The 243,793-nt window shown below is 37.8% G+C and overlaps 1 protein-coding gene across 3 annotated transcripts; it reads right to left on the bottom strand.

Moving 5' to 3' along the window:
- Positions 1 to 612: 612 nt before the first annotated feature.
- On the bottom strand, positions 613 to 157,399 carry NIPBL (NIPBL cohesin loading factor). 3 transcript variants are annotated; one of them, XM_040977470.1, is made up of 47 exons: positions 157,319 to 157,399; positions 94,680 to 94,822; positions 92,580 to 92,745; positions 88,613 to 88,740; positions 86,784 to 86,880; positions 85,712 to 85,863; positions 80,282 to 80,442; positions 79,343 to 79,439; positions 74,136 to 74,762; positions 65,993 to 67,615; positions 54,373 to 54,555; positions 49,963 to 50,160; positions 49,653 to 49,724; positions 49,463 to 49,552; positions 48,131 to 48,234; positions 45,874 to 45,960; positions 43,720 to 43,951; positions 42,126 to 42,277; positions 41,476 to 41,556; positions 40,916 to 41,016; positions 38,145 to 38,283; positions 37,537 to 37,619; positions 36,852 to 36,984; positions 35,947 to 36,090; positions 33,736 to 33,825; positions 32,898 to 33,112; positions 32,688 to 32,790; positions 32,028 to 32,126; positions 31,790 to 31,936; positions 30,380 to 30,514; positions 29,878 to 29,976; positions 27,960 to 28,013; positions 24,046 to 24,154; positions 21,752 to 21,888; positions 19,137 to 19,277; positions 18,864 to 18,957; positions 18,305 to 18,459; positions 17,714 to 17,804; positions 15,389 to 15,562; positions 14,641 to 14,831; positions 12,118 to 12,225; positions 11,460 to 11,660; positions 7,495 to 7,641; positions 5,794 to 6,068; positions 3,764 to 3,938; positions 2,451 to 2,639; positions 613 to 1,898 (listed from the first exon to the last, which is right to left on the bottom strand). In XM_040977470.1, the coding sequence occupies exons 2-47, from the start codon at positions 94,741 to 94,743 to the stop codon at positions 1,533 to 1,535; spliced, it is 8,409 nt and encodes a 2,802-aa protein (XP_040833404.1). In that variant the 5' UTR covers positions 94,744 to 94,822; positions 157,319 to 157,399; the 3' UTR covers positions 613 to 1,532. The 3 variants fall into 3 exon arrangements, with proteins under 3 accessions (XP_040833404.1, XP_040833405.1, XP_040833406.1); XM_040977471.1 differs by having other exon boundaries at positions 80,282 to 80,415; XM_040977472.1 differs by having other exon boundaries at positions 1,632 to 1,898; positions 2,410 to 2,639.
- Positions 157,400 to 243,793: the final 86,394 nt, after the last annotated feature.

Genomic DNA, 243,793 nt, shown 5'->3' with positions numbered 1-243,793 from the left:
GAAAGAAAGTATTCTAAGAGTTCCACCTAGGAAATAGCGCCTGGAAAGTTATTTTCACAGAGATTTCAAGGGGTGTTTTCAAAAACATATTTTATGGCTATTTCACTATTCCTTATAAATTAAATACCTTTACTTTTTGTCAATCTCATAAAGCTTAGGATTTTAGAAGTCAACTTTTCCAAAGTGATTAAAAAACAAGTACACACTTGTAAAAGAAATTGAAACAGAAGTCATTCACTATTTTTTTGGTGTCAACCTACGCAAATTAGTTTAAAAAGTGTTTCCCAATTTCAGTTTAAGGTATTTGTCATAAGCAGCGTAAAAATGACAACTATTCTAAAAAGATTTATGATAAAAAACTTTTAGAACAGGAAATGAGTATGTAAACTAGTAAAATTAGCCTTTTTGAATTAAAATTAATTTGTGAAACACGGAACTGTAAAGTATCGTACACATCAGAACTCTACTGCTAAAATAACATGACATCATTTTAATCAAGAGAAACGCTGATATCCAAAATAGCAGTTTTTTTTTTTTTACCTTTCCCCAAGGTTTAAAAAATAAATAATACCATCATGACATCACTAGAAAGAAACTGAAGCATACAAGGAATAAACTATAGTTTCTTTTATATCAAAATGTACTCTTGAAAATGTGTTTGGCACAGTGCTAAATTATATATAGTTAATGCTAAGTATTGCAGGATACAATAAAACCCTGGCATTAATTACTTCACCCTCTTATGGGAATGAAAATAAGATACCAGTTATTCAGAAGTCAGCCTATACAAACTGTATAAACAATATTTTATGTTTTGCTTTGAATACCAGTGATATAATAAATTTTACATAAAAGACTGCAAAATAATATAAATGGATTTAAACAGATTTTTACAATAAGAAATTCAAATGGAAACAGACAAGTAACAAAGAGAAGTAAAAAAATTTATTGCAGTATTCGCTCCACCAGATTGCCTGGGGATCCCTTTTCTTGTATTGTTTTCAGGGTGACCTAATACATCAAAATCTACATTTACAAAAACTCCTTCTGCAGATAGGTCATAGATACTGCATGCTTTTTTTTTTCAACAGAATAAATTATATATCCAGGAGATTTCGCCATTTTACAGCCTGGAAAAAAAACAATGCTTCCCTGGAAACTGGGCTAAGCTAAAGAAAGCCATCCGCTGCTAGGTTAAACTCCAAGAACACTTTATTAAGAACATTAACAGACTAATTTCCAACATTCACTTGTTTATTTTTTTAAACAGAAAGTTTTTTTTCCAAGATATAAACAATTTTTGTTAAACTATAATACAGTGGGAGTAAAAATGAACTGAGAATCTGTTTCTGCTGCACAACAGCGAAGGGAGCTCCCACAAAAATGTCTGCCCAACATTTCCTTCTTGGTTCCTGCATCCCAGGTTCCACTCTCTTCAAAAAATCGATTTTTTTTTTTGCCAGAATGTTGATATTTCAAGTTTTTCTGCCATTAAAAAAATTCCTGTAAATTTGGCTGCATGTACAAATTCATTAGCTGGAAGTCCCATCCTTGGCGGCATACAGGGATCGTAAAGTCTGAACAACTTTATTAGTCAGCTTATTAGCACTCGTTAGAGCAATTTTTTTGTAAATAATGTCTGACTCTTTTATAGTGTCTACCCAAGGCACCAGTTTGCGGCCATCACGGCGCTTAGCCTCAGTCCAGGAGCCACTGTAGGAGCCTGCCATCCACTGAACACTGAAGCCATTGCTGGTTTTCTGTACTACTCTTGCAATTTGTGGTCGATCTTTGTACTTTGGACAGCAAATAGCGATGACATCCATGACGTCAACACTTTCATTCATCTGTGCTGCCAACTCCGTAGAGTCTGAATTTCGTTTTGACCTTCTCAATGACTAAAACATTGGGAGGGGGAAAAAAGACCAAGTGTTACACAAAATAATTTTAGTGAAATTATTGTTTTTATTGCTTTTAATCCCTTGACGCCGGGAGCTGGGATTTCCCGGCACACTTCCATTGCCGGCAATGAGACGCACCGTGACCGCCAGCGCCAAGGGGTTAACATATACTTGTAAAACCATATAACTCTTAATTTTGTACCCGTGTCTTTACTCTTAATGATATATAAAATTATATATACATATGAACCATAAAGCTACATAAAACTTAGCAACAATAAAAAGGATAACACACATTAATACAATTCAAAGAAAAATTAATAATCCTTTATGCTGGATAAATCTTATTTCTTTTTTTATTGTCTTTTACGTTAAACTTTCTACAAAAGGATGTATAAATGGTTAGGTAGAGAATCTCTATCTACAAAATTTTTGCTCTTAGAAGTATTACATTACTTGGTGTACATTTAATAGACTGACATATATAAGCACATAAAAATCATTTTACGTAATACGCTGCGAAATACGTTGACTCCTCCTCCGCCTCACCCCTGAAGTGCCTCCTCCTCTATCCTCCCCATCACTTTCATCATCTTCTGTCTCTGCTGCTGTATTATTTTTAGGGCTGCCTCCTCCAAGTAGCGAGGTAATTGCTTTGTTCCGAGCATTTGTACTAGCTGACACCTCCCCTTCTTCCTCTTCTTCATCAGGGTCTAGATGTTCCATGAGAAGTTTGAACTACAAGAAACAAATATCAATTCAGAGTTCTAAGTAAAAAGAAGTCAAGCAAAACTGTCAAATTTGCAAGTGGTTCCTAAGGTAGTAGTTTGGAATGGGTAAAATAGACCTTCATTATTGTCTGAATTGGGGCTGGTAAAGAATTTCTGTAAAAGGTTATGATCATAGGTATTATGGCTTTGCAGTTCATTCAGTTCTAGTCACAAACACATAAATCTGCCACAGCAGTGTGGCACCTATAGACAATACATATAATGTAGACAATACAACGGTCATGGTTGCTGTTAAAAAAAAAAAGGGAATATGCTGGATTTTGCCTAAGTCATGGTTTACTAACTCTTGGGCCAGGTCATTACACAACCAGGTAATAATAATTTCAGATTGTCATCTTTTAATTCTCTATCAAGATAAGATAATCTAAGTAGCAGCAAGTAGTTGTATTTATTATGCCCTCCAAAGACATTACAAAAACATTAATTCTTTATGCAGCAAAAAAAGCATGTAACATATAATTTTGAGTGTATAATTTATTGACATTGTTTATTCCCAATATTGTATAACCATCACCAGTACCCACATTCAGAGCTTGCTCATCACTAAGATACTTTACACTAAGTGAAAGCTAGGAACTGGAAACAATTCAGGTTTCTCATGTGAGTGGCAGGAGTCTAATTACTTGAGCAGTCATTATTGCCTCCAGCAGCCAGGGGCAGGTATTGTATCCAGACACTCCAATACGGGAGGCAGACATAGTAACTAGTATGTCAAATGCCTGCCCTCACATACTTCTTGAGTGTGTTAAGCATATGCTTGTATTATTCGTGTAAGAATAAATGCAACAGTAGTATCTCTCTAAAAAGAAGAGGGATGGCCAAATAGCACAAGAGGACAATTGTTACTATAATGTTTAATTTTTGTTAAAACATTTAGTGGGATGCTTTCTCCTGCTGCTAAAAATTATGATACAGCTGGTGTAATGGTAAGGACAAGCTTACATTTAGCGACTCATTAAAACTAGAGAAATAAATTATCTTGATAGGTCATGAAGTTTACAGAAAAAAGGCATGTCCCTTCCAAAAATGGACTTTTCAAAAACTCCTTAATGAGAAGGTTTTAGTACTCACATCTAGATACTGTTTCACTATACTCCTCTTCACATCTTCAGTAATTTTGGAATTAGCCATATCACTTCGCAAGAAGTCCAATGTTTGTTTGGGATGAAAATGAACTCCTGTTTTTCGGTTTATCGCTTTATCATATACTTTTGCAGATTCAGATGGAGAGTATTTCTGAATTTTACTATTTCGGGAAAACAAAATAGAAATCTTCGTGAACTTTTCAGTACTTACTTTAAAACTAATTCTAGCTAAAGTCTTCTGTTACCAGATTGAGTATGTTTTATCCAAAATGTTTGAGACCAGAGTGTTTTGGATTTTAGACTTTTTTCTGTTTTGGAATATCTGCACATAAACATTGATATATAGTGGGGATAGGACCTCAGTGTCAACAATTTTTCCCAAACTCAGGCCACATCTCTTTATGGGCAGCAAAGATCCATTTAAGTGAGCCACAGCTTGTTGCCTCCCAGGATACACATTAACAGAAAGCTAGAATTAGGCATTGAGCTAGGTTCGAGTATGTAGGTACTCTCATGTGATATTCAGGTGTTTTACCCACAAGGTCAAATGCCTGATTAGTACCTGCAACCCATCATGAAGTTACGTGCAGAATTTTCTACTTGTGTTGTTATGCTGGTACTCAACAACTTTTGGATTTTGGAGCATTTCAGATTTTGGACTAGGGATGCTCCACCTGTGATTTCACTGATGTTACATATATTTCAAGAAATGAATTTGACCGTTAACAATTACTAAATAGAAATAAAGAAATAAAAATGAAAATAAAAGATACTATTCTCTTAAATACAGGCCAAGCGATGGAAATAGAGAAAAGAAATCTAGAGAAATCCAGTAACAGATAAGCAGCACTGTCTCAATGACACTTTCTCATGCGTGTGACTGTAACAGAACAGCTTTAATACAACTGCAACACTTATCAGATTGGCTTACTGCCATCTACTCCATTGTCCCCTAACTACTTATTCTTAGCAAGCAGCAAGAACGACTCCATAAATTCTGCTTCAGATTAGTAATTTTGCTTATATCATTTCAAACTCTTCAGGAAAGACAGAAATATCTTCCGCCCACTGGATCTTCATTCTCCAAATGGTTGCAATGGCCAGAGCTGAGCCGAAGGAGCCTCTTCCCCAAGAGCTTGGGACATCCTCTGCTGCTTTCCCAGGCCATAAGCAGAAGATGGATGAAAAGTGGAATAGCTGGACACAAAGAGGTGCCCTATGGGATCCTGGTGCTTGGAAGTAAAGGATTAGCCACTTGAGCCATTGTGTCAGCCCCTCTCATGTAGATCTGAATCTCTGTTGATCCTAAAAGAGTAGAAGTACTGGCCACTTTATACACCTTCTGTTCTACTGCAAGAGATGCTGGGAACTTGAGAAATGTCTATTTAAATCACATTCAATGACTTCTTTATACAACATTCTTCCCAGCTGCCTTGGTGCAAAGGAATCACTTCATTACCCGACTCACTATTAATCTTTAACTTTGTGATGGCTAATCCAAGGTTTCAATGAATGCCACAAATGATCAAAATATCACAGGTTATAGGCAGAAAAGAAACAGTTACAGTGACTAGATGCTGGTAAAGGTATAAAGTATTTACAATGATGACTATTTTTTTTCTATATCTTACTTTATTTAAAGCACATTATTGTACTATTTGGATTCTGTCAGAGTCCAGCTTAATTTTTTTTTTTTTTTTTGGTTCTTACTTCATTGTTCTTTAAAAGTCAAATTTGTCATTTACTTTAACATTAGTCCTTTTCAAGGAAATCAACAAAAATAGTTCTTCATTTTGTAGTGCATTATCTGTTACTAGGTAATGCAGTATGTTTCCCTTTAAGAATAGAATGATTCAATTATGTTACATTATAGAGAATACTATGCAACAATAAAAAGGAAATCAACCTTTCCTAAAAGGAACATTTCTAATGTTAAAGTAAACACAGAATCAAAACTGATGTCATATTTATTTATTATCTGAACAGGGCAAAATTCCCCCTCCCCTCATTGCTTACCTATCAGAAAATCCACAGAGATTCTTCAAATGTTGCTTTAACATTAGAAGCAATAAAATACCCTGGGAGACATTTGCAAACTCAATTAAAGGAGCTGAATTTTCTGGTAAACATTTCATCACTGAATTTATATCATCTTCTGAATCTGAATCTGAATCCGAATCTACACGCTTTCGTGACTTCCGAGGCCTGGAAATTTCTTCTTCACTCTCACTTGACTCATTTTCTTTACTGGGTGATGATTTTCTCTCTTTCCTTTTGTCCTTTACCATAGACTAAAAGAAAGAGGAAATGATTTGGTTTGAAAAATGATAAAAACAAAATGGCAGTAAAACTTTTTATATGTAACTGGAGATACAACTTCTGGGGTTAAAAATTAATCAAAACAAAATCATATCCTCACCCAGAGCAACTCCCTTGAGAAAATCTTGAAAAACATGGGAGTCATTTAAAAGGGATTTTAAAGGGATTTTTTAATACAGATAATAATGAAATATTAACTAGGGAAAGTTACTAACTTGGTACATAGGTAAACAACTACAGAAGTAAAAATGATTATAATGAAATTGAGAAAAATACAGTAGGCTTGAACCTCTCCAGTTTCTATTCAATTTTCCATTTCAAGAACTTTTAGTAAGACAATATACACATTTCCTTAAGAATACTTAAATCCTAGTTTTACTGTAGTAGTTTCTTTTTTTTTTTTTGGTACTCTATGAAAATGTTAGGAGAAGGACCACATTAACAAAAAACAATTATGCAAAATGCAATTGTTAAGAAATATAATCCCGGGAAATTATTAGCTTGTCAAATTTAATGTGAATATAACACTTGGGATTTAAATGCAGGCTGTTTTAGTGATTCTACTTTGGAACCTGAGATTGGAGAGCTTGCTTGAGGCCAGTTCTTTGGTTGTCTTGTTTACTCTTTGAGAGGCTTTGGGATACTGCTGTAGTTTCAATCCTTAGGCATCCTAAAGAATTCCCCTAATTAATAGGCTGAGATTTGAGCACAACAATTTTGTAGGGTGAAATTTACTGGTATCATTAAGAACATGGAAATACTCCAACCAATTTATGAATAATTTTTGTAGTGCTTACTATGTGCCTAACATTACATTGGGTGTTTTCACAATTAAATCAATTTTATTATTTTCTACATCATGGCAGAACATAGCTTTTTTTTCCCTTTAAAAAAAAAAAAACCCAGAAATTTAGTAGAGTTTAGGTACATGATATACCAACTCCATCTTGATGCTGCTGTGGAGAGAGCAATGATGCTATAAATTTTGCTTTGTTCTAAGCTGTCTATCAATATAGATCCTGATGTGCACTGCTGTGATCCACAGCATTGCAACATTTACGGAATAGCAATGTGCTATAAATGGGGCTTAAACAGATATATGAATGGGCAGGAAGCAAAGATTAGTGCTTAGAGTGAGAGAAAACAAAGGAGTGAGATGACTTAATGATAGAACAATTTATGTATGTATGGACAGTAGACCTAAACGATCTACTCATGAAATCGCTTTAGCTCTTTCTGAATAAAAATGAAATGGTGACCCACTTCCTCTCCCAACTAAGTGAAACTTAGAAGGATTATATATACCTGTGAACATGAAAAGAATGGGAAACAAAAGAGTGAAAATAGCATCCCTGTACTTTTACAGACGTATTAAGAATAGTAATGTGTGTAACTTACCTCCTTGAATGACTGCAGTAGGTTACTACCAGAAACTGAGAGTGTAATGTCTATATGATGCATTATAAACAACGGCTCTTCCTGTGTCTGGTATGGAAAACAGGCTAGATTGTCTGCTATATACAAGAGCATAGTCACTTCTGTTTTCTGTAAATTAAAAAAAAAAGGCACAAATATTTAGCGGATACTTTAGAAACCCATCCAAAAAACTGTTTTTGAAAAAATACTACAGGGCACTTTCACCTCAGTTAATGAGACAGAGAGAAAAAAAGAGAGAGAGAGAAAGGCAGAGGAGACACACACACAAAGAGGGATAGGACTGAGTGTAGGGCTGGGAGCAAGGAGAAGGGAGAGAAAATGAGATTTTTTTAAAAAAAGGAGGCAGGAGATCAGAAATAGATTCTACAAAATAGTCTCATAACCATTTTAGGAGAGATTTTGTAGTGAGTTACACCATGCTACCTCAAGAGGGATGAGGTGAAATTTTTAGTGCACCAAAGCAAAATTCAATGACATTTTCTTAAGGAGTATATGGAATCTTTATAAATCCATACCATATCAGAAAGTATACAAATGAGTTCATAATTGCTATTGTGTTTTGAAGAGTTTAATCCATATGGAAGATCAGTTACACACAGTTACTATTCTGCCCTCTAAAACATGTGGCAATTGTAGTACTCTAGGTGGGTTGGAAAAAAAAAAACCTCCCAAATTCCCATAACCATATATTTGTCAGTTTCTTCTATATGTCTAATTGAGAACACCAGCGTTTTTCTGACAATCTTGTCAGCTTTATACTCCAAAAACTCTGAGGTAGGCAAAATGTAAGCAAAAAAATCAAGTTTAACACTGTTTACATTCAAACAAAGTAACTCTAACCCAGGACTTTCCAGATTTTAAATATAGAATGCAAACAGAAAGGCATTATTACTCAAATTCTTGGGGCAGGCATTTGGCGCAGCATTTAAATTGCTGCTAGAGACACCTGCGTCTCACAGCAGAGCGCTTGGTTTGATTCTTGCTCCTCTACTGCTGATCCAGCTTCCTGCTAATGTGCACCCTTGGAGACGGCAGGTGAGGATTAATGCATCAGGGTCCCTGCCAGCTACATGGGAGACTAGGAGTTCCAGGGTCCTGGCTTTGGCCTGACTCAGCCCTGGCTGTTACAGAAATATCAGTGTGAACAACTAAATAAAAAATCTTTGTGAAATAAAAGCTGCATGAAAACAAACAAAATCAAATTTATAGCTTTATAGCTCAAGAAAAGATAAAAGTAAAAAAAAGTAAAAACCAAACAAATGTCCCCCTGCCATCTACCACCTCGCCATTCGGACAACATAAAATCTAACACCAACAGTAGCAGCAACAAAAATTTCATAGGTGAGATGGTATAAACTTGCTATCAATATTCAGAAGAGACTCTCACTTTTTCATTTTAAAATATGTATTAGTACATACATTTATGGTTGAGGAAATGTAGACATAGAACCTACCTTATCAGTTTTAACACTGCAATTTCTACATGTGTATACATTTCCTACTTAACACTTTATTAAACCTTCTCAAAACTCCCTGAAATTCTTCAACTGTGGTTCCTCCCATTCAAAATCAAACTTCTTTCTAAAGAAATATGCTGCTCCCTTCAAATATATCTTCTCTGTCATTTCAGAAAATCTGCTTTTGCCCCTCACAGCTTCACTATTTCTGTCTGCCAAGTCTGTTAACCACCATGCCTTGGTTTTCACTTGGTATTCTCCTTGACTTCTCAGTGGAATCTAACTTTTGTTTTATTCCTGAAATTTTGTTTTTCCTTAGTTTTCTCTTCTATGTCCTTCTCAATCGAACTCTTCTTCAAACTGCCTTCAGCAAGAGTCCTGTTATTTTCTGAGGTATCCATGATAAATGTATTCCAGTTGTCCTTAGATTTTTTTTTTTTTTAAGATTTAATCATGTATTTGAAAAGGAGAGTGACATAGACAGATATCCTCTACCTGCTAGAGCAGCTGAGGCTCAAACCAGAACTCTGATACAGGATGGTGGCTTAGCCTGCTGTGTCATAATGCTGATCCATTCCCTATTTTTATCACAGACACATATATCTTACTTCTGCTATAAAACATTAATGTCTTTTTCTGCTATTTATTCTGCTATGGTCTTGATCCCTAAAACCTTTGCTGTAATGTTCCTAATCCGTTCTTTAGGACTTGTCTACATTATTTTATTAAAATATTTTATTAAAATGGTTTATATTGCTCTTCATGAAACACACATATAAAATATGTAATTATATATGTATATACACACATACATATAATTCCTCCATATGATTTTTCTATTTCCCACAGATTGTTTACACTGTATCTTTTTTAAAAAATTAATTTTTATTGGAAAAGTCAGATATACAGAGAGGAGAGACAGAGGAAGATCCTCCATTTACTGATTCACTCCACAAGCAGCCACAACGGCTGGAGCTGAGCGGATCTGAAGTGGAGCCAGGAATTTATCTATGGGTCTCCCACAGGGGTGCAGAGTCCCAAGGCTTTAAGCCATCACACTGCTTTCCCAGGTCAGAGCAGGGAGCTGGATGGGAAGCGGGGCTGCGGGGATTAGAACCAGTGCCCACATGGGATCCCAGCAGGTGCAAGGCAAGGCACTTCAGCTGCTAGGCCACAGAGCTGGCCCTACACTGCATCTTTACTTATATTTTCATACATGTCTGTAATATCCTTCTTTCATGATTTACAGAACAGATCCATGTAATCTAATCCCTCTAGATCTTCAGTCATTTATCCCTCTACTGACATCTTTTGTTGGAGATAGTCAGAATAAAGCACTGCAATATGAGAGCTGACATTTTTAGTACAGCATTTACATGCTGAGATGGCAAGATTTTTCAACTGATGACACAGAACGGGTAGTGATGCCACACAGGAATGAAACTCAAGACAGACCCCATGGAAACAATGTCATCAGTATGAACCAATGTCACTTAAGATATGCAGATGTCAACCACTATTTATTTGCTCTATTTTGTGTGTTATTCCATAGAGCAAAGCACTCTGAGGGTAAGAAAACGACATCATACCGTGTTGTACTCTCAGTACAATGTCCTGTATATTATGAAACCTTTTGATAATAATGATGATGATGGTTATGACAAATTAATTATATTCTAGGCATTTCTGAAGTAAATCTCTGTAATATTTATTTACTACATTATACATCCAAGAACTTCATGGAACACTTTAGAAAGAGTTCTAATTAGGTACCCAAATTCTGCTAATAATAATTTTGTTTTACTGAAAAAATTTGATATCAAGGTAGCAAGTTACTGAAATAAGAAAGTATCTTTTGTTCTCTTTAAAGCAGCTATACGCATGTGCTCACTTGTTACTTTGATGTGGGTAGATAGTACATCTGCTTTTCCTATTTAATCCTCTAACCTCAGGGCAATGGCTTATATGGTGAAAATGAAGTATTATATTAAAAGATAAAGAAAGAATAGTCCTTTTCCTTGCTTACCATTCCGGCTAGCCAAAAGTATCAAAAATGGAACTACACAAAAGTGACTCAGAGAGTTAAATTGAACACAAAGAATCCCATCAATAAAAACAGTAAAAACTTGGAACAGTTACTCTCAGGCAATATTTGGGTTCTACAGAAATGAGGCAAATCCATCTGACTTATTTATTTCTTTTTCTAAGTAATGTATTCAAAAAATGACGGAATAGTGATATACCATATCTGAAGATATGCTGTGACAGAATCTATTATCAAAGCCTATAAAGAATTCATTATAAACAACTACATGCTTATTCCTCATATTTATTCTCACATAAAAATTTCCCCTCCAGTTCTGACTGTATACTTTGAAAATAACTTTAACATTTAATACGGTAACTGTCAATACACACAAAATGTGCAGAACATTTAGTTCCTTTAAAGTAGTAATTTTTTATGCTTACTGCTGTGTCATCAAAGAGGTTGAGTAAAGAAATAAGAAAAGCTCGTCTGTGTTGGCGGTTTCCTCGGATCATGGAGTAAAGGTGTGAGCACAAAGCGCTGGAGGACTCATCTTGTCTGAAACCCCTCACAGGATCTTTTAGGCACGTGTTGATTGCTTGTTGCACCTGATAAGACATCTTCATACCAGCCACTGCTTTCATCTGAAATCAATAAAAGCTTCATTTTTGTCAGGAAAACTAAGCAAGTTAAAAAAATATATTCTGAACATTACATTCTGAGCTACCTCATTTTTTAGTTTTCTTATTTAAAATACTGAAATAGCAAAATGAAGTGCCGGAAGGAACATTAGTGATCATCTCCTGCAACTACTTCATTTAATGAGAAAACGGAAGCCTGTAAGAGTTGTCACTGCTAAGATCACACACATATGGCGGAGAGCCTAAGCTCGGTATTTTTTCATTTAGTAATGCTTACAGACTGTCATCCTAGACCAGTCACAGATATTTCTAAAACAGAGCAAAGACCATAGAGGATATACTCTTTGCATACATTACTCAAAAGCACTTTAATTATGAATGGGTGAGGAATATTTACCAAAGAAATGGTTTAGTTAAGAAAGACACCTAAATTTAGGTTCTAAAATTTAAAAATACGTACATGAATGAATCCAGCATATTTTTTGTCTATTTCCACAAGCTGCTGATCAGCCTTGTTCCGCATAGCAGGTTCTGGATCTGTTCCCATAGCAATTAAATATGGGACACACTGGAAATGAAAACAAAGGGTTTATAAGACATTACAGTAGTAAAATTGTGTATCTCAACATATGTGAAAACTTGTGTATCTGGGATATATGAATTTAACTGTATATAAATAACTGTATTTAACTGTATAACTTCCTATTATAACTATATTGTTATATTTAAAAAATGATCTCTAGTTCAAAATAAGAAAGTATCAGCAAAAATATTGGTGTGGCATTTGAACAACCTCACAGTAAATTTAAATTTTTCACATATAAATTGCTTACACACTAAGAATATACGTCTAAGTTTATTCCTCAAATTAGAATCTCGTGTTTCTAGCTTTAATACAATAAATAAGTATTTATTTTCTATATTTAAAACTAGGAAAACATAATTTTACCAGCACCCATATGGGATTCTGGTGAGTAGAAGGCAAGGATTTAGTCACTAGGCTATTGTGCCAGGCCCCTCTTTATTGTTCATTAAAAAAAAAAAGATTTATTTTATTAAAACGGCAAGCATACAGAAAGGAGAGATAGAGATTTTGCATCTGCTGGTTCACTTCCCAAGTGGTGGCAGTGGCTAGAGCCAAGTTGATATAAAGCAAGGAAGTAAGTGCAAGGCAATGACTTGGCTATCATGCCAGGCCCCTTTCTTACTTTTTAAAAATCATTTTTATTTACTTATTTTTATATATATATCTGAAAGGCAGTTACAGAGAACAGGAGAGAGACAGATCTTCCCTCTGCTGGTTCTCTCCCCACAATAGCCAGGGTCGGCCTGATCAGAACCCAGGAGCCAGCAGCCTTTTTGGGTCTCCAACATGGCTGCGGAGGCCCAAGGAGTTCAGTTATCCTCTTCTGCTTTCCCAGGCCTTTGCAGGGAGCTGGATCAGAAGTGGAACAGCCAGGACATGAACTGGCTCCATATGGGATGATGCCACCACAGGCAGTTTCACCTTATTATGCCATTGCACTGGTCTCTCATTGTTCTTCTAAAGTCAAGGAGTTAAGTGGATCTGAATCAAATAGCAGTGAGAAAGTCATAAGTACTAACACAAACATTAAGTATAGATGTAAATGTGTCACTAATCGAAAAGGATTATGAGATTAAATGTTGGATTGGGAAATAAAAAATGTATATCCTACCTGGCAAAATTTCAAAATGGACTTTGTATTAGATAATGTATCAATGCTAAATTTCAATACGTTATTGAGCCATTATTACATCATGTTTATTAAAGAATGTCTTTATCCTTAGAAAATATATGCTACAGTGTTTACAGATAAAGATCCATAATATCTGGAAGTTATTATGAAATAATTCAGAAAAAATATGTAAAGATATAAAAAATGGTTAATATAGGTACAAAATATAAAGTAATTAATTCACAGACCTTGTGTGCCATTTCTTTGTATCCAGCAAATTTTTAAAAAAGTAAATATAAGACCAAGAACCCAGTAAAGCAGTCTATTTTTAAAAAGTGCCTCCACACTGTAAAAGCAGTTTTAATGATAACCCTAAGTCACAAGAACTGACTAAATACTTAACATGCTTTTTCTCTTGATACAACAAAGAATGCAGCATCTTTAAATATAGCATATTTTAGAGAAAGTTCTTAGAAAAAGTCAAGATGAGATCTTTTTTTGTTTCCAATTGGTTTCATTACAGCTGTGTATATAAATTAGAGTATATATTTATTCATCAGTGTTCTGTCCTGTCTTTCTTACTTTAAAAGAAAAAAGTAAGGACTCTATTCTCCATTACCCAAACCAATCCCTCAGAGACAACCAGGTTACTGTGCGGGCTCAGCCCTGGGAAGGTTAATAAGCATGAGCTTTATAGATTAACAGACCTGTTAAATCGCTGCACCTTTATCAAGAAGTTGGAAACAGCTGCAACTTGAACCCTGGCATGCCATAATGATAAGTGGGCATCTGAAGTAGTGTCTTAAATGCTAGATAAAATGCCTGCCCCACTTACATGTTTTTATTACATTATTCTGTTCTCCTATCAATGCTTTGAAATATTGACTGGCTGATGTTATTTCTTATGTAAGCATGAAAAATGGAGTTTACAGTATACAATTCACTTTTCTGTGAATTAAAATTTTACCTTGATCAACAGATTATGGCCTTAAATCAGTTAACTCTTGACCTTATATACCACTAGTTGATAGGAGTAAGGGTTGATACTGGTTAAAATGAATCTGTCATTTCTGCTTTGGAAATTTATCCGAATACTTGATCTATAATAGACATTGGAATGAATACACAGGTATGGATTTTTTTTTAGTAGTAGAATATAGGAATCCCTTAGCACAAGTAAGAGTAAAGATTTAGAGAAATAAAGAAAATACTTACTCTCTAAGTAACATCATAAAATGACACTTTGGCTATTTGAGTTAAGTGCTGCTGTTACAAAATATGCTTACCTGAACTGGATGAATAAGACCTTGGTTTAGAGTCAAGGCAATGACATTCAGGGCAAAATGGCGTACACTGGACTGGGTGTGAAAAAAGGCCTCAAGCACCTGTTTGAGGTAAAGCTGCATGATGGAACTACTCATCCCTGAGGAAACATCACCCATTTCTTTTAAGTCTTCCTGTTTTGCAACTTTTTTCCCTACAAAAATAAACATAGAAACATATACCATATATACATATTAAAAGTATGTATGCAAACTACATACTTCCCAAATACCAACAAAATATCACAAAATATTACAGCTAGTGTTCTCCCTCAATTTTTAATTTTTTTCAAAATTTATTTGAAAGTTGTGGGTAGAGGACAGTGAGGAGAGAGATTATCTTTTCTCTGTTGGTTCACTCTCCAAGTGCCCCAGAAGCTGGGGCTGGGTCAGTTGGAAGCTAGGAGCCATGAATTTAATCCAGGTGCTCCTCTTCAACTGCTGCTGTGCAGGGTATGCATCAGCCAGAAGGCTAAACTGGAAAGGGGGTATCCTAAGTGAAGCCATAACCACTATGGCAAACACTTGCCCTCTATCTGGTGTCTATGTCAGGAGGCCCCTTTGAGATGACTCTTCTTTCAAAAAGTTAATGCTTACACACATATATGTAACTGAATTCTTCATCTCATCATTTAAGGAAATTTAGATAGCTGGATTAAAGCAAATGAGTCACAGAGGATCATACTGTATCATATTTTCACTTTCCACTTACAGTCTCTATCTGCCTGCTGCATTCGTGTGTCCTCTTCCTGTAGATAGGTCTGGAGGTTTTTTAACACTTGAATTTTTAAGTTTACTGAGGAGTTTTTATCAGACAAAATATTATTATACAGATTCTTCACTTCTTGTTCAAACATTAGACTTGGATGCTGAATAAAGGCAAATCCTAAAAAGAGGAAAAACTTCATATATTTATATTAAAATTTAACATAACATTTAATGAAAATGTTGATAAATTATATAAACAGCTCCTTATTTCAAAAAATGAAAACTTAAAAAATGACTGGAAGAATATGCTGGTGGCCTTACCTAGAGCAGTATAAGAGCAGGCACTTCTTTCCCAATGAATTAAAAACAAGAAATTGCATTTCAAAGGAGAATTTCACACAGAGGAAACCTTGAGGGAGCAGGGCCTAGTGGCTAGGGGAGTGGATTAGGAGTCAGGAGTCTTGGGTTCTATTCCTGGCTCCACCACTGACTTGTAGTGTAACCTTGGGAGAGTCACATAATCTCTCTGTGCCTCAATTCTCCATCTGTAAAATGGGGACAATAACACTTACCACCCACCTACCTCAAAGGGATGTTTACAGGATTTAAGATATTAATGGCTGCAAACACTTTTCAGATTTCTCAGAAGATACTACATTGACAGTAATTACTAAAAATGTAAACATGTCCATTTTATGAAACAGATGAAAAGAAACTAGAAATTAAAAATATCTTCCTTTTTCTTCTATATAGCCTTACAATTTATGAGGCGATAATGCTTAATTCTATAACCACTAATCATAAAGTATTATTATCTATGTTCATTTATTTATACGTATGAAATTGTTACAAAAGTAATGAATGCTAGTAATGATATTTTTAATATCAAACAACAAACTAACAGCATAGAGTGATCAAATAACTAGCCCAAGGTCACACAAAATAACGATGGCCCAGGCAAGATAGCTTTTAAAAACGTTCTGGAGGCACTATTTTCTGAGAAATGCTGTTTCTTTAGATAAAGCTTCATCTATTATTTATTCTGAGTTAGCTCATTAATTTTGCCATTTGATATATATAATCAGATTTAATACCTTAGGTTTATATACATTGGCTTGAAGTTACTACTATTGTACTACTACAACTTTCTAGTAAGCAATGTCTGAATTCTTACCATGTTCTCTAGGCAGTTTTCTGGAAGGTTTGGAGGAGAAATACAGTAATAAGATTTAAATTTATGTTCAGATACTATAAACATGTTTTAATGAGGGAATACTACAGTATCTTTTACTACTAATCATTGCTTAAAAGAATACAAGATTAGTTAAATTATAAGTCTTGGGGCGGGACGTGTTAGCCTAGTGGTTAGGGTCCTGTCTTTCACATGCCAGTATCCCACATGGATACTGGTTCTAATCCTGGCGGCTGTACTTCCCATCCAGCTCCCTGCTTGTGGCCTGGGAAAGCAGTTGAGAACGGCCCAAAACCTTGGGATCCTGCACTTGTATGGGAGACCTGGAAGAGCTCCTGGCAGGCGCAGCTCCAACTGTCGTGGCCACTTAGGCAGTGAATAATCAGATGGAATATCTTTTTCTCTGTCTCTCCTTCTCTCAGTATATCTGACTTTCTAATAAAAATAAATAAATCTTTAAAAAATTATAAGTCTTGAAAATGTTTCCAAAATCAAATTTAATTAAGTTATTGAACTTATACTGTAGTATTACATGTATCTGAACAAAAAAAAAAAATCTAAAAGCTGGCTAGATTACTCCTCTTGGAATTAAAAAAAAAAAGTTCATTCATTTAGATACTTAGAGGCTATCCTCTTTCCATTTTCTAATTCTTTTTCAGACAGTCCATACAGGTCTGCCTGTAAAACATTTTTTTATATTCTATCAATGCTCCTGGAGAAATAACAAGTATGCATCTAAACTGTCCTCTTGATTTGGTAAGCATGTAAAGAAATTCTTGTTTAGATTGTCCATTGTTTTAACTTGAAATGGCATGTAATGACTAAGCTTTGCAATGAAAATGTAAAATTCTTCTACATCATTTTCCTATATCAAAGTGCTCTAAAAAGATGCCCTATGAAGTAGGGGTAGCAGAGAGTATTATCTCTGCTAAAGAAGAACTGATGAACAGAGAAATTAAGTGGCTTGCTCAAGGTGACCCACAGTTATTGGCTGAGCCAAGAATGGAATCTAGGTGATTTAACACCTCAAACCTCCATTCTATTGTCAAGAGAAACATATTTAAATACATTAACATTTTATACTAACAATATTTAAAAATTTGTTCCAATCCTTAAAGAAATTTAAGCTTAACTTACCTAGACCAATGATGGCTTTTGTTTGCACTTCTTCATCTGAATGTTTTGTAAAATACATTAATAACTCAAGTACTTTATCTTTTATGTTAACCTAAGAAGGGAAAAATTGCTTTGATATATTTCAGAATGATTCACATCAATTTTCAATTATAAAGGAAAAAACAGTATCTTAAACAGAATGAGAATTCCTAGATGTGAACTTTACTAAAAAATAAATTACCAAGTCCATTTACCTTAGAATAGTGGCATTCAAATTATCACTATGTGGCAAAATTTGTGCCACAATGTAAATTAATGTGTCACTCCCTTCCCTGAGAAACCAAAAATCATGTCAGTTGTTTTCCCTAAGCAGTACGTGTGTACTGTTACAAAGCTGATGGAAGTGATGATAAGTTCACATCTTGTCACACACCAGTAACAAACGGTACAAGTTCAAGAACCACACTTTGAATAGCAACGTTTGCAAAAATTCTTAGTAAAGCAGACTACACAAAAATGCTGCATCCATTCTGGGTCACTACATTGATTCTCACATCATTGGAGCCACTCAGTTCTATCTTACAGCATACTAAGTAAAATTACAATCTTTACCTTACTGTTGCCCTTAAAATCCTCCAAATCAAAATCAAAATGCCGACATAAAGCTCCAACAGTGAAAAGAGATCTCAGAAGTGCTGGTTTATTTGTTAAAAGTGATGTATTATTTGGGTCTTCTTGATGCTGACTTTTTAATTTTGAAATGGCACCTAAAGAAGATAAAGTCATATTTATTTTTAATAAGCCCCTTAGCCTTTATGGGTTGAAGTACTTAACAATAATAAATTATAACCAGTTTTTCCTTGAGTGTTTTGCCTAAGTATTAGATATATCTAGCATTATGAGAGCATTCCTTAGAGCAACTAACATAATAAAAATTTTTTAAATTTTATCTTAGAGATACCTATGACGAGATAAATTTCCAAAGTAATGATCATGTGATCTTTAAAGGGATACAAGACATATCTGATACTGCTTCTAACAGTGGACCATGGAGGACAATCACACTCTTTATTACTATCTGGATGTTATATTTTATTATATGTGTTAAAAATAAACTGGACACTCTGTAGAACTTAGTAAAGAAATTTTGAACTCTGGGCAATGAACTTACCATAGTATCTATTGAAGCAGGCCCACACAAATTTAAAATTTTGAGTCACTTTATTTACAACAGCCCCAAGACAGCTCACACAATGCTGCACTACCTAAAAGATACAGAATATGTTATAATTTGACAAAAGTTAAAAATGAACTTGCCAAATTTTAAATTTTAATATTTACTTAAAAACATAAAGACAGTGGAACTTAATTCTGACATACAGGATTTTAAAAGTTATTGCAAATTACATATTAATCAGCACAGACACGTCAACTAAATGCTTACAGTCATGCCGTATTTGATGATTAGTTTCATCAGATCTTCTTCAATAGTGGCAAGGAAAGTTTCACTTGGATGTTCCATTAGTGGCACAACTAGTTCTAGGATTTTTGCAACATTGCAGATAACCATGAAATCATTTTGTGTCTAGAAGGACAAAATTAATGCTTTATGAATATCTCAAAAAGAACTATAAATGTAAAACTTTACTTGTGGGCAGGGGAGGGACATATTTTTAAGTCTCTGTTTTAAAACAAGGGCCAGCTTGTACACAGCAGGTCAAGCTGCACTTGCGTTACAGGCATCCCATCATGGAGAGCTGCTTCCAGTTCAGGCTGCTCTAATTCTGTTTAACTTCTTGATGATTCCCCAAAGCAGCAGATTGCCACTCACAGCTATTTACAGAATGAATTAGTTGACAGAATCTCTGTGTCTGTCCCCCTTTCAAACACATTAATAAATCTTAAAAAACTAAATTATATATATACACATATATATATACATGTCATATAAATCTGATGTAAAAAGTTAGAAAAATACTTTTCAAGATATGGAAGAGCACTAGATAGTGCATCAGGTATCTCGATTTCAATTCTGCCACTAACTTTGTCATGTGCTATCCTAAAGTTATTTTTTTTCCCTAAAATGCAATGTAAGTCACTTCTATTTTAAATAAACAATCTCTTTCTTTCTCTCTCTCTCTCTCTTTCTTTCTTTCTTTGAAAGGTAGATTGACAGAGGGAAGGGGAGATAGGGAGAGAGACCTCTTCACTCCCTAAATGGCCACAACAACTGGAGCTAGCTGATTTGAAGCTGGGAGCCAGCAGCATCTCCTGAGTCTGAGGGGGTATAGGACCCAAGGCCATCCTCTGTTGTTTTCCCAGGGTATAGGCAGGGAACCAGACTGTAAGTAGAGCAGCTGGATAACAAACTGTGTCTCATATGGGATGCCAGTGCTAGGAGGCAGATTATTAGCCTATTGAGCCGCAGAGCTGAACCCAATATAATTCAATTCTAAATAAAAATTTTAATACCTACCACGAATTTTATAACTGGCACATGGGTTACAGGTGGTAGGCAGATGGGTTACAGGTGGTAGGTAGGTCAACCTACTGACAACACTGACCATTTAATGTATTTCTCATCTACTGCTACTCTCCTCAATTTTTAACTTAAATTTTCAATCTTAGAATTTGTAATTATTTTTTCATTGAATTTTTAAAGTCAATTTATTTGATAAGCAAAGAAACACAGAGAGAGAGAGATAGATAGCAAGAGAGAGAGAGAGTTTCCATTTGCTGTTTTGTTTTTGTTCTTTCTAGTTTTATTTTGAATGAGTTACAGAGAAGGAGGGAGAGATCTGTCTGCTGATTTACTCCCTAGATGGCCACAATGGACAGCACTCGGCAAGGCTGAAGCCAGGAGCCAGAGATTTTCATCTGGGTCTTCGACGTGGTGACAGGGTTATATTCCAATGTTTTCCCTAGGCCATTAGCAGGAAGTTGGACAATAATGAAGCAACTAGTACAAAAATTGGCACCCATATGGAATACTGGTGTTGTAAATAGCTGCTGTACCAATATGTCCCTAGGCTGGCCCCCTTACCTGTAGATTTATTACCCAAAATGTACATTATGGCAGAGACTAGGCTGAGATTGATGCTAGGCACTCAAAATGATAACACTCACGTAGGTTGCAGGAATCCAGTTATGTGGGATATTAATGCTGATTTCCAAGGTCTGCATTAGTAACAAGCTGGAATTCGAAGCTACAGCCAGATTCTATGCAATGTACTCTGAGATGGATGCTGGTACTGGCAAGTGTTTAGAGTACTTTCAAATCTCATATTACTTAAATGCCATTAATGTATTATTAATAATTTGAGGGGTAGAGATGGGACACACATACATAAACTCCCATCTGTTGTTTTTATTTCCAAAATTCTTGCAATGGCCCCTATCTGAGGTGAAACCCAGCAGCCAGAAATTCAACCAAGGTTTCCCACATAGCCGACAGGAAGCAAACCACTGGAGCCATCACTGCTGCCTCCCAGGGTCTGCATCAGCAGGAACCAGAATTAAAACCAGAGCTGAATTTAAGCATTCTAACATGGGACACTGGTGTCTAAATACTCGGGCCAAATACCCACTCTGCTGTATTATTTCACAGAAAATGTTTACCTTTCACATTTTGTTTTATACAAACAAAGATATGCTAAGGTTAACTTAAAGTTATAGCTTAACATCTTTGGTATGATACTATATTTTCCACACATTCATTTTACTATTTTATCGGAAAAACATACTTTTAATATGAAAGATAGCAAATCAATAAAAGCAGGAACTTTGCTTCTTTCATCTTTGAAATAAATCTTAACAATTGCAGCATTATTAACCATTTACTGAGGGTTTAGCTAAAGGAACTTAGATAGATGGAGTCAACCTTATTTATGATACATCTGATAACTGATGTTTGTAGATAACTTGCTACATTATATTAGAGACCATGCATCTGAATAAGTGATACAGTTGATTTGTCAGAATGTGAAACACACTTACTCCTAAACTGAAAATCTTATATGTTTCATATAGGAGAAAAGAAAAAGACAGCTCTATACTTACACTACATTTAGTGGTAAGGTATGGTTGCATAGTCATAGCATGTTTAACCATGAGTTGGGGTCTTATTTTGCTGAATAAGAACAAAGTGGTTATGCAAGCTACCAATCTTCCAGAATTCACACCTTTATTGTCAGAGTCTGCAAAAACAGAGAAAGAAGAAACGGAAATATAACAATGATATAGACTATTATTGAAATTACTTAATATTACCCTCTGCAAAAATTCAGAGTAGGTCTCAAAGTAATGGATTGGCATTTCTTATGATATTGGTATCACTCCCTCCTCCATTTTCTTCTATTTTATTCCATTTTGCTTTATTTATCTATTTTTCAAAGATTTATTTTTATTGAAAGGTAGATATAGAGAGGAGGAGAGACAGAGGAAAATCTTCCATCTGTTGATTCACTCCCCAAGTGGCCACAACAGCTGGAGCTGAGCCAATCCGAAGCCAGGAACCTGGAGTTTCATCTGGGTCTCCCACATGAGTGCAGGGTCCCAAGACCTTGGGCCGTCCTTGACTGCTTTGCCAGACAATAAGCAGGGAGCTGGATGGGAAGTAAGGCCACTGGGATTAGATCCAGAACCCATATGGGATCCCATTGCACACAAGGTGAGAACTGTAGCCACTAGGCTACTGCACCAAGTCCCTTAATATTACTATTATGGAAACTTCATATGCTACAGATAAAGGACAAAGAGGTAACTGTGCAAAGCAAATTTTCCACTAGGAGCAGTAAGCCTGATGTTAAAAAAAAAAGCCTCAAGAAACAAAAACAAAACAAAACAAAAAAACCAGAAGTTGGAAAGTTTAGGATGGGCTTTTAGAAAACAAAATATTCATCATTAAAAATTGCATGGGAATAAAGACAATTTTAACTGAGGTGATAAAATATTTAAGGTTATTGCAAAAACAGCTTTCACTGTGGGTGAAGAAACTTAAAAGTGATAAATGGAGAAATTAGTCTAATGTTTTCCTAGACAAAATGTTACTTCATTGGACAAATGTTATTGATGAACAATGATTTTCAGGGGTGCTAGAACAAGGATAAACAGGGGTAAGAGAATAAAATAATAAAGAGAGAAAAAGTTAACACAGAAAACGGTAGAGAAAAAAGCATTAAAGAAAGAAACTATAAAAATACTGTTGTTGTTGTTGGCTGTTGTTCCAACTCATACCAGTTGTTGACCTTGTTTCATGGCTTCTCAATTATGGAAATGTATAATGGTGAGTACTGGGGTCTACCACATCTAGATGTGGAGGTATAATGCAACATGCATCCCCGCTTCTGGATGAAAGATGGATTCCCAATGAAACTGTTGCACATGTGTAGACAATGGGATGCTGGACTATCTGACATTGTCTGTACCAGCAATGTTGGGGTATGATTCCTTATGAAGGACTATACCATTGTAGTAAAATGGGGAAAATCTGTTGGGGAGTGGGAGTTTGGGAGGAAATCCCAATCTATACAAAATTGTACCACATAACTCAAAAATTCAATATATATTTATATATTATAAATATATTATCAACAGTTTCCTCAGATACTAGGAATAGTACTTTATTTATATCTTTTTGAGGCTATTCACCCCTACTTCTGGAGAATGACTGAGTCTGACCGTTGCTAATCATTAATGTGAATTAAGAAGCAGGGAATATTGTTAATATTGTGTGCTTTAAGCAATGAGTTAACACTTCTATATTTTTACATATTTGGGAAAATTCACGCATATTACTGATAAGCATTGTGGCAGATGATACACAATGTTAAGTACTCAAAGAAATTGTGATTTTTGTTTCAACATACATCAAGTTCAAGTTTAAAAACTTGGTATAACAATTACAAATAATATTAACAAAGTACCACAAGTCTTAGCAATATTTTTATGATAAGCAATTTTATTTTCAAGGAAAGCTTTATATATATGACTTTATAGATATCATATAGGTTTCTGGTGACTATCATTTGCTAAATAAATATGAGCTCCTAGACTGAATTTTATTCCTATTGAATGTAATATCTACAATTATGTTATTGAAAGATACATAAACAGATGAAAACTATGGTTTTATTATATTGCTCTTGATAATTTTAGTCAGCAATATAATCTTGGATATAATATCAGACAGACAATTACAGAATAAAATACAAAACCAACAGCACTGAAAAGTGAAAGCATTAATTATTAGATAAACAGAGTCACAGGCTGAAAAGAAAAAATGTACCCAAATTATAATAAAACAGTTCAAAAAATTAATGAAAGAACCAGTATACATAAATAAAATGCCTTACCAGCTAGAGATTCTTCATATTTGAGAATGTGCTCAACTAGATTATCAACAAGTTGAGTACAAGCCTTCTTCACAGGTTTATATGAGGAATCCTCTTCAGACTTCAGTAACTACATATGTACGTTAAAAAAAAAATCAATGCAAAATTATTAGTCAGTGAGCAATATTCTAAAAATGTTAAATGTGTTCACCAGTAATGTACTTTGTCAAAAACAATTTAATAATGAAAGTTTAAGTTAATAAAAATTAACATTTGGAAATATAACCAAGGGGTCGGTGCAATGCTTCAATTAGCTAGTCCATCTCCAAGCTCTGGCATTCCATATGGACGCTGGATTATGTCCTGGTCTTTCCACTCCGATCCAGCTCCTGCTTATGGTTTGGGAAATGAGTGGAGGATGGCCAAAATCTTGGAACACTCCACCCATGATGGAGACCTGGAAGAAGCTCCTGGCTTTGGATCAGTTCAGATCTGGCTGTTTTCATATTTTGGAAAGTGAACCAGTGGATTGAAGAACTTTCTGTTTTTCCTTTTTTTATAAATCTGCCTTTCCAAAAAAAAAAAAAAAAGTCTTCACATGACTACATGTGAAATTCTATAAAAATATAATCAAGTAATTAACAAACACTTTCAACTTTATTATGAAGTATTTAAATTGTTGTCTATAGGATCACTGCTACACAGGAAAGGTGACTTTTCCTTCACTCTAATCAAACACAGGATCGCTGAAACTACATGTAAATTCTACCGTAAAATTTCTAAGTGTAAAACCCAATGATGGGGCCTGGCGCGGTGGCGCAGTGGTTAAGGTCCTCGCCTTGCATGCCCAGGATCCCATATGGATGCCTGTTCTAATCCCGGCGGCCCCGCTTCCTTTCCAGCTCCCTGCCTGTGGCCTGGGAAAGCAATTGAGGATGGCCCAAAGCTTTGGGACCCTGCACCCACGTGGGAGACCCAGAAGAGGCTCCTGGCTTTGGGACCGGCATAGCATCAGTCCGTTGCGCTCACTTGGGGAGTGAATCACCGGACGGAAGATCTTCCTCTCTGTCTCTTCCTCTCTGTATATCCACCTTTTCAATAAAAATAAAATAAATCTTAAAAAAAAAAAAACCCAATGATGGGTATCTTATACTTTGCCTAATAAGCAATTATTATTTTTCTAATAACCAATTAGTATCTTTTCACTAATAAACAATGGTAGAAAATGTTATGATAATGAGAAGATGACAGCAATCAGCCTAATTATAGCTAAAACATAAATCTGAAAGCACAGTGCTGTGTACATATATAGATTTTGCATTCTTTGATTCAGTTCCCAAAATGCCTGGAACGGTCAGGCCAGGTTGAAGTCAGGAGGCAGGAACTCTGTTCAGGTCTCCCACATGGGTAGCAGGTGCTCATGTATTTGGGCATCATCCAGTCTTCCAGACCCATTAGAAGGAAGCTGGATCCAAGCTCAGTGTACCCAGAACTCAAATCTAAACTCTGATACGAAATGTGGGTGCTCCAAGGGCTGGTTTAACTTGCTGGGCAGCAATATCCATCCCCAATTCAACAGTCTATGTTTTGTTTTGTGAACAGTCATCATTGCTATACTTCTGGTGTATTAAAGGATGGCAGTTGGCACTGATTTCTTTGAACACTCTCAGTGCTATCAAACATCTTTCTACAATAATGGCAAGGTTCTCTGTTGTGTGCTATATGAGTGCACCTGAAACATGATTTATGTGACTGAAGAATTAAAAGTAAAACTTCATAAAAATACAGGCGACTAATCCTGGATTGCAAGAAATTAATCTTTCTTTATGCAGCCAGAACAACAAAAAAATGCTTCCTCTTCTAATTTACAGAAGTAATTCAAATAAAGTAGACAGCTGCATTTTTTTAAGGGCTTTCAACTCTATACTGCATTAACATCCTTGTCCTAGTCCATAACTCTGTCTCTCTTACCCTTGTTTTCCCATTTTTTTCCTCACAATTTCAAGTATACACAGAAGGATTACTCAAAAGAGTTGGTTTCTGATACATCTAAACTTGCATATGTTCTTTAAATTTCTTAACAATGCTATACAGTGAAGCCAATTCCAGAAAAATTCTAACAATGTGTACTTCCCAATATGCTCCTTCCCTATCTTTTCTCCCTGTACAACTTTCAAGCACCACCAACAATCAGTTTTTAAAAATAATTGCTTTTGGAGAAACAACTGTTCAACGCCTGTTTCCCCAGAATGAGAACTGTCATTTTTCTTTTATAGGAAATAAATACTATTATATGTAGTCTTATCTTCTGGATCTATTTAGTACTGATATATTTTACTACTCTACCTTAATTGCTCTATCTTTAGTTTTTAAATTTTATCATCTGACAGAAAGAGCTGTCATCTTCTGGCTGACTCTTTAAATGCCTGCAATGGCTAGGGGTGCAAGGTGTTACAAAGCCAGGGGTTAGAAACTCGTTCATTCATGCGGGCAGAAGGTGACCATTTCCTTAGTATCACTGTTGCCTTGCAGGGTCTGCATTTGGGTTCTAACAAACAGGAACAGATGAAGTAAAGATTACTTTGAATTGCACTGCCTGCACATTTCTCATAAATTAACAAAAGGGCAATCTTGGATAATAGGCAATTAAAACACAAAGAATTTTAAGAGCAAATAAAATTTTATGGAGCTATCCTGACATGACAGGGTTTTCTGAAGGCTTTTATGCAGATCTTCTTAGGACTTTTACTGAATTTAGACAGTAGTTTATATAATAGGGATACTTGGAATACTGTATTTAATGAATGTGCAAATCAATGACCTTTTAAAAACATCAACCTATTCTCCAAACAAAAATTAGAAATATCTAGAATTGTGCTGAATAGAATGAATGCATGTGTATGTACACACATGGAAAAAGAATGCTACTTGTTCTTGACAAGAATTTGCAATAAAAAAATTAATTTTTTTTCTGTCCTGGTTGTTAAAATTTCAGCACATATATTGAGATAATCACTGAGAGCGGTTGTGTCTGTCATATATACATTTATATGAGTTTTCCTCATTTTTTAAAATCAAACTTTGCTGCTATATGAAATTGTACCATAAAATGTCAGTGTCACCAGGATGTAGTTAAGAAACTGCATTTTCCTATCAACATACTATTAATCAATAACATATCAATTAAGGCCATAAGGTTGTAAATGGCTGTTGATGTTATACTGGGGCCTTTAATTGATTGGGATGATGCTTTGCTGGCTTTACCTTCAGACCAGAGATGGTCTCACCAAGAAATCGTTGAACCCACTAGGATAATAAGACATGGACTTTATGCTTCGTAAATACTTCCAATGAAAGAACCTCAACTGATTTTGAACTGTGGTAACGCAGCAAGGTGGAGAAATCCACCACAGGGAAAGGGTTCGGGGAGGGGTAGGGGGAAATCCCAGTGCCTATAACACTATGTCACATAATACAATGCAATTAATAAATTAAAAAAAAAAAATCTCAGTGTCACTAGTAAACAATTGTGGACAGAAACTAAATTAGGAAAACAGAATAGAAACATGCATTCATTGAATGGGTAACAACTGACTAAACACAACTAGAGAATAAACATGCCATAAATGTAAAACTACTATTCTTTAAACTTGGCAATAACTGTAAGTAATACAGATTTTATTTTGTTCTATGATACAGTTCCATAGCTTCTGGGGTTGCCCATGCCCTTCCCCAAGAAAACTTACTTTTTAAAAAGCTGAATAACTGATTAAACAAAGAACAAGAAAAATATTTAATCTAAAAAAGAAATGAAATTTTCCTAACAAAAAGCAAATACTTTGTACAGAATTGAGGTCTTTTAAATCATAAAGTTACGAAGGAATGATTATCTATTAGATTTCATGTTATTAAAGTTTAATTATTAAGATACTCACATTTTGAAGTAGTTGCTCAAACCAGTCATATCCAGTGTCTCTACATGCAGCAACCTAACAAGAAAAAGATGGTAAATTATCAATATGATAAATCTATTTTCATAATCTGAAAAAAAATACATATTCTTTAGTACAACGTGTCTGTCTTCTCAAAAAGTTCATTTTCAAGTAAATAGTATTAACAACAATCCAAACACTAACCAATGTTACATAATTTTATTTATTGGGATGAACTCATTCCAATTCTTCTTTAACTAGTTAAAATCACTGAAGGAGAGAGTATCTTCCAAAATGCCTTCTATTGGGTCAGCATCACCTTAATTTCAAAACTAGATAAAGATATAGCAAAGAAAGAGAACTACAGACCAATATTCCTGACGAACATACACATAAAAACCCTCAGCAAAATACCAGCTAATCAATTCCAATGACACATCAAAAAGATCAAAAACATGAACCAAGGAGAATTTAGAATTTATCCCAGGGTTGCAGTAAGTATAGTTTAACAATAAATCAATAATTTGATATATCACATTAACAAATGGAATAAAAACCATGTGACTATGTCCAGAGATGCAGAGAATGCATCTGATAAAACACAACATCTTTTCATGATAAAAACATCAAACAAATTGGGAATAGAAGAGACATATCCAAACACAATCAAGGTAATACATAGCCAGCATCATACTAAATGGAGAAAAGCAGGAAGCATTGCCTCTAAGATCTAAAACCAGAAAAATTTGCCTACTTTCACCATTATTATTCAATACAGTTCCAGAAGTATTAATCAGAACCGTTAGGTAAATGAAATCAGCACATGAAAGAGTTATCTGTTCACCTGTATTACAGCAGAATTTAATTAGTAAGATATGTAATCACACATGTCCACCAACTGATGAATGAATAAACAAAAATGCAATACATATATGTAATAAAATACCACTCAGCCATAAGAATCAAATCTTGTGCGTTAGAAATGGCGTATTTCACTAAGAATAATAGTCTTCAGTGATATCCTAATTCTCAAGAGTGGGATGGTTGATTTATATAGTAGATCTATTTTCAAATTTTTAAGGACTCTCCATACTGTATTCCATAACAGTTATATGACTTTACACCCACTTCCAAAGACCAGCAAATGCTGCTTTTTGATTTTTCGATGATAGCCATTTTAACAATGCTGAGGTGACATCAAAATTGTCTCATCAAATATATCAATACTATAATTTTCCTGATTGCGGTAACTAATATGCAACAATAACAAAAAAGCAATGTATATGAATGCAACTGACATCTTGAAGTTTGATTGATGTTTTTAATGTTTGTTTATAATCCAATGGAATAGTGGTCTTTCTACATTTTATTAGTAGAGCTCTCTGTTTACAGCAACATTGAGCTTTGATTATAAACTAAACTAAATGAGAGTATGTTATCACAAAAATAAGGGAAGTAAGACAGGAAACAGGGAGAGAGAAACATTATCACTTTATTCTTGGAATAACGCATGAAATTAATAAAATGTATTTTCTATATATTAATAAGGTAAAAAATAATTAAAATTTACATCACACGTTTAATAAATGTAACAAAACTAATCTAAATTCATATTTTTGGATAAAGATAGAATCATTACATTTGCTATTCTTGAACTATATCTATTTTTCCTCTTTCCTTTTCCCTGTTTTCAGTTGCTGCATAAAGGGGAAATTTTCAGAATTAGTACTTCACATTAATGAACATGAAAAAGTTTGGCTATGAGAACAACCTCACTTTACTTGCATCCTTTGAGTAGTATCAAAATGTAAGGTAAAAGAAACATAACTGTATATAAAAATCAATCAAATATCTCATTAATAAAAGATGATTGCAATTGGCTGTGCATCAGTGACCATACACTTATTTGAACTTTTCTTACCACATCAGTGATATTTAAAATTTTCCTTGTCATTGCCTCTTTGTCATTGTGTGGTGTTGGAGTAAACCAGAGTTTTTGGAATGTTTCATTCACTAATTTCTAGAAGAAAAAGACATACAAATTACCTAACTAATCACAAGGAAAGGAAATTTTCAACCCCCAAGTTCTCAATACAGTTCAATACAAAGTTATAATCACTAATGAAAACACAAATTGACAGAAATTTTTATAATGATTTTCACCACAGTTTTCTTAAATGATCAATTAATTTTTTCAACATTATGAATTTTCAAAATTTGGCAAAAAAATTTAAACAATTTGAATGAGTTGAATGAGTGTTAAAACAATTTGAATGAAAGTTTTACATGGTACACCCTCACAGCTTTTATTTGTAAAGTTTTTAATGCACATTTAAACCAACAAAATTTAGCAGCAACAAGTATCTAACTTATTTCAAATATTTAAGAAAATAAGTGTTAAGGCGAGTAATATTTCATCTTACCTTAATGCCTTCCTCATCATTGACTCTACGAATCATTTTTACACACATTTCTGTAATTTTTGGAAATGTTGGTTGTTCAATGCAGATATCTCTTAGAATCTTTATTACCCTTTTCCTGACACTGATACCAGTATCCTAAAATCAGAAAAGTATTTTTATGTGTTAGCAAAATTGAAATACCTTAAGTGTACAAAATTTGATAGAATGAACTTGGAAAACACACACATAAAAGATTTATTTACTTGAAAGTCATAGTTAAAGAGAGTGAGGAAGAGACAAAGAGAAATTCCCCATCTGCTGGTTCATTCCCTAAATGGCCGAAATGGCCAGAGATGGGTCAGTCCAAAGCCAGGAGTTGGAAGCTTCTTTGGGTCTCCCATGTAAGTGCAGGGCATTAAATAGTCAATCTTCTCTGTTTTCCCAGGCACATTTTCAGGGAACCGGATAGGAAGTAGAGCAGCAAGACTACCAGGTGCTCATATGGGATGCCGGCACTGTAAGTGGCAGCTTTACCTGTCATGACACAATTCTAATGCCTATATTCAACATTTATTAATGTGATAAATATTGTGGTTTATATAATTGTTCTTTGCATGTTGTTTTATCATAAATCATTTGTTACTGTACCACCCATATGTAACATTATTTATTAATATTATTTTTATTTTGAGAGGCACGAAGATAAAGACAGAGAGACAAAGAGGGACTTCCTGTTCATTACCTCCCCAAATAGCCACAACAGCTTGAGACAGGCTGAAATTAAGAGCCTGAAGGCCATCCTAATTTCTCATGTGAGCGGTAGAGCACTAAGACCCTGGGTCATCAAGTTCTGAAGGTATGTATGAACATGAAGCTGGGTTGGAAGTGGAAGAATCCAGGCACTCTGAGATGAGATGCAGACATCCTAACGAGCAACACAAAATGCTGAGCCAAGCATCTGCCTTGTTTTATTTTACTTACAAAATATGACATCCAAGAAATTAAACACATTCTGTAGTTTTACAAGATACGTGATTAAACTGTAAGCTTGTCTGGCACTTAAACAGCAAAAGACAAGGGGTCTGGGAAATCAACAAAGGCTAGCCCAAAGCCTTGGAACCCTGCACCCACACAGGAGACCTGGAAGAGGCTCCTGGCTTCGGATCAGTTCCACTCTGGACATTGCAGTTACTTGGGGAGTGAACCAGTGGAAGAAAGATCTTTCTGTCTGTCTCTTCTTCTCTCTGTATATTTGCCTTTCCAATAGAAAAAAAAAAAACCTTAACAAAAAATAAAATGTATCCTTTACATAGTGCAGAGATTAAAACTATACATATATAATTGACATACTGCTTTTCTAGCTTAACATTTTAAAAGCAGATATTCAAAAGGCAAAATTATACTGATGAATCACAAAAACATCAAACATACCAATATTCGTTCAATTAACATGTCATAATACTGTTCAGCAAGTTGAGGTCGACAAAGGACAAATCGACCGAGTAATTCTACAGCAGCTTCTCGGACACTGGTAGAGTTATCCATCAATCGTCCATGAACTCCTCGCTGCATATCAAGCTAAATAAAAATAAAGATAATTTATACTTAACAAAGCTATATTTTAATAGAAATAGAAAACCCAATTAAGAATTATTTTTGCTCTCTTTACCCTTGCAAGGATACTGGGGTCTACAGCGACAACCTCAGATAAACACTTCATGGCTTTTGTTCGAACGGCAATTGCATTTTCACCAAGAACTCGTAGGATCTGTCAAGCAAATATTGTTATTTTTGTAAACCTTAGAATATGTAACACTTAACAAAATATATTATGAAAAACTGTCTCCTTTACATCTAAAAAAATACTGATATAAACTTGAGTGTGTTTGTATATGATTGTAAATATTTACTGATCTAAAAATGTAAAGATTAGCACATAGGGTAAGTGAGGCAGGCATTTCTGTACTTTGGGGACACTCCTTTACTTTGGCATTTTCAACAAAATTATGTTTGTTCATATGCTTCATTTTCAAGAATATTCACTCTTTCTAAAAGCTCCTTATGTATATATCTCTAATTAGGGACATTGATAACTAATTTTTGTAATACCATCCATTCTACTCTATGATATGTGTACATATTCATATATACATATCCACTTATTTTAAAACAAGAATCAACATGTAAAAGACAGTAGAACAATTTTAACAAATATGGAATATAGAAATTCTATAATCTGTCCATGCTTAGTAATGGACAGACATAACTCCTCAAGCAACCAGACTCAGAATATTAACATCTCTGTATGGTAAGCATTGGCCTGGTTTACCTGTGTCAAATAAATATCAAAGCTCTGGGCAAACGGCCTCATGGAGGCCAAGTATCGAACAATTAAGCAAGCATCATCATAGTCCACAGTATCAGAGTTCATCCTGCAACCAAAAAATTCACCAAAATTTATTAATTTTTAGTAACTTATGTACACAGATATCAAAGAAATAATAGAAAATGTAAATACACTTTCTGTCTGGGCTCTTACTTCAATGTGCTGAACTGAGAAGGTGTGGTTTTGATAATGCTTCTAAGAAACTTTTTCCGGTTTTCAGCTCGGTGCATGATTTGACCAGTTGTCTCAATTTCTTTTGCATGATGTGTTCCTTCAGATGATTCTTCATCTTTTTGTGATTTCATTGCTTTCTCTGTTTCTAGAGTTGTGTCACGGAACCACTGGGCTATATAAAATTTACGAGAAAACTGGAGAGACATTAGCCAGACTTGAGTATTATGAACTTAGTAATAAAATTTTCCAATCATTAATCAAAGTACTCACAACTAGGAACACAATTTTAAAGCTTAAATTAAAATAGTTTTCATCAGATAAGAGCAGTGTAAGGCTGTCCAATGTTTTGGAATATACTCAGTCAGTGACAGAAAACATACTTTATTTAGTTTCAGTACTTATATCAATCAATGATGTAAAAATACCCATATCTATTTTCTAATACATACATTTTATTACAAATCTATTACATTAATAAGTTGGACACATCACAGAAAACATGAAATAAAATTTAAAAATGAAGACATAAAAATATCTGGCCCATATGTATACTGAGCATCAATGACCAAGCCAAGATTCAGTGGTAACCTGTGGTAAGATTTCAAATATTTCTTGCTACTCAAAGTTTGGTATACTACAATAGATACAACCAGGTTTCAATGTAAGACAAACTAAATCTAACTGCTAGTGTCCCTTTACTTTAGAATCAACATTCCAGACAACTTTACTGTTATTACTCATATCAATTCCAATTTTTTTTCAGAACTAAGACAAATATATATGTAACATCTCATCTCCAAAAAGAAGAGACTCCTACCACTAGTGAAGGGTCAGTCTCAGTGTTTTCATCTAGGTAATCAAGTAATGCCTTTTGCAACTGCTGGATTTCATCTTCGCCTCCTGAGACCTACAGAATAAATCAAGTAATAAAATAGATATCACTGATGTGGTTCTAAAAAATCATCTATTTGTTTACACAAACCCAAGGAGAAAATTGACACGTGAAAAGTGAAAATGTCACTACAGAAGGTAAGAGGAAGAAACAGAAAGATATTTTTTATTCAAAAAAAATTTTTTAAAAAACTACATGGCTTCTTTTGTTGAAAGAGCCCATTAGTAGATGATAAAGATTACCAGAACCAATATGCTAAACCTTCAGAGGTAAGAACCACTGGCACTGGTTTTCTGTTTGAAATAAAGGGAGCACCCCCAAACTTGAAATCTCACAAATGGTAAATGCTATTATCAATGTTTAATCATGTGTCAGTGCGTTTTACAGAATGGTGAAGATTATTCATAAAAAGAGTATGTTCCTTTGAAATATTATTTAAAAAGAGCATTGTGGAAGGGAATAATTAATATGAAGATAGCATATTTCACATAAAACATTAAATATTCAACAGGTGATGCTATTTTTCTATCTAGGTACAGAAAGGAACAATCTTTTAGGTTTTATCAAGAATTCTACAGATAGAAATTATCTCTGAACTAATGTTCATACCCATACCATGTGAAATGTCAAATACGTACATATATATGTAGCATACAGTCTACAGTATTTATTATATCAAACTACATAACCTAATTATACAATATATTAGAATATTTCCAAGTTGAATACAAAGACCTGAATAACCATCTTCTGGAAGTACAGGGAAACTGATACATTCAGAAATTGGTCATAGCACTATGAGTAGGGACACTTAAATTTCCAAAGGCAACTGAGACACGTGTTAAAAGCCACAAAGATATTTAGGAATAATACTCTTCTTGAAGTTGTACAAGCACAATATACATAGCTATATGTAGCAGAAAGAGGTCTAAGGATCACGCTCAGGAAATACTGAAAGCTGTATATACTGAACAGCATGGTGTCTGCATTACCATTCTCTGTCACAAAGAACTAGAATTCCTTGGAGAAACAGCTGATCAAGGGCTGGGGCAGAGAAAGCAAAAGATAGGTCAGGAAGCAAAGGGCAGGACAGAAAGGATCTTCAAAAAACCAAGAAGCTATGTCAAAGATCATAAAACTAGCTTACAAAGGACTTCACTGGTCAAATAATGTATTATAACCTATTAAACAGAAGAGGAAAGGCAGCCTCAAATGAGGGTTAGTTGAAAAATTTAAAGATACTTATTTTTTGGGAAAAAGACCTGCAGGTGGAGGATTAGCCTGATACACAAGTGTGTGGGTCCCAAGACTTTATTTCCCCCCCAGGGAGGATACTAAGAATTCATATTTTTAACAAATTTGCAAGTGAGGTCCACACTGGGGCTGCTAGGCAAAGGGAAGTTTACTTTGCAAACCGCTTTACAAGAAAATTTTGGGGCAGTGGTGATAATATGTCTGTAACTTCAAAAGACAATGTAAAAACAAAACAAGCATGCATTTAAAGACCCACATACATATGTACTTTGAGGGAATGACAACGCAAATGTTGTAAATCGTCAACAAATAAGGGATTCACATGGAGACTTAACGGGAGTTTTTTTGGGACTATTCTTACAATTGCTCCATAAGGATGACATTGCAGAAAATAAAGTGAAATAGTTAAGAGGTCTTTCCATTCAAAAAAGTATAGAATTCTAAACTATTCCCTCACTTACCCTTTGAAGAAAAGAAAAAAAAAGAAGCAATTAAAATGCTTCTCCTGCAAGAGGAAAATTCTCTTTTATAAAGGGAAAGAAAGTCCTCTTTCCCACTCCTCAATAAAAAATACACACAACTACCAAAATAACAGACTCATCTGACCAGGCAAGCTAAAATTATCTCAGTAAATCAGAGATTAAAATAATTAAACTTATGTTAAATGACATATAAAGTAGTATTATCCATTCATAACAGTAGTCCATCAAAAGAAACTAAAGAATTTATACAAAACATGCAGAAGTGCCCATTATTTTTATCCTTTTCACTCTTTTAGAATTATAAGATTTTTAATCTACAAAATGAAATGAAAACCCTATAAGAATATTTAAAGAAAGTAATCAACTATTATCCCCCAGTTTTAATTCTTTATTTCAATACCTGCTTCAAAATTCGTTCTATAGAGCCCTGATCCATTTTGCTTGTAACAGCATCTTTTCTTAGTCGAGCAGCGACAGTTCCGAGGTAATCCAGAGATGCCACTCTCAACGCCATCTCGGTAGATTTATTACTGAACTGATGAACCTAAACATCAAAACAGTTTTCCATTAAGTTAACAGATTTGTACTATCTCTTTACAGAAATAACAGACTCCCATTTATGCTTCACCGTTCAAATTTAAACCATTTTTTTCCTTGTAGAATTCCATAAAATAATTTTTGCCTTCTTTGATTTTTTGGAGACTGAGAATTTTTACTTGTTAACAAAAAAACAGATTAAGCTTCCTTAAGAACATAGTCATTAAAAAAAAAGTTCAGCTGTTTATGCAAATGGAAACTGCTAATAAAAATTTCTTATGCTACAATTTTGTTGCCTATGAATCATAACAGTTTCAGGGCAGTATTAACATAAACATAAAGACAAATCACAATATTTCTTTACATTTTCATATGTAACAACTAGAAACTGTCTAGTAATTTTAGAAACAGTCTTAAAGGTGATAAAAGAGTTAACATAAACTGATTTCACGCTTTGGAATAAAGTATGATACATTTTGACTTAGTGTTGAAATACTTTTAAATAATAACATTTCTACACCCTCCCCTCCAAAATTATAAAACACTATTTTCTTACATAATTAAGTGAAAGCACTAAAACTCCTAACATTCCAAAGTTTTTTTATAGAGTACAACAATATTATGCACAGTTATGCACATGCAAGAATAGAGATGCAATGTTCATATTTCCTTACACATTCTTAAAGAATTCATCATCTGTGAACCAGAGTACATCCTCATTATGTTGTCTTCTAGTAATCAAATAATCTTTAAATGCTATACTCTTACCAACAGTCTCCCTAACAAACTAAGGAGTAGTTCAGCAGCTGGCCATTCAGGCTTATTGACTGTTGAAAGAAGGTCTTGAACAAAATTTTCAAACAGTGGTCTGTAATCTTCTTCACCTTGTTTACTGCCACATCTGTTTAAAAAGAAACATCAAAAATTATCTCAACTTTTGTGACATGTCTAGCAACATGGCTAAAATTTTGTTAACGAAGTCCTTTTTTCTGTATCTTGTATAAGGCATGAGTAGACTAAAAAGTTTTAAAAATATTTCTCAAACACCACTTCCCCCTTAATTTAAGAAAATGTAAAATTTTATATAAATACATAAAATATAATAACTAATATTAACACCCTTTTCTGGTAACATATCTTACAATATTTCTTTCTTCTCCATATATTACCCTAAATATTTAAACAGGTTAAGAAATATCTCTCTCTACCAACTCTCCTATCAAGTAAAATGCTCCAAATTTTGCTGAAGAAAAATAATAGAATTCTGAATGTTTACAGAATAATATCTAAGCAAGTTAAAAAAAAGTGTAGGCTTTCAATACTCCAATATGCCTTACTTAAAATCACATCAGAAATTAAGGACCAGAAAGATGTATTCAATATTCAGAGTAATAAATGAACTATTCTCCATACTTTGGAATATAAAAATCAGGTTCCCGTTACTTTAACTCACTTTTTAAGGAAGATAGAAAGGAAGTTTTGGGCTGTTCGCATAGCTGTTTCATATGAATTAGTAATGACAACATCCTGGTCAACCTAGGGAGACAACAATGGATTTATAAAGATAGAAGAAATTAACAAACAAGCTGGCTCAGTTGCAACTGCAATAAAAATATTAGAATTCATTTTAATTTATGAAATAATCTAAGAGTGATAAAATGGTTAATGAATGCTCTTATAACTAACATGGCAGGTTTGTTTAGTATTATCTGTTTTTTTAAAGTTATTAATATAAGGAGAAGAGATTTTACATTATTTCATAGGTAAAATTCCAAGACAACCATATTTCCCTCTCCCTCCACCAACCCCCTTCTATCTTCCTTTTTAAAAAGTTTTTGCAAAAACAATTTCAATCTACTCTATAATCACAGGCTTAATGTACCATCAGGCATAATGCTGATGACAATGATCTGTATGCCTGATAGACATTAAGAAATCCAAAAATGCTAATATTTAACAAGAAGCTTAAGGCTCCTAATAAAAATCTTTAGCTTTCTACGGATACGGGTGTCTCCCTACTTAAGATATAAAGATATAAAACCCTTAAAAAATATTCCTTACTTTTTTATTGGAGTCCTCTTCTGAGTTAGAGTCCTTTTCTGATGATGGCAAATGTACTACACACTGAATAAGTTGTAAAACCAGTGCTGTAACCATCTGAATGTACATTGGTTCTCCATCCATATCACTGCTGTTTAACCTTTAACAAAGAAAAAATTTAAATTATATGAAGTATGAGGATAAGCATTTTGATGTCAAACACAACCTAAAAGCTTCAGGATGCTTTCTTTTTAACATTTCTTGGCATTAATTTTTTATAATAGCATTCTCAATTTATTTTTCATAAATTAGGAAAATAAATGCTGATGCATGTCATATAATTAAAATGTCAAAGAAAAAATGCAAGATTTAATATGAATCTCTAGCCTTTTATATTTTGATATACTACAGAAGAAAATTTATAATGAATAACGATGGATACATCTTAAAATTGTTTTTTTTTAAAGATTTATTTTTATTATTTTTTTATTGGAAAGGCAGATATACAGAGAGGAGAGACAGAGAGGAAGATCTTCCGTCCGATGATTCACTCACTAAGTGAGCGCAACGGGCCGATACTATGCTGATCTGAAGCCAGGAGCCTCTTCCGGGTCGCCCACGCGGGTGCAGGGTCCCAAAGCTTTGGGCCGTCCTCGACTGCTTTCCCGGGCCACAGGCAGGGAGCTGGAAGGGAAGCGGGGCTGTCGGGATTAGAAACGGCGCCCATATGGGATCCCGGGCGTGCAAGGCGAGGACCTTAACCACTGCGCCATCACGCCGGGCCCTAAAATTGTTTTTTAAAAAAATTATTTGTGGGGCCCGGCGCGGTGGCGCAAGTGGTTAAAGGTCCTCGCCTAGCACGCCCGGGATCCCATATGGGCGCCGGTTCTAATCCCGGCAGCCCCGCTTCCCTTCCAGCTCCCTGCCTGTGGCCCGGGAAAGCAGACGAGGACGGCCCAAAAGCTTTGGGAACCTGCACCCGCGTGGGAGACCCGGAAGAGGCTCCTGGCTTCGGATCGGCATAGTATCGGCCCGTTGCGCTCACTTGGGGAGTGAATCATCGGACGGAAGATCTTCCTCTCTGTCTCTCCTCTCTCTGTATATCCGCCTTTCCAATGAAAAAATAATAAAAATAAATCTTTAAAAAAAAAAAAATTATTTCTGGGCCTGGAACAATGGCCCAGTAGCACGAGCCAGATCTCTTATGGGCACTGGTTTACGTCCAGATGATCTGCTTTCCATCCAGCTCCCTGTTTGTAGCCTGAGAAAGCAGTAGAAGACAGTTCAAAGCGTTGGGACCCTTCAACCACGTGGGGGACCCAGAAGAAGCTCTTGGCTCCTGGCTTCGGATTGGCTCAGCCCTGGTCATTATGGCCACTTGGGGAATGAACTAGCAGATGGAAGACTGTCCTCCCTATCTTTCCTTCTCTTTGTAAACCTGCCTTTCAATAAAAAATAAAAGAAGTCTTAAAAAATAATTGTTTATATATTTAAAAGGCAGAGTGGGACAAAGAAATAAGAAACAGTAAGGGAGAGAGAAACAGAGTCAGACTGTGTTAGGTCCCATTCACTGGTTCAATAGCTCAAAACAGCTAGAACTAGTCAGGCCAAAGCCAGAACCTGGGAACTCAACCTAGGCATTCTTTATTTTTTCCCCATCAAGATTTATTTATTGGGCCCGGCGGCGTGGCCTAGCAGCTAAAGTTCTCGCCTTGAACATGCTGGGATCCCATATGGGCACTGGTTCTAATCCCGGCAGCTCTACTTTCTCATCCAGCTCCTTGCTTGTGGCCTGGGAAAGCAGTCGAGGACGGCCCAAACCTTTGGGATCCTGCACCCATGTGGGAGACCTGGAGGAAGTTCCTCTCTCCTGGCTCCAGATCGGCACAGCACTGGCCGTTACGCACACTTGGGGAGTGATTCATTGGATGGAAGATCTTCCTCTGTCTCTCCTCGTCTTTGTATATCTGACTTTGTAATAAAAATAAATAAATCTTTAAATAATTTATTTATTTTTATTGGAAAGTCAGATTTACAGTGAGACAGAAAGATCCTCTGTCTGCTGGTTCACTCACTAAGTGGCCGCAATGGCAGGACCTGAGCTGATCTGAAGCCAGGCTTCAGGGTCCCAAGGTTTTAGGCCAACCTCTACTGCTTTCCCAGGCCACAAGCAGGGAGTTGGATTGGAAGTGTGACTGCTGGGATTAGAACTATTAGAAGCTCCTGGCTTCAGATGGGCTAAGCTCCAGCTGTTGCAGCCCCTTGGGGAGTGAATTAATAGATGGAAGATGTTCCTCTCTGTCTCTCTTCCTCTCTGTATAAGTAACTTTCCAGTTTACCAATACTAAGGATTAAGTTTAATCCCTTTATTCTGGTTTATAAAATAATTTCAGAACTGCCTTGACTCTATTACTGCTCTCATAAACCAGCGATGATTTTGCTTTCCAGTCCAGTTTTGGTGGCCAGCACTGGAAGAGGGTGGGCAGTCTGTGCTTAGACATCACAGATGCTGCTGGTTGCCTTGTGAGGCACAGGACAGACCAGTACAACAAAGTGTGAGCTAATCCAAGTGTTAGGCTGAGAATCCCTTTCATACTCTCTGCAGTTGATTTATTACAGAATTTGTTTCCCAAAGACATTACCCTACTTCACACATCTGTTTTTTATGCTTTCTTGATCAAATTCTCTTTTAGTGTTAAAACATAAATCAGACATGAGGAAGAACAGATGTTTGATGTTGACAATGTAATGGCATTTTTTAGTATACTTGACCCTTGCAATCAATTAGTTACCTGAAGTTCCTCAAACTCCTCTTGCTGGTTGGCAATCTTGCAAGTGAAGTAAAAATTTCTTCCAAAATTAACTGCCTATGTTTTTCATATCTTGAGAATACCTGTTAGTAAGTATAAGATTCCAAAGTAAAGTTGCTTGATTTAGTAATAAAACTGATATAATAGTAGGCGATAAAAGATATTTGCCATTTAGAATGAAACTATTTCTAACATATTGTATAATGACTTCAGATAATTAGGTCTATTTTTCCATTATCAATTAAAGTATTTTCTTTAAAAGTCAAAGAATACTAACTAAAATAGAGGTACAGAATATCTTGAGTATAGAAAGACAGGGTATGATTTTTAAACCATGCTGATTTATAATAAATATTAAGGAATTATTAACTGGAGTAATTTCAGATTATAAAAATCTGATAGGACACAGCCAAACTGTCTTTATAATGAAGTAAATTCACTGGAAAGCAGGAATCTGCATTGATGTCTAATATTAAAAGCCTGCATTAAATGACAATATTATTTGGGAAGCAGAGTAAACAAGCCAAACTGATGGTACTTACTGCAGTGACTAACTTAATGGCACACAGCTGTAGTTCACTGACATTTTCCACGAAAAATGGTGTTATTCCCATTGATGAAACCTGGGAGGTGGTGGGGGAGGAATCAGTACCCAACTTAGATTTTAGTAACATTAAATATCATCAAATTCCAACATACCCATGAACTTATAGGGAAACACAAGAAGGACATTTTCCCTTGCCTCATTTAAGCTATGTTTATTCCTTTCTTTGTAGCCCTTTATCTTCCAGCACATAGAACATACACAAGGCACCCTGATTCATAGCTGCCACTTCTCTAGCAGTCACTTTTTCGATTTATGAATGCCACAGGGATATAAAGAAACAAGCATCTTATCCTGGATGAAAATATTTTGGCACATCATAAAGGGTATCTTTCAAACAGTGGTGAGTTTGAAAATTACATTATATTCACCTGTCTTCTCTACAAAATATCTCTTAAGCTTCTCTTAACATTTATTTTCCAATTTAGATACAACATACTCCGAACAAGAAAAGTTAACAGTGTTGCTACTATCATTCAGTAAGCAAAATACTAGATTAAATTAGATCCTCTATCCTTACACCATTTTGTCTGAAAATACACAAAACGCTTGGAAAAAACAACAACAACAACAACAACAACAACTCACCTGAAGAATTGTTGTGTCTGTAAGAAGCTGTATCTCCAGCAGTTCTGATAAGCTGCTAACAATGTCACAAACTTTGTTATAAAGCATTACTATTACTCTTTGCTTATGAGTAGAACACTTCGCCCTTTTGGCCTTTGAACTTAGTAAGCCTCCTAAGATGCAAAAATTTCAAGACAAGAAAAATAACATGTCTTGAATTAAGAGAATAAACTTGTTTTAACTAAATAAAAATTTAATATTTTAAATAAAACTAGTGATTAAAGAGAATTTACCACCTCTATATTAGAAACAATCATAATAACAATATAATGGCACATATTCTGAATTCTTGTTAACTAAAAAGTATTACAATTCCTTTATTTCTATTTTTTGTCTATTGAAGCAAGAGAGTAACACTGTACTTTAATTATTGTGAAATAGGTTATTAAAATGTAATTCCTGAGCCTCAAATTAACCTTCCTCTCTTTAAACAGAGAAGTAATTAACCATCTCATTTTTTTTTTATAAAAGTTGACAGCAAAATAAAATGAGACGTGCGTTCAGCCTAGTAATTAAGGTGTCAGTTAACACAAATGCATCCCACAGCAGAGTGTACAGGGTTGACTCTGGTTCCGGCTCTCAAGTCCAGCTTCCTGCTAACGTAGCCCATGGGCAGCAAGGATGACAGTAACTTCATGTGGGAGACCTGGACTGAATCCGCAGCACTTAGCTTCAGCCTCTGACAATCTCCTGGTTTTATGGGCATTTGAAGAGTAAGTCAACAGATGGGGACTCTCTCTTACTCTCAAAGAAACGCCCCAAAAAAAAAAAAAAAAAAAAAGACAAAGTGTATACATGTAGAATCAGTCCAAATAACAAGAACATTGGATAAAACCAGGGAGGAGTGTAAATGGAATTGTAAATTAGCATTTGCAATTTTCCCTAACCAGCAGAAAACTTGTACTGGGGCAGATACCATGGTGTAGGGCTAATCATCCACCTGTGGCAGCTGGTTTGCGTCCCAGCTGTTCCACTCTGCATACACCTCACTGATGTGCCTGCAAAACGAGCAGAATGACACCAGTTCTTTGAACCCCTTCACTCATGCTGGAGACCTGGAAGAAACTCCTTGCCCCCAGCTTTGAAACAATTCAGCTCTGGCTATTACAGCCATTTGGAGAGTGAATCAGCAGATGGAAGATATCTCTTTGTTTCTTCTTAATTCTGCTTTACACATTAAAAAAACATATTTGTCATTTCTTTAATACAAGTTAGTATCTTTCAATGTTTGTAACCAGTTTTTCAGATTCTGAGTTGAGTTTTGGAATGTCTGCATAGGTTTTACCAGTTGAGCATTCTTATTCTGAAAATTCAAAACATTCTGAACTTTTGGCTTAGGGATGCTCCAACCTGAGGTGGCTAAAAAATTTACAATTAAACAAGCACTATACTATGAGTTCTATGGTCTAGTTAAATCCAAAATCAAAGTCAGTATTAATCACAATTTACGTAACCTAGTAATTTTGGTGTCATTCTAAATTAAACCAGTCTGACTCAGGAACATGGCACAAATTTAAACCATACAGAAATCATCAACATAAAAGACAAAACTAACCTCCATGAGGATCTAATCTGTAAACAGGATCATACTGGGGATAAAGTGTATTTTGCAAATGGAATTTAGTGTATTGTATAACTCTTTCAATTACATCCTCAATGTACACAGCTTTTGGCATGTTAGGGGATGTCATAATGTTGATGGTTGTAAGACAGGCATCTGCGGATTTCGTAACTCTTTCCATAATAAGGTCTCTCCAAAGCCTTTCTTCTTCTTCAGTATCGTTATTCTAGAAAACAGCATGATGTTGGTAAAACAGAAACAAACTGATTTGATGATTGAAAATCTAAAGTAAATAAATACTTTTCACTGATTAAAATCAGATTTTTGATACATTTATATTCATTGGTATTTTTAAAAATAACGTATTCTGCCAATTTCACCTCTCGATGATACTCTCCTGACAACACTATAGTTACTTTCATTTTCTAAGAATCTTAGCCAGATTTATGACGTTAGCTGATGACTAGAACTGCATACAATTTAGGTTTGTGCTTTGGATATAAACATTGTTAGTTAAAAAACTATAACATCTGTGCTTATTTTGACAGCACATAAGTAAAAACCTACAACACTTATTTGTGGTTGTCAGAACAAACCAAAAATTAACAATGGAGGTGGAGACTTCATTTAGACAGTAAAAAGTTGTTGACTGGATCATGTTTAATCACCTTTTTTTTTTAACAGCACTGTATTTTGAAAACTGGTATTAGAAAATAGTATAATGTGGATTCCTGAAGCTTATTGTCTAAAATGGGTCATTCAAATAACTGACAGAAGACTTCATTTTATTTTATAATCAGCAACCTGACAATACAATCAGGGAGTGCTTTTAAGTCTCACAATGAAGGTGAAAATTTTATCACACCTATTTTTTAACGAAATATAGGCTTTGTATTCTGGGACTTCTTTCACATATGCTTATGATAGCTTATATGCTGGGAAAGCAAACAAATAAAAACACTTAGTAGTAAAGAGATGGGCTTTCTAATCAATAGTGCCCCAAAACCTGATTACATTTCTCCACTGTTTATTTTTTCTTATTGTTTAAATTACATGCATACTTAAATAAAAAAAGATAGCTTGCCTTTTGGAAAAGTCAATTAAGAAGGTTCATGATTCCTGCCAAACATTAACACTATAATATGTTAAACATCACTAAGAGTTTGTGCCACGAAAATAATTCTACTGTGACTGAATAATTTTTCTGAAACTCTAGATTACTGGTACACTGGTAAGTATCCAGAATTTCCTGGTAAAACATTTAACTTTGTTTCTGTGATTCAAAAACTATTTTAGAGATAGTAATTAAAAATAAAAATATTTAATTATCTATAGAACTAGTCCATCCTATATAGATCATTTAGCAATTCTCTGAGGAGGTGGGGCTGTAAAAACTAACATTCCTCACAGAATAAAATAAAGTACATATACTAAATACGAGAGAACTTCAAAAGCTCATGAAAATGTGCCAGCGCCATCGTTCAAAAGGCTAATCCTCCGCTCACAAGTGTTGGCATCACATATGTGTTCAGGTTCACATCCCAAGTGCTCCACTTTCCAACCAGCTCCCTGCTAATAGCCTGGAAAAACAGTGGAAGATGGCGCAAGGCTGTTGGACCCTGTTCTGGCTCCTGGCTCTACACAGGCCTCAGTTCTGGCCATTTCAGCCATTTGAGGAGTAAACCAGCAGATGGAAGATCTTTTTCTCTGTCCTTTCTGTAACTCTGCCTTCCTAATAAAAATAAATAAATCTTAACAAAAAAAAGTTGAGATATAAGGATTAGCATTTTAGTGTATTTCAGGAAATCAACACAAAGTTTCTAAGGATGATCAACAAAAAGAATTACCAGGCACTATCACCTTATCAATGATGAAGACATTAAAGAATAGCTTTCCAAACTGAATAAATTTAAATGTCTTTGCTAGTTCTTTATATCAAAGCTGCAAACTGACAGTGTGTAAGATTAATTTTTAATTACTAAATGAGAAATTTCATTAGCAACACAAATGAACGTAACTAGCAACTTCTGATAACAAGATCAAATCAAGGACATGTGAGATTTTTCCTTGCAAAGCAAAGCAGCCTAAGACAAAACTTATTACCTTAACAACATTAAAGGCAAAGTTAACAACAGATTGTACACTTACATGATTCAACAAAGTGGAAAGCTTGGAGCCATCCTGAATATTCTTCTCCAAGATGTTTAGGACTTTCACAGTTTTCTCAGTTGAAAGCTAGAATGCAACATAAATGTTAAAATCAATCACTGGCAAAACTAATTACTCAAGAAATATGTTGTACTGTTATTCTGAACTCTAAAATATATTACTTTTATCCATTAGATGCTTTATTTAAGTTGAATTATGTACAAAATTAATCAGCTGTTTGTGAAGAACAAAAAGACACATACAGAATGGGCACAAAGATGTTACTAGCTCAATTCTCCCCATTTATCTAAGATCGATTGAGTTTATATTGATGTCTACACTCTAGTTGCCAGGTAGCTTTTAAAATATCTGCTTATTTCTTACATAGAAGGCTTTCTGTATTCAAAACAATTATACTGCATTTGGAGTTTGTCAGGAGGTAATGGAATTCACATTCTCTTTTTAGATACTTAGCATGGTTCTAGGACATTCAATTAAATAAATTTCATTAGGAACTCAATGGGAGATGAAATAGCAACTAACATTGACTATGGTTTCATTAACTTGTACTGATGTATACAGAAATAAACTCCCCCCAAATATTGTTTTATTTCACAACAGGTTAAAACTGTTGAGACTTTTTGACAAAATTTTCTCACTTTGAAGACAGTCAATAAATTTGCCTTTTTTGAGTTAGTAGTATAAGGTATATGTAATTATGAGACTTATCAAGTCTTACCAAGTAGTCCCTAAGAAAGGCAATGACACTTCATAAAATTGCTGGCATGGCCCTATACATTAAATAAACCAACACATTTCTAAATAAAAACAGTACGTCACTGTGACCAGTACACTATCCTTGATTAACAAAATATATGGCTAAAAAAAAATCAAGTTCACATTAGAATTGCTACTTAGAATATAGACAATATTTAAGCAAATGAAAAATAAATAATCGATTATATTTAAAGCATGTAAGAACATCAAAATGGGAATGAGCATTATGGTTAACTCATGGCTGAGGGATGGCGGCATCCCATTTTGGAGTGCTTCCACTCCAGAAGCAGCAATGACAGGTCAAATTCTCTAGTTCCTGCCACCCATGTGGGACACCTGGATACAGTTTCGGCACCTGGCTCTACCCTGGGAAAAATAAATCAGGCAATGAAAATTCATTCCATTTCTGTCACTCTGCCTTTCAAGTAAAGAAACAAAGAAACTGGACAAAAACATCAAAACATTTTCCAAGATAAAGTTGCTTAGATTCAACTCCATTAATCTTTCATTAATTCTTCTACTAGTTTTTAAGGAATAAATTCTTGGGACCACCACAGTGGCATTGCAAGCTAAACCTCCACCTGCAAGTGTTGGCATCACATATGGGTGCCAATTCATGTCCCGGCTGCTCTAGCTCTGATCCAGCTCTCTGCTTAAGGCCTGGGAAAACAGCAGAGGATAGCCTGAGGTCTTGGGCCCCTGGGCCCATGTGGGAGGCCAGGAAGTAGTTCTTGGCTCTGTCAAGATCTGTCTTTCAAATAAAAGCAAACAAACAAATAAAACAAAAGAATAAAGTCTTATTTCTACATTTTGTACAGAAAGCTAAGAGCAGTCCTGTATAATTTTGTTTAAGCAGGATTCTGGTTAGTAAAGCAGAGGGAAACCATCTCAAAATTGTACTAAGGGACTTGAAAAAGTTTGTTGAACAATTGAATTAAGTTTTTTTGGTGCAAGCAATGTTAAAATTCATGCATAATATTTTAGAATATACACCTTTTATGAGCTTTTTGAAGACACTTCCTATGCCAAAAGTGCAGGTGTTAAGTGGTGGCTTGATAAAGATCATGTGAAGCACCCCCTTGATGCTACAACTGTCTGAAGGCATTAACAATGAAAAAATACCCCGCTCTTTCATGAGTGCATTAGAAGTAATGTGTTGAACCTGCACTTATACTCTTTCATGTATCCTAAATGACTACTTATTGTCAAAAAAAATGCACTGTATTTATATATTTAATTCATGTATGTATTTGAAAAAATTAATAACTGAAGAAAATGAATACTTACGCTTTTTTCAACACAGTGCATTTTTAGTATAATTTGCAGAGTATTTATTCAACAATTTTGAAAGAATCTATTCAGAATCTCATAATGCAATCAGCTATTAATTATTTTATGCAACCTCTGTAATTTAACCTGAAAATTTTAATTTGAAATGTTAGCTTTAACCAAATTTTTCAATTTTACTTTAGTGAGATACCTTATCCATTATACCCATTGCTTTAATTTTGGCGGATTCACTGCCAAGTTCATTAAGCTGATGTTTTCCTAAGAGCAGTTCCTGTGGAATTTCATCATCATCACCTGAAAAACCAACCAAACAAAAACATTGTTTAGGTAAAATAAGTAGCTCAAAACGGTAAGTTTAACGTTAGTAAAAATTGTGGACATACAAAATATACACACAAACACCACAATAACAACAATGAAGCCTCCATAGGCCCTTAAGAGATATTCGCATGACAGAAAACAGAAGTTTAAATTAGGGTTGTGAGTTGTATAGATGTTTTAATCTTTACTGCTTTAGATATTCTACTATTGACTCTTCTCAATCATGCTCTGTGCCCAGAGGCTGACTTGTATGGGACCAACAGTGTCCCATGCTCTTTGTTTTGCTTTAGGGTTCAGCTGGTGAGGTACCCTGTCAGAAGGTCAAGGACAAGCAAAGTCAGGTTAGGATACTTATATTCTTTGTAAGAACTTCCCAGGCTAGCTCTGTCCTATGACCAAAAGTACTGCTTCTTCCAAGGCAGATATTACTCTATGCTTTTTCCTACTACATGCGTTCTGGTAACTTCTTTAGAGAGTTAGGGGTAATGACAGCCTCATGCTGTTAATCCTGGTCTCCCATCTTTGTCAGTAACTCCTTTCCAAAACACCCTACAGTGAGAATACCTCCCTTTTTGGACCCTAATGATACAGAAGACTATTGCTTCATACTGAATTGGAAGTTTTAGAAAAGATGAAACTAACACTCTAAACCAAGAAATATATTTATAAGAATAAAATCTCACTGAATAAATATAGTGATCTATTTTTTACTTCATTCTTGACTGGATGGACTGATTTTAGAATTAATGTATTCCATATGGCTTTTGTATAATTAGGCATTAATATGTTTTTAAAAAAAAATTGTCTGTTTGCATTTGTTTGAAAGGCAGAGAGACACAGAAAGGTAGACTTCCATCTACTGGTTCATTTCTCAGAACTCTAGAACAGTTAGGGGGCTGGGCCAGGCTGAAGCCAAGAAGCCTTTAAAACAATCCACGTCTTCCCCTTGTGGGTGGCAGGGACTCAAAGCACTTCACCGGCAGCCTCTTGGGGTGAACATTAGCAGGAAACAAGTAAGAGCCAGCAATCAAACACAAGCATTTGATATTGCAGGAGCTCCAAGGCAAAGCTTAACCACCATCCCAAACTCCTGTCCCAGATTTGAAGGATACAGTGAATAAATCATGCTTTTGTATCCTCTGGAATAACCAGCAGACAGCTAGACACAGCACAAGTAAATTATGCTTTAAGTTTATTTTACCAAATGCAGTAAAATCCATATCTTCCAAATTGTCCAATATATTCTCTATCGAAGCCGTGAATCTTTTAAAAGTCGAAGAGTCCATCATTTCTGCAAGAGATTAAGAGAAAAAAAAAAACACTTATATCCACATTCCAAGTAGACAACTTAAGATAAAGACCATGAATGAATAAATCACATAAATTATTACCTTCAGGTGTTAGTTTTGGTTCATACGCTTTCCTTTTCTTCTGTTTTTCTTTTTTCTTCATTTTTCTAGCAACTGAAGTGAACAAAAAGAAATGCTTAAATGCAATAACAACTTTCCATTTAAATTTCTAACTTCTTCCTGAACATTTGCTACTTAAACAACTACTGCAAATCCAAACTAAGTATATACTTTCAAAAACTTTTAACCTAACGATCAGGATTTAATTAACTCATGAAAAGATATTCTACAAAGTTGAAACCCTAAATTTAAATCAGTTTATTTAAAATATTCATTCACACTGATGAATTACCCTCACTAAGGCTGGGAGGAGGAGAATAATCTTCCATGTCAGAATCTGATGGACTTCGGTTCCGATAACGACCACCACCTGAGCTCCTTCTTCCTTCATGAGAGTGACCACTTCTCCTATGATCCCCGGAGCTTCTTCTGTCACGCTCTTCATACTCCCAAGCTTTATCATCATCTTTTTTATGTCGTTTCCTAGAGGCTAGAAGCAAATCCCCATGACAAATAATTTACCTCATTTAAAAAGAATATTAAAATCTGTACTTTACAAATGAACCCCATGGGAGAGACACTTCTTTCTATGGTTGTAAGAAATTCTGGGTAGTTCTGCCTATCCAGAAATTTAAATTATAGTGTACAAGCAGTATCACTAATAGTAAAATACTCTATCCAAATGTAAAGATTTTTTACATGAATTAGGGAGTGCTAGTAAATTCACATAGTATCTGGATATTAAGCCACTGTTTGATGAAATGCATTCAATTATTTCAATAAAGATTATATCTAAAATTCAAGAATAATTAAGGCTTGTAAAGCAGCCTTTATTTAGATTTGGATGACAAAAGAATTATTTGAAAGCATTTAAATTATGAACAAGGCTGTGCAGGGTTTGGAGAAAAGGTTTTAAGGAAGTGTCACAAAATATAGGCAATCATGCATATAATCAATTAACAGCTAAGTTAAACCTACAATGAAGTAATAAATTCCACAGACTCTTACAAATAGCACAAGGCTACAGACACAGGCATGGAGTAAACTTGTATAGTTGTAAATACTAACCTACTGAATTAACTTCAATGGACTTGGAGATAACCTAAGCTTGTGCATGCTACATAAGCATGTTTATATATGTTACCTTCAGTCTTTCCCCCATCCTTCCAGAGGTCCAAGCATTGTGTTAAAAATCACCAGTACTGACAGGAGCCTCTGGGCAGATGTGGCAAACAGATTTCATCTGATACATCAATCTGGTCAACTGGTAAGAGTTGCTTAAAACATTATGTTGAAAATAATACTGAGCCTTGAGAAAGCATTCAGCAATAAAGCGAGAGCTGAAGGGCAATGCAAATATTTACCATACTCACTCTGAGGTGTAGACATCACCACGTTAAAACCATGGTAGAGAACTGTGTCCTACCAAGATCATACACTAGTTTCAATGGTGTGACCGCTGCTGCTGACAGCTATACACTTTCTACTCTGTTGTTGGACTCCTTGTGACCACATTCTACCCACCACAAATCCTGAACTGTGATCAAAACACAAATGGCTAAGATAAATCACCTGGGTCCCTTACTTAGTTTAAAGGATGCCGATCTCTAGTCCATACACCTCACCCATGCTTTTATCAATGTGTCTTTACGTGTCGACAACAGATGTTCGCACCCTGGTTAATCTTGCCCTTGCATGCCACCCAAAATATTCCTATTCAAGAATGTAGTTTGGTTTCTGATTCTGGACACTTCTTCCCAATTTGGGTAGTATGGCATGAAAAGAAGATTTTCATTTCTTCTTTGTGGTCATAGGTTTGGCATAGCAGCAGAATTCAAATTAAGAACAAATTTAATGGGACAGATTGAAATATTCAAGTATTTTAATAATTAGGCATAAATTTGTTTAAGAAGCATATGAAGAAGGGTGATATCGCCTTTCTTTTGAAATCACAGTGTGTCCTAATACAAGGAATTATTTCATATACTAATTTATGTAGTAGTTATGTGTAAGTAGAAATAGGATTTGACAACAAGGAAATTTTTTCAGAAATATACCATGATCTCGAACATGAGGTTTTATGGTACCAAAGTTAACATGACTCAAATTAGTCTTGAACTTTAATTCATTTTAGAAATCTAGTCCAAGCATTTAATCTTATAAATAGAAAGTGACTAAAAAAAAATCATTATTAATTTTGCATAATATACTACTGGCAGTCACTATTTATAGGTCTTGGGGATTTTTATTTCACATTCTTGAAACTTGAGGCAATTTGGATAAACATGAAGTGGCAAACAAAACAAAAAACTTTTATGACATATTTTGTTGGCAAGTGAAGTTACTAAGATCCAAATTCAGTGCAGCTGGATTGTTTTTTCTCCATTTCTCTCATTACCTTAACACAAGCAGAGGAGGGCAAGAGGCTCAACAGAAGATATGTAAAATACAATTTGGGTGTTTTTCACCTTCTCTTTCTGAGTTTTACAACTTTCTTTGCTGAATATTTCCTCTTTCCCATTTTTCCCAGGCACCCAAATGACCCTGAATTTATGTTACAGCTACTGGATTATGTGGGTCAACTTTTACAATCTTTTCCACTATCTTTCAACTAAAGTATTTTTGCAAATTTTAGAGTCTAGAATGGCAACTGGATTAAAGTGCAAAACAAGTCTCTTCCTCTCAAACAGCACAATGCTTGCAACTAACGTTCTATGATTCATAGTAGGTATTGTGATTATTTTCACTGATTTTTATTGTGGAAAAAATAACAATTTGGTTGTTTATGTCAACTAAATGGGCTATTTTAACACTCAAATCAATGGCACTAGTATCCATTTTTTTTCTTTTCTTTTTCTTTTTTTTTTTTTTACAAATGTTATTTGTATCAAAGTGAACCAAAAAAAAAAAAAAAAATCCAGAAAACTACACTGAGATTTATTTTAAAACATAGAAAAACTTTCCTTTTTGTTTTTCCTAGCAGAGGCTGAAACTCCTGTTCCTACTCAGTAACATTAGTTTAGCAATAACTATAATGGGAGGCATATTTTGCATACAAAGCTATATGCTCCCAAATAAGAGACAGTATCTCTTAGAATAGCAAGGAAGAGAATACTGGCTGTAACAGTGACAAACACATAGCTTCACTCTTGTGTATCTCTGTATTTGATGATCACATTTTATTATTCTATCCTTTCTACTTAACTGTAACATAACTTCAGAATTTTCAACAATTTGGCAAGGCAGGCAGTTGAAGTGAAGTTGATATCAAACTGTAACTAAGGAATGACTTCTTAGCTAGTGCAGAAATGGATAATACTTAGAAGAGAAAGGGTAGAGGCATGTGTACAAAAAGGAATGAATTTCTAGGTCACCAAATTTCTCTTCTCACTTTGCAGAGGCAATAGTCCCCATATGAGCAAAATGTTTGATTTTAAATAAAAAAAAAATCTTTAGCAATTTTAATATACTGCATATAAATACATCTCACAACACAGTATTGTAACAATTATACACATATTTCAATGTCAGAATAACTTTGCTGTATATTTTATTTCAACTTGAAAATTTGTTCAAATTTGTTCTGCATTTGTATACTAACAGTTATCACTCAATAGCTCACAATTTTAAAGATCAGAGTATATGAACATTGATTAAAAACTCTGCAGAAGGTGAAGGGCTTCCATCAGCATACACATTTAAATATGGCAGCATGCATCTGTCCTTCCTGCCTTTGCTGGTCACACCTCAATCTACAAACACTAGGTGGAAAAGGTAGAGCACAATGGTGGTCTTCCCACTTCTTTTGGTCATTATGACTAAGTCAGTTGGCACACAAGTGAAGATCTCCCATAGTCTGTTTCCACTGAATGGCGTTTAAGTCAAACAAGGTTGCTGACCCCTCTTGGCTAGGCTCAATTCTGTTGCTCCAGAAGAAGGAAGATAGGGATAAAAGAGAAGAACTTTTTCAGTGGACCAGTAGGAAGACAGGCGAGGTATAGCAAGTCTAGTGCAAGGACAGGTGGTCACAGTGTTGTAGAGAGGTAGCTGTGTAGTGAAGAAGCCAGCTCTGGAAAACAGTGAAACAAGGGAGGAATTCCAGGACACAGCTGGGCAAAAGGAGAAGCCAGGTCCAAACCACACAGATAATCCGCAATGCGGCTAATCCATTCATAATTTAGTGAGAGTATGGTTTATATAGTTCTTCATCTGGCTATCTCCTATGTGTCCTTCAAGACTCAACTCAAGTCTCACCTCTTCCAGTAAGCATTCCATGAACCCCCAATTCTAACGTTTTAAAAATGTCAGTCCAGTGTGTTACCACAGCACTCTGGACTTAAACTATTAGCACTGTACTACAATACTTCATTTACATATTTCCCCCATTAGACTGAAGATTTTTTTTGAGAACAGGGGCCAAATCTTATTTGTATTTTTATTATTAATGCCTAGAATACAATAGGAGGTCAATCAATGTTCATTAAATTCTTAGACACATATCTGGTTTTTTTTTTTAATCACTAATTCTAACTCATTTAAAATTTTTTTCTTGGTGCCAACTGATCTCATCTTTCATACATTCTTAAGGAAAACAGCCGACTATATTTGATTATTAAGAAGTCATTTTACTTTTGCTACCCCCAAAATTACAAATAAGACACTCTGTTTTATATTTCCAAGTAAGTAATAAAGTAATACTTACATTCAAAGGCTTCATCACTATCATTATCTTCATCTGAACTGATTTCAGCATATTTTGGCTTTTCATTAACTGTGCTACGCTTGCGTTTGTTCATTTTCACGCGTTCACAAAGTGGCATTGTGGATTCAATTTCTGCCAGGAGTTCAGGGGGTAATTCTTTTAACACTGATTGATCTATACTACCTATTAATGAAAGGCAAGAAAACAATTTATATCTGAATATCAAAGCAAAAATTTTAACTAAATTACTCACAAAATAAAAGTATTATTTATTTCCTAAGTGACTTATCAAAATAAAATATGCTCATTTAAAGTTATAATGCTCTAAGCTCTTCGTATATATATGTAATTTAGAACATTCATAAAAATGGCATTAAAATATGGGTTTTAGTGAAAACAATTTTGAAACACATGTACAGTTTTCTCTAATGTACATTTCTATGAACTTTTGAAGACCCCTTGCATGCAGGAATTTCAAGTGTTTTTCTTGCACCCGAAAGAAAATGTTTTATGGCTTATTTACTATTATTTTAAAATGTTTATTAACTTTTATTGGAAAGGCACATCTACAGAGAGGGGAGTCAGAAAGGAACATCCTCCATCCGCTGGTTCACTCCCCAAGTGGCCACAATGGCCGGAGCTGAGTCAATTCGAGACCAGGAGCCAGGCTCTTCCTCCAGGTCTCCTGTGTAGGTGCAGGGCCCCATGGCTTGGGCCATCTTTACTGCTTTCCCAGGCCACAAGAAGGAAGCTGGATGGAAAGTGAACAGCAGGGATATAAACTGGCACCAATATGGGATCCTGGTGCATGCAAGGTGAGGATTTAACCATCAGGTTATTGTGCTGGGTCCTTTTGTATGGTTTATTTTTAAAGAGCATGAGCAGCTCGCAAAGATTCTTTAAATCTATTTTCAATGAACTTCTTGAAGTCCCTTGTATATATGTAGAAATATATATGTATTTTTCTGACACATAGTAACTTAAAACAAGTATGACACTGCTATAAAAATGAACAGTAGTAACATCGCCAATTTTTGATACAATGTATTCCTTGATTAGAAATATTCTGTACATGTTATAGATCACTGGTATCAGCAAGTGGATTTGTGGTAGATAGTAAGTATATAGCTTATATTCTCTTACTACTCTAACTTGTATTACAAAGGTCTGGAGTACACCAGTAAACAGTTTCAAACTAATATTATTTCTCAGTACAACTAAGAAAAGCTGAAGGGCAAGAACCACCTCCTTTTTTCCTCCACAATCTCAGGGTGGATGGGACAAAACCTTTACATGTGCTTTAATCTGTCACTGTCTAAATGAGAAACATGATAATGCTTTCAAAACATGATAATGCATTATGAAGACTTTCTTCAAATAGACAAAACCAATACATACAGAGGATAACAGACACAAATAAAGCAAATAAGTCAAAATATTAGAAAATGCAAATATCTGTAAATAAAAATAAGTTCCATATTGTTAAATTCATATCTTCCTTTCCAAAGAGTAAAGACTGAATAAAAATATATAAACATGATACAATAATAATGAATATCACACTAATTCTGCCTGCATCCACACAATTTCTATGAAGAAACTGTAAAATTCTGACAGTTTAGAAATAAAGGAGTAGTAAGTTACTTATTCAGACTATTCTTAATGGCTAACAAAGATGACATTTTTGCTTTACTTATGCAAAATTTTTAATGAAATAATGTGTTACCTGATAAGTGTTATTATGAATTAGAGCAAAGAGTAACACAGAGGTTTACAGAAGGAAATACTAGCAACTTATAATCAATATTAACATCGTCATTTATGACACTCAAATGGTAGCAGTGGTTATATAAACAGTAAAAATAAACCATGACAGAAAACTAAAGAGGCTCTAACACATATTTCAGTATCTTGACACTATACTATCAAATAATTCAAGATATAGAAGGCAAAGTATTCATTTTAATAAAATAATCCTTTTTATACTTTTGAAGCTTATTTATGTGCACAATTTCTTATATTCACTTATAGATATTAATTCCTGCATTGTTCCTAAGCTGCTGTATTTTACAGACAAATACAGACATTTACAACATTTTTAAAATGGACAATTGTTTCTGTAATATTATAAATATAATTTTTTAGGGTTATAAATATGGGTAACCCAAAGTCTTTGTCCCTTAATCCATCACAAGTCACTTTTCATTTTTGTAAGTTTAATATCAGCAGAATGTAAACATGATTTTGTTAAAACAAATAATTAAAGGCAAAAGAGGAGAGAAGCAACAGATAAGACCACCCACTATCTTAATCCCTACATGTCCAAGAATTAAGGTTCGAAGGTGTGAAGTGGGAACTAAACACAGGTCTACTGCCTAGATGGTAGGGGACCAATCACATGAGGCTTCACTGCTGCCTTCCAAGGTCTGTCTTCACAGAATCTAGAACCAGGCCCTGAACACAGGCATTCCAATGTAGGGAGTGAGGATTTATCCGAGTTACATTCAGCACACGGGATTTTTAAACAGATTTCCCTGATAGTTTCACATAGTTAAATTCATATCACAAAGGCATACTGACTCGCTGATATCCCAGAATTAAAATTATCTTGCAGACAAGTACTCAATGGGTAATCAATGGCTAATGTGTGTGCTTGTACTTGTGGATCAGGATGTTACTAGAGCAAGCACTCCTTTTACAAAAATTGTTCCTAATGATCAAACACTGATAATTTGGGTCTTCTATCCAATAATTCACATATCAACATTTATTCATGGTAGAAGGGACTTCAAAAGTTCATAGAAAATTGAAATGAAAGAAAATCAGAATTTTCTGTGAACTTACTGGACTTTCCTAAATTAACAAAGAGTCTATCAAGTTTCATAGTATTGCTACTCTCTAGATCATTCTAACCTCTGCACATCTTGCAAAGTTAAAAATCACATAACGTAAGAACCAAATGTTTTATTTCTGAATCTGATTTACTTAATTTCAACAAGAAATTCAGCAATGTATTATCCTAGAAACATGAATACTATTTTATTCTGAATGAAAATGTCTAGTCCACGGGCTTATGTACTTTTAAAATTAGCCACATACTTTCTTTGTATGAAACATTCATTTAAGTTGACTCAGCTAGGTCCCCTGATTACAAACATGAAATACTTGATTTTCCTATTCTCAGGCTCACAATTTTTGATACACTGTATCAAGGATCTCAAATGAATAAACAATGAGTACTTAAAAAGATGCTTCTAATGTTTTAAAATTCTTTCTCCTGAACTAGAAAATAATCCTTTAAACACAAGCCTGTTTCACTGTTTTTTAACTGATTGATAATTTTGTGAGAGGTTGCCGTCTGCTGAGCTATTTGCTTCTTGACACTGCAGACTACCAACTATATTATTTACATAAGGGATTGATCACCATCAAATTTCAACTTATTTTCTTCAGGAAAAATGCTATTTCATCACAATTTTGTTACACATATAAGTATTCAATTAAACATAATGCATCTTTGTATATTACTGTTGAAGTTATGATTAAGGAATGCATTTACTGCTCAGTGTACCACATTTCAGAAATCTTAGGTTTCCAGTACATATCAATTATAATTAGTAAATGTGCTAGAATACTTAAACCCTAAGTCATTAAAAGACAAAGTTGCAAAGATTCACTATTACTGTGGTTTGCTTTTGAAAAACAGGAAAACAAATTTGAGGTTAAAATAAATCACCTCAACTAACAAACTCTTTTGTTTCAGCCAATGGAAATCAGCTATGCTCAGAAATAATACCAAGAACATGTCATAGAAATCTTCAGATTTTATAAATATTCCCCAAATCCTGGGCAAGCATTAGTATTAGTTCAGTGACTTTTTTCCCGCAGTTACCAAATAACTTAGGAGTATCAACAAATAGAGCTTTAATTTCAACTAAAGGTAAGCTGGGACAAGAAGAAAAAATGCAGAAATTCAACAATGTACACTATCACTATGTCCTCTTTTGATAGTAAGTGAGCCTTAACTGTTTGAAAATACATGCTTGTTTTTTTCTTTTTGGTAAATGGTTCCTAAACGCATAGTTGAAGCCACTGACAGGGAGTACATTCAGGAGTAAACACTGATGCCAGAGCGCTGAAAAACAGCAGTTGAGAAGCAGAAACAAAGGAGGCAACCTGAAGATAAACTGGAAAACAATGCAATTTTAAACATGACTAGTACACTGAATATTCTTCCACCCTGTCCCAAACACACACACACACACACACACACACACACACACACACCCTCTCAAACCTGACGGTAAAAAAAGAGGTATGGCACTCTGAGTTATGCTCCAAAATGTACAGTGAATGAGAGAAATTGAAAATGAGCCAATGAAAGTTTCTGAGCTCACAAAACATTTGCTACAGAGGAAGAATTTAGGTAAGCATACTTAAGCAGTTTTTTGGAAAAAAAAAAAGACAGTCAAAAATTAAGACATCCATTTTTGCACTAAGGGAATTAAGATGAGCGCAGTGAAATTCAGTAAACATCAACAGTTGGCAGGGTAATAGAGGGGATCTGTTTATAACTGAAGGGGCACAGTTTCAATATACAGAAAAGAGGATCTAGAAGAAAAAACATATTCTAGGAGAAAAAAACAGTAGATAATAACTAGAGGGGTTTCCACTTTATGTAATGGTTCAGGAAAACCCAAGTGATTCATGGTTTGACAACAGGGCATTGAACAGTCTAAAATTTGGTAAGAGACAGACACTCCAGGTAGTAGCTACAAGCCGGCCAATCATACCTCTCCCTCTGAAGCAGAGGCGATTAGGGTCAAAGCTGAAGCTATTGTTTCTAGTATCTCTGAAAACTCTTGAACAATAACCTAAGGCTAGCAAGTCTCTTTTTAATGTTTTCCAATAACTGCAAAACTGCAAATTGTGACATTTAAAAACACATTGTAAAATCTATTTTGTGGGTCTTGATTAGTGGTTGCATCTAAAATTTTAATTTTTACATCTAAGGCTCACTTACTTCTTACCTGTAAATAAAATTTTGTTCATTCTATAATAAAGTTTTATTAGAACTCAGTCACATACATTTGTTTACAAATGATCTATTGCTGTTTTTAAACTACATTAAAGATAAATGGCTCACAAAGCCCAAAATATTTGCTCTTTGATCCTTCATGGGAAAAGTTTGCCAACTCCTGATCTACACACATCATATTTTATTAAGCATAAATATGATGCCATTTACCCTGTAAGTGCAGTTAACTATGTTCTACAATTTAGGTAAGTGAAAAACGGTTTATTTAATGAAGATAAAGCTTGTTTGTAGCAACTCAAAGAACATTTAGTGAAAAGGATAAAAGATTTTAAGAAAATCCAGCTTTAAGTTTTGTAGTTTGATACATTGTTCAATTACAAAATCACTACAAGGTAGAATTAGAAAATGAAAATGTGCTTTCCAGAAGATGTCCTATTTAAATGACAATTTACTATTTAAAATGGACGGTAGATGGCAGAAATCAAAAGACTCTTGTTGACATGTATATACCACAATTAAAAATACATATTGTGGCAGTAATACATTTAAAAACATACTAACTAGAAAGAAAATATACATGAAGAAACTGATACTAAAAAATTACTTTCTTCATTAGATAAATTCAATTAAAAGGTCAATAATCTCCATTTCCTAGAGAGCTGGTAAGAACTGGGTAGAGTTTTGGACCTAATTTTAACAAGTTTCATTTTGCTCTCTTAACCATGTTAATAAGGAGGATGGATACTGGTTTCTCTACCATAAAGTGAATGAACTAAACCTTGAAAAAACAGTTAATATTTACTCAGGGTTTTCAGTACTTTTTTTTTTGTACTATAATTTATAGTGAGTTTAAAATAGAATTTTCAAAAGAAGGTCCTACATAATCCTGAAAATACTAATTTTTCTTTTTTGATATTTATTTATTTTTATTGGAAAGGCAGATTTACAGAGAGGAGGAGAGATGGAGAGAGAAAGATCTTCCATTTGCTGATTCACTCCCCAGGTAGCTGCAAAACATGGAGCTGAGCTGATCTGGAGCCAGGAGCCAGGAGCCAGGAGCCAACAGCTTCCTCCAGGTCGGATGCATGGTCCCAAAGGCTTTTGGCCATCCTCTATTGCATTTCCAGGCCAAAAGCAGGGAGATGGAAGGGAAGTGGAGCTGCTGGGATACAAACTGGGGTGCCCATATGGGATTCCTGCACAAGCAAGGCAAGGACATAAGCTACTAGGCTACTGTGCTGGGCCCAAGGATACTAACTTCAGAAGGAAGGGAAGTGATTCTCTCTCTCTCTCTCTCTCTCTCTCTCTGACACACAAATTTTTAACTGGAAATTCAGAGGAGGACAGACAGACAGATCTTCTGTCTGCTCATTCACTCCCCAAGTGGCCACAATAGCTGGAGCTGAGCTTATTAGAAGCCAGGAGTTTCTTCTGTGTCTCCCATGTAGCTGTAGAGTCCCAAGGCTTTGGGTCATCCCTGACTGCTTTCCCAGGCCACAAGCAGGGAGCTGGATGGGAAGCAGAGCCACTAGGACACGAACCAGCACCCATATGGGATCCTGGAGTGATCAAGGCAAGGAATTGAACCACTATGCTAATGCACCGGGCCCCAGTTAACTGAATTTTAAATCCACTTTATTTATGTTTTATTCATAAGATATTCATCATATTAATATCTATTATCAGGCCTTTTTAAAGGAGGGCTTCATTTACTTTTTTAGAGTAAGAGGGAATTTAATATGTTTTTTTTTTCATTTTATTTTCCTCTTTAATATGCAATTAATCATATGGTACATTTCCTGGTTTTTGCATAATTTTTTTACAGTTTTATTTATTTGTTTTAATTGTTATTAACATTGTATTATGTGATACAGTTTTATAGGCACTGGGATTCCCCCCACCAAAGATCATTTCTTTCTAATTTTGTGAAAACCTTTATTTATGAAGAAAACATTTTTAACATACTAAGTTTTGGCCAAAATTTTCTACATAAGGAAATAATGCGCACACATTTTCAAAACATCATCCTGAAATTATACTCAACAATAGGAAGGTACACATGTTGGCCTCTGCAAAAATTATTCCAAACACTTCCTAAAGCTATCACTGATATTGTCTTTAATTCAGCATTTAAAGTTACATTTTTTTATTTAAAAGGTAGAGAGTGACAAAAAAACTTTCTATCTGCTACTTCCTTCCTCCAAATGATCACAACAACCAGGCTGGACAAGGCTAAAACCAGAAGGGACTTCAACCTGGATCTTCCACAAGAGTGGCAGGGACCCAAGCATTGGAGCCATCTTTAACTGCCTTCTAGGGAGCAGGGAGCAGGATTTAAAATCAACTAGCGTTTGGGGATTCAAAGGAGGTACCCGTTGATCTGAGATGTAGCAATCAGTTGCTACATAAAATGCCCCTACATAAGCATTTTAGAAAGGCATCTTATAAAATAATCAATTGACTTAAAATAAATTTCCACTGCAGCATCACTGAGGGCTAGTAAATATTACAATCTACTTCAAATAAGCCAGGAACTTCATAATTCATAAACTTATGCTATAAATCTATTCTCAGAAACAGAATTTACTCTCAAAATTATAGAAGAGTCTTGTTGTTGATTCTGCAATATTATTTAAAATAAGAAAGTAACAGAGAAAGAGCCAGAGAATAGAATAGGTAGGAATGAAAGAGAAAAAGACCATCCACTGGCTCATTTCTAAAATGCCTGCAGCAGCAAAGGCTGGGAAGGATCAAAGGACCAAGCAAAGTCTCCCATACAGATGGCATGGACCCAGCTACTTGTGAGCCATCTCTGTGGCCTTTCCAGGTCTATCAGTACAAAGCTGGATCAAAAAAAGCAGGGTAACTTAAATCAACACCTCTAAGTAAGGTGGTGCACTCAAGCAGTGGCCTAAGGCACATAACATCTACTCAAAAGCTGAGAGTCTTTAACATAATCTGTTTAAACTGCTTAGGGGTAAGGAAAAGGCAGTTAGTTGTGTGTTTTGGTGACCAACTCTGGGCAGGATAGCTTCTACACTAGATAACAGAGGTTTAACAGCTGCCTCTAAAAACGAATACAATCATAAGCTCATCAAATGAGCAACAGAGTTTAACCACTGCTGATTATTAGAGCTGCTACATACATTCCTAGTGAATATAATTTCAGCAACTGTTTCCCCTTTTAGTTTAAATGATCACAAATAAATGTTCATAGAGTGTTTCTTGAACTGAGTTCAAGTAATGGAAAACAATACACTAACTGCCAGGGGCAGGGAAAAAAATAAAGCTATAGATCGCTAACATATTTTGACAGTCTATAGTTTTTCATTAAAACTATAAAAAAAATCACATTGTAATTACTGACATCAGCTGTTAAGATACAAGCATTATCAACTGATGATGGTCTCATGAGCACTAATTTAATTTGGACAATAATTGTACATTAAGGATATATTCTGATAATCAAAGGTTAACAACAAAGTAGTTTTGGGGCACTTAATACTTTAAAAGGAGATATTTTAGAAATGTAAAAGGCCTTATAAAAAGTCATGTCACTCCTCCCAATCCAAGGAATAAACAAAGTGGTAGAGAGAGAATAGGATTAATATTGAACTTACAACAGCTATAGCTCAAAATGAAGTTAAAAGGGAAATTAAACAAATTTGGGTCAAGTTACTTTGGATTACAATAAAAACTAGTTGGTTGTAAAAGTGAACAAAGTTATGATAAAGTTCAATGAGCAAGAATTTGGAAATTATGTAGTTCTTGTACTATTTAATTCATATATTAGTAAAAACACACAAGATGTGAACACACAATGTTAACCTGTACACAGTTTCTTCCTAAAATAGCAGCTACACAATTTCTTGTCATGAGTAGGCATTTAATAAATGTAATATGCTCTTATTTTCTGTGAGGTAATGTACTCAGGATATAGACATTGCTACAGAAATAAAATCAAGTTTAACAGTATCACCTTAGACTTCATGCGCTTAGACCAAAGACAAAAGCAAGCAATCTACATTATGAGTCATAAATATGCGTCTCTGTCATATATTCGAAATTTATCTATTTAAAGCATATTGAAGAAATTGCAGATTACCCTGAAAATGAACATTTTATACACTGAACATTCAGTAAATATTTAAAAAATGGATTTGTGACTCTTAAAGAAAGAAAACCTACTGGGAATTTTAGCACCAGGAATCAATCACCAAAGTATAACCAGCAATATTTATATTAATTTCTTAAAATACATTAAAATCTGTCATTTTTTTTTTTTGTGAATCTGTGAAAAAATATCCCAGGAACCCACATCTTAGCTCATACACAGGTACTTTAAAACACACACACACACTCACAGAACTCTTTGATTACTAAGTAGTCTAGACTTAAAATTGAACTACATACATGTATATGTTAAGCTGAACGCAACACAAATAATTGAACATAGCGCATATAAATGCTAAGATATAAAGTTAGATATTTACATGCATTCTGAAATGAATCTAAGCAATGAAATTATATTTCTGATAAATAACCTCCCTTACACTTGCAGACAAATTACAGTACGTATTTGTATACAGAAGCATGCCCATGTACACACACTCTAAAATCACAATAAAAGGCAGACACCCAGTTTTCTTACTGACATGACCAAATGAGTTATATAGAATTGTATTAGTAGTACACTTACAGTGAAATTTGTGTTAGTGCCAAAAAGTCATTCATAGGCAATGAAATCACACATGAAAAAACCAGTAGAAATAAAATAGCTATCAATTAAGAACTACAATTCTTGATGTTCTTTAAGCATTTGTAGAAGATAATTTGTGAGAACACAGCTCAGAAAGCAAGGCTAGTATAAGCTGACAGAAGGCAGGAAGGAAAAGATGGGCCACAGCCAAGAAACCAGAGGGTACCACTTTCCATCTTTCATCTAGACCTTCTAAAACTGTGTAATTATACTCTTTTACATTATCTCCAAACTTTAACCAAAAATGTTTAAGTAAAATCTGGATTCATAAGCAAAACAAAACAAAACACTACTGCTGGTGCTAGCCCCCACATTGTACAATCTCTTTCACATTAACAAGAAATTTTGAAAAGATACATCGACAATAAAAGGCTACTTAATAAAGCTAATGTGTTAATGAACTTTTGTATGTCTGATAGTCATAATTGAAAAGGTAGAAGTTTTGCCAATAATACTGATTCAGAAGGCAAAGGCTTTTGGTTTTGAAAGATAATTAGTAAAAAGTAAATATTCAATGAAGATCAAGGAAGAATAAAAAGAGTTAAGTCAAAAGTCACTTCCTGGAATATACTGTTATTTATAGTAACACTGTTTTCAAAGAGCTTTTGTCGGGTAATCAAGTCACAATAACAGCTTAAAAATATAATAACTATTCCACTTTGCATATCTTCTAAAACGCTGCAATGCTATATAATACCACTTTGTGCAATAATTCAAATATTTTCTATCTGTGACACCTAAGAGCTGAATATGACTGCAGAAGAAACAGTTTTGTAAACTTAATTTCTACTTAAATGGCCAAAAAGGGGCTACTGGCTACAATTCTGATGGCATATAATGACAGAATTCATATATCTGATACATTTACATTCTAATGAAATCTCACAGAACTGAACTTCAGAATCAAACATTTATTCAGCTCTACTGCTTTTAAAACTATTATCTAGAACTATTTATTATTTAGAACTATGGTACACATAGGCTTTGCCACATAGTGCCATAAATATATTTTAAACCCTAAGGACAAATGGGAACACCAAATTACATTTTGTATACAAACTAACAATGCATTTGCAGCATTTAAGATTCTCCCAGCATAGCCCCTGGAAATAATACAATTTGAGAACAAGCAAATAATCAGAAAATTTACTTTAGTGACCACAAACACAGTACCAGTTACCCCCACTCCCAAATTTTATGATTTAACCCATGAGACAAATATCAAACCACATTATCTTTGCATAAAGAGTATATAATTCCCTAAATAAAAATGCCTCTCCAGAAAATGAATTTGATGTAACTTTCAAAAAAGTTTGGAAAAGTCAAACTATTCAATAATTAAAACAGAAACAGGTTTTAAAGAATTACATATTTAACATTCTTAAGAAAACATATAGTAATGATTTTCATATACCATAGAGCTTTGCCTAGACACTGGACATTAAAATTCAATTTATTACCTCATTACAGAATAAAATACTCTCTAGCCAATATAATTTACTAAATACACTTATTTCCACATCTCATCCATTTGATCAATAAGCAACTTTCAAAAATACCTGAAACAATCAAACAACAAAACAATTTATTCCTGTGTAATCAAACAGAAGTAAACCTGAAGAGAACCATGAGTAGTTCCAGAAGGTGGGAGAACAGAGTTCATTCAGAACTTTTTAAACAGTTCACATGACAACTTACCTATAATTCTGGAAGTATTTAAAAATTTTTAATCAGCAGCTTTTAAACTTATACTTTTAAAATAATCAGCAGTCTTAAAAGTTTAAAACTTGTTAGAAGACAAATGACATCAGAAATGTTCTTACCTTTGTTTGATTTTGAAGGCTTATTCTTGATAGGTTTAAGCGAACTTCTTGATTTATCCTCTCTATCCTTAATAAGTTTCTGAACATCATCCAAAGACAGCTTCTGCAGAACTACTACAGGCTTAGCTCCTTTATTTAGATCTTCAACTAGTCCCATTTTTTCTACTTTGTCTTTCTGATCTTTCACATCCAATTTTTTTGTTTCCTGAGTAATATTGCCATCTTTATCCCTCTTGATTTTCGGAATGACAAAATTTTTCAATGCACCAGACCTGCCTCCCAACAAATAACTTGGAAATTCTGCCTTATTGTCAGGATGTGCTTTATTACCATCTACTTTACTCTTGTTCCCCTCTGTCCTTTTGTCATCTTTACTATTTGGTGACTTAAAACTAGGTTTATCAGGCCTTGATTTATTAGAATCTCCTTGTTTAACACGAGGACTGTCAGGTCTTGATTTTTGTTCTCCTGAAGACAGTCTTTCCCGTGAATCCCCTGACTCATGCCTGTGTTTTCTTTCTAGTTTATCAGTTTTTGAAACATCAGATTTAATGCCATGCTCGTTTCTACTAGAGGATCTCAATGTTTCTGGTCTTCGAACTCTAGACTGATCCCCTCGATGTCGCTCTGATTCACCTCTGTCATCTAATTTTTGTTTATTATCATGGTCACGTCGTAGTGACTCAGAAATAGATCGCCCATCAGGTCTCTGCTTTAAGGCTTCAGCTCGCTCTGATTTTAACCGAGGTGAATCAGATTTAATATCCTGTTTATGTTTAGACACATCAGGTTTTTTCTCTGTTGATGGTTTTCCAGAATCCCTCCTATTTTCATGCCTGTGTTTTGGCGTTTCTGGTCGACCCTCATTTTTCTGCTTTGGAGTTTCAGGCCGGCTCTCACCTTTCTGCTTTGGAGTCTCAGGCCGTCCATCACCCTTCTGTTTCGGGGTTTCAGGACGCACATCACTCTTTTGTTTCGGAGTTTCAGGGCGGCTTTCACCCTTCTGCTTTGGAGTTTCAGGTCTTGATTTTGTTGTTTCTAACCTGCTATTATTTTGTTTGTTATCATTTGGTTTTGTGTCAGATGGTCGGTTCTCATTCTGTTTAGGCTCGCCTATGGTGTTCTCATTTTGTTTGGATTCAGTTGTTCTGCTCTCACTCTGTTTAAGTTCTTCTGTTTGGGTTTCAGTTTTAGTTTCTGTTTTATTTTCATTTGATTTTGTCTCTACCAGTTGGTTTTCATTTGGTTTAGATTCTGACAATCTACTTTCATTTTGTTTCATTTCACTTTTTGAAAGCTCTGAATCAGACTTTTTTTTAGGTGTCTCAGGATGGTTTTCTGGTGTAGACTTAAGACTGCCAATAATGTCTTCCTGAAGGACAGAAATAGGTGCATCATTACATGGTTTGATTTCTTCAGGCTTTTTTATGGAGTCTGAATCCTGAGTTATAGAAGCCTGAGAGTCCACTCTTCCTGCCTGATGAAGATCAATGCTAACCATTAATGCTGGCCTTGACCCATTTCCCGTAGAACCCGTCTCCTGAGAAGCTGGTCTATTACCTCCTGTAGCACCCCCAGCCTCCTGTGGGTAAGAATCTTGTTTTCTTTTTTTCAAAGGCTTATCTGAAATTTAAAGATAAATATTCAATATCAGTAATAGATATATATTCTTGATATTTAAAAACCATATGGACTCTGACCATCTTTTTAAAGTCAAAATTTTTAAATGTAGTGAGTATAAATACATTTATATAATAGCAAACATGAATTACATATGCTTTTAAAACCAAGAATTGTGAAATATTCATGTTTGCTGGAATCCAGTATCAGTGAGAATCCTATAAAGAATTTATAGTATACTTTTTGAATATATAAATAAAATTACACCATGAAGAAATTTATGATACATCAAATAAACATATGCTTATACTTGTATGTGTTAAGAAAACTGAAATTCTTTCTCTAAGAATAAGGCAAACTTGAAATAGGTATACTACCAGCAATAAGGTAAATGAGGGTATTAGTAAAACAAATAATTTTACTATTGTTCATAATTCTTTGATGTAGGATTCAAGTTATTTAAAGTATTGACAGCAGAACAGCAGTTTAAAAGCTAACACACAATGTTAGAAAGAAGCAAATTTAAAATAAGGAGCAATACATATTGAAAGTAGAATCCATATAGTATATAGGAACTTTTAAGGTGAATTTCATCCTAAGTAACTTCCACTAAAAACTGCTTCTGTTCATAAAACAACAGTTCTAGGGGGTCTATACAATAGCTTTATAAAGAAATAATTACAGTTCCATGGAAATGCAAGCATGAATACACACATCCTACTGGAGAAAATGTCAGGATATTTTTGACAGCTCTATGTTTCTATATATGACTCCACTTTTAACAGAGATTTCCAGGACATTTTCTACAAACTAAATCTTCAGTTTACACACTGAAGTTTTACCAGCTTTTATTCACTTCAATTCTTCACTGTGCTTTAAAAACAATTTCTACTAATTTTAAGAACCACCTCTACAATCTCACATTTATTACTGTGATTTATCAATTATGGAAAACAGTACCACAAAGCTAGAGGACTGACAACTTTTCAAAAGAGCAGGTCCTTATTGTTAGTGAACCAAATTCTAAAATAAATTTCAAATGTTAATGCTTCTTTCATACAACAATGTTCTATAATTTTGCTGTCAAAGTGAGAAACAGTTTATTTTAGCTAAAAATACAGTGCAATACAGTTAAAGTTTGCAAAGATAATATTTTTTTTTTTTTGGTAAAACTGAGTCATTCTGCTCTGATTACACATGAAGGTTAATTGGCAAAATGACTTAGTAAATAACAAAATTAGTTATTAGATTGCTTTCCCTAATCAAAATAAACATGGTAGGAATTTACAGAATGCTTTCTACATCAAATCTAAGAACAAACCATAAAGAATACTAAACTTACAGTTGTAGAATCCTTTTTAAAAAGCATCTTTTCTATGTATCATTTTTAATTTATTTGAGTGGCAAAGAGATAAGGAGGGAGCAGAGGGAGAGAAACAGAGTAAGATGAACAAGAAGGCAACAGGGAGCTCCTATACACCAGTTCATTATCCAGTGGGCAGGAATATAATCCAGGTCACTCCAGATAGGGGTAGAAGTCCAATTACTTGAGCTGTCACTGCTGTCACCCAAGGTCTGGCCTGATGGGAATCAGGAACCAGGAACCATACAAGAGAACAGAACCTAGGCACTAGGACGTGAGGTAGGCGCCTTATCCCTAAGCAACATGTCGGATCCACTAAATGCTCCTCTGTTGAAAATTAGGTCACATAAAATAAACTTTGCATTTTATCAGAGGGCATACTAAATAATCACCATCTCCTAGACAGAATTTTAATTACAATTCCTTAACCTTCATGACAGAAATCTAAAAGTTCATACAGTATAATCTAAGATTTCTATATTTTCGGTGAAATGGGATTTAGGTATCTAAATTTAGGATATTTAAGATATTTGTGGTTTCTTCTGTTAATGCAAGTGATCTGGATTTCAAAAAAAATTAATATATTTCACAAGGCTCATATTTAAAGAGTTACAAAATACTTAAGAGTGTATAGATCATTAAGCTCGGTCCAATTTACCCTTTGCCAATAAAAAGGAAGTTTCACAAGTAATTTAATTCTAAAGATATGAAAATATATTATTATTAAACTGTGGATCCTATTATTATTTATTTAAAAAGTACAAGAAAGCTTATGTACATAAGCAGAATATTAAAATGAAAAAGATAATTTTTCTACATTATTAAAACTGCCTAAGTTCTATCTTTTTCAGCTCCTGGAAAATATTTCACATCTAATGTAAAATTCAGAACATTTTCATCATTTGTATTGAAATTCTTGCCTACCTCAAGAACATGGACATTCACTTTCTCTGATTCAATTCCACTATGAACTTACTTTGTAAGGTGGCTCATTTCTGTCCATCCACTTTTGTTACCAGTCTTTACTACATCTAACCTTCATCTAATAAAGGTTATTATTCTAGCAATAATAACAGAAATAATTTTAAGAAGAATAATTGTTCTAAGAAGTATAACTGTAGTATTTGGGAAACTGATTACCTTTAAACCCTCTTCATTTTGGGGGATTGTAAGATTAGCAATTAGGATGCATATATTCTAAAGAAAATACATACAAAAGGATCAACAACTCTTGTCATCAAGATACGAATATTTTCAAGATCTGCCCTTTAAAATTTTCTGAATTCAGTTACGTCTGTAAGAAGCAAACTTACTATTGTATACAACTGCAAGTGATAACTGGAAGCATCTAACGCACAAAGCACAACAGTCACATACATGATACACAATTATGAGAAAGGAAAACACCTCACCCTTTAAACCAGATCAAACCATTCTTACCCCAAATCTCAAGCTCTTATTCCAAATGACAGTGGATAACATGGATTGAGTATTACATATTGAAATGGTTGATAAGGAAATGTTTCAGATTTTAATTTTTCAGATTTTGGAATATTTGCATATATTCTACTGGCTGAGCATGCCTAACACAAAAAGCTCTGAAATATGAAAATCTATCAACATCCAGAACATTTTATATTTCAGGTTTCCTGAACAGATATGTTCAAAGAGTAATTTATTTCTTATGAGGGCTACAGTGCAAGATTACTGTAACATTTTCTAAAACACACTCTTACTGAAGCTAGATCACTCATTGCACTTATAACATGGAAAGTGGACCTTGGGAAAAGATGAAATAGGCAAAGACGAACAAAGGAAGCCCCTTTTTGACAAAAGAAAGAAGAAATTTTCAGCAAAGGAGATATTAATTTTTGTGATAGGTCACCTCAGAGGCAAAATGAAGTCTTTTAACATTAATTGATGTAATGATAGATGTTAAAAGTATGAGCAAAAGGATTGAGAAAAAGTCCTCTTCAGATACTATAAAATACTGGATTACAGAGTCACCATATCAGTAAAAAGAACTGTCCAAACAGATAATAGACCAAAGGGACATATATATCCAGCAGCTAGAAAAATGCTTCCTATGAGTGGAACTTGAGTACATTAAGAACCATTACAGCTTAGGCAATATGTTCTTTAAGGTTACACCTTGTCTTGAGTTGCACAATTAACAGCTATATTTTTTGAATTAAATAATTTCATTTATAAGATAAAGCTTTTGGGTGTCTGATTATTGAAAAGAATACTTCACTCAGTGCAAATGAATAAACTGACAAAGTTATGATCTAAAGCAGAGCACACAGTAAAACTCTGTAGGACAAACAATTAGTCTTTGTTTTGTATAACCAATTACACAATACTTGCAAAAAAAGAAGTCCTGACCACATTAAATATTAACCTTACAGTTTAGTCCTAAAAAGTAAAAATTGATAATTTTGAATCATTATATGAAATAGTTAATGAATTAATTTTTACAAAACCCCCACCTCAGACAAGTTTTCTTTTTTCCATGACCTCATCTGCAATCTTTCATCTTTCTAACACCTTAGGTAACTTCTTAGATTAAATTACTATCACACAACACAAAACTAAATGCAAAATGACATGTCTAAAGTGTTAGGTTGGTACTTAATCCCAAGTTTTCAAATAAATCCACGGAACAATAGACACATGTCTTTCACAAAACAAGTTTAAAATGACAAGAGTAATAAGACATTAACAAAACCTACTTTCATTGTTACAGTACTAGAAAACTATCAAAATTATGACAACCCTGCTCAACTTTTCAATTTTCTCTGCGCTAGCCACATATCATAGAGTACAGAGTAAACTGTTTAGATACCAAATATTACAAATTCCTATGAAAATGATGTATAGTACGTTTTTATTTACCCAAAGAAATAGTAGCAGTACAAAATAAGTTTGCTAATGCATTTAGATTTATTTATTTATTTGAAAGGAAAGATCTTTGATCTTCTGGTTTACTACCCACATGGCTGTAAAGGTCAGGTTGAGTCAGGACAAGGGTAGGGAGCCAGGATCTTAATCTGGATGTCTCACATAGAGCAAAAGGGGCCCAAATACTTGGGTTATTTTCTGCTGCTTTTCCCAGACCATTAAAGAGAACTAGATCGTATATGGAGCAGCTGGGACAGAAACCGGTGTCCATATTAGATGTGCGCTATTTTACAAATAGCTATAGCAAAGCATCAGTCCCTGACCTTATTTTCATTCCACTTCTAAAAACTAAAAATTGATTTCAATAAATATCATTCAATAAGAATTCAGGAAAGTAAAAAACATTTATGATTTTCTGTATTTTTCCATGAACAATAAAAATCATCTAAAGGGTTCAACTTCTTTGGAGAGTACAATTTTCCATAACAAGACATAATGTCACACTAAATTCAGTTGTCAAGCCAGCTTGGTCAGGTAATCACAATTTTTGTTTTTTGTTTTTTTTTTTTTGCAAAATTCTCATTGGATTCAGGAATCCTGAGAGGATTAATACAGAAGAAAGCAAAACAATATTGCTCTCTTAATCTAACATGGATAGGTCTCTAAGACAGATTACAGGACAAGTTAAAGATATTTTTAAAGTTTTTGACTAACTGATTTAAAAATAATTTATTGTGGAAGTGAAAAGCAAGAATAAAAAATTTCTTTTGGAGCAAAAAATGAAATTCATGGGTTTTTACAATTTGTATTTTCAACTAACATTTAGGACTCATTATATACATAAACCTCAAACTTTTTGTTTTAGGATTTAATTCCACTTTCCATAAATATTCTAATATAACCTTACTTAAGAACCTGTATACTGCACACTGCAAACTAAAGACAAAAAAAAAAAAAAAAAAAAAAACACCCAAAAACAGGCATAATGTCAAAGACCTTCTAGTTAAAGAAGTTTTGTTCAATAATTACCAAGAAATAAAATCTACCAGGTCATACATAAAAATATAACTAGAATGTGTCAATCATAAAATTAAATCACAAAGTCTGTCTTTGGTTTGGATGACTGTATGAATATAAACATTTGTAAAGTCATCAAATTTCTCCACCTCCAATTCAATCACTGATTCCTCAGGCTCTTAAAATATTCAAGGGAGTGTGTACATAGTGTATGGCAAATAATCTAGAACACAGTAGTACTACGTTTTTTTGGTAACAAAGCACAACAAACCCATTACTACACCCATTCTAACATACTAGTCAAGTGAAAGGCATTCTAAGATTTGCTATTTAGTATCAACTTAAAACTCTTCCTGTGTTTTATGACTTCCCCTTCTTAAAAAGTACTAAGCAAAGTAAAATCAAAAACCAAAAATAAAATAGAAAACACATTGTTAACTTTATAAATAAATATAGTTCTCTAGTAAGCATACATATTAACTTTCCTTAAATTTATCAGATGAAATAATCCTATAACACTTAATCCTGACATCAAAAGCTGAAAGCACACATCTATGTTAACTTTATTTTTCATGTAATGGAATTTAAAATGCAGGCTATTTAGCAGAAAAACACAAATAAGTAAAAATCACATACTATATAATTGATGAGAGATCTGCTATAGAGAAATATCCATCTTAGATAAAGCGAACTATTAATATTAGTATTTCAAATACACGATGAGTCCTCAAAAAGTTCAAGGTAAATGTTTACAATAAAAATCGTCTCACAATGTTTTAAATGTCTTGCATCATTTTGTAAAAATATGTATTTATTTATTTGAATGTCAGAGTTTCAGAGACAGAGAGGTCTTCCAGCACTGGCTCACTCTCCTGATGGCGACAACTGGGACTGGACCAGGCAAAGCCATGAGGCAGAAGCTTCATTTGGGTGTCCCACATGGGCTGCAGGAGTCCAAACACTTGGGTAATCCTAGGCTGCATTCCTCATACCATTGGAATGGCACTGGATTACAAATAGAGCAGCTGGGACATAAACTGGGGTCACAGGTAGTGGTTTCACCCACTATGCTTTAATGCTAGCCCTCAAGGATAACTTTTAATTCCATTTCCCATGAACGTTTTGAAGAATCAATGTATTTGAGAGGACTAAACATAAAAATGTAAGAAAGCAATTTAAAAAAAATATTCAAACATTGTAATTATCCATTTGACCAGATGATGGAGTAAGAGATTATTTTACCTTTATCTTGAACTTCTTTTGAAAAGCGCTCCCTTTCAATGGCTGATTCTCTTTCTATTCTTTCAATTTCAGCCAATGCATCCAATTCCACTTCATCATATATAGGTCCCTGTTGTGATACCTGTTGCTGATTCTGTACCACAGAAGTCTGGGGTGGTTTTGTAGCAACTGAAGTGTTCTGTTGTAAAACAGGCACTTGATTTGCTGGAAGGAATGCTGTTTGTTCTTGCTGCGACAAACATTGAGCAGCATTTAGCGGGCGATTTACATCCTGTGGAGTAATGGGTGTTTTTGAAGTCTGTCCTGGATACTGCACATTAAATGGAATATCATTTTCTGAGACATTGCTATTTTCCATACCAGAAAGCATATCTTCTTGCTGGTCCATATCTGAAGACCTTACACGAGATAGTCTTAATGTAAGTTTAGTGGAGTCCTTGGATGGGGAACTAATTATATCATACATTGCAGCTTTCTCATTCTGGTCTTTTTCATCCTTGCCTAATTTCATTTTCTTCTGTTTCTTTTGTTTTCTTTCTGGAGAATCTAGCAAGATGTCTGGGGGAACATCTCGAGGTGATGAACAAGGTAGAGACTGAGATTGTAGAATTAAAGGTGGTCTTGATCCTAGGAAAGTAATTTGACAAGAATGAACAATTGTGCTGGTTTTATATATTCTGATAGTGTGACAAACTTTTGTGACAACATAGTAACACTAGAATGAATATTAACTTATTTAATAAAAACATTTAGTAAAAGATGAAAAGAAACCATCAAGTCTTGCCCTGCACAGTTGTTAAGCTAGTTGTTAGACAATCTAGGTCTGACTGTGAATATTTGATTCTCAGAGCAATATTATTTTTAATATTAAGTAAGTGAAGTATAAATACTTAGCTATAAAAGGGCAAAAGAGTTTATTGTTTGTAAAGACAAAACAACTCAAGTATTTTACCTTGTCCTTGTATCTAAAAGTAACATTTGGCACTTTGTCAAGCTGCACAAAAATAAGAAATTAATTCCAGAGTTCACTGACATGAGTATTACTAAGAAATTGCAGAAAATGATAGCTATGAGAGCCCTTCATTTACTTTAAAAATTGGTAATAAAATACTGAATTACACCTTTATGTGGATCTTCTCTTTTTCCCTTCACTTATCATTATTCACATACATTCAGCTTGCTATCCTCCTCAGAAAAAATTCCAATTCCAGAAAATCTTAAGGCTCAAAAAGTATCTTTGAGCCCATATTCTATTAATCAATACTATACGATACAAAAAAGTATAGAAAATACAATACTCAAAAAGAAAAAATCTCTTACTTTAAAAGTATTAGGTGATGAAGAAGGGCGTTCAGGAAAAAAAGAAACTATATCTGAGTAATGTGAAATGTGTAACAAATTAGTTTAAAACATCAGTCATCTGGGAGTGCAGAGAAGATGGGCCCTGCCATTCAAGTGGGAGATCAGGATGGATTTACTGTCTCTTGGTTTTGGTTGGTCTGGCTCTGGCTGTTATCTGGAGAGTGAATCAGATAGAGGAAGATCTCTCTTTCTCACTCCCTCTCTGCTATTCTGCATTTCAACATATAGATAATAAAAATTACTCAAGATAATAGCTTTACATAAAGAATTACACCTAGATCTGTTTTAAAAATTTTCCATGACTTATACATCCTATCTCGCAATAATGATGTATGTTATGTGTTACATAAAAAAATAAATTTCAAGAGAGCTTGGATCACAAGTAAAAGATGTGATAAAGATGTCATGAGACTGATTTAGTACAAATGCTAGTTTCAAGTTTTATTAATCAGGAGATATTAACTGAACTTCTAAGAGACATCAAAAATGAACTGACACTTTTGGACAATTGGATTTGTGTCAACTCTGTGATGTGTTTTGTATGTAAATTTTTAATTTCAACAATATTCTTGAAGATTTTCATATATCACCATTTAACAGAAGACATTTATGAAGCTTACAGAGGTTAAAAATCTGCCCAAGTATGTATGTAGTAAACTTAAAAACTTAACCATACTTTTCTAAATCTGAACTATATACTATTATGATTTCTATTAAAAGTGTACGTTTTGGGGCAAGTTTGTTGACATAGTAAGGATGACCCGCTATGCCAGTAACCCATGTGAATGCTAGTTCAAGTCCTGGATGCTCCAGTTGCAGTTCACTGTCCTACTAATGTGCCTGAAAGCAGCAATAGTGTTTGGGCCCCTGTAACTCACATTAGAGAAGCAGCAGTACCTGGCTCCCACCTTCTGCTTGGCCAAAACCAAGCCATTTTATTTGTGAACCAGCAGATGAAGATCTTTCTCCCTGGTTCTTCCACATCCTCAGGGATTGATGAGGTTGGTTAGGATACTGGGTGTGGCCCTCTCCCCTTCTCACCCTCCTTTACTCAGATACAGGAAGAAGAAAAAGAAAATTGGAAACAACTGTCTTATCCACTTTCCACTATTCCTCGACCCTTCGCACCTAATCAGTGGTCCACATGGGCATGAATCCTCCTCAGCTATATAAATATCATCAAAAATAAAAATAAACATATTTCTTAAAAAGTTCAGGCTTCTGATCAACAATGTATGTATGAGATTGAGCTTATCTAAAGTGATCTGCAAAAATAAATAAATAAATAAATAAATAAATAAATAAATAAATAAATAAGTAAATAAAATAAAGTGATCTGCCCAGCTACCTACCTACCCACCTCCTAAGTCATCTTTAGAGTCTCAAGAAAAATGGTTAGTTCCCTTAATGAACCACCTCTGCCATATTAACCCTCCCCGACAGTCTAACATGTGCAGGATAAGCACCCAACTTTGATGGCTGACTTACAAAACCAGAGTTAACCTGGAACCTGCTTCCTCTTTTTCTCTTTTAGATGCTAAGTTTTTAATATTGGAACATAAATACAATCACAGAATTAGAATGGTTCATAAAAGTTCAACTTTCATTTCATGAAGAATGTCCTCAATTTTATCTGAAGTACTATTAATGAAAAGTGTATCTTCACAAGACCAGCATATGTTTTAGATAGCTACAATTAGAAATTATGATGTATTAAAATGTTATCAGCTATAATCAATTATAGCAATTTTTATAAAAGCAAAATATTTATTTCCATGATTACTAGACTCTAATCTCATGTATTTTTAAAAATAGCCCAAACACGACTAAATGTTACAAATCTGTGAATCTGCTGTAGACAGATGACCATGCAAGTTTATTTGGAATTCAAATAATTGAAACTAACATTATATGGTAAGTTCTTGGAAAATGGTTAAGATGATTAGGGAAGGACCGGAGATCACTCATTTAATTTAGAACTAGAAGATTTTAATTAGCAGAGATAAAGTAGATGTGAGAGATTTAGAAAATTAACAGAATTGGCTAGATTTGATAAGTGACCATAGAATTGAGAGAGTACTTTATAATGATGTCAAGTTGGTTCAGAACTGCAATGTCATTAAGAGAAACTTGAATGGTAGAGAGAAGAGTTAAAATAATTCTGAGAAGGTATTTGGCAAGCCAGTGTTGTGATGCAGTGGGTTAAGCTGACACCTATGATATCAGCATCCTATGTGTGCTGGTTAGAGTCCCACCTACACCAATTTTGATCCAGCCACTTGCTGATGTGCCTGGGAAAGCAGCAGAGAATGGGCCTGTGCTTGTGTCCCTGCCACACAAGTGGGATATCCAGATAGTGCTCAGGCACTTAAATTAGGAGCTCTGGCCCTTGTGGCCCTTTGAGGAGTGAACTCATGGATAGACGATCTCTGTCTTTTTCAAATAAAAAAGATAAAGCTTTAAACAAAACAAAAAAAGAATTTGAAATACTGAATAGAAATGGAAAATTACAACTTGAGAAGTAAGACTACAGTCAAAGATAGATGCAACAGGGGTTAATATTATAATGCAGTGGATTACACTGATGCATTCAACATTGCCACCCCATATCACAGTGCTGGGTTGAGTTTTGGCTGCTCCATTTGCCACCCAGTTCCATTCTGATACACCTGGGAAAGTAGTGGAAAATTGCCCTGATAGAGACCAGGATCGAGTTCCTGGTGTCCAGCTTCAGCACAGATCTGGCTGCTGCGGCCCATGCAGGATAGTGAACCGCAGAAAAAAGATCACCACTTACTCTGTTGCTTTGTCTTTCAAGTAAAAAGAAAAAAAAAATTAGGAGTACTGTTCACAAAAGAAATCAATGCTGTCATTAAAATTTTGTAAAGAAGCCAAGAAAAAAGTACAATGGAAGATGTTCTAATTCCGGCAGCCCCACTTCCCATCCAGCTCCCTGCTTGTGGCCTGAGAAAGCAGTTGAGAAAGCAGTCGAGAAAGCAGCCCAAAGCCTTGGAACCCTGCAACTGTGAGGAAGACCCGGTTTCTGCTTTCAGATTAGTGTAGCACCAGCCATTGCGGCCACCTGGGGAGTGAATCATTGGACAGAAGATATTTCTCTTTGTCTCTCCTCCTCTCTGTATATGTTTGACTTTGCAATAAAAATAAATAAATCTTTAAAAAAAATTTTTTTTTCCAAATGTGTAAGAAAGATTAGGAAGGCTGAGGTCTGGTGCTGACATTTGGTGTAACAAGTTAAGCCTCTGCCTATGACTCACAAGGGTTCTGGTTCAAGACCCAGCTGCTCCATTTCTAATCCACTGTGCTGCAGATAGTCTGGCGAAGCAGAGAAAGATGGCCCGAATGCTTGAGCCCTTGCACCTACATAGGAGATCAGCAATAAGCTCCTGGCTCCGGGCTTCCACCAAGCCCAGCCCTGGCCATTGTGATGATTTAGGAAGTGAACCAGCAGGTGGACATTTTCACTCTTCATTTTTCCTCCTTTCTCTCTATAATTCTGCCTTTGCAATAAATACAAAATAAATCTTTTTTTTAAAAAAAGCAGCAGTAGCAGAAGCAACTTACAGTTTAGAACATTGGCTTTAGATTTATTTATCAGAACAATAGTGGGTACACCTGAGAACACTACCAACAATTTACTGTGCTATAAAAGAAGTAGAAGATGAATAAATTAAATAGAAGATTTAAAGAGCTGTATGTGTTAAAAACAAGGCTTTTTTCCTATATTGTGAAATAACAGAGAAAATTTTTTGGTATCTCCTTTAATAAATTTGTGCTTTTGATGTGAAATACGAAATATTCTAAAAGAAATTTTGTTATAGCAATACCTTTAGGAGTTCCATCACTTCCAGCAGGGGAGCAAACTGGCTGTGGTGATCTCAAGGGAAAAGATGTTGCATTCCTTATTGTTGAAGAATCTCCATCCTGAGAATACAGTATAAATTTATATCTTGAATGACAGGAGAGGCTTTACAGAAATCTTAGAGCACCAATAGAAGACATGAATTACTGACAAAGTGTTGAAATTCATAAGCATAATTCCTCTGCACTTTCCTGTTTTCTTCTTGGTATATTCTAGAAGAAGAACTGAAATTGTATCCAAAAGAACCAATAGTCTAAGTGTGGCAATGAATAACCAAATTGGTATTACTAGTATGTTTCATTTTTGCTTGCTGCTTTCTGTCAGAGGAGTTGTGAATACCCCATCAAGATGTAAATGTTTGGAGGGTATAGTCCATTGTCATCTCCGTTATTTTTCGAAACATGCAAATTACATAAAAACATAACCAAATTCAAAGCAAGAGAAATGTCCATTTTTGGTTTATTTTAATGATATTAAGGGTAACATAAAAAAATTAAGGTAACGTTAAATTCCAGCAGAAAATTATGTAAGTTTTAGAGGCAAAAACACTCAAGTTCTAACAAGAAAAAGTATATTATTCAAAAAGAATATTTTTGTGTTGAGTAGTATTAAATTAAGTTTCAAAAAACCACTCACTACATGAGGGTGCTGGTAAATTTTCTATAAAAGCACACATATTGAATATTTTATCGTTTATGTACTATCAACAGGACCTATCATACATCATTTTTTGGCTTTGGTCTTTTGTCTAAAAAGCTCCTTAAAAATGTAAAAAAGAAATTCTTATTTTCTAATATAATGTTTCACATATTATAGATCATCTTTAAATTGTAGAACAAAAATATTTGTTTATATGATAAATGCAAGGATTTTATTACCTCAATGATAACAATACATTACATACTTCATTACTTAGCCTGTGCACCATGTGTAGGTAGTCATCACTTGAGCCATGTCTAGGATTATCAGCATGATGATTAGCTGAACTGCCAGACAACGGACCAGAAACTTTATTATCGTGTATGTTTCTCAAACCACCTGCAACAATGGGATTTGATACCGATGCTGAAATTAATAAGAATTTCAAAAAAGTTTATAAGCTGTTGAATTTCTTAGAGAAGAGCTGTACACAAGAAAAATTTATAACATACAGAAATTACAGAGAATAACAAAACACTCATATTCAGCCTATTCAGTCTGGTAAAACACTGTGTATGCCACATGAAGATAAGCAAAATGGAGAAGGCCATCGTTCATGATTTCTACTTACCTGTACATTCGCATCTTCTGTTCCATTCCACTTATTACCTAAAACCACTTTTGACTACAGAGTTCATTTTTTTAAAAGATTTATTTATTTTTATTGGAAAGGCAGATATACAGAGAGGAGGAGAGACAGAGAGGAAAATGTCTGCTGATTCACTCCCCAAGTGACTGCAATGGCTGGAGCTGTGCCGACCCAAAGCAGGTAACCTGGATCCTCTTTTCTGGGTCTCCCATGTGGATGTAGGGTCCCAAAGCTTTGGGCCGTCCTTGACTGCTTTCTCAGGCCACAAGCAGAGAGTTGGATGGGAAGCAGGGCTGCCGGGATTAGAACCTGTGCCCATATGGGATCCTGGTGCATTCTTGGCGAGGACCCCAGCTGCTAGGCCATTGTGCTGGGCCCTACAGAGTTCATTCTATCTTTGCCTATTTTTAGAACTTTGCTATAAATGAGCATGTAACTAAATAATACACACTGATGTTTGGCACATTTTAACATCACAAAAAATTTAATCAGCACTGATATATATATATTATACTAGCTTTAAATTTATTTTAAATAACATGTATTCTAACAAATATCTGTTGTTGAGCATTTACATTGCTTGAAATTTTGGTATCATAAACAATACTGCTATGCATATTTTTGTAATGACTCATTTTACAAACGTATATGCATGCCCCAGTGTGCTGGTATAGAATGCTAATTCTCTGCATATGGGCATCAGTTCTAACACCAGCTGCTCCACTTCTGATCCAGTTCCCTGTTTACAGCCTGGGAGGCTGTTGAATATGTTTCAGGTCCTTGGGCTCCTGTATTCATATAGGAGACCTGGAGAATGCCTCTGGCTCCATGCTTCATAGCAGCTCAGGTCTAACCACTATGGCCATTTGAGGAGTGAACCAGTGGATGAAAGATCTCTCTCTCTCTCTCTCTCTCTCTCTCTCTCTCTGCTGTCTCTTTGTTTCTGTAAAATCTGCCTTTCAAATAAAAGCAAATAAATCATATGTAAAACTGCCAACATAGCAAATATATAAACTCTAAGTACCACTACCTAGGAGTAAAACTGCTCATTTAACAATTTCGAAAATTAAAACTAACAAATCACTTTCAAATGCTTGTGCTCATTCGTACTTCTTAGTAGTATGTTAAAGTTTTCATATTCTATATCCCTGTCATCAATCATGCCATTCTGAGAGTGAGATATGTCTCTAAGTCACTTTAGTTTTTATTTCTTTGGTCACTAGATGAATCCAAGCATTTTTTTCTTGTGTACTGGCTATTCAGATTCTTCCTTTAACAATAACAAAAAGTCACAGAAAGTCTTCTATAAATTACTTTGAAAGTCTTAGAATTTTACTATTTTATTCTATCTAAAATTTATTTAAGTGATATATGAAACTGGGCATGTTTCTGATTTTTCACTGCCAGATATTGGAAATGCAAATTTACAGAGTAAGGAGAGACACAGAGAGAGCTTTTATCTACTGTTTCACTTCCCAAATGTCTACCCCAGCTGCAGCTCAGCTGACCCAAAGCCAGGAGCCAAGAACTTCCTCTGGGTCTCCCACAAGGGTGCAGGGACCCAGGGCTTTGGGTTTTGCACCTATGTTTTCCCAGGCCACAAGTATGGAGCTGAACTGGAAATGAAGCAGCTGGGACAAAACCAGCACTCATAAGGAATGCTTGTGCTTACATGTACAGGACTAGCCAACACAGCCATCATGCCAGTCCCCAATCTATTTTTAATTAGCAAAAACGTTTGAAAATCATAAATGGAATTTGACTGTACCTTTTGTAGGTATGAAGAGACTCAGAGGACCTTTGCCTCTTCCATTCGAAACACATGAATTGCTATTACTAAGTCCATATGCTTCTGACATACATCCAATGTTATCATACAGTCCGATAACATTGCTTTGTGGCCCCTTAACACTTTGAAATTTGATTTCTATGTCATGTATAGGTTGAGTATGCAATTTTTCCTAATCTTACCTGACTTTTGTTTCCAGACCGTAATATAATTTTGTAAAATAAGTTTGTTAGTGTTGATTTTTTCCCCCTAGAATTGTTTACGACCAGTGTAGCTATTGTTTGAATGTTTGGGCAAACTTGCAAAACTGTGTGCTGCATTGGGGTCTTGAGCATGACAGCTGAGATACCACTCAGGCCATCTGCATTCCATATCAAAGGGTTCTGGTTAATTCCGGTTCACCTTTGATTCTGTTTCAGATAATGAGCAGCCTGGGGGATAGTAGGTGATGGCTTTCAAGTAGTGACATCCCTGACACCTGCTGGGGAACCTGGATTGAGTTCAGCTGTAACTGCCAGTGGCTGTGTAGGGAATGAATCATCAGATGGAAGCTCTATCAATCTTCCTCTCTGCTATTTGAACAAAAAACACAACACAACAGTTATGTTTGCCTTTTTCTCCCCCTTAGTAGAAGAGAAGTAGATTTTAAACTCAGTGAGGTGTATGAGTTTCAAATTATTACAATGTCAAACTCCTCTCAAAAACTGAACAGCAATTAATATTCCTATGTAGATTGTAAAATGTTTACCAATCTGACAAATATAAAATTTCATTTCACTTTAATTGCACTTCTTTGTAAGCCAGGTTACCATAATATCATAACCTATTACACTTTTCCACCTTTTTCTGTCTTATTATTACTCTACATATATACATATATACACACACGGGATCTTGATATATTTAAAATTTAGCATTCATACATGTAATAATTTGTTTCCATATCAATTTGTTTATACCTCTCTTTACATATTCATGGTCTCTTCCTTGTATGGAAATTTGTAATTATTTGATTTTTCTCAATTATGGAGTCTAAGTTTTCAGTTTGCTAGAAAATGGTCTTCTCACCTCTGAGATTACCAAAATTTGACCATACTTTTCTTCCAACAATTTTTGTTCAAAGCAATTTAAGAATTCAACTAAAATTTCAAAATGTCTGGAAAATCATTTACTAAACAATCCACTTACTAAATAATTTACTAAACAATCCACTCTTACTCACTGATTTAAGGATGTAATTTTTGGAATGACAGAAATACAATCATCATTATTTTCCAACAATCAATGTAAAAACTAATGAAATGAGAATCACTGGAAACCAAGTTTCCCGGTTACAAGATTAACTTATTTCACAACAATGGGATGGATCATCAGATGGTCACAGATGGTCCCATGTGCAATATGGGTAATAATGGGGCCACCTGTATTATGTGCCTTCTGATGTGATGCAATATAAATATGCAATGCTTCTGCTAAAAAGCCAGTACTGAAACTAATAAATGTTTAAAGCCAACTTCCAGCTGAGATACACAATATCAGAACAAATCAAACTATGAAAAAAAGTGAAGTCTCAGTTATGTGGTGTTCTGAAAAAAAAGTGACAGATACTCAAGAAAAAAGTGTCATGAAGTAAAAAGGTATAGGATAATTTTTAATTAAAAGAACCAGAAATGCTATAGAAAATAAGTGCTATACATGAAAAACTAGGATAATACCTTGAAGAGAAATAATATATTAAAGACATATTTAGGATAACTGCTAAAAATTAAATGTAGATTGGATTATAAATGAAACTACAGAACTGTTCATGTTTTTAAAAAAAATTTTCACAACAGGCATTCATATAGGAGAATCTTCTAGCAGATATACTTAAGGTCAAGTATTATGATGCCTTTTGGTAAAGCATTGTCTGTACATGGTTAAAATTTCCTGCATAAACATTTTTATAATACAACACTGGAAGAAAGTCATAAATGTTATCATTCTCACACTCTAAGCTGCCTGATTTTATACTGTTTTCTATCCTACTGACCTATTTGTCCTTAAGCATCTGAGAGCATTTCAAAGAAATGACTCATTACTGAAAAGTCCTAAAAGTTTCTTTCTCTTTTGATTTTCTGATTTCAAATATTCTTCTGGACAAATTGGGTTTATTCTGATAACAACATCTGCACATTATTCAGAGTAAAAGTTTTTGTTTTCTTTCACAATCATACATATGTGGACACTAACAAAAGAAAACAGAGGTACCTTCTCAGTATTTCTCTTATGATGAATTAATTACACCTAAAATGTTTCTCATACTTCTGTATGCAGAGTATATTAATAATTTGTAAGGATTCAGAACCTACATAAGTTCGGAACTCACACTGAGGTCACTTCTTTTGAAATTATCTATTCCCAAATGTGAGCTGCTTTCTAGTTTCTCCTTTGATTATTACATAAAATGGTCTGAATGCAATGATTATTGGAAATCAGAAGTTGAGTTGATCACTGTCACAGATAACGATATTTTAAAAAGTTTGTAAATTAAAAAGGTTTATAACAAAAGAAGTTTGGGGCCCAGTGTAGTAGCCTGGGGGCTAAAGTTTTCGCCTTGCACACAAGGTGGGATCCCATGTGGGTACTGGTTTATATCCCTGCTGCTCCACTTCCCTTCCAGCTCCCTGATTGTGGCCTATGAAAGCAGTCAAGAACAGTCCGAAGCCTTGGGTCCGTCCCTGCACCCATGTGGGAGACCCAGAAAACTCCTGGCTCTTGGCTTCTGCTTGGCTCGTCTCTGGTCACTGTGGTCACTAGGGGATGAACCAAGGATGTAAGATCTTTCTCTTGTCTTTCCTTCTCTATGGTAAATCTGACTTCCCAATAAAAAGAAATAAATCTTAGAAAAAAAGTTTCAACTCTCTCCAGAATAAGAAAAGCAAGAATATACAAATGGGAATTAGTAACTATATCTGTTTAAAATGTGCTACTGGAAAACAAAACCATGGCTTTTTTATATTTTATATCCACTTTTATCATTTTCAACTTTTTTACTTTCTAAATGAATTTCTATATAATAAATTATCTACTTTGCTGAATTAACCTGTATGTCTTCAATTTTTAATGATGTAGTCTGTTCAAAAAGGTTTATTAGCAAGCATACAGTAAAGTGCTGTAATTTGTGTTTTCAAAAGCATAAAAAGAAGAAACAAATTACTTTGCATGGAATCAGAGGTAATTAGGTATTCCTAATAAAGTAATAAAAAGCTTCTTACCTTGCTGCATCTGTGGATGTGCTGTGTAACTTGAAGGATGGGAATATGGCATGTATCCTGCAGGGCTTTGTGGGGCATAGGGACTAGGCACTGGGCTATTTTGTTGTGGCATAAATCTGTTCCCAGAGCTTGTCTGTGGTGGCACAAACCGGCTGAAACCCAAAACCCAAATAAAGAGTTAAGAATGAAATAAATATACTATTTGTTGAAATTTCACTGCCATGAAATACACTTTATTTATCATATACAAAGACATTTCATAAAACAATCAACATGTAAAAATAATTCATAACTCAAACCTCTTTGACTTATTCTAATGTAAAAACTGAGGCAAATAATTTAAATTACATATATAAAAACACCAAGGTGGTTAAGGCACATACAGCCATGCTCCCTAAAATAAACTCTACATGGGGCCAGCATTGTGGTGTAGCATATTAGTCTGCCACCAGCCCATATGAACATTCCACTTCAGATCCAGTTCCTTGCTGATGTTTCTTGGAAAGCACCAGCACATGGTCCAAAGTGCTTGAGTCCCTGTACCCGTGAGGGAGATCAGGAATAAGCTCTGGACTCCTGGTTCCAGTCTGGCACAGCCCCAGCAATTGCAACTATTTGGGGAATAAACTAGCAGATGAAGATCTCTCTCCCGTCCAACCCTGCTCAGCTTTCCAGATCAGACAAGACTGGCATATTAAGAGTGTATGGTTGTAGGAAGAGTTCTCTCACCTTTCAAGCAAATAAAAGTCCACCTTTCAAGCAAATAAAAAATGTTTAACAATAAAAACAATTTCAACACAATGAATTTTCTTATTTCAGAATAGTAATTAAATTACTAACATGAAAACTACTTCCATTAGCATAGTGAAGTATTTCCACATAGAACATTTTAAGGCAAATATTTCTGTGGATTATTAGTATCTGAGACCAAGCATACCAACTAGTTAACTACACACTTTTCATCATCATTATCCAAATGTACATGCTTTATAATCACAAGCATATTCACCACATAAGTGATTTAACAAATGAGAAACAAACATACTCTTTTTTTTTTTTTTTTTTTTTTTACCTGGAGGGGCTATGTGAGATAGTGGTTTGTTGATAATTGGAAGATGCAGGACTACTGTGCATGGAATTCTGAGGAAGTTTGTATTGAGACATCATTCCTATGTGCAGAAAAAGGCAGATACTACTTTAACAGCAAATTATTTAAATCAATAAACTCTCCCAGCCCCCAACAGCATACATTCAAAAGTTTTTTTGGGACCAGTGTTTTAAATTTGACCAGTGTGCAAAATGCACACTCGGTAATGTATAAATTTTAAACAAAAGCAATATTAACTAAAACACCAGTTTACATATAATTAATCCAAGATCTGAAAGTTATTCTTAAACTGTATTTGCCTATTCAATATTATATCATCCAGACTTAAAACTGAACAGAACTTCTAGAAGTCACTTGATCAAATCTGTGACCAAATACCATACACTGCTTATCACAGCAGGTCTTTGGGCAGTCATTTTAAATCATGGAATACTTTATCATATATTTATATGTATTTCTGCTTAGAAACAGTTTCATAAAGCTAAGTGTTTCACTGTAGAAAATACTTTTACAAATCACAACATATAATCAATTCATTTTAAATAATAGCTCATGTTTTTAAGGATTAGGATACATAGAAATTAAATATTATTTTGAATAAAATATGTAACTGATGGATAATTAAGTTTTTCATTGAGTGTTGTACTACCCAAATTAAGGTTACAATAATATCATACGTGTAGCCTTGGCAGATTTCCTTTATTATGGAAGAGGATTTCAAAAAATTAAGGAGAATGTACAACTTTCAGTTCCATTTTCCATGAACATTTTGAAGCTCCCTCATATTTACTGCAAGCTGCCAGACATTATACTTCCATTCCATTAGTATTTTTCCCAATTATCTCCATTATTTTCCTCCAGTTTCAACATGCTTCAAGGAAAGCATTCAGAACTCTAGTTTTCTTTCATCATTCCTATCTGTACCTAGCTTGATTTCTGGTGAAGGTGCAACTCTGTCCTGTACATCTGTCCTCAATTTGCTAAAAAATTAAGTGACGCAGAGGCATCTTGTAGCTGCGTTTTGGGGAATGGATAGCAAATACACAATTGCTTTCAAAAACATGAATCACACAATTACCTAAGATCAACAATCTTAATCATTTTGGAAACTAAACTAGAAAGAAGGAAACAGAATAGTAAGCTTCACATAGGTGACTACAATAAACACAAATGCATCTGGCAATATTCTTGCACAGTTAAACAGTTAGCTATGCCACACCTTCCTCAGTGGTTTGAACTATTCCCTCCTCAACTATTTAATCTGTGGAGCTGAGCAAGTACCTGGGCATGTAAAATTCTGTAATCTTCAGAACAGAAACACAATTCTAATGCGAAAGTATTTTGTGCATAATTTTTTATAGTTATTATACTTTTAATGCTGCTACTATAGTATGAATATCCAATAAATTAAAGATGAGTAAGAATATAATCCTATATTAGTACTAAAATCATGATTTAATTATATGTACACATACTCTTTCAAATCAATTCTTTGATTTTCTAAAATTCCAAAGCTCTCTGAATAATGAATGCCTTCTGAAATATTTAACAAAAGTCTAAAAACTTTAATTGTAAAATTTTAATTCCCAAGAAATTTAGTTACATATTAAGCTACAAGAATATATTTAGTTTCTTTCTTGGTCTTAGCTTGATACAAGATATAAACACAGCATTCCTAGACAATAGATCAGCTTGTTAAGGAAGCCATTTGAACTGAACTACATGTCAAATGAGCATTTATACAGGAATAATATTTAAAAAATACTATAAGATGCAATAAATAAGAATCTCACCACTTGGTACATATCTGTTTTGCAGGCTTTTCTCCCTGAAAACGTTAGGACTCCTTGCCAGGACAGCCTGCAACAAGACTGGTATGTCGCCTTCAGGATCATCGCTGCCAAGGTTATCTTTCAATTCTCTGGCATTGAAAAAATAAACACAAAAAATTAAAATTTACTATGATTTATCAGAAAAAGACTGTAAAATAAAAACAAATCAACTGAGGATGTCTGGCCATGTGGATTTTTGAAGATGTTATCTTCCTTAATTTTTAAAAAATTATTTATTTTGGGGTCAGTTCTGCAACGTAGCAGGTAAAACTGGGACCTATGCTGCCTGCATCCAATACAGGCAGCAGTTTCCGTTCTGGTTGTTTCACTTCTGATCCAACCTCCTGCTAATGGGCTTGAGGTGCAGGGGAGGATGACCCAAGACTTTGGGCACCTGTAACCATGTGGGAGATCCAAATAAGGCTGCTGGCTCCTGGCTTCAGCACCAACCATTTAGGGATTGAATCAGTAGATTGAAAATCTTCTTTATGTCTCTTCCCCTCTTTCTCTCTCTGTAACTCTACCTTTCAAACAAATTAAAAAAATAATTATTTATTTTATTTGAAAGGCAGCAAAGTTACACAGAGAGAGCTTTTAACATCAGTCAGTTCATTTCCCAAATGGTCACAATGGCCAGGGCGAGGCCAGACTAAAGCCATAAGCTTCATCTGTGTGCTGTGGTCCAAGCACTTGAGCCCCCTTCTACTTTTTAACCACGTGTATTGACAGGGAGCAGCAGTCAGAAATGGACCAGTGCCTATATATTCCATATGGGATATGCTGGCATGATATGCACCAGCTTAATACATTACATGACAGCCCTGAACTTGGTGGTAATCCTTTCAAATAGAATTATCAAAATGATAGGACAATAACTAAGGAGAACATTTCTTCCCCTACCCCTTTATCACGACCATGCAAAAAAAGTACAAAGCATTATTTTACACAACTGCTAGTTTTATCCAATGTTCAAAATAGTTTATTTTACACTCAAATTAACAGAAAGGTATAGAAGTGATAATCATGCAGCAAAACTGATTTAGAGGCTTTGAATGAACCTTCTCTTGCATTTGAATATGAATAAAGCCTGATTTTCTGGGCATGGCCTCCTAATGGCATACTGTTGATAAAAACACAAGAGCTGATGTATTTTTCCCATCTTATATTGTTTTCTCAAATAAAGTCAGCAGTGGGGGTGGAGGGAGGAACCCTAATAAGTAATTAAGTGAAGTACTAATTTTCAATAAACTTCACAATGAATGGCACTTTAAATAATTATGAAAAGTGGTAATAAAATCAAATAAAGGCAGTATTCAATGGACCAAACAATAAAGGCCTTTATATAAAGCTGGTGTTCAATGCTCAGATGCTATAAATTTCTGAGGGTGCTTATTTTTTAGACATGATTATTTTAACCTATTTGAAATATAGACAAGATACAAAAAAAAAAGAAAGAAAGGAAGGAAGGAAGGAAGGAAGGAAGGAAGGAAGGAAGGAAGGAAGGAAGGAAGGAAGGAAGGAAGAAAGAAAGAAAGAAAGAAAGAAAGAAAGAAAGAAAGAAAGAAAGAAAGAAAGAAAGAAAGAAAGAAAGAAAGAAAGAAAGAAAGAAGAGAGAAAGAAAGAAGTAGAGAGAAAGAGAAAGAGGTATCTTCCACCTGCTGGTTTACTCTTAGAACAAACACCATGTGAGTATTCCATGTGGGTGGCAGCGGCCCAGGCACTTCAGCCACCATTTGCTGTCTTCCAGGACACATCTACCGAAGGCAAAGCTGCAAGCTGAGGTATCAGAACAGGAATCACCATTTCAATACGGGATCCTGCATCCCAAGCATCAGCTTAAGCTACTTAGACACAACACTACTCCTGAGCCCAATTTTAAAGCAGTGTTCCTTTACACCCTGGATCTTGGAAAAGTTCATGGACTATTAATGTCTTTTTTTTTAAGTTGTATTTATTTTTCTTGCAAAGTCAAGAGTTACACAGAAGAAGAGAAAAAGAGACTAAGAAACGAAAAGCTTCTATTTGCTGGTTTATTACCTAAATGGCTGCAACAGCTAGAGCTGGCCCAGTCCAAAGCTGGAAGCATGAAGCCTCATACAAGTCTCTCATCCGAGTACAGAGGCCCAAGGATTTGGATCATCTGTGCTGCTTTTACAGGCTGTAAGCAGGGAGCTGAACACAAACTGGCATCTATATGGGATGCCAGTCCTAGCAGGTGGAGGATTAACTTATGCCATCTCCCATATTGTCTTTTCAATTAGTTTTTAACTTTTTGAAGCCACTTCAAGTATGTGCTATTTTCCAGACCTCTTTAAACAGTTAAGCAAAACTGTTGAATGTATACATAGGCATAAGAAATAATGTAACATTAAACATGGTTGAATTTCTGGAGTGACAATATCATATCATACTTTTTCCTGATTTTATCCAATTAATTATGCTTCTGCATGAGAAAATTCACACTTAGTTTTTTATTTTAGTCATCAGTTTTAAACATATACTCAAAGCACTACACTGCATCCAATAGCTGCAATTTCTCCATTATAATGAGTTTTATCCTCAAAATAAATTTTTTAAAGATTGGTTTACTCTTATTGGAAAGTCAGATATACAGAGAAGAGACAGAGAGGAAGATCTTTTGTTTGATGATTCACTCCCCAAGTGGCTGCAATGGGCGGAACTGAGCCTATCCAAAGCCAGGAGCCAGGAGCTCCTTCCGGACATGGGTGCAGGGTCTCAAGGCTTGGGCCATCCTCGACTGCTTTCCCAGGCCACAAACAGGGAGCTGGATGGGAAGTGGGACTACCCGGATTAGAACCTGTGCCCATATAGGATACCAGTGAGTGCAAAGTCATGACTTTAGCCACCAGGCTATTGCATGTGGCCCTCTTTTCTTTGAAAAAAAAAAATTATATAAAGTCAGTTTCTGGTTATGCTATTTTTTAAATTCAAAAAAGTTTTTAAGAATTTATTTGAAAGGCAGAAGAGAGATCATCTACCCATTGGTTCATTTTCCTAATGACTACAACTGCTGGGGTTTGATCAGGCTAAAACCAGAAGCCAGAAACTCAATTTGGTTCACTCACATGGGTAATGGACACAATTCTTTTGCCATCACCTGCTATCTTCCAGGATGTGTATCAGCAGCAAACCAGAACTGGGAGCAGAGCTATGACTTAAATCCATTCTGATAGGATGCAGGCTTCCCAAGCCATAGCACCAAGTCTCTTTCTGCTAAATAATGAGTATGGGAGTGGGTCGAGGATACAAAACTATCACCATTTAGTGGAATATGAAGCAGCAACATTAAGATATCTTTACTCTTCAGATAATTTTATAGATATTATTATGTACTGCTTTTGTTGTAAAAATAAATTTTAAGAAATGTACAAAATATTTATAAATGTGCTAATACACCTCAAATCAATTTTATAATGTATACATATGTTCAGATGTTACAGTAAATTTCAGGACAATCTAATTCTAACTTGGTAGAAGCCTACCACTGAGCTTTCCTTTATTTCTTAACATACTTATGAAAACCACTGTCTGCCTATTCGAATAAAACTAACAGCACTGCCAAAGTGTTCAGGAGTTATAGTGGCTCTGTAATACTATGAAAAAGGGAGATGGCCTCATAGACAACTTCAGTTTCCTGCAAAGCTTGCAGATTCCAAACAACTTTCAAAGTCGCAAAGATGTCCATAAAAATAAAGTTGCAACTATAGTTTCAAAATAGTGCTCGCCTTTTTAAATCTCATTAACATCCAGTCACAATCAGGCTACACTCTCACTTAGATTTTGATGGATTTTAAACATAAACCACATATCCAAAATCTTTTGAAAAGAAAAACCAGGAATATACTGTTTGTCTTAGTGAGATAAAAATTTTTCACTTTACTTTAAATATAAACTTGATTGTACTTACATGTGATCTGTTGATACCTGGTTGAGGCTATGGACAAGTTGTGAAATCAAATTGTCATCCCTACAGGCCAAAAGGCAGTTCACCTCTTCTGCTATTCTTGCATTAAAGAGAAGGCTCTTTGTAGTGGTGGCAGGTAAAGGAGATGGAAGAGGCAGCTGGTTCAGGACTATATGGAATAAAATCACATCATTAGAAATGGAGTACTATACCTACATTTCTTTCGTGCTTACACAAATTTTTGCTTGTTTTTCATTGCCTAAGTTTTCATTTGCATTGATAGATGCCTAATTGAAACAACAGAGTTAAACTGAAGCAATATCCAAGGTAAACAATTCACTAATTTGAATTATTTATTCTTGTAAGATTTTTCAGAATCACCTGTATTTTCACAGAAAATAATAATATCTGACTTCATTAAATAGGCATGGAATATATTTTTTAAAAGCTTATACGCAAAAATAAACAGTACATATCAACAGGAAAGTATTAAAATTTAGGAAAAGAGTTCTGGTTTCAGATATAAATTCTTCAACAATTCTTTCCTTTTCATCTATTTTGAAAGGAAAGAAAATAAATAAGCTAGAAGAGCTTAAATTCAGCTATTTATTGTCTCATCACCTAATGAAAATTTGTGCATTTGTCCATAAATTTATCATTAAGAAAACTAAAATGTCAGGTGTCTTTGTTTGGGGATTAATTTCTAGTCATGCACACAGTATAATTATCACGCTGCTCGGCCCCAACACATTATAGGTTTTATATATACAGGAAAAAAAAATATGGAGGAGGGTCAATGCAGTGGCTCAACTGACTAATCCTATACCGCCAAGTGCCAGGATCCCAAATGGGTGTCAGTTTGTGTCCCAGCTGCCCTACTTCCCATCCAGCTCCCTGCTTGTAGCCTGGGAAAGCAGTAGAGGATAGGTCAAAGCCTTGGGACCCTGCACCTGTGTGCGAGACCCTGAAGAAGCTCCTGGCTTCAGATCAGACAGCTACAGCCATTGTGGCCACTTAAGGAGTGAACCAGTGGACTGAATATCTTTATCTGTCTCTCTTTCACTGTGTGTGTCTGCCTTTCTAACAGATATAAAACAAATCTTTAAAAAAGTTTTTTAAAATGGTAACAAACTATCTTTTGAAGAAGAAAGTTTAACAAGTGAACCTATCTAATTTCTTACTGATGTTTATTTTGGATGTTTATTTCTCATGGGTATCAACAGCCTACTTAGATACTTTAAAAATTTACAATACTGCTAGTCTTTTATGATTGTTTAAGGCTCTTGGAATTCTTTCACCTTGGTAATGGTGCAAAATCTACCTTCATCATTCTACCTGAATATAAAGGGAAAGAATTGCATAAAAAAGAAGGGTAGAAAGTGATGACATTGCACAATGATTTTTGTATAATACTGCACAGGTTATGTGGCTTCAAAATAAAGATTTGGAGAAAGTAACCTAATGAGATTTTTTACTCCAGTTCAGTGTTTTGGAATCAAACTATAGTGAAGGATCTTCATGAAATTAATGAAAATGAATATTATAGAAAAGTGTGCATGGATTTCAAAATTACTTTACATCAGAATAAATCTGTCTTAAGTTTTATTTTCCCATGAACTTCCACGAGCAGGGAGGTGGATGGGAAGTAGAGTAAGCAGGACATGAAACTGGGTCCCTTATGGAATCCTGGTGCGTGCAAGGTGAGGCTTTCGTCATTGAGCCATTGCAAATTTTTTTTAAACATTCTACACAAATTTCTATTAAGAAAACTCATGCTTCAATTTATCTTATAGATTTATGTAACCTTCAGTGCTTACTTTTGCATTTATCTGTTTATCATATAAGATCATTTATCAAACACATACAATTTTTAATGGTCTTTATGAGGAAACACAAAATTAAAGGTTTAACTGTAACTGGCTGGCAACACTAATTTTGCTACTTTCATACATATCTCAAAAAAAATCAAAGGCAATAATGTTTGTCACTCAAAATTAGAAATTTTAACAATTTTCTGTTAATTACAACCTTGCTAATCATTTTATAATAGCTTCACTAAAAGGCATTAACACACATTTCAACTTAAAGTATAGTCAAACTTACGATCTGTGAGACTAGCAATCCCCGCAAGAGTAGTGATGGGGACATGGGGCATATCCCCATTCATCCTGAAGTTCTGGAATGGTGTTGCCTATAAAAGTATTTAGTTCAGGTGCCAGCTGTCATTACTTCCCATTTCCCAAGCACTGAAACACACAAAAAATAATTATTTGTGGAAAAATGTTAAATACAATACCATTATGGAAATGCTCAATTACTATAAAAATTAAAAATGTCTGCTTTTGCTGCTCAACCTATATAACGATAATAGTCACGATCTATGTATCACTTAAACCATGTCAGGTGCTTTACACACATGAATGCAATTAGGCCTTACAACAATTCAGTAAGGTAGGTTGTGTTTTCTATATTTCATTGATGAGGCAATTAGCTGATGGGGAATTTGAAGTACCTAAAACAGCAAGTAGTAAAACTCAAAAGCAACCTACTTCTAGTGACTTTTTAATTATTTGGCTGTATTGTTAAAAGACAGGAATATTCAATTAAACTGCACAAAAACTATTAATTTGCTCCCATTTTATAAGCACATTAACATTTTAGTGTCAGCATTTAACTTTAAGTTGCCTAACCATGACTCTTATCACTTTGCTAACATAAACCATTTTTTCCAATCAAGTTTATTTAATCAGATCCTCCCAAACTCATTGTATTTTCCCATCTATATGTACTTCCTTAAGACATTCATTCTACCTAGGAGACTCATTCATACTTTGCTCCAAATCCGCTAATTTCTTCAAGATCCCATGGGTGTTGCAGTTCAGCCCGATCCTGCCCACCACACACTCGGCCCTTATGCAAACCAGTGGAAGCTGCATCCTAGTTGGAGTGACCCACAATAACCCCCCTTAGGCTTGCCCCCTGTCCTGGTTCCCGTGCTTGCCAGTATGTACAGAAGACCAGTCCAGTCTATCCCAATTCCCATTCAGATCTCTTACATGTTAATGGGCATAGGAGCCTAGTTCAACCCAAGCAGGCCACACACATGCTGGTGGATACTGTTCTGTCAAGCTACGTCTGCCCCAGTACTAGTTTTCATGCTTTCCAGTGAGAGTGGTAACTCAAGAGGTATATGTACATTTCTTTTGTAACGTCCTATCACAACCATTCAGGCAGTTTCACTAATCTGATAATTGAAATGTCTTTAAATTCCACTTTACATTCTCCAGAAAAGATACTTCATTTCATTTTTTTAACATTACTACTTTTCTCATGTTTTAATGAAGATGCTTAATAGTGAAAACAGTTTAAAATGGCGCATTAGGTTACACTCATCTGGCCATGTAAGCACCTGCTGAGCTATATCCAACACAACTCACTAGCATTTCTGTAATATTCAGCTCTTTGTGATGATGAACTCCCAGTTCTTGTGTGTTACTGTGTGAAATTGTTAAACACACGCACAGGCAAATAAACGTCAATAGTTTGGAAAAGGGAAACAGCCTTGAGCACGTGTGTCTTTGTATTAGGAAAATCGTAACAATGATTTTTGAGGGTGTGCATTCTGAGATTTGGAGAATTCCTCATTTTATGTATTTCTATTTTTATTGCTTGGACTTTTTTTGTATGATTAGCTTATTCCTTAACAATTCAGAAAAACTGATAAAAATGAAAAAAGTTCTAATATATGTACCTGATTTCTATGACATTTAAATAATGATGAAACATGATACACAGCTGGTATGTCAATGTATTACGCTAGGTGCTAAACAATAATACACAAGTTGAGCAAACTAACATTCAGGCCATAGTACATGAAGTTTATGATTTTTTTCCATTTGCTGATAAAGTAAATTTAATTTTTCAGTTAAGACTGAATAGCAGACAAGAGTCAGAAAGTTACGTTAAGAGAACACGACAGTACTAGCCTTTAATAATAGCTGGAAATATCTAATGTGGGAAGCTAGAAACTCACAAACTGACTAAACTGGAAACAATTATAATAATAGTTATACAAACGATCCTTGGGGAATAACAATTACATGTGTTAAATACCCTTAACATAAAAATCAGAAATCTGAAACAGTTTAAAATCTGAAATTTTCTTATGACTTACATGACATAACAATTGGAAAATTCTCTCCCTGAATATGTGTGACACACTGTACTCAAAGTGCAGGTGCACTAAAAGGACTTCCTAAAATGACCTTCAGGTTATGCCTGTAAGGTTTGTATGAAAAACAAATCCTGCATTTAGACTTGTGTCCAATCTGATCAGGGACATGCAAACACTCTAAAATCTGGAAATCTGAAATACTTGTGATTCTAAGCATTTCTGATAAGGGTTACTCAGATAATACATGATATAGGCAAGAGACAATATTGTAGCACAAATTTTATTTTAGCACTTAAGTGATAAAAGTTGTATATATCAGAAGGTTGTAAAGATTATCACTGTTTTGCAAAGGTAAAAATGTAACTAAATACTTCGTGTAAATAGCACAGAGAAATGGGATTTGAATTCAGATGTCTCTAAATAAATTGTATAATGCCACATGTCTAAAAGATGTAAAACTGAGAAATACCTACACCAGTATGTAGGTGTGTGGCAGAAAGAAAAAAACAATTCAAATCATCAAAATATCAGTAAAGATATTTCAGACAAGCTTTTTGTTCACTCCCCAAATGGCCTGCGGTGGCTTGCAAGCCAGAAGCCAGAGCTCCATCTGGGTCTCCACATGGATGGCAGGGTCCAAGGTGCCTTTGGGGACAGCTGGTTTCTAAATCAAACAGCCAGGACTCAAACCAGAGCTCAGCTCACATGGTATATAGGCACCACAGCAGGAGGCTTAATCCACAGAGCCACAGACAGCCCTCATAGGTACTTCATATGAGCTGACTTTAACAAAATCTCACCTCTCTTCAGGTAGTCTCAGTGGATTGTACAATTAGGCCAGCAGAGTCGGTACAGAAACTCCAACATCACAATATGCAAAAATACAAACTGTATCAGAAATAGATCTAAGCCCAGGAATTCAATCATTTAAGTATTTCTTTACAAAAAGGTCAAGGAGGAACATTTCAAATTTCAGTATTATTGGGGTTCCTCAGCTACCCCTTCAAATAGCTAAACAAATTCTGTATCTCCTCTCTTATACACTGCAAACAGCCCATCTTCAAGCCCCTAACAAGAATTAAGAGTGTATTGTATATGTTATGTCCTACAGAACAGCAGACCATGCAAAGATAATCAGCTTCTTTATAACTGAGGTCTAGATTTTAAAAAGTTTCATTATTAAGATCAAAGCTCAAATATGGCCAAAACAACATTTGCAAATTATTTACTCATAAATCTTAAAAAAAAAAAAAAAACCAAACACCTACCAAAATGAAAATTACTAAATTAGCCACAAGAGGGCACACATTCAACTACTGTAAATAATGGAAAAACCAGAAATACAAATTTTCTAAAGTCTATACATCAAAAGTTAGGTGGATTCTTTGAAACTGGTTGTTCAGCATTGCTAGCAAAGAAAAAATATGTGTAAAACTTCATTTACATACAGATACATTTTTCTTTTGCATTGTGAAAAAACTTGCATACACAAAGACTTAGTATGAAAATGACATACGCTTCAGATACTTTAGGAAATACTTTCAACTAGTGAAGATTATTAATTAGAATACTTGAAAGAGTAACTTAGAAAAAGCTAAACATAAAAAATAGCCCAAACCTTGGATTATTTATGCATAATTTGCATATCCATTCCATTCTGCTTTAACCTATTCAAAGACAGCATTTTAAAATCTCTACTCTTCTGCACAGAGTTTTCCCACTTACAAAATCATTCCAGCTAGCATAAGCTACCTATATGCTGCTAAATCCCTTCTCAATAAAAACAAAGCAAAAAACTTATGAATCCTAAATCCATCTCCAACAGTCGCTTAATTATTCTGCTCCTTCTCACAGCATTCAGCTTCATTCAGTTGTCTATATTCATCTCAACTTCTTGTGCTGTTCAACCCATAACATGTCAAAAAGATTTGTTTATACTGGAAAGGCAGATTGACAGAAACACAAAGCTCCTCCATCTGTTGGTTCAATCCCCTATACTGAGCCAGGAGTAGGCCAGGAGCCAAGAGCCTCTTCCTGATCTCCCACGTGGGTGCAAGGGCCCAAGCCCTTGGGCCATCCTCTGCTGCTTTCCCAGACCAGAAACAGGGAGCTGGATGGGAAGTAGAGCAACCAGTACACCAAACTGGTACCCAAATGGGATCCTGGTGCTTGGAGGTAGAGAATTAGTTATTTCAATACCCACAACATATACTTTAAAATTCTTATCATTCCACCAAACGTCTTACTGGTTAGGAATAAAACTAACATTAAAAAATTCAACAGACAAGCCTCAGATCCCCAGGGATTTAGCTAGCATTCAGAGTTGATCACAATTTCCTTTGTGAGTAATTCTATACCTGTTACTGCACAACAGCATGCGATTCTAGGTTCTCCTCAAGTTGGGTTCTCTTACAATTATCATTTTTTAAAAATTTCCATTATTTTTTAAAGAGCTGAAGATCAACCTTTTTTTTAAAAAAAAAAAAGATTTATTTATTTTGGGCCCGGCGCGGTGGCAGCAGTGGTTAAGGTCCTCCCCTTGCACGCCCGGGATCCCATATGGGCGCCGGTTCTATCCTGGCAGCCCCGCTTCCCTTCCAGCTCCCTGACTGTGGCCTGGGAAAGCAGTCGAGGACGGCCCAAAGCTTTGGGAACCTGCACCCGCGTGGGAGACCCGGAAGAGGCTCCTGGCTTCGGATCGGCATAGCATTGACCGTTGCGCTCACTTGGGGAGTGAATCATCGGACGGAAGCTCTTCCTCTTTGTCTCTCCTCTCTGTATATCCACCTTTCCAATGAAAAAATAATAAAAAATAAATCTTTAAAAAAAAAATAAGTCTTTAGATTTATAAAGGAGGGGAGAAGACACAGAGAGGAAGGTCTTCTGTCCAATGGTTCACACCCCAGGTTACCGCAACAGCTGGAGCTGAGCCAATCCAGGAGCCAGGAGCTTCCTCCAGGTCTCCCACGTGGGTGCAGGGTCTCAAGGCTTTGGGTTGTCCTTTATTTCTTTCCCAGGCCACAGGCAGGGAGCTGGTTGGGAAGCGGGGCTGCCGGCATTAGATACAGTAATCTTATGGGATCCGGGCACATTCAAGACCAGGATTTAAGCCACGAGGCCACCTCGCTGGGCCCTGAAGATCAACTTTTAATGTAACTCTACTTTATTAATTTATTGTCTTATTTTCTTTGGTATTACATAAGAAACTTCTGTTTAACCCAAATTCTCAAGGTTCCTATCCTATTTTTCTAGAAGTTCTACGTTTCTATTGATATCTAAAATCAATTTAAGTTTACTTTTATATGCAGTGCAAGTTATGGAACAAGTTTGATTTTTTTCCTTTTGGAATGTGATTTTAAAATTGTTCCACACCGCTAGCTAAAGAGTAGCCTTTCTGCACTGTATTGTCTTTGCACTGTTGTAAAACAGCAATTCTATTTCTTAGCTCTTTATTCTGTTCTGATGAATATATTTACATTTCTTGATAACAACAACCATACTGTCTTGGTTGTTGTCACCTTGTAAAGGATCAGGCAATTAGATACCACTGCCTTAAATTTCCATTTTTTTTCTGTCCCTAATCTGCTAAATAGTTACAGATGAGTTTTGGAAATACCTTACTGGGCAAGTGTCGTCACACCGCTTGGGATGCCTGCCCTCTGCACAAGAAAGCCTGATTGGAGCACCCCCTTCGATCTAGCTAACTTCCTACAAACGAGGCACTCCAGGAGGTAGCTCATGACACTGAAGTATTCCGGTTCCTTCCGCTCACATGACAGGCCAGGATGGAGACCCTGGCTACTAGCTTCAGACTTGAAGTTTTGTCTCTTTGGGATATGTGGGTGAGGCATGAGACAGCAGTTGGAAGGTTGTCTGTTTCTCTGCCTTTCCGATAAACAAACCTTAAAAAATGATCCTGTCATAGTTTACGAAACTGCTGGGAATATGATAGTAGTGTTCCAGACAATTTTTGAGACAAAGTCTGTCTTCCTTTGGTGTTGATTTTTGTTTAAACATCCAGGGAATTCACCAATAAAGCTATGTGAGCCTTCACTCTTCACTGTGAGAAAGCTTTAAATTATAAATTTAATTTCTTTACTAAGTAAAGGGTTATTGAGATTATCTATTTATATTAATGAATATCATCATTTCATGTCTCTCAGTGTTTGCTCATTATATCTGAGTTATCAAAATTACAGGCTTAATACATAGTATCTCCCATCTTTTATGTATATATAATACAGTCATCTATCTCATAGATGACACTGAATGCTGGTAAACTTGAGCATTGCCCATCCTACAGTGCTTTTGGTCAATTTCATCCACTTTTTTTAAAGAATCTAATACTACCTTCTTTGATTACACTTTTCCTGCATTTAGTTCCCTGTTTTCTGGCTACATCTTTTTTTTTTTTTTCCTTCCTTCTGTCTACTTACTTTGGGTGGAATGTGCTGTGCTTTTGCTATTTTCTTATGGAAAAAGCCAAGGTTACTGCTTCCAGTAACATTACAAGTTACATTACTTCTTAAACATAAGACATATAGTGGTATCACACAAATTTGAATATTAAAGTACAAATATGATTAGTAGCTTGACAACAAGTATCCTTTCCTTGCATCCACAGTATTTCACCATTACATATGATCTAACTGTAAAATTTTAAAAAATTATATCAGATAAAGTCTTCATCCACTGAGAGCTTTTATCTTGAATAAATGTTGAAAGATTTTATTTTTATTGGAAAGTCAGATATACAGAGAGGAGGAGAGACAGGGAGGAAGATCTTCCGTCCATTGATTCACTTCCCAAGTGACCACAATGGTTGGTGCTGCACCGATCTGAAGCCAGGAGCCAGGAGCCTCCTCCAGATCTCCCACGAGGGTGCAGGGTCCCAAGCCTTTGGGTCATCCTCAATTACTTTCCCAGGCCACAAGCAGGGAGCTGGTTGGGAAGAGGGGTTGCCGGAATTAGAACCAGTGCCTATGGGATTCTGGTGCTTGCAAGGTGAGGACTTCTGCTGTGAGGCTACTATGCTGGGCCCAAATGTTGGACTTTGAGGAATGTTTTTTATTTAAGGCAATGATTCTATTTTTCATCCTTTACTTCTTTTTCTTCTAAGACTTATTTAATCTTGTTTGGAAAGGCAGATTTACAGAGAGAAGAAGATATAATGATCTTCCATCCACTGGTTCATTCCCCAAGTGGTTACAATGAGCTGAGCTGAGTTGAACTGAGCTGACCCGACCTGAAACCAGGAGCCAGTCTGGGTGTCCCATGTGGATATAGGGTCCCAAACATTTGGGCTATTCTCCACTGCTTTCCCAGTTCACAAGCAGGGAGTTAGAGGGAAGTGGAGCAGCGGGACACAAACCAACACCTATAAGGGATCTTGGAACTCTCAAGTAGAGGATTAGCCAATTGAGTCATCATGCCACATCCTGATGTTTGATATCGTTATGCCAACCATGTAAGACAAAGTGAAAATCATTCCTTCTTCTGTTTTAAAAATGAGCTTGAGTAAGACCATAAAATTACCTTATTAATATTTGAATATTGTGGCTTCTATAGCAATTGGCTCTTTCGTTTCTCATATTGTTGGCTTGCAGTCTGTGATTTTTAAAATTAGTTTTAGTATGCACTTTTCAATTACATTAAAATTTAAAGAATGGATTTGGGGGGTTGGCATTGTGGTACAGCAGGTGGGGTCTCGACTTGGGATGCAGTGGGCACTGGTTCAAGTCCTGCACGCTCCACTCCGTTCCAGTTCCCTGCTAGTACACTTAGAAAAGCAGATGGCCCAAGTGCTTGGATTCTAAAAATGGGAACCAGAAGAAGCTCTGGGCCTTGCAGCCATTTCAAATAAATAAAAAAAACAGATATAAATTTAATAATAAGTAAAGATAACTTTAAAAAGAATGGACTTTGGTTCATTCATTATAAGGTTGTTTTCTATTTCATTTATTAATGCTCTTATTTTTAAATATCTTACTCTTATTTATAATATCTATTCAAAAATACTGAAGCATATATTCATAAAAGGCTTGTATACAAATGTTCGTAATAACTATGCTCAGAAAGCCTCAACTTGGAAACAAGTTAAATATCAAATCAATCATACAAAGTCTTCTAAGAAAGGAGAACAAAAGAACCAGATAATTTGTCAAATCCAACCAAAGTGTTCCAGAAAACTGAGATGGAATCCTTCCCAAATTCAATCTACAAGGCCAGGACTATCTTGATTCCAAACGCTAAACAATGATATAGAAACAAAAATAACCTATAGCACCAACATTTATGAACATGTATGCAAAATTCTCAAAAAATCGCTAGCAAATCAAACTCCAAAAGAACTTCACTGTGATCAAGTGTGATTTATTTATCGTAGGGTTACAGAGATGGACTGAAACACAAATCTATAAACAAAATGTCACAGCAGCAAAATGAAGGACGGATATGATCATCAACAGGTGTAGAAAGAGCATTTGACAAAACTGAACATCCATCCATGATTAAACACCCTGAACAAGGTAGGTGTAGCAAGAATATATCACAACATAATAAAGTCCATTCATGATGACCCCACAGTCAACATCATACTGTATGGAGAGCGCATAAGCATTTCCTTTAAGATCTGGAATGTGACAAGATTATCTACTCTCAATTAAAGTAATTAGGAAACATAAAGAAATGAAAGGCACACAACAGGAAGGGCACTTTGTCAAGTTATTTGTTTGTAGATAAATAGGTTAATGAATTCAGTAAAATTGCAGAATACAAAACCAACATACAAAAAAAGTATCCTTTTTATACACCAATAACAAACTTGCCACAATAGAAATTATAAAAGTAATCTCACTGACAGTAGCTACAAAAAATAAAGTAACTTGGAGTAAATTTAGCTAAGTATATGAAAGATCTTTACAATGAAAATTACAAAATGCTAAACAAGGAACTTAAGAGATATAAAGAAGAAAAGAATATCCGTGTTCACAGATTGGAAGTACATCATTAAAACGTACCTCTCAAAGTCATTTACAGATCAAGGAGCTGCTCATTAAAAACCAAAACCAATGACATTGTTCTTTGAACATGAAAAAATAATCCTAAATTCACATGGAAACAAAAAAGGGCCAAATATCCAAAGCAGTCTTGAATAAAAAAAATAGTAATAATGTTGGAGCACCAAAATACTTGATTCTAAAATACACAACTGTAACAAATAGCATGATACTGGTGTATAAACAGAAACACAGATACAAAGAGCTATCCAAAACAAATCCAAACATCTAAGGCCAAGTAATTCTCCATAAAGGTGCCAAAAACATACACTGGATAACAACAGTCTCTCCAGTACACGATGCTAGGTAAATTGGATACTCATATGCAGAAGATCACCCCTTACTTTGCATCCTACATAAATATAATCTAGAAGTAGATCAAGGATCTGAACATAAGACCTAAAGCTACTTCAAGTAGTGGATATAGTCAGCAGTTTTTAGGATAAAACCACAAAAACACAAGCAACAAAAGCAAAACTAGACAAACAGAAGCTTCTGCACAGCAAAAACCAGTAATCAAAAAAAGGCAAAAAAATCAGACTAATTAACAGGATGTGAGAAAATACCTACAAACTAGTCCTCTGACAAATAATTCATATACAGAATCTTTGAGGAATTGAAGGAAAAAAAAATCAACCCCCTACCTCTCAAAAAACAAAAACAAAAACAAAAACAAAAAAACCAAGAAACAAACCCAACCAAGAAATGTGCAAAGGACCTGAACAGACATTTCTCTAAAGAAATACAAATGGCCACCAAGTAAATGAATAAATGCTCAATAACAAAACCATGATGAGATACCATCTCATTGCACTTGAACAGGCTACTACCAAGAAGAAAATAAACACTTGCATAGACATGCAGAAAAGGGAACCTTCTTCATATACAGTTAGTGGGAATGTATACTAGTATAGTCATTACGGAGAACTATAAGAAAGTTCCCCAGAAAACTAAAAATATATCATAGCTCTATGAACCAGCCATCCCAGTTCTACAAATGTAATGGAAATGAAATCAGCATTTGAAAAAGATAGTTGCACTTTCATGTTCAATGCAGCACCACTCACAACAGTCAAGCTATAGAATCAAGCTGGTGTCCACCAATGGATGAATGGATAAGGAACATGTGTGTGTATACATATACATACACACACACATATTACACAAAACGTACAGAGATACACAATAGAGTTCAAACATGGGAAACTGAGATCTAAAATTACAGCAAGAAAAATGGAACTGGGAATCATTATTTTAAGAGAAGACATACACAGAAAAACAGATACCATGTTATCTTTCAAAAAGAAATCTTTGAACTTAGAATGGTAAATAGGGTATGGTTGGGGGGAAGGGTATAAAAGATGGGATAACAGGTACCAAAACACTGTGATATAACTAGTAAATTCTTGCATCTCCCATCCAAGTACTAACCAGGTCCGACCCTGCTTAGCTTCCCAGATCAGACGAGATCGGGCGTGTTCAGGGTGGTATGGCCGTAGACAAATTCTTGCATCTCTAAATGTCATAATTCACTGACTGTATAAGATTGCAAAAGAAACTATCTTACAGGGAACTTTAAATTTCCTTGATGAAACCGAAGTACAAAAGAGAAATGGAAAGATTTCTCAAATGTTTTAATACGTGAATTCTTACACAACTGAAACAACAGGGTGGTTTAGTTTGGAGACTGAAACAGTAGTGAAGTGGTCCACATCCCATTTTTTAATGCTTGAGTTCCATGATGGGCTCTTGCTCCAAAACTGCGCTGGTTCTTAACTTCTAGCTACTTCAAACAAACTTGGAAGACAGTGGTAGTGGCTCAAATAGCTGTGTTCCAACCACTAATGTGGGAGAACTGGAATGAATTCCTGCAGCTCCCAGCTTTGGCAGGCTAGATCCATGTCTGTCATTTTGGGTATCTGGGATTAGCTCAGTGATTGGGAGCTGTTTCTCTATCACGTCTGTCTGCCTCTCAATCAAATGAACTAATGAGACAAGAAGGAAGCAAAACTTTTTATACTGGACAGAAGATCTTTCTGTCTCTCCTTCCTGTCAATCTTTCTAAGAAACATAAATCCTTAAAAAAAAGATAAATTCTGTGCCAGTCCCTGTGCTTGCTAGAACACACAAGAACCTGGACTGGGAATACCTCAACATTTCTTTGGGGATATCCCCAATCGAAATGCCGGACTCAGATCCCTAACAAAGGTAAGACAGAACAAGTCAATCAACCACTTCAGCTATTTGTTGGCAGTGAAATACTGGACAAATGGAGACTCTATGAGGGATTGTGTCAATCAGGGGATTCTTCAACGACCTCATCATGCTTGGAGTGGCAAGATCGGTAGCAATTCATGAAACCACTTGAGCAAGTATCTCAGAGCATGCCCCACATCTGGGACTTGGGGTGGGTGGGAAACTGGGTGGGTCTTCTCCCTCTATATCCCCCTTTGCCTCAGATATATGAAGGAAACAATATGAAAATAATAGTGTTACCCACTTCCCCATAGCCCTTGAACCTTTTACCCTAATTAACTATGTAAGGATTGTCAAAAATATAATTAAAAATAAAAGATAAATTAAATGCTAAGTAGAAAGGCAACTGCATACTCTTGAATATTTACAAAAGAAAACTAGCACTCAGGCAAAAACCTGTAGGAAGGGTCACCATATCTTCAAATGCAATAGTAACAACTGGAAAAAGCCCAAATATCCTTTATTCCAAGAATCATTCCATAGAATACTACTCAACAACAAAACAGAATTATTGGTGCATATGTCAACTTGGATGGCCTCAAGAAATTTATGCTGAATGGAAAAATGCCAGTTTGAAAAGGATACAGACTAGAATTCCACTTATGTAACATCCTTGAATTAATAATATTCTAGAGATGGAGAACAAATGTTGCTTCAATTGTTAAAGATGGTGTTGGAAATGCATGGCTACAATAACTTGGTACAAGGGAATGAAGTTTACAGTGTCAGAACAGCTCTTTATGCTGAAAATGGTGGTGGTTACATGTGACTACATGAATAGTAAAACAATAGAGCATTCCATCCTCAACTATCAGGAAAGCATAGACAGCTGGTAAACAAGATCTTGGATTGTATCCATGTCTAAACTCTGATTTTAAAACTATGGTAATTTGAAATTTTGTGATTAGGGGAGGTAAGTGAAGGGTTACCTGATTCTCTGTACATCTTTTTCTAGCAGTTTAAGACACCAGTTAAGACACATATGCCCATTTTTGGGGGTGACTGGGTTCTGGTCCTAGCTCTGGCACTGTAATCTTTCAGGTGATTCTAGTATTTGCTAGCTAATGTGTAACTCATGGTCTCTAAAGACTATTGGGATATTACCCAACAATTTTCATTTCTAACAATTTTTCCTAATGATGTTATTACTACTGTTGATTCGGGGACTAAGTGGGTTCAGAGATGTCACGTGTAACAAATTTTGAAACCCAGGTGCAGGAAGAAAATGGAAATGGTGCTTTGGGTCTAGTGAAAAGCAGCTACAAAGGCAAATAAGCATGAAATTGCATGAAATGTTTAAGAAATTTCAAATTGCAAATTTCATTCCAGAATTAATACAATAGAAAGGTGTGAGGAGTGGGGAGATCTTTAAAAAGTAGGCAGGAAGGGCCCGGCGCGAGATCCCATATGGGCACTGGTTCTAATCCCAGCAGCCCCGCTTCCCATCCAGCTCCCTGCCTGTGGCCTGGGAAAGCAGTTGAGGATGACCCAAAACTTTGGGGCCTTGCACCCACGTGGGAGACCTGGAAAAGGTTCCTGGCTTTGGATTGGCATAGCATCAGCCGTTGTGCTCACTTGGGGAGTGAATCATCAAATGGAAGATCTTCCTCTGTCTCTCCTCTCTGTATATCTGCCTTTTCAATAAAAATAAATCTTTTTTTTTTTAAAGAATACTAGCAAACAAAATCTAGAAACATATAAAAAAAGATAATATATTTTGACCAAGTGGGATTGATTTTAAAACGCAAATTTGATTAACTAGTAAGAAATCAATGCAAAGCATACTATTAACAAAGAACTAAAACAATGATCATTTCAACAGACATTTCACACAACCCATTCATTACAAAAACGCTCAGAACTTAAGAACTGAAAGATCTTCAACCTAATAAAAGGCATTCACAAAGTCTACAGCTAACTGGCCTCCCATATCAGTAGCAATGAAAGGACATCTGTCTTACTGCTTTTACTAAATACTGCCCTGTAAGTTGTGGCTTGTGCAGCAACACCAAAAGACTGTAAACAAATTTTAAAACCTAACAAAATAAACTACAGAAATTACATAAAGATTGAGACTATTGAAACTGCTCATTATCAAATGACATCATTTTGTAAGTGTAAAATCCTAAGGGACCACCAAAAACTACTAAAAGCAATAAACAAGCTTAGCAAGATTACAGGAAGTAAGATTTGCCCTAAATCTTATTGATCAATAAACCAAAATCAATTGTATTTTCTATATTCTAGCAAGAACAAAATTAAAGTAAATATGATCAAAACAGAATCTCAATGATATTAATAAATAATTTTTTTAAGAGTTCGGGATTTAGAAACTAAAAAAAAAAAAAAGTTAATGTATACAGTCACAAAGCATGGTGAGAATCAAGGTCTACACAGCTGATACTCAAGGAATGACTATTAATATGGCAATGGTTCTTGAACGGAAACATGGATTCAACACAGCTCTTTTCAAACTCCCCCACTGTCTTTTACATTGAAACAAGTGTTATTGATTTTACACGGAAATAAAACAGAATCAGAAGAAGGAAAGCAACTTCAAAACAAAGTATCAAAGTTGGCAGATTTCTAACACCCAATTTAAAACCTTAGTTTGAATCTTCAGTAATCCAGATGCTCAGCAACAGAATGAGATATGAGGATTGAAAATGAAAAGAACTGCTTTGCACAAGAATGGCAAAACAATTCACCGAGACAAAGGACAATTCTGTCAACAAATGATTTGCAGACAATTGGAAATATATATATGTAAAAAATGAATAGACCGTTATCTCACTTCATGCGTAAAAAGTAATGCAAATAGATCAAAGACCTTATTCACAACAATCAAAATTGGAAATGTCAACTTACCAACCAGTATACAACCAAAAAAAGTATGTCAATACAACAAAATATCATTCAGCTAAAAGAAATTAAGAATTGAAACATGCTATTCCATGGATGAATCTCAAAGCATGCCAAGAGAAAGAAAGCAGATGTAAATAATGTAAAAGGCAAAAAAGTAGATTGGTCTTGAAATACAGAAGTGGTGTTATGATTGGGCACAGCCTACAAAGACGTGAGGAAAATTATGGAAGTAAAGAAGTTCTAATACCAAAAACTGTTGAGTTATACACTTATGATAAACTTTACATTATATATATTATACATATCATGTATAATATAAATTAGAACTCAATAAATTGTAAAATAAAACTATGTTTGGATATTAATTACTTTTACCTAGCTCTAAACATTTTTCCTTAATTCAATAGTTTTTCTCTTAAACAGTGTAACTGCATGTTTAAACATTTATATACTTGCCAAATACAACCAATTTCTTAGAATACAAAATATTTTATTTGGTTTTATTAATTAACTCTAGCTTGGCAAAAATTTCTTAAAAGAAATAAGGACAACAATGTTATTCAAGCAAGCTTACATACTGTCATCTGCATATATTAAAGACTCTTTCACCTACTCTAACATGATAGCTGTACTTGATATAATTATCTCACTTGGGATAAAATCATAAATACATGTGTGGAAGAGCATCTTACAAATACTCTAGCCTACAGCCTTTGTTTTGTAGTTAAGAGGAAGAAATAAGAGATGAAACAATCACTCTTTCAAAATGAGTTGTAAGGATTTCTAATCCTCCGACTTTCCTGGCTTTTAGAGCATGGAATGTGAACTCACTGAAAGGAGAGGTAGACGATATATAAAACAAAATAAAGCAAAAATCAGAAAACATCCAGACAACAACCAAGCATATATTGTTTTTTTCATCCTATGAACAAATTTCTTACTCCACTTTGTTGATTCCCTACAAAAAGGGAAGGTTGTTTTTTATTCTTTTTTAAAAAGTTTATCTCAGTTAACATACAACATAGCTCTACGAAAAATTACCACAGGGGTTATCACTGCTTCCCATGGATGAAATTTGGGACAAGGCTAAGCATCTCTTTCTCAGGACTTAGAAGGTTTTTATTTTGTTTTTTAAGATACATTTTTGGGAGGTTGATGCCATAGCATAGCAAGTTAAGTCTCTACCTGTGGTACCAGCATCTCATATGGATACCAGTTCATATCCTAGCTATTCCTTTTCTTATCCAGCTCCCTGATGACCTGGGAAGGCAGTGAAGGATGGTTTGAGTGCATGGGTACCTGTACCCACATGGGAGACCAGCAGGAGGCTCAAGGCCTGAGAATGACCCAGTTCTGGTCATTGTGGCCATTTGGGGAGTAAACTAGTGGATAGAGGATCTTTCTTCCTCTCTCTGTAACTCTGCCTTTCAAATAAAAGTAAATAAATCTTAACTGTTCATTTTTCCCCAAGTCACTCCTCAGTAGTTTAACACAGCAGTCATTCTGTTAAAATATAGGTCTGATCATGCCATTCCTCCCTGCTCAAATTTCTTTAAATAATTTGTACATTTAAAAAATGAATTATAACATTTCTTAACCAAAAATTTGCTTTGATGCTCTTTTCTCCACTCTCTAACATATAAGCTTATTTCTTATTTTAGAAAGCATTATTTAAGACATTTGTTTTATAAATTGCTGAGAAAAACATGTTAGATCAGAAGCAAAAAAATGGAAGAGGATCCTCCTTTTCTTCAGATTTCACACACCTCTAACTCTTGCACTCAAGCGAAGTGAAAGGAAAGGACATGGCATTACTGTTAATCATTAAAAAAATATATACATAAGAATATACACAGAGGATAAAAAACAGAATGTTAATGTTAACAAAATCAACTTCTGATTTCCAATAGCCTATAAATATTTTGGTTTAGCTCCAAAAGATCAACTTTATTTGCTGCTCTGAGTCTGTAGTAATTATTAAAATAATATGATTCAATTCATTTCCCACTAAGTTTATACATCTAAAAATTACTAGCATAATTTAGTGAGTCAGATTAAAAGCAGTCAAAATTTTTTTGCTAGCCCTCACAATGAGGTGCCATCTAAGTAACACCCATCCCTTTGAATCTGGGCTCACCTTTGTGATTTGCATGAGAATGAATACAAAGCAGCAGAAAAAAACATGAGTTCCATAGGTTAGATTGTTAGAAATCTTATAGCTTTTACTCAAGCTTTTTAAAAATACTTTCTGGGAGGCCTGATGCACCATGTTAAACACTAGACTACCAGAAAAAGCTACATGAGATATTCTGGGAGCAAGTACTCTGGCTGGTATTTCATGTGAGCCTAGACTTTCGTTTATTTCCAGTAAGATGGTATTTTTGTGGGCAAAACATCTTTAACTATGCCGATCAGTCCATTAACTAGCTAAAGAAAAGTAATCCCATTATATCACATGAACAAAGGCAAACCCTGAATGTATTCTGGGTGCACAAAATTATGACACATAAGAAAATGATTGTTAAACAAAAATTAAAAAAAAAAGAAAGAAAGAAAATGACTGTTGCTTTAATCTAGACTAAATTCTTGGTATAGCTGTACACAGCCACAGATAAACGAAATGTAGTTATAATTTCTATTAAATTGGAGGGACAAAGAAGCATTTAAAGGGGTGGTATGGTATTTATGGAGTAAGTCAAGAAACTGATTTATTCTCAGATTCAAGAAGGTAAAGGCAAGGAGCAGAGTTACTGAACAAGTCATCAATGAACAGGACTTGGGAATAGCTATGAGGAGTAGATTCATTATTGATACCTAGCAAAAGCAACAAAGTATATTAACACAAAATTATGACCCAGAGGTCTAGGAGATTTGTTATGGAATAGTGTGCTCTTGTTCCATGTGGAAAGAAAGAAAAAACAAAATTAGAAGTATGAGTGGAACGCACACAAATAAAGCAACAAGAAAAATCAAAAGCTATGCAGGATATACAGGCAACAACTTTCAAACAACAGGGGACTGCAGTAGCACAGAGGTTTTAAAATTATAACTTAAGTAACTTTAAAAGTTGAGTAATTCAAGGCAATTAGCCTTTTCGAAGATTTTCTAATATATAAAATTAGGATGGGCCAGTGTCTACAACTCCAGTATCCCACATGAGTGCCAGTTTGAGTCCTGGCTGCTCTGCTTCCAATTCAACTCCCCGATTATGTGCCTACGAAAGCAGAGGAAGATGGTTCAAGTTCTTAAGTCCCTGTATTCACCTGGGAGCTCCAGGCTCCTGGTTTCAGACTAGCACAGCTTTGGCCATTGTGGCCATTTGGGGAGTGAACTAGAAGATGCAAAAGCTGCAACGTCTAAGTCAGGAGCTTCATTTGGCTATCCTACATGGGTAGCAGGGGCCTAAGTGCTTATGCCATTTTCTACAACTTTTCCAAGGCCAGAAACAGAGAGCTGGACTGGAAGTGAAGCAGCTGGACCATGAACCAGAACCCTTACAAATTGCTGGCATCAAAGCTGGCGGCTTTGCCTGCTAGGCAACAGTGCCCACCCTGCTACAGAGGAGTTAACCTCTGCATTTAACATTTGTGGACTGCCTGCACAAGTGGACAGAATGCTTATCAGTACTTTAAAAAGTATTTTCATTTAAAAATGCAATTTGGGGGTGGGGGAAGGCAGTACAATGGCTCAATTGGTTAGTCCTCCTTTTGCAAGCACTGAGATCCCATATGGATATCAGTTCAGGACACGGCTGCTATACTTTCCATCCAGCTCCCTGCTTGTGGGCTGGGAAAGCAGTCGAGGATGGTCCAAGGCCTTGGTACCCTGCACCCGTGTTGGAGACCCAGAAGAAACTCCTGCTCCCAGACATGGATTGGTTCAGCTCTAGCTGATGCAGCCATTAGGGGAGTGAACCTAAGGATTGAAGGAAGATCTTTCTCTCTGTCTCTCCTTCTCTCCATAAATCTGTTTCCAATAAAAAAGTTTTTTTTAAATGCAATTATAAAGGACAACATTGTGGTATAGCAAACTCAGTTGCCGCTTGTAACAGCAGCATATCACATAAATGCTGGTTTCAGTCCTGGTTGCTCCGCTTCCAATCTTGTCCTGTCATTACACCTGGGAAAGCAGAAGATAGCCCAAACGGTTGAGCTACTCATGTGGGAGTATGGATGGAATTCCAGCTTTCTTGCTTTAGTCTGGCCCAGCTCCAACAAAAGCTACAATTGAACCAGCTGATGAACGAGCCGTTTCTCCTTCTCTAACTCTGCCTTTCAAATAAATAAACAAGCCCTTAAAAACAAGGCAATTATTGCTTCTTTACCTGATCCTAAAGATGCAAGGCTAATAAACCTAATTCACAGTTAGTAAGGGACAGGTAAGGATACACATTCAATTTTTACTATAGCAGCCAGAGCTGTAGATTAGTGAGTAAAGCTGCCACTTGTAATGTCAGCATCCCAGATGGATGTGAGTTTGAGATCCAGTTGTCCACTTCCAATATGGCTCCCAGCTAATGTGCATAAGAAAAGCAACAGAAAATAGCCCATGATTTTGGGTCACTACATTAATACGGGAGACCAGGAAGAAGTTCTGGGCTCCTGGCTTCAGCATGGCCCAGCCTTTGCTGCTATGTACACTGGAGACTGAACGAACAGATGAAAACTGACCTCTCTTTGTCTTTCAAATAAACAAATCTTTCAAAAAAATTTCATGGAAAATGCATAGCAAAATTTGTTTACTTTAAACCAAGGCTCTTTTTTAAAAAATTAATTTTTTTATTGGAAAGGCAGACTTACAGAGATAAGCAAAGACAGAGCGAAAGATCTTCTGTCCGCTCATCCACTCCCCAAGTGATCACAATGCTCAGGCTGAGCTGATCCAAGCCAGGAACCTAGAGCCTCTTCTGGGTCTCCCACACAGGTGTAGGGTCCCAAGGCTTTGGGCCATCCTCGTCTGCTTTCCCAGGCCACAAGCAGGGAGCTGGATGGGAAGTGAGGCCGCTGGCATGAATTGGCACCCATATTGGATTCCAGGTCATGCTAGGAGAGGATTTTAGCTGCTAGGCCACTGTGCCGGGGCTTAAACCAAGACTCTTAATCACTGCACTTATTACCTCAAAGAAATAAAAATTCCATAATATTGATAAGTTACAAGATCATACAAATTAATATGAACAATAAAACATATTATTACTCAAAATAATTTGTTAAGTAAATTTATTGTATTCCAATTCAATGCTACCTGGAATTATGGTAACAGTTATCAAAGATTAAAAGTTTGGATATTAGTTCAGTGGTAAAAGTTACATTCAATGTTAAAAGCTAAAAGCTATATTCATGGAGTTCTGCATTATCTAATTTAGTGTGATTGAATATTTAATAATGTGAAGAAATCAAACAATCCCAACGCTGAAACAACTGATCTCTATGAAAAGAAAAAGAAAAGTGGACAAACTTTAACACTGCCACCTATAGGATAATTGGTAGAACACACACAACTAACTTGGAACTTGCAAATAATTCTCAGCTATTTTCACTAAGAACTTATCTAGAATGGAAATAAGACATCAATAACACTCAAAACTGGATCTCTGCCCACTCAGTTTGCAATTCTTAGACAGTTTATACAAACTCTGTACAAATGGCAGTGAACATTTTTACAATCTAAGATGTTAACTGGCCCATCACTTGTACCACACTTTATAAAGGAAGTCACGACCAATGGAGACTAATTTTTGTATAGAACCGCTCCTAGATGTGAAGTTTTACATATATATTCATCAGAATATCTAAATTATAAAGTATTATAACCCAGCACCAAATAATCCTCCAGAGTATAAAAAGAATATGAAATGGGAAACTGGTCAATTTTTACCAAGAGTCAGTATTTTTAAATAACAATGACTTAGCAGCACAAAGATTCAAAGATGACTCTAGTTACCAGATCAAGAGGTATCAACAAACACAATGCCATAAACTTATACAAAACAGAAAACAAGAAGCATTTACTATTTTAAGGTATAATATTCCTGGCCTACAGAAGCTAGTTTTTTCAGTAGTTCCAATTCTTTCCTTTGGAACGTACTTTTTAAACTTTGAAAAATACTTTAAGGTGATAGAAAAAAAACCTCTCATTCAAATTTTCTATTAACTTACTGTCCTATCATCAGTCACACTTATCAATTTCCCTTAGCAAAGGTAATGTAAGGTAGATTTTCTAGTGGTTTCATATTCCTTACGTTTTTAACTAACCTTCCATAGTATGTAAAGTGAGCAAATACAACTGTATTTGACTAATGAGGAAATAAATGAGTAAATAAGGAAATGAATCTCAGAGTTATCTGCCATATTTTATAAATAAGCAAATTAAATTCATGACTTTGTGAAGTAAAAAAACTGTGTTCTACATAACAATTAGGAACATCAATAAGAAATCAGAAGTAATCCTACAGAAATTAATATCCAATATGTGTGACACTTTCCGTATTTCATAAAGGTTAAAACTATTCAATAATGGCTAAAGAAAACAGAACTTGTTATTTTGAAAAAATATTTAGCTTCTATGGATTCAAAAATTTATTTCTACAGGCCCGGCGCGGTGGCAGCAGTGGTTAAGGTCCTCCCCTTGCACGCCCGGGATCCCATATGGGCGCCGGTTCTATCCCAGCAGCCCCGCTTCCCTTCCAGCTCCCTGCCTGTGGCCTGGGAAAGCAGTCGAGGACGGCCCAAAGCTTTGGGACCCTGCACCTGCATGGGAGACCCGGAAAAGGCTCCTGGCTTCGGACCGGCATAGTATTGGCCGTTGCGCTCACCTGGGGAGTGAATCATTGGACGGAAGATCTTCCTCTGTCTCTCCTCTCTGTATATCCGCCTTTCCAATAAAAATAAATCTTAAAAAAAAAATTTATTTCTAAGAAATAACTCCCAAACTGGTCAATTTCAGATGAGGTTTCATCCATGCTATTACAAGTATAATTTTAAAATTCAAGAATCAAACAGGTTTAGTGTATGAGACAAAAGAATATAGAAATATAGTAAAAAAATGTTTTTAGGAAATGGAGCAAAACCAATGGCCATTATATAAAAACTAAGGGAGTTGCAGATGCGCAGTAACAGAAACCAGTAGTATACATTTTAAGAATTGTACCATGGAAAACAAAACAATAAAATATTAACCATTTCTTATTCCTCTTTATTGATGATTTATCGATTTTAATATAATTTAAAAGCCTTTTTAAAAAAGTATTAATTTTGTGGTGGCCACTCCTTTTGGAAACCAGTGTTTTCATTAAAATAGCTTGGGTTTTACTCTGCCCTAAACAAACTTTTATCTAATCAAAGGCAAACTAAAATCCTGACTACTTTTTTTTCGAGATACAAAACTGGGACAGCACTGGCAAAGTAGACTTGGCTCAACAAGTCCTAAATCATCACTTTCATTTTGCACAGGCAATAAAATAAAGAAGAAACATGAGCAGAGCAGAGGACATTGTCATGGGATGGCAAGGAAGGAGGCAGGCATAGCATCCTCAGACAACAGCTCTATTCTGACTATCATAATAGGACACATATGACACTAAATTAATAGTTCCACATAATAATAATGATTCTAATGGCAATTTTGTTCATTAAGATTTTAACCTAGATTTACATTGCTCATTCTATTTTCAAACTAGTACTCAACTGACTCAACTGATGTAAAACAGACTCATGCAAATATCAGAAATGGCTTTTACAGATATTGAAATATATATATACCTTTTCCAGGAATACATATTATAGTTAAATATAGGAACAAAAATAGATATAAGAATAGGTGCTCCTGTAGAGTAGTGGAGAGGCAGGAAAAAAAAAATAAGACAATTAGAAAATATTTGGTATTGATGAGAAAAGCTAAGTCAACCAAATTTTCTGAAGACAGGTAAAGCTGACCAATGGATGACCAATGATTACATGTAAGGGAAGACCTTGATTGACCAGCTCAAAACAGTTAAGGGCAAAGGACAATTGTGACAGTCAAATGGACAATGGAAAAGGACAAAAAAATGCCTATGGTGAAATATTAGGAAGGGGCTGAGGAATATTATGCACATCTGTATTCATGATGGCAAATATGACTTGAACATTCTGAGAAATAGCTAAAAATTATCAATAAATCATTTTAACAGAAGAAAGTAAGTACAGGCAAATGTTATTAGCAAAAAAGAGCATCAGCAACTAGATTCTGAAGCATGACCCAATAAAAAATTGAAGCATCAACTTTAAACTTACAAGTGTCAGAAGTTGAGTCATGTGTCCTAAAGCAATCGTCTCATCATTTATTCAATTTGTTTCATTCCACCATTTCTGAGTATCAGTACACTCTTATTTTTTTCATTTAAAAATATTTTATTGATTTGAAAAAGTATAGGGGGGAAGTGAGAAAGAGACTGATCTTCTATTCACTGATTACTCCTTCAGCAGCTGCAGCAGTCAAGTCTGGGACAGGCTGAAGTTCCATCCTGGTCTCACATGTGGGTGGCAGGAACTCAAGTACTTAAGTCGTCTGTTGTTTCCCAGGTACATTATTAGGAAGTTAGACCAGAAGCCTGAACCTGAATCAACCCTAAAGCATAAGATGAAGATACTCCAAGCACAGGCTTAATTAACCCACTATAAAATACCTGCCTTCAACATCTTTTTTTAAAACGACGCTTTTGGGGCCAATGTTAATGGCATAGCACATTAAGCTCCTGAAATGCTGGCATTCCACATTAGGTCTGAGTTTTAACTACTCCACTTCTGATACAGTTTCCTGCTAACTGCTTAGGAAAAGCAGCAGAAGATGGCTAATTGCTTGGCCACCTGTCACCCATGCAGAATCACCTGTATGAAGGTTGTTAAGGACATTTGGGAAGTAAAACAGTGGATGTAAGTTCTGTCTTTCCCTCCTCTCTAATTTTGTGTTTCAAATAAATAAGCAAGTCTTCAGCTTAAAAACAAAAATGGCTGTTAAAATGCTTAGACAAATTGATAGGATGCTAAAACAAATGTTTCCCAATTGACACAAATTTAAATGTACAAAGAGTACAACCAGTCATCAGCAATTTATTCTTTCCTAGACCCTATAAATACCTGCATTTTTGTTGCATGAGCTTCTTCTGTACTTTTTATAAATGAAATAAGGGTATAATGTGAAATGGTTACAGATTCCTTCATGATATTCACATCCTGTTCCTTAAAAAAATGATATATCAGTTAAAAAATGACTAAGAGTTTAGACCCTAGAAGTGGTAAAATAGTATTAACATTTTATGTACAAAAGAAAACTGCAGTGAGCTTCAAATGTCACAATTCATTTTAGAATTCATAACATAATGGTTGAATATCTAACATGTAAGTTTTCAAAGACGTCTAACATTACTGGAGTCTGTAAAAAGAAATCTGCAGTTGGGCAGTTTTCATTTTGGTGAATCAAAGTTATCAATTTCTCTCAACTAAGAGTAATTTATTAAGTGTTAAAATAGGAGTTCTATTTTATCTAACACCTAGATCAAATTGGAACAAACGGAAAATGTGTCAGAAGTCAATTACCTTCTTGTATCAGAAAACTTCAAACTTGTGTAAAACAGACTAAAAATAAAATTTCATTCTTTTCTTCCCCCAGGAAATAGAAAATTGGAGAAAGACAAAAAATGCACATCAGATATATAAATAATTCCTTTTAGTCTGCATTCTATCAATAATAATAAATGCTGAAATGTAACTTAACTTACAAGCTGATAAATGAATCCTTAGAGAGTTTGACAGAAACACCTAAAAATTTTTATGTATAGTTAAGAACCACTTCTACAAGATGAATATAGTCCTGGAGATACTTGAATACTACATTTTATATTGCGATAAGACTGATAATCAATTTTGTGTGTCTAAAATTACTTTAAGAGGATGATGAAATATAACTGGCTATTAAATTTTTGTTGTTGTCAACTGAATAAAAAGTTAAAGAAGTTTCTTGAGCCAATGAACTTGTTCCAAGCATGGTAAAAAACATGTGAAAAGCATTTCGCTTTCATTTACAGTTACATTATTACTTTGGTGCTTTTTAAAGAGTATCGTTTATTTTTTAATTTATTTTTTAAAAGATGTACTTATTTGAAAGGCAAAGTTACTGAGAAAAAGAGACAGAATGATTTAGGTCTTCCACTACTGGTTCACTCCGGAAGTAACTGCAATGGCTGGGAATGTGCCAGGCCGCACCCAGGAGCCAGGAGCCTCACCTGGGGTTGTTGCATGGGTGCAGGGGTTCAAAAGGTTGGGCTTTTCCCCTCTTCCCAGGCACACCAGCAGAGAGCTGGATGAGAAGAGTAGCAGCTGGACCAGAATTGGCACCCATCCGTATGGGATGCTTGCACTGCATGAGGCAGATGAACCCATTATGGCACAATGCTGCCCTCTCTGCCAGAGAACGGATACAGAAAAACTGACCAGCAAACAGCGGGGCACAGAAACTACTGAACTTAGTGGTAATCTGAGAACTGCACCAAAGAAGAGTTTCTAAACTATAATTCACTAATGTAACAAAAAGTAGTAGTATGTATGAAGGGTTGGTACAGAGAGTAGGCAAACTGAGAATATGCAACTGACTCTGTAATGTGTACGGACCAACCACCTGAAGATACTTAAAATGCTATTTTTCTATTGTTATGGTTTTAAGAGAACTTCAGTACTAGAAATTAAAAGGCAAACTTCAGAGATACCAAACATGTTTATACTGTTTCAATATAGACAGTCATTTCACGTTTACAATAAACAACTATAATATAGAACATGCTGGTTATTAATTTAAAAGCACATTTGTGTCTAACAGACTAAATGCACAAGGGAAGAACATGGTTTTACACTTTGGAAAATACCATCTGATATTGTTAATGTAAATAATATACATCTTTGGAGAATTATTACTTTTATTGGAAAGCCAGATTTACAGAGAATGAAGGACAGAAAGAAAGAAAGATCTTCCATCCACCGGCTCACTCCCCAAGTGGTCACAACGGCCGAAGCTGAGGCAATCTAAAGCCAGGAGCCAGCAGTTTCTTTGGGGGTCTCTCACACAGGTGCAGGGTCCCAAGGCTTTGGGTTATACTCTACTGCTTTCCCAGCCAACAAGCAGGAAGCTGGAAGAAAAGTGGAGCAGCCGGGATACGAACTAGTGTCCATATTGGATCAGGGCATGTACAATATGAATAATCAGCCACTGAGTGTCGTGCCAGGTCCAAATAATATAAATCTTAAGAATAAAGACACCAGACTGGAGCTGTAGCTAGTAGGCAAATCCTCCACCTTCAAGTGCTGGCATCTAATACAGACAGTTCATGTCCCAGATGTTCCACTTCCAACCCAGTTCCCTGCTTATGGCCTGGGAAAGCAATGGAGCAAGTCCTTGAGACTTCAGCATCATGTGGGAGACCCAGGAGAGGGTCTCCCAAAAATAAACCTTTAAAAAAATTCCCCCAAAAATGTTTCAAATCAGCATCTTAAGTTAGTAGCCATTAAAATTAAAATGGCAAAGCAAAATTTCAAAATTCCATAAGCTCTCTCAATGATATACTTTGTAACTCATGGCAAATCCAAACTTCCTTTTAAACTTAGTTTACATTTAAAAATTAATTACATGAGAAACAGTGAACACTCAAGCAATAAACCACTTTTTGTCATAAAACTTTTTTTAAGAGTTATTTTATTTTTACTAGAAAGTCAGATATACAGAGAGGAAGATCTATCAAGCTGTCTCACTCCCCAAGTGGCTGCAATGGCCGGAGCTATGCTGATCTGAAGCCAGGAGCCAGGAGTTTCTTCTGGGTCTCTCATGTGGGTGCAGGGTCCCAAGGCTCTGAGCCGTCCTCAACTGCTTTCCAAGGCCACAAGGAGGGAGACGGATGGGAAGTGGGGCTGCTGGGATTAGAACTGGCACCCATCTAGGATCCTGGTGTGTGCAAGGTGAGGACTTTTGCTGCTAGGCTACTGCACCAGGCCCAAACTTTTCTTTTTACTATAATTTAATAATCAGAATTATGACAGCAAAGGCCATTATCTGTAGGTTTAAAGAGTATCTATACTATTTCTTGGGTTGAATGACAGTATGTTGCAGACATTAAAGTTCACTAATTCCATGTGCTCCATACAGGTCCCAGATACTTAGCAAAAGAGCAATGTAACTAGTTCTGGTTAATGGTCTGTAATCAAAAATTACTTGTATGTCATATCATAGCTAAACTATGAAAATGTCAAAGGAAGGACCCCTTCTTCAGCTCTTTGCTTTGCTGTCCTGGACACTGTGGGTGCCTAGTGCTTCAGGTATTCAGCTGTACATAATCTCAGAAATTCCTTACTTTGGTTTCTTGAGCTAGCGTGTAGAACAAATCTATTCAAATCTTTAAATATGTGATATTTGCAAGAATAAACTTTGTGCCAAGCAACTGAAATTGCAGGATTAAAATACACTATTTTCAATCAGTGGATTCTGCAGCGACTTCATCATGATTGGAATGGTGAGACTGGCAGCAATTCATAACTGTTGAACTATCAAAGCCACTTGAGCAGGACCCTCAGAGCATGCGCCACATGGGGACCTGGGGGGTGGGAGGCTGGGTGGGGCTTCTCCCTATCTCCCCTTTTACCCCAGACACAGAAAAAATAAATAAATAAATAAAATGTGGAAATAATGGTCTTATCCACTTTCCTGTAGCCCTCGAACCTTTGTGCCCTAATTAACTATGTAAAGATTGTCAAAAACCAAAAAGAAAAAAATACACTATTTTGAATTATGTAGTTTAGGAGATCATAATAGCTCTGGTTTATTTACTTAGTAGGTTTAGCTGCAAAGCAAAAAACTGAATGATAAACCAGTTTCTTTAGAGAATGCTGTTCTAGCTCCCATAATCAACAACAACAAAAAAATCCAAACACATAATAATCTTATTCAACCTTCAATATGCAATCATATGCAAAAACATTAAGAAAATTAGATATTTTTTATAATACACTGGCTCTTATAACTACAAAACTCTTGCAATGCCAACACATGCTTGCTTTATCCTCTTGTGTGTGGGCTAAATCAATTAAGTTTGCTAGAGCTAACAGTATTCTACCCTAAGAAAAAGGACATTTTCTGAAATAATTGGAAATCAACTTGAATTTAACACAGATACTATTATATAACAAACAGGCCATATTGAAATGCCTGCAACTATTACAATGTCACCTAAAAAGAGAATACAGGATCAAAGATTAGCTTGCATTTATATATATATATATATATATTTATATAAATATATATAAACTGCAAAGTCAGATAGACAGCGAGGGGGAGAGACAGAGAGGAAGATCTTCCATCTGATGATTCACTTCCCAAGTCACCGCAATCGGCGGTGCTAAGCTGATCCAAAGCCAGGAGCCAGGAATTTCCTCCAGGTCTTCCACGCATGTGCAGGAACCCAAGGCTTTGGGCTATCCTTGACTGCTTTCCCAGGCAACAAACAGGGAGCTGGATGGGAAATGGGGCTACCAGCATTAGAACTGGCACCCATATGGGATTCTGGAGCATTCAAGGTGAGGACTTTAGCTGCTAGGCCATTGCGCCAGGCCCAACTGCAACACATTTGTAAGAGTTTGAGCAGGAAACATTCATTGACCCACTACACTATGTGCCACGGTGTTGCAGTAAGTACTGTAAAAATTTAGAGAAGGGTGAAGAGTACTCCACTCTAAGAAGTTTTTTTTTTAAATTTGTTTAGATTTACACATAATTCTCCTAGGAAGCCAAAAAGCATAGGGTACTAACAAGATCCAAAAAAACTCAGAGAAGAAATTATTTCTTAGTAGCAGAGGCCAAAGGAAATCAAGGAAGACTTCCTAAAGGAGACTGGCTTCCTTAAAGAATATGAAAGGAACAGGCATGATTGTGAAGGTCATTAGCCTGCATACTGCCAACTCAATCTAAGTTTTCTGCTTCTATGGAGGAGGAACACTTGACAATTTCCTTTAATGACAAATGCTCATTAAACTGAATTCTTTGAGGAAGAAAGGTAGTAATTAGATTCCAAAAGCTCTCCAGAGGCCATGCCCTCTATCCTAAGTACCCAAAATGGAAAGCTGCTCTAGAGGGGTTGTTTACTAACTGATCAATTCTGAGCATGTTTCCCAGATTCCTATTGTTTACCTACAATGCCAGTCCAGAAACAGATCAAAATAATATTTTTAAAGAATTTCATTTATTTGTTTTACTTGGAAGGAAGAGGGACAGAGATCTCTTCCCATCCAATGGTTCACTGGCCAAATGCATACAGCAGCTTAAGTAGGGTTGGGCCAGGCCAAAGTTAAGAACTCAACCCAGGTTTCCCATGTGAGTCGGAGAGGCCCAATTGCCTGAATCATCACCTTCTGTCACCCAGAAGACACACTTCACCATGCAGGCTCCTCCAGTAAATACGTCCATTTTAAATCTTAACCACGATTTGCTGGTTTTATCAATATTCTCTCTTCTGGAAGAGTTGGGTCAGTATATAAGCTTAAAGAGAAAGCTTGTGGAAAATGGAATTAAAAAAGAAGTTTGCTTCGGTATAAAAGTTTGAAATTCATGCATGACTTTTCGGTATTATATATCTTAACATGAAATTTTTGAGGAACCTTCACATGCCAGTATCTTAAAAACTTTTTCGGATCAAAATAAACTTAGGCTTTAATTTTGTTTTCTATAAACTTTCTGAATACTCATAAAATTACAACCACCACCCATAATGAAACACAGCAGTACCAGCTTCCACATCTTTTAAAAATTTATTTATTTACTTTACTTGGAAGTCAGAGCTAGAGAGAGAGAGGGAGTAATTGAGAAAGAGATCTTCTCTAAGCTGGGTCACTCCCCAAATGGCCACAAAGACGGAATCATCTATTCATGAATTCGCTCACTCATTCTCCAAATGCCTACAACAGCTAGATGTACTGATTCCATGTGGCTCCAATTCTATGTTCCCTATATAATATCTAAACATTAATTTCACCACATGCAATGGGAGTGCCATAAATTTTTAATGAAAAGGTGGCTCTACTATTGGGGAAAGCTAAAAACAAAACTCAATAAGGCCTGGGTTCTGATTTAGAAAAATTCTTTTGGAAATAGGCTCAGGAAACATTTAAAACAAAAACCCAAATATCGGTAAATATATTGTGCCTTACTCACTTGATAGTCAAAGGTCTATTATGTGTAAGTTTGCCCAAAAATACTTTGACAGGGTGGAGAACTAGCCCTATTGAGCCACTGTCTTTCAAAAGGTTGCAAAATGCCACTTAAAATGAATGAGCATATTGGTTTGCTGCATTTTGTCTTCTCACACTTCTAAAACACTTTTCTTTAGGAAAGATAGGTACCTATGTGTAAAATGATTATTATAGCAGTTTTTTTACCTTTTAAATTTTCTTCAGTTGCTTACTGCTTATAATCTAGCAGTACAAATTATTGCTTGTTCATATTTCTAAAGAAATCTTGATGTTTTTCAAATGAACTATAAAGTATTAATTTTGGCATTATTTTTTAAGACCTATTTCTTATTGGCTTTTTTGAGAAGACTGAAACTTTTCATCTTGCACAGTAAAACTAGCATGTGCAGATTAAAACTACTTGGGACTCCATGTAAAAAGAGAAATACCCACAATCCAGTCACCATACTGTAACTACTATATATTTTAATGCTTCCTCTGGTCTTGCCTTGATTTTAGTTTCTGTCATATTATTCCCACAGCATTTTTTCTTCTTTATTGTTTTCACTTTAGTTCATTTTAAAGCTGTAAACAACCACTGGAGTTTCTGCTTTAAACCTGCATGTATTAATCTCTGGTAGCTGCATACTTTATGTGTTTGTCTTCCTTCTCTTCCTTCCCTCCCTTCCTTCCTTTTTTATCTGAGTTTTCCCTACATAGTCCTGTGAAGATTGTAACAGGAAACAAAATCAACAGCATGTTAAGATCATAACACCAAGAATAGTATATATATTTTTTAAACTGGAAAGTAAGAAGGAAGAGACAGAGAGGAAGTTCTTCTATATGCTGATTTACTCTCCAAGCGGCTGGAATGGTTGGAGCTAAGCCTATCCAAAGCCAGGAGCCAGGAGCCTCTTCCAGGTCTCCCACACGAATGCAGGGTCCCAAGGCTCCGAGCCGTCCTCAACTGCTTTCCGAGGCCACAAGCAGGGAACTGGATGGGAAGTGGGGCTGCTGGGATTAGAACCGGTGCTCATATGGGATCCTGGCGTGTGTGAAGTGAATACTTTTAGCTGCTAGACTACCATGCCAGGCCCAAATAGTGCAAATTTTTTTCAATAAAGGCATGACAACTAATCTATCCATGCAATTAACTGTCTAGAATCCTGTCACTTACATGCTTGTAAGAAATACATTCTTATACCCTACTCCAGGTCTACTGAATGAACAACCTGCATTTAGTAAAATGTTGAATGTGAACCTCAGATCCATGCTTTTCAAAACATGGCTATGGACCTGAATCACCTGGAAAAACTAAATAAAATACAGTTGGACCCACAGCCTACTAACAGCCACCACCTGTGGCAGGGGAAAAAAGAGAGAGAGACACCATAGTACTTTTAACACTACACTAAAAAATACAGTGAGAACTAGTCTGGGGTCTTGTGTGGTAGCCTAGTGGCTAGTCTTGTGTTGCATACTCTGGGATCCCATAAGGTCCTAGTTTGTGTCCCAGCTGCTCCACTTCCCTTCCAGCTCTCTGCTTGTTGTCTGGGAAAGCTGTAGAGGATGGCCCAAAGTCTTGGGACCCTGCACCTGTGCGGGAGACCCAGAAGAAGCTCCTGGCTCCTGGCTTTGGATTGATTCAGCTCTGGCCATTGCAGATACTTGGGGAATGAACCAGCATATAGAAGATCTTCCCCTCTGTCGTTCCTCTCTGTAAATCTGACTTTCCAATACAAATAAATTAATCTTAAAAAGAATAAATAAATAAACACTAGAGTTTACACTGATGTGTATCTTTGGGGGTTGTGAATAATAAATTGATTCATGTTTCTCATGGATATATTTTCCCATACAAGACAGTGCCTGAAAACCATTCTCTCAAAAAACATAAAGGCTGAAGTTGTAAGAAGTGATAAAAATTGTAGCTCTTTTCAGTTTGGTGCCCTTTCCTCCAAAGACTAGTCCCACTGAGGACTAGTCAGTCAGTTATACCTCCTCTTGAAGACCTGTGAGAAAAAATAACTAGACAAAAATCTCAGAGTGCAACATAATCGAGTGAACTGTTTACGCAGTCTAGAGAAGTGGGGTAAGAAGATAATCTATACTCGGTCAAATATTCAACTTCCTTCCTTCTAAAACAACCTTAAATTACTAACAATGAGGAAAAAATGTTCTGATAACAAATAGTTTTTGAAATGCTACTGCACTGGTAGTTTGAAAAAATCAATTGAAAAACTAAAATAAGCAAAACAAGATGAAAAATATTACAATCTACAACTAAGATTATACTTAACATGAAATATATTCTAATTAAGATATTCAAAATAATCTCCAAATCCTTATCATATTATTAACAACACTGTCACTGCTGATAGTTATTTTGAGGGGATCCTAAAAATGCAAAATTTCCTTAATTTTTAGGTAACTATTTCACACTATCTATGACAAATTACATATTACATATAATGTGATATTGATTAAAAACCTAATCTGCAGAGATGGACTGATAGCATCCATTTCAGGGTTAGTCTTCTCCACTGATTTATGTAAGTCTGTGTAAGCTTAAAAACGTGTTAATATGAGGTGGGCACTTTAGTTCTTCCTTCTCTATTAACTCATGTTTTCAAATTTTCGTTTTGTTAAAAGATTTGTTTCATTAACATTATTTCGAGTCTCCTTATTATCTCAATGAAACTTTTATTGAAAAAAACATTAAACCAGTAAATAATTTAGAAATGGTAAATCTTCAAAGTATTGTCTTCTATGCATCTTTAAGTTTTAAGGCTTTTTTTTTTAAGATTCTCATTAAAACTGACTCAGAGGGCCTGGCACAATGGCTCATTTAGCCAATACTCTCTTCAAGCTTCAAACACATGTATTCCATTTAGGCACTGATTTGTATCCCAGTTGTTCCACTTCTCATCCAGCTCCTTGCCTGTGGCCTGACAAAGCAGCAAAGGATTGCCTAAGGACTTCGGACCCTGCACCCACATGGGAGAACCCAGACGAAGCTCCTGGCTCCTGGCTTCAGATCAGCTCAGCTCTGGCTGTTGCAGCCACTTGTGGGGTGAGCTAGTGAATGGGAGAGCTTCTTCTATGTGTCTCTCCTTCTCTCTTTATACATGCCTTTCCAATAAAGATAAATCTTAAATAAATCTTTAAATCTTAAAAACAAAAACCAAAACTAAAAACTGCTTCACAGAAAAGCACAGAGGGACGTAATCCACTCACACACGAAATATAGCTAAATTGAAGAAGGTAGTCCACAGTCAAGTCCAATTCCAACTTTATGAACAAACTGTAGGTTTTTCTGCTCAATTACCCATTATTATGTCCTACACCTTCTATTAAGAATCCTAATTAGTAAATCTTGCTCAAACAGAAAAATATTTTCACATCACAGCTAAATTAAAAATGACCATGTAGCAAAAGATATAGTGACCCACAAGGATAAACACAAGTTACAGTTTTAATAGTTAAATTACTCAAATTCATTCTTTCTTATCTTTCCAACAAACTACTCAGAAAGTACCTACTTCTGCTCTTGAATAAGTTTTTGACCAATTTACCCTCTATGCATTACAAATGCATGAAAACCTCAACTTGCTTCTTGTGCTTACTTTTGTGTAATTTTTTAAACTTGCACAACAATGGAATCTCATACTAATCCCACAGGGCACTGTGGCAGGCAGCCTCTAAAATGGCCTCCTATGATGCCATCCTCCTGGTATTCAGTCCTTTCTGTAATTCTCTCTGAGAGTGGGGTGGACCTAGGGTTTACTTCTAATAGAATATGGCAAAAGTATTACCATACCACTTCTGAGACTAGGTTATAACAGAGGAGCTTCTTTTGGGATGTCTTCTCTTTACTCTTAAGGGAAGTCAGCTGTCATGTTGTAAGGTGAGGCTCATGTGGCAAGAAACTTGGGACCCAACTCCAGCTAACAACTCGAGACAGGTCTACCAAAATCCAAGAGAACAACAGTTTGCCAGTCTATCCTTGCAAAAGCTGAATGCCCTGCCACCCTGACTGCAAGAAGACCGGAGCTTGTGAGACACTTCCAAGTTAACAGCGTATTAAACTAAGCTCTATCAGACTTCTGGCCCACAGGAATTGAGATAATAAATGTTTATTAATTAAAGCATCTAAAAGTTGATGTTTTCATTTGGAGACACAAAGAGCTCCTAGTCTCTGGTTCACTTCCCAAATGCCCACAGCTGGGGAGTTGGGCTAAAACTGGGAACTTACGTCTCTATGACATGGACTTAACCATTTGATCCTTCACCTGTTGCTTCTTAGGACCTACATTGGAGGGAAGGTAGAACCAGAACTGGGTGTTGAGCCTATGTCCTCTAACAGGGGATGCAAGTATCTTTCACCTCTAGGTCAAGTGCCTGTTCCCCAGTACAAGTTTTACGATATTTAAGAATCATTTAATCTCTAGTATACTACATAATTTAATAAAATTCCTCTTGCAAAAATGTGTAACATTGTCCTAATTTATGAGCAATTCTATTCATACTAACTCAATTGAGCCTATAAAAAACCTTACAAGGTAAATGGTATGTGCAAGAGTAGTTCTAATTCTGATTTATATCCTGCACTTAAGGATTCTAGAATTGAACAAATTTAATACTTTCTTTATACAAATTCTTAAAAACCCACTTATTTCTAGATATCTGGCTATTCTATTTACTTAGCTTACTGGCTTAAGTTTCTTCCTCTATTCTTCAAATTTTTCTCCTAACAAGTACAGATTTAAAAAAAAAAAAAAAGCCGTAGAAAACAACAACCAGCCATCCTGGGCTGCTGTAACATCTCTTCCAAATTAGTGTTTCTAAAAGAAAGCCACCTTGAGGAATGCCCTGTTAATAAACTAGCACAGCTGCAAAGCAAAAGGCAACCATTCAGACAAAACATCTAAATAAATGCCTCAACACTTATCTATAAACCTAGTTTTAACTGTTTGCATGAATACATTCAGCCCAAACATTCAATGAGCACCTACCACGTGCCACAAAGCGTGCTTGATGGGTGCTAGAAAGTCTAACAGCTTCCCTTCCCTGACCTGTGAAGGATTCCCAGACTAGCAAAAAAACGTAATTGTGACATAATGGGGGTTTTTTGTTTTAATTTTTGTTTTTAAGGCTTAAAAGCAAGAAAGAGAAAGAGAGGAGAGAAGCGACACTGACACATCCTGCCAAGAAAAGACAAGGAAGGTATCACAGAGAAGATGAATTGCATTGGAACTTGAATAAACAGGAACTTGTCAGATTCTCTGCCAAATAAAGGGAAAATGGTATACTAAGACAATGTGAAAAGTCATAAATTTAAATCTAGATTTTCTTCCAGAAGGCTTACAGCTAAGGATGAAGAATCAGCCTCTCACAACCTTATCCATTCATTCATTCATTAAAAAAGAAAGAAAGAAAGAAAGAAAGAAAGAAAGAAAGAAAGAAAGAAAGAAAGAAAGAAAGAGAGAAAGAGAGAGAGAAAGAGAGAAAGAGAGAGAGAGAAAGAAAGAAAGAAAGAAAGAAAGAAAGAAAGAAAGAAAGAAAGAGAAAGAAAGAAAAGAAAGAAAGAGAGAGAAAGAAAGAAGGAAAAACCGTGTGCTTGGAACTGTGCTAGACAGCTGAAATAAAGCAATAAACAGAACATTAAGTTCCTGACAGAAAGGAATGTATGCATTCACTATAATAATGCTGGTTTTCTTGGGGAGGGGATAAGGGAATATGGAACTGTATTATAAAATGATAGCAATAATAATAAAATGTGAAAAAAAAATAATGCTGGTTTTCAATTGCTTATGGGACTTCACTTCTCATCCCTCGGGTTAGTCTCTATAAGCCTCAGTACTCTGATGTGCAGTGAGATAATATTATACCTATACTTCAAAACAATGAGCTGACCATTAAATAAAATCAATAAGAAAATAAGCTCTTGATAAAATCAGTCATTGCTGCTACTACCACTATCTTCTCTGCTAAAGAATGAGACAGACTTTAGTGAAAAACTTATGTATTTTCTAAACTATAAATTAGAATTTATAGAAAATCTCTGCTGTTTATCTCCTTCCAGACTCCACAAATAAGGTGTAAACAGAGACAATATAATTATCAACTAAGTAGTGCCAGTCTGTCATAAGGTCTCCCATTCACCTTAAAACAGGATACTGGAAACAAAAGCTGGATTAATCTCTAATTATACAACCTGAAATTAATTTTACTTGGGTAGTAACAAGTTCTCAAGTCTATATGTGTACTAAAAAAGCAATATTTAATAATTCAGGTAGAAAGATTTAATTGACCTTGAGATTAAAATGTAAAAAGAACTGAAAACAAGAAGTTGATATATGCTAGAAGGTATATTTGATATCTCAAACAGCAAGAAGAAACAGAGTTATAGGTCTTGATAAAAAAAAAGAGGAGGGCCCCGGCGTGGCCTAGTGGCTGGGGTCCTTGTCTTGGATGCGCCCGGGATCCCATATGTGCGCCGGTTCTAGTCCCGGCAGCCCTGCTTCACATCCGGCTCCCTGCCTATGGCCTGGGAAAGCAGCTGAGGACGGCCCAACTTATGTTTTTATTTGAAACGCATATCTGCAGAGAGAAGGATAGAGAGAAAATCTTCAACCCACTGGCTCACTCCCCAAATGGTTGCAATGGCCAGAGCTGAGCCAATACCAAACCAGAAGCCAGGATCCTCTTCCAGGTCTCCCTCGTGGGTCCAGAGGTCCAAGGTTTGGGTTCTCTTTCGCTGCCTTTCCTGCCAACTAGCAGGAAACTAAATTAGAAAGGAGCCACCAACCAGGACTTGAAACAGTGCCTGTAAGTCATGCTGGCAAGAGGCTTAGCCTGCATGCCACATGCTAGCCCCTAGAAAATCACTTTTAAAAGAGCAAGAAAACACTCCAAAAGTTACTTATTTGAAAAGCAGATTTATCTAGAGTGACAAGAGGCACAGAGTGAAATTGGCGGCAACAGCCAAGGCTGTGCCAGGCTGAAGATTTTATGCAGGTCTCCTACACGGGTAGCAGGGGCACAAGCATTGGCCATCCTCTCCTGCCTTCCCCAGATGCATCAGCAAGGAGTCCAATCAGAATTGGAGCAGCCACAACACAAACTGGAGCTGAGATGCTGGTATGGCAGGTGGCAGCTTAATCTTATTTTGTCCCAGCACCAGCCCCTTTGGGTGATTTCTTCCAGTTAAAGTTAATTCTATGAAATTCTACTGCTCAAAAACTCAACAAATCAAACAATGCAAGTTTGCACCAAACAAGAGATTCCCAAAGAGGATAAAATACAGGAGTTGGCACTGTGGCATAGTACTGCTGGCATCTACAGGGGTGTCAATTTGTGTCCCAACTGCTCTCGGCCTGGAAAATGCAGCAGAAGGTGGCCCAAGTGTTTGGGCCCCTGCCACCCACAGAGCAACCCAGATGAAGCTCCTGGCTTCGGCCTGGCCCAGTGTAGGTTCATGTAGCCATGGGAGCAGTGTGCCATCAGACAGAGGATCTCTGTTCTTTCTCCCTGTAAATCTTTCAAGTAAATACATCTTAATTTTTAAAAAGGCAAAATTCAAAGGAAATTGTAAAATTTCCATAGGAACTTAGTACACACCTTTAAAAATTTTTTTTTTAAATCAGAGAATACTAAATATGAAACTAAATCTTCAACATAAAACCAAGTTAAGGGTTATTTGGCTCTTCAACTAATGCCCACTGCTCTCTTGAAACCAACTTCTTGCCACTAAAAACAGGGGACTCTTCCAGGACTAGAGTTTTTAAAAGTATTAAATGCGGCAACAAATAATTGCATAGAAAGCACCTGATAAACATTAACTTAAAAAAAAAAAAAAAGGCAGGAGTTAAGTTCTTCGCTTGGCAGTTCAGATAGCTGCAACTCACACTGCAGTGCCTGGACTCAATTCCTGCCTATGGTTTCTGACTGGAGCAGCCTGCCACCCATATGGGGAAGATACAGACTGCATTCCTGGCTCCCCACTTATACTCTCATCCAGCCAGTTACAGCCATCATGAGCATCTGGATGTAAACCATTAGAGGCAAGGATCTCTCTTTCTCTGCCTACCTGCCTGCTAAAAGGGGGAAGACAAGGGCCTGGTGTGGTAGCCTAGTAGCTGGGGTCCTTGCCTTACACACACCAGGATCCCATATGGGTGCTATTCTAATGGACCTGCTTCCCAACCAGCTTGTGGCCTGGGAAAGCAGTCCAAAGCCCTGGGACCTTGCACCCACGCGGTAGACCCTGAGAAGGGCATCTGGCTCCCAGTTTTGGATCAGCTTAGCTTTGGCCATTGCGATCACTTTGGGAGTCAGTCAGTGGATGGAAGATCTTCCTCTCTGCCTCTCCTCTTCTCTGTATGTCTGACTTTGCAATAAAAATTATTATTTTTTTTAAATTGTAAAAAGAAGGGGGGAGGACAGGAGATGAAGGGGGAATGACACCTTACACATTTATTTGTATTATTAACACCTAAGAGCCAGTGAAAAGAACACAGTATTAATGAGAACCGAAGTAACACTTCTTAAATAGGCATACTTTTTATGGTACTTTAAACACTTCATTTTATTGAATCTGTATAGATCAAGAGCATACGTCATAAGCTAATTAGAGTTTTACTCTTTATTTCCCTGTTAAAGCAGGTTGGATATCTGCTTAACATATGTATTTGCCGTATTAGGCTCAATTCTAATGCAGATTTAAAAACAGAAGCTTAAACTTGAAGAATAATTATCACTGCTTCTTAATACATGTAAGGTTTTCAATCAGTAGAGAAACAAGGATATTCAGGGCCAGCGCAGTGGCACAGCACAGTAATCCTCTACCTGTGGTGTTAACATACAATTTGGCCAACAGTTTGTGTCCCAGCTTCTTCACTTTTAATCCAGCTGCCAAGGAATGACCTAAGAAAAGCAGCATAGGAAAGCTCAAGCCCTTGGGCTCCTGACCCCATGTAAGAGGTCCAGAAGAAGCTCCTAGCTCCTGATTCGAATCAGCTAAGCTCTGGTCCTTGCAGCCTTTCGGGGAGAATCAGTGGAAGGGAGATCTATCTTTCCTTTTCTCTGCAAATCTGCCTTTCAAAAACAAGAATAAGAAACACCAAATCTTAAAAAAGAAAGAATGAATCTCAAGAAAAATGTGCAAAAGGGAATGAAAAGATTGGTTTATTCTGGTACAAAAAGAAATTTTGAAATCTATACAAACAAGGACTTCAAAATATGAATTAAAATACATGTTGCCAAAAAAAATCAACCATTCTTGAATTTCAACACATTTTGCACCAAAATAGACTTGTTCTAATACCATTTTTGCATGTCCTTTTTGAGATACCTTTTGTGTGTCCATTGAACAATATTGTCTGCATTAATGAAATTCAAGTTACTAATCTTAACTTCCTTGCTTTTATTGTTTTATACTCGCTTCTCCCCCAACCTCTTACCTATTTCTTCTTTTTAAATTTATTTGATACACATAGAAATTAATAAAAGAATTGGGAATTCCTACTAACCAATAACATTGATTTCATATCCACACGTACACATGCCTGATACAAACACTTATTTCTGCAACAAGCTTCTTTAAATACTGAGCCACAAGTCCATTTTTAATTGCACACTACAGGCAAATAGCATTGCAGAAAAATGCTAACATAATTAAGCGGCTGAAACTTTTTCTTCTGGGCTAACTTTGCTTTTCAATGAGCATAAGCTTGTTCAAGCCATGAAAGAGCTTTCTACCTTGCAACCATCATTAAAAGACAGGATTCGCAAAGTTGAAGGACACAATGAACCAAACTAAGGAGCAAACATACACCACCCCAAGAAAACTCAGAATGTAAATTAAAGCAAATAACCAAGCTCAGCAAGGTTGCAGGATACAGGATCAATAAGTAAAATCAATTGCATGCCCATACACCACCATGACCATCATGTAAATGAAATCAAAACAAGTCTGATTATACAAACATTAAGAGAAAAATGCTTATAAACAAATTTTAACAAAAGAAACGTAAGTCATATGCTGAAAACTACAAAATTATGTTCAAAGAAATAAAGGTCTAAAGAAGAGAAGGGCGTTGTATGCTAATGGATTAGAAGATTTAACACTGTTACAATGGCAGTACTCCCAAATAATCTGCAGACTCTATGATTTTTATTCAAAATTGTAACTGCCCCCATTTTTTTTTTTTTTGCAGAAATTGGCAAACTGATGCTAAAACTCTTGTAAAAATTAAACTGATCCAGAATAGTCAAAGAATTCCTGAAAAGGAACAAAGTTGGAGGACTCACACTTCACATTTTATCTTACTACAAAATCACAATAATCATTATAAGATAGTCATGACCTAAGGCACCATTATAGATGAACAAAGAGTTAAGCAATAAACTCTTACAATTTTTGCTCAACTAATTATTTTCTAACAATAATCTTTTTTTTTTATATTATTGGAAAGGTGGGTAGACAGAGAGGAAGATTTTCCATCCCATGATTCACTCCCCAGGCAGCCGCAACGGTTGGAGCTGAGCCGGTCCGAAGCCAGGAGCCTCTTCCGGGTCTCCCACGCGGGTGCAGGGTCCCAAAGCTTTGGGCTGTCCTCGACTGCTTTCCCGGGCCACATGCAGGGAGCTGGATGGGAAGCGGGGCTGCCGGGATTAGAACCGGCGCCCATATGGGATCCCGGGCATGCAAGGCGAGGACCTTAACCACTGCTGCCACCACGCTGGGCCCTCAACTAATTATTTTCTTGTTTGTTTAAGATGTATTTATTTTGGGGCCTAGTGCAGCAGCCTAGCATCTAGAGTCCCCACTTTGAACGCACCAGGATCCCATGTGGGTGCTAGTTCTAATCCTGGCAGCCCCTCTTTCCATTCAGCTCCCTACTTGTGGCCTGGGAAAGCAGTCAAGGATGGCCAAAAGCCTTGGGACCCTGCATCCACATGGGAGACCCTGAAGAAGCTCCTGGCTCCTGGCTTTGGACTGGCTCAACTCCAACCACTGCAGATGCTTGGTGAGTGAACCACTGTAGGGAAGATCTTCCTCTCTGTCTCTCCTCCTATTTGTATGTCTGCCTTTCCAATAAAAATAAATAAATCTTAAAAAAAAAAAAAAAGCTTTGTTTTGAAAATCAGAATTAGAGATCTTTCATTTGCTTGTTCACTATGGAATAGAAAGCAATGGCTAATGCTGGATGAGGCTGAACAAGGAGACAGGCATTTCATCTCAGACTCCCACCAGAGTGCAGAAACTCGGGTATTTTGGCCATTGTCTGCTACTTTCCCAGGTGCATTAGCAGGAAGTTCAACTGGAAGTGGATGCTGGCTTTGCAGAAAGGAGCTTTACCTGCTATGACACAATCCTGGCGTCTCAGCTGATTGTTGACAAACACGCCAAGAACATTTAAAGGGGAAAGAAGGTTTTTCAACATATGGTAGGGTCAAAGATGCAGACAGAATAATGAAGCTAGCTCTCTACCTAATACAAAAAATTAACATGAAATGGATCAGAGACTTTATATTAAGAAACAGAACTAAACACATATGGAACTTGGCAAAACCATGGATTACAGTGGTTTCTTAGATACGATATCTAACATTCAACAACCACAGAGCGGTGGGGGTGGGGAAGATAAAATAAAAACGTACAAGCTTTGAGGGACATTATCTAGAAAATTAAAAAAAAAAAAAACAGAATGGGAGAAAGGCGGTTTGCAAATATTTTCTGATAGAGAACTTGTATCCATAATATTTTTAAAAACGGGTAAAGTCAGATAACAAGTAATGACACAGATGTGGACAACTGGAACTCTTCCATACTGTTGCCTGAATATAAAATGGTGTAGACCCAAGAGTTTAACATAAAACTGAAAAATTCTGCTATGTATGTACCTAGAACTGAAAACTTGTACACACAAGAACTTGCACATGTTTAATAATAGCATTATTCATAACTAAGGTGAAAACAATTCAAACATCCATCAAATGATAAAACAAAATTTGGCTAGTCAATGAATATTATCCACTTTTTAGTATTATTTTATTTTTATTGGAAAGTCAGACATACAGAGAGGAGGAGAGGCAGAGAGGAAGATCTTCCATCCACTGACTCACTCCCTAAGCATCTGCAACAGCTGGAGCAGTGCCAATCCAAAGCCAGGAGCCAGGTGGCCCTCTCAGGGTCTACCTTGCAGGTGCAGGATCCCAAGGCTTTGGGCTGCCCTCCACTGCTTTCCCAGGCCACAAGCAGGGAGCTGGATGGGAAGTGGGGTTTCTGGGATTAGAACAGCACCCATATGGGATCCTGGAGAGTGCAAGCTGAGGATTCTGGCTGCTAGGCTACCATGCGGAGCCCTGGTGTCTGGTATCTTAGAGACCCTCCAGAATATCCCATGGGAAAGGATGACTCCTGCTTACTGAAAAACATTTAATTGTATACTTTGAAAGAGGGAATCTTAAAAAAAAAATGATTTTTATTTATTTGAAAATAGAGTTATACAGACAAAGCGAGAGACAGAAGTTGGTCGTTCATCCCCTGATCTACTCCCTAACAGCTGGAAGCTGTGCCAGGTTGAAGCCGGGAGCCTGAAGATTCTTCTAGTTGTCCCAAGTGAGTACAGGGTCCCAAGCACTTGAGCAATCCTCCACTACCTTCCCAAGCCATTAGCAGGAAAACGGACAGAATTGGCACAGCCAAGTCTCAAACCAGTACCTTAACCTGCTATACTACAATGGCAGTCTCCTTCAGAGGGAATCTTAAAGTTCATCAGAACTTCTTCAAACTAGTATTCGTGAGCTACATCAGTTGTTGGCAAACATTTGCTCAAGAGTCCAATCCAGCCACAACACTTATTGATCACTTTCACAGGCAGATGATGCCTGCAAAGAGTTTATAGTCCAATCAAGACAGGACAAATAAGACAAAAACGAAACCAAATAGACTAATAATTTGATATAGGATGAGGAAGATAGGCAAGTCAGCATATAACTTACGTAAGTACCTACTCAAAGACACTTACAGAACAAAAAAAAATATGGACTGAAACAGAAGAGGTAGGGAATGGAATTAAAAACAAAACAGAAGTGATTCTAACATGCCACTTCCTTCCAATGAAAAAGCTTGAGAACTGTGACACCAAGAGGTTATACGGACTTGGGTATAAAAAAAAAAAAAAAAACAAGGGGATAACATTTTGATTAAAAGGTCTGGGACAAGGCACAAGTCTAGAATTAAGACATCTTTGTTCCACTTTGGATTACTTGGGTTTCATTCCCAGGTCTGGCTCTTCACTCCTGCTTTCTGCCAAAACAAATCCTTTGGGGCAGCAGCATTGGCTCAAGTAAATGGGACCCTCCTACGCACCAGGGCAGCATGGATTGCATTCCCAGCTTCTGGCTCTGGCATGACACAGGCCCAGCTGTCGCAGGTATTTGGGGAGTGATTCAGTGGGTGGGAAGATCACTCCCTCTCTCTCTCAGGACATCAATATTTAAAACATAAAAATTAAAAGGTGCTGAGAAGGACAAAAAATGAGCCATCAAACATAGTGGTATATTTGCCTAATTGATATATGACCATATAATTAAGATATCTAACATGAGTAAAATCAAGTATCTCATATAAGTTATTACTTGGGATACTTGGTCTGTAGTACACATCTAAATTATATTATGAAAATGAACTTAAAATATTTTAATATCAATGAAAGTTGAGTTATTTGCCAACCAAACAAAGTTGAGCTGATCTGGTAACTTTTTCTTTCTTACCAAATTTCTTTATTTCTAATAATACATTAGAAATGCCAAAATCAGCACAGCTAGTTTTCATTAGAAAATATATTTAGGGCCTGGTGTAATACCATAGCGGCTAAAGTCCTCGCCTTGAACACGCTGGGATCCCATATGGGTGCTGGTTCTAATCCCAGCAGTCCTGCTTCCCATCCAACTCCCTGCCTGTTACCTGGGAAAGCAGATGAGGACGGCCCAAAGCCTTGGAGACCCAGAAGCTGCTCCTGGTTCCTGGCTTTGGATTGGCTCAGTTCTGGCCATTGCAGCCACTTGGGGAGTGAACTCTGTTTCTCCTCCTCTCTGTATATCTGCCTTTCCAATAAAAATTAATAAATCTTAAAAAAAAAAAAAGAAAATACATTTGAAAAGGATTCTTTCTCATCAAATCACAATCACAAGGTTATCTATAAAGTAAAAAGTTTATAGATTTACTGTAAAAAGTTTGAGGATTTACCGTATGTACATATCTCAGTTTCTTTTTTTTTTAAGATTCATTTATTTGAAACGCGAAGTGACAGGAGAGGCAGAAGAGACAAAAAGAGATCATCATCTGCTGCTTCACTCTTCAAATAATTACAATGGCCGGGCAAGCCCAGGCCAAGCTAGGAGCCAGAACTCAAAGAAAATGTTCCTCAATCTGGGAAACAGGGATTCAAGTATCTGAGCCTTTCCAGGCACATCAGCAAGGAGCGGATCGGAAGTAGAGTAGCTTGGACTCAAGTGCTCATAAGGGATGTCAGCATCACAGGCAGTGGATAAGACATCCACTTCTACATGTTACTGTATTATAAAGTATATCTAACACACTGCACTCAACTTGGTTTTTGGGTAAACTCTTTAGACAGACACCTTCAGGAACAGATCAGCTTGCACTTTTTCATTTTGTTCCACACACTGCTACTCAGTTGTGCTTGATCTTGCTTCCATTTTCCTATCGGTTTCATTTTTTGCAAATTCATTTACACAATCTGCTACCCTAAATTCTTTTCTCAATTCTACTATGTCCTCTACATATCCAGCACCTCACTCTCCATTCTTCAGAACTAAACACATCACACCATTTCATATTTATTTTTAATCCTAATTCATTAATAATTCTGTTCACACGATTCTCTGCTCCTTTATAACTCACAATATTTTTATACAGAAGAATAAACAAAGGATTCTTTTAGGCAAATATATAAAATTCAGAGGGAAGCTGAAGAGATAGTCCTGGCATCAAATGCCTGGTATTCATTGCTAAACATATAACAGATATTCAAATAATTCTTGATGAATTCTTGAAAAACCTAACTGCTAAAAAGAAAACTTACAAGCTTATCTTGCACCTCTTCAGCCAAACAAAGCCCATTTGCTTCAATGTACTTAGATTTTAGGAAAACACTAATTTTCTTTTTTTTTTTTTTATTTTATTTTTTTTTTTTAAGATTTATTTTTATTATTTTTTTCATTGGAAAGGCGGATATACAGAGAGGAGAGACAGAGAGGAAGATCTTCCGTCCGATGATTCACTCCCCAAGTGAGCGCAACGGGCCGATACTATGCCGATCCGAAGCCAGGAGCCTCTTCCGGGTCTCCCACGCGGGCGCAGGTTCCCAAAGCTTTGGGCCGTCCTCTGCTGCTTTCCCAGGCCACAGGCAGGGAGCTGGAAGGGAAGCGGGGCTGCCGGGATTAGAACCGGCGCCCATATGGGATCCCGGGCGTGCAAGGTGAGGACCTTTAACCACTTGCGCCACCGCGCCGGGCCCGGAAAACACTAATTTTCATTTTGACCATATCACCTGGTCAATAGCTTTTTTATTAATTTCTTTGAATGCTTTAAAATTATTACACATTTAACACGTAAAAAACAATTTACTCACTTACTGAAAGGCAGAAAGAGAGAGAGACAGACAGGTTTACTCTCCAAATGCCACAACAGTCAGGGATGGAGCAGGCAGAAGATGGGAGCTAGGACCTTCATCCAGGTTTCCCACTTGAGTGGCAAGAATCCAACTAATAGGGCCATTTTCTGTTGCCTTTCAGACACATTAGCAGGAAGCAAGATTGGAATGGGAGTGGGGAGCCACACTTGATTCCAGCTATCTTGATTTGGTATATATGGGTATTCCTAAGGGTGGCTTAACCCACTAAAACACAACACCCACTCCTAACATGTTTGAAAGATCTGGCATTTTTACTATTTTTAAAGTAAATCTTTAATTATATTTGTAAGGTTAGCATCCCTTCTCATGAAAAAAGTAACAGCTCTCATCATATCTCTGATTATAACTGAATATGTAGTCTGGCATTAAGGCTGAAGCAAACATGTACTTTAAGATATAATACAGCCCTGAACAAAACATGGGGGAAACAGTCTTATTATCTTCTGGTAATTTAAACCCTTAAGGAAAAACAAAAACAAAACACTTGAGATCTATCATACAATTTCTAACCCCTGAGACTGGAAATCTTTTCTAGGTCAGCCTTGAAAGTAATCTTCAAATAATCATTAAGATATACAACAGTCTGACTACTAAAAATTTCAACATTCTTTTTTTCAAAATATGAAAAATGTTAGACTTATTCACAGGCAGTCAAATGGAACTATTTATATGCCATCCTCTAATGCTCAGTTAAAAAACTAGTACTCAAAACTGTTTCTTCATTTTCATTCTCCACTGCCCAATCTACCTCTACAGACTCATTAAACTGTAGCCAGGTTAACTCTTTAATTTCTGTTACAGGTTTCCTTCTCTACATTTGGTTTTCTTCACTGAGGAACTGATCAACTCCTATGTCTCCTTAATCTCCTTTTACTGCCTACTGTACAATTTTTGAAAAAAATTTTAAATATACTTCATTACTAAATAATTTCCTGGTTTTCCACTGCCTTTACAATACAAAATTGTCAGTATAGCATACATATATTCCTCCATAGTCTGCTTTCTCAAGCCTATGCTGTAGGTTTAAGCTATCTTCAGTTTTCAAAATCAAAGAAGTTCAGCTAACGGGCTTCAAAATACACGTAAGAACCCTTCTCGGCAAGCGTTTCTGACTTTTCCCTTGCCACACCAGTCTAAATTAGGTGGCACTACCCCCGCAGGACTGCTAAGCCGCCCTGTTTATTCTGATCCACAGCACTTGGAGACTATAACATGATCTCTGTTTACCTGTCCATCTATAACCTTTCTTAGACTTGATGAGTAGGCTTTAGTCTTTTCATTTCACCATTCCAAAAGACATAGGAACTATTCACTATTTAATGAACAAGGGAATGAAACTGAGATGTCCACATCACACACCAGATATTCTGCATTTCAAATATTATGACTATGCAGTAAGTCCTACCTAGAAACTGATCTTTTTTTATTTTTTGCAAGTATGCTCCTATCTAGAATCTCTATCATCTTCTGTAGAAGATTCCTTAAACCTTCAACATTCCAAATCAGAGCACTCGCACTGTTTTGATCTCAGCTACTCCACCCAGAGGTTCAGCTTCCTGCCAAGGTGCCTAGGAAGGCAGCGGAAGACAACCGAAGTGGTTGGGGTCCTGCCACCTTGTGGGACACCAGGGTGAAGCTCCTGGCTCTGCTTTATGTTGGCCCAACCCTGTCTGTTGCAGCCATTTAGGTTGTGAATGAACAAATGGAAGATTTCTTCTTCTATATTTTTCAGTCATTTTGCCTTCTAAACAAATAAATAAATAAATCTCAAAAAGAAAAAAAGATCAGAAGCCTTAAAACCATTTGACAATTAGGTGGTAACACAGCTAGGTAACATCTGATTCTGAACATCCCTAGGGCAGCTACAAGTTTATTATAAATCATAAACCATTTTAAATTCCAACTTGTTCCCCCCACCTCATTTGGATACCAAGGACAGTGCAAAATCCCTCTGATATACACTAGGAACAACGAGAAATCGGAAAAAAATTGAAGAACAAAGAGAAAATGCTTTCCTTTTCCAGTTGATACTTCTCAATTCCCAATCCATACATCTAGATTATGCAGATAATTTTAGGTTTTGTTGCTTGGCAGTGAGTGTAAAGCTCAGAAGTAGAATAGAGTAAGAAAGGTAAGAAAAACTAAAGACATTTTGGGCCCGGCGCAGTAGCCTAGTGGCCAAAGTCCTCTCCTTGTACAAGCTGGGATCCCATATGGGAGCCAGTTCTAATCCCGGCAACCCTGCTTCACATCCAGTTCCCTGCCTGTGGCCTGGGAAAGCAGTCAAGGACGGCCCAAAGCTTTGGGACCCTGCACCAGCACGGAAGGCCCAGAGGAACCTCCTGGCTCCTGACTTTGGATCGGCTTGGCTCCGGTCACTGCGTCCACTTGGGCAGTGAATCAGCAGATGGAAGATCTTCCTCTCTATGTATCTGACTTTGCAATAAAAATAAATAAATCTTTAAACAAAGAAAAAACAAAAAACAACTCAAGACATTTCTAAGTACAGCGCTTTCTCTTATCAACTAAGCAGGCCTGACTGACCAAACACAAATAGTTAACTAAATTACAGTAATTTCTTGTCAGTCTGTGGTACATTTTCTGGGCTTCACGATTCCTTTCCCACGTGAAACTTATCCACTATTTAGTGGCCTCATTCATTCTTCCCGCGCTCCACTTAGTCCTACACTCCAAAACTAAAATATATTCAAATACATTTATTCAACAAATGTTTGATGAGTGCTTAGTAAGCTGCCAGAAGGATCTAAAGACTGTCAGACTCCCTCAGCTTGTGTGAATTGTTTTGGGATTGATATCATTTACTCCAAGATACGGTAATATATAATTTCTTCAGTTGTGAACTTTAATGATGAAAGTGCTTCCTTAGCCCTTCACAGAGTTGATACCTCCAGGTTCCAGCATCCCATATGGGTGCCAATTCATGCCCTGGCTGCTCCACTTCCCAAGCAGCTTCCTGCTTCTGACCTGGGAAATCAGTGGAGGATGACCCAAAGCCATCCTTTGGACCCTGCACCAGCAAGGGAGATCCACCCAGAAGAAGGTCCTGGCTTCAGACTGGCTCAGCTCTGACCAGGGGATGGAAGACCTGGCTGTAAAGATCTCTGTAAATCTGCCTGTCCAATAAAATAAATCAATCTTCTAAAAAAGCCACAAAAGATGTCTTTCACAAAAAGAAATACTCAGGATTATTTAAACCATAATATAAGGAGACCTTTTGTTCAAATTGGGATATGGAGTGGTTTACTTCTAAAGAAGAAAAAACACCAGATTATAAAAAATGTTGAGCAATTACTTCTAAATTCATAAACAATACAGTCACAACATATTTGACTGTTAGTAATAAAAATCTTTGCATACCTAGCAACTGGACAGTATCACATCCTATTATAGCTACACTTCAGGTTTTCTATTGTCAGCAATACTTTTCTTGTTATATTCCCAGTTTCGTTCCTACTCAAAATCCAGCTCCTGGATATATAAACACACAGCACTGAAATGAATGAACACACAACAGAATGCAGTGCGCTTAAAGGAAGATAAAGAAAGATAAAGTCTGAGTCAAAGTGTTCTAGCTGATACAGGGTTGTAAGTCAAAAGACTCAGATTTTAGATAAAACAAAAATGTGTACAGAAGACAGTCACATTTAACTCATGAACTGTGAATGTTATTGAAGATTACATCTAAATTTTAAGCAAAGAAGTAACGCATAACAATACTAAATACATATTTTTTTTTTACAATTAATTGCCTCCACATATTTCTTAAATGCCAGTGTTGCTCAATGTGGTGAACTATATGTTCAGGCCCACTCTCAGAATAAAAAAACATTGAAGAAAGACTAAATTCAAGTGATATCCAGTGAGCTGCTACAAATGTCAGATCTAGGTGATGAACTTGATCATGGATTATCTCATTTCTAGTTTGCAATTTGGGCAACTGTGTTAGTGGCGCAAATATTAACCTAAGAATAGCTCTCCTTCTTTTCTGGTGATGCAGGCTGTTGAGGATAGGGAAAGATTTGACGGATGAGTTCAGACTGATATCCATCTGAAACTCTAGGATTTGTGGGACCACTAGGAGCTGCATGGCAGACAGCAGGATGTAACTCAGGAAAAAATGCATTTCAGGGACATATCTGGGGGTCATCAGCATACTCATCCAGGTAATATGTAACAAATCATGTGAAGAAATGAGAACAGAAAAAGAATAGAGAGCTGAGGTTTTAAGTTCTTATTATTTTTACTCCTTTTTCAGGCTTTATGTGCTACATGCTCAAAATATGCAATATTACCTATTTTACTTACAGTGAGAGAAAGGGGAAGATCTATTTCACCTGTCTGGCAAAACATTACCTTAACAGCATTTACTAATACAAATAAATGCCATTTAGTAAAAACAGCAATGCACTCAGCTAAATCCTTGCCTTGCATCTGCCAGAATCCTATGTAGATACCAATTTGTATTCCTGCTTCCCCACTTCCCATCCAGCTCCCTGCCTGAGGCCTGGGAAAGCAGTTGGGGAAGGCCCAAAGCCTTGGGATTCTGCACCCATGTGGGAGACCTGGAAGAGGCTCCTGGCTCCTGGCTTCGAACTGGCTCATCAGCTCTGGCCGTTGAGGCCATCTGGCAAGTGAATCAGCGGACGGAAGATCTTTCTGTCACTCCTTTTTCTCCATAAATCAGACTTTCCAATAAAAATCTTAAAAACATTTAAAGAAGAGAGAGAGATTTTTATTTTCTGGAGCCAATACAATGGTTCAACTGGGTAATCCTCTCCCATGCAGCGCCAATATGTCCTGGCTACTCTGCTTCCTATCCAGTTCCCTGCTTATGGCCTGGGAAAGGAGCAGAGGATGGTCCACATGGGAAACTCAGAAGGGGAACCTGGCTCCTGGTTGCAGATTGGTTCAGCTATGCTGTTGCTACCATTTGGGGAATGAATCATAAGTCGGACAATCTCTGTCTCTATCTCTCCTCTCTGTAAATCTGCCTTCCTAATAAAAATAAATCTTAAAAAAAGAAAAAGCAAGAAACAATCATTCTGTCAGGAGCTGGAGCTTGTTACAAAGGGACACAAAAAACCACTTTGTGGGGTAATGGAACCATCATGACTGTAGTGATAGTTGTTGCAAGACTATGTTTATCAAAACCCATCAAACCATACACGTAATGAATTTTACTGTGTAAATTATACCTTAATAAAAACGACTTAAATTTTTTAGATAATTCAGTTGTCAGATCACTACTTTGGTTGAATAGCATTTTTAATGTGCTATAATGTATTTCTGATTATAGCTCATTTATCTGCACCAAATAAATAAAAAGTCAGCAAATAAAATTAAAACCATACTAAATCTATTTACAGATTAAAAGAAGAAAGCACTTTGATATCTATCCTCTTGTAATAAACCCTACTGTTACTACCAATTACATTAATCAAGGAACCAGGACAAAAATCCCTTTCTATATTTCATAATTCCTGTCAGCAACTAAAAAGGAAGTTTCATTTTCTTCTTTTTTATACTCAAGTTACTTGTATGCTGTTACTAACACACACAGGTAAATAAAATGTTCTTACTCCAAAAGCAAAACACCTCAAGGATGTAACCATAGCCACGAAAATCACAATTTAAAATTAATAGATATATGTTTATCACTCACTAATCCTGGATTTAGAGATACATCTTTATGAAATATAAAACCTATAAAGATGAAAATAAGAGTTCCATGCCCTCACAGGGGCAAATGATTTGGTGGACAGACATAGCACTAATTTATTTTATCAAAAAATAATACATATTGCAGAAATGCTAGAAAATTCATAGAAAAACTTCTACTGGGGGAATAAATGGTCATGAAAAGCAATTCTAATATTCAAGCTAATGTTGTGAAAACCAAAGCATGTCTACAGAAGAAAGGCAGAAACATTTTACACATTTACAGTGCATGTCAATGGTGCACAGCAGCAATATTTTGAACTTAGGAAGATCTCTGATTGAGGCCTTTCAAATTGCTCCAAGTTTCATCAAGAGAAAGTATGCATTATAAAATCTTCCATATTAACAACAACCAATCAATACCTGTATTATTTAATTCACTACGTAAAACCTACTGGAAGATAAAGGAACGGACAATGACAAAGATAGGGAAATATATATAAGAGAAAGAAAAAATAAAAAAATTAGTAGAGTTGAACAAAAACTCTCTCATTCACATCTTTCAGGACAACTTAAAGGTAGGTTAGAATAACCTGTTTTCAAAGGGAAAAGGATGCCAAAGTAGTTATTAGGCCATTACATTTTGCCTTTCATTTTTGTAATCTTCTGAGGCATAAGTAGAACTTAAGAGAAAAAATTATTTTCCATGCATTAACTATTTAAGAATAGCATTAATAATAATACCATTAGTTATTATTTAAATTCATGTAAAATGTTAATCTGCCCATTGCCAAAGAAAAACTAAATTACATACAACCAATGCTCACATGATGAATTTTTCAAAAGGCACAGAGTGCAGCAGCAAACACCCGAGCCATCATCTCTGCCTGCCAGGCCTGTTACCACGAGGACGCTGAGATGAAACGAGGACTCACATATAACTTACAAGGTACGTCTCAAAAATTAGTTACTCCTCTCTAAGGTATTGAAGATTTCTCTGCACACCTCTCCTAAAACTGTTTTGCACCTCAATTGTTAACATATATCTACTTAGAGTTATAAGCTGGATTAGACTATCCTAAAATTCGCCAAGTAAAAATTATGCTTCAATACTATAAACTGCTAAATATTAAAATGAAAATAGACACGAGACAGCTGAATAGTACCCTATAACCATTTTAAGGTGTATAGCAGCCGGTTGTGTATAAACTAAAATTGAAATGTCAATGAAGTAGTCACAGGGTGTGATTTAAGAACTTGCATTTTCTAACATATTGGTCACTCAATACCATGTCAATTAACTCCATAATGTTGTAAATTGTTGTTGATGCTATGTTGTGACTTTTCATTGAATAGGATGATATTCTGCCAGCTCTACTTTCAGATCAGGAATGGTGTCCCAATGAAACTGTTGAATTTATTTGGTCAATAAGATGCTGGATTCTATGCATGGTACATGCTTGCAACGAAGGAACCATGAGTGGAATTGAACTGTACTATTGCAGCAATGTGGAAGAATCCATCATGGGGGGAGGGTATGGGATGGGGATGAAGGAATCCCAGAGCCTATGAAACCATGTCATAAAATGAAATCAAATAAACAAAAAAAAAAAAAAAGGAGGAACAGTGAACAGGCGCTGGGCCACAGGGTGTGGACACGTCAAGAGCTGCTCAGCACTGTGCTGTGCCACCTCAAAACCAAACGGTCAATTTCTTTATCTGAAAATTGGCAACCCATATTCCTCTCAGGTATAAATAAATAAAAGTATGTTTAAAAATTCTAAGATTTGAGCCAGGAGTGGACGAAGCCCAGTGACTAAAGTCCTCACGTTGCATGCACTGGGATCTCAAGTGGGGGCCGGTTTTGTATTCCAGTGGCCTACTTCCCTTCCAGCTCCCTGCTTGTGGGCTGGGAAAGCAGTTAAAGATGGCCGGAAGCCTTAGAACCCTGCACTGCGTGGGAGACCCAGAAGCCCTGTGCTCCAGGCTTCAGATTGGCTCAACTCCAGCAGTTGTGGCCACCTGGGGAGTAAATCAGCAGACAGAAGATCTTCTCTCTCTTTTCTCTCTGTATAGCTGGTCTTTCCAATAAAAATAAATAAATCTTTTTTAAAAAATGAACTCTGGGCCTGGTGGCGTGGCCTAGTGGCTAAAGTCCTCACCTTGAATGCGCTGGGATCCCATATGGGCGCTGGTTCTAATCCCAGCAGCTCTACTTCCCATCCAGCTCCCTGCTCGTGGCCTGCGAAAGCAGTCCCAATGCTTTGGGACCCTGCACCTGTGTGGAAGACTCGGAAGGGAGTTCCTGGTTCCTGGCTTCAGATTGGCGCAGCACCCACCGGCCACTGCGGTCACTTGGGGAGTGAATTATCGGAAGGAAGATCTTCCTCTCTGTCTTTCCTCTTCTCTGTATATCTGACTTTGTAATAAAAAATAAAATAAATCTTTAAAAAAAAAAAAACAGGCTGATGGGGGTGAGGGGCTTGTATTGTGGCACAGTGGGTTAAGGTCACTTATGATGCCAGCATCCCACATTGCAAGCTGGTTTTTCAGTTCTTGTTCTTCTGCTTCCAATCCAGCTTACTACTAATGCACTTTACAAGGCAGCAGATGATGGCTAAAGTACTTCCTCTTTATCTCTCCTCCTCTCTGTATATCTGACTTTGTAATAAAAATAAATAAATCTTTTAAAAAATGAACTCTGTAGTCAAAAGTGGTTTTAGGGAATAAGTGGAATGGAACAGAAGATGGGAATATACAGAAAAGTAGAGAGCATGAACCATGTCCTTCACATTTTGCTTATGTTCATGTGGCATACACAGTGTTTTACGAGACTGAATAGGCTGAATATGAGTGTTTTGTTATTCTCTGAAATTTCAGGCCTTGGCCACTACCCTAACAGCAGTCAGGGCCCATTATCCTGGAGGAAGGAATGCTGAGGAGTTAAATGGGATAGTAAGCAGTTAGGATCTCTGGTCCCTGGTGAAGCTATCTTTGCATAATATAAAATTCTGCTTCTCCCCATTTCTTGACCTTCTTAGGGTACATTATCCCTAACTTCATCCCTCAGTCCTAGTTTACAAAACAGAGAAGGGGGATTTGTAGGACAATGGATTGGGTATACAAAACAAAGAAAGAAAAATAAAATAAAAAACAAACAAGCAAAAACCCCTAAGATACCTCCAGGCAAGGGTGAAGAGGCAATTGATGGGTTCAGTAGACAGGTTTGGGGAATGCCCAAAGACTCAAGTCAACTCCCACCTGTTGATATATAAATTCCTCAAACCCTCCTCCCTGGTGCCGATATTTAAAAAGTCTAATGTTGTTAATAAACTTCAGCTACTGCCCATCAAAAAAAAAAAAAAATTAAGAAGGCACGTGACCTTAAATGTGTTATGCTTAACAAAAGGGAATCCAGCACTCTAAAATTGTGAGAGAGCACATTGTATACAAAATCATGTGTGGCCGGTGCCGCACAGTACTCCATGCGGCACGGTAGGCTAGGCTTCAACCTATGGCACAGCATCCCATATGGGTGCCAGTTTGGATCCTGGCTGCCTCATTTCCCATCCAACTCCACTTACGGCCTCGGAAAGCAAGAGAGGATGGCTCAAGTCCTTGGGCTGTTGTACCAGGCGGGAAACCTGGAAGAAGCTCTAGGCTCGTAGAATCAGCAAAGCTCTGGTCCTTGCAGTCCTTTGGAGAGTGAACTAGTGGACAGAAGCTCTCTCTTTGTCCTCTCTGTAAATCTGGCTTCCAAATAAAAATAAATCTTTTTTTTTTTAAGTATAAAACAGCATAGTAATAAATCATGATGTTAACTTCATCAGGGTTTTATGCAAAAATTTTTTTTTCCTTTTTGCCAAAGAGCAAATAATATGCCAAAGAAAAAGTTAAAGGAGTTTTGTATATCTCAGATGACGTTATACACGTAAAAGGTGGCAAAGCAATTTACCTACATGAATTATTTTGGAAGGTTAATATATTCTTGGAAGCCTAAAAAGAATATTTTTTATGAAAAGTAACTGAAGAGTCACAATAAAGTCCAGAAAATAAAATGCCTTGTCAGATATTTTCTAAAGCTATCTATTCAATAAGCACTTCTTCTTAATAAAATCCACCATACTTATATGTAAAAAAAAAAAATCACTATTCTACCTAAAAGCCTGTTTCTGTACACAGATTTTGTGTATCACAGTGATTTATTTTTTAAAAGATTATAATCAAACATCAAATCCACTGCAGCTGAACAAAACAGGTTATTATTAATCTTTAAGTCCTCTGGAGGGGATGGGCATCTGGTGCAATGGTTAAGACACCACTTAGGACACTAGCAGCCCATACGGTAATGTCTGGATTTGACTCCTGGCTCTTGATTCTGGTTCCCAGCTTAACACAAACCCTGGGACACACCATAATGGCTCAACTAGTTGGGTCCCTGACATCCATGTAAGAGGCATGGATGAGTTCTTTTCCTTGAGTACATTTGTGGTCTCTCATACAAAATAAGTAAATAATTTATCTTGATATACCTTTATAATATACATAAGATTAACTGTGTATTACATAACAAAGTCTATCCTTTTCATCAAAAACCATTTTGGGCCTGGCGCAGTAGCCTAGTGCCTACAGTCGAACATGCTGGGATCCCACATGGGCGCTAGTTTTAACCCTGGTAGGCCCCATTTCCCATCCAGCTCCCTGCTTGTGGCCTGGGAAAGCAGTAGAGGACAGCCCAAAACCTTGGGACCCTGCACCCATGTGGGAGGCCCAGAAGAGCTCCTGGCTCCTAGCGTTGGATTGGTGCAGCTCTGGACGTTTGGGGAGTGCTTCAACGGTAGGAAGATCTTCCTCCCTGTCTCTCTTCCTATATGTATATCTGAATTTCCAATAACAATAAAATAAATCTTTTTTTTTAAAGCCTGTGTTATATAAAACTTGAAGAGGAAGAACGGTAAGAATGAAAGAACAGGGGTTTCAGAATTCAACATACTCAGGTTTAAAGCCTACACCTGCTAGATTCACCAAGGCAAGTTTACTACATGTGATGAACATCAACTAATTTCCATTAGTAAAACATGTACATTACCAATAACTTAGCTGGGCAGTTGGGAGATTCAAATCAAACAATGCAGCACGGTTAAGGCTGATTGACAATCAAGCATCAACTTTAGATCCTTTCTCCACTTTCTTGCATTCTAGCTGTGTGACCTTGAGCTGGTCATTCAATCATTTTACACCTTAGTTTTTCACATAACCAAACTCAAACTATACCCTAAGGAACTGAGAAACTTCATAGAAGGTTGCCAGCATGGTATCCGACACTTACAAACCACCCAATAATATCCACAGCAAAAACGGCAGAATGCCTTACACACACAAATTATTTTTCTGATCTCAGTTTCAAATTACTTTAATTGCATCTAAAACTCAAACTCATTCCTAAAACAAAGATTCACAATGAAGGAGAACAGAAAAACATTTTTAAAGTTACCTTGTCACCAGAATTCTGCTATGGTTTATGCAGTGGCAACAGGTACGGTATAAAGGCACACCGTCCAGGTAGATGACTTCGAAAATACCAACACTGTAAACTGACACTAGCAGTCATATTAACTTAGAGATTCATCCAGTTATACTACAATTGCTCATGTGCATTTCAATGAATGAAAATCCCTCTCCAAAACCCAGTTGCCCCTTTCTAAAAATAGATGCTTTAGGGTCAGCATCTTGCTGCAGTGGTTAAGCCATTCCACTGCATCCCAAACTGGAGTGCCTGCTCAAGTCCTAATTGCTTAGCTTTGATCCAGTTTCCTTCAAATGCCTCCTGGAAAGCAGCAAGCAGAAGATGGTCCAGATACCGGGGTTCCGCCACCTATGTGGGAGACCGGATGGAATCCTGGTTCGTGGCTTTGACCTTACCCAGACGTGGCTGCTGTGGGCATGTGAGGGAGTGAACCAGCGAATGAAAGCTCTGTCCCTCCCACTCCATCTGACTTTCAAATAAGTTAATCTTAAAAAAAAAAAAAAAAACCTTTGGCAGGTTCAACCCAATATAAAAAAAACTCTAGAAAAATTCACAAACTGCCCAACAAAACTGAAATATAACAGTAAAGATCTACTGGACTTAAAATGTTATATACACATACAGACAGAACAAAAAGTTGGTGACACAATGAAATTAAAAGATAAATTTATTGTGGTGCAAACACTAAAATCCGTTCAATTTTTTTCATAATATGCCTATCTTACAAACTCTCTGAAGTATCCTTGTATGGTACGATTTCTAGTCTAGCTTCTTTGCCTGAGGTATACTGTTTCTTTGATGACATGACTTGTAAGTACTGACTCAACTAGGCAGAAGAAAATGTTATGACTATATTGAAACTAAAAATGTAGTACCCTAAATCTTTAATAAACATAAATCATATTAATCATTTACTAATTATAAGATCAAGGTCAATTTTCTAAACTTTTCCAGCTTCAATTTCTCCATTAACAACAACAACAACAAAAAACCTTGTGGGTAATAATTGCTTCTACTTCACAGACTTGTCAAGAAATATGAAATGAGGGCCTGGCACGGTGGCCTGGCGGCTAAAGTCCTTGCCTTGAGCACGCTGGGATTTCATTTGGGTGCTAGTTCTGATCCTGGCAGCTCTACTTCCCATTCAGCTACCTGCAGTCAGTCGAGGACAGGCCAGAGCCTTGGGACCCTGCACTCGCATGAAAGACCCGATGAGCTCCTAGCTCCTGGTTTCGGATCAGCACAGCACTGGCCACTGCGGTCACTTGGGGAGTGAATCATTGGATGGAGGATCTTCCTCTCCGTCTCTCCTCATCTCTATATATCTGGCTTTGCAATGAAGAGAAATATGAAATGATATACTACTCTGAGGACATACTTAACATAATCCCTGGCAATAGTAAGATCTCCAAGTCTCATATACTGAAATCTTACGCTTTATCAAGAAATATTCTCTAATAACATTTTGAGAATAGAAAGGAATATTTCTTAACACATAACACAAAGTGACAAAACTAAACTAATTAAAATTGACTTCAAAACTTCCCCCAAAACAAAATGCCAGATAACAAAACTAGCTAAAACTCACTCTTCTTTCTTACTTTGGTAAAATTTTCTGAGCAAATAAAATATCATTTAAGTGAAAATAACTACTTTAAGAGATATGGCATCTAAAACTGACTTTATATCAACTAGAACCCTAAAATTCCACTTCAGTTTTTCAAAGATTCAATTATTTGAAAATCAAAATGACAGAGGGAGACAAACAACAACCAGTCATCTGCTGGTTCCTTCTCCAAATGGTGGCAACAGCCAGGATGGACCTGGCAGAAGTCAAGACCCGAGAACTCTGGTACCATTTCCCACCTGGGTGGCATGAGCTCAAGCCCTTGGACCACCACAGGCTGCTTTGTGAGGCACATCAGCAGGAAGATAGAAAGGAAGCAGAGCAGCACAGCTACTCCGATATGCGAGGCCAGCATCACCATCATGGTTGCTGAACCCATACACTAACACTAGAACCTCTAGTAGTTCTTCAAAATACAATTTAAAAACTCAAACACTTCAGCAGGTATTATATTCTGCACTACAAAAACAGTGAAATTCACTTACATCCCTTAAAAAGGACATATGAAAATAAAAGCACATATGAAAATAAAAGCAATCATTCAAATACCACATACACAGAATTTTTCATGTAGAATTACTATTTGCAATTTAGTGAAATATAAACAAAAAACAGATATAACCTCTCTTTGGAGGGAGGAAGTAAAGGAAAAAAAAGAAACACTTTGAACTCAGACCACTGAAAAACTCATAAGTGGTATTAGTGTCAGCCCTGAGCAATACTTTAAGACCAAAGCTAAGACATTTCTTAAAACAACACAGTCTAATAAAAACTAATAAGTGTCAGGGAATCCCATACTCTTCAAATGACTCACTGCATGAATCTACATAAATCACGTGGTCTGTTTCAAGCTTTTTATCAGAAAAAAAGAAAAAATTTTTCTAGACACTTCACTCTCAGAAATATGAGATTCATATTCAATGGACTCATATCACCTTGAAAAAGGACCAATTTTAAATACAAATAAAAATGCAACTGCTGAAAATAGGAAAAACTGCATAAAAAGTATATTTTTAAAGGCTGTAATAATCATAAACTTTCAAAAAAAGTCAACATGGTATGCACAGGACATTAAAATAAGTATCTTCAAACCAGTTATCAAGCTTTTCATAAAGGTTGCTAGTCAAAAGTTTCCTGTTTGCTTTATAAAGAAAAATGTGATAAGCAGAATTAAAACTGTGGAAAAAATTATCCTAAATCAAACACTTCATGTAAAAATGAAATATTAATGTGAAATTTAAAAATCTCTTACAAATTACACTTTTCCTAATAAGCAACAGAAAGTTAAATGAAACTATGAAATTCAAACTCTCAGGTTTTACGCATGCTTGCATTACTGCATCTTAAAGAAGGTAAAAATACCACAATAGGGTATGCCAAAATCTAAGACAGCAGAGTTCAAATGTTTCTATGACAGCTTGATGACACATTGGTGCCAAAAATTTAAAAATGAAATTAGTTAGGGAGACTTAGGAACTAAATATTGGAGCTGGGCAGTTCAGTTCTAAATAAAGAAAATTTTATATTTGAAGTGGTAATAGCCTTGAACTTTTTTAAATTTAATAATCACCATTTTGCAGAGTCAAAATGGTTTATTATCAGAGTAAGAACTTTCACTTTTCATCTCTGAAGAGAATCTCAAATAGACAACCTTACTTCAGATACAACCTTTTTGTTTCTAAAGGTGGACATCTGTAAAATGATCTGCAACACACGGGCTCAAAAAATGCTCTCAGATAGGTTTAGCAAACAAAATTTTAAGGGCTTTGACGAGAAGACATCCTATAGATGTTTTTCAAAAAACTAAAAATAATTATTTAGCTTCGATTTACTAGACTTTATTTACTTTAAAACTGTCTTCAAATAAGACAAGTCATTGGCACCTCCCCAGATTCAAGAGAAACAATAAGCCTCCACTACACTCTAGCGCTGTTGAAAATTTCCTTCAAATATATTAGGAAATGTTTCTCCAAATAACCTAACCAGAATGATAAGATTGCTAGAACAATTAATGGCTGCCTCCATTTATTTATTTATCTTTTTATTTTAATGTAATGCTCGAATGGCTACTGATATATAAATTTCCCAGTCAACAGAGGGGACTATCCTAGTTAGAGAAATACTAATTATTCTGTTCAACTAAGTTATTAAAAATTTAAAGTTCAAGTTCTGGCTTTACTTGAGTGTCACAAAATGTTTCCTCCTTTTAAAATAATAGCTTTATAAATGGCATGAATCAGAAAAAAAACTACTTTCCAAAGGTACCTTAAACAAATGTTTATGCTATCTTAACGAAAGACATCATGCAACCTACATCTCTCAGAAATTACTAAGTATACAGAATTGGGGAAATAAGATGAAAAGAACTAATTAATCTACTTCCAAAGTCTCAAGAAAATCAATCATGCAAACCAGTATCTAACATATTGATTCAAACGACTGCATAAGATCCATCACTATAAAACTCTAAAAATAAGTTGTTTCTGCTGATGAAAATTAAGAACTTTCCTGTTACCCTTTGTAGAAATACGCCTAACCCTTGACACACGTCCCAGTATTTTAATTAAATAAAAGTCATAAAGGCAATCATAGGAACAGGAGGTCCTTTGAAACGTTTATGATGAACACCTTACCCGCCCCACCCCAAGTGCCCCAAACCAAACCCTGGGCTTTCTTACAGCGTGAGGGGTCCCTCCCCTCAGCACTCCCTCCCTGGCATGCCCCCCACCCGCAGCAGGCCTGAGGCCCCACAGCAAACAGTGTCTAACAGGAGCAGGCAGCACAAAGACAGGAATGGGAGATTAGTGGGAGGGAGGGAGGCCGGGATTGGGGCTCAGCAGGAGCTTCAGGCTTTTTAAAATTCAAACTGCTTCCTGACCAATACAAATCACGGACACGCTACTGACTACTACACGGATTTATAGCATTAAAAACATGCCTAGTACGTGACAGCTATATTAACTTCACTCTTTTAAACATTTATCCGTATGTTTGCGGGAAATGTGGGCCAATCTATTATAAAGAGGATGCTAAACTCAAAAAAATAATCTCCACAAAAGTTACTTAGTGTACATGACAATAATAATTTAATAAGACACAAAGAATTCGGGCCATTGTAACACTCCCCAGTAAAACAGGGACTTTGCTGAGAAGCGTTGCTTCATTTTAACCAAGGAAAAGTTTTTCCTTCAGACACTCTGAAAACAAAGTATCAAAATGGCCCAACCCAGGTACCTTGATTTTTCGACATAATTTGTATGACTGAGGACTTTGAAATTGGTGCTTTCCCCCTTACACTGACCAATACGACCAACGTCTGGACAAACAGGCTCGAAAACACTTAAGCTGGGTGAACTACAACTTGTTAAGATAGCACTGATCTTTTTCTCCAGCATTTTACAGCTACGTTTGACCTATTAAAATGACACCTCTCTCATTACACAGTCAAACATCATGGCACAAACAGCCAATGACAATCCTGGGACCTCAAGAAGATGTGCCCTGACTTGTGAGGATGGCACCTTCTACATGTACAAGGTTTGTGAACTTCCCGAGGGTTTAGAGTGAAACTTTTCATTTCTGCCCCCTTTTAGAGAAAACTGGCTGTGCCCCATCCCAGCACCATTCTCCGAACATTTAAAATTCTTTATAGGCTCGTACACGTTTGGGTCAGGAAGTACCTGAGTGTTTTACGTACAGCCGTTTAAAACTGTCCTTACATAACGCATACAAAATATAAAGTGGCGGAGTAAACCTGTCAAGAACTTTACACTTGTCTTTGAATAAAAAGTCCATGTGCAACACACACACACACACACACACTGTCAAAGAACATAAAAGCTCTAAGCGGGGAGGGGGGGCAAGCGGTGTGCAGTGTACCATCCCCTGCGATTTTTTTTTTCTGTTAAATATTCATGTGGACGATTTAATTCCTTCAAAAAAAGAAAAACGAGTCTTTCTGAACTTTCCAACGTCCACACCAAGTTTTACAAAGAGAAAAAAAGAATCAGCCCCGGATCCGTGTCTGAGTATTTACATTTGTCTCACTAACTGAAACTACTTCCTCCCTTCGTGGGGTCACAGGGGGAAGAACGGGGAGGGGGGGGTTGTTTGTTTCACCGGGACGTTTCCCCACTCCCAGACCGGGAAAGTTGTAAATATGGGGACGACGGGGCACATTCGCTGTTAGTTGTATTGTTTCCGCCTCCTCGCTTAGCTACGGCTCCTCTCCCGGGCGAGGCCTGTCACCGAGCAGCAGCAAGTCGCTCCGCTCAGCCCGGAGCTCTCCTAATCCCCGAGCTCAAGTAGATTCCGCTGGCCCGCGGCCTGCACTCTCCGCCGGGCCTACGCCTCCCCGGCCGCCCCGGCAGGAGCCCAGTCCCCGCCACCGGAGCCGGCCGGGGAGCGGGGCTACCCAACCACCGCCACCCAGGGCGGCTGCCACCGGAGAGGAGCCAACTCCAGAGACTCGCCGCCAGTGGAAGAGACCTGGGGCCGCTGAGGAAACGGCGGGGAGGGGAGCGAGGAGGAGAGACGCTGAGGACCTGGCGCCGCCGCCGCCGCCGAAAGAAAGAGCAGGAATTTACCTGGGCGAATCGGCGTCTGAATCCGAGGGGAGGCCGAGGCCGCTGTGGCGAGAGACTATAATCCGGGCCGGGAGGAGGGGGGGTGGCTACGGCTCCTCTTCCGTCTCCTCAGTGCGGGGAACATGTAGAGCCGGGGGGAGACCAGCCGAGAAGACAAATCGCTGCTTCTTCTTCCTCCTCCTCCTCCTTCTCCCACATAGAAACACTCACAAACACCCGACCGGGGGGCCCCGAGCTACCGGGGGGGCATCGCCGCGGGCCCGGGAACCAATCCTCCTGGCGGCGGGGGCGTCCCTCCCTGCGGCTTGGCGGTGTCGGGTGAGTCGGTACCGACGGAGGGAGGGGGGGAGGGCGGGGGGAAGGAGCCCTGTGTGTGTCTCTCTCTCTCTCTCTCTCTCCTCTCCCTCTCTCTCTCTTCTCGCTCTCTCTCTCTCTCTCGTTCCGTCTCTCCCTCTCAGAACAAAATGCCGACCGGAAGTGCAGCTGCAGGAATGACTCCCTCCGCCGGCGCCAAACACTAACAACCACCCCCTCTTCCCCACTCCACTTCCGCCACCGCCGCCGCCGCCGCCGCGGCCGCCGCTGCTGTCGCCACTCGGGCTCGAGTCCTCGGCTGAGGCGGGCCTCTCGGCGCCGGAGCCCGGTCGGCCGGCCGGGGTGGTGGCGGCGGCGGCGGCCGAGGCTCACCTCTGCGGCCCGTCTCCCCGGGGCGGACCGTGGAGGTGGCGGGCGTTGTCGAGCGTGCGAAGCGGCGTGGGGGCTGCGGGCGGCCCCCCGGTTCTCTGTGGACTTGAGGTGCCTGGAGGAGGCTGACAGGAGCCGGGCCCGAGTGCGATCGGTGCTTGTGTGCGTGGTCGGGGGGACGCCCAGGCCCGGACAGGCTCGCAGGCCGCGGAGGGCGGCGGCTGGAAGCCCAGCTGGTCGTCGTTAGCTCTTCACCGAGCTCCACTCCGGGGGCGGCGGCCTGGAGGACGCCCGCGATGCGACGGCGGCTGTGCCTCGTTGGGTTTTCCCTTTAATTTTTTATTTATTTTTTAATGGTGTCCCTGCGGCCAGGTGGATGGATGTATCGTACACCTTGTCATTTTTTTTTTTTTTTAATTTTTGCGAGGCCGGACTTGGACGCCCGTGCGACTGTTATTTCTGCGGAGTTAAGAGCGCAATCCTGGCAAGTCACGAAGACCACCCCTACCCCCTCCTCAGCTGGATTGACTTGGAATCGTGCTTGTGATGCATTGATTTCTGGAAATGGTGCGGTGGCCGGCTGCTCGGGGGGCTCTTCCCCGGCGGTCGGGAGCGAGGCCTGTAGGCGACGCTGTGGCGGACGTGGAGCCGGCGAGCTGTGTGGGTGGAGCCGAGCGCGGCGGCGACCCCGGCCCCGGGGCGGACCCGGGCCCAGCGGCATTTTCTTCCTTCTGCTGGACACACCGAAGCCCCGGACAAGGCTGGAGTACAAAATGGGATCGATCAGACGTCCACGTATCGTGGGTTTTTTTTTTTTTTTGGTAACCTTTTTACTGTAAGAACGAAGTCCCTTCATCGTATCCTGGTTCTATGTAAAAGTTTCTTGTGTAGATTTTTAAAAGGGGGCTATTCTTCAGGTAAAAAAAAAAAAAGTGCAGTAGGTAAGCGAATTTTACTCAAATGGGATGGAATTTGTTTCACATTGTTAAGAGTTAAATCAAAGTTAAGTGGGGGCATTTGTGTCTGTACCAGTGCGCTTAAAAAAAGGGGGGTGGGGGTGGGAAAACTTGCCTACAGGTGATTCCTTTGATCCGAACCTCACCCGGGGCGCTAAGGTCTTGCCACTGCTCTGCTCTAAGCCTTGACTGAGGACTAGGGACGCGGGCAGGTAGGGATGGGGCGGGTCTTCCCTCTGCACGACTCCTTCCTTAGTTTTCCTGGGGTTTGGTCCCTCACTTCCAGTGTTTTGTTCAAATACGTTAGTGCTTCCATAACCCCTTTCTCGTTTTATCCTTTGGACACTCTTCATGGCTTTTTAAAAGAATATTATTATTTTCTCTTTCTCTGGTTGAACATATCCTCCAGATTTTTTTTTTTTCTCTACAGGTGTTAGGACCGCTCCTAAAGTAAATGCCACATAATAGATTCTTAATATTTGGTTCCTAAGTGAAAGAGGATTCTAAGGTCCTTGGCAACCTCCCTCCCCATTTCTGAATACTAACCTTCAGTGTATTCTTAATATGTATTTACATACTAAGCAGCACCTTTTGAAAGATGGTGCCAACGGTGGGAAAATATCTAGTGGAATAATGCATGTTTGCTGCAGAGCTGGGGAAAAGAGAGACATTTGACAGCCCAGCACCACAGCAGCAGCCCACACGTGGACGATCTTTACTTGTTTTTAGATTTCTACAGGGGCATGCGGGAGAGTGGATTCATGAATCACCTGGTCATAGACCTTGTGACAATTACCTTTGCTCACCCTCCCAGCCTCAAACTGCAGTCTGGTCTGTGTCTCAGCACGAGCTGTTTCCATTGGATTGAAATCTATGAGAATTTGGTTGACTCGACCCAGATTCAGCACCACGGGAATAGTTCATTCAGCAAGTATTTATTGGGCACAAAATGTGTGCCAAAGTGATTAAAAAGGTGCTTTTTTTTGTTTTTTTTTCCTGAGGCTATGAGCTCTCTATAAAAAGGCCACATACACTGCTTTGCTCAAACGTTACTACTTCAGCTATGCTGTCAGGCAAAGCTTGTGAGGTGTATTTTTGTAGTTCTCTTAGGAAAAAAAGGTTTCCGTGAAAGCTGAAGTCAGGTTTAGTGTGGGTGTCTTATGGTAGCACTAGATATATCAATAAGTTAATTGAAAATCACTTTTGAAAACTAAAATGGTGATATATTTTATTTCTTAATGGCTGGGGGGGTAGACCTTTGATATGAATTTGAGGAGACCACTAAACTAGAAGCTATTTAATCAGCCTTTTCCTATAGTTAACATTTTTTTACTTTCAGCCTTGATAGGTATTTTTGTAACCTTTATTATAATGAAACATTGATTCTAAGATCTTTAATATGCAGATGGATCAGAATGGGTTTTCACTCACTTTCAAAATGCCAGTGTTTTGTTATTTTTGGTTATGGCAGCACAGTTATTCCCCTGTATTCTTCCTTAAGTGTTATTGCTAAACCATTAATTTAGCATGTCCAAATAATTGCAGCTGATAGAATTTATGGTTGAAAGTTATGGCATAATTGCAGCATTTAATTTGAAATTTAATTTTTTGAGATGAATTCTAAAAATAAACATTGAGGACTAGATTAGGTACCAATTAGCTTTATGTTAGGCACCTCATGCGTACGGCAGTGAATGAAAATAAGCTCACCGTTTTTGAGGATTTTAGCATATATATTTTATACCAACTTTTTTCAGATTGTAGAATTATTTCAATTTGTACCAATATTTCCCCCATCAAATCGGTATTTTGCTCACTTAATTAAGTATGCAAGTTGAGAACTTATACAGATTCTATTAAGTGTTTTCTTGATTTCATTTTTTTTTTTTCTTTTTAAAGTTCTCCAATAACATCAATGTGTTTTGCCCAAATCACTTAACTCTTTGGTGACCTTATAGGTATCTCACTGTTATATCCTAGATTTATTAGTTTTAATCTGAAGTGTAGCTCAATGGACTTTTTTTTATTTTTAGATTTTTAAATTTGTAATCTATTTACTTTTAAAGTAGGAACAGAGACAGATCAAATACCTGCCAGTTGACTCCCCCAAATGCCCACAGTAGCCAGGGCTGGGCCAGGCAGAGCTAAGGTCTCCTATCTGAGCAGAAGGGTTACAGCTGCTCCTGCCAACACCTGCTGCCTGTGAGCAGGAAGTGGGAATTCAAAGTGCAGCTTTGTCTCAAACCCAGGCACTTGGGAAGTTAATGCAGATGTCCCACACATACTCTTTAATCTCTGCCAAACACCCCCACCTCTCAATAAACTTTTATCTGAACTTATAGCACCTCCTTGCCTTAACCAAGTTACATGACTCAGTTTTATCTGCCAGGCATGTCCCTATACATGAACACTAGATTGCTGAAGATTTAATAAGAAAAATTTTTAATGGGTGTTAAGTATTAACTGTATTGGATGTCTTCAGGAAAACATGCAATTTGCCATAAAATGATCAAAATAAAGATTTTTAGAAAATCGCTTTCTTATTGTTTAATGCCTGCTCATTATTCTTTGGTGATCATATCTTAATAGGAATAAGTTTTGCCTCATTGTTTATTTGAGAGAGTGTCCTATCCCTTGGTTTACTTCCTAAGTACTTGAAACATTTGGGACTGGACTGGGCCAAAGTCAGTCCAGGTCTCCCATAGGGTGGCAAGAGCCCCGTGACTTGAGCCATCACCGTTGCCTCCCAGGAGTCTTGCATTAATGGTAGGCTGGATACTTAAGCCAGATCTGGGGCTGAGAACAAGGTACTGCAGTACAGGATGCAAGCATCTTGACCAGTCCCTTAAGTGGTCAGCTAAACACCTGTTCCTAGCAACAAATTTTTAAAAGATTAAAAATGAGAAATAAAAGGTACAGGACTAGGTTAATTTAGACTATCAAAATATTCCATATTAAGATAATCATTTTTAGGGTGACTTCAGGAACTTTGTTAAAGAGATAATTAAGGATGTTGATTTTGAAGGCACAGTGATAGAAAAAGACAACTTTTGTAAGTCTGTTCTTATTGTAACTTTTCAGTACAAATACAGTATTTAAATTTGTGTTCATGAAATATTTATCTCATCCATCTTTGTTAAGAGTATAGAAGAATTTTTACAACCCTGGATGCCTTTATTATTATTGGCTTACACTGGTCCTTTAAGCACTAACATTTATTTTTCCTTTTATTTATTTGAAAAAAGAGAAACATGGAGAGACAGAGAGGTCTTCCATTCACACTCCAGGGCTGGGCCAGGCGACAGCCAGAGCCAGAGCTTCTTCTGGGTCTCCCGTCTTCCCCTGCTTTCCTGGGCTCAGTAGCAGGGAGCTGCTGGAATTCAATCAATGGTTAGGGGTAGGTGCTGTGAATCAGCAGGTTAAAGCCACAACCTGCGATCCCCACATCCATATCAAAATGTCTAGGACCCAGTCCTGCCTGTGTTTCAGATCCAGCTTCCTACTTGGGCAGCACATGATGACCAAGGCACTTGCATTCCTGCCCCCCCTTGTGGGAAAACCTGGTGGAGTAATCCCTGCCTTCAGCCTGACCCAGCGCTAGCTATTGAAGGCATTTGGGGAAATGAACCAGCAGGTGTAAGATCTCTGTCACGCTACCTTTCAAATAAATCTTTTAAAATAAGCTTTGTCTTTGCCTTCAGTAATCCTTCTTGCACATAATTATGAATATTCTCTCAATCTGCTATTCATTTAAAATCCTGTGACTTAGCTATATTGTTTATATTGTTTGTATGTGTCTGATGCTCTTAAATCAAGGTCATCTGGAAAAACTTATTTATAAGCCTTACAAATTTATTTTGAAAAATGAACCATTTAAAGTATAAATGAAGTATATATAAATAAAGTATAAATTAAATATAAATTTAAAGTATAAATGAAATATAAAGTATAAAATGCTCATTTTAACTGCTCTTTTGAATAGGTATAGTGTGTAGTCAAAAGCATCTAATCCAGACCAGAGCCAGCATAGCTCATGTACCACGTAGGTCACGAAATAAATGATTTGTGACCAGCATTTTTACTTAAAATGTGGAAAATAGAAAACCTGAGAGTACATCATAGGTGGAAAGATAGGTGATTTAAAATACTCATTCCTTTTGTTTATATGCTGTATTCCTGTGTAAGAAGTCTTTCTTACTATGGGCTTCCTTGGAAGGAAGAGATTTGATACTGGCTTCAGAAAGCTAATAAGGAAAAGGGTAGAAAGTAAAGAAATATTGATACAAATGTCTAAATTGTGAGAATTATTTTCCTAGTGGATATGCGTTTGCTGTATTTAGATCTATGATCATTATTGATCTGTCTTAGCACATTTTTAAGGGTTTATTTACTTTTGTTTGAAAGAGTCACAAAGAAGGAGATTCAGAGAGAATTTTTATCACTCATTCACTCCAAATGGCCAAAACAGCCATAGCTGGGCCTTTCTAAAGCTAGGAACTTCTTCTGGGTCTCCATGTAGGTGCAGGGGTCTCGAGCATTGGTTAATCCTCTGCTGCTTTCCCAGGCCATAAGCAGGGAGGGATAAAAGCAGAGCAGCCGGGACATGAGCCAGGCTCATGTGGATGCTGGTGCCATAGGTGGAGGCTTAACTTGCTATGCTTAGTACCTGCCCCTTAACGTTTTCTAATCTAAATGTCTTATTCAGCAGAAGAATAAGTATGAGATAAATTGTTTCTATTTTTTTCCTACTTTCGCTTTAGTTTTTAAGTGTTTAATTTGTTACAGAAGGCCAAAGCAAATTGCAATGTTTTGTAAAGTAGTTAGAAGAATATTTAGTTAGAAGAATATTCCTGGGACCTGCAACATGGTACAGAGAGTAAAGTTGTTGCCCACAATGCCTGTATCCCACATGGGTGCCAGTTCATGTCTCAGCTCTTCCAATTACAGTCCAGCTGCCTGCTAATGACCTGGGAAAAGCTGCAGGATATGGTTCAAGTTCTTGGGCCCCTGCCATCCATTTGATACCTGGATGAATCTCCTAGCTCCTGGCTTCAGCTTGGCCCCAGCCTGTTCTGGGTGTTGTGGCCACATAGGGAGTGAGCCAGAGATGAAAGATCTTTGCCTCTGACTCTCTCTTCTGTACCTCTTTGAAATAAGTAAATAAGGCTTTAAAACAAACAAAAAAGGTTATTCCTTAAAAATGACAGAAACTGCTTGCCTCCTGAGAAATAAATTTTACTACTATGTTTCTATGTAGATAAAAGTAACGAAAACTCTCTTTTGCCATCAATTCGTATATTTAAATAAAGGTAATTAAATTGTATACAGACTAACAGAGAGAAACTTGATACAATTGTGTATACAATTTTAAAAGGGGGCATTGTGTTGTAAATGTGGAATGAAGTATCCACTAGAAAAGAAAATCAGGATAATCCTATTAAACATTTCATTCCTGTTTCACATTAGTTGTTTGGTGCATCTTTCAGTATCGTAAAGTTGCTGAGGCTACTTAAGAAAGCACTAATAAAATTTTTGCTTTTTAGATATGTGATTCCAGGATCCTTTCATTTGTGGATGTGTGAGGCCTGGGTTGGTTAAAACCTTGTCTAAAATAAGGAAGGGATTCTATTACTAACCAGCAGAGGGAGCTGAGTCTGTCTTGGAAGGCAGGAGTACAAAGGAAGACCACATGACTTCCTGTTTTGAATTTAACTGTTGTGGCAGCTATTCTCTTTTTAAGCTGTTTACCAAAAAGTCAAGCAAAAGCAGAAAAAAGCTACCAGTATAACCCAAGGTGGAAAGGATCACACTTTTAATTGTCAAAATTGCCATGTAAGAAGCAAATTCTTTAAAGCTGAGGGAAGCATATTGTGTGTAATAGAAATTTTTAAAAACCAGGTGTTAAAAATTGAGTAAGACACGCAAACATTAATAGTAATTTTCTTTGTACTATGACTGGTGAAAAATGGATCAGAACACAGCAAGAATTTGCCAAATATTCAGTACATTCAAGTACAAGTATAAAAATGGAAACAATGCCTTGGTCACTATGAATTGCTTGCTAGTCAGCTATAATAGTGACCATCTCTTATTAATTCTGTGTTTGCTTATGGCTGAAATTTGGTCCAAGTAGAAACATTTAAAAATTAAAAAGATATACATAAGGGACCTTACATTACAGTGATATGCACTTAATCTACAAAATAAGGGATACATATTAATAGAAAATATTGACAATAAATACATGGAGATGATATAAAAATAGAAAATTATTTTCACTACCCTTTCTAAACACAGCAAAGAAAGTACCTTTCTTGTGAAAAATATTTGGAGAAGTAACAGCTAAATGATAACTGTGTCAGTTCATTGCTTTCTAAAAGCCTTACAATGCTTGGTAAAATGAATTCACATTGAACAGATATGATCTTGAAGTTAAAGCTGTTAGCTAACTATATCAAATTAAAGTTTTTAAAATCTAACGTTTTCAGCTAAATAATGAAAGTTATGATAATCTAGCTGTTTCTTTAGAGGTTTGGGAAGCATAGTGTCCAGATACACAAGGACATTCTATTCTGACATTATTTTAGCTATATGTACAACTAGGAGTTGTTTAAAACTGGGTATGAGCAGATGGGTGGCGGATAGGGGCCTGCGTTCAAGGTACAGGGTTTCTTTTTGAGATGAGGAAAATGCTCTAAAACTGAATGTAGGAATGGTTGCATGTATTGATGACTATATTAAAAACCACGAATTGTACACTTTAATTGGGAGAATCACCTAGTATGTGAGCTCCATCTCAGTCTAGTAAAGAAAAAACAGGGACTTATATACATACACAAGACCTATCTCAATTTCAACTTTGTGTTTACATACTAAAAATACCTATTATTAGATTTAATTAGATTATAATTAGATTTCCCTAATTTCAAGAAAGAGAAAATACATGAACACAATCAAAGACTTAAATGATGTAAGAATTTGGCTACAGTACTAGACATTTCAGAAATATTAATGCAATCATCTCAATCTACTACATCAGAAAACACTTATTGGTGTCTAAAAGGTATTCACCATCCATCTTTTGTAAAATCTCACTGAAAGGAAAACAGTGGAGTAGAAAATTACTCGTTAAATGATGCTATAATAATTCATTGGATATTTGAGAAAAAGCTTCTTAGTATCCCTTTTATCATGTACTGAATCCCATACACTTTAGAAAAAAATGAGATTGATACCAAATTTTCAGTGATTAAGTATTTCAAAGGTAAAATATGAAACATTTAAAAAGAAAATATGAATAAGTTATTATATTACAGGCCAAGGAATCTAACATTTCTTGGATCAATGATCAAATATACTCTAAACACTAAATGGGAGATTTGTTCTGGCGGCCTAAGCAGACTTCTGTGATGAGTAATGCATCAGGCTTTCTTCACTTGTTCCTTACAGTCTGTGTAGGTCTGTATTTTTGTGTGTGCATGTGTATGGGAAGACATCTCAGTGAACGGACTACATATGCAGCAGTGGTCCCTTCAAATTGTAATGAAGAAGAAAAACCTAGTAGAGGTAACCTGGTATTTCTACTGTGCCTTGTAAATTTTTAGACATGTTCAGAAATACAAATACCATTATGACAACTGCTTACAGTATTTATACAGTAACATATAGACTTGCAGTCTAGGGACAATAGAATATATCATATGGCATGGATGTGTGGTAGGCTATACCACTTAGGGTTGTGTAAGTAGAATCTTAAGATGTTTTTAAAAAGATGCAATAACTTCACACATTCTCTAAAATATATCCCTGTTGTTAAGCAATGGCAGAATTAGCATATTCTTAATGTATCTTACTCTTGCTATTGTTAGAGAAAGTATCTTCCCCTAACTCGTCCTCTAATTGCAAGCTGTATAGACTTAGTCACACACTATGTTTGTCAGATGGCTGGCTCACCAAATGTTAGTATTTCAGTGAAAAATTAAAGGTTTCTGGCTTTAATGTTCCTGTAATATGCATGTATTATCAGGGCAATAAAAAAATCTATACTTTGGAATAAAATCTAGAGATACAACCTGTAGAGTATAAATTGACATAGAAATCACACATTTTCAAAATACTTAAAACATTTTTATTTGAGAGAGTATATCTCTATTCCTAGAACAGTGAACCAACATTTTTTACAGAAACCCAACTACTTGAGCCATTTTGGTATTGCAATTTCAGATCAATTTATACCTAGATACCAGTTTTACACTCTAAGGCCTGGCTCCATAGCCTAATGGCTAAATCCTCACCTTACATGCTCCAGGATCCCATGTGGGCACCGGTTCATGTCCCAGCTGAGACACTTCCCATCCAGCTCCTTTCTTGTGGCCTGGGAAGGCAGTATAGGATGGCCCAAGACCTTGGGACCCTGCATCCGCATGGGAGATCTGGAGGATGCTCCAGGCAGATTGGCGGCTCAGCTCTGGCCATTGCAGCCACTTGGGGAGTGAATCCGTGGGCAGAAGATCTTTCTCTCTGTAAAATCTCCCTTTCCAATAAAAATCTTTTAAAAATTAGACTCTAAAATGTTATATTGTTTTTATGTCTAGCCTTTGCCATTACTAATTGAAATTTCATTTCTACGTGAAATGTAGAGTTTCATACAAACCTTGAAAATTTGGATTTAAATAATAGAATGTGGGTAAATATAAACGTTATGTCTTTGGGGGGCAGGGAGGGCAGACCGGCCTTTAGTTTCGCAGACGTTGGCTAAGACACCTCCCTCTCCTGCCAGAATGCCTGGGTTCATGTCCTGACCCCATTCTGAAATCTTGCTTTCTGCTAATGTGCATCCTGAAAAGCAGCAGATAATGCCTCAAGTACTTGAATCCTTGTCAATCATGTGAAAAAAACAGATTGAGTTCCCAGCTCCTGACTTTGGCCTGGCCCAGTCCCAACTCTTACAGGCACTGGGGCTTGAGCCAGCAGAGGACAGTTTATTCTCTCTCTCAAATTAAAAACAAAATGTAACTGCAAAAATTTTGAAGCCTACGCATAGTTTTTTTTTTGATGATACACATCTTCAGGAATTTTTTGAAGACCTCCTTACCTATTTGAATTTCTTTTCTATAATAAATATAAATCACACTGATAATAAGGAAAAATACAAATTTTCATTAAAAAAAAAAGTTTTTCATAGCAAAATAGAAAAATAGAACATTGCAAATAGCTGAAGCATAAAGGCCAAATTGGAAAAAAGCAGCTTCAGCATTCTCCCTTTCTTCACCTACTCCTCATTTCTTCAGCTCTACATGCTTTCATGTTCAACCCAATTAACTAGTTGCTCCTGCCTCCTCTCCACCGCCTCAGTTCAGCCCTTGAGAGTGAAACATTTAGTGCTGTCTTGCCCAATTTGGCACTTCGCCTTCTGCTACCTCCTAAATGATAAATGAACACTGACCAAATATGAAATGAATTAAACTTTCCCCAATATTATTTATCCCATATAGGAAACTAATACAGACTGCAGGGAAACATAAATCATAAGCCAAAGCAAAAATAATAAAAGACTTCATACAGTCATGTGGATGAAAGGGGTGTAGATATAAACACAGCTAAAACACATCATTGCTGTCAGTCTGCTTTGCCGAGGTTTTCACCAGTTCCCCATTGAGTAGTAATTGGCAGTAATATCAAAATCACACTCCAAGGAGCAGTTAGGATGTGGGTTAAGATGCCTACATCTTGCATCAGAGTACCTGAATTGTATTCCATGTCCTGGATCCTGGTTACGGCTTCCTGCTAATGTGGAACTTGAAAGGCAGCTCAGGTGATGGCTAATTATTTTGGTTCCTGTACCCTCTGTGGGAGATCTGAGTTCCTAGTTCCTGGGTTTGGCCTCAGCCCAGTCCTAAATTTTGGGGAGTAAACTAGCAGATAGAAGCTCTCACTGTTTGTTTTCCTCTGTCTCTCTCCCTCTCAAATAAATAAACATTTAAAAACATAAGAAAATCACACTGGGATGCTAGCACTGTGGTGTAGGAAGATAATAGTTGAAAAGAGGTAACACAGTGTGTGCACATAATCAACTCTAAATGTTTAATTGGTTGTTACTGCAAGTTTTAATTCTGATCCTGATATAAGGCAAATTACCCCCAAATAACCTAGTACTATCATATATATGATGAATATATTATGTAGCAATACAAATCAAGAAACAGCCTTAGCTTTTTTTTAAAGGATTTATTTATTTTTTATTGCGAAGTCAGATATACAGAGAGGAGGAGAGACAGAGAGGAAGATCTTCCGTCCAATGATTCACTCCCCAAGTGACCACAACTGCCAAAGCTGCGCTGATCCGAAGCCAGGAACTTCCTCCAGGTCTCCCACGCAGGTGCAGGGTCCCAAGGTTTTGGGCTGTCCTTGACTGCTTTCCAGGCTACAAGCAGAGAACTGGACGGGAAGTGGAGCTTCCATGACTAGAACCGGCGCCCATATGGGATCCTGGCACATTCAAGGCGAGGACTCTAGCTGCTGGACCACCGTGCCGGGCCCAGCCTTAGCTTTTTAAAGTGAGGAAGGAATGAATATGTTGTGACTAAGGTGTTATAAATTAGTATGTTTCATTGATGAATAAACTTTTGAAGATGATTGGCTTACTTCACTGAAAATTTATGGGACAGGAATAGCTGTACCAAGCCCTTATTCTCAATTTACCTTCACTAGAGTCTTGGACACTAAATGACTGTTTACACCCAAGCTGTCAGGGAAATGGTATGTATAGTAGTTATTGCTAGTTACATGTGCTAGAATACAAAGTATTCTTTTATAGGTTTATTATTATTTTTATTTATTTTTATTGCAAAGGCAGATTTACAGAGAGGAGAGACAGCAAGGTCTTCCATCTATTGGTTCACTCCCTAATGGCCAGAGCTAAACCAATCTGAAGCCAGGAGCCGAGGACTTCTTCCGGGTCTCCCACGCAGGTGCAGGGTCCCGAGGACTTGAGCCATCCTCCACTGCTTTCCCAGGCCACAAGAAAGGAGATGGATGGGAAGTGGAGCAGGTAGGACATAAACCAGCATCCATGTGGGATCCTAGCTCTCGCCACAGGAAGATTAGCCAATTGAGCCATCGCACCATGCCGCAAAACACAATATTCTTAGGACTTAAAGTGGTCTAAAATAATTGTTTAAAACTGCTCATATCTTCCATCCACATTGATTAAAAGCAGATGATCAAAATGAGATAATCCCTACAGTGGAAAAGTAGCCTGAGTGACACTGCCCACTTTTCCTTTACTTGTACAGTAAGATAGTAACCATGACCCCTTGAAATCTTTCTGGTTCAATTGCTTCAAGTGGAACAGTCTGAAGGCGAGGGCGAGGGCGAGGGCGAGGGCGAGGCGAGGCGAGGCGAGGCGAGGACCACCGAACCGCCAAGCATCTCCACCTGGAGGCAGCGCGGTGGCCAGAAGCCTGGATGTGGGCGGACTTCACGCCCACGGTGAGTCCTCAGCCTCTCTCCGAGTTCTGGAACTTTGAGCAAGTTAATGTCCCCAAACAAGCGCCATTCGGTTTTCCAGAGACACGCAGGACACGCAGGACACGCAGGTAGGAACTGAATAAGAGTTTATTTCTGTCAAACGTCCACGCGTCTCTGGTCCCGAAACCCTCACTTGCCGTGTGGAACGGCTTCAATTGCGGGGACCAAAACCCTGGGCACGTGGATTATTTGTTTTTCTTAATAAGAGCCATACAAATCGGACTCGATTTTACTTAATCACACATCTAATACGTGAAGTGGTGCATCTATATGGGAACGGCGCTGGCTGGGTGAACAGGTTTTCCTCCTGCGGTCAGGAGTTTCAGGGACAGTAAACGGAGGCTCTTGGCAGAGCTCCCTCCGAGCGCCTCCCGCGCGTCGCCCCGCAGCCCGCGCGCCTCAGGGACCGGGTCCACGCAGGAGCCCGCACAGCTCCCGCGGCGTGGGAATGCGCGCGCGTGGGCCGAACGCGGCTGGCGGAGGCTGCTGAAGACCCACAGAACCCAGGAGATACACTAATAATGACTTCGTGTTATTAGATAAGTACTTAGTGACCGAGAAGGGGCGCGGGCGGGGGGTGAAAGGCGTCTTACCTGAGCGGGAAGCTTCGGATAAAACCATTTTCCCTACGAGTTCTGATTTGAGAACGTAGGAGAATTTCACCTTCAAAAATTTACCTCAGATTCACTTATATTACTACACATATACTTGTGTTATGATTTTTTCTATTGAATGCATCAGTGAGGGTGAAATGCTGTTGGCGGAAATGGAGCTAAATAAACTCTATTTTTGAGGGAATCCCCCCGCCGCTCCGGGAAGATGGAACAGCCCACTGGCGGGTCCCGGGGTCCGCTCCGCCGGTGGCTGGGCACCTGGCTGGCAGGCTGCGTGTCCCCAGGGAAACAGGCTCTGTAGATTGTGGTAAGGCGAAGACACCTTTCTGATTTACAAAGTTAACTTATCCTGATATTTTTTAAAAATATATATAAGTAATGAAAACTAAATGAGGGAAGTTCTTAAAAACCGTGTGAGCGTAGATATTCCAAACTACAAGAACCAGTTTTAATTTTTACTTCTTAAAAATTGATGATATAAACTAACAGGGCGTTTCAATGAGATATAAGGCATTAAACGAACAGTCATTAAATATAAGAATTGTAAAAAAAAAAAAGAAATGGAACTGTGTTCCCAATGAGGATACTTTTTTGTTTTTCTGAATTTAATTGTGATACACGATAGCTGTTTGAAAAATCAAAACTATAGCCAAAGGCATAAAAGAAAGTAAAATCTTCTGAAATCTCACCACACAGAGATCAACAAGGCTAATTTTTTCTGAAATGATTTTCTAGCAACCTTACAATCTATATACACATTAAGAATGCCTGAGTCACTCTGTGTTTTGTATGCTAGTTTCTAATGATACAATATGTTGTGTACATACTATGTAAATGAAATATAGAATCTATTTTCTTTATGACAAGATAACATAACATAACATGGACTTACTTGATCCATTTTAAAGAATAGCATATAAATAGTACCATAGAGAATATCCTTGTGCATGCATCTTTGAGTATTTGTAGGGCTGTTTCGGATAAATTTCCATAAGTGAAATTAATGGATTGAAAACACGTATTATTTTTAAAATTTGGCAGTTTGCTTTCCAAAAATTGTATCAATTTACATTTCTGCTACGTAAAAGAGAATGCTCATTTTGTAACACAGAATTATTGTTATAAAACCTTCAGATCTAACAAGCCAAAAAGATTTTCCTTTTTTTTCATTTATTTTATTAACTTTATTAAATAGCTTTTGTTACATTTATTCTATCCTTATGTTTCCATCTTCAATCATTTTTATGTCATTTACATGTTAGTCTTGTAGCAGCTACCTCTCTTAATTATGAGATAACTGAATATTATGAATATTAACCTTTTTTGTATTAACAAATGTAAACATGTCTCCCAATTTGTTATTTGCCTTTTTTCATGGTGTATTATTAGGAAATTTTATTTAAAACTATTAAGTCTTTGTATTTACCATTTTGTAATTTTTCTCTTCATTACAGAATTATACTTTTTTTTTAGCATTTTTACTTTTATTTTAGATTTATTAATTTTTATTAGAAAAGCAGATTTACAAAGTGGAGAGTCAGGGAGAAAGGTCTTCAACTGCTTCATCCCATAATGGCCTCAATGACCAGAGCTGAGCCAGTCTGAAGCCAGGAGCCAGGAGTTTCTTCTGGGTCTCCCACATGGGCTCAGGATCCCAAAGCTTTGGACCATCCAACTGCTTTCCCAGGCCACAAACAGGAAGCTGGATGGGAAGTGGAGCAACTGGGACATGGCGCCAGTTCTAATCATGGCTGCTCCACTTCCCATCCAGCTCCCTGCTTGTGACTTGAGAAAGCAATCAAGGAACCCCCCAAAACCTTGGGATCCTGCACCTGTGTGGAAGACCTGAAGGAAGTTCCTGGCTCCTGGCTTTGGATCAGCTTAACTCTGGCCACTGTGGCCACTTGGGGAGTGAATCAGCAGATGGAACATCTTTCTTTCTGTCTCTCCTTCTTTCTGTGGATCTGACTTTTTAGTAAAAATAAATAAATCTTTTTTAAAAAAAAGGTTGGATGCATATATGATTTTCATTGAGACATCCTGAGAAAGGAAGGCTTACATAATTGAGTCCTTGTCACCCATATGGGATGCTCAGGCTGTGTTTGTGCCCTTGCCTCCAGTCCTGGTCACTGTGGATTTTTCAAAAGTGACTCTTCAGCTATAACTTTCTGTTTTATAAATAAGTGTATAAGTTAATTAATGAAATTTAAAGTAAATCATCTCAGATTAGCATTTGCTGTCGAATACCTATTAAGTATAGGGCACTTTTCTTGTTGTCTTAAGAATTAAAGGTAAAATAATCAGGTTGTCTTGAAACATCTAACAGAAGGGCAGGAAGGAGCATGTTCTAAAAAGTTAGATGTAGTGCTAGATAGTAATAAATACAAAGGAGGAGAAATTTCATGTGCCAACTCATAAAAATGAATGGTGTCAATAGTGAGTACCTACGTCCAAACTTGCCAAGCTCTTAAAACTCTTTATAAAAGGAGAACAAGCATGAAAAGATGAATATTTGGATAATGAAATCAGAAGTGTATATATCTTGGGTCACGTTAGGGTTACTGTCTGGAGAGCTTTCCAAAGCTGTAATAGGCAGGTTCAAACAGAGCATAAACTGCCGGAGTCCAGCTCCAGCTGAGTTCGGAACTCGCGAAGAGTGCGTGGATGAGGCGCAAAGAAAGAAAGAGACGGACCACTAGGAACTCTTGACCATCGTGGACGACGCACAAAAGCTGTCCGCTTTATTATTTTTTTTTTAATTTATTTTTATTATTTTTTCATTGGAAAGGCAGATATACAGAGAGGAGAGAAAGAGAGGAAGATCTTCCGTCTGATGATTCACTCCCCAAGTGAGCACAACGGGCCGATACTATGCCGATCCGAAGCCAGGAGCCTCTTCCAGGTCTCCCACGCGGGTGCAGGTTCCCAAAGCTTTGGGCCGTCCTCGACTGCTTTCCCAGGCCACAAGCAGGGAGCTGGAAGGGAAGCAGGGCTGCCGGGATTAGAACCGGCGCCCATATGGGATCCCGGGCGTGCAAGGCGAGGACCTTTAACTGCTTGTTGCGCCACCGCGCCGGGCCCTGTCCGCTTTATTTATACAAAATCAGTCAAACTCTGGCTCAGGCTTTTTACGTCATGCTCAAGCGGGGGTTTCTAAAGATAGCTCTGCCATTAGTTTCACCTAAGGCTAGGTTGCTATTCACCTGGCACCTGGCTAGGAAAAGGTTTTCAATAGATGATGCATATCAGTCAGTAGCACATTCCTACCACAATTACTTTACAGCTAGGTCTTGAGACAGTCAAGGAAGGAAGGGGCCTAAAAGATCAAAGAAAGAGGGAAAGAATAGATTCCCACTACACCTGAAGACAAAACACCCTTGATTAGCATAGGATCAAAAGGGGGGTTAGCACCCTTGATTAGCATATTGCCACAGGATGCAGCCGGAACAGCAATAACAGCTTTTAAGCTCCCATTGATATTGTCTGCCGCAGAGGCAGACAATGCCTAAATAGATTACAGAAATCTCAATGGGGTTGTCCGGTGTCCATGCAGAGCGAGGCAGAGCTGCATTCAGGTGTTATAGAGACATCCACTGGGCCTTGCCACACAGCGGGACATTCCTTGTGGCCTTGCCTGCAAAGGAACGATACTCTTCACACCTTCCTGTCTTCCACATCCATCACAGACCCCAGCAATAAACGCCAGCAAATTTGTTGATTTCCAAAGATTTGAGGCACCCATGTTTTGGTGCAATTGGTTATCCTGTGGGAGCACTGGTTCTAGTCTCATCTGTTCCACTTCCAATGCAGCTACCTGCTAATGCTCCTGGGAAAGCAGCAAAGATGACTGAAATACTGGGGCCTCTGACACTCAAGAGGGAGACCCAGGATCCTGGCTCGGGCCTGGTCCACTACTGACCATTGCAGCCATTTGGGGAGTGAAGCAGAGAATGGAAGATCGCTCTCTCTCCTCTTCGTAACTGTGCCTTTTAGATAAATAGATAAATTGTAAGGGGGGAAAAAAAACTTAGAACTAACTTCCCCTAGGCTATAGCTTGTTTTTCTAAATTAATATTTCAGTCTCAATGGCAGACATTTAGTCTGGTAGTCTAGCTACCTTTCCACATTGGTGTGCCTGGGTTGTATTCTTGGGTGCTAACTTCTCTTCCCTTCCAACATGTGGATCTTTGAACAAATTTTAAAATTTTCCATCCCAGTCTCACCTGTCACAAATAAGCATAAAGACCTGAAGAAGAGTGGAGTAAGGAAACCTGAAGGACAAAGACGACTTTTCCTTCACTCGATGAAGTGTTTATTAAGTAGCTGCATATGCCATTTACTCAATAAAGAGCATGGTGCCATGTAAGTGTACACACAGATTATGAAGTGATAATGCAGTGTAAAATCAACAGTCAGATTCCACTATGGGCGTGCTGGTGACTTCTTAACCACTGCACCAATACCTGTCCCTCACTGACTTTTGAGACCTGTGTGTTTCCAGTTTGCTTGGTTATATGCTGGCTATGCTACTAGTGTCTTGCCTTCATTCTGACATGACTTCCTGTTTCCAGAGCATTTTGACTCTAACTCCTGAATTTCTGCTGTAGAAATAGATCTTCTTCCTGGATCTCTTTATATCTAGCTAGCATGTGGCTCCCCATCTAGCTAGCATATTTGAAGGAAGTATTTAGATCTGTCTGCATTTGAAGAGAGTTCTGTTTTGTAAACATCATTGAGTGGGAAAACATGCTGAATTATTTCTATGACTCCTTTAAATTTTCCTATAGAAAGCTTAGCTTAATTGTTATCTGCCTACTGCATCTACTTATGTCTGCATTCTGCTAGCTACTATAGTATACAAAAGAAAATCACTTTCTTTCTCTCTGTTTTTAAAGATTTATTTTATTGAAAGTCTAAGTTACACACATAGAGGGAGAGACAGAGAGAGATCTTTCATATATTGGTTCACTCCCCAAATAACTACAGTGGACAGAGTTGGGCGCTAGGAGCTTTTTCCAGGTTTCCCACATAGAAACAGTGGCTGAGATCTTGGGCCACCCTCTGCTGCTTTCCCAAGCTATTAGCAGAGAGCTGGATTGGAAGTGGAGCAGCCAGAACTTGAACTGGCACCATTATGGGTTGCTGGCACCACAGATGGAGAATTAGCTTGCTATGCTGCCACACTGGCCCTAGAAAATCACTTTTAAATAGCAAAAGCTAACTATTTCCTTTATCTTTCTCTTTAGATTTTTTTTTTTTAGTGAGATTCTTAATTTTTCTCTCATGCTAACGGTTGGTTTATTTTTTCTAGTTGATTGGGGCTAATGTAAAATGTGACCAGAATATAGGAGAGTAAAGCACATTAGTAGTTTCCATGATTTACCTGATTCTCTTTCCCTCAATTAACTTGGAAACCTTTACAGTATTTGATGTTTCTATTTTACCTTTAAGGGGAAAAACTCTGTGGTTGAAAATACAAGATCACAGGCCAAATGCAACCTTTGAGGCAGTGTTTTGTTGGTTTACAACATGTTTAAATCCTTTTGAGCCAGCCTGTGGAAATTGGGAGCTACCATATAAACATTTAGCCCTCTTGCTTCCTCTTAAAAGGCAGAAGACTCACCCACACTGAGTGATCCCCTGATGTGGCACCTTTGGGCTGAGCTGGTCTTGAGAGGGGTCATGCTCTTTCCATTTTGCTAAGAGCCAATTACCTCTAGCCTATTTCTTCCCCTGACTAGCTATGTCTGCTCTTAGCTGGGCAGTCATCCTCTCTCCATGGCCTTTGTCTTCCATCAATCCCCGGGGGCCGTGAGATCTCATTTTTGAGAGATTCATTGTCAGCTATTGAGTCTTCTAGAGATTCAGGGGAGACAGAGCAATGGGGGTCAGCTGTCTAAGTCATTCAGGGAACTGCTCCATCTCAGGCAAAACTGGATAAATTCCTTGGTGGCCATCAGATTTAAGGGAATATTGGGCCACTGATTGGGGAAACTCCTTTTGCCCACTAGGTCCTGGAACTAATAGGTTATGCTTAATAAGCTAGTGAATGAGAATTTCAGATGCCAGTCGGAAATATCTTCAGTAAAGTGTTTTATTCTCTATTCAGTGTAGTTGGTGAATAATGGGCAATTAGTTATATTAGTTACTCAATGCTCTGGTAGCTAAGTGTTTTCTTTAACTATTGAAATATTCTGAAGGTTCCTAGAGGAATCAGAAACTACCTGCCCCCTATCTCATTTAGGCATCTCTCTTAGCAGAGAGAAAAGAAAAAGCAGGCTCCCTGGGCAGACTGGTTCCCTCCTTCCCTTAGAGCAACTGGTTTCCCTCTTTAGGACTCAAGGTGACAGACAATGATGATCTGCAGATAATACTTTCACTTTCTCATGTGGGGTATTGAAAAGCAACTCCCCCTCCCCAGTGGTGCATTTTGTGATTTTTTTCTTTTTCAAAGATTCTTTTTTTTTTTTTGTCTTTGAAAGGAAGATTTACATAGAAAGGTAGAGCAGGAGAGATCTTCCATCTGCTACTTCACTCTCCAAATAGCCTCAATGACCAGAGCTGGGCTAATTTGAAGCCAGGAGAGAGGAGCTTCTTCTGGGTCTCTCAGTGGGTCCAGGGTCCCAAGGATTTATGCCATCCCCTGCTGTTTTCCCAGGCCGTAAACAGGGAGCTAGATCAGAAGTGGAGCAACTGGGACACTAACTGGTGTCCAGATGGGATGCCAGCACCACCGATACTCCATCTCAGAGTACTATCTACCTGCAATCCAACCTGTATGCAAAATAAGTCACCTGAAGCCTGTGGTTGTCCCTTTCTAAGGAGAGAGCTTATTATAAAAGCAGATTCCTGAGTCCTACCTTTAGTGACCTCAATTTCATCAATTCTGGAATGGTACTGAGGATTCTGTATCTTTCCCAAGCCCTGCAAGTAACTCTGTTACAATGACCTCTGTATCCACATTTAGAAATCACATTAAGGATGTTAAGTTTCTAATATCCTTTGCTCAAAACACATTCTCATATCAGTGGTGGGTTTGAGAGGAAAGAATAAATCATTTTAAGCTTGGCACATCATAGACAGAAGGATGGACTGAGTACTTAATTCTTTAAAGTTCCTTAATGCTTCCCTTATAGTAATAAAATTGTATCAGAAGTGAGGGCTTGTTTATAGGATAAGGCAGAAAAATTAATTGAAGAGGAAACATTTCTCTTCAAAATGGGTGATTATAAGATATCATATAGTGTTTGAAGTTGAGTAGAACAGGCAAGGTCTCATGTTTTAATTTTCAGAAAAATTAATTAAGATTTTCTGCTGTAAGTAACAGAATGACCAGCCAGGATTACATGATTCATAAAGACAACTATATGTCTTAAAGAACAGGAAGCCTGGCTCCACTCCAACCATTGTGGTTACCTGTGGAGTTAACCACCAGATGGAAGATTTTTCTCTCTCGCTCACTCTTGTAATGGCCCCAGCTGTCTGTCTGTCTGTCCCTCTCTCTTTAGTTCTTTCAAATAAATAAATTAAAAAAAAATCTTAAAAACTTGGTCAAGGGGCTGGCACCATGGTGTGTTATGTTAAGCTTCTGCATGTAGTGCTGGAATTCCATATGGGATCAGGTTCAAGTCCTGGCTGCTCCACATCCAGTCCGGTTTATGACTTGGATTTGGACTGGCCTAGTTCTAGCCATCGAGACCATTTGAGGAGTGAACCAGAAAAACGGAAGAGCTCTTTCTCTTCTCTCTGTAAATCTGCTTTTCAAATACAAATAAATAAATCATTAAAAACCTGGTCAAGGCTAGATCACCCCAACAATTGACAAAGCAGGATGAAATTATAATTGATAATTCAATTAATGAGTTTTGAGTTACCAATTATGATTCATACCCTTCTTTGAAATAGTACTTGAACATGTCAAAGATTCTTTAAACTGCAATAAATTTAAAAAATGGGAAAGGATGATGTACAACCATATCTGCCTCAGTTTTGAAATGATCCTTTGGATTTCAGTGCTTTCAGAATCCTAGGAATGCATTGAGAATGGGATAATAGAGTGGGAGGAAGGGATGATGGTTGGATATGTTTCTGGGGATGTTAATAGGGTAAAGTAAAGTGGAAGTATTTAAGAAATTCGCTGGAGAAGAGCCTGCTTTTTTGAGATTTTACTCAGCAACTTGAACTGAGGATAATTTGATGGGAACTAAATGTCTTTGAGAATCTTGCATTGCCATGAAGTATAATAAAAGTAAAGTGACAGCAACCTTCTAACATCTTGTGTAAACTAATGAATGACATTTTGATTATTTGCAAAACCCATCTGTAAGGTTACCTTTTTGATAATTTGGCATCTTACAACCTTCTACTTAATTATAAAACAAAGTTTCCCCTTCTTACAAGTCACTCACATGAAAGGCTACAGTAAACATAGTGTTGATTTGATCTTCAGCCCTGGAGACCACACAAGATATTTAGATGTGCTGGAGAAATAAGTGTCAAACATAGATGCAATGCTTTAATGTTTTGCTTTGTTCCAAAAATACGTGAGGTTGCTTAAGGGAATTTCCCTAATGTAAAAGCAGTAAGTAGAAACGCCAGTCTAACACCTAAACAGGACAGTTTGGTGTTGTTTTATTGTATATGATGCAATGAATTTAATCCTTTCTGTTACACTAATGTAAGTTGTTCAAGGATTATTATTTCAGAATTAAACTCTAAATTACTATAATTGAGAAATGTTTGCTTTTATCTACTGTGTCTCCTCATTAAAATTGCTTAAAACAAAAGAATATGCTTATTGTGTAACATAACTTCAAAATGCCTAACTTGAAAATCATTCATGTAAACAAACTTAATGGTGACTTAAGTTTTTACTGTATAAAAATTGTAACTATTTCAGAAGCAGAGTTTATATCTGATAGTAATGAATATTTTTAAACATGTAAAGACTTTAACATAAATGATATTAAAGAGACATTGGTTCATTTGACATTTTAATCTTAACAAATATATGTTGACATTTTATGTGTAAGTTAAATTTTAAGTAAATTGGAAATGGGGTTGTTTCAAAGTAGTGCAAAGTAATACTTTTTGATTTTAGTATGTCTTCTTAACAGTGTCATCTCTTTTATTTAAGAAATTTATTATTTGAAAGGGAGAGTTATAAGAGAGAAATGGACAGAGAGGAAAAGAGGGAGGGAAAGAGAGAGATCTTTTGTCTGCTGGCTCATTCCTCAAATGACCACAGTGACTGGGAGTCAAGAGCTTCCTCTGGGTCTCCTACATGGATATTAAGAGTCCAAGCAGTTGGGCCATCTTACACTGCTTTATTAGCAGGGAGTTGAATTGGAAGTGGAGCAGCCACAACTGAAACCAGCATCCAAATGGGATACTGGCACTGTTATCACCACAGCACCATTCCCAGTGTCCTTTCCTGAGAAAGAAACAAAACAAAATAACAAAGCAAAACAAACAAAATGCACCCAATAATAGAGTGTAATATCTGCTTCAACTATAGCCTTGAAAGTGACTTAATGATAGTGTTTCACTTGAATTTATTTCTTTTTTAGTTTAGCAAATAGCAGAAAATATTTTAATCACCTTTTCCCTTTAAAAATGTGCTAATGGCTTAAAAATATAATCTTCAGTGTTTTGTTATAGCATATCAAATTCATTATAAAGGAATCTATTATGGAAAACAAGCTAAGCCTAAATGGTAAATCCTAATTTGGTTGTTTTGCCATCTAGATATGTAGTGGGTATATAGTTGTGTCTTTGTGTATATGGTTGGCACTTTGATCCTAGTGTTGGGCCTCTCCAAATTTACATCTGCACTAAATAATTATAGCTACTTTTTTCACTAGTCCCCGAACAATATAGTAAGCCAACTATTTTTAGACATTGTTTTTAATTTATTTATATTTCTTATTAGAAAGTAAAATATACAGAAAGGAGGAGAGACAGAGAAGAACTTCTATCCATTGATTCACTCCCCAGTGGCTGCAATGGCTAGAACTGCGTGGATCCGAAATCAAGAGCCTAGAGGCTCTTCTGATCTTCACGTGGATGCAAGGTCCCAAGGCTTTGGGCAATCCTCAGCTGATTTCCCAGACTACAAGCTGGGAGTTGGGCCACCGGGATGGAAGCAGCGCCTATATGGGATCCTGGCACATGCAAAGCAAAGACGCTAGCTGCTAGGCTACTGTGCTGGGTCCTATAGCATTTACATTGTATTAAGTGTTATGAATAACTTACAGATGATTATACGGGAGGATGCACTTATGGTATATGCAGATAGTTCACAATTTTATGTGAGGGTCTTGAGCATCTGTGGATTTTGATATCTAAGATAGATCCTGTAACCAATGCCTGGTAGATATAAAGTGATGACTATACATGCATGTATGATCAGAGAAACCTGCCACAATCATTTCAAGCATGATTTTTAAGAATCGAAAAGTTCATTAATGATCTTATTTAGTCTTCATTTGTTCAGAATTTTTTTTGATTATTTGGGCTAGTGATGGCTACAATGCATAAATCACTTAAAGAATTAACCTGAAGAGATTCAATTAAAGAGGAACAATGTAGCAGTGAGTATTTGGCACAATGATTAAGATGCCACTTAGAATGCCCACATCTCTTATCAGAGTGCCTGGGTTCAAGTCCCAACTGTGCTTCTAAATCCAGCTTGTTGCTGATGTGCACTCTGGGAGGCAGCAGATAATGCCTCCGGTACTTGGGTTTCTGTCATCCAAGCAGGAGACCTGGATTGAACTCCTGGCTTTGGCCTCATCCAGCCATGGCTGCTGCAGACATTTGGGGAGTGAATCAGAAAATGGGTGGTCTCTCACTCTTTCCCTTTACTCTCTTTCTCCCTCCCTCCCTCTCTCTCCCTCTCTTGGTTTGTATGTGTTCAACTGGGCTGGGCCAAGCCAAACTCAGGAACTCAGAACTCCATCCAAATATCCCATGGAGGTTTCAAGGACCTAACTTTCTGAGTTTTCATCTGCTGGTCCCCAGCCCAAGCAGCAGCCTTAACCTGTTGCACCACAATGCCTGTCCTGTTGCATTTTAAATAAAATGAAAAAAATTTTTAAAGTTTTAAAGGAGCATTGTAATCAAGTCTGGGAAAGTTAAGGTTAGATTGATCAGCACTTATCAAATGTTAAATATTAATGAACAGTGCAGTTTCCCTAGTGAGACAAAACTTTAGAGACAGCTTGGATTTTAGGCTCCTGAATGAGGGCAGTGATGGGCACAGAGGCAGAAAGTGCAATGACTGGTATCTTTCCCGTGAAAAGGGAGGGGCTGAGAAATCTCAAAATCCCCTTTTGTCTCTTATCTCAGAATTATGTCTACTTAAAGAAAAAATCTTTTTGGCAAAATGAAGGGCTGTTCACCTGCTCCCAAATTTCAAAATCCACCTGAGAGAAAAAGAGAGAGAGAGAGAGAGAGAGAGAGAGAGAGAGAGAGAGAGAGAGAGAGAGACTGACTACAAGACAATAAGGACAGAGTAGTGATTTTACAAAAAATAGTTAATATGCTTTGTATTTCTAATTTGTGTATTATCAAGAATTCCAGGAGAGGAGAGGACTAGCAGTAATGAAATGTGAGCAGAGAAACCAGGGAAGGGCGAATATTTACAGCTTTCTAAGTGTGCTCAGGTTATTCACGGTATTTCTGTTAGGATTATTTATATTGTTGGGGAAGTAGGATATAGATCTTCAGTTTAACAGTTGGACTTCAGGGTAATGACCATTTGCTCCTCTTGAAGTTTTGACTGACTGGATTGCTATATGGACTTGTGATTTGCTATTTTTAGTGGGCCATGTTATCACCAAACTTCGTTAATAAAGACTCCTTAATAAACCCTAGGCTTGTCTGGCATGATCTAGCTCTCACCCCGCAACAAAATATCTGATGGTGGAGACATGTGAAAATTTGGGAGAGATTGTAAGTGAGCCTATCATTCAAGTTTCATTCATTCACAGAGTATTTATTAAATACCTAGAATTACACCCAAAGCATTATACAGAAACAATGCAATTCTAACAGAGATTTCATTGGGATTTTCTCCATGGAACTTGACTCCTGACACTGGACCTACTTCCTGCAGCTTCCTTAGACCTTTTATGCCCCAACTGAAAGGGCTAGAAGAGGGGTTGATATGCACTTAGAAGAAAATGTCTTCCCTACTATTTACAACTAGGTGGTCCCAACTAGAGATCATTATGCTCAGTGAAATGAGCCAATCACAAAAGAATAAATGCCGTATGTTCTCTCTTATATAAGAAAAGCAGCATGGAAAGTGTAACTTCAATAATCTGATCCATGCTGTTTTTTTACTTGTTTGTTCATTTTTTTGTTTTTCTTTTTTGGCTGTATCTCATGTGTTTTGATGTTTTTTATTTCAGTTTTGTCTATTCCAAATACTTTCTTTTGTCGAATTCATCAATGGCTCATGGATTACACAGTAGCATCATTTTTCCCAAGAGACTTTTGTGTTTCCATTTTGTCACTCATGCGTTGGTTACTCTGTGGTATGTTTTTTCATGGTGCTGTAATTTGTTGTTGATGTTGTTGTTGTTGTTGTTGTTGTTGAGGCTGTTCTAACTCATACCAGTTGTTGACCTTGTTTCATGACTTCTCCATTATGGAAATGCATAGTGATGGAGTACTGGGATCTATCATGTACAGATGTGGGGGTATAATGGAACATGCATCCCTGCTTCCAGACAAAAGATGGATTCCAAATAAAACTGTTGGGCATGTGTAAACAATGGGATACTGGACTGTCTGACATTGTCTGTACCAACAATGTCAGGGTACAGTTGAATAAGAGACTGATAGAATTATGATTCCTTATGAAGGACTATAGCATTATAGTAAAGTGGGGAAAATCTGTCAGGGGGTGGGAGTTTAGGGGGAATTCAAACCTATATGAAATTTTACCACATAATTCAAAAATCAAAATAAAAATGTATTTTTAAAAATTTAAAAATAAAAGAAAATATGTCTTTTCTTATTAATTCACCTTCATTGACAAAGGCAGGGCTAATGATAAAGGTCAAGAATAATCCAAGGATACTGGATCTAATCTAATCTCATTTTCAGAGTCAAGAGGACACTCCTTGAATTTACATTGAGACTGCCTGCACCTTTGTATATGTCTTTGCCTCCATATTTAAGGTCAACAGAAAATCCTGAAAATTCCTATTCCTTGTCCACCAGTCTTCCTGCCAGTACCTGCCTTGGACCTGCTAAAATTAACCTCATGTTAAAATTTCAGTAGCACCAGACCAGACTCCCATGTCCTCTATTTTATTCCTTTGTCCTACTTGTCCCTAACTTGTGAAACTTTTCACATTGTGTTCATTGGAACTCATGATCCATCACTCATTCACTGCCCTGTATCTTCAACCTACTCTAAAAGTTTCTCTCACTTCCTTGTTCTAATTAAAGCCTGACTCCCTCCTGAGCCAACTCCGTCACTGTCAAGCAGTAAGATGCTTTTTTTCTCCAATATTCCTGGGGCTGGTGAAGGAGGATGTATCCTCCTTTATACTCATCACCACTTTCAGAGAAGTCTCACTCTCTGTTCCCTGAAAAAACATTCAGAGGTCATTAGACTTTGTCACCCACTTTCTCCACTATTTCTCCTGGTCCCCTGTGTCAGTGCCCTTCTTCTCTTTTCTGTGTGTCTTTTTAGATGTGATCGGGTGCGTTCAGGATGGTATGGCCATAGACTCTTTTGTATATGTCTTTTTAAATAGCAATATCTGGGTTTGGAGCTTGCACTGGCCCCAGGCAGGCCTGAGGCAGTCACCCCACCCCCACCCTGGGATCTTTTGGGAGACCTGGGATGGGCTAGGTGGCATCACTCACTGCCTGCTGGCATGCACAAAAACTAGACCTCGAGGGCCTGCTGGCAACCCCAGGCCATGTTGCCCATTAGTGAGTGTCAGGGCAGGGATAGAACATGCAGGGCTGTGCCACGACACCAACTGGCACATGAGAGAACCAGATCTGGGGGTCAGATACTGTAGGGGATTTCTGGGCTATCACCTAGGTTATTGTACCCTGTCACCTATGTTATGATTACCTAGAGTAAGTCCAGTAGGGAAACTGTAGGCACTTCTCTGATGGGCTGAAGTTCCCACTGGTGAGCATGAGAACCAGGACTAGGGGAAGCCCTGGCTAGACAGGCAGTGACACCCACTGGTATGAGTGAGGACTGGAGGGCAGAGTTGGTTGGGTTGAGTTAGGCTCCAATGCCCAATGATGCATATAAGAGCTGAATAGGATATGGGACAGACCAGAGCAGTCCACTGCACATGTTGGAAGGCACATGAACAAGGGCTGGGGGCCAGCCCAGTGTGGGAGTTAATGGGGGTTCCTCCGACTGGACCACAACTCCTGATGGTGTACATGAGGGCCAATGTATGGTTGGGCTGGGTCACAGCATCCATTGATTTGTGTAAGAAATGAGGTAGGAGATAGATTTGACCTAGCAATTGCGACTGTCACATTGTGTGTGTAGGCTGATGTGGGTGATGGAATTAGCTGGATTAGGTACTGATGGGCACACATGGGAGTCAGGTCTGGGATCACCTCAGACGAGTTTTCTTGGAGGTTCCCCCCAACTAAACTGCTGGACTCAGAACTTCAACCATGGGGAGAATCGCATGGTCTGGCCACGGAGTCCATGTGGCAGTTGAGTGAGAAAAAGACTGCTGGCCATCTCCACATGCCTGAAAGATCACCGAGAAAGCCAGTATCTAAGTGCAATGTGTTATAATTTAGTATGATGATTTAAAACTGTGATAAGAGGCAGGCAAAATGTGGTGTCAAATTCAAAACAAAGTGTGGTGATGTGCCTTGTTTTCAACTTGTTGCTATCTGATGGAAAGACTTTTCCACAAGTGAGACTGATGAACAGATGGTGCTAATAAGGCCAATTAAGTGCTGAGCTTCTGGGAATGTTTTTGTTGAGTGACATCTTCAGACTGGTTTCTGCTAACACACATCTTAAGCCATGTGCTTTTAAGGTGCGTTAGCATTGGTAATTATGGTCACCAAAATGTTCATTTTTGAGGATACAGACTCAGATAAGACAAGTAAAAGCCCTTGCCTCAGCTCCAGACAGTGTGTGAAGTTGAGTGATGAGATTCAAACTCTTTGGAGACTGTAGGTGGGAACTCAGTCTAGGTTCCTGGTTTCCAGTAGTTGGTGCATGAAGGGATTTTCTCTAGTCTCCAATGGAAGGAGAAATTTACAAAATAAAACCAAAAGATGTAATGGGTTTTGGGAGTTTGGGTAGAAAGCTTTTTATTTCTAAGCTTTTACTTTTTCTCCTGAAGAAGCATACAAAATTGAATTAACCGTAACATATTATCATCATCATTGATTCATGAATCACCTTTCATTTTCTTCATTTTTTTATCATTAAGAAAAGTATTTATCTGCTACTGAGTTTTTAAAATTATTTTATTTTATTTTGATGTTGTTTACATGGTTGGCAAGTTTGTATGCCTCTGTGGATCACTGATTAGAGTGGGGAGAGTTGAGACCTGGGGGAAGGTATCCGGTATAGGAAAGGGAGGGGGCCACTTACCGCAGCTAAACCATATTAGTACCCAGGAATGGGGGGACTGCCACTTGATGTCATCCTAGCAGTGGAACAAGGCCCAAAACCTTGGAACCTCGTACTTACATGTGGGAAATCTGAAGGAAGTTCCTGGCTCCTGGATTTGGATCAGCTAGCTTCGACCGTTGTGGCTGCTTGGGGAATAAACCAGTGGCCAGAAGATCATTCTCTCTGTCTTTGCTGTAAAATCTGCTTTTCCAATAAAAATAAATAAATCTTTAAAAATCATTTTAAAAATCATTTATTTCACCATTAGCCTCTGGGTTATTTCCAGAATCTTGCTATCATGGACACAGCTGCTATGAACATTCTGATCCATCTCTCCTAATGCATAGATAGATGAATTTTCCTGGATTGTATATGTGAATAGGAGTGTAATGTAAAATAAGCACGGCTAACTCAACCAATTATGCCAAATTGTCTTCTCAAGTGTTTCCACAGTTTTAAAATAATGTCAGATTGTTTTCCAAGTGGCAATATTGAGTTGCATTCCTACCAGCAATGAGGAAGAGATCTTTTTGATTCACATATTCTCCTTTTAGCTTAAAAATAGCTATAATAATTGATACAAACACAAACCTTAGTACTCTACCAACAAATTTATCTTTTATATCATCTTTATTGTAGTTTCATCTTTTTTGTCAACATGAATGCATTGAATGTTTTAGTTAACAATTAGTTAGCTTTACAAAAAACAAAACAATAAAAACCAAAACTATACCAACATAGTTACATGGAGAGAGAGAGAGTGAGAGAGAGAGAGAGAGATCTTTCATTCCTTGGCTCACTCCCTAAATGATTGCAATGGCTGGGGCAGGGGAGGCCAAAATTAAGAGCCAGGAGACTCATATAGGTCTTCTATATCTGTGCGGGGGCCCAAGCATTTGAGCCATCTTCCATTGCTTTCCCAGGCACATTATCAGGGAGTTGAATCAGAAGTGGAGCTGCTGGAACTTGAACCATGCCCATGTGGGATGCCAGCCTTGTGGGCTTTGCTTGCTATTCCACAGTGACAGTCCCTGTACTTACTTCTTAACTGACCATATCTTTTTGCATTCATTTATTTCTTTTTTATTTCTTTCTTTCTTTCTCAATCTATACTTCAATAACTTTTCTTCAGTTAAGGTCTGTGGGTTGTAAGCCTTCAGAGTTTGTATGTATATTTATGCTGTGTAATAAACCTCCCTTATTTAGGTGCATGAAAGAATAATAGCCATTTTAACAAGTTAGCTGTCTCAGATGGGCTTAATGGGGAGGATTTGCGCACCACTTGGTGTCACCTGGAGAAACTTAATAGAGTGATGAAGGAATTATGTCTAAGATGGTTCAGCCATATGACTGACCAATCTATGCTTTCAGATAGGGGCTCAGGGCTGAAGTTCTTTATACTGGCCTTTTCATGACAACACAAAATAGCATCTGTTTCAAATGCAAACATCTCTATTATAAATGAGATGGTAAATGCCTTTTCCAGTCTGGCTCCATACCTCACATTAGCATCACCTATACTGTATTCTTCTCGTCACAGATGTCACAAAGCCTCGTCTAGTTTCAAGGGGACATGCCACAGAATCTACCTCTTAGTAGTTTCCAAACACCTGTAAGCTAACAAATTTTATTATAGTCACTTAAAATATGCAATATAAAGATTCATTCTCAGTTGCAGAAAATTCTGTCACTTTCTCTAGTCTGTATTTCTAGAGCTGCTATCGATCCGTGTACCTACATCTCACAACTTCTTTTGCATTTTGCATCTGTTTATTTGTGCTGAATTTTGAGCTGATTCTCAACTGTAAATGGGGCAGTGGATCACCAGTAGCTCTCATATGATATTGTTTAAATGATTCATTTGAAGCCCTTTTAATTTTATGCTTCATGCATTTCATGACAAAAAAGTCAAGGTAAAAGAAAAGACAAATGTAATCACAGGAAAAACAAAGGATAAGAGTAATGTAAAGACCTTTGTTTGAAATTATTTACTTACTTATTTGAGAGGGAGAGGAAGATGGGAGAAGTGAGAAACAGAGGAAGCACTCCCATATGCTGGTTCACTCCCCACAGTGGCCAGACTAGGAATTCAGTATGTGGCAGGAATTCAATTGCCTGAGTCATGGCCAGTTCCTCCAAGGGTTTGCAATAGGGGAAACTAGAATTAGGAGCCAGAGGTGAGTGTAGAAACCAGTTCTGATAGATGAGACGTGTAACTGTGAGGCAAAACACCAACCTCAGCAGCAATTTTAAAGTAGAACTGCACAGAATAAAACAAAGAAGCAAGCTAAGAAGGGTGATTTATTTGACTTATAATTGTGTAAGAAATGAATGTTAGTGTAATGAAAAATTAACCATATTAGCATATTAAAATTGCTTAGATGATCCCAGAGGAAATAATAATTAATATTTCAGACTTTATAGTACTATTTCTAAAATAATACAGAAACAATAATTTTACTACAGTGTAAAAGCAATGACTTTGTCACTGAATATTTCAGTAAAATAATAAAAACAAAGATGCTTTTATTTTACTTCTCAATTCTGATATTTTATCTTGTTACAGACCCTCTGTGTCAATTTATGAGTATGTTTGGTTATTTTCTGCTATTACAGATTATGTGGCAACTTTATCTTTAACACTTTCTGTTTAATTATAAACAAGAAAAATAATGGATCAAATTTATCATCCTTATCAGTTGCTGAGAACAGTCCCAGGAAATAAAATGCTACTCTTAGACTAAGCACTTACTTAATTTACATATGAATGCAAAAGGGATCTAAAAACCAATGGAAATTTCTTGGTAGGCTACCTATCCCCAACCAAAAAAATGCTAAAATATATATTCATTTGGCATGTTTAGTTTCCATAGCTATATTAGTGAGTTATAAAATAGACATTGGCTTTATGAATAATGTTTTTATTTTAACTGTATGATTATGTATTCTAATAGTATGGAATATGTTCACGAAAAAGAGATCAAGGAAGATAAGTATGGTCTTTTTATCCACATTCTAACTGGTATTCTAGAAGACTATCCCAATTAAAATTGAAGAAAAGTGGAGAACTTTTGTAAATTGTCTTTAGACTTTATTTAATTTTTTAATACTTTGATTTTATTTTTTATTTTTGATGCTGTTTACATAGTTGACCAGGGTGAGACCATTGTTTCTAAATCTTCCCTGCTCTTCCTCCTGTATCTGGGGAAAGGGGAGAATTTAGGGGAGATACTACACCCATCTCCCCACCACCGCATTAACCAGGAATGGGGAACGGCCACCTGATGTCATCCCAGGGTCTCCGACGTGGGGCCTGCTCTGAGGGTTCCCTCCACGTGATTTCATAGTTCTGTTGCTCATCCCACTGATCTTTTATTTTTTTTTTTAAAGATTTATTTATTTTATTGGAAAGGCAGATGTACAGAGAGGAGGAGAGACAGAGAGGAAGATCTTCCGTCTGATGATTCACTCCCCAAGTGGCCACAATGGCCGATGCTGTGCCAATCCGAAGCCAGGAGCCAGGAACTTCTTTCCAGGTCTCCCATGCTGGTGTAGGGTCCCAAGGCTTTGGGCCGTCCTCGATTGCTTTCCTCCTAGACTACAGCAAGGAGCTGGATGGGAAGTGGAGCTTCTGGGATTAGACCCAGCGTCCATTTGGGATCCCGGCACGTTCATGGTGAAGACCTTAACAATTATGCTGTCATGTTGGGCCTGATCCCACTGATCTAAGGATCAGGAAATCCTCCCAAAGTGCATCTGCTGACATAGTCCACCCCAGAGTCTCATCTGCTCACATATTTATTTGCTATCAACATTTGGCTAGGGTAGTTGATCAATTTGTTCGGTTCTCCTTCCTCTGCTATGGTACCAGATGTCATGCAGGCCCCAATGGACTGCCATATCCTCCATGTTCATCTGGACAAGCCGTATACTGCCTCATTTTAGCTACTTGACTCATGTACTCTACAGTCAGACCACAAGTCCTATGATTCTCCCCAGGGTTGTAGTTCTGAGTTCAGTGGTTTCGTTGGGGGAACTCTCAAAGAAACTTCATCTGAGTTGATCCCACTGACTGTTGTGTGTAATTGCCAGTATTGGGTCTGGTTCAGTCCATTACCCATGTTAGCTTACACACACTGGTGGTTATAATTGCTGGGTCAGTTTTATCTCTAACTCTGCCTTTTATGTAAACCAATGAATGTTGTGGCCCAACCCAACCATGCCCACTACACACTTGGCCCTCACATTCACCAGTGGGCCCTGCAGCCTAGTTGGGGTGAGCCCTAATAGCCCCTTTTGGGCCTGGTCCCAGTTCTGGTTCCTATGTTTGCCAGTATATACAGCAGACTGGTTCAATCTGTCCTGCATCCCATTCAGCTTTCATATATACCATCAGTTTTGTAACCCTCCGACACTCATGGGTACTGGGTTTGGGAATAGGCTGGGCTGGTGCAGGCTGCAATATCCACAGGTACACCCAAGAATACGATGTGGGGCAGGCCAGGCCACAACATCCACTAGCTCATACAAAGGTTGGGTTGGAGGGGAGAGACTAAGCCTTTAGCCTCACTTTTTCTAGGTTTAACCAGGTTCACCAAGTATCATATTTTCACTGTTTTTAAAGATCAAATAATATTCAAGTGTACTCATATAACACATTTTGTTTATCTATTGGTGAAAATTCATGCTGTCATGCTGTTTATAGCTCCTAACCATTGTGCATAATACCACTGTGAACATCAGTGTACAGTATCTGTTTGAGCTCCTGCTTTTTGTTTGCTCATATATGCAACTAAGAATGGAAATGTTGGATCATATGGTAATTCTGTTTAATTTTTTGAGGAATGATCATACTTTTTTCCACCATGGCCATACCATTTAATATTCTAAGTAGTAATACATAAGGGTTTCAATTCCTGAGTGTATTTGCCAATCCTTGTCAATTTCCATTTTTAAGTAATAGCCATTGAATTTATATGGAGTGATCTGTCACTGTGACCTTGATTTTAATGTCTTTGATGGTTATTGATGTTGACATTTTTATGTGCTTATTAACCATTTGTATATTGTTGGTGTAATGTTTAAGTCCCTTGTGTATTGTTGAACTGTTGTTTTTGTTGTTAATCATAGAATTTCTTCACATATTATGGATCTTAATCTCTTATCAAGTACATGATCTGCAAGTATTGTCTCCCATTATGAGGAATCTGTGTGTTTTTAATACAAGAAGCAGAGAGAAAGAGAGATAAGTAGAGGTCTCATCTGTTGCTTCATTTCCCAGATATCCACAAGAGCCAGAACTGGGCCAGGTCAAAGCCAAGAGCTAGACACTTAATCTAAGTCTCTTACATGAGTCATAGGACTTAAATACTTTAGCATTATCTACTGCCTTTCAAGAGCTGCAGTGGCAGGAATTTGGAATCAGGAGCTAGATCCTGGAACTGAATCCAGACATTCTGGTAAAGGATGCAGGCATGTTGATCATTAGGCCAAATGCCCGATCTTTATAATCAATACTGTCTAAATGTATTAGTTTTCATCCAGATGGTTAGTACCACAAAGTGAGAGCTAATATTAAACATAAAACATGTGATAAATTATGTTTGAAACTATCCCAGAATCTCTCCATAAGTAAATTATCCCATAGATTTAGAAAATGTACTTTTCGAAGTTGCCTAATTCCCTTAGGCTTTGTGAGGCTACATACACTGAAGCAATTCATTAAGATGACAATAATGCTTTGACCTGGACAAGTTCATAAAGTCTTTGGAAGTACCCACAATATTTTCATAGTGCTTAAGCAGTTAAATTCAGACTCAGCATATTTATTCTTTGCTTTTATATAGCCTTTTTAAAAATTCAACTAATTTATCATAACTTGAAAACAGTGAATCAGACATGCTGGGTTGCAAAAACAGGTAGCTTCCATTAGTAACAGTGGCACGTGCCTGTCAGGCCACCCGCTCAGCTGTCCTTCCTCATGCTGAGTTCTGTTTCAGGTGATTCCTAGACTTCCATCTCAGAAAGAAGTCCTCAGCATCTACAGCTTCAGTGTAGTCACCAGGAGAGCTAAAAAGCAGTTTCCATGCTCCATTTCCCTGAGATTTAGCATAAATCTGAGGAAGGTACAGTTTTCTTGGGATTCTTAATCTAATATTGTCCATGGAACACAGTTTAAGGCACACTGTTCAAGCCATGGCCTTTGATTTGCCCAGTAGACTGCTTCCAATGTATAGGATACTTCCCCCTGTATATCCTGACTGCAAAACATCAGAGAATTCAGTTGAAGAAAGAAAATATAGTTTTCAACAGCATGATAGACATGAATGGTGAGACATGAAACCAGTTACATTAAATGTGAAGCAAATTATGATCTGCTTGTGTTCTGTCAGGGTAAAGTCACTAATGGGTGAGATCTAACCTGAACATCTCTGATTGTGCCCACTTTGAACAGATTTTGGCTTTTTTTTTTTCATTTAATGCTTCTGGGCTTATGTAGAAATTGTAGGACATGCACTGTTCTCACCATCACATTCTTCCGCCCAATGTTCCTGTTTGATATCTCTGGCATACAAAGCATCCCTGATGTTGATGAATTTTGCAACAGAGAAGTTACTCTAATTTTTAAATTCTGGTGTGAAGGCTGGTAAAATCAGAATTTTAAGTGTTTCCTGTGTCACCTTATCCACAGGAAAGTGTAAATCAGAAATTGAAGTTTCAGAGGAAAGAAACTATTTCAGTGAATTCAATTAAACATGCAAATAGATTTTTTCAGTATTTTCCAAGTGCCACTTTTACCCTCATGCTAAAAGCTGAAAAGGATTAAGATATAATGCCATTTGTCTGTAGATTAATACTAATTTAGCAAATAGCAATTAACTTAAGAACATGGTATAGTGTGGGCCTAGTGCAGCAGACTAGGGGCTGAGATACTTGCCTTGTGCCGGGATCCCATGTGGATGCTGATTGGTGTCCTGGTGGTTCTGCTTCCCATCCAGCTTCCTGCTTGTGGCCTGAGAAAGCAGTGGAATAAGGCCCAAGGCCTTGGCACCCTGTACTCATGTGGGAGACCCCAAGGAGGTTCCTGGCTCCTGGCTTTGGATCAGCTCAGCTCTGGCTGTTGCAGCAACTTGAGTGTGCCAGTGGATGGAAGATCTTTAAGCAAATAGAGAGGTTTGCCTGTTATACAACAAAGAAGAGAAACTTTGAAGCCAGACAGATGCCAATTCACATCCTATTTTTTAAACTTACTGTGTGATTCTCAGAGAAGCTATTTCTGGGCTAATCCCCATTTATAAAATTTTTTATCCAAATATTTGAGTGACTGTCGCATGCCTTCTACTTAACCACTCTTCTGCAAACTGGTATTATTTTAGGTACTGGAATTAACGTGGCTAATGATATAGACACTCTTGGAATTACGTTCAATGGGGGATGAACAGTAGTAAGGAAACAAACAGATAAAGAACCCACAAACTGAGATAGTTGTTATGGAGGAAGAAATAAAACAGAAAACAATTGATAAGGTCTACTCTCATAGGGTGGCACTGAAAGTCTCTTTGGGCAAGTGATTTTTGAAAAGGGCACCCACTGAAGAGTTGGAGGAGGAGGCTTAGCAAGGACAAAGAAATGCGGCTGGAACAGAATTCCTGTCCCAAACTGAATGAAGCCCAATGGGAGGGCAGAGAGTGGCAAGTTTAGTGGCAGAGAAGCAGGTAAGATTAGTGAAGAGATCTGGAGCCAGATCACATGGATTCTGAAGGAGTACTGATCAGAAGTCTGAATTTTACTTTCAAAGCAATGGGTAGTTTTAAAGATTTGAGGCAGGGGCTAAAAACATGAACTTTTCTCTGTTTTCAGCATATTGTCATGAAAAATGATCTGTGGGAACACAAGTTCCTGTTAAGAGAACCTGGCAATAACCTACTTCAGATAACAAAGGCTTGAACCAGCTGGTGGAGGAGAGGATGCATTCCACATATACTTGGAAGGAGCCCAGCGAGGCTGTGGTTGAGCAGACAGGGTGGGCTTGCTCAGAGGAAGAGCACAGTCTAAGCCGATGCCTCGGTCTTTGGCTGGAGATCTGGAATACTTGGGGACAGCACCCAACCGGCTTTAGGAAGGTGGGGAGGAAAGACAGATTAGCGGGAGGTGGGACATAGGTTTATTTTGAATGAATTGTTGGAAATTCTTAAATATTCGAGTGGTGCTCTCCCCTAGGCTCTTAACTGCAGGAATGTGAAACTTGTGACACCAGCATACCATGTCAGAACGCTGTGTGAGTTCTGGCTGCTCCATCTACAGTCCATCTTCTTTAACTTACTCACACTGTTCACTGCATCATTCCTGCCTAGCCAGGGGATGATCCAGTGTTAATGCTGGAGGAGCTTTAGGTTTTTTTTTTAAGAAGATTTATTTTTATTTTTATTTGGCAGGCAGGTTTACAAAGAGGCAAAGAGGGAAAGTCCTTACATTTGTTGATTCACTCCCCAAATGGCCACAATGGCCAGCGCTGACCTGATCCAAAACCAGGAGCCAGGAACTTCATGTGGGTCTCCCATGTGCATTCCAGAGCCCAAGGGCTTGAGCCATGCTCTGCTGCTTTCCTAAACAGAGAGCTGGATTGGAAGTGAAGCAGTTGGGACATGAACTGGTGTCCATATGGGATGCCAATGCTATAGGCAGATGATTACCCTGATATGCCTTGGCTCCAGGAGGTAGAAATCTATTACCAGTCACTAGCAATGGCTAGAATCTCTGCATGGCCACAAATCTTACATGAAATTATTTGATTTTGCAAGAGACAAACAGGGTGAGTATGGATGAGCCAAAAAGGAGTAAGACTAAGAATCATGAAGAATGTGGAAACAACGGTCTTACCCACTTTCCTACAGCCTTTGACCCTTTGCATCCTAATCAACTATGTGAAGAGCATAAAAATAAAATAGTAAGAATTAGAAAAAAAGGGGAAAAAAAAACAGAGCATCTGGGACTCTAACTGTCCCTCAGATATGGCATTCCACCATCACAAATGGTCACCACAACGAAGGCCCCTCTCCACCACACACATCTTAGTTAAGTGATTTTTACTAAGCATATAGTTAAAAAATGTGTGTCTGTGGCCTCCTTTTCCTAGATTAAAAAAAAATCATGTAAGTGAAAGGAATGCATTTTTTAATACTTCCCAAATGGTGAAAGCTAAGGGATTTCCCTCACCAGCAGAGTGGACTCACTTGCTTTAATTATCAATCCTGTGAATATCTTTTCCCACAAGTCCATTGCTGTGAATCTAGGTAAAGCAGGTTTTACTAATTGCAAACACTCTGACCTATTCTGCCAGTAGTTAATCAAGGGCTAATCAGTTGTCCATGACCACATTAGATAGGGAATCTAAAGCAGCTTGTTGTTCGGGCCCGGTGCAGTAGCCTAGTGGCTGAAGTCCTCGCCTTGCGTGTGCCGGGATCCGATATGGGCATGGTTCTTATCCCGGTGGTCCCTCTTCCCATCCAGCTCCTTGCTTGTGGCCTTGGAAAGCAGTCGAGGATGGTCCAAAGCCTTGGAACCCTGCACGCATGTGGGAGACCCAGAAGAAGCTCCAGGCGCCTGGCTTCGGATTGGCGCAGTTCCGGCCATTGTGGTCACTTGGGGAGTGAATCAGCAGACAGAAGCTCTTCCTCTGTCTCTCTTCCTCTCTGTATATCTGCCTTTCCAATAAAAATGTCGTTTCATAATATAGCTGGTGATGATGGAAGCAATTTTTATCATTTATAGGAGCTTTTGCAAAAGCATTTCTGACTTTTGGGGGGTACATTCTGTGTTCAAAGCATTCTATTGTAAATTGTCAATCAGTAGGGTAGCTATGAAGAAAGAGGACAATAGTTTCACAATAAGGATGAATAATAGAGAAGATAAAAGATATCCTCAACAGACAACCCAGTCAAGAAGGAAATTGGAAAGCATTTAAAGATGCTGATTCATATCAATAGGTCATTCTCTGGGAATAGACATCTAAAATAATATTTCTATAGAAATTTCCTTTGTCAGCCCAGTGCGATAGCCCAATAGCTAAATCCTCACTTTGCAAGTGCCTGGATCCCATGTGGGCACCGGTTGTTGTCCTGGCTGCTCCACTTCCCATAGAGCTCCCTGCTTGTGGTCTGGGAAGACAGAAGAGGATGGCCCAAAGCCTTGGGACCCTACACCCCCATGGGAGACCCTGGCTTCGGATTGGCTCAGCTCCAGCTGAACCAGCAAATGGAAAATCTTTCTTTCTGTCTCACCTTCTCTCCATAAATATGATCTGCTTTTCCAATAAAAATACTTTTTTTAAAAAAGAAAGAATAAAGAAATTTCCTTCAGCCACACAAATATATTCTTGGTGAGAGCCATGGCATTTTAGAAAACTAGATGAAGGGTTTATCAACCAAAGGTAGTAGAACTATCCTTAACTACACTAACAAATGTGAGAGAATGTAGCTAAAGCAGTTTTTCAGCATCTACTGTATGTCCAGACCATGGCATGGATGCTGTTTGGCGAATTGTGTGGCATCCAATCTGAAGGTGTTTTGTTTGTTTGTTTTTTTGGGGGGGCCCATTTGGATAGTTGTGGAATGAAGGAATATCCTCAAAAGATTGTTGGAAATAAAACAAGATAATAAGTGTGACGCTCAGGGGGGTGGAGGGAGAGGGGTGCAGGTGTTCGGCACACTGATTCTAGCTGCCCATGCTGTTACTGCAGAATGGATCCATGTGTCAGGTCAATGGCAGATAAAGAAGACGAGAGGTGGGAATAAGGAAAAGGGGTATTTCTTCCCTCCTTTCTGCCTCAGCAGCATCTCCAGGAGCAGTTAAACCTTTTTTAGGACCTAATGTTCCCTCAGTTAGGCCAACCGTGATTCTGGTTTCTGCTGGTTAAGTCTGGCTCTGGTTCTAATAACCATGTCCTCTGTTTGATCTTTGAGCCTAGAGGTTCCAGAAGCTTTCTACTGAAACTTGGCTCCAGGTTGTCTCGTTTCATTTTCAGTTCTTCCATCACCTGTGTGGACAATTCCCTTTATCAACTTCCCTCTATGACAGATAAGTCCATATGTTTTCTGGTTGAATCTTGACCAAAATAAGGAGTAACTTTGGAAATGAAATTGTGAAAGTATAACGTGCAATACAAGCAACAAGCAGAGGGCCCATCACAGGTCACAGAGCTGACTGACTTTGAGAAACTCAGCTAAGAAACACTAAGGACATTTTTGCTGGTAGTGTCCACCGGAGCTGAGAAGGCGAGCTGTGGGTTGTATTTGGATAAGCAGAAGAATCATTCGAGAGTAAAAAGACCAAGGACTGGGTCACATGGCTTCTGAGAAGCTGAGAATGTACTCTCGATTCAGAAAGCTTTCGATTTTTCAATATCAATAATAAACATAAGGCTTATTATTCCCACTTTTGTATTTCATGAGATTCCTTATATCCTTTTCATAAATGCCACCTCATGGGAATCTGCATGTTTTTGAAAAAAAAATTAATTGATACAGTAATTATACATATTTTGGGGTGCAGTGTGGCATTACAATACTTCTATATGATGTATAACAATCAGATTAAGGTAGCTGATACGTTCATCACTTCAAACATTTATCATTTCTTTGTGTTACGAGCATTCAAAATCCTCTCTACTAGTCATTTAAAATATATGAATAATGGTAAATCGTGGTTACACTGCTGTGCTATGAAACATTAGAAGCTATTTCTCCTATTCAACTATACCCCTGTACCCATTAATCATTCTTTCCCAATGTTACTCCCAATGTTTCCCAATGTTACTAGGACACCATAGGTATCCCTACACACATATACACACACAGACCCCTTTCCGAGTTTCAGTTGCACTTAAAAATTCATAGCTTCGGCATTACAAATTATATGTAATTGTGTTTGGAGTAAATTACATGAGCAAAAGCTCATGGATGAGAGAAATACAACTCTTCATCCCTGCTTTTTTAACTAACTGTAGTTTATCAATGTGACTTACAGGTTTAAGCAAGCATATTGTAAGTTAAATATAGTTGGAACTTTATTCTGTGTAGTTGGTTAATAGCATTAGTGGTCCCTGAACCTACTTTAAAGTTAATTATAATATTTAAAAGCAATGCAGCAACGATCATTATATTATAATGTATTAGAAAGTAATTTTATAAGAAACATCTCTCCTCCATGCCCTAGGCTATGCCACCACTTGTCTGCAAAAACTGAGTCAAGAAGAAAACGCAGTAAATGAGGACTTTTTTGGACACTATCCTGCAATTTCTGAAGATAAACTTTTGGTACACAGAACATTTCTGGGTCATAATAACCAAACACAACATGTTCTTTGTGTTCCAGTTTGTCTTGCTGTTAGATATTATTAGTTCTCAATCCAGGAGAATCTCGGTGCTGCACGCCTGTGCTAAGTAACTAGGTACATTCTAAAACAGGCGGGATTCCATTTTGCTATTTCAGCGTGAAATATAGCAGAGAAGAAGCTTGGGTGAAAATGAGGAAGGAGCTGTCAGAAAAAAAAGTTGCAGTTTCAAAGTTCTAAAAATACATTGGTCAGCTTCACTATCCGGATTTGGAAGTTTTGGTTCTTTTAAAAAAAGAAACATTTTGGGACAAAAGTGGGTTTTAGCTGATTATACAAATTCATTTGTTGCCAAAGGACAATGTGTGCTCTGATGTACTTTTAAATCCCATGTAATCATATGTCTTTTAACATCTTCAACTATAAAATTTATGATGGCTTTAACCTTAGAGATTGTATAGCCCACATGTGAAACCACATGTTTCTCTCTGTTCCAGATACTAGGTGATAGCAATGAATCTTAATAATCATTCATACATTCTGCATATTTGGCTGTTTTTGTGAAATGGCTGAATATTCAAATCGAGACATAGAATGTTGTTATTATTATGTGGGAGGCGTGGCAGCATCCCAACTGGCTTATGAACCACTTGGCCAAATGTCTACCCTTGGAATGTTATCTTTTAAACATGTATGTTATCAGAAACATTCAGTACTTATTAGTTGGGACAAAATTCATCTCAGGCTTCCAAGACCTGTTTGTCTCTTAGGTTATCAAAAAGTTTAAGGAAAAATGAAATTAGTAATAATTGGTACAAATTATTTTTGAAATAGTTTTTAAAATTATATAATGTTTTTGAAGACTCCTTGTACTTCTCTAAAATGTCACTTTTAAAAGTGATTTCTTTGAAATTTGATTTTGAGAAATTAATTTATGAATAATTGTCGCTGTTCCACAGCAATGGACTTGGTGGACAGAGCCAATAATAACACGTGTGGACTCTGACTGAGTCTGGTCAAAACCCGAAGTTTATTAGTGGCATACACTGAGCATCATATGGGGTAAGGGAGGAAGTATTGAGCTCATCAACAAAACCCACCAACTTTTTCTATCATTTTGTTTGGAACTCCTTTTGTTTTGTATATTCTCCCAAGTGTTCTCATTCACATGCTGTCCACTCAACTGTTCTCATACAAATGATATCCAATCAGTTATGCCAAAGGTATCCATTTGGTTGTGATCATACAAATATTGTCTAATCAACTGTAATCCTGTGCTCGCTGACCTTCTAGGGTCACAATGTCCTCCTACAAATAATGTAGCTTTCTAAGGAATGTTTAAGTAATACAATAGGTGTTTATACATTTTATAGTTAAATATGTTTTAAAAAATAATTTTTGAAGATTGTGCTTCTTGGGTGCTGTCACCATAATGGGAACTGTACTAATATTCTTTGCTATGCATTCATTGTTGTTAGGATCGAGCATTCAAGTTCTGCCACTCTAGCAAGATTATTTTTCATTGCTTGGATTCCTTGAGCATTCTCTATTTTGAGATCTCTTTTTAAGTTTTTTTTATTGTTATTATTATTTTGCATGATATAGTTTTGTAGTATAGGGATTTCTCCCTTCACTTCCATTTCCTTCCTCCCTGTTCTTCCTCAGCCCAACCTTCCCTCCCTCCCCATATTATTACGATAATATAGTCCTTCATCAACAGTCACAAGTCCAACATTCTACTATTTAAGTGTATCATGACATTGTAGACATAGGCAATAGTAAAAAATCTGGTGTCATATTGTTAAAGTATATTTAGCAGTTTCATTGGAATTCCTCTTTTTATTTGGGAATAGAGATGCATGCTGCAACATAATCTTCACTTCCCATTATGGTACTGTTCATTATGCAGTTAATCTTTGAGAATGTATGTATATACATCTGTGTATATATATATACACACATATATACATGTATATATACATACACATACATGTTTGCCTGTATGTCTGTTTACATTGTATTTTGCACAAAAGTTGCAGAGAGACTATATCATATTGGTCCTTTTGGAATTGAGTTATTTCACTGAGCATAATGATCTCTAGTTGGGACCATTTTGTTGCAAATAGTAGAATTTAATTTTTTTAATGAAATTTATGAAATACTATGGCTGAATAGTATTTCGTGGAGTAGATGCACCAATTTCTTTATCCACTCCTCTTTTGACAGACATCTGGGTTGTTTCTGTTTATTTGTTATTGTAGATTGTGCTGCCAAAATCTAGGATTGCAGGTCACTTTCTCATATGCAGATTTCACTTCCTTTGGATATAATTTCAGAGTGGGATAGCTGGGTCACACAGCAGATCTGTTTTCCATTGTGCTAGCATTCTCCATACTGACTTCCACAGTGGCTGTATTAGCCTACGCTCCCACCAACAGCAGAGTAGGACACTTTTCTGCCCACCTACCCTCCAGCAGGTGTTGTTAGTAGATTTCCAAGTGTAGGCCAATTTGACTGGCATTAAGTGGAACCTCAGTATGGTTTTTATTTGTGGTTCCCTACCAGCTTGGGAGCTTGAGCATTTTTTCATGTTGGTTACTGGCTTGTCTTTCAGCTAGGAGTATGTGAGTCTCTTCAGCAGCTGCTGCAGAACTCTGGAGACTTGGTCAACTGTCCTTTATTTTTTTAGTTTGGCTGCCTGGCTTCTCTGGCCTGCCTTGACCCACAGAACCACTGAATTCCATGGTTCCTGCCAGACTCTGTACTGATTTCAAGGCCATGCCTCTTTAGATTGGCTGAAGCAAACCAACCAAGAGTTTACTTTTGCCTTGTTATTCTCTTCCACCCCATCCCTCGCTTGTTATAGTACATTATATATTCTGTTTGGGTCACACTCCAGTTCTTTGCATCATGGGTACCCATTGCTATCCTACAATACTGAGCATTTTGATTCCATGCTTTTTTGAAAACCAATTTGACTGCCATTCACTTTATGTCTTTTGAAGGTCAGACTTATCTTACAGATTTGAACATGAGTTCTTGACATCATTTCTGGCTTTGTTTCTTTCATAAACAGCACACTAGTGTGCTAGTTCTGGCTTCTCCTACCGCCTATGGAGGAGAAACTATCTTCCCATGGCAATCTGTTGAGTTCCTCCTTCCTAATTTGATCTCTACTACTCTTGAACTGGGAGTGTGGTACCTCAAGATTGCTTAGTGTTCATTGTACCTTCTGGCTTGCTGCTCTCCATCATTACCAACTGGCACTACCTCCTGTTCTAATTCCACTCCAGCCATTCGTTGGGCCCCTCAAGTTCCAAAAATAACAACAGGAACTGGATAGTTTGTCTTATTTTATTTTTCTACATGTCCAGTTGTGGAATTACAGCTTTCTCAAGATCTGGCTGCTTAATCCATCAGTGCTTAAAGTTTTAACATGATAAGCTATAACAAGCTATCCAAAGTGGAGATAATACAAACAACATTCATCAAAGTCTTTGGCAGGAAATACAAAGCCAAATGACATCTTCATGTAGATTTCTAAACTATGTTTTAAGAATTAACACTGTTTCAGGAAATCAGCCACAAAAGGCTAAATTAATTATTAACGTGTTTGGGAGTATTTGGCCTAGTGATTAAGATGTCAATTAAGATTTCCATGTTCCAAATCAGAGTATAGGGTTTGATTTCCATCTCCAACCTCTGATCTCATTTGGCTGATAATGCACACTTTCAGAGATTGTGGAGGGATAGCTCCACTAATTAGGTTGCTGTAGCCCCTGTGGGAGACCTGTTGTGTTCTTAAATCCAAGCCTGACCTAATCCAGGATTAAACCAGCTTTCTGTCTCTCATATCTATGTCTCTGTCTCTCTTCCTGTCAGTAAAAATAAATAAATAAATAAAATAAACTGAGAAAAATCAGTGTATTTTATCTTAACACCTTTCTTCACTATGAAATGAAAAAATTATCTGCTTCTGCAAGAAATTTTTTTCTGGAACTACTTTATGCTTCAACATTTAAAATACAAATGAAGACAAATTGTGGAGGGTGGGTCTCTCAAATTTTGTTTAATAAAAATTTCATCTGCAATTGATACCTTTGTGCCTGGCATGGTGACTATCTTGTTGTGGGATGCCTCCTTGGATCTGCTCTAAAAGCTCCTTGTGTCCGTTGCTAAGGACTATAGTTTGGGTTGGTGCAATGACTCAACTGGCTGATCCTCCACCTACAAGCACTGGCATCCCATATGGTTGCTCGTTCGTGTCCCGGCTGCTCTATTTTCCATCCAGTTCTCTGCTTATGTGAAAAGCAGTAGAGGCTAGCCCAAGTTCTTGGCACCCTGCACCCTTGTGAGGGACCTACAAGAAGCTCCTGGCTCCTAGTTTCAGCTTAGCTCAGCTCCTGCCATTGAGGCCATTGGAGGAATGACCCAATAGATGCGAGATCTTTCCTTCTCTTTGTAAATCTGCCTTTCCAATGAAAATAAATAAACCTTAAAAAGAAAAATAAAAAACCTAGTCATGATGTGCTTGGTGGGGAAGTGCTGCAACTTGAAGGCATTCTTGGAGTTGGTGAGACAGTGAAACCTAATACCTACGTGATTCAGACCACAATGTTATATGTCTAACTAGATGTGTTGGATCTGGTCATCTAGTGCTTGTTTTCTAATGCAGTACCTTGTCTTGAAGAGGCTGAAAAGCCACAAGTCTGATTTCTCAGACTCATTTGCAGGGATCTTGAAACTTATTAAGGATTGCTGGTAAGATGCATTTGTGTGAATATTGGAAACAAGACATAAAATGGAGGTTGCTTTATATTGTTATTGCTATTTTCTGCTGGCCAAAACAGCAACAGTTTTTTTTTTCTCCATCAATATTCCAGAATCTGTTTTCCAGTTTTGTGAGTATTAAACAGCAACTGTAGGTCAAACAGTGGCACCTGCACGTTCCAGTGTTATTTCACCTGCTTTTGTGTTGAAGGGTAGTGGCGGGAGTTTCCTGGGTCTTGTGTTCCTCATACCCCATGTGTATACCTTTGCCATGCCCTTGATTGAGAGAAATATGGCCAAAGTGTAAGATGGAAGTATTGGCATACCAACTTTGAGCCTAAAACTGGGGAGGCCTTGTGTTTCTGCTCACTCTTGTGACATCATCATGCAATAAATATACCTCAGTAAACCTGCTATATCCGGGAGGTGGCTGTGACACACATAGGGCAGAGCTACCTCGCACCTATTAGGATGGCTACTACAGAAAAAAAAAAACAAACTTCCAAAACCAAAAAATAGTAAGCAAACATTGGCAGGGACATAGAGAAATTGGAAACCTTGTGTGCTATTGTGGGAATGTAAAATGGTCCAGCTGCTGTGAAAAACAGTATGGCAGTTTCCCAAAAAATTAAAAATAGAAGTATCATATGATCCAGCAATTCCACTTCTGGGTTTATACCAAAAGAAATTGAAACAAGAGATTTAAAGAGACATTTGTACACCCAATGTTCATATTAGTGTTATCATGAGAACCAGAAGGTGGGCGAAATCCAAGTGTTTACCAACAGATGAATGGATAAACAAAGTATAGTATACACATACAACAGAATATTATTCAGCCCTAAGAAGGAGGGAAATGTTGACATGTTATAGTGTGCAAGAGTCTTGAGATCATTATGCTTCCTGAAATAAGAGAGTCACAAAAGAGCAAATTTTGTATGATTCCACTGAGGAGATACTTAGAATAATCAAATCATGAAGACAGAATGTAGGAGGGTGGTAGCCAGGGGCTGAGGGAAGGGAGGATTGGGAATTATTGTACAAAGGGTTTTAGTTCTCTGCACCACTGAAAGAACAAACAGTTCTGAGTCTAACCTTGAGAAACTCAGTCTAACTCGGGAGATGGTAGATTGTATTTGTTAAAAAAATTCCTAATAAAGCACTGCAGAAACGCAGAAAACAGCAAAACAGCAGTCTAAGGCATGAAGATGGAGGAAAGTGCCTGAAAAATGAAGATGAGATCTCCAAATGCAGTGAGATGACAAGGACGTTTCCAGAAGGAAGGAATGATACCAACTGGGAAGTTTTTTGTTTTTTTTTTCCTGTCTTGTTACAAAAATTGAGAAGAGATGAATGTGTAATCCAAACAAGTTTTACTAGGGGTGTATGCTCCAGCACAGGACAGCATGGTGGGAAGAATGTTCTACCACCTTGCTCAGTACAGTGAGCTGTGTTGGTGTCAAGAGGTGTGGCAGCTTCCCCACTGCACCTAGCGCTTTGATTTGGGTCTGGTTCAAGTTCTGGCTTATCCCACTTGGCACACAGCACTTTAGTTTGCCCACAGCTCAGTGCTCCACAAAAGTACAATTCCTTCTTCCACACAGGACACGCTCCAGATGGTGGTGTTGCTCACAACTGCCTCTCCAGGAAGGGCAGATGACCATCATGCAGGGATGTTCTGGGCGTTCGTGTGGGTTGGGGTGAGTCTCTAATGGGTAGCAGGGAGTCTTCCGTGGTTAGGGTGTGTGTGAATGCTCCTTGTTCTCCATTGGTGTGGAGCTGAATGGAGGTGGATGCCTGTCAGGCGAGAGGGAATGAATTTGTGAGCCCTGCTTCCTGCTTCTAGCCTGAGGACCATCATGTCTACCCTAGCTGTGATTCTTGGAAACTTTATTTTTAGGCCAGTAAATTTTGTGAAGTTGGTTGGGAATTTGAAAAGACTCCAAATGAGTTCCTTGGCAGCTGCTTGGGAGAGAAAATCCATTTGGAAAGTTAATATTTTGGAGAAAAAAATCTAACTCATTTTTGAGAAATTATCACTAATAAATAACTTCTTAACATCTGTTTCTTACAAATTGGAAACTTCAATGAATAAGCTACCTAATTTGAAAGTAATACCCATAGGAAGCATTAATAAGGGTCAAAGCACAAATAAAAAGATACTTGAGTATATTGCTTTTTAATTAGGGAGAGAGAATGCCTAGAGTTCAAATTTCAAAAGCAATTATCAAGCAAGTTCAGGCAATGTATGAATTCAGTCCTTGACTTTTCACCTAAAAAAAAAAACAAACATAATTTTCTTTGACTTCCTGGCCTTACCTTAAGCGTGCCTGTAATATGAGGATTTCTGCTGAGTTTGGGTTAGGAAATTGTATTAATTCTACAATGATTCATTGGAGAACTATTTCATATCTTTTTAATGGAAACATTTTTTAAATATAGGTTTGTGTTTTGCTGCATATGTTGTTGATGGGAGAAAAGTTTTTCACTCAAATATCTATATGTGGGAGATTAGATACAGTCAAGGAACATAGTAATGAGTGGGCAGTTCTTTGCAGTTACGCTGTTTGTTAGGAGTTATGTTAAATTCTGGGTTACTGTAGTTGGTGAGGTCTAGTAATGATTTGACCTTCCTTTGATGCCATTAGCCCTACTATTGTGTTACTCAGACATGATCAACACTCAAGTTCTTATCTCTTATAGAAAATAGCTGTTGTGACACAACAGGTGGACAGCTTCTTACCATGTCAGCATCGCATCTGGGCACCATGTAGCAGTTCTCGTTACTTCATTTCTGATGCAGTTCCCTAGGAAAGCAGCAGAAGTTGACCCAAGTCCTAGAGCCCACACACTCATTTGGGAAACCAGAATAGGACTCTTGGTTCCTGTCTTTGGCCTGGCCCCACCCTAGCCAGTAAGGCCATTTGGGGAGTGAACCAGCAGATGGAAGAGCTCTCTATCTTTCCCTGTCTGTCTCTGTTACTCTGCATTTTAAATAAATAAAAATATGTTTTTAAAAGACATTTATTTTTAATCTTGTTACATAGTTCAGAGGGATGCATGCCCTGGGTTTCCGATTAGGGTGGTAAAATTTAAGGTATAGAGGAAGGTGAGTGAAATGAATATTTCAATTTTTTTCCTTCTATGTTCACAGCAGGGGAATGGGAAGGGGCTACTCCTTGCTGTTAAATCACATCAGCACCCAGGGATGGGGGGATGGTCATTTAATGACACCTTAGATAACCCAAGCTGAAAAAGAATGTTCTGAGAGTGTTACTTGAGTGGTTTTGATAGTTTGGAGGCAGCATTGGCTTTTTTGCACCAGGGTTCAGAAAATCTTTCCAAGGTCTGGGCCCAGTGCGGTGGCCTAGCAGCTGAAGTCCTTGCCTTGAACACACTGGGATCTCACATGGGTGCCGGTTCCAATCCCAGAAGCTCCACTTCCCATTCAGCTCCCTGCTGTGGCCTGGGAAAGCAGTCGAGGATGGTCCAAAGCTTTGGGACCCTGCACCCGCGTGGGAGACCTGCAGGAAGATCCTGGCTTCTGGCTTCAGATTGGTGCACACCGGCTGTTGCAGTCACTTGGGGAGTGAATCATTGGATGGAAAATCTTCCTCCCGGTCTCTCTTCCTCTCTGTATATCTGACTTCGCAATAAAAATAAATAAATCTTAAAAAAAAAAAAAGAAAAAGAAAGAAAATCTTTCCAAGGTCTATTGGCTGACCACACCACCTTAGTGCATTAATAGGCCCATGTTGCAAAGCTTGACCAGTCGAGTGGTCCAACCTGTTTTGCTTTCCATCCTCTGATGAGTTACCTGACATATTCTATGGGCCTGGATGACCTGGCTGTCATGTCCCCTGTGTGCATCTGGGCATGCTGTTCACTGCATGAACATCAGCAACTGAAAAAGAAAATGGCTATTTAAACTACAACCGGTGATTAATGTATTGTGAAACTAATGAAGGTTTAGCTTTAGAATGCTTCAATTTCATATGTCCTTTTTACAAGTTACACATGTTGGAGGAGCTGTAAGCATTCTGGGATATTAATGAATTCTAGATTGGTAGTTGGTTTCCAAGGAAATCCTCCCATTTAGGAGTATTCCCTAAGCACCTCTTTCCATACCAATCTCATGCTCAAAATATGTTCTGTTTTCCATGAACTTTCTGGGAAAATGGTGCATTTGTCTTTATTAAGTGAAATAGAAGAATTAGGGCAAGGGTTATAAAAGTGCACTGTCAAGAAATCAAATATGTATATTTGCACAAATTTGCTAAAATATATATGGAGATACAATAAAAATTATTTCTTCCTTCTGTTTCCCTTTTGGGTAAGTTCCTTTGGAGAGAAGAATTTCCATTTAATCCATCTTTTTACTCTACTTTCCACCCCCATCTCTAGCATATAGTAATTGTGTTTGAATTTTTTTTTTTGAGTCAGTGACATGTTTAGCTAGTGTGTAAGCTGAATAAACACTCCAGGCTGATCTATAGCCATTGTTTGTTAAGCTTGTTAGATCTAAAATCATATATACATATTATTTTTTCTGAGGAGCCATGCATGTAATTGCACCAGGCATGTTACTGGTTGTTATTTAATGCTATCATAGAAATTGTTTTCACAACTGTTCTTGGAGACTAGACTCTTTTTGTATTTACTTAGAATCAAGTGTTGGTTTTTTTCATATCCTACTAGGTGAACTGGATTCTAGAAGCCATCTGGGGAGGATGTTGAGGATGTAAATGGTATTTCCTTTCCAGAATTGATATATACTAGTATTCGTAGAGATTCTTAAGATTTTATTTATACCTTAACAATAGACGTTTGTGAAAAAGCTAATTAATTCATTTTTACAAATGGGGTGATATGTATGTGTGTGTTAGCAACACACTTGACCAATAGTGTTAACCAGCCAAGAAAAAGTCATGACTCATCTTGAGTCGTGTTCATCCTTTTGATTGATGAGTGAGTTACATGGGTTAAGGCAATTGCATTCTCCAGAGTTAACAGGCATGGTATATTTACACTCACTCTGCCTTCTTTCAAAGTTGATTACATAATATTGCTTAGGACCAAAAGATACTTGGTCTTGAAATGCTCTATGCTTTCTGGTCTCCATAGCTTTGGTTATCATTCTTCTGGAGTGGCAACCACATACTATTCCCATACACCTGTTGAGGTCAAGCTCCTGTCATTAAGAAATCCATGGCAAATACACTCATTCTCTCTCATATAGTGTTGTTCGTTATAGTACCATTTACCTCAGGCAGATTTTGAGTGAAAAGTATGTAAGCCTATTTAGAGAAGAGTCAGGATCAGTGAGTAGGAAGCCATCCAGGTACAAGTAGAGAAGTAGGTGCTATTTTGAAATGACTAATCAATAATAGAATTTTTTTTACTTTTAAAATTATTATTATCATCATTTTATGATACAGTTCCATAGGCCTTGGTATTTCCCTTGCTTCCTCCCCAAGTACCCCCCACCACCCACTGACTTCCCCTGTATTATTACTGTAGTATAGTTCTTCATAGACAGTCATATGTCCATCATTGAGGCCATGGACAATGGCAAAGAGACCAGCATCCTATTGTCAAGATATAGTTAACAATTTCATTGGGAGTTCATCTTTGGTCTGAAAGTAGAGATGCATACTGCATTGTAACCTCATATCTGGATATGATAGTCTCTATTACACAGTTATTATGCATCCCTCCAAAAGAAAAGCAGTCTTAACACCTTTGCCACAATGTACAAAATGGCACCTGATGTGCCACTGCTAGAGTTCTTGATCTGCTGGTGGTCAGGCCTGGGGGCTACCCGAACCTATCTTGAGTGCCACCTGTAGGATGCCATGTTGTTGCAGTTCACTGAGCCAGAAATGAATTCACTCCCAGCTTAATGCGTGCTCAGTCCTGTCCCATAGCCTTTGTTTTTCTAGACAAAATGGTGCCTGATTCAGCTCTAGGGGATGGACTGGGCTGTGAGATCCACCTTGTTCCTGCACCACTCATCTGGGACCTGCTGCTCTGTCTCTGCTACTGGTCAAATCAAACAGACCAGCAGGACAGGTAGTTCTTTGTGTTCATCTCCTGAGTGCAGGCTGAATGTCTCTTCCCACCTTGTTGCTGGTGTAGTTCTGGCTGCCACTGCAATTCAGATCACCACTCGTTGAAAGCCACTGGATTATCTGTCACTGCAACACCATGCCGTTGTGTCTGCTGCTTTCCTGTGTCTGTCAGTCTCCAGGTGCTCCTCTGCTGTCGTTCTGTCCTCTCTTATTTCCTGGAATGTGCTCTGTCTGCTTCACAATGGCTAATGTTTCTCTGTCTGTTTAAACATGTTCTTACCCTACTCTGCCATCATGATTCTCGATAATAAGAATTTTAATGGTATTGCATTGGAACTATATGTTCAGAATTAATCCTCTCTTCTTCATTCACTATTATTTTTCAAGTTCTGATATTTTTTACTTTGTAGGTAATTATTAATAGAGATGTGAGCTATAAATTGTGGTTTCTTAAATGTTAAACTTGAAAATTGTTACAGGCTTATGCATTTATAGTCAAGACAGTATTAGATCAAATTAAATGAGTTGAAATATTTTTAAGCAACTTTGAATTGCCTGCCAGCCTGACTCCAGACTTCTTCAGGTTACAGTAGTCATACTAATAATTATTAGCTACATCAACCAACTAATACCAGGAATTTTAGTGGGTACTTGCCTTATACCGTTAACTATGCTAGTTGATGCACACTGTACAATGCTAAGTGCTGCTATCTTTAATGATATGAGAACCTAGAAAAGGAGTTAATGGAAATATATATATTGTGTTAAAGATTTTAAGTCATCACTTACGATAGTAAAAATAAATAGGAGTTATAGCATAAGTCTAGTCTCATGAGAAACTTTCTTTTGGCATTATCACAAAGGTTCTGAAATATCTAACTCCTGTATCTTCTTAAAATTTATTCCTATATAAAGGTAATCACCTTTTGGGATCAGAAGTTTTCAAAAATATTTCCACTGTCTCTTTAAAAATATATAATGAATTGAAATGATTATTAAATGCCTTGATTCATTTCTTCAGTGAATCAGTAAAATAATTTAAGCCATTCTCCTCCCTTACCCTGACACTTTTATAGTGACCCATCTACATTTTATTTTCTCTTGGAGTCTCTCACTGTAAAATAATTGTAGTATTTTTTCACTCATATAGAAGATAAGCTGTAGTTATTGATCATTATTAAGTATACAAAACTATGACATCTTTAATTAATACAAATTTCATCTTTATATTATTCAGAGGAAGGATGGGCAAATTAACCTTCTAAAAGACCTGCCTTTGAAGAAGAAAAATTAGGATAGTAGGAATATTCAAGAAATATGACCAATTTTCAAGAGAGAAGACGTAACCTGATTTGAAGTTACTGGAAAGTTCTACTTAGATATACTATACAAACTTCATAGAAAATGTGCAATTAATATGCTGTTACATCCATAGAGGATTATGCTGTATTCTTTCCTTCAAGTTATGGAGCCTAAATTCATTGTCTTTGCATGTGTGCCAAACTTCTTTATTTATTCCCAATAAATAGAAAAAAACACACAGCTCAGTAGACCAAGTTATAGAAGGTACCACAACTTCCTCTCCATTCTGTCTCTTGACTGCTTGCTGGAGTTAGGGGTGAGGGACAGGGTATGGAGAGGCCAGCTGCTTTGTTCTTAGACGATTCAGGCAACTGTGTTGAGAGATCCACATCTAGCCCCAGGTAAACCTTCAGGTAACTGTAGTACCACACAACAAACTCCCAAACTTGAATCACCAAAGCAATCTACTTCCAAATTCTTAATCACAGGACCTGTTGGATAATAAATATTTGTGTGCTAAGTATTAAGTATACAAAACTATGACATCTTTAGTTAATACAAATTTCATCTTTATATTATTCAGAGGAAGGATAGGCAAATTAACCTTCTAGAAGACCTGCCTTTGAAGAAGAAAAAATTAGGATAGTAGGAATTTTGGCTGACAATTTGTTACACATAGCAGCTAATACAAATTCCTATACCAGGACTCATTATCATGAAACAGAAATATTTTCAGGTACTTGAATTTAAAAGAGACACCATATAAAGGGTTGGAAGAATTAGATAAATGATATTTGGCCATATTTACAGGATAATGCTATGAGTGCATGCAGTGGAAGCTGTTGCTTCTGCCTAATTTTTTGGAAAAGTGAAATGTTGGAAAGCTCTTTTGTAACTTGTGACTGATAAATTCTGCTAGATGAGTCAGAAAGCCTCTGCCACTAGTACCACTGCTAAAACTCCCACAAAATTCCTGCCTGATATAGAAGTGTTGCTGTAGAATAAAGCAAATATATGGGGTTTTGAATCAACAAAGGCATCAGAAAAAATGCTTCTGCTTCCGAGTCATGTGCAAATATATCTGTTTGGCAAAAAACAAGTCAATTCAAAACAAACAAAACCACAACAAGAGACCTGTCTTTGAGGACCCTAGCTGAGAAGCTTGAGAAATGTTGTTTGTAACGTCCATAGCCTTAGCAGTATAGGACACATCTGGTTGGGTGCTTTGTGTCTATTTCTGTAAGTGTTCTTGAGCTTTGCTTTTCAACCCAGGTAATTTTCTTAGACACAATTTGATTCTTTTAGGTCTTACTTTTAAGATTTACTAGACTACTTTTATACTAAGGCTGGCTATTTCACTCTAATGAGGCAAAAGCTTTTCAACTACTCTACCCAGTGCCCTATAGATTATGATGCTTTTCCCATGTGATCGATGGACACAAATACAAACTCTGTGTATTTGTCAGGCATTGCTCCCTCTAATTCTGCCACTTGGAAATTTCCCCTGCCTGGGGGAGTGTTTTCCTTACACAAATAGAGTGATCATTTCTCTGCTAAATACATAGGGAAGCCTTGCTGACTCCCTGGAAATTTTGCCTTTGTGCAGATCTGTCCTCTCTGGAACAGTTATTTGCAAATTCTGTCACTTGAGTCTCCCTGGACTCTTAGTTTCATTTCATTAGCTCTGGTGGGGGGGGTCCACCTGGCTGCACCTGGGCTTACTTTCCCTGCCCGGCAGCCTGGAAACTCTCTCAAGTCAGTAAGCTAGAGCAATCAAAAGGTTTAGTTCATTTGTTTGTTGTTTCTCTGGGTCACTACTTTTCATTGTCTGATGTCTAGTGTCTGTAAAACTTTTTTTCAAATACAGTACTGCTCTGTGTCCTTTATGGTTGTTACACATGGGAAAATCAATCTGGTCTCTATTATTCTATGTTGCCCTTTTATTGGATTTTTGATGAGAGTTGTATCACATGCTTTGGGAAAGCATTTCAGCCAAATATAATACTATTTTCCAGGTGATGCTATAACACCAATAGCCATTTTTCCTGTTTCTTGGTGGTGGGATATATGGTAATACCAATGAGCACCAATCAATTCATCACATTCTTTATTTTTTTCTGTAGATTTAGCTTCTTGATCAGTAGTTGAGTAAATAAAGCATTTAGTAAGTTTATGCATGAGATTACTGGCAGAAGTATGACACATAGGAAAGAAATCTATATTCAGAATGCATCTCTATTCTGTTGGAACAATTTATATCTGTGATGGGAAATTTTCTGTGGCGGCAATTGGCCATCAGATACTAGCTTACACTATAACATTACAAACTCACTGCTGGTTTCTGCTATTGCTAGATTAAGTACTCAACAATGGAGATAGATCAGTCTTTTTTTCAATGTAAGATTTTTTTGAGAGGTGGAATTACAGAGAGGGTGAGGGAGAAACAGAGAGAGAGAGAGAGAGAGAGAGGTTTTCTCTCCACTGGTTCACTACCAAAATGGCTGCAATGGCAAGAACTGGACCAAGCTGAAGTCAGGAATCAGGAGATTTTTCCAGGTGACCCACATGGGTATAAGAGACCAAGCACTTGGGCCATCTTCAGCTGCTTTCCTGGAGCATTAGCAGGGAGCTGGATTTGGAAATGGAACATGCAGGACTCAAATCAGTGCTCAAATAGGATTGTACCATTACAGGCAGAGACTTAACCCAGAGGCTTAATGTCAACCCAGACAATTCAGTCCTAATGAAGGAACATCCATTCCACCCCCATGCACTATGGAATCCTGTTCCTGTAGCCATTGAGAAGTACTGAGATGACTGAAGATAATGCCAGGCAGATATTCCTAGAACAGTTTTTACAGATCACCAGATTTTTGAGAGCCTTAACTGTAGTGGTTGACTTTTGGTTAGCATTCACTCCAGACAGTATATATATATATATATATTTATGTATATATGTGTGTATATATATATACATACCATTTAGGCAGTCTTGCAAGAATAACATGCCTTTGTAGTACATTGCATCACTGCTGACTTGAACACTGGGGCCGGATTATTCTGATGCCTTGCGTCCTCATTGGTGTGGATGTTGATGCTGATACTGCTTAGGTCTCAGCAGGCTGTAGACTGGAACATTTGTGTGTGGCTTTTCCATGTGGCTGTTTGGCTTCCTTTCAGCATAGTTACTGGCTTCCAGATGTGAGCATCCCAGGAGGACCAGAAGAAAGGTGCATTGTTTTTTGTGATTTAGCCTTCAAAGTCACATGATAGTACTTCTGCCAGGGCCTGCCCAGTCTTCTCAATGGAGGAGTGTTGTTGTCACACTGTACAGAGCATACAGCTATGGTGGTATGGGCATCTTTGGAAAATATAGTCAGCTCTGCTATCACACAGCTCTTCCGCAGCCTCAATCCTCCATTCTTGTTTCATTCAAGGACATCTGGCTGTATTGGTAGCCCTTGTGCATGAATTGATGTTAATGTCATTGGAGCATTTCTATTTCCAAGCCAAAAGGATAAGCACATGTAATACATTACATTCTGCTCAGTTAAAGAACTCATCTGCCTTATTGTCCATCATTGTCCACATAAATAGAACTATAATGCCAGTCCACTTATAAAAAGTGCCAACATATTATGCAGACTGATCTGAAAAGTTGTCACAAATTGTGTTATTGCCCAAGAAATTATCATAGGGGATTATTTGTGAGATGAGGAGGTTGTGGTATTTTATCAGGAATGAAAATATTAAGAACATAAGCCATGTGTTTATTACAAATATTGTATATTTGGAATCTTTCTAGAGTCTAATCTTTTTCTGTATGGCTGAGAAGTAGCTCCTCATGACTTTAAGGTTTACTGGATCAGCCCATGATAGGAAGTTCACTTGAAATCTGCTGGTTAGGGGCTGGTGTTATGGCACAGTGAGTTGAGCCATACCCATGACTCTGGCATCCCACATGGGTGCTTGTTCTAGCCCTGACTCCATCATTTCCAGTCCAGGTCCCTGCTAATCAGCCTAGGAAAGCAGCAGAATAAGACTCAAGTAATTGGTTCTCCACTGCCCTTTTTTCCTTTTTTTAAGATTTATTAATTTTTAAAATTGGAAAGGCAAATATACAAAGAGGAGGAGAGACAGAGAGAAAGATCTTCAGTCCACTGATTCACTCCCCAAGTAGCTGCAATGGCTGGAGATAAGTCAATCCAAAGCCAGCAGCCACAAGCTTCTTCTGGGTCTTTCATACAGGCGCAGGGTCCCAAGGCTTTGGGTCATCCCCTACTGCTTTCCCAGGCCACAAGCAGGGAGCTGGATGGGAAGTGGGGCAGCTGGGATTAGAACCAGCGCCCATATGGGATCCTGGCACATGCAAGGTGAAGACTTTAGCCACTAGGCTAACACGCAGGGCCCAGGTCTCCCCTACCTTTTAGGGAGGCCTATATGTAGCTCCTGACTACTGCATGTGGTTAGGTAGTGGACCAGTACATAGAAAATTCATTCTTTTTCTGTAATTATGCCTTTCAAACAAGTACGTCTTTAAAAAGGAAAGAAAGCTGATGGTTAGCCATTATTATAGTAGGCTAAATAATGGCCTCCAATATGTTAGTGCCTTAATCCCCAGAACCTGTGGGTGCTACACTATAAGGTGAACATGACTTTGTACATGGATCTTGAGATGAGAAGATTACTGCAGACTGTTCAGAGGGACCCAATAGAATCACAATATTCTAAGAAGAACCCTAGGAGGATGAGAGTGGGAAGGGAAAAATGATGTGAAAGTGAAAACAGCGATTCACATGATGTGTTTTGAAGACAGAAGAAGAGCTACAGCCAATGGAGCTGAAGAAAAGCCAGAGAATGAATCTCCCTTCAAGCTCCCAGAAGGTTCCAGTGCTGCCAACACCTTACTTTAGCTCAGGAAAACTATTTCTTGTGCTAGGATCCAGTAGTAAGCCAAAAGTTGATTCTCAAAAGTAGTTATATTTTTGGGGCAAGCACGGCTTTCTTATGAAATTCTAGGAGGCTGGGCAGTGATTCCTTGAATGTCGTTTTTCAGAGCAGCCTTTTGCAAACTTGGTTTGGCATGCTAAGTCATCAGAGACATTTGTAAAGCCGAGACCAGCTGGAGAGCTTCTCCATTTCTTGGCTCCATCTAAAACAGGCTGCCTTGAGGGTCAGTGAGTAAATGGACAGGAACTACATACGTAATGTGGTGTGTTCTCTCTAAATCCCAAGAGATCCATTAAACATGGTGCTCTTTTCATATTGGGAGAGGATACAAAGTACTGTACCTTTTAGAGGAGATTGTGTTAGTGCCTAGACTTCTAGATAACTCACTCAAGTAGCAGACCCGTGGCTGTATCTGGCTCTAGCTGTGTACAAAGGAATTGCAGTCTTGTTAACCATTTGTGACATTTTCTTTCAAGCCCTTTTCTTTTCTCTCGTGTCTATACAGATATTCTGACTTTTAAATTCTCGCCCAGCTGCTCTTTATCTCTTTTTCCTCATAATAAAATATACAGTGATGGGTTAATTGATTCTGACATCTACACTCTCAACTCCCACCCACAGAGTCCCCTGTGAATTGAATGAAAGAGAGAGATTCTGGAGTGGGAACACACAAAATATCGATAATAGGTATCTTTTTTGAAGCTTAGTTAAGCCAGATGCAAAAAGAATTTGTTATTTAACATGATGAATATGACTTGTGTTTTTTTGCCTGTAGTTTGGGGAATTTGCAGGTGGGGTCTGTCTGACTACTAGACTCTTCTATTTCTGAGCCAGATGTGATCACAAAAACAAGAGGCACACATTAGCTGTGTGTATATTTGCATGAATAAATCCTCTCTTATTAAAGCCCAAGGATGGGAATACTCAAAGCAGGACCCTCTTTCATTTAAGAGGAACGACTAAGACATCCTTACTGTTGAATGTATAGGTTTTTAAAAAATTGTTTTATTTGTTTGAAAAGCAAAGAGAGAGAGAGAGAGAGAGAGAGAGAGAGATATCTTTCATCCACAAGTTAAGTCCCTAGATAGCTCTGTAGGTAGGCCAGGCTGAAGCAAGGAACCAGAAACTTCATCCAGATTTCTCACATGGAGCAAGAGTCCAAGCACTTAGGCTGACGTCCTCTGCTTTCCCAGGCACATTAGCAGGGAGTTGGATTGCAGTGGTGCATCTGGAACTTGAATAGGTACCCATATGAGATGCGAGCATTGCAGGCAGTGGCTTAAGCCACTATGTCTCAATTCCCGCACCTAATGCATAATTTCTAGGGAAACTAAATATTTCCAGGTATTTATTATTTGTTACCAAACCTGGGTACTTACAGTTCTATCCATGTATGAATACAGGTTCTTCTGTAAGTTTAGTTCTTCGAAAAAACAAATGAAAATTGGGAAAAAAAATCAATAGTCTGTCTTGTAGAAAATATACTGAGATTAGATAAAATTGAAGCGTGTGTTTGTAAATTCTCCTTTACTTAAAAGAAAAAGCTAAGGCTCAATGGAGACTCTTAGAAATGAGGGTATTAAAAGATCTATGGAAAATTTTTCATTTTGTAGGTAACAAAGTTCTAAGGACCTCATGGAACTGGGCCTGGAATTTCAAATAGTTTTTTTTTTGTTTGTTTTATTTTGTTTTGCTTTTTTGTATCACCAGAGAAAGAATTATTGAAAAACAAAAACAAAAACAAAACACTGTTAATAATGGTATCTTTAAGCAAAAGCATAATCTATATAATGAGGTATGAACCAACTTTAAAAAAAATTAAAAGCTAATGGGCCCAGTGTGATGGCTTAGTGGCTAAAGCCTTGCCTTGCACATGTTGGGATCCCATATGGGTTCTAATTTGTGTTCCAGCTGCTCCACTTCCCATCCAGTTTCTTTCTTGTGACCTGAGAAGGTAACAGAGGATGGCCCAAAGCCTTTAGACCCTAATCCTGTGTGGGATACCCAGAAGAAGCTCCTGGATCCTGGCTTCAGTTTGGCGTAGCTCCAAATGTTCTGGTCACTTGGGGAGTGAACCAGCTGATGGAAGATCTTTCTCTCTGTCTCTCCTTCTCTCCATAAATCTAACTTTCCAATAAAAAAATGCATCTTTAAAAAATAAAAAGTGAAGTATACTGAGGTATGCAACAACATGGATCAACTTTGAAAACGTTATGTTGAGTGAAGGAATCTAAACATAAAACACAACATGTTTTACTACTTCATTTGTGAGATGTATTCAGAGTAGACAAACCCCATAAAGACAGAAAATAGATTGAGTTTGGCAAGGCTGGAGAAAGGGAAAGAAGAATAATTATTAATGAGAATGAGGTTTCTTTTTGAAAATATTCCAGAATTAGTGCTGATGGTTACACACCTCTGAGTATACTAAAGCCCATTGAATTTATGCTGGAAATAGGTGAATTTTATGCTATGTGGAATATTTCAGCAGAACTGTTATGTAAAGAAATCAAAGCAAGAAATCAAAGGAAATTTTCCTAATGAATCACTTCTCAAACTTTTAATAAGATGTAGCACTTTTCTAAGCTTTTGAAAAACAGACACAGGTAGTAATACCAGCAATGGTTTCTTACCATGTTCATTTAATTAATATGATGAATAATCTAATAAAATGAAAGATGTTTCCAACAAAACCAGGGATTTGTACTTAATTGATTCAGTTTTCAAGAGAGATAAAAAGAGAATTAGGGCCAAACAATTGACCCTGTTTAATTAAACTGAATTATAAAGGCCTCACCAAATATTAGGAGTAGTGACCCTAAAGGTAGCTAGCATTCTTTCTAACCATTTTAACCACAGTTTCCAATGAGTTAGTTAAATAATTTGAGAGTCAGGGAGACAGAGGGCTCCCATATACTGATTCATTTCTCAAATGCCAGCGACAGCTGGGACTGGGCTGGCTGAAACCAGGAATCATGGACTCATCCTAGTCTTTCCTACATGTGTGTATAGCAGGAACCCAGTCACCTGAGCTACCACGTGACCTCACTGAGTCTGCATTAGCAGGAGGGTAGATTCAGGAGCCAGAGGTAGACACTGAGCACCAGTACTTTAGCAAAGGATGTGTATCTTCATCACTCAACTAAACATCCTTTCTTTATCCTTTGTAAGAAAAATTCGGTACAATGGATACCTGCTGCTACCTTCTAGAATATTACTAGCATTGCTCTTGGCAATTAGGGAAAGTTTTCATTTTATGTATGCATGTGTGTATGAGTGTGTATTTATACAAACACACAAACACACATATATGAACAATTAAACCTCTTAATAAACAAGCAGGCCTTTGTTATAGATACCCAGTCCTCATTAAGCATCATGCTTATAAATACTTAAGTAGGACAGAACACAAAAGAAAATCAAGCCATGTAACAAGTTGGGCAGATACTGCAGCATCTATCTTATATCAATTTTCTTCTCTCTTGCCACTGGAGCTATATTATTGGTGAGGTGTTGCAGGCTGGTATTTGTACCTGTAAAATCCATGTGTTGAAGTCCTAATTTGGGGTTTGTTTGTTTTTTAAAGATTTATTTATTTTTATTGGAAAGAGATTCACAGAGAGAAAGAGAGACAGAAAGATCTTCAGTTCACTGATTCACTCCCCAAGTCGCTGCAATGGCCGGGGCTGAGCCAATCTGAAACCAGGAGTCTGGAGTCCCTTCCATGTCTTCCATGTGGGTGCAGGATCCCACGGCTTTGGGCTATCCTCTACTGCTTTCCCAGGCCATAAGGAGGAAGCTGGATGGGAAATGGAGATTCTGGGACACAAACTGGTGCCTGTATGGGATCCCAGAATGTGCAAAACAAGGATTTAGCCACTAGACTATCTCACCAGGCACCTAATTTGGGTTCTTAAAAGATTAAGGGAACCATCATAATGGCTCTACTGGTCAATCCTCTGCCTGCAAGGCATCCCATATGGGTACCTGTTCATGTCCCTGATGCTCTGCTTCCCATCCAGCTCCCTGCACATGGCCTGGGAAAGCATTGGAGAATGGCCAGAGTCTTGGGATTCAGTACTTCCACGGGAGACCTGGTGGTGGTTCCTGGATCCTGGCTTTGGATTGGATCAACAGTGGCTGCTTTGGCCATTTTGGGGTGAACCAGCAGGTGGAAGATCTTTCTATGTCTCTCCTTCCCTCTGTAAGCCTTCATTTGCAATAAAAATAAATACAGCTTTATAAAAATATTAATTAAGGTTAAACAAGCTTAGGGTGAACCCTAATCCAATATGACTGGTGTTCTTTTAAGAAGAAAAAAAAAATAGGTGACAGTCACAAACAGAAGGACATTTGAAGACCAAAGACAATGTGCTCTTCCATGAGTCATGGAGAGAGACTATAGGAGAATCTAACCCCTCCTACACTATGATCTTGAACTTCTAGCCTCCAAATTATGAGAAAATAAATTTCCGTTTAAAGGATCCATTCTGCGGTGCTTTGTTATGGCAGTCCTAGCAAGCCAATGCAAAGAATATACAAAAAAAGAAAAAGTTGTTTTTGTTTTTGTTTTCAGTTTCTGTATAACAAGTACAGCCACTTCACAACATTCAGGACAAGGAGGTATAAACGTAGAAGCTCTTCTGGGCTGTTTAATCACATGCTCTAAAAGAAGCCAGAGTTAGCTGCCACGTGCTTTTTTTGTCTTTGCTCTTTCCTTTCTTTTTGGTTGGAATAAGAATATGCAGTGACTACCGCAGCTTGAGACCAAGATGCAGCATCCCCTGACGGTCAAGTGTATCCAGTGACATGGTAGGGTCTTTATACCAACTCTAGAATGCTTTAATATTGGGAAAGAAAAACCTATAGTTTCTTTGAGCATTATTTTTTTCTTCTTTCAGATTTCTACTAAATAGAAAGCAGTTTCTAAAGATACCCTAGATATTTAGTGATTTTTTGAAACTTCCTGAAAATGAGAACTGTGCTATATTGGGATGAGTTGGAAAATCTAATTGGAAGCCACATGGAACAGAAAATTCCTTTGCTTTCAACCATCTGCTTGGTGAGACAGTTACTGTTTTCTCATTTGTGAGCAAATTTCAAATTAGTTTAATATTTAAATTAGATAAATAAAGACTTTTAAAATAAATGCGGGTAATGATATTTACACATACGCATATTTCAAAGAAGTCATAATTTGGTCATCCACGCACTTATATATAAAGAAGTCCTTCACTATGAATCACTGAGGTAGGGTTCAGAGTTGAATCACGGAATTTATTCCCTTGTAACTTATCATGTGCAGGCCATGCTGATGCCTGGTCTCTGTGTCTGTGACCTATCTGTAGGTCTACATACTGTTACCATTTCGCAAAGAGATGGGAGATAAGAACTTGTTCTTAAATGTAAACCAACTATATCATTAAGCATAGTTTACATGGGGCGGAGAGCTGGGTGCAAGACTTCTCAATGGAGGAAGAAATATGTTGTTTTATCTTCTGGGGCAACTGCTTTATCTTGTTGCAAATTGGTACTTGGTGTATCGCTAAGAGGGACAACTTCAATCAACCAGTGGTTGTGAAAGACCTGATTGAGCATGTTTGCCCTCTGCAACTCATCAGCCTATAAGTCTAATTGAAATCATATTTATGTGAGGCCCAGACTGTGATGACGTTGAGTCTCAGCTCTCTGACCAATAACCTATCTATGTTCTGAGAGACTCCAAAAAATTGTCTCATGGTGTTTTTTCAGTAGAAAGTCACTCAGCTTCTTTCATTCTGATCTGCTAGTCAATTGTTCCAGCGCAGCCTCTGCTGCTACTATTCCCTGTGATGAAAGTGAAGTGCTTTATTATTTAGGATACATTTGGCTGCCAGTAACAGAAGATCTACCCAGTAGTATATTCAACAGTGAATACTTTGTTGTATTATGTAATCGAAAACTGAGAGAAAAGCATTTCTAAGTGGGTAACTATTGCAGTAGTTGTATCTGCAAATAATTTCTTTACATCCTGAGTGCATCCATTTTTGTGAATTCATTTCACGGAGTTTGCTGTAGTGGGTGACCACAAAGTCTTTGCCACTCTTACCATCAAAAGATAACATCATGAGCCTGGCGTGGTAGCCTAGTGGCTGAAGCCCTCACCTTGCATGTGCTAGGATCCCATATGCGCACCAGTTCATCTCCAGTTACTACACTTTCCGTCCAGCTCCCTCCTTGTGACCTGGGAAAGCAGTGAAGGATGACCCAAGGTCTTGGGACTCTGTACCTGCATAGGAGACCCAGAAGAAGCTCCTGACTCCTGACTTTGGATCAGCTCAGCTCTGGCTGTTATAGCTACTTGGGCGGGGAGTGAACCAGTGGATAGAAGATTTTCTCTGTCTCTCCTTCTCTTTGTAAATTTGGCTTTCCAATAAAAATAAGTAAGTCTTTTTAAAAATTAAAAATAAGGCCATGCGCTCTTTCTCTTACATCTGGGATTCCTCTGTGGCTTATTTTGGCAAATAAAATGTGGTAAGAATGGAGGGAAATTATAATGCAGAGCTGGGCCCTCAGATTTCTGCAATTTCTCATTTTGTCCTCATGGAACCCTATAGACAGGCTGCAAGGAAGCCCAGATTGCTAGGTTCAGAAAGCTGCCTGGAGAACTGAAGCCCCTGACCCTCAGCCACACCTGACTTCCTGATCAAAATCCTCCCCTCTCCACCGTCCCATCATCTGCCTGCCATCTGGTCAACATCTTTCTATATCTACCAGCTGTCCCAGCACACTGGTTAACACCACAGAGCAACAAAACCATATAGGCAATCTACAAAATCATGAGAAATAACAAATCATTGTTTTAAGCCAGTATGTGGTCTGCTATGTAGCAACAGATAACCAAAACACTTGGGAATAGATAATTGCCTAGTCTTTCAAAGTAAGTGGCAATTTACTGAAGTCAAACACAAAAATCTCAATTATGGTGTAATTTGTTTTATTGAGTTATGCCTTCACAAAAGTATGTCAGATGACAACTAAAAGGAAAAAAAAAAGTGTGTGTGTCAGCTTAGTTCAACAGGAGTTTCCTGTTTCTGAGATGAGAAGTGTATGTGTGTGCCACATCGCTCTATTCCCTCCAGAATCACCTTGCATTTCATAGTTCCCAAAGCTATTCCCTTCACTATTACGTGAAGCTGAATCTAACAGTCCTAGAACTTCGGCATGTAATTAAGGGGTACCCAAGCTTTTGTTGTGAAAAAAAAAAAAAAACACATGAGACCAAACCTAAGACTTCTGATCCTCAGCCTCACTCCACTGCAGCACTGTTTGAGAGAGCTGTGCTGCTTTCTGATTAGGCTGGATATTCCAGAGACTACAGTAGGCTTTTCAACACTGTTTGGGCCTCAGTATTAGTAATAGATCTCTTAATCTGCTACTCAGTCTCTACGTGTGCTTTTAATTTTTTTTTTAAACTATTTTTATTGCAAAAGCAGAAGGAGAGACAGAGAGGAAGATCTTCTATCTGCTGGCTCACTCTCCAAGTAGTTGCAATGGCCAGAGCTGAGCCAATCTGAAGCCAGGACCCAGGAGCTAGGAGCTTCTTTCGGTTCTCCCAGACGGGTTCAGGGTCCCAAGGCTTTGGGGCATCCTAGACTGCTTTCCCAGGCCACACGCAGGGAGCTGGATGGGAAGTGAAGCAGCTGGGACAGGAATAGTGCTCCTATGGGATCTCAGTGATTGAAGGAGGAGGATGAGCTAATTGAGCTACTGTGGCCAGGCCTTCTTTTGATCATCATCTGGCTGCTTTAGCTTCTAAAGCAACAAATTCTGAAGCTGAATGAATATTAAGTCCCAAGTTCTGTCACATCTGTATTCCTTCCCATCATTACATCAATGAAAGAAAAAGGGGCTATAACTTAAACTTTCTCCAAGTGGTATAAAATGCTGTAATCATCAGGAAGTTTCAGTACATAATCTGTACATAATCTGCACATGATCTGGATATGATCCTCCCAGTGCACAGTTACTATTATTTTGTTCATTTGGACTAGTTCTTAAGCATCTATGTCTTTGCATTAGAAGAGAAACAATGAGATAAGGTTGATTAACACATGCTTGTTGTTTGAGAAATTTGGCAAAATTCATTGAGACATTATTTTTTTTAAGAGTTTATTTATTTGAGTGGGAGAGAGAGAGAGAGAGAAAAGGAACTTTCATCCATCTTCTGGCTCATTTCTTTCATTTCTTCAGACATCCACAACCATTGTGGTTGTGCCAGGCTGACTCTAGGAGCTGAAAACTCAATCCAGGTCTCCCATATGGGTGAAAGAGACGCAGATACTTGAACCATCACCTGATGTCCCCTAGGGTACAAACTAGTGGGAAGATGGAAACTGGGATGGATCCAGAACTTGAGCTCAGGCTGCCTGGCATAAGATGTGGACGTCCCAATCCATGTCTTAATTGGTAAACTCAATGCCTCCTCAAGGTGTACATTTCTTGTCTTTTGAAGAAAGGTGATTTCTGGCTTTGACTGGCTGAGTTTATTCTCAGTGGAAAACTTGGAGATTTCATGTGATAGCAAATGGATTGTTCATTAAAGCATTTGAAAAAAGAGTGAGAGTAAGGTGCGAGTGGTGGAATCAGATAATGGGATAGGATATATGGGTCCTGAAACAAGGCTTGTAAAATCTTCATTCATTCAAGACCAAATGTGTATTTACTGAAAACAACACATGGAGAAGATGGGGAGCTAGAACTCATTTTGTTAAGCTAAGGCTTGGGAAGCATTATAATTGGAGATCCACCTGGTGTGTTCAAAGCAGATTACACAGGCCTGTGAAACAGCAACTCATTTGTCTTCTCTGGAGATTAGTCCATACCTAGGAACATAGCTTGGTTGGCTTAGTAGTACCCAATCAAACCACAATTTTGTCTCACTCACAAGCTAATTCAGTCTCTCTCTCTCCTTTCCGCTTTCTCTCCCTCTCCCACTTCTGTTAAACACACATGTGTACACACACACACACACACACACACACACACACAGTTTTAGTGAATATTTGGTAGGTAGAATAATGATAGCAATGGTACCACTGGATAATGGTGCCTTTATTCAATAATTCACCATTGGTTGAATCTATGGACACAGAACACCACCAAATGTGATACATTTTAACCTTGGGCCATAACGGCAGGAGCTGAGCCAATCCGAATGCAGGATCCAGGAACTTCTTCCAGGTCTCCCACACTAGTGCAGGGTCCCAAGGCTTTGGACTGACCTCAACTGCTTTCCCAGGCCACCAGCAGGGAGCTGGAGGGGAAGCAGGACCACCGGGGTTAGAACCAGCGCCCATTTGGGATCCCGGTGTGTGCAAGGCGAGGACTTTAACCACTATGCTACCGTGCCGGGCCCTCTTCCTTGTTTTTAACTTGAGATATTCTGCTGTTTTCTAAGCATCTACTTTCCTAATTCAGTCTGATGTTGTTAATACTTACTTGATTCCCAGTTCTTTCTTCTATGAACATCAAGGTCAATCCATTCTAAGTTTTTTTTTTTCCACTTAGTTTTTAACCATTTCTTTAAATTGTGTATTTTTAATTTGTCTTTCAGATAGTACATTTGAAATCTATTCTTTTCCCTTTCCAATCACAGAGCATTTTCTTGGATTCAGTGAAATCATTGTAATTTTATACCATCTCTGATAACTCTCTTACAGGAAGAGCAAGTAGTTAGATATCAGCCACAGCTGAAAGCTGCCACGAAGCCTTGTCTCCATCAGTTAAATAACCAGACTGCGGCACACTTCAGGGGGTTCTTCCAGCCCTGGAAATGACTGAGTGGTATTGCTGCAGAGTTGACAGCTGCTCAATGACTTACACAGCTCGAAAGAAGGAGCGAATTGGCACTAGTGGCCAATTTGATCACAAGATAAACATGGTGTGTGGTGAGGGGCTGGAACCCAAGAATGATTCTGGAGGTTTAAAATCACCCACATCGTTACTGTACACACCACTCGTCTCACCGACTGTTTAAACAATTGTTACCTCCTTTTGGAGGCTTTTTATCCAGTCTGACAGTCTACCAGAATCTTCTCCCTTTTTCCATCACCTTTTTCTTTTCCTTAGGGATTTCTCCCTTCTTTGCTGTGACAAAATAAAACCTGGTTCTCTCCTAAGGGTACCAAGTGGTCCGCTGCCAAAAATTTGTCATAAACGTAAATTCCCAGGCTCTACCTTATGTCTGTGGAGTTGGGAAGTTGTGGTTAGGGTTCAGCCATCTTTTTTTTCCTGATACACAGTATAGTTTGACAACTATTGCCCTAGAGGAAATGGAAACAGCTCAGAAATATTTGTCAGAGTGGGAGGCAGCTGTTTAGTCTAGTGGTTAAGATGCCTCTTTGGGCTCTCAAATTCTATAGTCAGCTGGCTGGGTTTCAGTCTTGGCTCTATTTGCAATTCCAGCTTCCTGTTAATGTGTACCTGGGAGACAGCAGGTTGATAGCTCATGCAGTTGAGTTCCTGCCACCCACCTGGGAGATGTGGATTGAGCTCTAGGCTCCTGGACCTAGCCTGGCTTAGGTCTAGCTGTGGTGTGTGTTTGGGAAACAAACCAGTAGACAGAATTTCTTGTTCTTTCTCTCTACCCTTGCTTCCTCTTTTCTATGTCTTTCAAATAAATAAAATAAACAGACATTTAAAAAGGCCTGCTGAGGCCGAGGTGATGGCTCAGTTAGCTAATCCTCTGCCTCATAGTGTTGGTATCCCATATGGGCAGCAGTTTGTGTCCTGGCTGCTCCACTTCCCATCCAGCTCCCTGTTGTGGCCTGAGAAAGCAATGGAGGATAGCCCAAGGCCTTGGAACCTGGCATCTGTATGGGAGACCCTAAGGGGTTAGCTCCAGCCATTGTGACCGTTTGGGGAGTGAACCAGCAAATAGATCTTTATCTAGGTCTCCCATTCTCTCTGTAAATTAGCCTTTCCAATAAAATAAAATCTTTTTTTAAATGCCTAGGATTATACACTAATTCACAGAGTACAAAATTGTAGCCTTATTCCTTGATAGGGTACCACTCTGTGATGCTATTCAGGTCCCTAAGTTCCTCATAGGGTCAAGCTGGAACTGAACCAACCTCAGGTCTTGACCAAACTTCTCTCCTGGACTATGTTGCTCCCTCATTCTCTTAAGGGTTTAATTATGTTTCCCAAAAGACATGTTGAAGTCTTTTTCTGCTTTGCCTGAGTGTAATCTTGTATGAAAATAAGGTTCTTATAAATTGATAATTAGGATGAAGTCATCCTGGTATAAGGTATGATATGATCGGTGTCCTTACAAGGTAAAGATGCAGCGGTCTCAGGAAGGGTGCCATGTGAAGATGGAGGCAGAGACTCGAGGGACACATCCACAGTTCGTGGACCTGCAGGGTTACTGGGGATCACCAGCAGCAAGGAGGGACTAATCCCAGGACACCTCCGTCTTAGATTTGCTGCCTCCTGTGCTGTGTGAGTCAGTGTGGTTTTCCTTTTTTTTTTTTTTCTTGAGGTATTTTGTTGCAGCGACTCTGGGATAAAACAGATGGGTATTCACCTGCTCAGGTTCCCTTCCTGCTCCTCTGGCCCAAGAATGAATTGCCTCAGACTCTGCTACTAGGGAACCCAATAGGGGACAGTGAGACTTTCCTTTCCTACTCACTGGAATTTCTACTCTGATAGACACGTTGGGACTTTGAGTCTCAGCCACTTTGCTTTGAAAGCCTGTTGCCAATGTAGCAAATTTGCAAGATCAGCTGACTGCAATTATGCAAATACTTAGTCCTCTGCTGACCATGTGAAAAATCAAAATGGAGTTCTTGGCTCTTGGCTTCTGTCTGGCCCAGCTCTGGCTGTAGATATCATTTAGGGAGTGAACCAATGGATAGAAGTTCTCTCTTTATCATTCTACCTTTCAAATAAGACAAATAGATCTTTTTTTTAAAAAATCTGACATTCTTATGGCAGCACATATCAAAATGCATGACAGCTGGCTCAAAGTTGTTTTCAGGTGGTGCTAGCATTACACAGGTGAATACCTGGTTCCCTTCATAACCTCACCAGCTTCAGGTGGGTCCTACACACTGCTCTGAGCACTTTCTCCCAGCTCTCCGACCTGCTCAGTCTCTCACTCCCTACAATGAATCAGGCTTCTACTCTCTTCACATCTCCAGCTTCTTCCTTACATTTACTACCTGGTGCCTGGTGCCCGTACAGCGCTGTGCTCGAGATTCGAAGACCAATGAGACCATTCTCACAACCCACGACAGGAAGACTGGCCCACAAACAGGTAATTATAGTCCAAGTTGACAAGGGCAATGGCAGAGCTCTGTACAATGGGCATTATTAGAATGTAGAATGGGGAAACCAACCCCATGGTATTGTTGGGAGAGAATTAGGCAAACTTCTCGAAGGGCAGTGACTTCTGAGTTGTTTTTGGAGGTAAATGGCATTGAGCCAGGTTGTATAGATTCTCAAGCTGAGAGAATTTTGGGTTCACAGGATTGTATTGACCCCTACACCACTCCACATCTTGTGGTAGAGTTGGAATGGCTCCTGGCATTCAGTGATTTCCACTTGGTGGATGGGTCTACAACTTCAGGTGAGTGACTTCTGTCTTTCTGCTGCATTTGGAAATGCAATCTCATGGCACAGTGTGTGTGCGCTTGAGAACCCTGCCTCATCTCATGGATCACTTCTCTGCCTGGATTCTGTCTGATGTCAGATACGAGCGGACAGTCCCTCATTCTCTGTCCATACACACACTGCTCCTTTGCAACCCTGGAGTTCCTTATGGACTCTACCAAAGGCCTCAATTCTGGGTTTTTACTCATCTGGAAGTGTGGAGCAGTTCATGCCCTAGGAGATGAAATTCAGATCAACTGCATATAGAAGCCAATGGGTAAATGCTTACCTTTCCGTCATGATGAGATGCAGCTGATAGTCCTTAAGGGCTAAGTCCTATAGCCTGAGCACTCAATAGGCATCAGCAGTGGTCAGTTCCAAGCGCATCCTGCGTTGGCTTTCCTGATTTTCGTGTCTTGCTCTCCTTTCTCTTTTGCTTGTGCTCCCTGGAATTGCACGTCTGAGTAAAATAGCATCACATAACTAAATATCTGGAACCCATGGAAGGTATTAAGGAGAAATAGAAAGAGTGTTGATGAGTTTTGGTGAGCCCATTCTTTTGGATTTACTCCAATGTAAACCTTCAAGTGATTTTCTATCATAGCTCATGTTTTGTTCTTCTAACTGGTGCTTTCCTCAGATGAAGCATTTAGTAAGATATAACTAAGGAAAATAAACATCTGACCAGAATTACTATAATGTTCTTATAATGAAAGGACAGCTTTTAAAAATAGTGTGCATTAAAATCTAAGTTTCCTAAAACAGCTTTTCCAAGATAACAAAACATCATTTGCAAAGTAGTGACTGAAGCTACCCTGACAGGACTGAGCTCTTTTCTGTTTAATGTTGAATAATTCTATACACTTCAAGGCTGAATTTTCTTCACTTAGCTTAATTGTCATTTAGATGAATGGAAAATAGCATGTTACTAATTTCAATTTATTTTGCTTTGATATAGTTGAAATGCATGCAGTGGAGAACAAAAGGAGGTTATATGATCTGAGAACTTTTTTCTTTTATTATTCATATTTTTGCTATAATTGCTAACATTTAGCAAATCGACCAACCAAATTACAAAGAAAATCCACAGTTGACATTTTTCTCATAAAAGGAAAATATGAAACTCAGTATAATTACAGGGCATAAGAATTATAAATTTGTATGGTCAATTTTTGCCTTTTTTGTGAAGAAATATCATATGATGTCAACCTTTATAAATAGGTTTGATTCTCTTATGCAAAATTATTAAATCTGATTGCCCAGTTTTGAATTATTCTCTTTCACAACAAATCAGATCGTATTATTCTCAATGAGTAGGTTTTTCAAAAGTCTCCAAGGAATCTGGTAGTTTTCAAGTGCAGTGACATCTTTCTGTTAAAAATGGTCCTTAAGGTTGGCTGAGGGGGATAGTGGTATGCAGATTGGCTATTAATGAAACAAAATAAATTCAGAATTGTTTGTGGGAGGAACGGAATTTGTGAAGCCCATTACTTTTAAGATACAAATGCTTGGCACCTTCTTTCCTTAGCAGAGGGAACTATTTCAGGTGTTAGGTGTTGTCTGGCTTCAATTCTGTATCTAAAACCATGGTTGAGTCAGGTCTTAGCCAGAGATAAAATAGGTAACTATCTCTGAGGTGAAGGGTGTACATATGTGTGTATGAACTTCAGTGTTTTCTTCAGGCATTTTTAAGAAATTAAGAGGGAGTTGGTGTGGTGGGAGAAGGGAGAGAACTCCCATCTGCAGACCCAATCTGCAAATCGCTCGCTTTAGCCAGGGCTCTGAAACTATTGCAGGTGGTCTACACAAATGCCCCATAGTAACTTCCTGAGAGCCAAGCCCAGTGCAGTCCTCGCCTATGGATGGGAGGGACTAGCCTACTTGAGTCTTGCCTTAGAATGAAGCTGGGGTCGGCAGCTGCAGCCAGGCCTCGAACTCAGGCACTCAGACATGGAATGTGAGCACCCTGTCCAGAGTCCTACCTGTCTTCACATGGGCAGAAGAGAAGCAATTTTACCGCTCCCTGGGTTTTTGAGTGGCATTAGAAGGAAGCGATTCTAAAAAGTAGTAGTAAAATAGGGTAGTCAACATGAGGATTATGTTAGTGGTCTCTACTCTGTACATATTTATTCATTCAGTGCCTTGCCTTTCTTTAAAATGGGGATAATGATATTGGACTATTTTACAAGGTTGATGAAAAGAACATCTAATTACTGCTGGTAAAACACTTTGAAAATATTGAGTGCTGTCTCCAAAAATGCTAAATAATAACTTCCTGATGCTGTTGAAAGAATTAATTAGGGGATATTTGCTTGGAACCTTGATCTTCTAACGAAAAGTGATTCTCCTGTTGCTATTTTTGTTTTAGCTATTATTTTGTGCTATAAATCTACTGGTTAATGAGAATCATGTTTGGCTATTTTTTACATAGAATGTTAATAATTTTTCTTCACAATATGTGATTCTTATGAGCTTGTAAAGTATTTCACCCAATGACATCTAACAAAGTTGACTTCTGCGTATTTCATGCTGTCCGCCTCAACTTTCTGGATGTTCTCGCTTAAGCCGTTCTTTCACAGTCAGCTTAAGATATTATCCTTAGTGATGGATTAAGAATTTTCTAGCTTCTTGTATTCCTTTGTATTCCTTCCACTGTTTTTTGGGGTACCAGTTACAAGAACTTGGATTAAGAAATGGTTAAAAAAATTAATTTCTGCTTTAGAAAAAACTAGTGAGAATTATGACTTGCTTCTAAAAGAAAATTGTCATTTTCATTTTCCATACTTTGTGGATGTGCAGGTTTCCTCTCCCAGGTTATTTTCTTTGTAGCAAAGGGGACTGCCTGTGGAGCATTCTTATCCCAAAGGGGCTTTGGTGGAATTTTATTTTCATTTCTTTAGAATAGACATAATTGCTGTAAATCATTTTGTCCTTTCCAGAATACACTCTAAGTAGAAATTGGGTCAGCAGAAACCGAGTTGATTCTAGGAGCTAAAGAATTCATTCATTTAAGGATGTTAGGAGACAGAATGTATGGGAAGCTGCAGATAGAAGCATGGCTGAATAACGCCCATGTCATGCTGCAGTGTGTCTCCTGTAGGCACCGATGTGGCAGCCTGCACTGCCTATATACCCGACACTGGTACAGTGCAGGGACTGCCAGCACAGCTGTGGTCACTACTGCCCCTGAAAATCAGGTGGTACTGCCATCAGCACCAACAGCCATCTTCACATCAGTGCAGGCAGGCTCTCCTTCTTTAACATATGGAGGGGATGCATCTGTTGAAGGAAGCCAGCTGAAGCTCCTGTGCCCAGCGCAGGGAGGCTGAGAAACCTGGAGTTCAACATTTTCTGCTGTCTAATGGGAATTGGACTGTGTGTCAGAAACAGGGAGGGATGTTGGTCAAGAGTTGCAGAATGTAGGGGCTGGATGGCCAAAAAGAATGATGAATGTCCCTCCAGGCAATGAAAGAATGCCAAAAAAATGTGCAGTTGATCCCTTGAACTTCCTCCTGGAATGAATATATAGAAGTTGGCAGTGTTAAAGATTTATCTTCTGTGCTGTTTAAACTTGGAAAAGTTAAATTTCACTTGGAAAACAATTCCATTACCAATCTTAATGCTCTTTAATGAATGCCCTTATGGATTTTTTTTTCCTCCTATACATTTTCTACAAGACATTTCCTTTGAATATAGTAGATCTTCCTGGGGGCAGACATGTGGCACAGCAGCTAAGATGCTGCTCGGAACATCCATATTTCATAGTGGAGTCCCTGGGTTTAAGTCCTGGCTCAGTGCCTAACTGCAGCTTCTGTAATGCAGACTCTGAGAGGTGGCGATGGTTTGGGTAACTGGGTCCCTGAGACCCACATGAAAGGTCCAGATTGAGTTCCCAGCTCTCAGCTTCCGCTGCAGTGGACCAGCAGATGGGAGTCTCTCTTCCATGTGTGTCTCCATCTTACTGTCTCTGCCTTTCAAATAAGTTAATAAACCTTCTTCATTCATTGCACATCTAGCAAATGATGAACAGAAAAGCCAGTACGCAAAAACAGTAGATGCCGTTTTTACTATCCACCATCTTTTTATCTTTCAATCCTTTATCTTGTATCAGCCATAAGTAACAATTGGTACTGATGATATGCTGGAATTTTAACCAGCTCCACATTAGCTGATTGTATCACTGTGGCTTTAACTCCCATTGGCTTTTTGTCCAAATCTAATTATTGATTTCCTGGGTCTCATCATCCCTGATGAGGAAAGCTTTTCCCCCTCTGCTTCTTCTGGGTACAGTGGCAGTACCAAAAACCATGAGACTATTCCAATGACTTTTGCAAACCAATAATGCTGTTTGTAAAGTTTACCAGGACCCTGAGGCAATCTCTTCAAATTTCAGTTTCTAGAGTTCTCATTCACAGCAGATTTTTTAGTTCTTTCAATTTCAGTGTTTCTCAGTGTTTTAAAATAGCTGTATTGGGAGTCCTATTACTCATGAATAGAGATACATACTGTATAGTACCATTATTTTCCAGTATGCTAATCTCCCTTATACAGTTCATGTATGTGTATACATATACATAAATACATGTATACATATTATACTTTGTGTATTATGTCAGAGAGAACATATGTTTGTCCTTTACACTAAACAAGACAAAGCTTTATTGGAAAAAGTCATGAGACTGCTAAAAAAAAGTGAATTTTTCTAGAATATTGGTGTGCAGAGGCTAGGAGGGTGAGGGGAGAAGAGAGTGGGGGGAGGTGGTGGGCCAAAGAAACACGATTACAGTTGGGAGAGGAAGAATACATCTCAAGAGATTACTGTAGAGCAAGGTGCCTATCAGTAACTATGACAAGTACTGTATTCTTGCAAAACCTCAAGAAAATGGAGGTTTACACATTCTCACCACACCAGAAATAACTATGCAGTGTAACTTACTAAATCAAACACTTTCATGAGGTATATGTACTTGGAAAAGTCCTGTGATACTTAATAAAAACATATCTGTTTTTAAAAATTAAAAAGGGATTATTCTGTTCCAGTGAAGATATTTGCTACTGAGCTCTCTAAGAAAATCTGGGAAATTATTTTGGGTTTGTTTTTATTTAACGTTGAGGGGAAATGGAAGCTTCCAGTTGCTTCCTGATCATTTTCCCTTGCATTTTCGATTTATCTTTACTTGAATGAGATAATATATCCAGGTAGGCTCTACTGAACTCTCTGCATGAAATAACTTGTACAAAGGAAAAGTCTAATTTGGTTGGGGTGTACATATTGAGGATCATTTGTTTCTGATTGCTGCCTTCACTTCATTGGACTGTTGGTGCAATTTCACTTACCACGATAGAGGAATCTCCCTTGGTAAGGGGACAGAAATGCTACAGAACTCTCAACTAGTGATTACATCCATTTATTTCCTTTCTCTTTCCATGATTGTCTGCTAGTATAGATTTGGAAGGAGGAGAGAAAGCATGGAGCGTGGGGTGTTGTAATCGCACAACTATTTCAGCCACCTCTCCACAGACACCAAGTGGTGTTTTCACTTGCATTCAGCTCTCTTTAGAAGGTGTGGTGCTTCTCCTTGGTGTGAGTCCCTGGCCACCAAATCCTCTGCTCTAGGAAAAGTCCCACTCAATACCATGGGACACAAGTGTTTTGATTTGCATCCGTGAGGGTAGACCCTGAGAACAAAGCATTTATCTAAAAGGTGATCCCAGGAGTCACAGCAAGGTAATGAGGTAAAGTGGGCATGGGGAGGGAGGAGAGTCAGTAAAGGATGCAGGTTACTAAATGGACCATTGTGACCCAGTGCTGAGAGCCCACTGGAAGGCTACAGAACACTGGGGCTGGCCTTTGAGATACTGGCAGTTGAGATGCCCACACCCCCTATTAGAGGGTCTGGGTTTAAGTTCTGGCTCTACTCCCAAGTCCAGCTCCTTGTGCGTGAGCAAGCTGGAAGGCCATAGATACGACTCAAGTAGCTGGGTTCATCCCTCCCATGTGGGAAATCTGGATTGGCCCAGCCTGGGATATTTTGCAGGGATCTAGTGGGTAAACATGCAGATGGAAGATTGCTCATCTCCTTGCTTTTCAAATGAGAAGACTTTTGAGGGTCCTTCAGAATTTTCTTATGGCCACATCACAAGTAGGGAGACTAGTAGACAATTTGCCTATTGATTCCCATCCCTCATTGGCCTAGGGTCGTGGGCATGGCTGCTTCCATTTCTGGCCTGCCCCTCCTTTGGAGGCCCTTTGGTAGAAATTGTCTTTACCTAACTGGGCACGAGCGAGTACAGCAATAAGCTCTGAGGCTTCTGGTGATTTCTGGGGTATGCTGGGAGCCATGGCATGGATCCGATTGCATGTTCTCCAGAAGGACAAAAATCAGAATATCAGGGTCCCCTGTCACATGGTGGTTTTTAGCACCAGCCCATTGATAATTTTAAGATTTTTTTTTTGATTGGAGAGTCATATTTGCAAAGAGAAGGAGAGACAGAGAAAGATCTTCCATCCACTGGTTCATCCCCTCAAGTGGTCACAATGGCCAGAACTGAGCCAATCCATAGCCAGGAGCTGCTTCCAAGTCTCCAGGTGGGTGCAGGGTCCCAAAGCTTTGGGCCGTCCTCTACTGCTTTCCCAGGACACCAGCAGGGAGCTGATATGGGAAGTGGAGCACCTGGGACATGAATCAGAGCCCATATGGGATCCTGGTGCATGCAAAGCAAGGATTTTGTCAGTAGGCTGTCATGCTGTGCTGACTCAGGAGTCAACCTCTCTGGGTTTGAATCCTGCTTTGTGTCTATTGGTCCTTTATGATCAACAGAAACGTTAAATCTTTGTAAGCCTCAGTTTTTCTTCTGTGAAATGGGAATATTTAATAGCACTTCCCTTTAGGGAATAGTGTAAGGATTAGTCAGTGTGAAAGATAGGCTAGTATTGGCAGGTCTCTGCTCTCAAAACAGGACCTTGGACGCTGCATCCTCCGGTGATGCCCATGTGCTCACACATCAGGAGAGCAGAAGAGGAGAACTGACTTTGGGGAGCCATTTCAGTGGTGGTCTTTTTACCACATATGCGTTTGGGGATTGAATGGCAGGTTCAGCCAATTGCTTGACCCGGCCTTACTTTCCTGTAACTCTTCCTTCTCCTTTCTGTTTCATTTCCACTGTGTCCACCCCATCTTTGCATGAAGAGGAGTGTTAAGAAGTAAACTGCTGAAACAGCAAATATTTTGGAGGTGACTTAACAAACTGAAGCATTTAAAGAGCTAGAGAAAAAAAGATAAGCGTGTGGCTGGGATGTATTAAATACTCAATAAATATTAGCTGTTATTAGAGTGAATTGGGACGCCTTGATGAACCAGGTTTTTTTGCCTTCTAGAAACATTTATTTTAGAAATAGTGATTGATACTCTAGATTGGGTTGTCAACCCTTTTCTCTGCTTGCCCACCATGCATGGATGCATGTTTTCCACCTTCTTCTAGAACTGTTGTTTGCCTCCCATTGCATTGTCTGAACAGCACTGGTCTCAAATAGGACTACAACGTAAGGGAATACATGTTTTAGTGTCACGACATGATCTAGACTGATAATCTCTGCTTGGACTATGGACTCAAACTCCAATTCAGTTTTGTTCAACTCAAAATAGTTATTGAGCACCTATTGTTTTCTAGGCTGTGTCCCAGGTACTTAGAACATAGCAGACATAAAATAGAGGGGGAACATTTCTCTGTAATGTATTGTGGCCATTATCCCCTTTTTATGGGAGCAAAGAAATGAATTAAAACATTGTAACAGTCCTCCAGGATGCTCTCTTTCTGCTTTTCATTGGCACTCACTCTGCACAGCTCAATTGATTAAGTGCCCAGTTAAAGAACTTTGAGTACTTGACAGAATAAATTGGGACTATTACAGGCCATTGAGTGTGGCCTCAGTTTGTAAACTCTTGGCTTGCAGATCAATAACTCATAAGAACAGAACAGCTCTGAAAAAGTTACAACCTGTAATCTATGAGAATACTGTGGCCCAGGAGGCCATAATGGGCATGCCGGAGGTGTGTTGGGTTATTGTGACCAGAATAGTTTAGCAAGATTCTTGAAGTACAGCTGCGCTGGACCTTCTGGGCTCCTACAAGCCACCGTGGTCAAGTGGGGGCCAGGTACTTGTGATAAGCATGTATAAAGGATCTTCAACATATTCATGGAAAATGTATTGTGAATAAAAAAAGCCACATATGGGCTTCAAAGCTGGTTTGCACTAAAATAAACCAATATTTTAATTCTATTTTGTATGAACTTTTTGAAGTACTGTTGTAGAATTGGGGTTTTGAAAGATGTGAAATGGATTGCTGGTTTGGTGATATATTTTACTGTTGGAGCAGATATACAATGGTTTGATATAAAACACAAAGTTCTTTTCTTTTTTTGGTACAAGAATATGCAACTATTATCACAGGATCCAGCTATTGACTCAATTAATATTGATTACCTATATGATAGAATATATATTCTCTATGTCTCTTGAGATACCTACTCACAAAGGGGTGTGTATGTGTATATATGTGTATGTGTACATAGTCCATATGTGTAGGGACACAAATGTACACAATTGGTGGTCACTATTTAGCACAGTAAACTTACAGTACTTACTTCCATATAGTACCTAACATTCAAGAGCTGCTAATACGATAGTCACTCTGCCTTCAGTAACTGCCGGCATTATTATCCCAAAGTTACTGTTAAATTACTTGTTTGGGTTTTGGCTCCCCAGGCGGTCCCTGAGCTTTTCAGGCCCAGACAGTAGAGCAGGCTCTGCTCCTGCATTCATCACACTGTAGTAATCAGCAGGAACTTCAAAGGGCCGCAGCGGTGCAGCTGGAGCAGGTGACATTTCTCTGAATGCCACTGCCTGTTGCACAGTTGCAATGTATTTATTGTGACAGAGCTCTCATCTGGCGATTCACATCCCCAATTCACCTAACAGCCAGGGCTGGATCACATTCTCTCCCAAGGGTGGCAGGAACCCAAGGACTTGGGCCATAACCTGCTGCTTCCCAAGGTGCCCTGGAAGGGAGAGGTGGGATGCAGACTTCCAAGGCTGATTAGCCCCTTTGCCCAACACCTCAGTCTTTGAATGTGGACTAGGTGCTTCCTGAACTTGGGTGGGTCTACAGATCACCTGGGAATCTTGTTACAGGACGGTTTCTGAATCATTAGGTCCAGGCCAGGGCTTGAGAGTCTATGCTTAAGGAACTGCCACGTAATGCCCAGCCAAGTGGCTGCGGAGCCCTGGGTGGGAGCAATATGCAGCACCACCCAAGATCAGACCCTTTCAAAGGTGTGTGAAAGACTCCTGCAGCTTGCTGACCCCTGGATGCCCCGCAGCCCCACCCCAGGCGTTTCTGGCCTCTGGGTTGTTTGAAGCACTAGTTAGGACACACCCAGTTCCTTCTCCCTGTGCCCAGTAGTCTGAGCCTGGTAGTAGGCAGCAACCTCCAGGCAAGATAGACAGTTTCCGAGTGGTGGTAGCTGGAGGACCTGGCAGACCGGTTCTACCTGTCCTGCTCCAGGGGCTGGATCCGGTGGCAGACAATCAATCACAGGTGGTAAGTGCCCTTCCCTCCTGCCTCCCACTCGCTTGGTTTTTCCACCTGACACTCCAGAAGCCACACAAACCAAGTCTTCAGCAAAGCAGCTGGTCTGGTATCGTCTCCGGAGATGGGTGTGAAACCATTCAACCCAAAACACAAACAGCAGCCACTGACATGTTTGAAGAAACGCTACAGTTGGATGGCGGCACAACCAAAACAGAGGGAGCGCAAGGCAAGGAGGGAACGCACTTGGCCCAGTTGGGTTGGAGCAGCGGCTCGTGTTACACTCCCTCTGCCAGTTAGCGTCGTGGGCGTTTGTTGCTGTGTTAATTACAGCTCTTCCTGAGTCGGAGGCGAGAACAGCCCTGGTGGAACCGTTTCAAGCACAACGTTCCACCAGGAAGAAAACAACTGCCTTCCTTCTCCCCAGCTGGGCAGGGATCCCACCGCGCGCACCGGTGGCCGCCAGCACCAGGCTGTGCTTGCTCGCTCAGGTGCACGCATCCGGAGCGCAGCAACTCACCTGCCGCACCTGCCGGGCTGGTGCCCAGTGCGCAGCCTGGAAAGCAGTCTAGCCCTGCCAGCCGCCGAGGGCGGAGTCATGCTCAGCTGACCTGGAGCCTGGCCACTCGTGACCTGCAGGGTCTCCTCACGGTTCCTGGGAACTCCCAGAGCGGTGGCGCAGCTTCGTGGGAGAGACTGTGATGGGATGGTTGAGGGGCGTATATCATTCAGAAGGAGATGGGAACAAATGGGACAAAGTGTATCCAACAGGTGGGGAGTATGTAGTCTTGCAGACACAGTGCCCTGGCCCCAAATTCCATCTCTGCTCCTTATCAGCTTGTGGCCTTGAAGTTTTAGTTTTCTGGACTCTGGTAGCCTCACACCCTGCGACGTCCTGAAGAGGCAGGACACGTTAATTCTCTCAGCGGAGGAGTGATTTGCAAATGCTATTCACAGGCAGGAAAGATATCGAGGATGTTAAGAAAGATGTGTGAAGCCACACACTCTGATGAGCTGTAGAGGCAGGATTGGTAACAAGATGGTCTGGATCCCAAGTTTACACTCTGTGTACAACCCTGATTGCTTCAGGTGCGTGTGAAGTCTCTGGAAAAGAGCAGGCTGGGGACCTGGTGCTGTCCGTGCTGGTGTCACATCCAAGTCCCTGGCACCACTCCCGACTGCCGCTTCTCGCTTCTCGCAGCTCATGCACACCCTGGGAGGCAGCTCCAGTACTTTGGTCCCTGCCACTCCCATGGGACCTGGGCCAAGCTCGCTTCTCTTGGCTTTGACCTCCACCGGTGGGCTGTTGGAAGCCTTTGGGAAGTGAAATGATAGATAGGAACATTCACTCTCGCTGTCATTGTGCCTGTCTGCCTCTCAAATTCAAAAATAACTGTTTAAAAGAGAGGGAAATAGCAGGGTGGTAGCTATATTCCCATTTCTCTAAGTGCATAAACATCAAACTGCTTGTTAGGATGTAATGGACTTGCTGCCCGCTTGGGACAGGGAAGTGAGGGTCCAGCTGATGCCAGGAAATTCCTGCAAGGTAACTAGACAGGAAAGGTGAATGAGGATTCCAGCTCCAGCCCTGTCACCACCTTGCTAGGTGTGTCCATACCCTCAGCACGGCCGGATATCCCAGAGACTCAAATAACTGATCCATGGGATCAGCATGCCCAGTGAGAAGGGACATGAGCCTGTGAGTATAAAAGCACTCAACTGATATGTCCACATCATGGTGTAGGCCTCTTAAGGGTAAAATTCTTAGAATCGCCTCAAAAACTGCAATTTCCAAGCTGTGCTATGCACTCCGTACTTTCATTTCTGCACAGCAAGGACTGGTCTTGGGAGGATGCTAGTGAACAGCAAACATTTTAGAAAAAAAAAATCCCTGTGTCATGCTACTATACAAAGATGCCTTGCATGCTTTGGGTGACAATCCTCTTTCTGGGATAATTCTGTCCTTATTTTCAGAGTTTTGTTCAGAATCAATCGTGCAGGGATTGTGCAGGAAACTGTGACCTTAGCAAGTAGGTGATGCTGGGTGTGGCATACCTGGCCTGTTCAGAATTATGAAGGAGGAATGGGAGGCAGATATTGGGTTTTTATTTTTTTTTTTGAGAGCCATCTACTTATTTTTCCTCAAAACAACTCTATTCATCAGGATAATGTAGGGCTGACTGGACGTCTGTGCACCCTGACTTGGCTTCCTACTCACCGTTGTTAAGGATGATCACAAATGCAGGAGCCTAAAATAACCAAATACCTCATCCTCCATTTCTTTAGATCAGAAACTTGACACCAATCTGTCACCAGGGTGAAAAGCAGTGCATCAACCACAGGAGTATGCCCCCTCTGGATGCCCCGGAGTGAATCCGTTTCCTTGTCAGAGGCTGCCCACTCCGTGGCTGGAGTCCCTTCATCCTGAGCACCCCTCTTGAATCTCTCCCCAATTCCCCCCTTCTTGCTATTAATAATTCTTGAGATGACGTTGTGCTCACCCACAGAGTGATATCCCTGCTCTAAAGGCTTCTGATTAGCAACCTTCATTCCATTTACAACTGTCATTTTCCTTTGTCGTGTAGGGTAACAGAGATGGGCTCTGACAAAGAGGGTGTGGACTCTGTAGGGGCCATATATTCTGTCTGTAATATATTCCAGTTGCTTTGGTAGCAGGAAGAGCCCTAATGTGCATATGCTTAGTACTTACTCCATAGACACTGCCTTTTTGTGAAAGGTACTATTGGTACTACTTGGTCATAAATAAATGTGTTAGGGGTTAAGCACTGTGTCTTACTAGTTACACTATTTTGGCCCAATTCCATAACTTTTCAAATTACCAATCTCTTCAGCTGTAAAAGGAGGATAATATATCTTCCTTAATAGAGTGCTGTTTGAATTAAATAAGATAATGCCAGAAAAACACTTAGCACATTGCTTAAAAGGTTTTCGGTTATTATTATCAATAGTTGTTATAGGAATTGCTTACTGTTCACCCTTATGGAATGTGGAGAGTTAGACACACTCGAGCCTTGCCTGAGTGTGGAAGAGGACTTCACTAGCAATGGAGAGTGAAACACGGACAGTTTCATGCCTATGTGCTAAGTGGGTAAGTGCTGTTGAGAGAAGCGGAATATAATAGTTTCAACAAGGAAAGGTCAGGTATGGAGGAAACAGTACTAATGCTGGAACTGGACTTAGGTAAAGGAGAAAATGTTGGGCACGTGAGTGTGTACTCGCCATATAACAAGGCGGCAGTAAACAGGTCATTGGCTGACAACAGGTGCAATGGTATCATGTACTTGGGGTATTCACTCACTTCTTCCCTCTAGGATGTTTAAGGGAAGCATGGACTGTCAGGCTTGAATGGGTTAGGCTGTGGGAAGTCTGATATGCTAGATTTAAAAAAAACTATTTTTATTACAAAGTCAAATATACAGAGAGGAAGATCTTTCATCCACTGATTCACTCCCTAAGCGGCTGCAACGGCCAGACCTGTGCCAATCTGAAGCCAGGAGTCAGGAATGTCTTCTGGGTCTCCCACATGGATGCAGGGTCCCAAGGCCTTGGTCTGTCCTTGGCTGCTTTCCCAGGCCACAAGCAGGAGCTGGATGGGAAGCAGGGCCACTGGCATTAGAACCAGTACCCATATGGGATCCCGGCACATTCAAGGTGACGACTTTAGCCATTAGGCTACTGTGCTAGGTCCTAGTTTTTTTTTTTTTAAGATGTATTTATTTTTATTGCAAAGTCAAATATATAGAGAGAAGAGACAGAAAGGAAGATCTTCTATCTGATGATTCACTCCCCAAGTGATTGCAATGGCCGGAGCTGCCCCAGTCTGAAACCAGGAGCCAGGAGCTCTTCAGGTCTCCTATGTTGGTGCAGGGTCCCAAGGCCTTGGGCTGTTCTTGACTGCTTCTCCAGGCCACAAGCAAGGAGCTGGATGGAAAGAGGGGCTGCCGGGATTAGAACCGGCACCCATATGAGATCCTGGCACATTCAAGGCTAGGACTTTAGCTGCTAGGCCACCGTGCCGGGCCCAGATAGGTTCTATAATTAAGCATTTTCCCAGAGATGGGACTGTTTTTATTGCTAAAGCCACCCAATCGGTGGCTCCTTCAGGGACCACAGCCCTTGGGACACCACTCCATCTGGGTGCAGGGCATCCCACACTGGTCAGTGCCTCCATCCTACCAGCTCTGTTCCTCCGCTCCTTGGGGCGGGGTGGGTGGGGGAGGAGATTTGTAGTTACCAGAATTTTCCCTGAGAAGTGGACAAAGAGGTGAGCCACCTCTGCTGACAGTGCTAGGTGTCTCAGGAGACAGTCCGGAGAGAGGGCGCTGGTGTCTGAGCTGGGCTGGTGGAGCAGTGAGTGGTCAAAGACACCCTTGAGAGGGTCGGGCTCGCAGCTGTCGGAGGACTGCTCTGCCACCTGTTCAGAAGGCTGTCCCTGCAGTGGAATCTTGCATATGCTTTCCTCTGAGTGCATGCTCAGGACAGAGGGAAAACAAGCTCTCTTCATTACCAAGAGAGAAAAACGAGACTTCATTGCATTTACAAACCAGTATGTTCTTTTGCCTCCAAGAGTGATACTAACTCCCAGTTGGGTCCTGTGGTTTTAAAAATTATTTCATGGGAAAGGCAGAGAGGGAGAGAGGAAAGAGACAGACACAGATAGGCAGAGAGAAATCTACTTGTTCACTCAAATACTTGTAATGGCCTGGACTGGGCTAGGACAAAGCCCAGATCTCCAGGCTGAGGGTTAGGGACCCATGTATTTGAGCCATCACTTGCTACTTGCCAGGGTGTGCATCAGCAGGAAATTAGAATCGGGAATGAAGTCAGAACAAGGCACTCCAATATGGGATTTAGTCATTCCAAGCAGTGTCTTAGCTGCTGTGTCACAAATGTCCACTCTCCCACCTCCCATCTACCATGCTGATTTCTCAAAGTGCCCTGAGGGTTGAAGATCTAGTCAGTACTTAAACAGCGCTCAGAGGAAACGGGCACAGTGAAGGAATCACACACCTCGTGCCAAGAGCTTCTTAGTGGAGGGGTGGAATAGCTGCTGCCTGGAATTCCTCTTAGCCCCGCTGGACAGGTCCCAAGTCCTGACCTGCAGACTCGTGGGTCAGTAAAATAGTGCCCTTGGCCACTTGTACGTGCATTAGAGCTGGCCTTTATGATGAATGGTGGCATTTAGGATGAGGACGACACGGGTGAGCCTAGAAGACAGGATGAGAGAGCCTGCCAGAAGGTGGAGAACTATGTTAGAACCTGCTCCTTAGGGCCATTTCAAGAGTTAAGTTCTCTTGCTCCCTCCTCTGGGCATCTGTGGTACTACCATGAAGTTTTCACGAGCCATTTGACAGTCTGGGAAGAATTATTTATTTGGCTATATG

This window comes from Ochotona curzoniae, unplaced genomic scaffold (assembly GCF_017591425.1).
Source record: "Ochotona curzoniae isolate NIBS_2020 unplaced genomic scaffold, NIBS_Ocur_1.0 contig_2754, whole genome shotgun sequence".
Lineage (NCBI taxonomy): Eukaryota > Metazoa > Chordata > Mammalia > Lagomorpha > Ochotonidae > Ochotona > Ochotona curzoniae.
Note: the sequence above shows the minus strand (reverse complement) of the source record. Positions and strands in the feature narration are given on the sequence as shown.

What these genes read in the sequence shown, in the direction of transcription:
- NIPBL (XM_040977470.1), bottom strand. Translation starts at nt 94,743, where the DNA reads ATGAATGGGGATATGCCCCATGTCCCCATCACTACTCTTGCGGGGATT. An exon ending in TGCACAGGCTAAGTAATGAA is followed by an intron (nt 79,440 to 80,281) that starts GTATGTAATGTA and finishes CTGTATTCTCAG; the next exon opens with GATGGAGATTCTTCAACAAT. An exon ending in CTTTCTATCTTCCTTAAAAA is followed by an intron (nt 36,985 to 37,536) that starts GTGAGTTAAAGT and finishes CTTTTTAAACAG; the next exon opens with ATGTGGCAGTAAACAAGGTG.